Source organism: Phaethon aethereus (assembly GCF_964289735.1).
Source record: "Phaethon aethereus genome assembly, chromosome: Z".
NCBI classification, from domain to species: Eukaryota; Metazoa; Chordata; class Aves; order Phaethontiformes; family Phaethontidae; genus Phaethon; species Phaethon aethereus.
In genome coordinates, this window is record NC_138577.1 from 40343426 (window position 1) to 40631783 (window position 288358).

Here is a 288358-nt window from a genome sequence, read left to right on the forward strand (position 1 = left end):
AAGGTTGTGGAAATGGCCAAGGTAGGACAAGAACTCCAGAATATAGTTCTACATCCTGTGTTTGGTCCCTTAGACAGCAGTGCAGGTCTACACTGCGGGGACAAGGGAAGAGAGCTTACTTTTAAACACACACTGCACACACACACACATATTTGATTTTTTCCCACTTCCTCCAACTTACATTCACATCCGTGTAGGGAATCAATAGCCACAAAGCTGGTCTAAAACATATCCTGTAAGGCCCCCAGTATTTTAGATAAGGAACTCACAGTACTTAATCTATTACCTAACTTCTATCTTTTCCATTTTTAAAATCTTTTTATCCTTTATTTTGTAACCTTTTATCTATACAGATAAGATAACTCCCAGATAAGGAACACCTAAGTTTTACTAAAATGCTATACTATTTGCCGGAAGATGAATTTCACTCTGTGAAATCAATGGTTTCGGTCAGTACGTTTTTAAAATGACAATGAGTGTGACAAAAGTGCAGTTTCACTCAAGCTGCAAGGTCCTGATATCCTCTTTCTAAAATTTTTAGTAATCTTCAGAGAAACAGAAAAGATCGAGGGATCTGTTGCAACTCACCACTCCAGAACTTCCCATTGGGTGGAGAATTTCTTGGATTCAGACACTGCCCATGAGACAGCTGGAAACTATTTCTGCACCCAGTACAGTTCTCGTAGCTGTACCCAACACACGTTGCACAGCTCCTGTGGCAAGGTTCACATTCTCGAGAGATGTCATCAGTGAAGAAGCCATCTCCACACTCGCTTACACAAGTGCCACCTGTAACAGAAACAGACCCTCACTTCATGGTGTCTGCTGACCCCTGTCAATGCTGCCAAAAAGGTACCTCACCTACAGCACCTCCCTGTTTCCAGCAAGAAAGCGTTTAAGAGAGAAGCAGTATGTAAGAACCCACGAAACTTTCTGTAGCTATATAAGCTCTAATTTTTCAGTGTGAAACCTAAATTCAGCTCAGTTACTTATGGAAACTTCACAAACTTAAATGAATCTTAATTTAAATTTGTATCTAGATGAGTTTCCATCCATATCCCAAATCTTGGTACATAAAAATCTTACAAAAGTCCAAATCTGGATAAAAATTTTATCATTGAGTCCCGATTTTTGTACTGTCCCAATATATAATCTAAGTCCAGAATTCCCTAAGATTGTTAGATATATGCAAATTTTGAGGATTGGATGAATCTCTAGTTTCTAGTAAATACAAAGCTAAACTCAGGTAAATCTGATTCAACTTAAGGGTTGGCATACTGCAGCAAAGCCTGTAGAAGTTGTTACGCTGAGCTTTTTGAGCTTCCTTCAACTTCAGTTAAAAAAAATGTAGACCACCAGATCACCTGAAGTTGTGACTATAGTTTTCCATGAATGTGATATTTTTGTAGTCCGCTACTGGACACCTTCATCAGGCAATGCACAAGAATACCATAACCTCAGGATTTCCTGTGATTCATATATGGCACCAGGCCTGAACCAAATCTGCCAGATTTATGGCTTCATAATAAAGCTAAGAGATTCCTAGTCTTGTGTGAATCTGACGTGGAATTTAGTGGTTTTAACTGAGCTCATTTCGGAGTGTTTGAGCCTCGTTACTTTATGTGAACCTGAAAGTCAAAGTAAAACTAGATTTGCAAATAGTAAGGAAACATTTCCATGTCTTTCTGTGAGCCTTTGAACCAAATGGCACCATTGGCTAATGTATCCACCTTGTGTTAATGCAAAGCACCCAATTCTGCAAAGTGCCAAGTCCCCTCAGTCTCCACTGTCTGCCATAGAAGATATTTATGAATTTGAGAATTTGGGTCCAGACTCTAAAGAAAAAGCATAAAATATGTTTTTATATATGCAATACTTGGTACTTTGGTTACCTGAGAGATAAAAGCCTTCCTTACACGAGTCGCACTTGTCCTTGTCACAGCAATCACAGTTGCTAGGACACTCTCTACATTGCAGAGAACCTTCATCTCTGTAGGTATTTTCTGGGCAGTATTTATAGCAACGCTGCTTATACCTGTAAGATAAAATAGAACATCATTAGTAAGTTTCTTCTGAGGTCAATGAGCTTGTTTTCTGTGTGTTTCTAGGTAGGGTAACAGTAAAGTTCTATTCTCATCCTAGTGAACAGAGATTATTCCTCTAACAAAGGATTCAAAGTGTATTTGTGATTATGTTACTTACTCAGCTGACAAATATTAACAAGTCATGTTTTATAATCTCAAGGTTCTTAAGTATAACTAATGTGATTTTTTCTTTTAAATGTAGGCACAAAAACAAAGATATGCTTAATTAAAAATTACTATATTGTGGTTGTAAAGAGCTCATCACTTGTAAAAATATATAATCCAATGCCATTGTTTATGGCTAGATTGAATAGCCTTTTTAGCAACATTTTCTTTTGTTACGGTAATTCTTAGAGAGATGTCTTAACTGTCTCTTTGAAAAGCAGTAGAATTCATATTTTCCCTCTGTTTAAGTTAAACTTTCAATTAATCGCTATATTTTTTCCTTTGCTTAACCTCATTACATTTTTAAGTGTGCCCACTGAACTGCAAATACCAGAAGTGGACACGATATACTAAAAGCATACTAGTTCCAAATCCAGCGGCACTGTTTAACTTTTAGACTCTTTCTGTTCCATATTTCTCTCTTCATATATGCAAAATTCACATCAGTCCATAAGGTTAAAAAGGCCTTGATAGTGAGAGATTGGTTAGTTTTTCAGCATTTCCCAAGCCTTTTTCCAAAGTTACCGTTCTCAGATAGGCAATACTTAAAAGGAATGGGATAACATACACAGCACAGGTCTATGTAGTGAAGCACACATTTTTGATTTAGAAAAGGGATGAAGAGCTATACAGCTATACTTACATATAATAGTTCTGAGTGCATGTTATACAGAATTGTGGGTCATCTGAAATGAAAAATGTGAAATTTTATAAATAATATTGAGAGTTAAAACAAGAATTCTAACGGAATTGTTGCTACACCACTTTTATGTTAATATTTCCTACATTAAAATCACTACAACCATAACTAGAATGTTATTATCTCTGAATCTCTGTTTACATTTCTTGGAGATAAACTCTTCCACAATCAGTTACTGGCCTGTATTTTTGCAGTGACTTGTGGCTTTTGAGTCCCCAGGATAAGGTACCTAGAAGGTGCTGAGTGCTTAGGAAGTGCTGTTCTGAAAAGCAGAACCTTCCTAGGAGCTCAGGTTGCGCAAAATGAACTCTTAAAAGGAGACTCTAAGTTAATCCAAATCTGTAGTTTCATCCTATTTCTTTATTTGTTGCAGAGATACGTTAAAAACATTTGACATGTCTAAAAGCAAACTTTTCAAAAACATGGAAGTAATCAGTTTCATTTTTAAAATTGTGAGCTAGACAAACATATTTCTAGATTAAGAGGGGATGGGCAAGGCTTTTGAGTAAACTTTGCTATTAGGAAATTAATTTTTACATTTAAAATTTTGTTGAACAATTTTTGTTGAAAAATTTTGAACAGGAAAATTGCTATACATCTTCTTAAAACTGTTACAATGATGGATATGGCTTTATGCTCACAATAAGTGAAGAATATTTTCTATAACCTTCCCTTATCTTCTATTAGGTTTCTATTTAATTTACCTTACTCAAATACCCCGAAGGGAACAAAATGGATGGAAACAGAACAGCCTGGGTGAATGTATTTATAAAGAGTTCTACTATGAAATGCCTATAAATTTTTTTTATATTAATAGTACTCATAGGGCAAAATTTTCACTGAGTCTGTTTGAACTGTATCTACAATAAATCACACTTTACGCATGCAAACTTATTAGGCAACATGCACTTGGTTTTGCAAGTAGTTCTAGCAATTTATTTATGAGGTGTAAAGTTTTACCCAGAAATGTTGCAGATCAGTGAAATTATTCTCTTTACTGTTTAGAGCACAAACAGAAACAGCACCCACCTGATCTAGTGTTCTTTGCATTAGATTTTATGGTAAGACAGGAATTATTTTAAAATATGAAAATATTTTCTGTGAAGTCTTCCTTTACTTCTATATAAAAGATCTTTGGTTTGTCCAGGGCTGCTTTTTGAATGATTTCTGAAATATTAATATTCTTTCTGAATAAGGGCACTTCCTGAGATTTTTCCTCAATTCATCTGTGTGGGTTTTTTTCCTTACACTGTTTATAGAGCATTGTTATGTGCCAGGTTGATATGATGATATGATGACCTGATCTCCTTCTATGACCAGGTGACCCACCTAGTGGATGAGGGAAAGGCTGTGGGTATTGTCTACCGGGACTTCAGTAAAGCCTTTGACAGTGTCTGCCACACCTTTCTCCTGGAGAAACTGGTGGCTCATGGCTTAGACAGGTTTACTCTTCGCTGAGTGAGGAACTGGCTGGATGGCCGAGCCCAGAGAGTTGTGGTGAATGGTGTTAAATCCGGCTGGTGGCCGGTCACAAGCGGTGTTCCCCAGGGCTCGGTTCTGGGACCAGTCTTGTTCAATATCTTTATTGATGATCTGGATGAGGGGATCGAGTGCTCCCTCGGTAAGTTTGCAGATGACACCAAGTTGGGTGGGAGTGTTGATCTGCTGGAGGGTAGGAGGGCTCTGCAGAGGGATCTGGACAGGCTGGATCGATGGGCTGAGGTCAACTGTATGAGGTTTAACAAGGCCAAGTGCCGGGTCCTGCACTTGGGTCACAACAACCCCATGCAACGCTACAGGCCTGGGGAAGAGTGGCTGGAGAGCTGCCTGGTGGAAAAGAACCTGGGGGTGTTGGTTGACAGCCAGCTGAATATGAGCCAGCAGTGTGCCCAGGTGGCCAAAGAGGCCAAGAGCATCCTGGCCTGTATCAGAAATAGCATGGCCAGCAGGAGTAGGGAAGTGATTGTGCCCCTGTACTCGGCACTGGTGAGGCCGCACCTTGAATCCTGTGTTCAGTTTTGGGCCCCTCACTATAAGAAGGACACTGAGGTGCTGGAGTGTGTCCACAGAAGGGCAAGGAAGCTGGTGAGGGGTCTGGAGAGTCTTACGAGGAGCGGCTGAGGGAACTGGGGTTGTTCAGTCTGGAGGAGACTGAGGCGGGACCTCATTGCTCTCTACAACCTCCTGAAAGGAGGTTGTGGTGAGGTGGGTCTTGGTCTCCCAGGTAGATAGCAATAGAATGAGAGGAATGGCTTCAAGTTGTGCCAGGGGAGGTTTAGACTGGATATTAGGAAAAATTTCTTTACTGAGAGAATGGTCAACCATTGGAACAGGCTGCCCAGGGAGGTGGTGGAGTCACCATCACTGGAGGTGTTCAAAAAACATGTAGACGTGGCACTTCAAGACATGGTTTAGTGGCATGGTGGTGTTGGGTTAACGGTCGGACTTGATGATCTTAAAGGTCTTTTCCAACCTTAATGATTCTGTGATTCTATGATGATAAGTAAGTATATTTATACCTTTTGAAAATTATGATGGTATTGGCACATACAGTTCTTATGTTTTGTTGATGGGAAGAATAGAGTATGCATCAAAGAGATACTGTTAAAATTTCTGGGGTTGCTTGTGGGTTTAGTAACTAACTCTCTGGCTTTTATGAAGAACGGACTATTTCCCCTCTTGCCTGTGGGAGGTTCCGATGATGTTTTTGTTTCCTAACTGCTCTCTCAGTTTTGCCTGTATGGAAGACCATCTACATAGCTCAGTTTGAGGCAGACCTCAGCAGTATCGCAAACAAAGACACAATGTCTTGTTGTCCTCTGGAAAGAGATTAGAAAAATGAAGTATTAAGTAAGTGATCATTAAGTAAAGACCATGTATTTTGAGTTTATTTGGGATCTAAGAGAAACTATCTAGGAATGAATGTGTGACAAAAAGTGCATGCATCCTGCTGTTTACACAAAGATTAGATAGAAGTGGTAATAGTAAATACCTGATTAGGAGGCCACAAATTTCATAGGAATAGCTGTTTTGCTGTGTTTCACTTGGGAGTGCACTGAGTCTTTCTTCAAACCTAAGATTTTGGATGTGGGGGGAGAATTTCTTGGAAAGTTTGCAAAATGAAACCATGTAGTCGTTGGGCTAGTGTGGCCTAAGTTCATTTGACAATTTGCCTACTATATTGTGTTATTTATCAACCCTACTGAACCATTATTCTTTCTCTAAAAGACCCACTAAATAGAAGCTTTACCACCTTCTATACTTAGTTACAGTTTCTGAATTTAAGCTGTTGAGGGATGATGAACATAGTTTAGAAAGGAATGCAGAGGATAACAGTGTGATAGCAGGCAGAAAGAAATTAAATGTGCAACTATTCCTGCAATAGCAAATACGATATTTAACACATGCTATGTTTCCAAAATCTGGGAAATTAATTTTAAGAATGAACTAAGTGTAGGGAATTTTATGGCTATATATATGCAGTTCTTTAACAGTGGCTCCTTTAAAATGTGCCACAATCAGTTCTTGGACAAGCAGTAACAAACATCCTATATTCACTGCGACCTTCATTTGCCCATAAAATAACGAGATGTCTCTGGTGCCAAGTGGGTTCGTTGGTATGTTATAAGAACTGCTAATATTGCATCTATGTTTTGCAGTTTCCATTTGCATTGATTTCCGCTATGTTGAGCCTATGCCACTCTTTTGAAGACAGAAAGAAAAGTGATCTTGATAGCATTGAAAACAGGATTCAACCAATTTTAAAATATAAGGTCTCAGACACAAACAAGTCCTCAGTGACTTTCTGCTTTGATTGCAGTTTTCTTACATAAGTAAAGATCGCCTAGAGTTCATAGAAAAAGTAATTTGGTTTCTTTCCTTGTCTGTAATAAACTGGTACTCCTGTTCGCTCCTCCACCCCCCACCCTTTTCAAGTACAATACATTTGGAGTGCAGCTATGTTATAATACAGGAAAGGTATGTGCAAAGATTAAACATCGGTCAAAGGCCAAACATTCATGCATTCTGTTGGAACTCTCTGATTTGAAATGAATTAGTGTTTTTTTCTACTCAGGGAGGGAAGTATGGGCATTAGTGTTACAAGCATAGCATTGTTGTGTTGGAAAGATATTTTTGTTCAAATATGTAGAGGAATACTGTAAGTGGGTTTTTTTGGTAGTACTACTGTAGAGGCTTAATGAAATATTTAGTACATAAGTTCACCCATATTAAAAATTATGTCCAGAGTGTTTTGGAAATCCTTGTCACTGTTCCACTGTGTTTGAGTGTACATGGTATTTAGACAGCTCTTAAATCTGTAAACTTTACATGGCTAGCCCACTGTACTTTTGAGAGGCACTTACTCAAACTATCCATCTAATTAGACCCAGATCTTGCAATGACTTCGATGCATGCTTAACTTTATCTACTGTATACAATAAACCTGGCAGTTGAAGTTAAGTGGAAGCATACATTTTGCAGGATCTGTATTTAGACCACAATTTTATTTTAGCTTCCTGTTTTGTTTATGAACTTTAAAAGAAAAAAATAATCTTGAACTATTTTTTGGCTCAGCTGTGAGTCTAGAATGTGCTGAATACACTCAACTTTTTTTGCATTCAGGAGTAGTTCAGGATATTCACTGCCTGGGACTTAATGCCTGGTTTACCTTTCTTTTCCATTTTAATTAAAATGTAATGACTGAAAATTATTTTATATTACATTGCAGTTTTAAGGGCCAGCCTGCAGTAATTGTTTAATTTCAGCAGTTACTGCTAGATTTTATTTGCCTTTTACATTCCCCTGAACAATATTTTACAATAATCTGGAAAAGAGTACTATAAATTGTAATATATCACCAAGAAGAGTAATTATATTTTTTAACTACCTTAGACCATTTTTTCTTTAGTTTTTATGGCATCTCAATTAAAATAACTGAAATGTACAATCCAAACATAATAGGATTTTTGACTAGACTTGGGCCCAGCTGAAAACTCAGCTTTCAGTAAGCCTTAAAAATGAAGATTTCTGTTGTGGAACCAAGGACTCTGGTTTGGATCTTCCAGTTTGTGTGAGAAGGTATTTAGTTGTGTGTGTCTTCTGTGTTGGTTTTTCACTTCCTGTTCTTTATTTTTGTGTTTTGTCAGTAAATAAGTTTTAACTTCTTTCTTCTCATTTCTGGCATTATAATTTATTTTGACAAGTCATATTACCAGGAAGTGGAAGAAAGAAGAGACTGTGAACCTTAACCAAGGAAAAAGCTGGATTCTGTTGTCAGTTAGATTTATACAGGGAAAAAGCGGCATCAGTATTTGCTTTGGCCAAAAACTGTAACTTTGGTTCAGCCAAGATGTTTAATGAATTAAAAATATAGATGTTTTTAAGGCAAAAAAAGAAAAAAATACTTTGAATAGACTTAATATCTTCCAAAAACACACTTTTACTAAAATTACCTCTATTAAGGTTTTTTTTTGTTCTTTTGTTTTAAATTAAAGCTACCTTTAATTAGGATGAAAATTAAAAAAAAACAAAACAAAAAATGTTCTGAGTGTTATTCTTGCTGTAAAGCTGTTTAACTGAAAAAATAGTACAGCTCTAATCTCAATTACCTTACTCTAAAAGAGGAGTAGTGTCACTTGCTGTTATTGTATTTCATTGACAAAATAAAAGGAACAAGGCATATTTTCCTGTTCAAATAAGGATTTTAATATGTTGTAAATAGAAGTAGAAATGACGTGCAGGTAAGATGAAATGAAACCAAATATTAGCATTATAATATGCATTACCTGAATTAGTTCCATGGCTTGTATGACTGAGGTGAATTGTTGATAAATACATAAATACTTGTATGTACATTGGTAAATGCATCAAATTTGGGGAGAGATTTCACTGAGGGAAAGTGATGAAATCAGGAAACTTTAAGGAATAGAAAACTTAAAAAGCAAATTTTGGGTCAGAACACTCTAGTCTTTCTCCAGCGAGTTGGCCAGTGCTGTAGTGAGATTTGCACTGGATGTATAGCTCTAAAATGTGGTATCAACCAGAGAAGTGATTGCTTACAGGGCTACAAAGAAGAACTAGTGGTTCGTTCTTATTCCTAGTAAAATAAAAGTTAAGAATGCTTCAACAGAAATGAAATTAGGACATGAGCAGTACTGTCGAACAATTAAGAAAGAGCATTCAGTTTATTTGTCTTAGGTTTTATTCCATCACTCAGATATTATGTTATCTTTTGCTCTTACTCTACTGGGCATTTTTTCCACCTATAAAAATCTCAATGTGATGATTTCAAGAAGCAAAAAAGCTGCATATTACTAAAATGAAACTTTATGTGTGTTGAGGGGCATTTTCTGAACACACTTATTATGCTGAGATGGTACCTTATGTTTGAATAATTCCTTACTACACAGGTAGTAACCTCTGAGTGAACAGCATTACCCAAAGAGTGCTCTCCTACAAGCAAGAATGCAGACTTGCATGCCAAGGGTCCTAATTTTACACCACAGACATCAATGCAGGTTTTGCAACTAATTTGAACAGCTGGATTACATTGGTTCTCCATTAACAAAACATTTATGCAGACAGGGCTCATATGGGAAATATCTCTATATGGGGAGAATCCAAGATTTGCACTGCTACAGTCAGTAAGTGGTTCCATAATACAATTCCTTATTTGAAAGGTCAAGTCCCTGAGCTTTAGACTGGTATAAACCCAAAGAATTTAAACAAGTACCTATTGAGGTAGAGTTGCTACAATAGAATAGAATAGAATAGAATAGAATAGAATAGAATAGAATAGAATAGAATAGAATAGAATAGAAGTATTTCAGTTTTAAGGGACCTACAATGATCATCTAGTCCAACTGCTTGACCAATTCAGGGGTGACCAAAATGTGGTCAGCTTTAACAGCATGTTATTAAGGACATTATTCAAATGACTCTTAAACACTGACTCTTAAACACTGACAAGGTGAGGCCACACAACACTGAATACAGTGGGATAATCGCCTCTGTTGACCGGCTGGTTATGCTGTGTTTGATGCACCCCAGGATGCTGGTTGCCCTCGTGGCTGCCAGGGCACACCGCTGACTCGTATTGACCTTCATGTCAACCAGCACCCTGAGATCCCTTTCTGCAGGGCTGCTCTCCAGCATTACTCCATCCCAGGTGCAGAATCTGGCAGTTGTTGGCGATTATAAAAAACAAAGTTCTGGCAGACGCACCAGACTTGGAACCAGGTGTTGATGTCCTGGGCTCACCTGCTTCTTCTAGTGTCTCTCCCCATTACTGGGAGGGTTGAGGAAAACGCTACCTGTGCTCTTGAATACTTCAGCATTCTTCCCAGGGTGCTGAAATATCTTTTGTTGACCTTGGTCTTGTTGAAACACTGCTGGTACCCATGTGAAACAGTAGTAATAGGTAAAACCTCATCAGTTTTCTGGTGACATCCCTGATCTGGGCCCCCGGGAGGCAGCAAATGTCCCTGAAAAGAGGGTCTGGTCTGCAGATGCTTTAGATTATATTTGTTTTAATATATTTGTTTTTCAATAATTCCAGCATAATGATTCAGCAGCCAACATTTCTTTACTGTTTTGATTCATGAAGTTCCTGAACTGCAAATTGTTGAAGGTGTAGCAATACATGCTTTGTTTGTCTTTGTAATTTTAGGAATATGTTCATTGTTTGGTCAGTGTCTACTGAGCTAGATGAACTTTCGGTCCGATCCAGTATTTTTCTTCTGTGTTCTTGTTTCTACAGGGAACTCTAAACTAAAACCTGGAGTATTCTGTGTTTGCAGAACTTACGGTTCAATCTCATAACTTAAGTTTTTCCAGTGACTTACCCCAAGCCTGGGTTTTACCAAGGACGTAATTTTCTGTCTCAGAAAAATAAAAATTTCAAAGACAGAATGTTTTCTTTAATACATATATCTTGTATCGTCAGTGTGCAGGGAAATTCTCTTTTACTTATATTCTAGGAAAGACAACATCCTCTAATGTAATGTTCTGCCTACACTGAAATGTCAGTATGGAGAATCAGAGAACAACAGTTCCAAATCTGCTGGGCGTTCTTTTTGCACAGATTGCATATTCTCACTCCAGAAGCTTGTGGAAACGAGTTCTATTATCTGCAAATCTAAAACCCATTCTGCAAGATTAACCTCTTGAGGAAGATTTACTCTGAGATAAAAAAGGTTCCTTATCATAATTTTTGTCTGGTATTTTGAAAGCCAAGCTCTATTCATCATAAGGGAAGGTTTGAAGAAATGAAGTTTTCCTTTGTGTTTCTAAGGTTGCTATGGGAACCAGATCACTTTCACTCATTAATCATGAGCACAACTGCCAGAATTACAATCTGTACCTGTGAGCTTGAGTCTGTTCACAGTGCTGCCCTTTTAGCTATCTCATGTGTTCCTTAAATCTTCTCCAAATACCTTTTCTCTCAAGCCCACTGTTTTATAGACTGTATTTTCCCCCCATCTCACTCTGTACAATGGATCTGGTGGAGCATTTGCATGTTATTTAGTCTCACTTTCTGCCTTTATAACTGTATGTTTGTACATCGAACTTGTAACCCAAACCAAACTAAATAGTTAGGTTCTGGATGACCTTTGAGAGTTGCTCAGGCTTTACTTTGCTAAAACTAAGGTCACACTTTGGCCTAAGTGCCTATTTTGTAGGCTTGTATTCTCAGGGACACTGCTCCTTGGGGTTTCTTGGTGTTTGCCTCTTGTGTAGAGATAAAGGTATCTTTGAAGGAGAAAAGTGCAATGGTTATTCTGAACATTCTTCACTTTGCACCCTCACTTTATTCTCAGTGTTAGCCTTCGAAAATAATCCTGGTGCAAAGGTTGGAAAAGCCACATTGTGCTGCTCTGTGTAGAAATCAGGATGGGTCAAAAGGCGATATACATGGTATTTTGCTACATGGAGATGAGGTAATCTCTGTGGAGCTGTAAGAAGTATTCATATCATGACACATCGTACTTTCGCAAGCTGAGTGAGATGAATGGAAGTGAATCAGCAAGTAGGTGAATAAGAATTGGATCAGTAATATGTGGCTCCATGGGAGGACACTGGCAGGAAGGCAAACAAACTGGGACATGCCTGACTTTCACAAACCCTTCTGAGAAGAAGATCTAATCTTCTGTTGATTCCCATGAATTTATCAATGATCCACTTGAGCTCCATGTGTGAACTCAGTGAACTGGGTGCTCATATTTAGCATTATTGGTTAATGGTGTGGTAGCTCCTGCTTGTGTGTACATACGCAAATCAGTAGATGCTGTGTATCACAGAAGTTTGTCACTTATCACCTTCATAAGCACTCATATTTTGTGTTTGTTCATTATGCAGGTGCAAAAGGGCAAATTCAAATGATACTATTAGAAAGAGAGAGAAAGTTGAAAGTGTTTGAGAAAACACTTTGGTCCACATGTTATATTTTAGGCATATCAAATATGAGCCAGGACTGTTATGTTCTTGCATGGTATTGACTCTGAAATTCTCTTAGGATAATTACTTTAAGTGTCTCAAATTCTGCAGTTTTACCTTAGTGTTTTTCTCTTGTGCTGAGTGTCAGCTTACAGTTGACTGCTTTCTAAAAAGGTAAGTTTGACTCTGAAGAAAGTTGCTGAAGCTCATTACAGTTCTAAGAGTCTGGAGAAAATATGGGTGGTATTTCTAAGTGATCTAAATCTTTGAGTAAGTGAACTTGCATTGAGGGGTGAGGGGTGGCTGCTGCAATGGCACAAAGAAAATCCTCCTCCTTAATGACATTGCTTCAGCAGGATTTTCTCTTTCAAAAACTGCCTTTGAGGAAACGGGATTTAATTTTGTAGAATTCATGGTGTTTTCTGGTGCCCACCAGAAGACAGGTCATTAAAATTTAATCATGGCCTTAAAATTTAATCATGGCCTGATGGTCAGACATGATGAAGACCTACAGTTCTTGTGGGTCTATCTGCATCAGAGGGAAAAATAGGTCATTGCTGCTCTAGAAAGTAGGCTCAGAGTGTCCAAAATTGGGTTATCAGTTCTAAGGTACCAAAGTCATAATCTTGGAAGTGTGGACTTGAAATTTATTCAGCACACTTTCTGAGACACTTTGTCCAATGTTATGTTTGCATTTGCTTGCACAGCAGTAGGAATGTATTTGAATGCAGCTTATAAGAATTTAGGATTAAACATACATGTTGAAGTTAACTTAAGACTGGACTTGTCTTTGGCTCTCACTTCAGATGTCAATGCAAGAGTCTGTCTCTCAGATTTTGTGGGATGCCATATGCTTGAGAATGCCCATTGGGCTCGTACGGCAGCAAGCAGACTCAGAAGCATTCGGGAGCATGTGGGCAGAAGGTAGGGAAGTGAATCCTGCTGTGCACTGCCATTCTTTTGACACTGTGTACACAAAGCCATAGATCCTTTTGGGATTAGTGCTGTCTAAGGCAATTTTCCTATTACATATCCCAGGACTTGACAGTGTCTGCGGGCAGAATGGTGTCTGTGAGCATTAAAGATTCTATCTCCTTAAAGTATGAGCAGCCTCTGAATTAATGAAGTGAATCAGAAGGACAAGTATCCCCTGAATTTAAAAGAAAGCATCACCTGTATTGAAACTACAAGACTTATCTATCCTTGATTAAGTCTCTCTGTCAGTCGCTATCTTTGATCTTAGACCTTCAGTGTAGACACAGTAAAGACATATTGCTACACCGGAACCCTAAAACAAAACTTTTTCCAAACTTGGAGGAAAACAAACAGATTTTACTTCATTCCCTGAGGATCCCAGAAAATATTACAAACACCGTCAATCTTTCTACCGCAGTATCCCCACACCTGGTGAACACTAACCTGCAGTGTTACTTACTGGGTGGCTTTTACATTCTTCACAGAAATGTCTGACATGGGGTGTAAAGTATCAAACCGATATAAAAGTATGACACCTTATCTGTCTGTAGGTCACTACTGATCAAGACGAAAAAGTTCCCTCAGGGTTTGCCTCCATTACTTGCTCTAGTCTGCTGGCACCTGGCATCATGCCAAAAGAGAATAAATCTTACTCATTTTCTTGCCTACACAAACCAGGACAACATTGCCCAGGACTGCAGGTGGCAGTTTAATCCGTTCTTTTTTGCCCTGTGAAAAAAACTTTTGGCCAAAAATTATTTGTCCTTCAAGACACTACGAAAACAGGCTGCTCAGTTAACTTAATTAGCATATAATCCCTCCTTAAAACTAGATCTGTGTCTACAAAAAAGAAAAAGAATCAATTAAACTTTGTCATTTGTAAACAGTAAAAGAATCATTTGCATTTCGTTGCTCCCAATTTACAATGTAATGTCACTGTTGTCTGATATTTCTTTTAAAATTCATACAGCTTCTATAAGTGACCCTACACTCAGTATAAACTGAAGAATTTTTATCTCTTACAGTTTATATCAAATGATCTCAAAACACTTCAGAAGGAGCAGGTGCCTGGTGTTTTTTTGTGAGAGAATGATCTTGAGTCTTTTGCAGATCCATAAGTATGCACAAGATGTATGTGCATTTGTGTATGAATAACTACTCTTCAGTATGTGAATGATATAATTTTGATTCCAATCGCTGTGATTACTACATTTTGTGTCCCCCTTTTTTTTAATAGAGCATTCCCCATAGCTTTCTACTGCACTTCTAGTAGAAATGTTCATAGCATTGGAATGTTTTTCCTACTGCTCTACAGTTCTTACTTAGATTAAACTCCTCAGTGGAGGAATCATGAAGCACTTGCTTAATTTTAAAAAGAGAGTCTGTAGAAAGACTATAAAGATGTGAAACCAAATGTATCACATTCCATATTTTCTCATCTTGAAATTTTACTATTTTAAATTATTTTTATGGCAGTGTAATTTCTTTACAGCTTTCAAAATAATTCATTTCTGTTTTCTAAGAGACAGGCAGTTCATCTGTTCTGTTCTGTTTTTTTTTTTTTTACAGGAGTCACTAAATATATTGAAATTCTGATAAGACATGAGAAGCATATTACTGTGCTCACCTTATCTATGAATTAAGTATTGATATGCCTGAAAACTCACTGAATATTAAGTGCAGAAACACAAGCAAACAGCATTTCTACCTGATTAATTTTAAGTTTGAAGTTTACAGGTTGTGCTTTATCTCAGGAACACATGGTAATTTGCAAAAGCTGCTTGGGATCTTGCTTTTAGTTGCTGTGCTTCTGTTCCAAATAGAGCTAACATTAAACCAACCTCTTTGACTCTCAGCCGTACATGCATTGTAACCACCAAAGAGTTTCCTTAATTGTGTGCCCCTTACAAACTCTGTCATCTTAATACTTCTGACTTTACTCAGCAGTGAAAATTAATTCAGTCTTTGTTTTACGTGCTATCTTTGAAGTTTTTGAAAAGCCTATTTTAAATCAGAACTTTGAGTGCAAGAACCTCAGAGTAAATATTAGTGAATATTATGGATGATTAATATTTAGGAAATGAGTGAATTTCTAAGGACAAAGGTAAATGAGTACAGCCCCTTTTTCTATATGCCAGCAGCCCATGAAGTCTTGCAGTCTCCTTATTGCAGTGTTATTAAGCTCATATACAAAGAAAATCAGCCTCTGGGTTACTTGCAATGACTAGTTTTAAGAGAAGTTGCTATTCATAGTGCATTTCACCCTAATTCAAAGCTAAGATTGGCACTAAACAGAATTCTAAGTTACAAGTGCTGTGAAGAGCACTGAAAATATTTCCATAGGAAAGTGAGATCTGATAGCAGCAGTAAAGATTGGTATTGAAACAGATTCTCTCCCTTAACTTTTTTTCTTCTTTTTTCTCCCCACGACCAAGCAGACAGCTGACCTGAATCTGGATAACATGCCACACAAAAACGACTACAGTGTAGTTGCAATCATGTTAAAACTTGGCCCCTCCAGCTCTTCATTCAGCAATATAGAAAGGTACAGGTGTAACCGGAGTGGAAGACATTAGGCTTGTCTGCATTCATGCAGAACAGCTGGTCACATAGAGAGTTTTATGGTATGACATATTAGATTGGGTAACTGGTAGAAAGAAGAAAGGAGTATGTGATGAAAATCCTTACTTTACTTAGTCTTATTTCCCAGGGAAAAATGTTGTTGACACAAAAGCAGAAAGAACATTGAAATGGGTGTGACTAGTGGTGGGAATTAATTTCTGGTTTGTGTTTGTTTGTTTGTTTGCTTTTTCTTGTGGGGTGCTTTCACAGTTTTCTTCCCTGCTATTCCCTCTCCTCTGTAAAGCAACATTCGGTCTCCTGGTACTGACAGTACTACCTGTTACACCAGGACCCAAAACACATTAGGGAGCGAGTGGGAGAAACCAGAGGGCCCAGTATGAACTCCTCTGTCTGTGGAAACCTGTCTGAATTCAGGGAGGGGATGCATAGTCCCGGTAGTCTCTAATTTTAGCACTTTGGAAAATGGTCTTTGGAAATATAGCAAGCCAAATTTGTTCCTTTTTTTTTTAAACAAGTAGTAATTCCAGGTGACTATTTGCAAATCATCAGTGACTTGCTCTAGATTTGCACCAAAGGAAATAAAGCTTAGGTCTAGTTTTTTCTTCTGTATAACCCTTAAAGGAGATCTTAGCAAAGTCTTACTTTCTGTGATGCAGATGGTCTTACTACAGCATCTTGGCATGTCAGTACTCATTTGGGTACTACTTTACCTAAACTCTGTGCTTTCTTGAGAAGAAATTTGTTTAAGTGAAGTCTGGTTTTCTGATGCGTCACCCTGTTGCCTCTCAGTCTTCAGTTACTGATAAGTTGTATTCCTGTCCATATAGCCACAGGAAATAAAATTTTCTTAACGTAAACGCAGTGGAAACAATGACTTGCAATGTCTTTTACATGTTTAATTCTCTGTGAAGGTGAACTATTGAGATCAAAAGCACCTTCAGAGTTAACAAGCTGTGCTAGATGCATCCGCTTACATTTATGCAATACAGATTTGATTGAGTTCAGTAAGTCAAATGGTGTTTATCTGAAGACAACATGCTCTCTGCCATCATATTATGTTGAGAAGGGACTTTTTTTTTAATCCAGCATGAAAATTGAATCAATGTTTTAGTATTTTTTAAGGCAGTAGCATTGATATTGCAGTGTCTTGCTCTTGAATGAAATTTAAAGTCTGTCCTTATGTCTATTTCCTTAAAGAAAAAACACAGGCTAATGATCTATTTTCAGGCCTAGAAATTTTGAACATCTGTGATAAAGTTCTGTGTCTGATAATGGCTTTAGAAAGTCAGTAAATCTCTCAGCCTAAGTGTGGCATTCAAGCAGGAAAAAAAAAAATGCTGCAAAGATTAATAGCTAAATTAATGCAAAAATTATTGGGTTTTATGCTGCACATAGAATTTAGAAATGGTGTTCGAAAATAAACACACTAGGAAAAATACAGTTTATTTGGTGAGAGAATGCAGCAGTGAGTAATTGCTCGGCAGCGTGCACATGGGCTTGTGACAGGAGAGTGAGAAGTAATTTTTCCCTACCTTAACAATAACGGTAAAAGTTCATAAAGGGAATATTTACCCAGCTTGCAGTTCTGGCACCCATCTGAACAAGGTATGCAATCTTCAGAGTCAGGATCTTCCACTTCACCTGTGTTTTGAAAATCACCAATTTTGTGTTAATTCTAGGTAATGGAAAGCCAACATTTGGAAGCACTCAGCAAGGTTCCTGGAAATAAACTTTATCCACATCAGAAAAGGAGAAAGATTTACATCAATTTCTTTTCTCATTTGTTTTTGTGTCACCCCACTCAATTTGAGGACAATACTCCTATTTTACATTAACATAATATTAGAAGAGGATCAGGGCTGGAGTTTAAGGACCTCAAGATCAGATGTGATTGTGTATTTCAAAACAGGAACCAAGACCCTTAACCACATTTCTGTAACAGATTAGAGTAGTTGTTGGCTCCTACTGAAGGACTCTTACCTTCTCTACAACTATGCTTCTGACATAAGTTTTGGGTCAGGTAGTAGCCTCTGAAACACCTTTTGCAGTGGCTGGAGTTCAGGCACACCTCGCAGTGGCCCGGGCAAGCCACGCAGGTGTGCTCAGAGTGGTAGTGACCTGGAGGACAACTCCCTCTGCACTCCCCATGGTACAGGAAACGTTCGATCCCTCTTCTATCTGTGTGGCAAACAAACAGGGAAAAGATGTCAGCAACAGAGGGCATTTAGGCGTAAGAAGCAGCTTTATGAAGCACCGGCTCTTCAGCTGGTGGGAATTAATATTGTTGACTGACTGCTAGGTTCGTACTGTTTTACACCGGAGGAGCTAAAATGTATAAAAGCTTCAGGACCTCAAACCTTCCACATTCCTGGAGATTTATGAGATATAATGATGTCATGCTAATGAATAATTACTGTTTGCATTCATCAATCTAAAAAAACAGGGATCAAGAGATTTCCATTACTGAGTTCCCTTGCAGTGAACATAGAAATACAATGTACTGTATTTCATGTGGCTGTAGAATTGCCATTAGGAAAGCAAAGCTGCCCTCTTCACCTTTGGAAAGGATCAGTCTGTGTCCACAGCAGATTAAATTGTAATCCATATCCTAGTCACAGCTAGACTCTGGAATCGTTTAGATTCGAATCTGAATAGCAAGTGTAACTGGGAGGTCCCCTACTTCAGATGCTTCTGAATGAAACCTGTGAAAACACCTAAAACTCCGTGTGCCATGTGCTGCCACATGGGGAGATTTCTAATGGTTTAGCCTACAGGATAAATGACATACATTATTGTGCTAATGGTGTTTGATTGCCTTAACTATAGAGCAAGAATTTGGTTACCATAATTTACTTTTGAAACTGCAGCAAAAGCAGCTGTAATAGGGAATAATTGCTGCATCACAGCAGAACTATTCAGGCTTTGTTTCTTTTACTTTTCATGTACAAATCTTTAGAATGATCTTTTCCAGCCTTCTCAGGGTGTGACTCTCATCAGTGTCTTCATTAATCGATACACAGAAATGCAGACTTTTAAATTGCTGTCCACCATAGGGAGAGACTTAGAGAACAACTATACAAACCTCTCCCTCACCTGAAGTGCTATTTTTGCTATTTGAAAACTTCGTCTACTCAGTCATATTGCCAAAGTAAGAAAGTCAATCTCATCATCAGTGTGACAAAATTAATGCCACTCCTACTAGTGTTTTCTTATTATCTGGACATTTACTACTAAATAAAGCCTGGGCCATTAATGACTAGGACTGAACTGGAGGTAGCACCTGAAAGGAAAAAGGCTGTGAATCCATTGTGAGTCCTCAGAAGCAGCTCACCAAAAATTCCTTTTTATTAAATGAATTGAAAGTTAAATCTTAAATTCTCATTTCCGAGGGCAGTTCAGGCTAATTACACATATTTGCACGTAATAGATTCCAGTTCTTCACCTGAAGGTGTTACAAAGGTGAGAGGGAATAATTGTTGTAATGGAGCTTCAAAATGAGAGGAGTTATTTTTTGGAACAACCACAGATTTAACTATATTACCCCCTCTCTCAACCTAAGCTCTATAAAAACATGTCAAAAAGGCAAACTTCTCTGCGTGCTAGTGGTAAGCTTCTCTTTGCAGGCCCCATTTGTTCAGCTGTAGGGACACAGCAGCCTGCAGTGGAGCCCGCCATGCTTGTTTCCTAACCTTCCCCAGGGAGATGTTTGGGAAAGCAGCCTGGCTCGCTGCCTGCGTGTGCAAGCAAGCTTGCTCATTTCAGCGTAGCACATACTGTGTAGAGGCTGGGGGAGGCAGGTATGCAGCTTCCTTTTCCAGATGCAGGCTGTGTAGGTTTTTGGTCCCGTTTTCCCCCCGTTAGTCCTTCTGTTTCTGTTAACACAGCTCCTATTCAAAATACACCAAGGGAAATGCATAAAGATGCAAGGACAATGCAGAGTTGTCTTTTCTTGTACTTCTTGAAAAAGAAATTGAGTTACGACTCCCTTCAAGGTTAAAACAAGATTATGATGCAGACCAGTACAAAAGCACTACTTACTTTACTGGCTCTAACAACTGACCCTGAGAGAAGAGGGAAAAGGGAGCTTGGAGACCAAGGAAGCGGAAAAAGCTGCAAGAGGAAATCTTAAAATCCTACCTGTTCCACAAGCTGTGCATTTGTTAGGTTCACTTCCACTGCAGTCCAGGCAGGTATGATGGCACAAATGACATTGTCCTTTGAATTCAAACTTTCCTCTGGGGCATTGCATAACACAGCAACCATCATCAAAGACTCTTTTGAGGCAGAGAGAGGCATAATTACAAATTCAGCAACTACTCGTTCTTTAAATTTAAAGGAAACTAAGAAGAAACCCAAGATATTCTTCATTCACTCTATTTAAGAGAGTCTTTGCACATTACTCCTTCATTTTCCTGATCCCATTGATAGTATTTACTAAGTGGAAAGTCAACCATGTTTTGAACCTAGATCTTAGACTTCAGAGAGTAGTTTTTTCTGAGATTTTTCTGAGAAAGGTCCCCTTTTGTTCCTGCAGCTAGATGTCCTTCTACCACAATCCCTGGAGTGGTCACTTATGTCTGTTAGAAGGAAAGCAAGACTTGGTCTTTCTCTGTGAAGGAATGATTCATCAGTTGAAGTTTTCTATTAGTTTTACTTTAAAGGCTTCCTTTGAACAGTACTATGGCCTCACTGGAATGACTTTGTACATAAAGTCAAACATCTATCTGAATCTTGGCCTTTAGGAACTGTATGTATAGACTTGCATATCTGCAAACACTAATGAGTTTTCCTGCTAAATGTTCTCATTTTGCTGAGTAATGAAATATTTGCTACAGAATCCTTTTATATGATGAAAATTTCTGGTCCATTTTTCACTGCTACTTAATGTCTACTGGTTTTAATCTGTTTGGGAGAAAAGTAGAAAAGCATCAATACAGATGACTATTAAAAGAATATAAAACAAGTTGGTTAGAATTTGGCAGCATTTTCAATAATAGGAAAAGAAGACAGGAGAGACTGAAGTCTTCCACACTTAACTGCTTTGACCAGTTTGGTATCTGAGGACTTAGGACTCAATTTCTAGAGAAGCTGAGCAATATTCAGAATCTCAGGACAAATTTTGAGAATATCAGCTTGTCCGTACACCTAGGGAACTGTAGGCTTTCCATAACACTAAGATAGTGCATGCTTCCTTGGAGCCAGCCAATGGCTTTCGAAAATCTCTGCAATATGCCTTCATAAATTTGAGTTGCTACAGTCGTTGTCAGATCTATTCCGAAAGAAGTGTAGAAAAATATCCGCAAAGGTTAAAACCAATTTTGTCAAATGTCTTTGAGACCATTTAAAATTTACCGTGATTGCGAAAGGCTGGGCTTATGAAGTGTGAAGATAGAAGAATAGGCTATCATGCAAACAGTCTTCCTGAAGTGCATGTAGCAAAGAAAAGTTAGGAATTGATTAAAAAGACTTGCAAGGCTGAAGGCAGACTGCTGGAAGGAATCAGGGAGAAGCTTGTATGGCTATACAAACTATTCAGCAAAGATGTATCTCTGCTCTGGAGTCTGACAGTGAGATCGTCCTATGCAGACTGTAGCTCATATAGCTATACCTGCATGTTTAAGACCATTTTTCAGCTCTTCATGGGGACTGCAGCCCTCTCTGGTTGGTTTCTGTGCAAATGGGGCAATGCGACAGAAGTACTGAAGGTAGCTGGTCTATGCTTATATGACATGCAAGTATTACTTGTATTCTACGGCATGTACTGGGTGTAATGATAGCCATCCTTACAAACGGCTCACACAGTGGCAAAGTACATTTTTCTTGCTTTTTGTTATGTTGCCCCTAACCAAAGACACCAGTAGGTCAGATCTTGTCCCTAACCTTTGTAGCTCAAACAGTAAACAGATGGATGAGGAATTCTGTGAAGATCAGTTTGGCTGGACAAAAAACTACAATTCCACAATTTTTAAAAAACAGGTAACAGCATTTTGAATTGTCAAACAAGATGATGATCCGATAGTGATTTTATTATGAAATAAGGTGACATCTACTGCTGAATTTTCACAAAGAACAGGGATTGTTCAGTGTTTTAATTTTCACATTATTTTCGGTAATCCTCCCCCAAGACTTTTCATCCTGTTCAAAGAGGAAAGGTGTTCCCCTGTGGGAAAGCAGCACTGATAAATTTTAGTCTGAATTATCTAATGGCCACTCATTACTGTCAATAGACATGACCTGAAGCTCTCAGGGGTGACAGGATTTAGGATTCTGTTTCAATTAAACAGGTCTATTTCAAGTACATTAACGAATAACATCCATTGGAAAGATTTACACTTTATCTTCTGGGTGAGATTTTTATTATTATTTCTTTCATTGCTGACTGTCCTAATATGACTTTTTCTAACAGCTTTCATAATGTGCAGAAGGGGCACAGAAAGCTTCTGGAAACCTTAGATACCAACACTGAAAACTGTTAGAAGTGTTACAAGGGAGACAGCAACACCTTTCCAAAAGGTCACAGAGACCTCATTCCTGTAAATGCTTAGGTGGTTCTGCCTAATGGCATTGTTCTGTACCTCCTTTGTTTTGCAAGTATCTCTGTGTAAAGCTCACAAAATAGACTGCAAGGAAACACAGGCGATCTAATTTAAATGCAATTGTGAATTGGAGAAAACCAGTCCGCAGTCCAAATTCTGCCCAGACCTCCTGTGCTAATGCCGTTTCTGACATAGCACACCTTAATTCAATACTGTTTCTTCAGTCATGAATTTGGACTCCACGAGTCCTGGTGTGTCTTCTGTTGGCATAGTTGCATCATATATATTTGGAAGGCAAATTGCAGAATTGCTTGGGCTTTTTTTTTCCTATGCCTTACAGGACTTCATTCTGTTTTCATACCAGTCTAAATATCAGCTGGCTACAAGGCAATCCAGAGCAACAGAAACAGAACTATCTGTGTGAGAATAAAGCTGTTGGTAGGACAGGAGTTTAAAACCATTAGACTCCCCCATTAGATGTGAGATGACCGAAACATAAGCCTCTGATCTGAAATGTCCTGTGGAAAATTTTCATTCTAGATCTGTTCACTCCTCATGGCAGATTAGAAAAATCAGCCTAACTTAAAATGCCTCAGTTAGGGGTCGGACAGTGTTTAGGTGCTATGAATATCTCCTGAATTATCTGATTGCTAGCCTCAGTGTTCATAATCATGCCTTGTGCCAAGCCCCACAGCTATGTACAGCTACAGATCCCCTAGACTCTTCTTGTTAAACTTGTCACTGTTGTGATTCTAGCAATTATGATTTTGAAAGGATGACAATGAAAGAAAGACTATTTTACATAACAAAAGAATTTTTTTCTGTATCTGTGGGAATCATCTGGCTAAACATCAACTGTCTGTGCAGCAAGCTGTCTTGTCCACATAACACTTGTTTTCTGACTTGCCCTGGTTTTGTTTGCCCAAATCATTGCTTGCTTCTTCTGTTGACTCTGGGAGCTAGTGCTAAAGACCATACCGCCACTTCTCCAGATGATGATGATGTGAGGTCTTTGTGCTGCACTTTGCTAGGAGATAATTACCTTGTGAGTGGGCAGCTAATGCAGTTGTCCGGTGCAGGTCCAATGCACTTCTGACAGGATGCTTCACACAACTGACATTCTTGGGAATCATCAAGATATTCCCCTGGTAGAAAAAAATTTTGTTTATTTCAGACCAACATCTCACATTAAAAAAAACATGTGCCAAGCCAGGTTGGAAAATATAATGAGTAAAAGGAATTAGATCTGTTTTGAATTACTGAAATGAGCACATTTCCCTATGGCATCAGGAAAACAAGGACTGGCTCACTTGGGGAACTTGGATGCTCAGAGTTACTAGTTTCTAGTCCTTATTTATTTCTTTATTCATTTATTTATATTTTTATTTTTCATGTGAATCTGACAGGACTGATTCTTCTTGTTTGGGTTAGTGCTCCTTTGCATCAGTTGAAGTAATGGGACTCTTTAAGATTCGCCATGGAAAGTTACATCAAAACCAGTACTAGGAGTAGTCATTAGTTAATGTCCTTCGGTGCAGCTGCAACGTGCTCCTGATTGCAAAGTGCAACATAAAGAGTGTGGTCTCATGTGCGTAGGGTGTATTACATGAGAAGGACTTGAGTAAGCTTCCGTTAGTCAGAGACGTGTTGGTGCTCCCCAAACCTCTAGCTATAACATCTTTTGTTATCCAGGCCACTGCTGGGAGCCTCCACACCTAAAAGGCCTAGGCTCTCATTTAGGCTAAATAAAAATTTGGTGCCCAAACATCCGTTTAGACTTGGAAAAAAAAGAGTTGTATTATATGAAGTGTTGCCTTAAAACTGAGATAAAGATAAGAACACTTCCATAAAGATCATGATATAAGGAAGAAATTTTTCACAGTGAGGGTGGTGAAACGCTGACACAGCTTGCCCCGAGAGGTGGTAGGTGCCTCATCCCTGGAAATATTGAAAGTCAGGTTGGACGGGGCTCTGAGCAACCTGGTCTAGTTGAAGCTGTCCCTGCTCATTGCAGGGGGGCTGGACCAGATGGCCTTTAAAGGTCCCTTCCAACCCAGACTATTCTATGATTCTGTGATTCTATGAATGCACTAGCACTACTATGCTGCTTAAGTGGAAAAGTTACCTCTTTATTTACTAAATATTAATTAAAATATTGGTACAAACCTGTAAGCTGTACGCTCCATAACTCTCAGAACAGAGATCCAAATTTTCTAAGTAGCATGAATGTTGTTCTGTGTGCAGCATCATGTGGGAACAGTAAATGGGTTTATCAAGCAATTTTACAAAGCACAAGATTGGGTCAGTTTGTTATGGGAAAATTTATTTTAACTGAGCCTATGTATTTGAGAGAATTGGCTGTTCCTTCGTTCTTAAGTAATGGAAGAGGTTGGGCAGAGGGTCTTATACAATACATAAACCTGCAGTTTCTATGGATACTTCAATATGGAGAAACTCTTTCCACTTGCATTGCTGCTGAGAAATCCAGATTTGGCAAACTCAGTGAACTTTAGGAGTCAAAATACAAATGTGGAATAACTTGGTTTTGGCTCTCAGTTGCAATGAGTTCCTTGCATTGAAGAGCAAAGGCACTGTACAAGCAATTATTATTCTAAGTGTAAAACGATGTAGGAAAGAAACATTGTTTAAAATATTGTGAATTACGCTCTCTGTCCCTTGTGTTTTCTACTCCATATTAATCTGTATTAACAAATTTTATAATAGTTGAAATCTCTGGTATGAGATGTAAGATAGGATAGTACTTATCATGCTTAAGGAGAAGGGAACAGTATAGTTATAAAGGCATACCAACTGGAACATACAGCCAACTGTTGGGCCAAAGCTGACGCATCCAAAATGTAGGTAAAGATAGAGTTTTCATTTTGTAAAGGTTTGTGTGTCTCCTGAAGAAATGAAAGAAGTAAAGGACAAGCCAAAAGCCAGTGACAGAGCCGTATAAAACACAAAGACAGTGCTCCACAGAGGCTGCTCTGGGATCGGTGCTAACTGGGAAGAAGTTCAGAATGGGGAGCAAATGAACAGTTTCTTGATAAGATCAGGGAAACAGAAATGTGTGTATGCACACACATTTTTATAGTTCTCATTGTCCAAAGAGAATTTTGTACATATATATTTACATGCATTTTTGTAGTCCCACGCATGTCCATATAGGCCAAAACTTGAATCGTGTAAATTGACATAATTCCATGGAAGTGGTGTAGCTTTTCTGAACTGCAACACTGTACCTTGTATGGTAGATTACTTTATAGAGGACTAATGGTAAAAACATTATAAACTGTATAACTGTTTGACGTCATAGAATTCAGCAGGAATCTGAATTTATCCAGATATTACTGAGATAAAATGTTGTGCTGATGAATAACTATCACAATATAGAGTATTTATAATTCTCACTTTCTAGGGAAAAGATTGCAGCCTGCTGTCCAGTAGATCATCAGGCCATTGGCAGGTTTGCTTAATGCAGGCCTCTCGAGTCTTTCCGATACATATTCAGAGGTTATAACATGGAATCCCATGATCTCAAATGCTTTATGAGATTTTAAAATGTAATTTGATACATATATATACACACATATATTTGGGCAATACACAACCAAGATAAAATGCTCTATCTGGAAAGTCTTCCTATTGTAGGTCTGGTGGCTCAGTGCTTTATACTACTGGCTTTACATCACTGGGAAGTCTGTCAGGGCAACATTATTAAATAATTGCTTCTCTGATGTTGTTTTGTGACACGTGTTAGAAAAAATTCTTGTGTCTCTAGTACTTCACTTTATTTGCCCGCACTGCCTGTATGCTTATCCATCAGACCTGAGCTACTGATTCATACACCTCAGCTATGCCCACTCAAATCCTTCCCACATGGTAGAAGTGCTTAGTTTTAAAAGGTTTTTGTTATTTCTTTGTTACGTCTTTCACTGGAAGTGCTGTAATTCATTTCAGCTGTGCTGGAATAGTTCCAGGAAGACCAGTTCTCTGCTTTATCCTCCGAGCTGAAGTATTTTAAAGCATACTATTATAAGAATGCGCACGAGAAAATGCTTACATATTAGGCCCTCTGAATTGCAAGTCACATCTAGAGCTGTAGATCTGCCACTAAATGTTAATGAAATCGTTTTTGGTGGATATTCAAAGAATTAACACTGAAATGCAACTTTAAAGAAGCCCTTTAGAATATTCCACAGAGCAGTTTAACTGTTTGCCAGAGTTCCTTGTGGGCAATATATTTCTTGACAAATCTTGCTAGATAGTTACCAAACTCTCAACTCTCTCTTTCTTTCTTCTTTGTTAAAATTCTTTATCTGTCCAACATATGTAATGGGGGAATACTCTCACCAATGCATCTCAGCTATGCCTTCAATCAGGCACTGCTCATCAGTTGCTTTGGATCATCCCATATTTAACCTTAATTTATTTCTCAATTCTGCTACTTTGTCACCTTGTTTAAAAACATTTGTCACCTTGTTTAATAAAAGGGAAATTAATGTATTATAGGAATAAGGCTATGTTAACAGAGATAATGCCTCATATGGGAAGATTTTAATGTATAATTTTTTGTGTCTCTAGTTAGAAATGTTTAATTCCACATCTGGGCCACATCAGGTTGCAGGCTGTGCCTTTAAGAGCCTACACTTACATTGAGTTTCTGTCAGTTGGTATGATGCATTTTAAAATGAGGTAAGGACTATTATTTCCATTATGGAGGCAGAAAAACTGAGTTCCAGTAAGATCATCAAGTTAGGGTGTAACAGCAAACTAGAACCTGTCTCTCCTGAGTCCCAGACTAGAGCACTATCATAGTTACCAGGTTGTTGCTATGTCTTTGTGTAAGCAGTATTAAGCGTACAGCCCTTATCTTGCCAGTATTTCTTCTCTGCTTTCCCAATACTGTGCCATTCATTGACAGCAGATGGTGTTTCAGGAGACCAGTTAGATGAAGGTGTGAATATCTTTGTAAGTTATGCCTGGAGATCCAGAGTTTTATGTGCTGGCATTCATAAATGAATCTTTCTCTTGTAGCCCACCCATGAGACATAGTCAGTGCAAGTCATGTGTTACCTCCACACTTTTCTTAATCAAAACATCACTTTATCTATCTTATTTAAAAATAGGTTATCTTCTATAGCATGGCCGCAGTGGCTTTTCTTTAAAATCAATGAAAAAATGACCTTATTTCCTCCGTTTTGATTGTTTATTTTCATGGGAACCTGGATGTGGATTTTGTACTTAGGCTTTTGTATGTAATCTTATTGGTTACAAAGGTTTCACAGAGCAGACAAAGAAACATTGATCAGAAGTGTTTTTCATCAATCCGCAGTGAGAACCGAGAGGATTCGGTGTTAGGGAGCTCTCTGCTTTTTCCATGTTCGGCCTTGATACGTTTTATTTTGGCTGGCTTCTGGGATCAGCTCCTTGAGTTTTGCTGAAGAAATACTTATCCACAAAGCTTAAGTCCATCAGGAACTTAGACTAACCTGCATATAACAAGCCACTAAAATTCACCCTGAGGATTCCTCTTAAAGTTACCCCTCTGTTTAGCCCAAAGCCTTAACGTTTGATAGATTACAGCTCCCTGAAAGAAAACTTGTCTTCATCTTGAAAATGTTAGGACATGGAGATTATGGCATTTCCTTTTCCTCCAAATTTTGGGCAGTCATACAAAATTTAAGCCTGGTTTCCAATTATTTGTCCAACTTCAGCTTTCAGTCTCCTGATAACTTTAAGCAACAGAGCTCAAAGGCTTGTGGTCAGCGACACAGAGTCCAGTTGGAGGCCTGTAGCTAGTGGCGTCCCCCAGGGATCAGTACTGGGTCCGGTTTTGTTCAACATCTTCATCAATGACCTAGATGAAGGGTTGGAATGTACCCTCAGCAAGTTTGCTGATGGTGCAAACGTGGGAGGTGTGGCTGATACACCAGGAGGCTGTGCTGCCGTTCAACGGGATCTGGACAGACTGGAGAGTTGGGCGGAGGTGAACAACCTCATGAAATTTAACAAGTGTAGAGTTCTGCACTTGGGGAGGAACAACCCCATGCACCAGTACAGGTTAGTGGGTGACCTGCTGGTAGGCAGCTCCATGGAGAAGGACCTTGGAGTCCTGGTAGGCAATAAGCTCTCCATGGGACAGCAATGTGCCCTGGTGGCCAAGAGGGCCAATGGCATCCTGGGGTGCATTAAGAAGAGTGTGATGAGCAGGTCGAGAGAGGTTATCCTCCCCCTCTACTCTGCGCTGGCGAGGCCTCATCTGGAGTATTGTGTCCAGTTCTGGGTTCCCCAGTTCAAGAGAGACAGGGAACTTCTGGAGAGAGTCCAATGGAAGGCTACGAGGATGATTAAGGGACTGGAACACCTCTCGTATGAGGAAAGGCTGAGACCTGGGGCTATTTAGCCTGGAGACGAGAAGACTGAGCGGGGACCATATCAGTGTCTATAAATATCTGCAGGGTGGCTGTCAGGAGATGGAGCCAGTCTCTTTTTAGTAGTGCCCAGTGATAGGATGAGGGACAATGGGCATAAACTGCAGCACAGGAAGTTCCACCTCAACATGTGGAAAAACTTCTTTACTGTGAGGGTGACGGAGCACTGGCACAGGCTGCCCAGAGAGGTTGTGGAGTTGCCTTCTCTGGAGACCTTCAAAACCCGACTGGACGCGTTCCTGTGCAACCTGCCCTAGGTGATCCTGCCTTGGCAGGGGGGGTGGACCAGATAATCTTCAGAGGTCCCTTCCAACCCCTACCATTCTGTGATAACTATTCTTCTCCACTCAGCCATTTCACACAATGACCAAATTTCTGTCTCCATATTTGGATGTGCAGAAGGGACAAAGAAGATATCCTTCATGGGCAAAACTCTGGGGTCCTATGATATGAGGTGATGGGAGGGATTCAGGAGTGGAAGTCTTCAAAAGTGCTTGTAGGCAGTGATGAACCAGAAGGCTGAAATTAGGATGTTGGCTCCTAAGTCACTGAAGCCCCTCCTTGTGCCAAGGTGCAAAGCAGAACCTTGAAAAGGGCTGAACATGTCTTCCCTGAACAATGGTGTGTGAAGCTGAGTGTGATATAATGATTTTAGGATGAAAGGTCCTTTTGTTGCAGGATTAGCTGAGATCACACAGAGCCTCAGGTTAGCTTCAATCATGACAGACAGGAGAGAGGCAACTGCCTTTATCAACTACACTATCTTACACAGCACTCTATTCTTTCCCCTCCAGAATAAAAATATTTACATTAGCCAAAGCTGCCCTTTTTGCTGACACAAAGGGATTTTTCCCCCTCTTTATTCTGTGTGTTTCTTCCCTCATTTCTATGTAGTATTTATACAATGGTTGTTAGAAACCCATGGAACAGCCAGAGCCCTCAGGGGTACTAAGCGGGCATAGACTCCAGAAAGATATTTTTTAGGATTTTAAAAATCAGCTTTAAGCCTCAGTTTGCACTATTTTTTTTAGCATTTTAAAAATCAGTTTTAAACCTCCATTTCTACTAATAACGTGGATGCCTGGAAGTAAAAGCTGGCTGGGATCAATGTTTCTCCCTTGCCTGTGTAAGCACAAAGGTCAGAGCATGGCAAGGTTTTCTACTGCTCACCTGGAGCCTGAAATTTGACAGCCCCTTGGAAAGTGTGAAGGGGAATGGAGCAATCGCTATCTATATTGCTAACACTTTGTTCACTTCTTGAAGGAGGGGGAATACTATAGCACTCTCAAAATTTTAGACTGACAGTGGAAAAAAATCTGTTTAACTTCTCCATTTCTGGAGTTTCCCAGCTGGAAATATCTCTGATCTTGTCAAGCTTCCCATTTTTTGTGAAGATCAGTAGCTGGGAATTTCCTAAAGGGCAGTGGAATGGAGACACCTGAATTCACTGAAGATTATCTCATGGTGCTGATAGCAATGCTTTGGAAATCCAGGTAGTTTCATGTGAAATATGCAAAAGAAAGGTGGAAGCTGACTGTATACATTGAGTAAAGCTGGTTGTATAGTCACACCCAGAGGGCAGTGGTCAACAGCTCAATGTCCAGCTGGAAATCAGTGATGAGTGGTGTCCCTCAGGGGTCCATATTGGGACCGGTACTCTTTCATATTTTCATCAGTGACACAGACAGTGGGATTGAGTGCACCGTCACCAGGTTTGCTAATGACACCAAGCTGAGTGGTGCAGTTGACACACCTGAGGGATGGGATGCCATCCAGAGGGACCTGGATGGGCTCAAGGAATGGGCCTGTGTGAACTGCATGAGGTTCAACAAGGCCAAGTGCAGGGTCATGCACCTGGGTTGGGGCAAGCCCGATATCAATACAGGTTGGGGGATGAAGGGATTGAGGACAACCCTGTGGAGGAGTTGGGGGCACTGGTGGATGAAAAGCTGGACATGAGCTGGCAATGTGCGCTTGCAGCCCAGAAGGCCAACCGTATCCTGGGCTGCATCCAAAGCAGCGTGGCCAGCAGGTCAACGGAGGGGATTCTGCCCCTCTACTCTGCTTTGGTGATAGCCCACCTGGAGTCCTGCGTCCAGCTCTGAAGCCCTCAGCACAGGAAACACATGGACCTGTTGGAGCGGGTCCAGAGGAGGGTCACAAAAATGATCAGAGGGATGGAACACCCCTCGTATGAGGACAGGCTGAGGGAATTGGGGTTGTTCATCCTGGAGAAGAGAAGGCTCCAAGGAGACCTTATTGCAGCCTTCCAGTACTTAAAGGGGGCTTAGAAGAAAGATGGAGACAGACATTTTAGTAGAGTCTGTAGCGATAGGACAAGGGATAATGGTTTTAAATGAAAAGAGGGCAGATTTAGCCTAGCTATGGGGAAGAAGTTTTTTACAGTGAGGGTGGTGAGACACTGGAACAGGTTACCCAGAGAAGTTGTGGATATCCCATCCCTGGAAACATTCCAGGTCAGGTTGGATGGGGCTCTGAGCAACCTCATCTAGTTGAAGATGTCCCTGCTCACTGCAGGGGGGTTGGACTGGATGGCCTTTAAAGGTCCCTTCCAACACAAACTATTCTATGGTTCTATGATTCTAGGATTCTATAAATATGAAACAGGAATGGCTGGATGTTTCAGGGCAGTGTTTCAATTGTGTTATCCGTCTTAAACAGAGAGATGCCTCCACAGACTGTTTGTACTGGAGATCTCCAGTTTAATCGGGGTGTGAACACAGATCTGCTGATCTGACTGGGCAGATTTCATCAGGCAAAATATTGCCCTGACAAGATATAATTACATAGATTCATATTGCTAATCAAATGCAATTTCTGTTTAATTTTTGGAAATTGATACATATTTAAGTCTGAAAGATATCTGCCAAAAAGATACAAGTTTATCTCCTGGAAAGTAAGGAGCAGATCAAATTAAGTCTTTCAATGAGACATATAAAGGAGTAGATTTTATTCCTATCTGTAACTCTTCAGTCAACTCAACACCTTACATTGGGTGTCTCCCCTTGCTTAAAATCTCTCCTGGTTCCTTGTCTCCCCATAAGCATTTCAGGAATAGCCAAAGTAATTGCTTTTCATGATTACCTGGAAATCACAGGCCAGGATGTTCCCTTTAACGATCATGTGTTCCCTGCTGAGGGCGCAGAAATGGGTAATTCAGACATAGCTGGAGAGAGGCTTTTTGGCACGATTTGGCTATGGGAGCTCTTTGAGCACTCCTTTCAGCCTTGGGATTGAAAACGTTCAGGGAGGCTGTGCTAGAGGCAGACCCAGCAAGACCAGCATTGGAACAACTTCAGTTCAGAATGGCCTTGCTCTTGGAGTAAGAAAAGGGTCCACTTTATTTGGGCATGAATATTTAGAGTTATTTCTGTCTTTGATCCAGTGGCGCTGCACAGAATGGCACATTATCATGGTCACAAGAACCACGGCTGAAATATCAGCTATCCACCGGGACTGGCAACCATGTCGTAGACTTTCCTTCCAATGCACATCTCAACATCTGCAGGCATCAGGAGCAGGGCACTGGGCAGGCCAAGGACAATTGTAAATGGAAAAGCCATGCAGTATTATCTGAATTGTAACTAAATCACACTAGTCACGCTCCAGTGAACATTCAGTGGTATTACTGAGTTTGCATGATGGAGCCATTAATTCTCCTTGGGTAAATAAATATTCACCGCCTGTCAATGTTCTAGCTTCTCTCCCGGAGGCTGATTGGAAAAATGTGTACTTAATCAGCTCATTGCATAACACCATAAAGCAAAGATGTCTACTGTGTTTTGCGATGGGACACTAATTTTTGCTTTGAAAAGTGATGTTTTTTTCCCAGAAGACCTTCAACAAATCCATCCCTCAAACACTGAGAAACACTGATAAATAAATGATTGTACAAGGGGCATTCTTCTAAGCTGTGTCTTGCTGATCTTTGGCAGCAAACACGAGCTGCTTATAAAAAAGAGATGTAATAAAAACCAGCCTTTGGTGTGGCACTGCATTTGTTGCTTACTGGAAATTTTTTTTAAAAATGCTCAGGGTTTTCTCACCATAGTGTGCTTTCCTTTGACTACACTTCCCATGCTAGAAGTGAAAATTGGCTCAATTTCTATGCAATAAACATTGCCTTCTAACCCAGAAATAGTCTTTCCAGGAACATTTCAATCATAGTGTGGCTATTAAAATATAATTCTGTGGTGGTATCTGCTACCCTTGCACAGCAGGTGAACATTATTGCAATCTCTCTGGTTTTATCCTGAGGATTTCAGATCAGTTTCCCTAGTGAGACCAAACGTTACTGTGCTCTGAGACTTCACAGAAATGTCCCAGTACTTCAATTGTTCTGAATTCTCTTTGCTCATTGGTGTGGAACCAATGGTGGAAATGCAGGTGTTGGTTGCACTTCCATTGGTTGGATGCAATCCTAAGGTGCAGGGACTTAGTATGTTCTCAAGGACACTGTGTTGCTACCCACAATTCTTTAGTCCTTGTTAATGAGAAGGATTTAAGCCCCAATACACTCTCTTGACAGGTGGTAGAAAATAATCAGATAATCAATTTCATAAAAAATTGAGATGTCCCAAGATAGTTTAAGTAAGAAAGACAAGTGAATAAAAATTATGCCAAACAGAAACCAGTTTTTCCTCTACTAAACAAAATGGTCATCAAAAATACATTTTCAACCTTTTCTTTTTCATATATTGAAACTGCATATTCTGAACAAGCTCATGCAAGTTGTTGTTGGTGTCAGTTTCTTTTTGATGAAAACTTGACTAGGGTTTTTCTTTGTATGCTGTAAAATGTTTTTAATGCTTGCTTAAAATATTTTGCACAAACATCTAATGCCAGAAGTTTTGTTGATTCATTCTGTACCAATGACATGACAATGGCATATCCAATATAAATATAAGGCATGGTAATGGATCACAGACAAGTTATTTTTCCGCGAGTTGCACTGCAAATTGAAAGCTTTGACTCATACAAGCAGTCATGTACTTAAATGTCTTTACAGGAATCTTGAATTTATAACAGGCCTTCTTACAGTCACTCAGTTCATTAAAGAATTTCATTAAAAAGTAGTAGATAGTTACCTAAAGCAGCCACTCATACAGATAATGCTCACTCTGGTTGTGATGTGGCTATTAAGAGGGATTAACTTGGTCATCACCAGCTGCAAGTTGTATTCAGTGATGGGTGAAATTGCTGTAGTCAGCTCTAGTAACTCTGTATATAGGTTTACTGATCTTCCAGGCTTATATTGTCATACCTCTTCTAATTACCTGACAATGTGGAACAAGCAGCAGCCCTGCTATTGCACAATATATTCACTAGCAGGGGTGGTTCAGAATTTCACAGGCCATTGGAAGGTTGCAATCCCAGTAGAGTCTGGGGTAGTCAGGAAGGTCTGATAGAGAAATCTTGATTAGAGAACAGTGTTCTCCACAGATGGGGAGTTTGCAAAGCCTCCCCAGAAAGAGGCAGGATGTGCCAGAGGAGATTGGTGTGTGGGTAGGCAGGGTCTAAGCCAAGAGCCACAGGAGCTACTGGTCAGAAGCATAAGCTTTCCACTGACATATCCTGGTGGGTATCTGATTTGCTGATCCCACAATACTGGTGTGTGGCTGAGATGGAGAGCTGCTGCTAGAAAGGGAGTAAGGCTGTAACCCCATTGCAGAAAAAGAAACACTTTTTCTGTTACAGAATGAAGCCCTCACAGAACAGGTTTCTGCAGGGTGTTCTGCACGTCTGGGGCATGCTAAACTTTTTTCTGGTTAAAAAGAGTGTTAGCACATGTATGAGATTTTTTTTTTTTGGACCAAAGCTGTCATTGTCTTTTAGTAAAGAAGAGGTTTAGTTGGGTGTCCATTTAGCATTTAAATCAAGGATTGTGTAAGGATTCTCCTGAATTGCCATCAATATGAACTGGCAATTACTTTACCATGGAAGTGACATTGCTTAACTAGAAGAGCATCTTAATTTGTCATTGCTTTTGACTTGAGATATAAATAAGGCAAGAAATTGATGAAGAGATTTGGACTGATGCCATCCACAGCCCTTTCAGACATGCAGAAAAGCATAATTTTGTTCATGCTTAGCAGCATCTGATCTTTCTAAAATGGTCCACATCTGTTCTGCCTGTCAACAAGACAGTGTCAAATACTGAACACTCCAAACTACTCACCATTGAATCAGAGATGGGGGATTGATCACCTAAGCAAACTCTGCAGCTGGGAACAAACTAGCTTGCTTCAATTACAGTCTTGTTGCTGCTGCAATACCTCTTGCACGAGGATTAACTATAGTGCTGCTTATGAATTCTCCTTGCATTTGGCCACTGCTATTAAGGCATCACAAATAAAAATGTTCAAAGAGTCTGAGCTGACACCAGAAAATACTGGTTTTTAGCCTAAAATTCAGTTCTGTGCCTGTTTGTGAGACTTCACAGCTCAACATTTACAGACACACCCTCTAGAGCAGACTTCTTTGGCCAGAGCTGTAACAAATTTGTTATCACTCTTTCCTAGCCAAAGAAGATGAAGTCTGGACAATAAAAGACACCATGATTGATTGACTTTCGGATGCCAGTTGGAAGATGAAGTGGGGTGGGAGCTGCCAGAAGCAGCTCTTCATACATTATTGCTGTAAGGATTAGGACAACCTTTTTTCCAAACGTGGTCTTACCAAACTACTGCTAAGAATGTGCCATCCCACAATATACTTTCTCCCAGGACTGACAGGGAAACCATGAGAATGATGACCTAATTCCTGGTTTTGAAACCAAGTTGGTGACAATGAGATGTTTAAGGCTGAAAAGTGTTATTTTCAGGAAATTCTTTACGTGAACGTGCTTAAAACATCATCTGAATATATGACTTCTTGGGTAAATTGCCACTTTGGTCTCCACTCGGGCTGTAAGACTAACTGGGAAAAGAATGAGAGCATCAGCTAATGCCAATGGAGGATCTCACCCTGTAGGATCACAGATGACACTACATGAAGCCCTTTTAATCTACTGGCAAGGACAGCCAACCAGCCTCAAGAGGCAGTCTGGGGTTGTGATCTAAGGTGTACTGGATGGAGTACTGGCATGTGAACAGACATCAACATCTCACTATGCAAACGAGATGTATGACTGCAAAGATGAAACCTTGCTCCTAAACTGCCTGAGCCAATAGGTAGTTATGCATTTCACTTTTTAATCCTAAGCATGCAAGAGATTAGACTCATCAAAAACTCTTACAGGTCAGAGGAAGCAAATGTTGTTACACACTAGGGTTCAGACATGGCTGTACTGCTACTACACAACAGGTGTCCTCCATGGAAACCAGACATTTCTGCAATCATAAATTCCATCACTTAAACCAAAAAATATCATCAATGACATTAAACACCCTCACCCTCCCAATCTGTTTCAATGACTTGTGTGTGGTATCTAAGTGCTATATACCATAAAGCTACCTGTGCCCTTCAACAAAGGTATTTTACATATAGATTATCAACATGTTTTTCCAGACCAAAAGAACAGGAATTTAGGTTAATTTAATAGAAAAAATAAAATATGGAATAACATTGATTTTGGCCAATATCAATTACAACAGAACTACCCTATTTTACAAATAACAACTGAACATTTTACACATGTACAGTATTTTTTCAGTAAAAATGAATTTGGATATAACAATGTGTCAGTTTTTTTAAAGAAAACAAAGATATTAATTTCTTCTCTATAATAGTGTTAGAGACATTTGTAAGTATCCAAACAAATTCTTTACAATCCATTACATAATTAAATCTCAATTATGAATATATATTTATATAATATATATAATATTAACTTAAACTTTGAAAGCATTATGTTCTAGTTAACATGTTATACTGAGAAATGAGGCAGTAACAGACTAGTAGTTAAACTAGCACAAACTGAATTATTTTAAATTTGAATGTTTATCAGGAAATTTGTAATGGGCACCAAAGGAGCTTGACTCGCCCCCTGTCATATCAAACCAGGTTGTAATAGTTTATCGTCTGCTCTCTGCTAAAGGTGGCACATTACCTCTATAGGTTTTTATCCATTCATTTGTAAAACTTCCACAATCATTTTTGATCCTCTTTATTTTCTAACATTTACATGCTTAAACACCTGCAATCCATTTTCTATTTGTGACTCCTGGAAAGATAACTGAGAAAGACACACTGTACGTTTCAAATATTATCCCCTGAAAACAGTATCTTTGAAGTTCAATTTTCTGTTTTCTGCTAAATGACTGTGAAGATATATTAAAAGGAAATTTGTACTGGCAGCCTTGTGCCTGGGTGAAGAAAGGCAGGAGCTGCTTCTCTTACCACCCAGGATAGTTTTACAGCGAGGTAACTCATTAGCCTCAGCAGGACTATTGCTGAAATTTCTACTGTGAGCAGTTAAAAGCAGATTCAGGCCCATCATGACACAATTGTTACACCAAGAGAACAACTGATTTATTGCCCTATATATAATTACTCCTGGAGATGCATTTGGCACAATTATAAATCCAGTCCTGTAAACACATCCAGTTGCATATAATCACACTGGCATTTATGTATTAGCACTATGAAATAGCTCCACATATCTGTATGATAATATCCCCTTTTTTGTGAACGTTACAAGACAACAATAATTTATGAATACTTATTACATGTTAGCAATGTTTTCTGACTTTCGAGCGTATACATTACTCTCGCTTATGCAAACCAAAAGAAATAGTATCTTTTGAATTTGTTCACTACAGGAACAATTTTTTTTTAAAGTTTATTTGAAATAGCTTTGACAATTTAAAAAAATAAAATAAAAATCCTAGCATATCTGTTAATAAGCTAGCTGTCTAAAAATGAAATCTATATGACCAAAACCACATTTTGGGCAAACATATATACATACTGCATGTGATACAAAAACCAGCACACAGCAGAGTAAGTAAGAAAGAAATGTGTGCAGAAATTTTCACTTTTTTTTTTAAATACTGCTACAAAAGGGGCAGAACTTAGTCCTGCAGCTAATGATGTTTCTGATCCCCTCAGGAACTCAAGTTCCCCCTGTCAATACACATAGCACAAAAAAGACTAATGCAAACATTTTTGTATTGTTTAGTTTTAATCCATGTAAACTTGTGTTGTATTCTTGAAACACTCTTTAAACATCTTAAAAAGGAAAGAAGCAGGAAAAAAAGGGAAGAAAAAGGACCTTCAAAAAACAGGAATAATCCTAAGGTTGACAGGAAATCAAATCATGAGTTAAATGTTAATTTTGGCATCAAATGCTTTGGTCACACAATACTGACTCTGTGATCCTGGATGCTCAGCTCTAGACACCCAGTTATGAAAGGTAGGCGTGTTGTAGTTTTTCCATTTAAGTTCCAACAAACAGTTCACCATCTCCCCAGACAAAGAAGGGGGAGAGAGAGAGGTGGTTTGCTTTTTTTTTTCTTTTTTTTTTTTTTTTTCCTTTTTTCCTTTTTCAATAATATGGATTAATCTGTAAGTCTACAGGAGCAGGACGACGCTGGGAGGTGTCAGTTCACCCCTTGTGCGTACATGTTCTGCAACACAATTGCTGAAGCACCTTCCGCTGGCAGAGATTGTTCTTTTTCACCAGCATACAGAATCCTCCCTCGGCCCAGGACTCTTCCGTGGCTTCCAGAGGGCAGCAGCAAGAGAAGGAGGGGAGGTTGAAGGTTTGGAGAGCATGGCGTGTACAATGGAGGAAGGTTTAATTGGTCAGACAGGCAGATTTGGTTGAAGAGACCATTCAGGAGCAGGTAGCAAGTAGGAAATTTGGTCCATCAAAAGGAATTTCAGTCAACAGCATTTTTTTTTTTTTTTCAGGAAGAAATATTGGGTGGTCCAACAGGGAATGATTGGTATCCATTTGTGAAAAGGGAAAAAAAGATTAGAAAGAGAGTAATTAGAAAACAGTGATATTTACAGCAAAGGAATTTGTTCTCAATTTTTATGAATCAAAAGAATAAAACAGTCAAACCACAGAAAAAGAATAAAACGTTCTCAACAGAAATGCAGATGCTATAGAGTGAGTTAGACTAGTAACCAGTGCTTGATTGTCAGGCAATAAAATGAGACCCTCTATGCTTTGTAAATTAACAGACACCCCCCCGCCCCTTCTGGACTTTCCTTGGTTACCCTAGACTGGTGAGAACATGTGCGGTGTGGTGGGATCCAGCATGATGCATCGCAGCTGCCTGAGGGCCCACACACTGATGTATCGCCCTTTCATGGCAGCTGCGCTTGGAAGAATGGGGGAGACAGTACTGAGGTGGGGTGTCTCCAGACTTGGGCAACTATGTGTGTATCTGTTTGAAGCTGCATGTGTACAAATGAGGAAGATTTACCCAACCATATTAAAGACCAAACTGGTATGTCAAATGTTTGCATTGCAGAATTAAACTGCAATACCATACTGAGACTGTGGTTACTCAAAACCCTTAGCAATACTCTTTCTCTTCATTTGTCCGTGTATATCTGATCTTCTCTGGACTTGCTCTAGGTTACAATGACACTGTAATACCCTGATGTGAAAAGGTCTCACAACTGGTTTAACAGTACCCATAATTTAATTTTACGATGGACAGGACACTTTGCAAAGTTTGAAGGCCTACATTCCAACAGCTGTAAAGGTCCGCAGAAACAAGACTCAACCCCTGCACCCTTCCCATTTTCTTTTTTTCAAGTCTGTAGTAACCTAGCAGTACATCTGATGTCAGGTATCTTCCACATTAGACAGGAATGAATATTAGTGAATAATTAAGCCAATCATATGCACTAAGAATGCTATCTTTGTTGCCACAGCGAACTCGAAGGAAGTTCAAACCTCCACCACAAACTGTATGCTCCCTATGTCAGAACTCTTTTGTTCTCATTACCCTTTCACATAATTCAAGCAATACTACAGGCACTTAAAATCCTTTTTACTTACCAGCATTTTCACACTTTAAAGTGGAGAAATAGATAAATGTGATTCTATTGATAGTACACTAGGGTCTTCATATAAAAATCTTTTGAAAGCAATGGCTTTTGAAAAACAGATAACGAAGGAAAAGTAGGTTGTTGGCAGAGGGGAAAACTATTTTAGGAAAATTCTGGTAAAGGGGATGTAACTAATCTTGTTAATATGCGCAAATGTAGTTTTCTCCTTTTCAAAAACCTGAAAAAAGTAAGTAATGTAGACCTCAAATCAAGACTGTAACGAAAGAAAAGAAACAGACCAAAGCAACCCAATGCATGTAAAAGTAGAAGCTGGCAGTGGTGAAACAGATCTTTTCAGAGAATTACACTCACCATCCTTGCAGACTGTTCCCACTACACAGACACCAGTGTCTAGGTTATAGCCGCTTGGACAACTCGTACAGTTTCTGTCTCCTTGACCACTGCAATCCAAACAGCTGGCATCGCATCTGAAAGACAATGGCAGGAGTTGGTCTTACGGCCTCACCAAATACAAGAGTTCCTAGGAGACCTCTTCTGTATTGCAAAGGGCTTATTTGCCATTTCTAGAGGTATCAGCTGCTCTAATAACATTAATAAGAAATAATTAACCCCCCTGCAACCCAGTCCTGCCTCTTCCCTCCAACCACTTTCTGTTCACACTTTTTTACCAAACAGCTGCAACATTCTGTATTTTGGAACTATGCAGAAGTAATCAACAAAAGTATTAAGCTGATTGTGCATACATGTGTCAGCAAGGCGTGAGCTAAAGCCACAGGATGGAAAAGACTGACCTGATGCCCAGCCCTTTCATCACGCTTCTGGCTCCCTCATATTTTCATTGCGTATCGATTAGTTTTTTGTGTGGAAAACTGTAACACATGGTGATTCCCTTCCTGCCCTGACCTCTAAGTCAGTCAATAATAAATGACTCCAAATGGCAACAAATGGCATTTGTTTAACAAAGAATGGAATAAAAAAAAAAAAAAAAGAAGTCCCTTCCTTGCACAGCACAACACAGCCTTGTCCAAGATTTATCCACCCATTTGTACACTGAGTCAGGTGAGCTGTTCTGGACAGCAGTCCGGTTATATACTTGTGCCATATTTGTGAACATGCAGCTGAAGAACCGTTAACAGTCCTTATGAATAGTAATTAACTTGCAATTAAAAAAATAGTTTGACTATTTTGGTTTGTTACTGAGAAATGCAGATCTTCTGCCAGATTTTACATTTCTATGCATATCTACTTAGATTCTCACTACAGGCTTTTTTTAAAGTGAAGGACACACATATATGTACAAGAAAAAACCCAACACTTTTAGAAGGCCTGCATGAATATAACTCAGACTAAAATAAAAAAACCTCACTTTTTCTTCATTTTCTTATCAGGCGATATATTTTTACTTTTTTCTGAAGTCAGCAGTGTTATATGTTCTCATAAATATTATCTTTTTCAACACAGTAATAGCTAGTATACTAACAAATATCAGGCACATATATTAGCCACTGATCATACCTTTTGCAGCTTTTGTATCCACTTTCAGTGGAGTGGTCAAGGTAATAACCACTACTACAGGACTGCACGCACCTTCCATCTTCCATAAAATAACCCTGTGTGCAGTTTATACAGGCATCTATGCCAGCACCTAAAACCAGAGAGAAAATACATTGTATTACTGGCTAGTTCCTCTTATTGCCTAATAGACACCACCTCTAACTGTAGCAAAATCTTATAATTTCAGAGACTATGTTTTACGTGCCTTACTTTCTTTCAAACCCTAACATCGAGCAACAAAGGTACATGGTTAGAATAAAGAACATCACAGAATTTCAGTATATCTTTTTCTGAAAGAAATGGCTGTTGATGGTTCTAAAGCTCACTCAAAATCTATCAGTCATTATTCCATCCCAGAAAGAAAATTGGCATTATTGGAAGTCAGAATGAACTTTACAAAAGACAAAAGAGTGTAGGCACACTTTCAATTAGAAAACTTAGATCTTCATGCTAGCCGAAAGAAGTCTGCTGTATTTGTAATATATTGGAGAACTACCAACAGAATTAAGTTTTTACATCTAAACAATCATGTTATACTGTAACAGTGATACAGCAGAATAAAAGGAGAGTTAAAAATATAGAGGATAGGAAATGATGCAGATAAATGTCAGTGGGGTACCTGCACATGTTGCACAGGAACGGTGACATTGTTCACATTCTCTGCCATTGTGGTATTTTCCTTCTTCACAGCGGATAGCACATTTAGTGCCATGCAAACTATTGTAAAAAGGAAAAAAGCACAGTGTTTGGGCAGATAACAGCAACAGAGGACAACAAGGTCATGCACAAACCAGCAGTTCTCTTTTAATAAAAGACCAGCACATATATTAGGATTCACCAGCTTCCTTCATTAGTCATATTTTATAAAGTTAGAGACAGCAATCACTTGAAGTGGGAATGAAATGCAGTTTTGCCCATGGTGAAGTACAGAAGCTGTTTACAAACTCATTGTAAATACTACCAAGTAGTAAGGGACAGAAAAAAAAATGAACAATGCCAGAGAGTACTAAAAATTCAGGCCTGTAAAATGCAATTACCCACAAGGAATTTGGCACAGGGTCAGCACCACTGTATTAAAAAAAATGCTAAGGGACTTGTTAACAAGATCTCATGCTTCTTTTGAAAGACCAGCAGCATCTCCTGATACTATACTACAGCACAGGCTAAGAATAGATTCACAATGAAGGAAATCACCACCTCTTTCTGCAATAGCAGTTTCCTTTGAAACCTCCTATCTGAACTGGCTTGGGAGATTTGTCAAGATTACAGTCGGAGGTATTCTACCTGCAGGCACTTTTAGGACAGAACACAGAAGAGTGAGTAACAGAGGAAAAAGAAACAGCATGAAGAGTCACTTTTCCATGCCTCCCTCTAAATAGCTGTTTATGCTTTCATGTTATAAGGTGCCTACAGCAGGGGTTTTTTTGTTTTTTTTTTTTTAAGCTAGGACTTCACTACCATGTTGCCATATTTGCCATCTCCTGTGGAACCTTGGTTTTCATCCATTTTAACTCTAAAAATGTTCTTCAGCTCTGGGGATTACCACCCTGAGTGAGTGCTAACCCTGTTTTACAGATTTGATCCAGCAAGTCATGTGTGCTCTGCACCACTGTAAATTTTCAAGAGTGTATATGGTCCCAGTTTAGAAAAAAATTAAACTAGCAATTCAACAAACCTAACAACCCCTGCTTTCTTATTATTTTTCCTCAGCCACACATCTCAAAGTGCTTTACAAAGCAGGTAGCATTATCATGTTTTTACAGATGGGAAAACTAATGATTTTCCCAAGTTTGTTTAGTGGGCCAGTAACAGGATCAGAACTGGAATCCAGGTCTCTCAAGGCCCACCCAGGACCCTGCTCATTGATAACTCTGCCAAAAAAAATGCAAAAAGTTTCAAACAACTGGGGAATTTGCAATGCATGTCCTGCAAGGCTCCATTTATCTGTCACACCCACACAAATCGTGTTTTTTCGATGTTACCAAAAATCAACCTCAGTCTGCTAATATTGCCCAAGGAAACATGAAGTTAGGTTTCTTTTGATTTTTTATATTTCAATTTCTCCCTCTCTTCTCACACTGAATGGACTTGTCTGCTGTCTTCCATGGTGCTACAAGCTGCTGTTTGTGTTAATGGACAGGGAAACTTAGTTCCTCAGAAACAAAGAAAATGTGGGCATAACTTTTCCATAACAACTGTGTCCTATAAGGTCACAAATCCATGTAATCTTTGGTCTCCTGACATATTTGCCCATTTTAGGAACTTATGACTGTTAGTTTACTAATTTGATTTTGCAGATACAGAGAAAGTCATGCTAAGTCTGTTAAAATTCTCCAAAATCTTAACATGGACTGCAAATTTAATAACATGAAGCAGATACTCATATTTCACAGAGAATGTAAATAGACCAATGTTCTTATCCGATCCCATGCTTTTCATTCCCATTAGATCACACTTCCTTTTCAAAGGCTCACTTTTAAAAAAATAGAGATATTCATAATAAAAATTGTTCAGGCTCTTGGAAAATCTAGATGCAACTTAATACATAGAAATGAGAATTCCTTTACAAAATGTAAAGGAATCCAGCTATTGATGTCCTAGAAACAAATAACACTCAGCTTTTACTAACAGATGAAAATCCACTTTGATGGAAAGTAAAAGCTCAATGTTAAAACATTTGCAGAACACTCGTATTCTGCAAGAAGAGCCCCTACAGATACTGAATACTGACTTCATATTTTTTGTGGCGTAAAGCCAGCATACATTTTGTCATGAGTTTTATAAGATTTTTGACCTTTGCTGCGTGGATCAAAAGGTCATTCATTCATGAAGGAGCTTGAAATGTGTACTGCTGCTTTGTAGGTTTTACCTATCAGTTTCAAGAATGATTAAGTCCTTCTCTGAAGAAAAAATATCCACTGCTGTTTAAAATATGTGCACACTATATTGTGATAGAATTGTGCCTGAGGTACTTGAGATAAGTGAATGACTGGATGTATAAAGAAATACAATAAAGATAAGAAAATAGTTTCTAACTATCACAGAAATGAATCAGAAAGATTAATATGATTCATCAGCTCTACCTCTAAAATAATACTTGACTGCCACACTGTAGGTCAAAAAAGTGAAGAAGCCAGCTTTTCACATGATTCTGGCTTTTATTTTACTGGAAATGAAAGGTCATCTAAAAATTCACTGTTAGCCAAACTGGCACACAGTAGCACAAGAAAAAAATAAATAGCGATGCAACACAAGGAATGAAGGCCACTCAAGGTTAAATAGCTATCTGATGTTCTTCATTGTGTATCCACAGCCCTGTAAGCCTCTTCCATCAGTTATATCCATCATTTCCTTACCTTAGGCCATGTTTGCATTCTGTGCAGACTTGGAATTCAACACAGGTCTTACAGTTTTCACTACATTTTCGGCAAACAATCTTATCTACAAAGTAAAAAAAGAAAACAGCCCAGAAAATCTTGGTCAGTTATGCTTAATAAAACGATATGGATGTATTATTACATGACTCATTGCTTTCTAGCTTGACACCAGGAAGAGGAGCAGCAAGCTAAACTAAAATAGCTAAATTCTCCCTATCATTAGCTTTTTCCATCAAACATCAAAGGGTTTAATCTATTTCAAAATATTTTAAGTTATAGTTGTACCTTGAGAAAAATACGCTTTGAGGTCATTAAAAAATCTTCATAAACTTTTTAAATTTACATTAACTATTTATAATGTGGACTTTAATTGTCTTTTCATACAGCAGAGATGTGCAGTAAAGATTGCCATGTGTTCCAAAGACTGTCCTGCAATTTACCTCTTACACTTCCCATGCAAGCAGCCTGTCCTGTCTTACCTGATCTGGTGCTTAAAGACATGAACAGGTCTGATCTTAACAAAGTCAACACATAAATTACTTAACACCTGCCTTTTCATCTCAAGAACTCCCTACTTTATGAGATGTCTCTCTCTCTTCAGACCTGCTGTCTTTTGAGATGCAGTGCCATGTGCCTTTCTGAGAAAAAAACCCCAATGACCCCATTTAATCCTAAATTTTCATCTATCCATCTTAATTGGGTGGAAAGGAACTCCCTTTACTGTAGTTCTCACACAGTGAAAAAGGGAAGAATTAAAGTAGTACTTGTTCTTACTAATCCTCAAAAATGAACACACAGCTTCATGATGAAGAAAGCAAAAGGCTAGGTACCTAGATGAACAAAGCTCCTGAGCACATATTTACCTCCTAAGGATGTGTTTAAAGATAACTGAAGTCACTGAAGTTTTAAGCACATGTTTGAATATATGTCTAAGTATTTTTGCTAGCCAAAGCTGGAAATTAAACCTGGGCAGTCTGCTTGGCAATCACAGGAGGAAACTGAAGGCAGGTGTCTCACATAGCAGAGAATTACTGCTCCTGGGTTATCACATCACTACAGGTACTTAGGTCTGCCAGAAACATTAACTGCAGCCATGTTTTACACCTGAGGAGCCTGTTCTTAGGGCTCCAGTTCAGCAGCAGTGGTTGATCCTCAGCTCTCCTATCTGGTGCCACATTTGAATTTGAGGGAATGGGGAATGCCTCATGTTCAGAATGTGGGTGCTGCCTGTCCCTTCCTGGAGTAGTGGTAACCTGCTCTGTCCTGCAGCTGAGTTGCTCTTGAACTGCCCTCATTCTACTACTGTTACTCCTAGCCACAAGCAGAAAAGACACCCTGACACTAAGCATGGTTTTTAAAATAAAGCAAGATTTTTGAGGAGCTTCTTGATCACACTTGGCAACAATGTACGAAGAGGAATAGGGTAAGAGATAGATGCACAAACACACACTTTTTCTGCTAATAAGTATTCCAGCAACCTCCCCAGATCAAATTCTGTAGCCCAGAATAAAGAAACAACAAGAAATACTAACTCTTATCGAGGTAAAACCCATCAGGGCAGTTGGTAATACAGCTATTGGTTACTTCATTCAGGTAGTAGCCAGATTTACAGGTCATGCACTGGTCACTATGGCCTCCAACACAGGTTTCACAATTGGGTGAGCATTTTTTACAGCGTTTCTTGTCTGCATTGTAGTGACCAGGTGGGCAGGTCGAAACACAGATCCTGCAGACAGCAGGGAAGAGAAGGTAGAATCGTTAATGAAATAACCTGCCACCACATTCCTGGACCATGACTGCAAAGCAGAAGTATTTCTCAGCATTGCTGCTTTTCTAATGATCACGTGTTTACTAAGATGTAACCCTCCAAAGTATTGCATCAAGCTGCCTCTTCTCTTCCACTTATTTCCCTACAGCATATGCTATCTCACTGGCAAATGCTTTGTAAGACAGTCATACAGTATCATTTTTGACCATCTGCATTTCTTCCTATCTTGTTCAAACTCAATCACAGAAGCTGTAGTAGCTATCAGAGTTATATATATAGACTCTCATGAAAAAATAATCAAGAGATGGGGAAACAATCAGAGAAGGGTGTTTGAAGGCTGTACTTTACATTCTGATTAGCTAGGATTTATTTTTTCAATTCCTAAGAAAATTTGTCAAATTCAGTGGAAAATGAATTATCCATGACTGCAGCAAAGAGAAGAGAAAAGGAAGTTAAGATATACACTACAAAATCTATGAAGTAAAGATCTTTTCTGGTGGTCTTACCGTGTGTTGTTCTTAGATTTGTAGTAGTAGTGCAGACAGTCAGTACAATGATCTGGTCCTGGCCCATCACACCCTACTTTACTGCATTCTGCATTGCAAGGACCTGTAATAAAACCAGAATACAGGGAGGGGAAGGGATTAAAACTTCTCATTTAGTACTTGGCACACCTTAAAACATAGTATTTTAATGCAGAATGCAATTACTCTGTTTCCCTTTTTGATCTGAATTCCAAATAGTAATTTGGCTCCACCAAAAAGAAAAGCTTTTTGGTATCTGAAGACTTAGCAAATCCTGGCCTCAGTATTTATTCACAGTGATTTCTAATTTTTAGCAAGTGTTGCATCCTTGATAGAATCAATCAATGAGAAACTATTTCTGGATCCAAACAGGTGCTTTCCTCTGAATTTTATTCAGAAATGTTCAAAGGCTTCTGTAATTCATAATAAGGAATTATTACCAAAACCACTTATAACAAGCAAGTCAACAAAAATTATGAACAATAATTTTCAGTGGCTACTCTGGTTACTAACTGGGTAAACGACTGGTCCAAGTGGCTACCACAGCCCAACTGAACCAGCCACCAGGTCCCACATGTGCTTCCCTCTATGCTGCTACATGCTGCACAAGTCTCAGCTAATACTTGCTGATTAGCAAGTCTTCCATCTCACCTGCACTCATGTTGGACTCTATGACCCTTATGGGTCCCCTCCAGCTTGAGATATTCTATGATTCTATGTCTACAGTTTTCAAATAGGTTCTTCCTGCTATGGGAGGAGAGAACCATCAACTCCTGCCTTTATGTAGGTGAACAAAGCCTGTGGGTGAAGTTATAACTTTCAGGATCATTGCTTTCTGATGTGATGAAATGTGTTGAGTTTGCCATCCACCTTGAAATTTCTCCTAACATCAAGTAAACTTGAAGTAAAGTGAGTTTGTTTCATACAAAAACTTGAGAAGTTAGTGACCTTTACAGCAGAGCTAGTAGTGTTTCATCATCTACCAAAGCAAGGAGTTTGGCAGCTCTCAATCTAAAATAAGGTCTGACATGGTGTGCCAGGAGACTGTAATTCTAAATTGAACTTTGTCCTGCTGTTTGCTTGCTGGAGCTATACTTAAGACTCATCAGCCCTAACCATCTACATGATGCTCCTAATATTGGATTACATGTAGGATTACATTACATAACTTGACTTATTTTGCAGTGCCAAAAATCTAACTCCATTAAAGCCTAATGAAAAGGTTGAAAAAATTCTATAAGGATCAGTGAGAAACACACAGACGTAGAAGATAATGTTCTTCACATATATGTGCGCGAATATGCACATATCTGTTTTTATATAGTTATATGAAAAGCATTGCATTCTTCATAGTATGTTAAGTGTAGCTTTAAAATATATAACTCTATGCTTACAAACTCATAAGGATGAAAAGAAAATATCTAACTTTAAATTATGAAACAAATAATTCTGATATTAAATTAAGAATCCACTTCACTGAACTTTTTATATATGCAGAGTCTCAGGTCACTCCTTCAGCCTATTACGTGTTCAGTAAATACACAATCAGAGCAAACGAATATACACACCTGAATAGTCATCTGTTCCATAATCTTCTGTAGGGTCTTCAACTGGGCTAGAGCGCACTCTTTCCACTTTTGGAAAATCATTTCTTGGTGAGTAAGGCTGGATGGATGTTCCATACAGTACCAAGGACCACTCTTTCAATTTGCCTAGAAGTTAAGTATTAATAATCTAGCTTTAGAAACCATTTATATCTTCTGCATCTTACAAAAACATATCACTTGTAAACATGACTTTCTGAGTAGGTGTGGAAGACACTGCTTTTCAAATAAGTTCCTTCAGTTTAATATAGATAGTGACATCACTGCTTCACTATAAAATGAGGAAGCACACTTTCTTCAATCAGATTTTTTCACGGTATTTTCATTGCACTCCAGCCTCTTGTAGATGTAGTAAAAGATTGCACCACAGGTTAAAGTCAATATAAACAATAAACCACAAAACCTTTGTCCATCCAGTGATTTGGAAAATGTGTATGGTACTCAACAAGGAGTTTTTGCTCTGCATTTCACTTTCTCTCAGGACATCATCCCTTATCTCATCGGAGATGAGTCAAGAGCTCCTGAGGTAATAGGAGCCAACAGGAAACAAGAGCAAAAGATCTCAAAGGAATTAAGGGGTGTCCCTCTAAGAAGGTGACATGGCCGACAACCAAGCTGAAGTGCCTCTACATGAATGCATGCAGCATGGGCAACAAACAGGAGGAGCTGGAAGCCACCGTACTGCTAGAAAGCTACGAACTTGTTGCCTTTACTGAAACTTGGTAGGACAAATCCCATGACAGCAGTGCAGCTGTTGATGCCTACAGGCTGTACAGAAGGGACAGGTGGAGAAGGAAGGGTGAAGGCATTGCCCTCTACATCAAGAAATGGATAAAGTGTGAAGAGCTGTCTCTGAAGAACCACCACAAACAGGTTGAAAGCTTATGGGTAAGAATCAGAGACCAACCTTGTGGTTGGTGTCTACCACAGGCCGCCTGATCAAGGGGAGCTACAGGAGGCATCATGCTGCTGTCCTGCTGGGGGACTTCAACCACCCCAACATCTGCTGGAAAAGCAGCATGGTGAGCTGTGGGCAGTCCAGGAGACTCCAGGAATGCATTGAGGATAACTTCTTAAGCCAAGTAATAGACAGCCCTACCCAAGGGGATGAAATACTGGTCCTGTTGGTCATCAGTGGAAGTAAGCTAATTGGTAGCGTCAAGATTGGAGGCAGCTTGGGCTGGTGGAGTTCATAGTCCTGATGGGTGTGGGTGAGATGAAGAGTAAAGTCAGGATCCTCAATTTTAGGAAAGCAAACCTCCAGCTCTTCAAGGAGTTAGTCAGTGGGAATCCCTGAGAAACTGCCCTTGGGGACAAGGGAGCAGAACAGAGCTGGTGGATCTTTAAGGATGCTTTCCATAGAGTGCAAGAGCTCTAGTTCTCCAGGTGTAACAAATGAGGAAAGGAAGGCAAGAGACTGGCATGGCTGAGTCAAGACCTGCTCAATGGCCCAACGTTCAGGTGAAGATGGGTTATGAGTGGTGTTCCTAAGGGGTCCGTACTGGGACTAGTATTCTTTAATATCTTCATCGGTGACATAGACAGTAGGATTGGGTGCACCCTCAGCAAGTTTGCGGATGACACCAAGATGCGTGGTATGGCAGACACACCTGAGGGACTGGATGCCATCCAGAAGGACTTGGACAAGCTTGAAGAATGGGCCCATGTGAACCTCATGAGGTTCAACAAGGCCAAGTGCAGGGGCCTGCACCTGGCTTGAGGCAACCCTGACATCAATACAGGCTGGGGGATGAAGGGATTGAGAGCAGCCCTGCCAAGAAGGACTTGAGGGTACTGGTGGATGAAAAGCTGGACATGAGCCACCAACATGCGCTTGCAGCCCAAAAGGCCAACTGTCTCCTGGGCTGCATCCAAAGCAATGTGGCCAGCAGGTCGAAGGAGGGCATTCTCCCTCTCTACTCTGCTCTGCTGAGACCCCACCTGGGGTCCTGCATCCAGCTCTGGAGCCCTCAACACAAGAAAGTCATGGACCTGTTGGAGCGGGTCCAGAGGAGGGCCACAAAAATGATCAGAGGGATGGAACACCTCTTCTGTGAGGACAGGCTAAGAGAGTTGGTGTTGTTCAGCCTGGAGAAGAGAAGGCTCCAGGGAGACCTTACTGCAGCCTTCCAGGACTTAAAGGGGGCTTCTAAGAAAGACAGGGACAGACTTTTTAGCAGGGCCTATAGCGATAGGACATGGGGTAATGGTTTACAATCAAAAGAGGGTAGATTCAGACTAGATATAAGGAAGAAATTTTTGACAATGAGGGTGGTGACACACTGGCCCAGGTTTCCCAGAGAGGCGGTAGATGCCCCATCCCTGGAAACATCCCAGGTCAGGTTGGACGGGGCTCTGAGCAACCTGATCTAGTTGAAGCTGTCCCTGCTTATTGCAGGGGGTTTGGACTAGATGACCTTAAATGGTCCCTTCCAACCCATACTTTCTATGATTGTATGATCTATGATTAATTATCCAGTAATTATTATTTGAGATCTCTTAGCTAACTAGCTGTAATCAGAATTCTGACTTAAGAAAGGGGTTACATTTTTATTACTCAAGGAGACAATAGGGAAACAACAGCAAAAGATCTCTAAGGCATTAGGGGGTGTCCCTCTAAGAAGATCACATGGTCAACAACCCAGCTAAAGTGCCTCTACATGAATGCACGCAGCCGTTGCTTACAGGACTTGATAAACAGGAAAAAACTTCTTTTAAGATCTCTGTGGTAAAACATCAGTGACCCCTCCCAAACCAGCACAATTTCTTATTTATTTGCCCTAGTTATTTGACAGATATATCACTACATTCTCTGTGTTCATCACTAATAATTTATCCTCTAAGTACTTGAGTGAAGAAAGAAATAATTGTTTGCTTGCCTGAAGCATTATCTGACTTTTTGGCAAGTTTTTTGTCTTCTTTGTGGAAGAATAAAAAGATAAATGTATTTCAAATCATCAGTTCAGGCTGTCAGGACAGGAAGTGTGAACTACCAGTCCCTACCTTTCTGTCTATACTACCAGTGAATTAATTCTGTGAAAAAGCAAAAAGACTCAGGCCTGAAATAAAGCCTAAAGTAATGCTGCATAAAAAACACATCCCTGCTTGAAAAGATGGAACATAATTCTGGTCTTATCCTATTGTCTTGATTATATTTATTTACATTGGAGTAGCTAATTGTAAATGTCAAATTCTCATCAGAAGAGAAAGGAAACAAAGTATTTATTTTCTGAATTTGAAAGATCCTGTTTTGGAGACAGTTCTGTGGTGAAAATGCTCCTCGCTTAGAAATATTATTTAAAAAGAAATATAATCCAGGTATGTCTCTTCTCAAGAAAATCACTTAGTATACTTCATGTAAAATTAAATAATGTAATCTTCCTCTTCTTTCATTTTAATGATACTCAATAATTTGAGCTTTTGTATTGTTCACTTAAGACTTTTTCAACCTATGCAAGCAAATTACTTTGACCTTTGCAAGTGATTTTCTGTATTTTTCACAATGTCATCTGGTATCCTCCATTGACATGACCAAGACAATACATGATCTCTCTGCTTTTACATTCATCCTTCAAGCAGTAAACAACAGTAAATAAGCAAAACTGCTACCTGACAGATTGTCTTCTGTCTTCTTTGCCCAGTTCTTTTAAATGGTTTATACTGAGCTTAAAGATGGGAATCTCTGTTATCTATCTGTCTCTTGCCATCCCAATTTAATCTTTCTAGGACAGAAATTTCTACACTTCATATGACACCTTCTCTGCTCTATACTCAATTTTTGAGAAGAAACTGTAGGCAAGAGACTACATCACATGACAGTTGTTTCACACAGTAGCTTCTAATTTTTCACATTACTTTTTTTAAAAGAAATATTCATTCCGGATTAAAAAAATTAACAGATGAAGAGTCTACCAAACCCGCTGCCAAGCTACTGGCTAACGACCTTGGCTGTAAAACTGCAAGCATCTTATTTTCAATTTGTCTTTTCCTATCTCTAGCTCACAGCCATGTAGCTCTTCAGTCTCCACTAGATTAAAAAGACACAGATCACATGTTTTCTTCCTGTATAGGCATGTAGGGATCAAGTTAGCTCTCAATGTTCTTTACAGCGATTCAGCTGGGTCCTTAAAGGCACTCTTCTTTTTAGGAAAGGAGTCACACAGGGAGCTCATTTTTAACCAGATATGCAGTCATCTCTACAGCCTTTTCAAAGCTACAGCTTCTCCACGTACAGCTTCTGTCCATTTTGTGTTTTAACCCACTTCTACAGCATATGGACCCTAATATATTGGATGCAATCAAAAAATGTTCTTTCTGATAATTATTCAGATCTTCCCATCCTTGTCATTACTATGCTCCAAAGATGACTAAACTTTCCAAGGGTTGATTTTATACTTATTCCAGAACACTGGGAAAAATACTGAACATTAGAAAAAAGTATTCGCAAGGACCCATTAAAAATAACCACAGGTAAAGATACTCCTCGGGCATAGTGTATTGTGTCTGGACTCTACACACATGGAAGGGCTTGTACTAACATTACTGCAGGAAAGATTGGTGCTTTGAATGTATACCTAATGCAAAAGGGCAGCGAGGGGAGTAATGCAGGGTCTCTCAGGAGATTAGTTGCCTTTTAAGAATGGTTCAGTAAATAAAGAGCGGAAAAATTCATGTGACTTGCCAGCAAATAAATGAAGTTTGCCTCAAGGCACATTTAATTTGCACAATGAAAATATTTCAATGACTAAGTATATATAAATACACACACACACACACACACTTTTATAATGAATAAACAAAATGTGCACATTTAAGCCAAAATCTTTCTTTCCCCATTTTTGGCTGACTTCATCATTTAGTTTGGCTAGAATAATCCTTCACCCTGCTTGTACTTAGTATGTAACAGAGGTCCCATATTGTGTGTAGAGGAGAAAGGGTATATCACAGTGTTTCACAGAAAGCAGATGTCCAACTCTATAAACTCTACAGAATTAAATGCAGAAATCACATGCACTACTTTTATGAACTGGACCCTGCATTTCTTTACGGGTAACAGATGTGGCATTACCTTGCTAATGCAGCGATATGATGACATGTTGTCTCTTTGTTCTCAATTTGATTACAAGTAAACTGCAGCTCTAAATTATAAGACCTTTCAATAGCTAAACAAACACACGCACACAAGAGAAACAAGAAACAGGCATGATGGTGATATCAGTGCGATAAACTGCAGGCTACAGTGATAAACCGGAGAGGCACCATAAATTGTGTTTAAGAACCTTTTGTTTACTTCATGTTCCGTTCCATGTCGTGAGTAACCCCAACATGCCCAAACAGCTGCGTTTATCCACCACTGATACGTGGCAGGCACTTTGAAATCTTTCTGAACAGAAGTGTTACAGGACAGCTTCCGTCACAGGGCAACCACCGCTCTAGAAAGTTGGGAGATGTGTTACTAGACAGTATACAATGAACCAGGATCCAAATTCACAACCAGAATGCATCTTGTGAAATCCAAATGCATGTAAAAACCTAATCAGTCTCAAGCACTGTTTCACACTGTGGTTAAAAGAAACTAAAAACTAAGCTCTCCAGCAAGATTCCTTCAGGGTATCGGCTTCCTCCACAATCCTTTGTTGGGCAGGTCTACATTCTCCACATCCCCTGGCCTTTTGTCCTAGAGTTGGGTCTTAAGGCTTTAGTCCTCACAGACCAGAAGAAATGAATCCCATGAGATTAGCCACTGTAGCATTGAGAAGAGTATATATATGAAGTATTGAAATCAATAAATCAGTAAGACCTATGCAACTATGTATGTAAAACAGGAGTATGCAGGAACAGGTTTTAAAGTGTAAAGCTGGAAATGTAGCTGGCCACTTTTAGATTCTCCTGATGACATAAAAAGTCTGTAAAAGATGTCTGGAGAATATCCCAGATGAACAATTTGCAAAATGGCTCCATGCTACCTCCCTTCTATGCTTTAGTACGGGGAGCATGCCAGGAAAGAGAGAAGAGGGGAACAGCTGAAGCGTGTTGCACTGTGGTTCTCCTTCATGCCTGTTGGATGAACCATGGGTTCCGGTACACACAAAGGTGAAGACCTATCCTAACTTATCCTTCAAGCCAGAGATGGTCCTGGCTGCATCAGGAATAACAAGTGCAAAATGGAGTTGAAAATCATTGATTTTTGTCTCTTTTCAGTAATCTGATTAAAATTAAATGTCTGTGTTGTTGTTTAATACCTCTCCTCTATCAAATACCAGAGCACTGAAAACCCAAACACCAAACCTCCCCTCAAATCCCTGAACAGTTCTGCTCATAGGCTATGGCTGCTTTTCCAAATATATTTAATGAGTAGCCCTTTTTAGGGTACTGGAAACTTTGCTCTGCATTTACTGGTGCAATTAGCATCACTTAGCTAAGAACCTTTCATCACTGCAAAACCATGCTCAGAAGTGGTCAGTGCAGATAAAATGAAGTGAAAATTGAAACACTAGCAATGCTGGTTTTTCCTTTCAGAGGTCTAGAGGATGATAACCAAGATTTTCAAAATGCTGTGCTTAAAGCTAACCACTTGAGCATACAGCTGACATCTAAATGACACTGGCCACCCTAGAGTTACCACAGACTTTAATAAAAAGTTGTTTGCTGCTCAGCGATTTTGAAAATCACCCTGATTATCTTGGTCTTCAATAGGGGCTTACTGGCCTCATATTACATAACAGGTTTTAAAAATTTTGGCTTACGACTGCTGGTTTAGCATCCTAAAAAAAAATTCAGGCTATGCAGACAACTGAGACAGGCAATAAGATAATACGGGTTGATGACCATACAGGCAGAGAAACATTTTTAAAAAGGAGAGATTGGCTATCTGGCCATCTGCTGCATTAAAAAGAAGATAACTCAGCTAATGAAGAGCAGAAATTAAGAAGTAACATTCTCATTCAATTCAACAGCAGTTGAGTGAGGCTGATCTGTGTGTTAGATTTTTTAGACAGAAAATTATCTAAGCAGCATAAAACCAGCACTTCGATTTTGTCATAATTTTGAAATAAGAGGTTTCATTTTTGTCCAAAGTAAAATGTATAAACCAAGTTGAGTTTGGCCTATGCACCACTTGGAATAGGAAAGAGGCTGGACAAATCTGTTCACACACTAGAATTCCTCCTGTGTCCTGACTTGCTCTAAGTCATGACAGAAATAGTCCTACTGAGTTTGTAAGTTGCAGGAGTGATTGGATCAGATGGTCTCCCAGAAAGGCACATTTACCTTGAACTTGTGAACTGCACACAGCCTTCATTCCAATCTGAGAAATTTAACAAGCCAAATTTCAACCAAGAGGAAGACAAAGTACTCTGCATCTGATGGCAGGAATATTAATAGGCCTTTCTTCAAAAAAGTAGAACTGAAACAGTTAACATTCTTCTAGAATAGTCAACTACATGCATATGTCCTATCACACTAGCCTTTCTTATTTTAAAACTCAAAGCTTTTAAGCACTTCAGTTGCATTTTAGTCAACCTTTTTTTAATGTGTGCTTTTTCATGTAGTAGAAACAGTAAAAGTACTTATACTTAGAAAGGATCATTTGAGTAGTTTTAACGACTTCCAGTAACGTACTAATTCAGCAACAAACATACTAAAATATCCTCTATTGTTAAGTTCACAGATATATTTTTATCGCTTCAAGTACTTTATCTTAATTTCTATGTCTTAAAATTCAGAATTGATTTTTAGCAAAATAATTAGAAAACACTTACTGCTTTGTGAGTTTACTTAGCTGCCTGAGACGGAATGTATCTTTTATTTCACTGAATTATAAACTAGTTTTATTGCTAATGTCATTGTAGTCCTAAATATATTTCATAGCAGAATTCTTATGATTAATTTTTATCGCAGTAATCAACTAGACTTGTCACTTCCAATGTAATGTTATTGCATTGTGACATGCTGTCCAATCAGCATGATTAAGTGATAATTTAGATCTAGTGATAAACGATTTCCAATACATCAGTAGTATTCATCTCTCTAGCATGTTTTAATCTGGATTATTTGTTTAAGTGATATTTCACCTTTGATTACTTTTATTAAAGGCTTTCCACCTACTTTTGATGTGGGAGTCTGAAGGAAGGACTATACTCATTCAGCATTCATGCATAAACAATAGTATTTGGGAGACAGTCCTGAAGGACAAAGGGGTCCAGGAAGGCTGGACAGTCTTCAAGAAGGAAATCTTAAAGGCGCAGGAGCAGGCGGTCCCCATGTGCTGTAAGAAGAGCTGGCGGGGAAGGCGACCGGCCTGGCTGAACAGGGAGATTTTGCTGGGACTCAGGGAAAAGAGGAGAGTTTATCACCTCTGGAAGAAGGGACAGGCAACTCATGAAGAGTACAAAGATCTCGTTAGGTCAAGCAGGGACAAAATTAGAAAGGCAAAAGCCCAGCTAGAGCTCAGTCTGGCCACAGTCGTAAAGGATAATAAAAAATGTTTTTACAAATATATTAACAACAAGAAGAGAGGCAAGGAGAATCTCCATCCCCTACTGGATATGGCGGGGAACATTGTCTCCAAGGACGAGGACAAGGCTGAGGTACTTAATGCCTTCTTCGCCTCAGTCTTTAATAGCCACTCCAGGTATCCACAGGATATTCAGCCCCCTGAGCTGGAAGACGGGGATGGAGAGCACAATGTACTCCTCATAATCCAGGAGGAAGCAGTCAAGGACATGCTAAGCCACCTGGACATCCACAAGTCTATGGGGCCTGATGGGATCCACCCGAGAGTACTGAGAGAGCTGGCGGAGGAGCTTGCCAAGCCACTCTCCATCGTTTATCAGCAGTCCTGGTTAACAGGGGAGGTCCCAGAAGACTGAAGGCTTGCCAATGTGACGCCCGTCTACAAGAAAGGCCGGAAGGAGGATCCTGGGAACTACAGGCCTGTCAGCCTGACCTCTGTTCCAGGGAAGATTATGGAGCGGTTGGTTTTGAGAGTGCTCACAGGGCATCTGCAGAACAGCCAAAGGATCAGGCCCAGCCAGCATGGGTTCATGAAAGGCAGGTCCTGCTTGACCAACCTGATCTCCTTCTATGACCAGGTGACCCGCCTAGTGGATGAGGGAAAGGCTGTGGACGTTGTCTACCTGGACTTTAGTAAAGCCTTTGACAGCGTCTCCCACAGCATTCTCCTGGAGAAACTGGCGGCTCGAGGCTTAGACGGGTTTACTCTTCGCTGGGTGAGGAACTGGCTGGATGGCCGAGCCCAGAGAGTTGTGGTGAATGGCGTTAAATCCGGCTGGCGGCCGGTCACGAGTGGTGTTCCCCAGGGCTCGGTTCTGGGACCAGTCTTGTTCAATATCTTTATAGATGATCTGGATGAGGGAATCGAGTGCTCCCTCAGTAAGTTTGCAGATGACACCAAGCTGAGTGGGAGTGTTGATCTGCTGGAGGGTAGGAGGGCTCTGCAGAGGGATCTGGACAGGCTGGATCGATGGGCAGAGGCCAACTGTATGAGGTTTAATAAGGCCAAGTGCCGGGTCCTGCACTTTGGCCACAACAACCCCATGCAATGCTACAGGCTTGGGGAGGAGTGGCTGGAGAGCAGCCCGGCGGAAAGGGACCTGGGGGTGCTGGTTGACAGCCGGCTGAATATGAGCCGGCAGTGTGCCCAGGTGGCCAAGAAGGCCAACAGCGTCCTGGCCTGTATCAGGAATAGTGTGGCCAGCAGGAGCAGGGAAGTGATTGTGCCCCTGTACTCGGCACTGGTGAGGCCGCACCTTGAATACTGTGTTCAGTTTTGGGCCCCTCACTACAAGAAGGATGTTGAGGTGCTGGAGCGTGTCCAGAGAAGGGCAACGAAGCTGGTGAGGGGTCTGGAGCACATGTCTTATGAGGAGCGGCTGAGGGAACTGGGGTTGTTTAGTCTGGAGAAGAGGAGGCTGAGGGGAGACCTTATCGCTCTCTACAACTACCTGAAAGGGGGTTGTGGCGATGAGGGTGTTGGTCTCTTCTCCCAAGTAACTAGTGATAGGACAAGAGGAAATGGCCTCAAGTTGCGCCAGGGGAGGTTTAGATTGGATATTAGGAAAAATTTCTTCACTGAGAGGGTGGTCAGGCATTGGAACAGGCTGCCCAGGGAGGTGGTGGAGTCGCCATCCCTGGAAGTGTTCAAAAAACGTGTGGATGTGGCGCTTCAGGACATGGTTTAGGGGACATGGTGGTTCTGGATTAATGGTTGGACTTGATGATCTTAAAGGTCCTTTCCAACCTAGTGATTCTGTGATTCTGTGATTCTGTATTTTTGTCTGTGTATAATGTATCTATTTCAAAATGCTTTTTAAGGTTTACGTTTTCACCAAGTCCAAAGGCAAGTACATACTCATCTCTCATAACCGGCAAACAGAAGTAAGCATGTACTCCTGTGAGTCTCTTTGAAAGCCCTTCTCTCAATCTCCATTTCTTTCAAAGTGCTCATACTGAAACATGTCAATGAAACTGAACTGTGCAGTGGGAATTAAAATCAGAAGAATGTCTGTAGCCTCAAAAATTCTTAGTAGGAGTGCAGTTCGTGAATGGACTAATGCCAGGTCTGAGCACTCTGCCCACGCACACAGGAGTACAATGCAACCTCCCAGTGGTAACAAGCTGTGAATTTCTTGCTCTTGTATAGTGGGACTTTGTAGTTGTGTAAACACTGATAAATGCCACTTTTTTTTATGGCTAGGATAAAAAATAAAAAAAAAAAAAAGAAAAACAACATGAAAATAAATCCCTGGGCCCTATATAGCTATAGGCCAAGTAAATATGGGCCTTATTTCAGCCATGAAAGTCACAGGCAATATGAATACATCAGAATAACTCTGGGCTGCTCTATCTTGTGTTGGAGACTTGTCTGATAAATCTATACTCAACATCCAAGAAAACATGCATGTGTATGGAGATACTATAACTTCTTTCAAATGTGGCAGATGCAGTTTCATATCTCTTTTCTTGAAAACTGTGCCTAGTAAAGATTTGGCTTTGTTTAAAGCACTGACTCTTGGTAACCTGTCAGATGGTACAAGGGTCTGTCTCTGCTTGAAGAATTCACATCTGGTATGATGTAGCTCTAAGTGGCCAAAGTCTCTTTTTGTACTTTGAGGCAACACATGTGACTGCAAGAAAGAGTGCAGTTTACTCCCGAGAAGATGAAATTCTCCATGGAAACCAGAAGTAAGTTCAGAATAAAAGAGAACCACGTGTCTTAAATGGCAAATAACAGCAACATAAAAATGAAAAGTGCATTGATAATTGAAATTATGAAACAAAAACCCCCTGTTATAATTGTTCAGTTATAAAACTGAAAAATTCCTAAGTTCAAAAATTTCTGTAACACTTATTTTTGGCTTTGGATTGGAATACTTAAAAGGGGTTTAAAAATAATAAAAAGTATTAAGTGACTCAGACAATATTAGCAATTCAATATGAATAATGCTCTTCACAGCTCTTCCTTCACACTAAAACCGGTGAGATGTTCCAGCTGTAAATAAAAGTTGGAAAACGGTCAAGGCAGGTATTCTCTGCAAGAATACTGCAAGTATTCTCCTGAGTTCACTGAGCCCAAGTAAAGGTTAAAGTCATACCTGGAGTCTTGAAATTTCTCAGCTGAGATGGAGTGTCACAGATTTCCAAGATCCAGTCGCCTGCTGCTTTTTCACTCCAGCAGTGAGTAGTCATAAACTCCCAGTTTTTAAATCCTTCCATGGAATGATCAAATAGCCTAAAATAAATCATGACATTATTTTAAGTGAACCATTTTATTTAGGGAGCTAGACTTCCAAGTCTGCCAACTCTTGAATGATATACTAATTGGCCAGTTCATTCATCTGTGCCTCTACATAACCTTACTCATGGTGGTTTTCCCACACATATTTCAAGCACATTCAGCAGTTTCTTGTTGCTTTGATGGAAGAGATTCTTTACAAGCCATCATTTGTCATAATGTGAAAGAGAACAGAAAGAGAATTCATTGCAAAAAAACCCCAAATACTAACATTGTTTTATAGCATTCATGTGTCTTGGGAAAAGTGCATACAATACAGCATATCCGTTGCTTTAACAGCATGATGTAAATACAAACATCTTGTAAGTTCAAAAATTTCTGTAACATTTATTTTTGGCTTTGGATTGGAATACTTAAAAGCGGTTTAAAAACAATAAAAAGTATTAAGTGACTAAGACAATATGAGAAATTCAATATTAGTCAATTCAACATTAGTCTCAATCCTCAAATGACCAAGGTATTACTCTCTTCAAACACTTGACAAAACTGAGTTTGGGTAAAACTGAGAGACTGATGGCATCTGATGGTTTCATCTAACCAACAACATTACCATAATTTAACCACCTAAGTCTTCGGTGAATAGGTTGGAGCTCAGGCCTGGATTATGATAATTTCTAATATGGGGGCCAAGTTCAGAGGTTGCAGTGTGATGCTAATCCCATGGGGCAAGGGGAAGGAGGACTGGCCAGAGATTTTATTACTTAATACTTAAATTTATTAATGAGATTTTGGAAAGACACAAGAGAATTTGCACTTTTATTCAGTGCTCATAGCGTGTTACCTGGTACTCCAAAGCTACTGATGGGAGGTGCACTCTGATTAAGACTGTTGCCTCCAATAAAATGGCACAGCTCAGCTTTAACAAATACATATGTATATACAGCAATATTTATGTATGAATATATATTTCTATATAGATACATGCATATGTGTACATCAGTGGACAAGGGAAGAGCTACGGATGTCATCTATCTAGACTTCTGTAAGACCTTTGACACAACATCCTTCTCTCTCAAGTGGTGAGATAGGGATTTGATGGGTGGACTGTTTGGTAGATGAACAATTGGTTGGATGGTTGCACCCAGAGGGTAGTGGTCAACAGATCGATGTCCAGATGGAGATCAGTGGTGAGTGGTGTCTCTCAGGGGTCCATATTGGCACCAATACTGTTTAATGCCTTCATGAGTGACACAGACAGTGGCATTGAGAGCACCCTCAATTGGTACCTCAATTGGTACTGAGCAACCCCAGTATCAATACAGGCTGGGAGATGAAGGGATGGAGAGCAGCCCTGCCAGGAATAACTTGGGGGTACTGGCGGATGAAAAGCTGGACATGAGCCACCAATAAGCACTTGCAGCCCAAAAGGCCAACTGTCTCCTGGGCTGCATCCAAAGCAGTGTGGCCAGCAGGTTGAGGGAGGGCATTCTCCCTCTCTACTACGCTCTGCTGAGACCCCACCTGGGGTCCTGCATCCAGCTCTGGAGCCCTCAGCACAGGAAAGTCATGGACCTGTTGGAGCGGGTCCAGAGGAGGGCCACAAAAATGATCAGAGGGATGGAACACCTCTTCTGTGAGGACAGGCTGAGACAGTTGGCAATGTTCAGGCTGGAGAAGAGAAGGCTCCAGGGAGACCTTACTGCAGCCTTCCAGTACTTAAAGGGGGCTTCTAAGAAAGACAGGGACAGACTTTTTAGGAGGGCCTATAGCGATAGGACATGGGGTAATGGTTTTAAACCAAAAGACGGTACATTCTCACTAAATGTACGTAAGAAATTTTTCACAATGAAGGTTCTGAAACACTGGCCCAGGTTTCCCAGAGAGGTGGTAGATGCCCCATCCCTGGAAACATTCCAGGTCAGGCTGGACAGGGCTCTGAGCAACCTGCTCTAGTTGAAGCTGTCCCTGCTCATTGCAGGGGGGTTGGGCTAGATGGCCTTTAAAGGTCCTTTCCAAGCCGAAGATGCTAGTATTGTATGATTCTATATCTATTTTTTATATATATGCACATATATACACTTAGATGTATATATATTTATCACTATTTTAATTTGGTCTTTATGTGTAAAAATTCCACTGGTAATAGCTATGCTTCAAAGTATTTTTTGTAAGACAAGTTCTCTACAGTAGAACATCTAATAGATTTAAAACCCTTTTCCAAAAAATAGAGAAAAATATAGTATTAGACTACAAAAATATTATGATAGTTTACACTCATATGATTCTTTATTGTAATTTTCTAAGCTAATTTCAAGCTTTATTCTCAAAATGTTGTGAAGTTCAGCAAACATGGGGAAAGCAGGATACTTTTGTAGTAATTTAAGTATGTGTCGATTTCTGGTAAAAATGGGATGTGAATAAAATGCCATACTTGCTGAAAACTTTGGTCAGTCAGAGGCATGGGGTCAGGTACTGCATATCCACACTTACTTGAACAGGACCTGTATGGACCTGCATGCCTGGTGCACTTGATAGGACTCAACCCAAAGCTGATTTTCACGGTCTCATTTGTGCAACCTTTTTCTATTTTAAATTAACGCTTTTTTTTTTATGTGTTGATAACATTAACTTATAATATAGACACATATTTAGAACTAGGCTTAATTTTCACTGATAATTTGGCAAGATTTTCTTCTGATGCAGTTCTGTGTCTGTGTGTGCATCTATATGTCTGTATATATATATTCTGCCAGAATTGGCCTGTTTCATGTTACTGTTAAATCAGTTGTTTCAATACAGCAAAGCTCACAAACACATGGCACATATCATTTACTGAAAGGGTAGAAATTATTACGCAGTTATTATCAAGTGTTTGCATGTGGGTATGTTCAATTTAAGTCATTATTTAGGTTATTTCCAACAGTTAGTCAAATTGTCATACTGTGTTTTGCTGACAACTAATCTATTACTTTCTAAACACCCTGTCAATCCATCAAGGCAGCAGTATTCCTCTTTGCCACTGTGGCAACTAAATTATATAGTATTATGTAAATACTATGCAATTATTTTGTAAATTCTGTATTCACTTGGCTTCCATTCATACACACAGAAACAGAAGTTGCTGTTTATTTTTACTGTAATTAGTCCAATATTTCTCATAGTATTTTTTCTTTAAGGGTGTTTATCTGTCATGTTTTGGAACTTTAAATTGCTGTTGGTTTTCCATTTTAATATTTCATCACTCTTTTAAGTAATGTTGGGAGGAAGAGACAAAAATCCCTTATGACTTTTTCATAGGTATACAGAAACACCTTTACCTAAAATATGCTATGACTGAAACTGTAAGTTTTCATATCTCCAACCATGAAATAGGGAAAATCTGTTAATATTCTTTCATAGAAAATTGACTAGCTTTTGGAAAGAATACTTCTTTGGGAAAGATTTGAATTTTCTAAAGTAAGGCTTAAATTGGAATCTTTTAATGTATGAACTGTTTTTCTACAAAAAATTCTACAAATGAGTAAAAAAGCTACAGACGGGTCAAAAGAACAGTTAAAAAAACTGGAAATGGGTTTTTTTTGAGGCTGTCTGTACGTGTATGTTTCTGCATACTCAACGGTCCAAATATTTTTTTTTGCTCTGCTTATGCACTGAACTCTCAAACAAAAGAATCTGTGAGGCAGTACATGGATTTCCCTTTCAGTGGTGTTAAATGAATGAATGAAATGATCAAATGTTCAGGTGTACTCTTCCTTATTCAGAAAGAAATACATACAGCATAGGATCTTTTAAGGATCATGGAGCCAGTCCAGATAGTTAATTGATTTTGTTATTTGTCAGATTGACACCAAGTCAAAATTCGTATCAAGGACACATGTATACACAGCTTATCAAGGACTAGTAAATTATTAGTATATAGTCTGATGAACTCTTAGTTGTCTGTTACAGGCTATTATAGATTTAAAAAGTTAAACAAGATTATTAGAATAATCTGATAATTTTTATGACCATGATAATATACATCTGCAACACTTGTACTTATGCATGTAACATGCTCTGAAGTGCCAAAGTGAGCAACAGCATTTGAATCTTTATAACTTATTTGTTAACATAACCATGACAGAATGCCAGATTTGTTATTCAGTTACTCAAGTGACCTCTCTTAGTACCAGTATATTCAAGTTAGGGTGGATGTGACTACATGACTGACTATATCCACAGAAACTAATTAGGGGCTGCTGCTTACAATGAATAGCATTACATTTAAAGATAATGACTCTTCTTTTTCTGAGAAATTTCATGACATACTCGTCACGTGCCATATGTAGGTCTATGTAAGAAAATATATATGACAAAGTGTAAAGAAAAATAATTATTTCCTTAAAACAAATTCAAGAGTCTTGGCCTCTTGCACTACCACCACTTCAGCCTAGAAATTGCATCATCTTTCTATTTAAGAATATAACTTCAAGCAGAAATATTCATCTGTAATAAAATTTTGACCCAGAGGAAGACAAATAGCCACTTTCTTGGAATTCCACAAGTGGGAACATAAGTCTAGTCTCTCACAATTAAATCTACTAGCATTAAAAAACCAGCCAAACAAGTGTGTCAGCTTTCTTCTTAGCAAAGAATCTCTAGGTTCCTAAATGCTTAAAAGAATTTGTTTTAATTTTTAATTTTGTGTGAGAAAAGGCAGTGGGAGTGGGGTTTCCATTTGGTAACACCACCATCACCCATCATGAACAATAAAAGACAAACACATAAAAGGAGCTTTTTTATTATCAAGACCTTTTCTTCATTGGCTGCCCCCGACTGACAGTCATGCTTATATATTGAACTGACCACATGGAGAACTGGGAAGCCCTGCACTGGCTGGTGGCTGGGTCTGCAGTGGAGTAGGGGTCAAGAGAATGTTATTTTCTCCTCTGTGGCAGCAGTCTTCGTTTATGATGTGCCTGGCCTACTAAACTGGCAGCCTGACACGCAAGAGGTCCTTGCCCACTGGTGTAATTGGCCACAAGACTTAAATAAGCTTACAGTTCGACAAGAGTACAAGAGTGCCTTCCCGAGCTGTGCACCTGAAAACGCTTTGGTCAACTATTTTCCTTACAGCAGCTCTTTTCTACAGGGTTCAACCACCAGCTCCTTGTGAGCCCCTGAGAAACTGCAGACAGTCCAAACTGACTTAACAAAGCCTCAGGAGACCCTACTGCCCACCTGGACTGAAGCATTCAGGAAAAAAACAGAAATGGTCAGAGTGCACACAGGCACTTCAGAAGCTTTCTCACCTACGTGTGTCAGGGAAGATCACTTGAAACTTCTGGACATGGATCTAAAGAAGATGTATTAAAAATGTGCACGTACGCTTTTTTTTTTTTAAATTTCCATTTTACATCTGGTTATCACAATTAATTTTATGAAGTGATGGAGATCCCTGAGCTGTCATGATAAAGTTGTTTGGAGAAGTGTAGCATGAACAACAGGGTACAGTGCCTGTCAGCCTGAAGTTGTGGATACTACAGCAACCACCATCTTTAAATATGGAAAGCTTGTCCCCAGGGACTGCACATATCCACATGAAATGCTCCAGGCTGCTGTCGGGCTGCTGAGCTCCACACACCACACTGGTCAGCTAACTCTGTGGCTGATACTTAGAGCTGTCTTCTTAATAGCTGCACGTGCTTCCTATTGAATTTGCAGTAGATCTTCAGAAATCTTACTCGAAACAGACAGAAATCCTAATGCAAAAGCATGAATGAACCTGGTGCCATATATACAGACTTCTCCTACACTATCATACGTTTGAAAAGGGACATTTGATTAGAGTAAGGGCAGTAGGGGACACTGACAGTCCATCACACAGTCCAGTTTATTCCAAGTGAAACTCAATATAGTAAGTTTGAGGTGGGGCTAATTTACATAAGGGTAGGAAAAGATTAATTCATTCTCACTATAGTAGCTGGGGCAAACCTATATGCTGGAGGTAGAAAGTCTAGGCATTGTTCCTCAGCCTGTCTTAAACAGCTCCCCTCTTTTCTATTTGGTTCAATATGAACCTCAGAATCTGAGACATTTAGCTGGATCCTAAATATGTCCTTAGCCACTTGTCTTCACTCCCACTTTGACTATGGCAAATTAAGTCAAACTTTTAATGGTGGATTCTAATTTTCCTCTAAAACTGAACTTGAGATATTGAATTCTAAAAGCCTCCTTTGCAGATCCATGATTAATTCTTTACTAGTCTCAGTTATCAAAGAAAGGCATGTGTCACTCTAAATCTCATATCTATTGCACTTCATTCTTCTTTCACATTTTTCTTTGAGCAAGTTCCAGGATCAATTTTAGAGTTACATGGAGGACAGTGTCACTTACTTGCATTCATTTACCCTTTTGCACAGAACCCCCTCTAGTCTTTTCTGCAGAGCTGGGCAAATCAACAGTGCTTTTTCCCCTCTTTGATAGAAAAAAACACAACCCTTTGAGTTTTTTAAATTGATGTTGTGTCTGTATTAACTCCAGAGCTCCCCATCCTATCTACTGCTAATACTGCCAGGGTATAACAAAAAAACAGGATTTTTAGGGGTATTGACATTGCAATTGCACTTCAAAGAATGGGTAGTAGAAGGGTAGCGGGATATCTGTTCACCCCGCCAAAAAAAAGAAAAGACGATCTAGTCAACCTGAATGAAATAAAACATAGCAAGTATGAGTTGGGAGAAATAGTTTTCTGAGAATCGCCTCACCCTGTAGACATAGCACAAGCAGAGGATTATCGTTTGCTCATCCTGGACTTAATAATATCACCACAGCGTCCTTCTCAGTTACTGTAACTCAGTAAGACTCAGCATGAAGGTTGGCCCTATCCTTTTCATCATGTTTGGATACATAAAATATTGGTTTTGTTATTAGAATACAATGTGTAAACTGCAATAAAGGTTTAAGATGGACTGGTCCAGAAATCAAAACGTGCTCCTACAAAGAAAAGGTTTCCTCTACTCCTGATCACCAAGACTTTTTATGAAGCAAACTAGCACATAAGATTAGATGAGAATACCTTGTTTTTGATCTAAGAGTTTCCCACAGAGGAAGGTATTATTAAAATTTACTGATTATCTAAGGTTTCATGATAGGAAAACGATGGTCATGAAAATACTTCCCTTTGTTACTGAACAGAGGTATTATTAATGTCAGTGCCATATAAGCATAGGAAGCTAGTGGCCTGGAAACTTGCCACCACGTGGCTGAAAAATTTCAGTTACGCAGTTCGAATGGCAGCAGCTGCTTTAAATTTAAAGGGCAAGAATTAAACAAACCATGACTTCAGTGGGAGACAAACAAGCCCTAAGTTTGCTTCTTCTATCCTCTTTATATTTAGCTTCTCCTCCATAGCCCCCCTGTACTGTCTGTCTGCTAGAACTGACCTTGGTACGTCTCAAAAACACTCAGAAACCCATGCTGCCAAATCCAATGGCCAATTTTTTTTTGAAAAAGGGGATACTGTTCCCCTTTGGACTTAACTGTAGCCTCATCCTCACACCAGCCAGCACTTGCCAAGCCTGTATTTTTCTCTGCTGCAGTACTTCCAATGTAATCATGTTTAGTACTTTCCAAACAACAAAGCAGATGTTCCCTGTAATGCAGTTTTTGAAGAATGCACATAAGGCTCAAGCCAGTGACAGTGTAATCCACCAAATGCCTGCAAAGGAATCCACATCGCCTCTGACTAACAAGTTTTCTTACTGAAGTCATTTTAGGGGATGCCAACATTAAGGATAAAATATGCAGAAAAAAGGCCAGATATTGTCTTGAGGGACCTACTCGTCAATGCACCAGAAACTACACAATGGTTCTTCTTCCAGAATTGGTGAAGAAGTACACATGTGTAAAATATACCTTTTGCACTTTAAGACATTTTACCAGTAAACTGTTTCAAATTAAACCCAGATGAGTAATGGTAAAGCAATGAGGTTTTCCTTGGGTTCAGGAAAAACAGCTGGTACTGCTGCTATTAATCATGTACGTGTGCATTAAAAGGTCTTGTATGTCTGAGAAAAGTGTCTCAGTCAGGTAGTAGCAATGTACAACAGCCTCTGGGACCTTTGCGTATAGAAAAAAACCCCAGACTACTTGCTGCCAATGCATCCCTGCATGCTACTTGAATGCATTTATTCTCATGCCCTCATCAACAATACTTTAAAAATAAAACTAAATTCTCGTATTAGTGAATAACAACACTCCTACTCCGAGTTTTATTTTATAACATGATGCTAAAACATATACACTCAACAACACTCAGTATACTACTAATTGCAAGACCACTAAGCTGTAAGACTTTTTCCATCAAGACCAAATAAAACAAGCCTTGAAATACCCTTTTGGAAAGTACTGTGCCCATATCCATCACTTTACCCTAACAAAGGGCTTTTGAAGATGCTAGGTATTTCACACCTAGAGTTTGCAAAATACATTTATCCCTTAATATTAGTAGCCTAGAGTTGTTTGTTTCAGCCAAATGTGACTGACAAGTCAGTATATCTCTGAAAGCTTGCATGGGAAGGGAATTTCTGGTGCGACTGTGTAAGTATTCGCTCTGCCATGAATAACTTGTTTTTTGGAAAGTGGCAAAACATTAAAAGGCCTTTCAGGTTTCTTTGTTTTCTGGTTAGCCTTCTCATAGCATAGGATAACAAACAGCTGAACATCACCTTATTTTAATACATACATTTGTGTTCTCTCTCTATACCACAGGTACGGAAAATAATTCTTTTCTAAGGTGCAGGGGTTACAAAGAGACTAATTGAAATAAACTTTGTACCTATTCCACATACCAGTCATCACCAGAGGTGACCTGCGAATACTGGAATGTCTTTATCTCCCACTTGCTGTGAGTCAGCTGCAAGACATGAAAGCCTAGAGCCAAAAGTTAGCTGTGTTAAGACCACTGGGTTTACACGAGATTGTTTTGTTTGGACACCTAGTTGGAGGATTTCTAATTCTTTTTTTCATTTTGAAGAACTGCTGCATGAAAATGGAATAGAAAACTAAGGAAGGATTTCTTCAAACAGAAAAACAAAAGTCTGTTTCATAACTGCTTAGAAGGTAGAAGCCTGCCTCTGCACTGGTTAGCAGAGGACAAATTCTTTGTTCAGTGTAGCAGGGAGATACATAGATCGGCTTTATCAGCAAGGCACTGACAACAACTCGTAATGAAACACAGGAGATATTCTAGAGGGCCCCAAAATTCCAGGACAAATTTTTCTGCATTCGATCAATTAATGTCTACAGCTTGAAGAGTATTCTCAGTACACCTTTTCTTTTAAATTAACCTAATCTCTAATGAAAATGTGGGTTCACACTTCAATCAGAACTAAGTGAATTTGAGCTCCACCTGTCTCAAAACCAGGTCCTTCCTTGCAAGAGGAAAGATAAATCCTTCTAACACTGAAGGACAGGAATACACTCAAGTCTCCAGGGCTAGACAGTCACTGTATTAGCAAATCTGGCTGGGGGAATGTGGATGATGAGGCAGTCTGGAAAGCAGGCCACTCCCAATTCATTAAAAGCCCTGAAGAGTAGGACTGGGGATATAAACTTTTGTGAAGACTGGAGTGGGATGGCAGAAGAGTTCTCAAAACATGGGTTTGACACATGGCTGCTTTTGTGAGATATGTAAGATCAGCTAACGTTAACTTTTGTGTGGAAGCCGTGCTCTGTGTCCAGCAGAATGGCAGTAATCTAAATCTGCTAGTCACTAAGGAAAATGTTTTCCCTATTGTACTACGGTTCCACCAGGAAAAAGATTTTCTAGCCAGCTGGAAAAGTACCGAAGCATTTCTTATTGTAACAGTAACTTACTCACATATTTGGAAATGGGGTAGAGTTTGAAAAGGTTTCTGGGGTTTCTTAGTGTTTTAACCACTTCTGGTAGGAGGCAGTGCTCTTGATCACTGATTTAGCAAGATCTATCTGGGAAGGACTGCCAATGTTTTCTTCCAAGAAAATTTCTGCTAGTAGACCAGAGAAATAGAAATATCACTGGGAAGTCTTTCAATTTGCTAAGCACAAATATTAATGATGCACGTCATCTCCAGGGACTAAAATTTCACTAATGTTGGAAATACTGCATTGGATAAAGAGACACTTGTTTGAGTCCAGTCTGGAGAAAAAGAGACAATTTGATGCAGAGTCACAGTTTTTCCAAGAACATAACACAGAGCTGACAGGATGAGAAAAAGGTCTAATCTTTCTTAGTGGTTCATCTTAGAGTGGCCAGACATTCAAAAAGCAAGCATCCATCACAGATCTGTGGGAAATTGCTGACTTCTAAAAACTTTAATAGGCTCTTTTCAAATGGACCCATTAATTTCAAGGTAGTAGTGCAACTTCTCAGCATTGTCCTACTACAAGCCCTTCATGGGTCGCGCATACTACTTCAATATGCAAGGGGAAAAAAAGGATATGACAACTGGTAACATCAGGAATCACAACCATATTCACAAAGCTTAAAGAAAACAGTAGTAGAGAACTACTATTCTATCTGATTTTTATTACTAGTGAAGAGAGGATAAAAATAACTGCCAACAGTATGTAGAAACACACATTCAGCTTCCTTCTGTTCACTGAGGCTGTTAGTATTTTTTTCACATTTTCCAGGCACCTAACTGAGGAGCCACACAAGACTATCGAAATTGACTAATCTTTGTTTTGGAGATGATGTCCTTCAACAGCTTTACAGCCTACTCTTCTGCTGATAAAGACTCAGATTGCCATCTTTTGAGTTCATTTGCACTTCACTCTCTGCATCTCTCTCAGAAAAAATAATTAGCCTTTGTCTGCCAGTGAACCTACTGTAATGATTCAACTGTTCTTTGCTGATGCTGTGACAGTGCTGTGATAGTGCAGGCTTTGCATGCTGACTGGACTGTGAAGTTGCGTTGTCATACTATACCTGTTGGCCAAGAGCTGTGACCGAGTTCCAGAAGGAGAAGTTAGGTAAATTGCCAAGTCTCCACGTCGAGGGTGAGTAATAGTGATGCGCACAACGACATGCTCCAAGTAGATCACATGGTGGTTAGGATTATCTGAACAGCCAGTGGCTTTATAAATTGAACGGACAACACTGTCAGGTCGTATTGTTCTATAATATAAGCATATAAAACAACATGAGCATTTCTTGCTTGTTCTGTGAAATACGGCAACCACATCTTTTTTGCCTAGCAGTGAATGAGTGTTGGACAATTGTTTCTGAGAAGTCAGTAGCCTATAATCTTTAGTTTTAATTCTTACTTCCTAGCTGAAACTATCACCACATGGTAATTATTTTACTGCAGCTAATGGCAGCTACCTGGCTTTCTGTTAAGCATGTACACATGCTAAGAGAGGACAATGAAAAATCTGTAATAGGAATAAGCCTTTGGGACAGAGCATTTTTGTGGATTAGTGGCCAGCTGAGAATTGTTGGGATTGTCATGGGATCACAGCTGGTTGTTAAGCCCCAGGAAATGCCTGGCATAGCCATAGTCCTTGCTTACGTAACAGCAAGTATTCCATGTTAACTGTACCAAACAGCATCTGACTCAACTGGTTTAAAGTGGCGTGACATCTTTGCAGACTATACTAGTTATGGATTGAGTCTGTCAAGCATATTTATCAAACAATAATCTTAATGCTTTGGAAGTGTGCCTTATGACTGATGCTCTCTCTGCATCCACAGAGTGCACATACAGAATTTTGCTTTTAAGCCTGGCTCTATACAGACGCTATCCTAGCAAGCAGAAAGCAGTACAGTTTTAGACTCTGAGCTAGCAAGTCTCCTGAGACTGTCTGAGAGAGATTATCATGCAGTATTTTAATGAAAAGAGTATTTGCTTGTTAGAGTGGACTCAACCAAACATTCTTCTTCTTCAGTACATCGTCTATACCAGAATCAATCATTACTGAACCTGGTTTGTTGTACACTTTCAACTTCTGGGTCATTCTTTAAGCCAGGGCCTTTTTCCAAGCAATGACGGGGAACAACCTGCAACTACAGCAAATGACTTGACTTCTGTGGCGGTGACAGTGATGCCCAGTACAGCTTTCAAAATGACACATTATACACAATGCAAGGGAGGGGTAAATTATACCCAATCTCTTTCCATAAGTTAATGACAGCAAGAGTTTTGGCAGCAGGTATTACTTGATTTGCCGATCCGTGTTCTCCACACACACGTGCTGTGGAGGGACCGTTGTCCACTTTTCTGCTTCTATCACCATTGCTTCAGCATCCATCAGTCCAAATCCATAGAGATGGCTCACTGCAAAGTACAAACAGAATGGTTGCAATTATAGCATAAAACCTTGTTTTTCATCATAGACTAATTCCAGAGAGTGATATCCTAGCAGGAACTCTTTTCTACTTCGTCCTTGCTTTCGCACAAAACTGAAAAATCTCCTTGCTAGAAACAATAATGACTGTATCTAGTTCGTTCAATGAATCTGTTCACTGCTTTATTACAGAAGCAGCAAATGACTATCATGAGTAACACTGTCTTACCATGAAGGGCGTGGATTGCAGAACATCAGGGAGTACAATTGCCTCTCACTGCCCTTTGTCCATGTGCCTTAATTCATCCCAGTCCTGTTACATGACGTAACGTTAAAAGGTGTGAAGAACCAGAGGAGGGTTATTTCTGTTACTCAAATACCAAACACATGTATGTACATAAATATTGAAGATAACTGAGACAATAAATTTAAGAAGGAACAGACTATCTTTTGTAACTGCTGCATGCTCCCCTGAGTGTAAGCAGCATGTGGATGCTCTCCTATTCATGTACACAGTATGGTTGCCACCGGCCAGCCAACCAGCTACATCCAGCATCTCACTAAAGTTGTCTGCATGATGAGGGTGAAAAGCAATGGCAAAGCAAGTCCAGGGCCCTAAAGATAATCCAGTTGTCATGCAGAGTCTGTGTCAGAAAGGCTCTTTCCTCTAGCTCCTTTGTAGATCTGCAGAAGAACTGATCTGCAGATGAAGTTACTGCTGGAGAGAGCTGTTAACATTGCTGTCGACCTCTGATATTACCTACTGCATGCATTGCACACACAGTGGTACTAAATATCCATGCCTGGAGGTTAGCAATCTGTTAACACTCATTCCTGGATGTTACATCCTCAACTCTATCTGCCTTTCATGCCATGGAGAGTCAACAATGGTCCCCTTGCAAGAAATTCAATGCCTAGTAATTTAACTTTAAGGGCTGAATGCCTTCTACTCAAAGAAGCAGAAGGCTTTAAAGTGTCATCTCTCTTGGGATACAAAAAATTCAACTTTCAAATGATCAACACGTAGACAAGTTGAAGTATTTCCAACAGACTTGTGTCAATTCTGTATGTTTCACTTTTTTCTGATTTTAAGAGTACTTGACTTGATGTAACTATTTCAAGATTTCCAGTAGTTCACAAAGACTATGAGTTTCACTTACTGAATCAGCTGTGTGTTTTTGGTTGCTGTTCTAATCAAAACAGAAGCTTGCAAATTGATTTTGATGAATTAGAAAGAGCTGCTAGTTATGTTGTTTTGTGACAAATCGCTGCTCTTGGTAAGGTTTGGACAGGAGAAAATGAAAGAAAAAAGCTTCCAGAGGGAGGAGTTTAGATCACAAATATTAATATATCAATTTTACTTGCTACCACAGACAGTGCTACCAGAAAACCCTCAGAAAAACATAAGTGCTATTTTAATCAGTAATGCAACAAGGCATGGTGTAAGTCCTTGCAACTGCACTTTGCAGAGCGTTTGTGAAAGCAGTCTCCATTCACTGCCAAACCAGATTTCAAAGGACTCCATCCAAAAAAACCCCAACCTTGTCAAACAAATAACAGTTCAAAGCATAAAAATAATCAGTGCTGAAGAATCCCATCTTCCAAATACGGCAGTATCTAATACTGTCTTGAAACTGCCAGCTGAAAAGGGTTCCTCAATGGAAAATACTGTAAGGCATAACGACTGTATAATGAACTGGTTTTCTTCCCATCTTTGTCCCCTTCAGCCCCAAAATGAAGTGCACATAGCATAGAAATGTTCATTTGGAGAGAACTAAACACAGCTCTTCTGCCAAATAAGGCAGGTACCTTTCAGAAATGAAACACGATGACTAAAATATGTGAAAGTAACTGAATTCAGCCCTCCTTCAGACTTCTGAATTCTTTTTAATGTATTCCACAAACAAATGGTCAGGGAAAGAGATGATCTATTTTTACACATGGGTGGAGGCAGCCATAAAAAGGGGAAAGAAAGCTTAGATGGAGAACCTGTTTGTACTGTGAAGATGGTTCCTGTGATGAAAATCTCCTTGGTCATAGATACCAACTTGCAAAAGCTGCATCTGCTGATGAGAGCACATTTATCTGTGAAGTCATTTGTCTGTTCTTACACTGCATGCATTGCTCTGGTATTTAAAATTTTAATTAATAATCATTCTGACTGCTCTGAAGAACAGTGGGAGGAACAAGAGTGTTAACTCACATGGTCTGTAACTGTACACAGTTACTCTGTATAGTACTACATTTTAACAGGGGTTAAACTTTCATGAATGGAAAAAATCTTTTGAGCTAACCCACAGAAAATGCATTTTTAACTCCTGATGGGTAGCAGCCTGCATTGGGTTAGTGCTCAGGATGTCCAGCTGTAAGATGCTGTGTGTTCAACCCAACTTTCGAGCTCAGAGAGCCAAATTTCTCCTCAACTCACCTTTTCTCATCCAGAAATAAGGGTAGAAGAGCACCTAACATTGCCACCACCAGGCAGTGATCCTCTGATGGAAACCTGAAGTGGCTTTTAAGCCACCTCACCCTAGAAATTTTTTGCCCTAATATGCACATTGAAAATACAAATAAACTCTAGAGAGTGAACTTTCTATCTTTCCTACACTAAAAACTACTTGGAAGAAAGAATTGTGTTCATTTTTCATCCAGGAGAAAAAATTACTACCCAAGTTTATGTGGTTGTGTTAATTGTCTATGACACAATGCACAAACTCTCTTGCATGAGAGCAGAGGTGGGAGTGAGAAGCTCTGCATCTGCTGGCTTTTTTTTCCACAGCTGAAACAGAAGTACATTTTTTCCTTGAAAGGCCTTCCCGTTGAAATAAAAAGTTCCTGACAGTCAGGGGTGCTCCTAAATCGTTCCAAGTGGGAAGCTGCCAGGCAGCTGACATCTGGCTGTCTGCAACGTTTGCACTTCAAAGCCCTTGATCCAGTGGGTTGGTTAGCAGCTGCAGGTACCAGCAGAGGCCCATAATTTTCAAAGACTAAATAACAGCAATTTAGGAAAGAATCACAGAGTTAACAAAAGTAGTTGATCCCCTGTGTCTTAGAGAAACAAGCAGATTTTGCTTCCTACTGCCTTCAAATCGCACCCCTTCATCTGTGTATATGATAGTACTGCTGAGAACTCTATGACAGGGTGTCTCTCCCAGAGGTTAAAAATTACCTCAGTGGTCCACATGGGGCCATAAATGTCGTCTCAGAAACATCTGGAACTGCCACTGATTTGTATGTGAATGGTACTGAGCTCACTTCTGCTAACCCAGATAGAAAAGCAGTGTTTGGAAGGTACTCATGATTGCAGAGTGAGATACGCTGACTGCAAGCGCAAAATGCCCCAGGACCTTGCACATACCCACTTACGTGCTCTACATTATCACTGCTGTGAATTGCTACTGGGCTTAGTTGCTAGCAACAGCCACTGAACATGTCACAGGGGATATTAGGGGTGTTTTGTAAGACGATATTTGCCTTTCAGAGACAGAATAGGAATGTGAGGATGGTGCAATGTGAGCTAGTGACTAAGGAGCAGATCGCTGCTTTTGTTGAGCTGAAGGGCTGAAAACTATGATCTCCTTGTGATCAAGGTGTCCATGGGCAGAACTGTCCTTGAATCTTCTCTCTACTCATGCGGCAATGCAAACTGATCCAACCCTATTTCTGCAAAACCACAGGCATACACAGAGCTTTACAGATGCAGGACAAGTTTCAGAGAAAAACTTGCCTCCTGCCACACAAAGTAAATATTGAGTTTTAGCTGACCTCTTTACTCTTCTTATCATTAAAGAAAATAACATTTCATGGGGCTAAAGTCCATTAATTTATCTGTGGAGCAATTCCTCTATTAGCGTCCCATGAAACCAAGGCCTGCTCAGCTGCTGGATAGACTTCCCCAGCTTTTTCATAATCCCTTTGTTTTTGCCTGAAACGACTATTGAAAATTGAATAACTTTCTCATTCATATACAAAGAGTATGTAAAGCTACCTCCAAGCTACATACAAGCACGTACATCCCACTTGACTTGACTAATAGAAATATGAATGGCTGGTATTGATAAAACATAGCACAGAATCATGCAGACTCCAGGAAAACTGGGCCCAGACACTGAAAACACAACATTTCCAGTACCTCAGTGCAGCTAAGCTTGATTTGTTAGGCTGCAGTTTCATTGCCTGTCATCAATATGTCCCATCAGTAGCATAGATGCTAAGGCTTCCTTGCTATTTTGCTCATCTGACAAAAAACATTGCAGAATATTTTCTCCCTACTGTATTTTTGGCCTTTAATTTTCTGTACTGTGAAAGCAGCATTGCAAATATAAATATATCGTATGCATATATCAAATACTACATCAGAAGGAGAGAAATGGTAGTAACTTCAGTTTGTCAGATGAGGAATATGCAGCTTTCCTAAACTAGATTCAGTTGTTCGATATGTAAATTATCATGACTTGTTCATTTATGTTTCTAAGGATCTTGATCCAGTCTCATCCAAAATGTGACTGACAAAATAGGACTCTAAAGTGCCCCTTATACTGTGGTTTTCTTAAACGTTGCTTAGCAAGACTAAAGGACGTAAGACTCAAGTTACTCTCATCCTATAAATACTTCAAACTGACCTAGACCAAGATTTCTTTTACATTTGCCATTTTATTTGCAAATATAAAGCTCTAATTCTATCTTTGTCATTTGCTTAATATATCAAAATGCTTCAACCAGGAAACACAATTGACTAAAGAAAATTAAGGGGAAAAAAAAGGAGAACTGCTATGATGACACATGGCTTAAACTATTTTTTTTTTTGGTCATGTCCTAACTAAGAGAACATTGATCTTGAATGACAATTCATCTTGTTTCAGCCATATTCCCGTGTGTGTCAACCTATGACCAGTAATCTATGATAACTGGATGTGATTTCTGAAGCACGTAACTGCTTTACAAGCTAATAACAACCGTGCAAGAACATTCTTTTTTATTCCTGCTTGTAAAACCAACTCCCTTATGCTTTTTAGATTAAGCGCATTATTTGTATTTTATATTTTACAAAGAACCAACCCCTCAATTTTTCTACTTAAAGACAAAGCAAAGAGCAAACTCAGTCCTCCATCTCCACAGAATTCCTTTACATTCAGGTACCTTTAAAGACTCAGCAGGGATTGTAGAAGATGGAGTTCTTAATCTTACCATCACACCAGAGAAGTATCTGAAGAACAGAAAGTTGCCTAATAGGTTTGTCTTAAAAGTGGCAGCTACGAAGATGAACAAGGAGAAGCTGCAGGGCCTCTATATTATAGAATCATAGAAGCATATAATGGTTTGAGTTGGAAGAGATCTTTAAAGATCATCTAGTCTGACCTCCCTGCCATGGACAGGGACACCTTACTAGCTGAAGTTGCTCAAAGTCCTGTCCAACCTGACCTTGAACACTTCCAATGATTGGGCACTCACAACTTCTCTGGGCAACCTGTTCCTGTGTCCCACTGCCCTCATAAAAAGTTTGTAATGTCCAATTTAAATTTACCCTCTTCCCATTTAAAACTACTCCTTGTCTTGTCACTATAGGACTTGTTCCAGCCCTCTGACCATTTTTGTTGTCAGAAAGGTGCTAACAGAAGACTTAAAAAATTGCTTTATTGAGCTTCCATTTGTGTTTATGTCAATTTCTGTTTTTTGTATTAGTACAAATTATTTCTTCAATAATGTAGTAACTCTGGATTTACCTGATAATAGATTTGACAAAAAAGATAATCCCTCTGGATTTTACATCTTTTCTATCTGCCAAAAAACTCCTATAGACTGATAAAATAAAATATAGATTTTCCAGGAACATTAGGGGGACAGCTAGTAGAAGTTAAATCTCCAGTAGCCAGTGTACCTTTGTGAATAGTTTCTTTATGCACCTCTGACACTGCATCACCTTCTGTGATACTATGCAGCCACTTAAAAAATAGCCAAAACCACAACATTTTAAAACATTAACGAATTAAATCCAAGATCACATTTGCATTCACATCCTGGCACTATTTATCTGCTTCAGAAATGCAAAACACATACAATTATTAAGCACAGACATTGGTTGATGAAAAGGACTAAGAGCAAAATACACTTTTGGGGCAGCAGAGCCAGACTCTATTAGTAGTGACAGCAAGCACCACCCAAATACTTCCCTCCCTGTCTCACGAGTGTTAGCCTCTGGCCAGAGGTCATTAGTCTTAGCATTCAGCCACCCCACGGTCCACGGTCAGCAATGAGCACCCGTGTGTCCCCAGCACAGCCATGCCAAGTTCTCCTCTGCCCACAGCAAGACTTGAATCTGTTCCCAACTTACTTCTGAGAGCTTGTTTAGGTATGAGTACACCAGGTTAATGCAGTCCTCAGAGCACATGGTATCTACTGTGCCCTGCATATGGGGACGTTTTACCCGGAGTTAAAATACCAGTGAGCCTTGCTGAAAGCCTCGGCAGAGTGACCAGGAAGACTCGTTTACTTCTCTGCCTCTGAAGGAGCCCGGCTGCAATAGAATCGGTTATCTGTTATCAAATGTAGCATTGTTTACTGTCAGAACGACAGAAAATAGACAGAAAACCTGACTACTGCTGGCTGGTGACCGCTAAGACAGACAAGCTGCTGCTTCTCTGCAGCACCATTTGGCTGTAAATCATAAAGCCTCTACTGATGACATTCATTTATATCGCTTGAAACGAGCCAGCTTATGTGAATGGAATAAATCTGAGGATTATGTGCATTTAGAAGGGAGAAAAAAGTTTGCCGAAATAAAGTTGGCTAAAGAGCATCTACAGTAATAGAAGCTATAATTTTTTAATTAGTAACAGTCTTTTTATGTTGATTTTTTTTTTCCCAAAAAGCTCAAAGATCCATTGAAAAACATGGCAACTTGCAAATTTTCTTTGAACAAAAAAAGCAATTTTGTGACTGCACCACTGAATACCTTTTATGATAATGTACTCATTTTCTCTATTAGGAGCAAATTTACCCTCAGAGGTACATTTAGGATTTCCTGATAACTCAAAAGCAGCCAAATGTCACTTCACCCTATCAAACAATAAAAACACCTTCTGGTGAGAGCCGCTGTGCTAGGCTTCATCTCAGAACAGATGAAGACAGATGAGTCAAAAGCACTGTAAGTGGAAATGCTGACAGATCATTAGCAGGAGACACAAAGATAGCATTTCTGTGCTGTCAGGTGTATCAGACACATGGTGCAGAACATCCTTCTTGTTCTGTCTCGCACGGCGGCTGTGTCTGTTCAGAAGTGTCGGTGCTCCAGAGGGATATTTACACTCAAACTAATTCCTGAGTAAGCACAGGGCTGCAGCAGCTTTCGGCAAAGGAAGGATATACACAGTATACAGAAAGTCATAAAAAAGTGTTTTGCTAATTGTTTAATAATCATGATGGTGATTTTTAGAATTAAAACTATACCTCACCCCAAAGCAGAGAAATTATTAATTAATGAAGCGGTCTTCACACTATCCCCGAAGAGCTACGTAGTAGATCCTGACCAGTAACCTGAAGCAAAAGGAAGTTGAACAATAAGCCAAGTCTATGCAGATAGCTGCACTAGTAATGCTGGTAATAGACCTTGTGGATGAATTTCTGCATCCCCAACTTAAAATCCCCAGTAGCTGATTTTTCTGGAGGGAAAAAGTGATACAGTTATAAACAACTTCAGGCATCTAACTGATCTGAGTTGTCCTATGGCGGCCCTTATCTTTCCTTATTATGGAATGTTCTACAACCTGCCAGGATGCTCTAAGTGCTTAAAATACTGTATAGTAGATGGTGTGATCTGCTTCCTAACTGGCCTGAATCCTAGTTCCACAAAAGTGGACACACTCTTGATAATAAAACAACTGCCAGTTTTTTAAGGACCAAAATGCACTATAGCAATGCAACAGCAATGAAGTTTTGGTGTCCTCAAAGGCAGATGCCTGTTTTTGAAAAAAGACTACTCCGTGCACAAGATGTTCACCTTTGCCATGGATGTATACAAGTGTGGCTAGATATTTGCCTAGAGCATTCTCACAAGTGTACTACTTTGATAATTCGTAAGTAAAGAGGTCACCCAACTGCACATGACTTCTAAGGACTTTTGTTTTAAAATGCAGATTTCGTTGTCTACAATTAAAGCATTCTGCTTTGGAAAATTGTATCAGTTTATCATTCACTTTTTAGATTTGTTGATCTTGGTTCTTCTTTTCAATACTGCAAAATGGAAATCTACATTTCACATTAAGTGACAGACTCTTAGGTGACAAGTCCATAGGGGAAGACTTCTATCCCTCTCCTTCCTCCCTGCCTCCCAATCCTTTGCAAAGTTTTGCTAAAGGTCTGACTCGGGCTTGTTAAAAGAAAATAATGTCAAAGGTTATCATCCCCATAGTGCGCATCCTGACAAAATGTTGTCAGTCCACTTGGCAACGTTTTGAATACTGGGAGCTGCAGCACATAGTAATTGTGCATAGTTTTAGATGTAGGACAGATGGACACCAAGTCTGTGGGTTGTTGAGCAGAGGCACTATCTTCTTAAATTCTTTGTCTGCTATGCTCCTCATGGTCTGGTGACAATTCTGAGTGCTATTATAATAGAAATTTAAAGCCTAATTCTGCCTTTTGCCTGCTGCAACTGCTGCTATTTAATTTACATTTTAAAACCTGTGTAAGTTTGACTCACAATATATGACCCCAGGAAAGCAACCAACCGTACCACAAAATGTCAATGTATGTTTCTTTATGTATCCCAGCACGGGCCTGAAGTTTCTGCTTAGACTCCGTTTTACATTCACAGGTCCATTCCTTGCTTTTCAGAGCCAGCAGGGAACAGAGTGCTGCAGAGTCAAGTAATGAGAAGCTTAGATAATGAAGACTTTGAGGCTGGGAGAAGTAATGACACCTCCCTAGCTTCTCTGAGAGATTCCCTCTCCTCCTTTGTACATCTTTACCTCGGGAACTATACAGATACATTCCTGATCTTACATGTCTTTCAACTGGAAGCAACATTGTGTGGATCTCAATCTGTGCTAATTGGAAAAAAAATTCCAATAGCCATGATCTAGGCTGCAGAATTCAATGTATTTTCCAGCTACCTTCCCCAAATTCCAAAGAGACTTTTTAGGTCTCACTCAAGTCTAGCAGAGTTCAGATACCTGGCAATTTGTTCAGGTTTAACATATGTAACACTGAAACATTCCTAATGCAATTTTAATATTTATAGCTGTGAGCTGAATTGTTGCATGTGGGAAGGAAACAAGAGCCATCTAGAAAGGTTGCAGTGATCATACAATAAAAAGACACATCACTTTAAACCTGCTGTTAAAAAATGCATGTTTTTACTCCAGGTTTCCTCAACTATCTTAATTTCCAAAACCCACTTCTGATATTTTCTCTAACTGCATCAATGCTTTCTGTACGAGGCAATGATAAAGGTTATGGTATTGACCCTGGGATTCCTATGATATTTAAACATGGTTTGAGATTCCTGAGGACACAGACCTTTTCCTATCACGCATGTTCTGTCAGTGCTGGGGGAGAAACTTCCACTCACTGTTAAACTAGCTATGAATTTTAGCTGGTTTGTTTCTCTCTTGCTGCTAAGCTAAATGTTGCTCTGACGTCAAAAAACTTCCAAGCAGGGACTACAAAGGAGAAAGTGTTCATATGGGGGTGCTGGTTGACAGCCGGCTGAACATGAGCTGGCAGTGTGCCCAGGTGGCCAAGAAGGCCAAGAGCATCCTGGCCTGTATCAGAAATAGTGTGGCCAGCAGGAGTAGGGAAGTGATCGTGCCCCTGTGCTCGGCACTGGTGAGGCCGCACCTTGAATACTGTGTTCACTTTTGGGCCCCTCACTACAAGAAGGATGTTGAGGTGCTGGAGCGTGTCCAGAGAAGGGCAACGAAGCTGGTGAGGGGTCTGGAGAACAAGTCTTATGAGGAGCGGCTGAGGGAACTGGGGTTGTTTAGTCTGGAGAAGAGGAGGCTGAGAGGAGACCTCATCGCTCTCTACAACTACCTGAAAGGGGGTTGTGGCGATGAGGGTGTTGGTCTCTTCTCCCAAGTAACTAGCGATAGGACAAGAGGAAATGGCCTCAAGTTGCGCCAGGGGAGGTTTAGATTGGATATTAGGAAAAATTTCTTCACTGAGAGAGTGGTCAGGCATTGGAACAGGCTGCCCAGGGAGGTGGTGGAGTCGCCATCTCTGGAAGTGTTCAAAAAACGTGTGGATGTTGCACTTCAGGACATGGTTTAGGGGACATGGTGGTGCTGGGTTAAGGTTGGACTTGATGATCTTGAAGGTCCTTTCCAACCTAGTGATTCTGTGATTCTGTGATATTAATCTAACCCATTCAACTACTGTAAGAATAATGCCTACCTATGTGAGTGCAAACATCTCTCTCAGACTTTATATCCACCAATCTGTTGAAGACTTGGTCATGTATGTAGAGTTAGATTGTCTTTTCAAAAAATACATTTGCTTTTCCAGAATTCTTGCTGTCAGCTGCCTACTTAGAATCAGAGAATCATTTAGGTTGGAAAAAACCCTTAATATCATTGAGTCCAACTGTTAATGTAACACTGCCAAGTCCACCACTAAACCACATCCCTAGGCACCACATCTACATGTCTTTTACATACCGCCAGGGATGGTGACTCAACCGCTTCCCTGGGAAGCCTGTTCCAACACTTGACAAACCTTTCACTGAAAAATTTTTTCCTAATACAGAATCTAAACCTTCCTTGGTGGTATCTGAGGTAATTTCCTCTCGTCCTATCACTTGTTACCAGGAAGAAGAGACCGACACCCACCTAGCTGCAATCTCCTTTCAGCTGACCTTTCAAAGAGCAGTCAGGTTTCCCGTCAGCCTCCTTTTCTTCAGACTAAAAAACCCCAGTTCAGTCTGCCACTCCTCATAAGACTTGTTCTCCAGATGCTTCACCAACATCAATGCTCTTTGGATGTGCTCCAGCACCACAATGTCTTTTTTTGTAGTACGGGTCCCAAAACTGAAGACAGTATTCAAGGTGTGGTCTCACCAGTGCTGACTACAAAGGGACAATCACTTAGAATCACAGAACCATAGAATCATTAGGTTGGAAGGGACCTTTAGAAGTCATCTAGTCCAATCCCCTGCAATGAGCAGGGACATCTTCAACTAGACCAGGTTGCTCAGAGCTCCTTCCAACCTGACCTTCAATATTTCCAGGCATGGGGCACCTACCACCTCTTGGGGCAACCTGTGCCAGTGTCTCACCACTTTCATTGTAAAAAATTTCTTCCTTACATCTAGTCCGAATCCACCCTCTTTTGGTTTAAAACCGTTACCCCTTGTCCTATCGCAGCAGGCCCTGCTAAAAAGTCTGTCCCCATCTGTCTTATAGGCCCCTTTTAAGTACTGGCAGGCTGCAATAAGGTCTCCCTGGAGCCTTCTCTTCTCCAGGATGAACAACCCCAACTCTCTCAGCCTGTCCTCGCAGGAAAGGTGTTCCACACCTCTGATCAATTTGGTGGCCTCCTCTGGACCCACTCCAACAGGTCCATGTCTTTCCTGTGCTGAGTGCTCCAGAGCTGGACGCAGTACTCCAGGTGGGGTCTCACCAGAGTGGAGTAGAGGGGCAGAAGTACCTTCCTCAACCTGCTGTCCATGTTTCTTTTGATGCAGCCTAGTCTTCCCTTTTGACAACCCTAGTCCTGCTGGCCACACGCTATTGGCCTTCTTGGCCACCTGGGCACACTGGGGTCATATGCAGCCAGCTGTCGACGAACAGCCGCAGGTCCTTTTCCACCACTCTTTGGCTTTCCAGCCACTCTGCCCCATGCCTATAGCATTGCACAGGGTTGTGACCCAAGTGCAGGACATGGCACTCAGCCTTGTTGAATCTCATACAATTGTCCTCTACCCATCGACTGAGCCTGTCCAGATGTCTCTGTAAAGTCTTTCTACCGTCAAGCAGATCAACACTCTCACCCAACTTGGTGACATCTGCAAACTTACAGAGGGTGCACCCAGTTCCCTCATCCAGAATATTAATAAAGATATTAAACAGAACTGGCCCCGAAACTGAGCCCTGGGGAACACCACTTGTGACTGGCTGCCAACTGGATTTAACTCCATTCACAGCTCTTTGAGCCTGGCCTTCCAGCCTGTTTTTACCCAGTGAAGAGTATGCCTGTCCAAGCCCTCAGCAGCCAGTTTGTCCAGGAGAATGCTGTGGGAGACGGTGTCAAAGGCTTTACCGAAGTCCAGCTAAGTAACATCCACAGCCTTTCCCTCATCCACTAAGTGGGTCACCTTCTCATAAAAGGAGATCAGATTAGTCAAAGCAGGACTTGCCTTTCATAATCCCATGCTGATTGGGCCTGATCACCTGTATGAGCTGTTTGATGGCATTCAAAATGATCTGCTCCATAACCTTCCCTGGCTCTGAGGTCAGGCTGACAGGCCTGTAGCTCCCCCTGGATCCTCCTTCCAGCCCTTCTTGCAGACAGGCGTCACATTTGCTAACCTCCAGTCACCTGGGACCTCCCCAGTTAGCCAGGACTGCTGATAAATGATTGAAAGTGGCTTGGTGAGCTCTTCCGCCAGCTCCCTCAGTACCCTTCAGTGGATCCCATCCAGCCCCATAGAGTTGTGAGTGTCTAAGTGGTGCAGCAGGTCCCTTCCAACCCAAGCCATTCTATGATTCTATGATGCTTCATGCTCATAATACAAGCATGATGCTCAAGACCATCATGTTTCTATCATTCCAGTCATTCCACATAGCGGCTTGTCCCTGCTTCCCTGTGGCATCCAATGCCACAGGGATGACCCTCATTGCAGGTTTTTTATGTGTTTTTTCTCTTGCTCCTGAGACAAGACCAGAGAAACCTTGGAGAAACCAAGCAGCAATGCTCAAGCCTTTGCAGGAAACTAGAGACAGGTGTGAAAGGCACTACAGGCTTCAACTCCAAGGGCAAGGTTCATGAACAGCACTAATGGGTGCCCTTGGATTATGGGAGCTTCATTCTGCTCCCCGCCCCTGCCCTCCAGCTCAGGGGGCCTGCTACCCTAAGAACAATTTGTCTTACTGTTAAAGACAGAGGCAAAGAAGGCATGAAGTACCTCAGCCTTTTCCTCAGCCTTTGTCACAATGTTTCCTCCTGCATCCAACAAAGGATGGAGATTCTCCTTAGCCTTTGTTTTGCTGTAAATGTATTTATAGAAACATTTTTTACTGTCTTTTACTGCAATAGCCAGGTTAAATTCTAGCTGGGCTTTGGGCCTTCTAATTTTGTCCCTGCATAATCTCACGACATCCTTGTAGTCATCCTGAGTTGCCTGCCCCTTCTTCTACAGGTCATAAACTCTCTTTTTTTCCCTGAGTTCTAGCCAAAGTTCTTTGTTCAGCCAGGCTAGTCTTCTTCCCTGCCAGCTGATCTTTTGGCACACGGAGATGGCTTGCTCCTGCACCTTTAAGATGTCCTTCTTGACCAGCCTTCCTGGACTCCTTTGCCCTTCAGGACTGCATCCTGTCTAGGACTTTGTCAACCAGGCCCCTAAACAGGCCAAAGTCTGCCCTCCAGAAGTCCTAGGTGGCAGTTCTGTTGACCCACCTCCTTACTTCTCCAAGAATCAAAAACTCTGTCACTTCATGATGACTGTGCCCAAGATGGCCTCCAACCATCACATCATGCACAAGTCCTTCTCTGTTCACAAACAGCAGGTCCAGTGGGGCACCTTCCCTAGTTGGCTCACTCACCAGTCAGGAAGTTATCTATCTTCCACACACTTCAGGAACCTCCTAGACTGTCTCCCCTCTGTGTTGTATTTCCAGCAGACATGGTAAGTTGAAGTCCCCCATGAGAAGAAAGGCTAGTGATTGTGAGACTTCTCCCAGCTGCTTATAGAATATTTTGTCTGCCTCTTCACCCTGGTTAGGTGGTCTGTAACAGACTCTCACCATGATATCTTTCTCCTGATTCTTAGCCATAAACACTCAACCCTTTCAGCCCCATCACCAAGCTCTAGATGGTCAAAACTCTCTCTAAAACACAGGTCTACCCCACTGCCTCTCCTTGTCTATCTCTTCTGAAGAGTTTATAGCCATCCATTGCAGCACTCCAGTTGTCTGAGTCATCCCACCATGTTTCTGTGACTGCAACTATATCAGTTTTCCTGCTGCACAATGGCTTCCAACTCCTCCTGTTTGTTGCCCATGCTGCATGTAGATACACTTCAGTTTGTCTATAAATCTGCTACCTTTTTTGGGGGAAAAGCCCTAATTCCTATATGAGTATTTGCAGGTGCTTCCATGGTATCTAACACATCAACAACCCTTCCATCTTTGCTACTGCGTGGATACCTCCATGGACATGGCTAGGGTGCTGTGCGCATCAGTACAGAGATATTTCAAATGTGCTTTAGTGCACTCAGCACATTGTGGAGCAGACTGGAGGACCTTGCTAGCACACTGTCCCTCAAACACTGGCATGCCACCCCCAGGCTTATCTCTAGTGAGCCTGGTTTTATCTCTTTCCCCCTTCAAATCAAGTTTAAAGCTCTTTCAATGAGCCCTGCTAACTCCTGCACAAAGATCTTTTTCCCTCTTTGAGACAGGTACACCCCATCTGTTGCTAGCAGGCTTGCTGTCACGTAGACTGACCCATAATCCAAAACCCCAAAATTCTGCCAGTGATACCAGTCTTGTAGCCAGTTATTGATCTGTTGGGTCTTCTGGTTTCTTCCCTCATAATTCACTGCAACTGGAAGGATAAAGGAGAACACTACTTGTGCTCCTGATCCCTTAACCAATCGTCCCACAGCCCTGAAGCCTTTTTTGATTGCCCTTGGACTTCTTATTGCAACTTCATAGCTGCCTACATGAAACACCTTACTTAGAAAGGTTCTGGTTTGTGTGGTTCACATTTGGAAATGGTATGCTTGTTTCTTGATAAACGTAATTCCCTCAACATTAAAACTGTGTAGCTTAATGTCTGGTAAATAGGACTCCAGATGCCAGATTCCTCTGATGATGTTATCATTACAGCCGTAGTTTAGCAAGCGACACTACTAAGCTGGAGCCTTTTTCAAGGACTAATGCATTTGGACACAAAATACGGTTTAAGGGGATTCCCTGGGTGGTGTAGAGCTGCAGAAACAGCTCTGTGTCATGGCTTGGCAATGAAGCCATAGGCCTGCTGAGAAGAGCAGGTGGCCAGAGGACGTGGCGCTAGGGGTATTCCTGGTGAGGAAACACTGCCTCGAGCCAACACAGCCCTGGGAGCGTGAGAAACGAGTCACATGTGAGACAGCTTGCATTTGCCCATGTTTGTTGTCAAGTTGAACAAGAAACTTACCAACAGCATTGTAAGTTGTCTGACTGAAAATACCAGCTTAATCTTTCAAGCACAAAAAATCATTAGTCTAGCTTGCATAGGATATAGTCGTCCTCACTCCTACAAAGACCAATGCAACTTCATGTCTGGTGTCAGATTGCCAACTACCCAAAACTGGGATATAACAACAGCCAAACTCAAAGCCCATGTTTTGCTTGCTCCTTGTGTCATGTGTATGGGCGTTAGGGGTGGGCAGGAGTTGATACTGGCTGCTAATGGTGTGAGAAAATATCAGCTAGCATCTGTAAGACTGGAAGATATTTTGACAGAGGAACAGCTTTGACTGATTGACATAACCATTCACAAATGCTTGCTATTTTTCAAAAGTCTTATGCCAGCTTCTGATAATGAATTAAAAATACAATTTTAAAATTATGGAAAATACGCAGCAAGGTGTTTATGAATAGTTTATTTGTCTTCTCTGAAATGTACACATTGTTGTGAAGCTTTTCTTGCTGGTCTCTGAATTTGTGCCTGGTTACTGGTCACCTTACAGCAATTTAAATCTGGCCAATCTAGATCTCCTATATAGGAGCATAGATAGGCCCATCTCTTTTTCAGTCCCAGACTGGTAATGCTCTGCTCACAGCAAGAATAATCACCAGTTTTATTAAGTACTGTAATTTAGTAATTATATTAAGTGTCTGTAAAACATTAAGTAATGAAACAGTTCTTTCCAGTGGTCACTCTCCAGTGGCAGCAGCAAATACTTTGGCTAACCTAACAGGATGTGACATAACTCTGGTCATCTGTTACTCTCTGGCAAATGAGATGACTCGCAGTTTCTGTAAGAAGAATACCTCCACTGGGCCTAGTTATGGCCTGAAAATTTTAAAAAAATGTGGCTAAGGTTTTGATTTCCTTTTATGTTTCAGTACCACTTTATTTCACTGTACTGAAGTGTTACTGTCTACACTTTAGAGCCAGGAATACTGGAAGATGTTCTCTAAAAATCTCCCTGCAAATTAATAGTATTCCTTCACTGTGAATGGTCTGTTTTGGCAGTATTTGGAGCTTCACTTACAGATAAAGAATTGTTCAGATGATTTGATCATTGTTCATTCTGTATCTTTCAACCTAGAGACAAGTCAGCATTAATGCATTGTTCCCTTTTTATAAATGCAGTTGCATGCTCTGTTGTTGACCAAACAACTGACAGAAGAAGCAGTCTTTGCATACCAATCTGCCATAGCAAAAACAGATCAACAACTTTGATATCTTCACAAAAACAGATGTTCTCTACTGTCTTTCCATAAAATCACTTAATTAACTGCTTTAATTATAAAAAACCCCTCTGATTTTGAAACAAAATTGAGCATCTCTTTATCTAGTGAAAAATTATAGGTGCAACTGACTACCCAGAGAATATCCCAAAACAAGTACTCAAGTCTTTATTTTTGAGACTACCAGGTAATAAGTTCCTGAGGAAAGATATCATGCTGGCTGACAACAAAACAACAAATTAAAAAATTACCAAGAAAAAAATCTTGACCATTCCTGAGTTAATTCTGTTGACATGCATTTAATGAACATTGTTGACTTGCCAGAAAATTAAACAAATAACAGGCACTGCTTTAGCAAATCACTAGCTGCCTCAAGTGTTTTTTCTTGATAAAAAGAACTAATCTTTCTTTTTATGAATGTAAGACAGAAAAAAAGGATCTTGCAACCAGTAATGACATCTGTGAACTCCTTCTGTGTGTTCTGCAATGGCAAAACACTGCCAAGGACTGTAGCAAGGGACAGGGTTGCCACGCAGACCAGCAAAACAACCCCTTGAAAAGGCATGCTGACCCACTTTCAACTACCAACTCTTGCTGACCCTTTGTTGAGTGAAACGTTCTTCCAAGTTTTTGTTGTTTTCACCCTTTCAGTTCTCATTTCTAAAGGAACAAGCCTGTCTCTCTTTCTCCTTGTTTTTTTCTTTCTTCCCCAGTATGCATGGAAGAAAGGCAGATTGTTTCTTGTGACTGTCATTGCTTTAGCTAATTTAAAAAAAAAAAAATCTTCCACCCCTTCTTTTGTTAAGAACATGTTCTGGAAGAAATATGGATCTTGCCATCAACAAAATTATGATACAATTCCTTAAGGAACTCAGTCTGATCAGAGTAATTCATCTATAAAAAACCATACTTTAATTGTTACTCTTGGCAACAGTGAAGGATAATAGTGTAATATTATACTAAATATTGCCACGTGCAATAGTAAAAAAACTGTTTCAGTCTTGCCAGCAGCGGTGTGCAAACCCTCCTTTTGAATTCAGATTTGGATGTTGTGATTTAATCTAAATCTTTTGCTTCTCCTTCTTCCAAAACCAACAGAGGTTTAAAAAGAGCTGCATTTTTATTGGAAACATTTGCTCAGTCTAAGTTGCCAAAATAATTTAGTTAAAACTAGTGCTTTTATTTGGGTTAAGGTTGATTCCTAAGCTCCACAGAGGTCGAGGCACTTAGATTGTCTTCCTCTTTTGCAATTCCACCATGGAATCTACTGCAGAGCTCTGCCAGCTCAGGTTGTATTTCCTCAGTCCCCCAGCTGAGCTTATCTATGTTTGTGATTTTGCACAAGTGGAGGAGAAACCTTTTTTCAGACCTTTTCCTCACTATTTATCTGCTACAATGCATAGAAAAACGTGTGGCTCCAAGGATTCAGAATAAGCTGGCTCCAGTGGTGCAACATTGCAGGTCCTGCTGCCAATGCTGCTACTGCTGGTGTGTTAGTGTGACCTCTCCTTTGATAATGAGTGACAGCTGCTGTGGAATGCCTCACAGGGTGTTTGCCTCTCTTGGGCAACAAGTGGAAAAACATAAGAATATAGAATTGTGGAAATGAGTAACAGAAAAAATATGCTCTACTTTATGCTACTTGAAAAGCATTGTTTGAATTTCAGATAGCTGCAACAAAATGATAATACAGTCACAATCTCCTGCCAAAACTTTTTAAATCCTGGGAAATGTTTCACAATAACAAATACTGTAATGTTATTGCAATTAAGGAAGTATCTATTTCTCACCATGTATGTGCTTTTGTGTGTGGGCATGCATTTTTAAATGGGACAAAACCAGGCTCTTGAATGTCAGAACCTTCACGTGATGAGGGCGTTCGAGTCAAATATTCATTTCTAAATCTATCCTCTGTAGTTAGAGCCTGGTTTGGATCAAAAAATGAAAGATTTTTTGGTTTGGTTTCTATTCCATTGCAGCAGAAATGTCATAGGTCAGAATGATATATTAAGGATGCTCTATGGTAGAAGTGCCTTGATCTGAAATAGATTAAAGCTAGGCTTCAGTTTTAAAGTGAAACCAGGGTAAAGATTTGATGGTTCTTGTATATTACACTCTTCTCTCAACAGATTCTAGCACAGAACAATTCAAGTCTCATTTTGAAAGAAGTACTGCAGTCTTGAGTGGAATTCTCATGAAAGGAGAACCAGAAATAAGCCATTCTCGTTATTTTTTTTTTAGATGCAATCCAAACTGAAAACAGTAAGAATTTAGTGAATGGGAATCAGAAGCCAATCTGTGTTGAAATATATAACATTGTATGGATTCAAGGTCCAGTTTTAAACCATCCTGAAAACATAACACAAATTATTATTATTTAATAGCAGAAATGTTTACCTCTGCTTGCATTACAAAAGATAAAAAAGATAAAAAGATGTAGCTTTAAGACAAAATTACAAGACTGTACAAAATTTTAGAAACCTATATGACAGTTGACTGAATAGTATAATTTCTGTCCCATTAGACGTCCTGATAGCTCAAGATTTGATTTTATCCTAAATCTGTCAGAAATATGAAATATAAATAATGTAGGGTGAATCACACGCAATAGAAATCTGAAAATATTGTTTTGTCATTTTTAATCAAAATCATCAGCAATTCTGAATGAAAACATGGTCTGAATGCAGAAACAGCTCTATCTTCAACTCTAGACTATTTTATAAACAATACTAGCTATACAAGGAAAAATTTAAACCCACCAATTTACTTAGTTTTCTGCCAGCAGTGCATGAAATAGAACTGAAAGGGACTAAGAAGATCTGGCCAATGCATTTTGTAGCAGCTATTTTTGGGTTTAGTCATTCCAAGAGGTTTTCTTATAAAAGGGAAGATAGGTCCCTTCAGTGTGAGCCTGAAAGGTCTCAAAACTACGCACAACATAGAGTCAAACAAACTACTTGAGATTGTTTTTCCTTCAAAAATATCAGATAAGATGCTTCTGATGGAAAAGAAGAAAGGAAGTTCTCACCCTTATAACCAGCTGCATTGGTTTTCCAGTCGTTAGCATTCAGATGTCCTGCACGTGAAGTCCTGACAATAATATGCTGTATGTCTCTCCAGGTCAGAAATGGACTATGAAAAAGGAGAAAGACCAAAGTCACACATCAGATATATTTTAGCAGAATGTAGGGACACAAGGTCAAGTGAGATAAAAAATACCCAATCCAAAACAACGTTCATTTCTCTTTTCTGTTTTCCTTTTCTCCATTCAAGAGAATGTGTCCTAATTTTACAGAATAATTACATGAAATTATTTATACAGCTGGGAGGTTTGCATTAAGCAGACTATAACAATATACGATAATATTCTATTACATAAAACTTAAGCAAAGATGAAGGAGTACATTTCACACAGACATAACTTGTATGGCCACCAACTACTGCACATTATCTACCTTGACCAGTGCAAAGGAAAAAAAAGCAAAATGTTAGTTTGCTCTACTAAAAATACTAAAAGCTCTATTAAATCTTACTAACTACGTGCTCAAGCCGGCAATTCCTTCAAGACTTTCAGCTCCTGTTGAAGCCATTTCAGATAATTGTCTATTATCCCTGGTCTTGGAATTCACTGAGGGTCTGTATGTATTCTTCAGGAAGATCAAGCAGCCAGCACTGAATGTAATAGTTACAGAGCAAGTGCCTGATTGCACGGATGTGTGTTTCTTTAAGGGATTCCTAATAACCTGTCCACCGGCAAGGTGAAAGAAGACACCATTTGCGTCCTCACTATGAAATTAATATCCATTTATCTTGTAAGACTAGAGCAAATCTTTAGGGAGTATAGTTTTCTTGTTTTTCTTAGATCCACCTCAAGGAGAATTTCTTTTCTTAGAAGATGATCTAATGGTACATGGCCATCATTGGGGTATTTCTCCTTTCTCCTTCCAACTTCTCAGTTTTTCTACCATCTGTAAGAAGATAAATAGTGCTCCATTTAAAAATGCAGTTTAGTAGAGGGAATGATAAACTGAGCCACTAAATAATAAAAAGGAAAAAAAGTATGGCAGTGCAGAACACCAGTCACTCACTCCCAGAGTATCATTACCTGCCCCTATTGCACTCCCTGGCACAACTCCACTCAGCTGTAATGACGATGATAGACCAGAATGAAGTTTATCGGACCCAGCATTGGCTATCTACACTCTGCAGGACTAGGCAGGCACTGAAAACCTGGCAAACTTTGGTTCAGTTCCTTAACACATGCTCCTGTGTCTCTCAGACCAGGAAGTCACATGGGCTGGCAGACAAGTGACTTTTTCTTGGCACTTATCTTCAAGGCATGATACTTGGGCTCTGCTTCCATTTGCAGGTAGAAATGACACCAAAGCAACAGCCGTAAGAGTGTGGGGAAGGTCAAAGGGTGATTGTGAGTGGGTCACTTTCTGGGGTGAGTGGGACATTGCCAGCACACAGAGTGACTCTACACTCTTAAACCGATACATAGTTGAGTTCTAGAAATTTCAGTGAATTTCTTTGGGAAGCAGGCGCAGGATGACAACAAACATGCAGAAATATCTTGTTCTTCTCCAAGTCCCTTTGACAGTGGAAGACACGGAAAAATCCCTCTCATCTCTCTGTTTGATGTACACAAATGCGTGTTGTGTGGATTGGCATCCCACACACATTGTTTCACATCTTCCTGAGCTTGTTTTGTCAACAGAATATCGTTTTGAAAATAACTTGAGTTAGTTTATATATATATTATATTTTTATATATTTATATTTTTATATAAGTATATTTATATATACTTTTACATGCTTATATATTTATATATTTATATTTTTAATATATATTATTACTTGAGTAATCAGTGCTTTACGGTGCTTAAATACGGAAGTAGAATCCCGCTTTTCCTGTGAGCTGAAATCAAGCTATTAGGAACCAATCAGTGAATATATGTGATAATCTATTTAAAAATGAGCACTTCTCTTTTTAATTCAAGATACATCAATCTAGGTTTTCAGGTGACAAATTTCAGCCTCCACAAGCTGCAGCTTTAGGAGAAGGCAGTAGGGATGCAGAAGTTACTGCAAACCTGCAGTCAACTTGTTTGTAGAAAAACTTGGTCCTAACCTATCCTCTGTGCACACGCAGACACATATTGATGGGTCTGAACCAGTGGAAGTTCACCTGCTTTGGTGGAATTACTGAAAGCAGTAATTACTGAAAGCAGTATTACAGAAAGCAATTTCAGAACCATGGTCTATAATTACTTACAGGAGAGAAAAACTTTGTACATTCACTCACATATAACTTCTCTTTACACATTTTACTTTCCCATAGCCTTATAATACATATGCTTGAAAACAAGTAGAGTTGCCTAAAAATGTCAGACTTCTTTTATGTATCAAGATTGTAAGGAATAATGCAAAGACAGGGACCAATCCATTTAACTATACATATTTTTCTTACTTTGATGCAGTAATATGATTTTAATTCTGAGTGTGTCTTTCCATTATGGAAGATTTCCCTTAGGTGTGTGGACCATGGGTATGCTGATGTAACCTAGCACCTTTCTACCTACAGCTGGGACACCACAGGAAGCTGCATGTATTCTTGTAGAGTCAACTCATAAAGTCCTGTCTATACTCATTGTTGAAACAGGAAGAGGAGATGAAATAATCTGAAGAAGGAAGATGATTTTTAAGTGAATCTCTTACTAATGGCAGCCAGAATTTTCTGTAATTTCTTCCAAGCTGTATCAATTCATGGCGATCTAATTTTTCTCTGTTTTTGTCTACAAGATATAAGGGTATCCCCATGTTTAAATAATTCAGTTATTTTTAAAGAAAGCTGATGCCTTCTGTCCCTGAGTATTTATTAAAGCACTAGCATGCACATAGATACTTTTTTTTTTCCTTAAAGTGGAATTTCTCACACTAGACAGTTGGACTAGAGTAACAGTAACTGTTTATCCAGCTGAGCTGGTAAAAATGATTAAAAAAAAAAAAGAAAAAAATGTTCATGGAATGTACGGAAAGATAGGGTACACTTGAACAGTCATGTAAAATGCTTCAAGAAAAAAAATCAATATGATTTTATACCAGCTCAGCAATGTCACTGGAAGCCTGTGTAAAGTCTTAGAAAAACACAACTCAGGCCTTCAGCAAGACCTCCAGGAATCCCAAGAGCTGCATTCTTTATCATCTGGAATCTGAACAATCTATTATTCTATAAAGCAACCTGTCCATGCTACTGGTGAAAAATAAGGCACTAAAAAACTCCTTTCAATTTCTAAAGGAGAGATTCAAGATAAGGTACACTCAACTGATTATTTAAAGAATGATGGATCTAACAGTGGATCTAACTATGCCTAGATAAAGGATCTAAAGATACAGTAGTCTTCACTTGATAATACTAATCTCCCATAAATTGGACTTAGTTGCTCAGTCAGCAAATAAGATGATGTCCCAGAATCATGGTTTACTTCTAGAAACAATAATCATGGCAGATCTTGAAAACTGACCCACCCTTATCTAATCATACCAAAAAAAAAGTAAGAATTTCTGGGGCAGAAAACCTTCATCAAAAGTCTGATTTCCGGGACATGACATGGTATATAACAGTTCAATCAATCTGTCTCTTCTATAACCTCCAAATCGGCTTGCTTACTGTGTAATAAGATTTTTATGTTTTAAAAGATTTAACAGTGTAACAACAATATTCAAACCAATTTCTGTAGCCTACTGTAGGACCTTCACTATATTAAGCATTGAGCTACTGTCACACTGAAATTTTCTCTACAGCAGACACCTCATTTGAAAAAACAAAACAGGTCTGCAATTGTTTGCCCATATTATTTTTTAGAAACTAACAAAGAAACAAAGGAAAAGAAGAAAGAAACTGGAATGATGTCAAAAAAGCAGTTCATTTGGAGAGAGAAGAGGGATTTTTTTTTAAAAACAAGATAGTATAGCAGCCAATTTTAAAGCACCTGGAAAAATCACAGAATTGGTCAAATATCTGTAAAACATGACAAAATTGATGCCTAAGTGAGTAAACAGTTGTTTTCTAGCCATGTGGGCCCCAGATCCAGACAAGATGTCACTGATGTTAATTAATTTACCAGTTGATTAATCTCAGAAGAATTAATGGCTAAACGTCTTGAAATGAAAAATTGCATTGACAAGAACAGTACTAACTCTGCTTGATAATGGATTGATTTCAAAAAAATGGGCAATTTACTTCCAGAATTTTTTTTTTTCAGTGTCTCATCTGAAATTGCCTTGGGATTACACATACCAGACAATACTCAAAATCAAACCAGAATAAGCAAAAGTGAGAACAATTACATACAAAAGTGCTTGTACAGCAGCCAGAAAATAATGAATGTTGTGTCCTTAAACAAGTTATACTCTAAGTTACAGCCCTCTTCTTTCAGGCTTCTCAAAATGTTTATGAAACAAGGTAAATGAGAAAAAATTAAATATGACAAATATATTAATTTGAGTAACTTTAAACATGCTGCTTAGAAATAGTAGATCATGATTTTTGGCCAAATCTGATTTCTTCATTCCACAAGTAGTCTCCCTAGTGACAATTGGGCTAATCCTGGAAATAGTAAAGAATTCAGGCTCTATCTTTTTGCATAATGATACTGTGCCAAAAATAACTATTCAGAATAGAGTAATTGGTGCAAGAGAGACAGTTAGCAAAAATATCACTCAATGCAATAAACAAATAGAGTGGAGCTTTGATTTGTTTCTTTTAGCAAAATGATATGTTTGGCAACATGAATAATGATTGCTACATTATCTTCATAACCAGCAATTTGAATGTGACAAAGGTGGCCTATCTGAAAAAAATATTTCTTGCCAAAATAGCAGAGCCTGATGAGAATTGCTGGAAGAATGCAATAAACTTTTCTCCAAAGAATCAAGGGAAAACACAATATCACAGGGAGGATTAAGAAGAGGATTGCCATTCAATTTGGTAGTATCAAATAACCTTCTTTGGAAATCTTGGCTATGAGAGAACAGACATGGATAATTATTGCTATAAAAAGAAGTCTCTGTGCCTTAGACAAGAGATCATTTTCATCACTAATTTCTGCATAATGCAGGTTTTATGATAAATTTATAAACAAAACATAAAAAATAGTTGCCTGGTTTATTCACACACTCCAATCACTTACAAATCATCTGAAATGCTCCGTGAGATCTACAACCCTACTTCCTGTCCTAATGACTCCAATATATAGCCCCATGGACAAGAATATTAGCTATGTTAACGAAGACATTCTTCTGTTCCAGGTTGCATAAAGAGTCAGTGTGGAGATGCCTCTTGCAGCTCAGAATTCTAAGAGGGATGAGACAGAAAGACAGCCTCTAATCATTGAGCTTATCCTGGGCTTAGCTGTCTAAATGGTCTACACCATAACCATTTCATTCCTGAAATGATTTTGGTGTTTAAGAATCCAGTCATGCACACACATGGACATACAAAACACGTGTTTTTGACATGTCTGACACCCTTGTAAGTTCTAATTTTCATATAAACTGCAAATAAACCTGTTAACTTCTTGCTAGAAAAGTAAAGAATATCGTGTGCTTGCTGACCAGCATGTAGCTCTTTCCCTATAAATGTAACTTAAGTTTCTGCTCTAGTGGTCTTTTCATTTTCTGGAAAGTTCTGGCAAACCACTGTTTGTTCAACTAGTATATCAAACAAAACCATCTGGTTACTTCAGAGTTAGGTCTCTCTTTTCTTTGCTCCCACTTTGCTTCTACGTTTCAGATTGTGAGAAATTTGCCTTTTTTCCTGCTAATTTCAGATTTACATTTAATTTTACCCAATGAGATCCCTTTGAAAGAAACCCAAACCTGGCTAAAGATGAAAAACCCTTAAAAAAAGTAATGTCAACTGAAAATACTGTAAGTCAAAGGCCAGTTATTAGTAGCGTTAATGGCATATGCAGTAGACGTCTGTCTAAAGGGATGTGCAATTAATGAAATTTTGGAAAATACCTTTCTAGGATCAAAATTGCTGTCAGTAGCCTTTTACACTAATTTTCATAATCTTTCTTTTTCCATTAATAGCTTAATTTAGGTACTGGACAAAGAAGAGCAGTGATACACATCTGAAAACAAACTGCTGACTAAAACTCATTAAAAACACATAATTTAAACCAATTACATTCTGAATTGCACTGATTTTTGCCAAGTTTCACTGTGGATAGACACACTGGATCCATCCATTTCAACAGTCACTAAGTAACTTCAGTACAATCACTCATAATTTAAACATATTAAACATCTCAAGCTCACAAATTTTACAATACCAGAATTTTCCATTCAAAGCAATAGCTTTTTGAACATCTTTTCAAGGTAACAGCATTTGCCTGTACCACCTTATCAGTTTATGTCTGGCTCTACTTTATGTCATTCAGTTTATACTCGTGCAGCATCTCCATAGTTTCTGCAATGCATCCTAGTCTTTTAATGAGTCAGTGTCTGAAGGGTTTTTCATTAGCTACAACCGTCTTTTGGATTACCTTCATATTTTTTTTAAGGACAAAATACAGAGAAGTTGTGATATGACATGACAGATATATTCCTTTAGACGAACAGCGGGATAAGCAGCCATGCATACACCAGTAATGGTGTTCTGGCATACCTGTGTCAAATCTGCAGTGCACACAGTGGCGGCAGATTCCAGAGACTACAAAGTACCATCTTTTTCTCAGAGACAGAAAAACCTAAGTGCCCAAAGAAAACAATCAACGGCCCAACTCAGGTTGATAATGATGACTTTCTGAGGAGAAATCCCTTGAGAGGTACCTGAATCACATCCCTTATTGTGCCTTCTCCAGAGGAGGAATGAAATGGGACGACCCAAATGCCGTGTGCACAGTGCGCTGAGGGACAACAGCTTGGAAGCAACAGCAACCTTAGGTCAGTTGCCAGTTTTAGAACCAGCTGTGACTGTGCACATTATCTTAGGTTAATGTGGGCAGTTATGATTAGTGTGGTATCCAGGCTATTGATTTGACCTACCTGCCAAGTCCAATGACACTGATCACTTTTAATATAGTTGAGCTAGGACACTGTGGTGCAAGGAATCTCAAAAGAAAGACTGCAGGGAGACTGCAATCCAGTGAACCTGCTCCTCTTCCACCTTCCTCGTTTCCTCTCGCTGCAAGAACACAGACAGGGAAAAGCAGATGGGCTCCCTGCTCTCAAGGTGAACAGCCAGCAGCAACCCTAACAGCAACTTCAGAGACCGCCCTAAGCAGCCTCTAAACGCTGAGGCTGGGCAGCACTTGGAGAACCAAGAAACTACAGGCGACAGAGCTGCCAAACTCTTTAAAACTCTCAACTGAGCACATGCCAACTGAGATTTTTTAAACACTTGTGAAAGTAAAAGGCATTGCACAGGGACCAGTACAACGGCTATCCACTTGTTCTATTTCTAGCTGTTGCTCCACAGCACAGACACAGTAAAACTCAATGAAAAAGTTAAAAATTATGACAGTCAAACATTTTTTTTTAAAGCTAGACTCAGTTTAAGAACTGTCTGGATGGAATTTTCTTAAAACCTTTTTAAAACAAGTTACATGGAAAATTTCAGACAGAATGATTATTCTTTGGCAAAGTTACTTGTAACTGAAAACAGGACCTTAGAATGGGAAACAGTGGGCAATGTGAATTCAGAAAAGTACTTCCAAGTCAATATCAATATAATAACTGAAATTGCACAAGTAGTCTGGGTGGTTAAAGCACAGAGGAAACACAGGTTCTAAATTAAGCATTTATTTATGTTTATGTTTTTCGAATACTTCACCATTAAAAGCATTACATTAAAATTACTCCAAAAATGCAAAGATTCAGAAAAAGTTTTCTAACTCACACGCTCTAGTGTTCCCTTTTATAGCCGGCAGTCAATCAACGGAGCAAAGACCTAGCTAAAACTGATGGACTCTAAATGATAACCTCTCCTTCTTTTACACTGGAAGCCTACATAATAGAGGTCACTTGACAGCACTTCCACAGTTCACCTTAGCTGTCTCATCACCTTTAGCCTCTGACTATATTTATAAACAAGCAAACTCCTCCTAACTTTGACAACACAGAAACATGTTCTCTGTGTCCAGAACTGCCTCTTGCCAGACAGTATACTGCTCTTCTCCTTTCTGTAAGAAAAGAGATATATTGCAAGTATCTGATCAGTTTTCAGAAATCCAAAGTACCTTCCTCTGACACTCTTGACCCGTTGCAATGTGAACTCCATTTTCCGTTCATCTCAGTGATTACACTTGGTTATACAGCCTTTTAGAAGAATGTTCTGCATTGTCACCTTTCTGAATGTACCATCAGTATCAGAATTCACTGAAATTCTTTCTCTTCCCAGCACCACCTTGTTCTAGCCTTGGTTTCATGTAACCAAGACAAATGAAGTATACAGCTCATGTGAAGAGAATCATGGAAGAAAACACTCTCTCCAAAGCTATACCACTGAGTGTACCACACAGTAGAAACACAGCAGATTAGTACTTCCATTTCGGGTGATACTTCTTACTCATGTAACCGGTTTGTATATATCATGGGTTGGGAAACATGCGTTGGCTTACAGACAGTGGTGCATGCAGTTAACTTGGGAATGTATAATGTAGTCTTAAGTCAGCAAAATAAGATTTTTAAAAAAAATTTGGCTTCTCCAAAGGAACATGGCACGATGCCCACTAGAACAAATGTGGGCATACTGGCTCTTCTGACTGATTCACCCAAATCCCAAATGCAAACCTTTGTGAGAAAGTATTTCTGATATCAACAGTAAACGGTACTATGCAATGCAAATAATTTACTTTTAGTAAGAAGATTGCTGCCTCTGCTGACTAAATAAATTATACTTTATGTCCATAATTACTGGTTGACAATTAGCAAAATTCAACATTATGTAATGACTAAGAAGTGCACAGAGCCTGAACAGGATACTAGACACACTGGGAACCATCAGATAAAACAATTAACTACCTGAATACCACAAGAAAATCATAGAATATGAAGATTAAGAGATGTCTGCCTCTGTGTGACAGTTGTTGCATATCTGCATTTCTGCATTACGCCCTCAGGGATTCCAAACAAACAGTATGAAACTCAGTTACACGTCGTTGCTTCCTGCAGGAACACATCCACTTGATACACAAATACTGGACTGAAAATGCAATTCATAAAAAAGCGGTGTTCACATTATTTGAAATTGGGGTAGTAGGCAGACCACCATCCCAAAACAACTTGTTGCCAGGATTTCAGGAGCACATCCCAGTTGGAAAAAACAACTGAAGTGGAAGGTTCAAATCAGCAGGCAGGTAAGAGGTCCTCCATCAGCAGGACCAGCTACTACTCCAGCTACTCCAGCTACTCCCTCCATTGGCTACTACTCCATCAGTAGCCAATCCTACCATATGGGGCTTATCAAAGAAAGAAAGTGGCAGATTGGAGTGGATATCTGCTTTGCTCATTTTCCATTGGTTTAATGTACCTTTGCGTATGAGTTGAAGAAACCTCTTGGCTGTTCTAACTCAGGTCCAGGCCAGACCAGTGCTCTGTTCACCTCCTGATGTCCCCAAGGAACCGAACTTGGCTACTGGGGAAAAACAACCTCGTAGGCTCAAAACCCTTCTATGGTATAATTTGTTGTGTTTTCCAGCGTAAAGTGGAATGAAAGTATGCATTATTACAGACATATTCAAGAAGCGTTTAGGACTAAGTGCTCCAATTTTTAAGCAGCTTGTTGTATGAAGAGCATAACTAACCTTGCAAAACCCCTTTCCAATCAGTCTTTTTAAAAAATCTCATATAAACACTAGTGCTAATAGCATGGGCACTAATATGGAATCTAAGGAAGAATCTATGTAAATGCAAACTCTGTTTGACTGCAAACTAGTTCCAGTAAGCTCTTACACTAAGCCACAATATCATGCGTGCTTTACATGCCACATACCTTAAAAATATTGGATAAAATACTTAAGATGGCTTCAAAACTTCTTTTTGCATACTTTAACTTCTAGCATTTATCTAGGATCACCTAAGTTGGCAGGTTATCAAGTGAAAAATACAATCTGAATTTTCAAATCAGAGAAATAAATAAGAATTACCATTCAGAAACCGCATAAAAAATCTAAATAGATTTCATACAAGCAAATCCCAGACATTAAAACTGAATACATTATGATATGATCTCCTTGTAATATTAAAGGCTTTACTTCATAATCTATAACTTCACAAGACCAAAGGTTTCTCCAGCCCTAGGACTGCACTGATTTATTGGAAAAAACAGCACGGGAAACCTGGAAATATTTCTCTCCCTAGTTTCTTTTTTTTTTTTTTTTAATTATCTGTCATTTATTGACAGTGGTTGTTTTCAGAAAATTGGTTTTAAGTACACACAAGAGAGAAAAGTTAGTGAATGGAACACCAATGAGGAAAACCATATTTATGATATTATTAATGTAATTCCTTTGGATCTATTGAAATACACAGGCTAAGATTTGGAAATAAGTAAGTACCTTCCATATACTGAAACTGAATTGAATCTGAAAGGAGGCAAAATCAATGCATTTTCACCATGAATCTCTTGTTAGCACCATGCCACAGAGTACTACAAATACAAAGAAGTGACTAGCATCTTTGGTCACTGGCACATTTTTTCTCCACCTCTGCATGTGAAGATTTAATATAGTCTTATCTTTGTTCCTATCACAGCAACTATCAATTCTGAAAAAAACCCAAAACTTCCATAGGCAATAACATGGATTTCCCATTGATATAGTCACCAAAGTTCACAGAGAAAAAAGGCTGTGTAAAGTCTAAGCTTATCAGTGTGTTTTAAGATAACACAATCAGCAACAGCTTGGTTGTAAGAATCGTGAGCTGTAACTCTTTGAAACTTTCAGTTACAACAATCATTTGTTAGAAAATGTACACAAAATATCATATAAAAACATACCACAAATTACAAGCAACCTCTGCTCATTAAGAAATAATTAGAAAACTTTCCGCAGGATGAAATTTATGCATGTGCAATTTTATCTGCATGTGCAGATTGTTTAGAATGAATTTACGGATTTTAAAACTGAGATTAAGAAGAGATTAAAAATTTATTTTTTATAAATAATAGCATTATATCACCTTTTCAAAATACCTTTGTTTCTAATGACTGCATTAAGAAAATCTAATTATAATGATACAAGCGCTGCACTTCTTATGATTATGTCAGCTCTTCAATTACTAACTCTTATTCTCCTGAGTGTAACTCAGCAAAAAAGTATTCTGTGTTGAATATTGGTCCATGGTTTCTTCAAAAACGCAACATTAAAGACAGAAACATAATTCTGCTGCTATGAATGACATACAATTTGAAATTACTATTATGTGCAAGTTTATTACTTCCTTCAAAGGAGCTGGCTGCCTCCAGAGAAAACTGGTTTTCTTGAGAATTTAATAGAATCAATCTCCTAGCACTTAGAAACACTTGATTTCAAGCAGGATTTGGGGAACAGCATTCCACCTTAGCAAATACTTTCCAATGCAATGCAAAGTAATACAAAAGGTTTTGAAATACAGATTTACCTAATCAATCTCCAGTATGTTTGTTGCTCCATAAAGCACATTAAAGATACGTATTAGACACCAAGAGCAAAATCCTGCAATTGAGAAAATGCTTGTAAGACAGAAACTTTTCTGAGCTAAACAAAAAAGGACTATGGAGCTACACTATCCACGCTTTTTACAGCTGAGGAACTTAACCCATTAGAAGCAACAAACTTGTGTCAGCATGCAGAAGTTGAGAATTTTTATTTTTTATACTGCATTAATTTGTGTTCATGATAGCTTAACACCGTTCCAAAACTTTCTTCAACATTCAAGAACGGACACCAGTAAGAGGAGCTTGACGATGGCAAGAGGTGACCTACAGTAGCCTACAGAGTACAGCAGACCTGGGCAGCACTGTGAGGGTACTGCAGAGTCACTGTGAGGATCCTCTACATCATTTAGTGGAAACTATCTGTGCTCAACACTGTTTCAAGTTATTCCAACACTGAGTACTCTGCCGTCATTTCCATGGTGTCAGCTTTCCTGCATGTGAAATAAGCACAGGAAACAGGATCTTTCCTGCCCTTGGAAGGGTACTGTGAATTAGTACAACGAAGTTTCCAAAGCACTTTGAGATCCCTGGATAAAGGTGCTGGATGAGTGAGAAAGATCTTTCCGTATGCTTAATTTTTTTTTTCCCCAGAGTATAACTCAGATCTTACTTTGCTTCCAGTGCCAGTGCAATGATGCCTGCAGCCATAGGTGCAGAGGCTGAGGTTCCAGTATGGCTGTCTGTGCAACGCTGCCTCAGGTCTGTGGTGATCTGGAAGAAATTGAATGTGCGAAATTTAGAACACAGCTTCAGAAATCAGAACCGGTTTCATTTGCTTGAATGAGTTGCATGTACGTGGCGGGTATTTCCTTCTTTCATTGCAAGGAAAGGCAAAAAAAAAGGTGTCTGAATACATGACGTTACATGTTCTCAGCTTGAAGTCACGGGTGAACTTGGAGAAGTGGTCTCTATATTGCACTGAAAACATAAATTAGTCTCCATTTTTTTCATGGCATGATCAACAAAAAGAATTGTAAATTAGAAAAACATGCAGAGGGTTTTAAAACTGTCTGGTTAGAACTCTGCCCTTCTAATTGCATTTATATAGCACTTTCCATCCAAGAATCTCAAAGTGCTTTACAGATAGGAATGAACTAAATCTTACAGTGCCCCCTATACAGAGACTGGTTATGCCCATTTTAGAGACTATAAAAGAGGTACGGAGGGGTTAATGAGGTTGCCTGAAGTCAGACTGGAAGTATGTGAAAGAACAGAATACAGTTGGGCTCATGCTAAGTACTGTGTTTAATCCTTCCTTCATGCCTTATGCAATAATTCACTTTAAGTAAAGCAACAATTCAATGGAAAGTCCTGATGTAATCAGAAATTTGGCCTAGACATGACCAGCCAGTTAGTGATTTGCAGCTTTAAGTTGTTACGTATTGCTTAACTATATGCTGCCACATATTTTTATATGTAATCTAAGTGGATGTATAAACTATAATGTGCAATACCAACTAGAGGCACAGTCTTCTACTTAGTGTTAGGATGTTCCTATCTCATAATGAGTTTTAGGCAGAATTCTTTTGTAAGACAGTAAATCACACACAAAAAATGTGTTTACTCTAAATTCTGCTTCTTTCAGGTAATGTTAATCTAAAGTGATTCTAATCACAGAATCATTAAGGTTGGAAAAGACCTTTATCTATGCTTTTCTTTCTGAAGAAGTGGTTGCTAGCAAGAGCAAGGCAGTACAGACGCGTCACCACTACCTAAGAAAAGCTCAAGCAAAACCCACACGGACTTAAGAACAGTTAAGACAGCCGTCCATCCACAGCACGGAAACCTCCATGAAGGTGTTAGTGTGAATGAGCTGTGATGCCAAACCTTACTCCCAGCATTTCAGCTGATCCCTGAGATTCAGTCACTAGCAGACATAAAATATCTGCCTGAGGGGCAGACAGAAAGTTGCTTACACAGCTTCTTACCTAAGTATATGAAATGATTGTGTCTCCATTTCATCTAATTCACTAGTATCATACTTCATTTGCAACACAGATATACACAAAGATGGGAGAAGGGAGAGGATCACAGGATTGAAAAATCCTAAAAAAGCACAGGGCATGTAAAAATGGCTGTCTGGTTTTGAAACGGGAAGATATGCAAAAGATGATCTGAAAAACCAGCCACATCCCATCTGGGCAGAATACAAGCAATTGCATGTAGCAGGTATAGGTTTCACACATTTGCATTAGCCATATTCAGTAGTATATGCACGACGTAATTTGTATAAGGCTGACAAAAGTTTTCATGACATGTAAACATACGCTATCTAGCACAAAAGACTTCTAATAGAGGAGCTAACAGCACCCAGGAAATGACTGTTCAAAGGAAATAGTGAATAAGTGAAACAAAAAGGAAGACTCTAGAAGTTGAAGAAGATGGATTAAATAATTTATAATGTCGTATCCTTACATTAGTGAACTTACCAAAGGCCAGACTCAAGACTAATGACGTCTAGAAAGAACTTTTTTCCCTATTATTTAATGTACACCTTGTTAAACAATTTCTTTCATGTCTCATCAGTTAAAAGTTGAACACCATAAATAAAAATTTCACATAATTTCTTTATCTCTTGCCTTCCCTCCTACTGTCTGTGTATTAGTTTAGACAATGAAAATTAATAGTGTTGGAAAAACCTTTATGCATGCAAATTCCATAAATGCCCTGACAATATTAAGAGGTGAAACTGCCACAAGAACAGCCCTAACACTATGCTGCCTATATGTGCAAATGCAAGCAGTGATTTTGCAGGTGGGATTAACATGGCCAAGGACTACAGGATGACATGTACCTGAATAGAAACACACAAGATTCAGGTACTCCATTTGGAAAAACACCAGTCAGTGCTGTGACGAGGAGTGGGAGGGAGGCCAGGAAAAAGAGAGGGCAGAAAAAGGGACTAATACATGCTTCTCTCTTTTGTAGCCTGGTACCTTGTCCCCTGCAAAAAAGTGGTGCAGCAGGTGCCTTCCTCAGAGAACCAAAGGGTAGCAAAGCTCAGGCAGGGAGAACTGCCCTCAGAGCAGCTTTTCCTTAAGAGACAGCCTCTCTCAACACAGTGGAAAGCACACGGCATTGTGCTATCCCCGTTTCCCATCCTCTGGAATAACATGCTTCCAGAATGTCTTTACTGTCCTGTAGCTGTAGATATCAAGCACGATAAACCATGACACCTCTTTATTTTGCAACGTTGTCTCTCACATTCTAAGTTGATGTTGAAGCAGCAGTTTGAACTACAGACCCTTATCTCTCTCTTTCACTCAGCAAACATTCCAGCAGAAAATGTGTAGGGAAAGCTTCCTAAGTGGAAATCCCATCTCAGCTATTTCAAAGGAAAGTTACTGACAGGAGCTGAGATGTTTCGGTGTAAATTACCTCCAAGATCTGAGGTGTGCTTTTCAGCACTATGGATTCACTGTCAGACAAGTGTCATGTCTACCCTGAGGAAAAAAAAAAGTGCAGGACCACCAACAGGGAAGCAAGTTTCAAGAAGAAAAATGGTGCCCCAAATTCCTGAACCACATGAGGGCAACACCATTAATCACAATAAAAGGACATGGTTTGACAGCACCATGAAGCTGTCATTAGTGTATATTAGCTGTCATTCTGATCAATAGGGTGGGGAGAAAGTGAAATTTTTGAATCTTTTGTTGAGTACAAGTTTGTACGCTTCAAATACCGTTATAACAACAGATGATCTATGAAAATACTGATCAGACTACCCAAGAGAATTCCATGCAATACTTCCAAGGCCGTGAGCTGTATCCACTTATAAATCTTTTGAATCACCTATATTTGACTGAAGACAGTGGCAATGTTTCTGGTACTGGCCTAGTTTAATCAACATGAAATTAGCAACCTAGGAAAGACACCTTGATGAAAGGCAGACGAAAATAATACAAATCATCACAATGCAGTATAATACCTGCCATATGCGTTAAGTCCAACAGCTTTCAGAACATGTATACATTTACTAAAGAAAAAACTCTGGACACACTGTAATGGTTTTACAGAAGCAACTTGCTCTGAAGAATTAAGGAGATGCCAATTCTGCTCGGTCATTATTAAGGCAGCATCATCAATCTTCCCACACTTTCACCAATTGGGAGGTTAATGACTAAGGTCAAAAATGGGATTTCCCTTAGCAGAGAACATGCTCTCTCTTCCTCACCCAAGCCTCTGCATTTCTTGCTATTCCATATTTTATGACATGAGCTTTCTGAACTGATTGAACCAATTTTTTGCCTTTTTCAAGATATGTTGGTTTCTATGAACCTGTGTACTTAGAAGTGACAAGGGTTTAACAAGAATCTACTGTTCCTTCTCACATCCTTTGTCCATCTGTATCTACCCAAAACTGAAGATGCCACATTGTGTATATCTTGACACCCTGAAAGAGGTTCTGAACAAGAGCAGGTTTTTGTTTCTGTTTTAAGAACTAGCAGGAGATGTTGGGTTTTTTGTGGTTTTGTTTCAAGTTCTGCTTAGAGCCAGAAGCTAGTCAGCAAGGCAGAAATATGTCTTGGAAGAGAAAGAAACTCAGCAGATAAACTGGCATTTTTCAGAAAACAATGAAATAGGTGGAACAGTAAGTAGAGAGGTTATTTTCAGAAGGTAAGTCGTGTAATAGATTTATAAATGGTATCTGTGAGGGACTTCCACATGTAAATTCCTTAGTGCTTTAAGAAATAATTTGAAAAAGGAAATCAAAGGAAATGTGATGCATTTGTGCAACATGTTTGATAAATGAAAGGCCATATACATAACTATATTAGGTGGTGCTTAACCTATCCTAGCTGCATGGTCTGTAGTGGGGAAGCTATCTTCCAGCATTGTCCTGTAGTATTCAAAATAGCAAAGAAAAGAGTAATAGCAAAAAATACCATAATAACTGTATATTATTAGCCAACATTTCTGCACTCATTCTGTTATGAGAGATAACTTGTACAAAGAAGTATATTTTTATGGTCTTTAGCTACTGTTGATTTGCTTTTGTCCCAGAGTGTGATTTTCTATGCCTACACCTATGCCGGCACTTTGCAGCTGATCTTGGCAACACCTAAAAGTAATTCTAGTTCTTTTCTCTACAAGTCTATGTAAAAGGCATACATTCAGCTGCACCTGTGAAATGTATGCATGCTTTGGGCATGTTAATACATTCAAAGGTTGGAAAATTGGTTCATAGAATAGTTTGGGTCAGAAAAGACCTTTAAAGGCCATTTAGTCCAACCCCCCAGCAGTGAGCAGGGACATCGTCAACTAAATCCGGTTGCTCAGAGCCCCGTCCAACCTGACCTGGAATGTTTCCAGGGATGGGGCATCTACCACCTCTCTGGGCAGCCTGTGCCAGTGGTTCACCACCTTCATTGGGAAAATGTTCTTCCTTATATCTACTGTAAATATACCCCCTTTTAGTTTAAAACTGCTATCCCTTGTCCTATCACAAAAGGCTCAGCTAAAAAGCCTGTCCCCATCTTTCTTAGAAGCCCCCTTTAAGTACTGGAAGGCTGCAATAAGGTCTCCCCAGAGCCTTCTCTTCTCCAGGATGAACAACCCCAATGCTCTCAGCCTGTCCTCACAGGAGAGGTGTTCCATCCCTCTGATCATTTTTGTGACCCTCCTCTGGACCCACCCCAATAGGTCCAATTGTTTCCTGTACTGAGGGCTCCAGAGCTGGACTCAGGACTCCAGGTGAGGTCTCACCAGAGCAGGGTAGAGGGGCAGAATCCCCTCTGTTGACCTGCTGGCCACACTGCTTTGGATGCAGCCCAGCAGACGGATGGCCTTTTGGGCTGCGAGCGCACATTGGTGGTTCATGTCCAGCTTTTCATCCACCAGTACCCCCAAGTCCTTCTCTACAGGGCTGCTCTCAATCCCTTCATCCCCCAGCCTGTACTGATACCGGGATTTGCCCCAACCCAGGTGCAGGACCCTGCACTTGGCCTTGTTGAACCTCATGAGGTTCACATGGGCCCATTCCTTGAGTTTGTCCAGGTCCCTCTGGATGGCATCCCAACCCTCAGGTGTGTCAACCGCACCACTCAGCTTGGTGTCTGCAAACTTGCTGAGGGTGCACTTGATCCCACTGTTAGCCCATAATAACCTTTAATGGCCCATAGTGGGCTAACACTTAACTGCAATAAAATGTGGTACAGCATGAAGTCAAGCACACTTGGAGTACCTTCCCTGGGCAACAATGAACTCATGCAAGATGGTAGCATCAGTGAGTGTTTAACTGTAATCGTTAGCTCAAATTGTTTTGGACCGGAATTTGGTTCCATTTATTTTAGTTCAAAGTCAGTAAAGTTAAGTTCCATATGGTAAACGGAGTTGTGTAGATGAAATTATGTTCTTAAAGCTATCATTGTACAAGACTGAAAAAACCTCCAGACTTAGAAAACCTTCTAAAATTATGTTACATCTTGTATTTGTAAGAAGCAATTATAAAAATGTGTATTAATGAAAAGAGAAAAAAAATTTCTTTCATGGAGTTATAAAAGTGTAGGTGCTTCTATTAGTCCATATTGAAACCAAAACATTTTTACAAGAATTTTTAGACCGTACAATGAGGTCCTAACACTTGGTTACTGTTTATTCATCTACCTTATACAGTCTGCATATACTAGATAGAAAAACAGAAAAGAAAAAAAAGATATTAAAATGAAGAACTGCAAGGAAAAATATGACGTAACTGTGGAATATGACACTATAAAGTTGCGTTCATTCACTGTCCCTTAACTGTGGACCCGTATTTCTGTACTACAACACTGCAGAATCTCACGTGATATTGGAGTTTGTTCTAAGTTACATGACAATAAATAACAAAGAATTAATTTTATTTTGATTGTAAATCCTATGCCAGGTCACTTCTTCCTGATTTACTGCAGCAGTATATTTTTCTTCCTATTTTGAATATAGGAGTCTTACTCCAAGAAATCAATTCACCATGTGCCTTCATCAAATATTGCTCTCTCTTCATGTTATGGCACAGAGTTGAGCCCTTCATAGTTAATTTGTATATTGCATAAAAATCTACATGCATAGGAGAACTTGGAGTGTTTAAATTTAATAATAATCTTTCTCTTTTTCTATTGTTATTTTTCTTAAAATAACTTTTAAAATAACCTTTAAGCTTACTGGCAAGCTCTAAACTTTTTGTGGAAAGATATAAAGACAATCTCTGACTCGAAAGGAGTAGCAGTCTAAAGAAAAATGTGAGATATGAGGCAGTGAAAAGGATGTGTGGTACAACAATGAAAACAAATACACATCTTCTTTATTCTAGATTCTTTTAGCATTTTATAGCAGTTGAAAAATTTTGTCCTCAACGTTTTCAGTTCTGTCTTCAGGTTTTGTTTCAAACAAAACTCCTTTCCAAGGTAAATGATGTTTGATAGGTCTTTAGGAGGACTGGATGTTAGTAGACAAGTTGGAGAAGAGTATAGTGATTCTATCATTATTGCTCTCAAAATGAGGCTATACTGAGAGCCCCACAGGTGAGAGCAACGTACCTGTCTCTGTGTGTGTTGAAAGGACTGCTTAATACTCAGTTTCAAAAGCTGGCTTCACAATTTCTTGTCATTTCTCACCAGTTGGCAGCATAACAGAAGCCCATAGTTGTTGCCTCTAATGGGGATAACTGGTTTACAGGCAACACAAACAGAAAGCTAATGACTGCATCTACCGTACACTGTTCTGCTTCCTCACTGACGGTGCCTGGAGGGGGAAGAGGCTTGCCTGGTACCAGTAGTAAACACCAAGTACCAGTAGTAAAGGCTTAGTAGTAAAGTAAACCAGTACCTAAACCAGATAGGTTGTGTGTTTCAGGAGTCAACTGATAATACAGTACAGGAAAAAAAGTCTTGGAGGAAATATTTATGGTCTGGTATTCAAGCATTTGAGATCAGTGAATCTGATGGCACACACGACATCAACGTTGCTTTGCACAAGAGTGCAAGGGTAAATTAAGTTCTGGGAAACAAAGGATCAACAGACTTGGGTTAATTTTTACGGTTTCTCAGTACGCATATGCTTTTACCATTCACTCTGCAAAATTATGCACTCCGAAGAAATAATCTAAAATTGGTATATGCAACTGGATTGTTCACGGAAGAATGGAGGATCTGATTAGTAAAAGCAATCAGTGCTTACCGAATTGATGGATTTCAATTAAAAGTTATTTTTACTTATCTCTGATAGTCTATGTGAGATCTCCAATGGAGACTCCAAATTAAGGACATTTCTAAAGAGGCGTATCTTTGAATCTTTTCAATAATGTATATGTAAAACCTTATCATTATATCTCTAATTATGGGATAATGAATGTTCACTCTATATATAATAATTGATCTTAATTTGTAAAGTATGCCTTTCAAAAATCTCACAATAAAATATAAAACTGCAAGTATTAGCATGGTGCATAAATTCTAGAAGTGATGGGTACTATATTTCAGTAAACTAAAAAAATATCTATTCTTGTTGTTCATAAGAAAGTCTTTAACAATAAAGGTGAGATCATCTCCAGTTTTTTTTGGTTCTAGCGAAAGTCATAAAGGAGTGACATGTCAGAAATAAGCAATGGTCTCATTGAAATAGTAATTCTGTAAGAGCAGAAAGTCCCTGGTAATTGAAAAGATGACAATCATCAAGAAATCTACAGCTATTAAAAAATCAGAGGAATGCACAAAGATTAAATCAGCTAAGTAGAAAACTACAAATAAGAATTGAGAAACATACTGTTATCTTACTAGATTTTTTAAAAATGAGCAAGGATATACTGGTCAACGAAACAAGTATAGACAGGTGCAAGAAGTAATAAATAAATAAAAGTGAACAAAAGAGGAAGTGGATATCAATGAACAAAAATTAGAAGATAGAAGGTGAACAGAGGTGGTAAGGAAAGACAAAGGTTAAATGGTGAATCCTACAAGAACAGAATAAAATATAAGGATGTTTTATTTTCAAATATAACAGAAGTAAAAGAACCCCCAAACCAATATGGTTTTAATTGTCCAGAAATAATAAAATAGTTAATAGCAGTGTATAGCAAACAGCTGTTTCACAGAATGTTCCTTTTTGGAAAAAAGTATCTAGATGAAGTTTTCAGAGCATACAAAGATGATAAATCATCTTCCTATTTATAGCTATTTTAAATAGCAGGTTCAAATCAGAAAGTTTGGAAGCAGCAAAGACTTTTACAAGAGCTGGACAGGGAACATGTTACAATGTACTGTTGATTTTAGCAAGCCTCTGAAAACTGGAGTAGTTCCAGAAGATCGAAAGAAAATCTGCATAGTGTCAATATTTTGAAAGGGTAAGCAGTATTGCCCTAATAATTTCATCTATTTGCCAAGTTTTTATCTAGTGTAAAACAGCTGACACAGGATCTAAACTAATTATTAATAAATTAATTAACTAGTAGTATATTTAATGGTGGATAACATAAGCTGCTGGAAAAGAGAGCTTGCCAAAGTGCTGCAGTACTTTTTTTCTAGCCACCACTTTGGTGGAAAGCAGTATAGTTAGGATTCTACAAGACACATAATGTGATACTGCACATAATAAAAAAAACCCAACCCTTAAATTTAAGAGATTAAAAATGTATGTGATACATAATGCGTAGATTTAAAAGGGGATAATTACAAGGTCTCAAACTGTAAGCATACATAAGAAAACAGATATATACTTAGAAGCAGAGAAATATGCATAGGCTTATAGCATATATAAGAATTGAGCATTGTTTCTAATCAGGCCTTCTACAATTTGTTTCTTGGCCTTAATATGACCTAGAGCTTTTATCAAAGACCTGGAAGAAAACATCAGCACCTTCTGATGAATGTTGCACTTGGAGAAACATTGGAGAAAGAGAAAGTGATGATGAGGGCTGGTCTGGATTGAGTACTAAACCACTACAGACTGTGGTAAATGGTGCAATAAAGAGACCATAAACACCCTCATACCTGTCCCTGGACCACCAACTCTGAAAAAGAGAAGGAGAAGGTCTGAAAGTGGGTTGAGTGTCACACGAGGGTGAACACATTACATGACAGTGAAGCTAACAACTCTCAGTCAGGCTCAATGTATAGAGAGGGTAACTAAGCTGGCACTCACAGATAAACATTTTCCTGTGCATTTGGCACTGATACTGCTACTACCTGACTGCTGTGTCCAGTTTGAGTGCTCAAAGCTTATAGAATGGGAGAGAGTTTATAAGAAAACATGCTTTACACAGAATGATGCAAGCAGGTTACCTTCATTTGTCAAAAGGGATTTACGGATCAGGCTACATGGGCAGAGAGAAAGATGTTAGATAGCTAGAGTGCTCTTCATACTAGCAATGAAATCTGTGACACAACCAAATGCTGCGAAATTGAAGCTAGAGGAGCTCAGATAGCAAATAAGAAATTTTTTAATGGCAATGGGTAATTAAAACCACTTGCCCTAAATTTACATAGAGTTTCTGTCACTGGAAACTTCGAAAGCAAGACTGATTGTATTTATAAAAAATTATTGTCGAGTTGACAGCAACTGGTAGATTTGAAAGACTCAAGGCAGTCCTACAGACTCAGCTAAGCAAGAGGTCACGCTGGGGAACCACAATTGCCTCTGCTCACCTCATATTGTATTAGTCTCTCACTTAAACATGAAGAAGTTAGTGAAGGTCTTTTAAAGGACAGTAGAGGGAATTTAGTCACAGAAGTGAGGACTGCTAGGAGACAGAGTAATTTCTTTTCTTATTATTATTTATCAGGGAGAACAAGAAACATGCCAGGAAGAGAGATAAGGTTTCAGTAGAGAGAAGCAAGTTAAGAACAGAAAAATTACTGGAACGAAGTACCTCAGAACAAGTTTAAAACAAAAATTAGATCATCTGAAAATAAAAGAGGATCCAAGAAGGGATGGCCAGCATCCCAGTCTCCTGACAGACAAGGCAGACACTACTAAAAAACATAGCTGCAAGCATTTTTAACTCTTCACTGGGACCAAAAGAGGTATCTACTAAGGACCAGAAAGAAGGTAAAGTTAGATGAGTGCTTAAGAAAACATGGGAAAAAACCCCACAAAATCCCTAAATTTTCTGATCAGGAAGAAATTAAGATCTGCAAGTTATACACTAGAATAAATAAGCTGGGAAGAGGACAATATTAAGAAACCTGATTAATCCTAGTTCAAAGGTTTAAAAGGTTGAAAAGAGTAGTATATTGAATATTGAAAAGTATATTGAATGCACTCAATTTGAAAAAGTAGATATAGTGTACAAATACTAATGGTATCAATAGATTACCAAACAGAATTAAAACAATTTGTCAGTTTCCAGCTAAGATGAGAACATAATGGAAAATGGATAACGGTTGTCTAGGAATGAGATGAGGAACAATATAGGAAAGATGAGTGTTGACTTTCATCTTGCTTACAATATATCAGCTAGCCAGAATAGGGAGTAGTATGAGTAGTAACTGACCATCACTGAAAGTAAAAGAGGAATGATGCTGGATCAAAATAAATCTGAGAAAATAGAGAGGTATGCAGGAAAATTGCTCAAGTCATGAGTGTAAAATATGAAAACTACTGATAACTGGATTAAAAACAAAAGGAGAATATGTTGTCAGGCCTACTGATAGGCTACAAAATATTGGTAATGAAAGAAATCTGTTTCAGTGGCAGTGGCAATAGGATCTTTGAAAGTGTCACTGAGAGATGGCAGCAACTAGGTGAGTGGAAAAACCTCTGTGAACTGGGTATACCTGCACTGCATTGGTCTGCAACATGCAGAGATACCCATGCTGTTTTCAAAGAGCAGTATGGTGACTCCAACCAAGTAACACTCTGGGGCTAAATGAACTTGCCCACATATGATTTTTTTCCTAAAGCAGTCCATTAATTAGTATAAATGAGCTTTCTCTCTCTCTCTCCCCACAGAGTCACTATGCAAAACACAAACCCATATACATAAAAAAATGAAAAACCTTACTATTTTCCTGTCGTAGGATTCCCCGCTGCTGTACGTTGTAGCTAGTGTGGATGCACATTCTTCTAGATACCATGGCTTCTTCCCACTTTCAGCTGTGCTGCTTATGGAGATAGTGTAGATGCTATTGGTGTAGCCATCACAGGAGCAGTGGTCTCGACTTCTTCCACCGTTTCCGGATGCCCAAACAAAGACTGAACCTAAGCCTCTTCGTCCCTGTTTGGAAATAGCACAAAAGATTTGATTAATAACTCTTCTCTTCGCCTTCACGTGCTTAACAAACAGGTCTTTTCCTCCCAAAAGACATCTGATGAGAGGAAGACAATAAAACAAACTAGCTTTCTGAGAAGAATCTGAAATGAAAACTGGATTTAGCGGAGTTCAGAATCAGACATCAGAAAAATTGAGAAAATGAGTGGTATGAACACAGCTTTAGAAACAACTTTTATACGCTGACTGTTTGTTGCTCTGCATCTATGCTGTCCGGCCATATCAAGAAAGAGGTGCTGAAGACTCAAAGGAATCATTAAAACATCGTACTGGGTTGGAAAAGGAAAAGAAATAGCATACTTGAAACTAAAACCCTTTGTAATGCATGATACCTTTCATTTATGAGTGCGCTTTCAGCTGTTTCTTCCTGGGTTGCCTGGTGGCACTAGGTATTGTTTGGGTAGCATTATATACCGTGAACCAGAGCATCATTGTTTCACAGACAGTATAAATCACAGAATCACAGAATACCTGAGGTCGGAAGGGACCTGAGGTCATCCAGTCCGACCTATTTAGTCCATTATGACTGCTAAGTGCATAATGCAATATATAAACAAAAACGGACAAAAATAAGATTCTTATAAATCTATCATAATGAAGTACTAAAGCACTAGTTCAGCATGGTATTTTAAACGTATGACTAGTTGGGCAAGTTACTTAGGCATATTCATAATTTCAGATAAGGACTTAAAAAGCAACCTCACCTTCAGATTTTCTTAATACACCAAAATTACATAGTGTCCAAAAGAATCAAAACACTTTTGGTGGTGCTAGTACTCTTACATAGGCACTGATATGAAAAGTGAAGATGATCAGTAACCTGTATTGCTGATACATCAGAATTAAGAATTACTGATGGATGAGTAATTGGGCTTTTCCTGACTTGTATTTGAACATTTCATGCCAGTGAATGAAATTGAGATTCATGCAACTGTATGATCTGCATTAATTATCAATACTCACGATCTGGAAGCATTTCACCATTCAGATAGAAGTGGTGCATGAATTAATTGCTTGGCAATACAGGGAGTTTGTTTGTTTGTTTGTTGTTTCTAAACAGAGTGCAATTGTGTACCACAAACAACATAAAGACAGCTGTTGGACATCTACCAGGTCAACCTTAAACAACTGTGAATTCAAAGATTCATTTAATCCAGATGCTCAGAGGGGTTTCGCTAAGGCTTTTTGTGCTGAGCATAACTGAACCTACTAAGACAAAAAACCCTCATAGTTCACAATCCAGGCTTGAGTTCTCAAACATTGATGAATTTCATTTTCTGGGTTTAATAAAAGTATAGTACCTGGAGAGGTTCTTCTCTCCAGCAAAATAAGTTAAATATCAAATTCTCCTGGCTAGTGTTTACATAAGGTTATGCCTCTAAAATGCAACTTCTCATTAAAAAAACATTTCAAGCAGAGAAAAAAATCCCAGGGTGCCAAGTTAAATGTATTATGAAATCCACATTCATCCAGACGAGATCCGTCTGACCAGCTGGGAAGCGTAACTATTTCAACTTCTTTCACTTCCTCTAGTTGATCTGAGCTACTACGCTAACAAAAAGATGTAAAATAGCGACATTTTTTGTTGTTCTAAGACAACCTTTATGAAGCGTTACAGCTCTCCTTCCTCACATTATGAACTCTTGCCAAATCAAAACCCTTTTCATTTGAGGTTCTTGTTCTGCCTACTTTTCTCAGCCAGTAGGGTCTGATTCAGAGCCTCCCAAAGACAGTGGGATGTGTTTTGCAACTTCATGGGGCTGGAAGTGGTTTACAAACCACTTCTCTTTCTTCTACCATCAAGTCACCTCCCACTGCATATCTTTAATTCATACCCCTCCATTCTGAAAACATCTGATGAGACAAACGAAAGGAAGGGTAAATGGAAAGATTATTTAATGCATATTCACTGATTAACCATCCCAGCAGCTCAGGGAGCCAGAAATTAGGGCCCTCTTTATGTCTAGGGGGAATGGGATGAAGGATTAAATTAAATATATGCTTGATTTTTACTGGTTTTGTTTTGGTTTCATCCCATCATCTCGTGCCTACTAGAAGTATTCTACTAGCTGCTTTCATCTCCCGTCTCAACAGTAATTTTTGGCTTGTCCACCAACTCCGACATCTGTTTCAAAGTCATGTACAGATTCATGTCTGGTCCTACATTGGCCTTAGAAACCAATTTCTCTCTCCTGCCCTCCCCCCACCCTCCAATGTTAATATATGTATAGGCAGGCAGAATACACAGAAAAAAGCATATCATACAGACACACTTCTATCTCCAGAACACATCAAAATATTCAATCAAAACCTTTTTTTGATGAATTTTCACAAGTATCTGCTATCTGGAGAATTTTACATTTTTCTTTTTCACATGTATTTCTTGAAAGCACAGTATTATGTAGCTACATTAGGCCAAATTGATACCCCATGGGAAATTCAAATACAACCGAGAGAGAAGAAATGAGAGGATTCAGGATAATCAAACCACGCATCCAAAGAGAAAAATGGAATCTAACTTTTTAAATATTTTGTCTAAAAGTCTATCTTCCACTTTAAAAAAAAATGTAAAAAAAATTATCAAACACATATACATACAGGAAAATACCCTATCAATACCAGCCCACCTGTAATTTTTCTGCTGTCATCACCAGCTGGTTTTGCCTCCAAACAGCAGTATAACATGATTTGTCCCACTCATGCAGTGAAAACCTTTTCACAGCAGGATTGGACTGTACTTTGTGTAAATTTTGCAGGAGCAACCCTTGAATTATTAGCTTTGCTGCACAGAGATTGCGTCTATATTTCCTTAGATGCATACTTGTGCTGCTGTACTAATAATGAAAAATGAGCTGCAGAAACAGATACGTGAATACATTTTTGGGCACAAAATGTAGTCCTAGTGAAAACACGCTAATGGATGTTAGCAATTCTGTGGTGCAGTATTTAAAAATAATAAACACAAGTTTAGATTTTAATAGTAATGACAGGGCTTTAAAAATAACAGCCACTTGCACCCAAATTTACCTTTCCATGCTAAGTTTTTTGTAAACAAATAATAATAAATATTTCTTCAAAACTAATGTCTCCTGCAAGTATATAAAGTATCGTCATCTCTGTTATTGCAATTAAAAAAAAGTACCAGGTGCACTGACTAATGGGAAAGAGCATTTTCTAATACATACAAAGAAATAATTCCCATTCCTCTAACACACTGCAATACTGTATATTTCAGAGAAAACAACAGTATTACCTTCAGTCTAGAAAAAGGCTAAAAATCTTGTTCCTAGAAGGTACTTGGCAAAGCAAATGGCAGCCTTAAAAAAAAATAAGCAAACCCCCAAACTAAATTCAACCTGACTAAAATAATGTGCCAAGTAAATAAGTTCTGGTTCACATTTACTGCCTATTGTTAAACTACCATTTGGTTTCCTCTTTCTTCCTGTTTCCAAACACCCTGCTTTAATTCAATAGACCCAGTCATGCTCAGGAAATTATAAACTTGCTAGTAACTATACCAAACAAGTAATTAGAGCAACAGCATCAGCTGTCCTACTGTATGTGAATGCCATACCCAATTGGTCTGCTTTAAATACGTAAAGTTAAATAACATTTGGACCGTGTTACAAAGTTAAGATAAACACACACGCAAGGCAGTGTAGCTTTTACTGTTTGTCTAAATCTATCATCTGTCATCTGCCAGATGCCCAAGGGTGTCAAGATGAAAAGTCAAGCCTTGAGCTGCCAAAGCAGCCATGTGTCATTTATTACTCAAAAGCAAAGGTGCATTTACAAACCATATGGATACAACTTGAGCAAAACTAAAAGAGTTAGTGAACTATAGCAGAGACATAGACCAGAGTGGAATGGGTGTGCAGCAAAGTACACTCAGTGCTTGTCCCATGCTGTTAAAAACGCATTACCTCTCCCTCTAGGCACAGCGTGTTTCTGCTCTTCACTTGCAATGACAGCTACTGACTCACTCTTACAAATTCTGCAAGGTGTCCATAACTGCACTCATGCCTGTCAGCGCACACGTCAGATCATTACGAAACGTTCTCCTTTTGTTTTGTCTACTTCCTTAAGTTGCATAAAATGTCAGATAATCAAAAGAAAAATAATCAAGTGATCGGTTATGGAAAAGAAAGAGCCTCTCATTGACAACTGAGGGTTGCTGTTGACCTAGTCACAGTCCAGTCTGCTAGCACCTTTCCTGGGCAAAGCCAGTGGGCTCAACACACAGCTGACCTTGAATGAAACGGACTCAGGGCATTGACAAAAAGGCCCCAAGGCAGAAACTGCCCCTGTAAAAGTGTGGCACAAGACTCTTGAGGCATTCCCACTTTTCTTCTGCTGGTGCCTCCTTTTCCTTGGTCAGCAAGTTGCAAGGAGGGTAAGTGATACGAAAGTTCTTTTTTTTCCAGTTTAACAGCACGGAAGGGTTAGTCTGCCAGGAACCAGAGCCAGTATGAACATGTTCGTAATGACATCTGCAGAATTTCCTGACACTATTAAAAGAACATCCCCTGCTCCAAGTGCGTGCGCTCATGTATGTGTATGTGTATACATACAAACCACATCTTCACGAGTGAATGTCTTAGTGGTAATGGCAGAAACCATTATAAAGTAGAGGTCTTCACACACTCATCTAAGGACAACCAGCCGCCCCACATACTTTCAAGTCACTTCCAGCACACTTCCATCTAATAAAAACAGTTTCCATCTACAAGGTGTAGTTTGAGCCAGTGGAGCAAGATTTATTCACACTTTCACAAAGTTTAGACTGTACATTCATTCACTGCTTTACAAGTCAAGCGGCCTTAATCCAGCCTGTGAATCCTGCTGTTTTCCTGCCAAGGGATCGAATGCCCCAATAACACTCCCCGCCTATGGGGTGAGCCGCTGTCACTACAGAAGTGATCAAATTTACCAAGGGACAGGGAAGAAAATGTGAAGGAGCAGGAATTGCAGCAGACAGAACCACTGATCTGGAGTAGACGTACAGGAGTTACAGCCAGAGAGAGGTAATTTGGCAACAATATGATTGAAATCCCACACCCATGAGCAGAAAACAAATAATAAAAACACAAAACATAGAGAGGAGGGACACTCTATCCACACCTACAGCCTAAACATTTAATTTCCTCTATTCTCCCCAATACTGTTCTAAAATTACTTAATGCTTCTAAGAACAAAAAACTACTGCCAGAAGTGAAATTGATCCTGATGTGGAAGCTGGAAAAAGTAGCCCACGGTATGACCTCTTCCTTAAAAACTAATTCATAAAGAGGAAATGTTCATAACTGAATGTGTAGAACAGCAGTCAGCACTCTGGAGACCTGCAAAAACTACTATGCAGGTATGATTTTGAGTGCAGCCAGCAATTTTGAAGCGGTATCAGAAGATAGCCAAACAGATTATTTTTTACTAAAAGAGTCTCCTTGGGTATTAAAAACAAAAATTCATGAACAAATGGAGAAATTTCTGGGGCTATTAGTTCATTTGAGGTATCCGTGCTCTCAGAAAAATTCACATTTGTGCATCAATTCATTGAAAATGTGCACGTATGATATCTATGAAGAAATTAATAATAAGCCTAACAGGTGTACATAAATAAAGACACATATTTAAAGGAATGTCTAAAAACTATGTCCTGTGTGTTTATAATAGCAGTCATGTCTTTATTCTCAGGAAATCTAGGAAATCAAAAAATTTTTTTTTATTTTTTTGCTGGAACAGGCAAATGCACAATACATATACAATGCAAAAATCTGTCACTACTTACAAAGAGCAGTGATTACCTTATACTATTGAAAAGGCAAGTTGTTGCTAATAAAGTTAAACTTTTTGGCTACTTCTGAACCAGCTTCTTAATTAAGAACAAAAAAAAAAAATTAAACATGATAAAAAGAAGGAAAAATGTATTTTATTACCTCATAGGATATGATACACCTTTAAAATACTGAAGTGTGAAAGTATTGTAATGTGTGCATAAAAAAGTAACATATTGAATAACCGCAAGCACCCATGCATTAACACAATAATACTGGGATATATCAGCAGAACATTTCAACATGCATCCTTGCATGTGGTGTATTTTTTATTTTACTCTTCACTAGAACAACAGCTTAAACAGCTCCAAGATATTCCCCACAGAGCTATAATTAGTGCTTAAAGTGCAACCACAAGAAGTGTTGGCTGAAACCTGAAATCTGAACCTGTGGAATGCTGGAATGAATTTCTTATTTTCCTAAACAAAATAGAGCCAGCCACAGTGCTGCATGAATCGCAGTTCTGGTTCAGGCTATCTCTCCATAGCACCATTACTATTGTTGTTGCTGATACTGTTACTGAGACAAAGCAAGCTGTATGTTGTAGACACCTGTGACAAAAGAAGAGCTGGGTTTTCCAAAATTCCTCTTGCACAAAGAGTCTCTAGTTAATGGTAGGTGAAATTGCCTCTGCACACACAGCCAAAGTAAACAGACAGTGCAGAAGACAGATACCTGCCTTAGGACGGGATTCGGGATGGACATGGCACACAAATGCCCATTCTACGGGGCGGGTTCAGGCAGTTCATCTTGCCTTTGTACCACCCCCTGATTAAACACCCTAGCGGGGAGCCCATGGCCACCAGATCCACAGAGCTGTCGCTCCACTTCTTACCTCTGACTCTTCCTTATGGAAAACTTCACTTTTTGAGATGTCCGTCAAACTTCTGAGGTTCAGCACAGAACCTCAGATTCCCTGCAAATTTAGCTCTTTTCAGTAGGTAAGAGGGAAAATAAGGCTGCTCCACTTCTACCTCTGCAGACTGAGGACTGCAGTAATCACTTTGTGCAGTTTGTCTCCCATAGCATTCGTTTAGGAGGAAACAACACACTTAAGGCTGTCCGCAAAATCATTGCCCTCATGGTTTTGTGCCTTAAACTTATGTTGAATGCTATGCGCAGAAAATGCTTGACAGCAGACTTCCCGCAATTAGCCTTTCAGAAATCTATTTTTTCCCATGTGACACGTAGAAACACATAGATTTTGTTGTTCAAGTGTATGAATAAAGTGGGTATGTGATCTGCTCTTACCAAGTAACCAGATTCCTGTTATAAAAATGCCGTCTCTGAAATGTATATACTTAAGTGTATGGAGGGAGACCCATTTGCTAAAGCTGCTTTTCAGCATTGGCTTCCCAAATTAAGATTTACTCCACAAGAAGAATCGTGTGGTTTTACTATGTACAAATATATCACCTGGGCACCCAAAACCAGAGGCCACTTTTGACAAGAAGTCCAAAAGCAGTAACGCTATTCTGGCTTGTTACAACAGTTTCCATATATGTGTGAGATGGGATGAGGTAACTAAACAGTTTTGGTCTCCAGTACACTTTGTGACATTGTGAGGAAACTGGACATTTTGAGGTATATTTTCCTGTAACTCTCATTCCAAATTTTACTGCCTTTTAGGATTTGTATATTCCACTGAATGTAATGTAAGAACATTTCTGGTATATTATTTATTTCTCTCCACTTTTTTTTTTTTTTTTTTGGTACTACATGTTGACTGTCTGTGAAAAAGCTCACTTTTCACAGAAAGCAAAGGAGAGAAATTTTAAGGTTAGCTTTGTTTGTATATTTCCAAAAGAAAATAAAGTGCATAGTATCAAAGTTCATCCAGGTATCACTGAGCCTAAATTCTATTTCATTTACTGAAAGGCAATATCTCTAATTCTACTTTGGCTGAATGCTGAAAGTTGCTAACTATGTGCAAATGGTAGAGCAAAGAATTATTATTAGGTTAATGATGTGTTAAGGTTGTCACCTAACCTGATTTCTGCTGGGCAATCTCAGTCTGGAGAAAACTAAATCATATCAAGTATAAATGACATTTGCAAAGCCATTAAGGCATCCGGAAACATGTCTATCAGCCAAATGCAAGGTAATAAGACCTAGAAATGAAACTCCTTGGTAAGACATACAGGAAGGTGGGCAAACTCTTGGAAAGCAGTGACTCTGAAAGGGAGTTTAGGGTCATGGCAGATAACCAACTGGCAATGAGCTGCCCTAAAATTTAGTCTCCTACTTGGATCGGTAAGCAGGGTGAATATGAACACGTGCTGGGAACAGGGAAACAGTACTATGTGTGCACAGAGAAGGCTACAACTTTCATGTCCCATTCTGGTATCCACAATTGAATCAGTAATACCGGGAAACAGAAAGTGTTTCAGAAAGAATTACAGGAATGAACGGTGGTTTGGAAATTCTGACTTAACAGGAGGAAAGTGAATATATAAAACATTACTGTTAAGGCTGTAGAACACATTTTGAAGGACAGTAAGAGGCACCAGCATTAATGGAAACAGGTTAAAATGCAACATGCACTTTAGAATTCCAGGTAAAAAGTTTTTCCCTGGTAACTTACTTTATGCAGAGAAATGTATTAGAACCAGTCTGTTTGGTTTCTGCAAAACATGTGATGAGCCCTTCAAGAAATCAGTAATGAAATGAAAGAAAACAAAGATTAATCTAACAGTGAGGTGGAGATGGAAATGGTTGCACTGGAGATGATGTGGGCTGTGCTGGAGAAACACGGGCCTTAATCAAGTTATTTTAAAGTATTTTAAGGATGAGCCAGGAAAACAAAGTTATTAGGTGATTTTGACAAAAAAAAAAAAGAACATGTTAGTAAATCTAGTCATTACGATCACCTGCATTCAAGAAAAGAATTCAGGCTGGAAGATGTGGAGAGAAGCACCACTTTGATAAGCAAGGAGATGGCCAGCCTAGTTTTTAAGTTATTAATGAGTGTGGCTTGTTTATCACATGAAAATGAAGTCTAAGAGCAGACTGTGTTCTATAAATACGTCAGGAGAAAAAGTAGGAGAAAAGGTATTTAAGCTGAAGCACCATTTTGGCCCTGGAACAAATGGTCAAAAAACTGCACATGAGTAAACCCGGCTGTAACTTAGAAGAAAGTCTCTAACCAACAGATTACTGACGGCTGTGAAATGGTCTCCCAACAGAAATAGAGGGGAAAAAGTTTCTAATTCATTCTAGAATAGAAGTTGCTGAATGTATTTATAGGACATGATGCCTGTGATAGTAGAAAACTGTACTGGATGACCTACGCTGTCATTTCCTGTCTTATGTCCCTATGTTCCAATCTAATTTACCCAAGAGATCACTTGGCCAAAATCTGTAATTACTTATATGCGGAGATTTCTAACACCATAAGATGCACTATAAACATAGCAAGAAGAGGCATTTTACAGGAAAGGAAACTTAAGAAATTTAGATGAGTAACAAGTTATGTATTTTAATAGTGAAGGTTGTCAGTGACTTGCACAGCCAGGGACATACCAGGTTTCAATCAAGACTGGCTATTCCCAAAAGCTGTAGAGAAAACAGAAAATAATAGATGGATCAAGAAAAGTGGGATATTGATGAAGTAATAATTGCATAAATTTTGCTATAAAGAAGACCAGGACAAAATGACAATCACCTTTTCCGATATTAGAACTACTATATTATTTCAAGCCAATGCTGCTGTTTCCTATGCTGTCAGAAGGAAGAATTACAATGTTAAAACACCTTATGACTTCTCCAGCTATGGTATATAGTCAGCACCCACCTGTAGTACCGAGCCACCTGAAGTTTAACTGGGTATGTTGAAGTAACTATAACATCAGATATTACATCACAGACACAATAGGGATACACACTATATAGGCAAATCATATAATAGATAAATGCCAGGACTTAACATTAGGTGACATTGGCACACTGGAAGTAATGTCTTATTCTAATAAGACATTATTCTTATTAAAGAATTCTCATTCTTCTGATTGATCTTCAACACGTAGTTTTTGGCCAACTAATTAGAAATGTGCAGAAGGTCTTGTGCATGCAAAACCTACGTGTTTGATTTGAGATATGCATACACACAGATATGTGTTATTCAGTCTCAAACAGCAGCTGTACAAGGTGAACAAACACAATACATAATTTAAAAAATCTGGTCTTAACCTGTGCATCACAATATTTCAGTGTATAAAATGACAGCCATTTTGGAAGTTATTCTGACACATTTGACTGGAAGCCTTCTTGCAGTAACTTCTGTCTTTGATTTTTATAGTGCAATTCCCTGGCAATGCAGAACAGAGTAACTCCTCTTTGTGTAGGCAACACATCCTATTCAGAACGATGCAGAGAAGTGATGACAGGACAAGTAAATTTAAGAGAAACATCTGTGGTACAACACAGGCAGCAAACCTTTGCCTCGACACTTGAAAATTATGAGCAATCTCTTCCACTTTTGGAGTAGAAGCATAAAGTAGTAGTAGCGGCAGCAGCATCAGCAGCAATAGCAGTAATAGTAATAATAATAATAAAAACAACAACAACAATAATATCCTTTTCTTTCTTTTCTCCTTTCCCTTTTCTTCTCTTCCCTTTCCTTCCTTTCCCTTTTCTTCACTTGCCTTTCTCTCTTGCATGTGGCTAAGAGGCTTGTTTGGTGATTGTAAAAGAGCCTTCTGCTCCCAGCAAACACTTTGAACACACACTCTGCAGCCAAAGTTGGTGAAGTGAGAGAGATGAGAAGGGGCAGTGATGATGGAAGGGAAGGCACCAAGCCGGGTTCTCACAAGAGGTTCAGCCACACAACATCTGATCATTAATGTCCATCAAACATTTTGGATTGTGTCCAGCTTGCTAAAAAGAATGGTGTCATGGCAATAAGATGAAGGCCCCTGTGCCGATACAGGCAGAAAGCCAAAATTTTCCACGTAGATTTCCCTGCCTCTTAGGTTGTATTAAGAATGACTGGCCCTGTTGCTGATTTGGATTACCTTATGGGTACTGCAGAACAAACAACATAAAGTATGCAGTTGGCGAGACATTTGGAGAGGTGAGATAACCAGCTCTTTGAAATCCTGCAACGTAAAATATCAACTGGGGTCATATATCCAGAAACTTGACTGTTAGGTCTTTGCCAAACAGCAGTGAAAGAACAAGTCAGAATATCTGAAATGCATTACTCTCCAAATGATGTTGAGACTGATCCCAGAATAACATGCTTATTTGTATGAATAGAAATGAACTCGTCTGAACGTTGTATCACTGAGCCATGAATCAGCGAGCAAGCGTCTCTCAAGCGTTTATAGCATGGTGCTTATAGACTGTAAGATACAGTCATCTTAAAATCCAATGGTACTTTGGTTTTATCTTTCTGAATCAAGGAAAGGCTTTTGTATTCTCCCTTTTGTCCCAGCCTCAGCACAGTCTTATTACATGATTTGGCCACAATCATGTTTTGCAATGCCAAATCTGTTTGTTCTTGAACACAGGGTGAAATGTGACATTGCATCTTTTCTTCAATATGTTACTTTTGGATATACTGCCCTTCGTTTGACTTTTTTTCAGGAAAGTTTTGCATGATTATAATGGAATTATTTTTGAGATTATTAGGTCTACAATTTCTAATACATTGGGATTTAAAACACAAGCCTCTAGAATTTTCTACCCTTATGACTACACTATTTCCAAGAAAAGGACCTTGTCAACTGGGAGCATGATATAAAGGGAGCTTTTATATTTGCATAGAAATTGTTTGATAGCAAAGTCTGCAAGGTTTCTCTTTGAACTCAAGTATGCAGATTTAATAGAATTAAACAAAATACTCTAAAGATGACAGAAAATCATGGTACTTGAGACAGGTTTAAAAATTGTTTTCCTCTTCCTTTACCTTGATCCTGGGCAGAATTTTTAAAGCATATTTAACTTGTGGGTTAGGTTGTCATTTCATAAACTCAGTTATTACTCAGTATCCTTTCTTTAAATAGATTTGTCTATTTCAATTCATGGCATGTGCTGTCTCTGTGGGACTCTACAGAAAAAATGTACAGTCATTTATCTTTGTTATTTTCTGCAGAATTTGGAAGGAAGAATCATATTAGCTCAGCAGATTTAAAAATAATAATAGTTCTAAAACGCCCCACATGAGCTGTTAATTGGAATAATATGCACTAAAGATAAACCAAGCATTTTTTTAACACGGATCCCAGTCTCTCAACAAACTGAATAAGAAACTGTGGCTCTTGCATCCATTTCATTTTTACTTCATGAGTATAAAAAAGTATTAATTCAGTTTAATTATACTCTAATCAAAGTTATTATTCAGCACCACCTTTGATTTTCCTAATTAAACAAGCCAAGCATAATTTCTTTTTCAGATGCTTTTTAAAAATCTTGACCTTTCCCTTTGCTGTCCCATTTTAAAAAATTTATATCCAGTTGTGTGTGCATGTACACAATAAATGAAGAATACAGATCTTGAACCTTTGAGTAGATCTGAAAGAAGGTCTTGCCAAATTTTCCTGTACCAATGTTACTTTAATTTACATCACAGATGCTATACTGGATGTAATACTGTGGTTGTTTGGTTCAATATTTCTAAAAAAGGAAGGTCAAGATCTGTACACAACATGATAAGCATTTCTGTCTGCCTATTATTATTTGCACAATTACTGTGACTGCTTGGGGAAATCTATGTTTGGCTGACTACCTAGTCATTACTTTGGAGAATGATCTGATTTTAGGAATACTCTGGCACAGAGGTAATTTGTCTTTTTTTCTCCCATTTGCCTCATCCTTTAAAATGACACATCTTATGACAGTGTAAGGAAATATGTAAAAAGTACCTTTATCTGAACATAGAAAGGCATGATTTATTAAAAAGAACAAGAAAGGTTAATCTTAATGTAATTTTTGGTCTGGAAACTAAGCCTACTAAAGAAGGTGGTAATTGAGACATAAATTTAAAATCTTTCAGTCTATTACATTCTAAAGAATGAAAATTAGAGATTAACCTTAAACATATTGTATTTCTTAACAGTATGTTTTCATGTAAGTTTTTAATGAGAATTTTTATTTCTTTAGTAGAAATGAAAAAGCTTTCATAGTTAAAGCTAGGCAAAATTTCCAAATACGTGGAAATATTTAGATTTATTCAACTCCATACAGGCAACTTTGGGCAGAAGAAAAAGTTAATAAAATGAAATAGAAGCTAAATCGTAAAAACAATAATTTGACTTGCATCAAATGTGACTTCTACTATTTCCCTCCAAAATACAACAAACTCTTTTTCGGCATTGTTATCAGAAAAAAGACCACCTCAGAATTTTAAAATTAAATACTATGTTTCCACTATGTACTGGTACTTACTGAAACTATAGAACAATGTCCTGGAAAAATGAAATTCATCTGAATTCTGTAGGGTATCCTCTCATATTACAACTATAATAATAACAACAATAGAACAATAATGCTTGTGGGCAAGATCCACGCTCTTGGCAAGTTATTCCACATTCTTGATTTATACCGGATTTATCCCCAGTTTGAGATTTCAGTGAGGAAATGGCTGAGTTTTTCCGGTGCAGAACTTTTCACAATTGTCTTACCTACATGAAATATGACATTTAAAGTAACCAATATATATGTTTAAACACAAAACTTATTTTATTCAAGTTCCCCTGCATCCTGCAGTTCCCTTAGGGTGTCCTGCATCACTTTATTTTTTTTTTCTTCTCTGTGGTCACTACCAAACAGTAGTAAACTGTAGCGGGGTGATGGGGAGCGCTGATACTCCATCTGAAAGGAGGAATGATGATGCATGGGAAGGAGTAACAGAGACGCACCTGGCCTTCTACATACTTGTTGTATTGTTCTAAGAGCACTTCAATAACTATTTTAATAATGATTACTAAATAAAGCAGAGCTCTCTGGGGCAGAATCTATCAGTGTCCCTAAATCCGTTTAATTGCTAAGGCCCCCGAACTTCTTGCAGGGTAAAGTTAAGTACATGCATGAGTATCTTGTTAATGCCAGGCTTCACATGTTAGGTAACGCACAACAGGCAGAAACGTAAACCTGCAGCTCCACACCGACTGGCCATCATATGACCAAGTGAAAGGAAGGCAGCGGTCCGGGGCTGCACGGTTAGTAAAGCATTCACGGAACTCAATTTGAGAGACAAGTCTTTAACAGCACGTAGCATAAGAAGCACACGGTCCCTGTCGTTAAGTTTAGTATGTCAGTAATTGCTCTTCATAACTTGCCTGCTAGGTAGCTGAGCACGTATTATCATCGACATTTGGGGTTGGGAGAATGGGGGTAAGAGTAAGAAAAGTATGCAACTTTATCGAGGAAACCAAAAGCAGCTAGGGATTGCAGCTGTGATTAGATGTGAAGTCACAACTCCTGGGCTTGTGCTGCTAGACAGTGCTTGTGGTGATACGGGCTATCACTTTCATGATGTGTTTATTTACAACTTACAGCCAAGCATACTGTAAATCACCTGAAACCCTGCAGTGTGCATACAGACTGTCAGCTTGACCAGTTGCTCTTGTAACTTTTGTCTATTACCACTCTGCACGCAATGTCCCTGTTTGTGGTTATGACCGCTTTTTATGACCTTAAATTAATATAGTCTCTCAGTGGCAGACACTGCCTCTTACATGCGGCACAAATCTTCCAGGCAGAGAGCTAGCTATAGTTCGCTAAAATCAGTCTTGGCATACCTGGTTAAAACACTTACTGACTTCAATAATAGCTGCACTTTCCAATAGTGCTGCACAGTGTTACGACGGTCTGGTAACTATGTTCCAGTTCCACTTCGGTCCAACAGTTTCAGCCTCTTCAAACAAATATTTTATATTAATCCCCTGTTTTCCGATCTTACAGCCACTTACCACTGAACTAGCAACTCTCCCGCTGTATTCAAAATAATGTGCAGACCTCCAAGTGCAAAGCCTTAAAATCCTTTCCACCAGTCCTATATAGCGGAAAGAGGTATAAGCGCTGGAAGATGAGGAATTCCCTGATCTATTTAACAGGCAGGAGGGTAAAAGGAAGAACTAAAAACTGGCCTCTGACATCAAAAGTTCCTCTAACTACTCATTTCCTTTTGTGGTCTTATTTGTTTGACAGTAAATCATTAAAGAAAATTGAAAAGGTCTCAGATTTTTTCATATAGGGGCGTTTGGGGTTTTGTGTGTTGTATTTTGTGTGAAAATCTCTGGGCTCTACCACAGAGAAAACATAACAGCACAGAGTTGTAGAGAAATGTATATGTAAGTTATAAATAGGGTGTAAGTTCTCTGAGACCAGACATAAACGCTAAAAGAAACATCAGTGTAGACTTTTCTCAGCCCCCAACTCCCTATTAAAATCATCAAACTTCCCTCAAGAAATCAAGGAAAACAAAGCACTGAAAGAAAGGAAGGAAGAAAGCAAAGCAGTCAAGGCCTTTGCTTTAAAATTTCATTGCAATTCAGATTTGATGACTTAGCACTGCTGTGCAAAGTAGCATTTTTCAGTCTTATTTTTTCTTGCGGAATTACATCATTACCTCAGAGCAGTTTTAAAGGACACTGAGGATGACATATTCCAGCTGAAAATGAACCGAGCTGATATGTTAGGAAGGACTGACTATTCAGTCACTATAGAAGGAAAATGTATTTTCAGTTTTATGCAAAGGAAGCTTTTCTTCTTTCCTTCAGAATCCTTTCCTCTTCCCCATGCTGTGCACTTGCACGTACCGGGTGCATGTACCCTTACATTTGCACATGAGAGCACATCCAGGAGATGCACTTTGATGCCAACCTACCATTCTGATGCCGTTCTCAAAGGCTTGACGTGCTAGAGAAGCTGGTCCGTCCACAGTCTTACCGTCGTCATCAGGCCCCCAGCTGGCACTGTAGATGTGGATGTGCTGGGGATTCAGGCTTAGAGACTTTGCTTCTACCATGTCTGTCACATCTCCGTCCAGCATCCGTACACCTTCGGAATGAAAGATACAATGAACAGGACCAACCAACCCACAATGCTTCTGGTTTTGTTTTTGGTCTTTGGTTTTTTTTCTTCTTTCCCAGAGAAAACTGTTGTGTAGGACAATGTACTGAATGATCATAAGGATTTCTACTGCTGTTAAAAAAAGAAACAAATCCTGTTTGGATATGTGTTTTTCTAATGGAAAAAATCTCAGCTGAAAAAATACAAAAAAGGAAGGAATATTCTGGTCTTTCTGCAAGTTTTAAGAGTTATCTACAAATTGTTTATCCACTATACAGTCTTTGAACATCAAGAACAAACTTTTACTCTAAAGAAAACTTAAAAAAAGATTTGAAATGTTTGCATGTCTCACTTGAAGGTAATACATGATTTTCTTTCTCTTTTTATACTGCAGTGAAACTGCAGCACCTAATTTGAGTCGTTCACACTCCTAAGTATATTGACAGATGTAAGAAAAGGCTCTATGCTGACAAACATGGGATTATTCCTTCATTGTCTGAGGCTGCAAACAAGAAACTGTGGAGAAAGCTCCTGTATAGAGACTGATTACCATACAGAGCAGCAAGGCAATTACAGAAGCTACTAACAAATACCCTATATGTAACATTATTCAACCTGAAACTACAGTACTGTGAACATCCCTTCTAAAGTGAATGACATAATGTTTTAGTATCACTAGACTGAATAAAGTAGGCTTAAATCTGGAAACTGAGAAAATCTTAAAGCTGTTCTTTTGAAGTTAATTCTGAGAAAACTGCTGATGCCAGTTTTAATCTAAACAAGAAAACGGACCTACGTACAGCTAGCATGACATCAGATCAAAGGGATGTTAAATATGAAATAATAGTCAGCATGTAACTATACGATAGTCAGAGTAATGATTTCTTCCACAACTAACAAGTTTTATGCTCTTTCCCCTTTAAAAGGCCACTGCTATTTATAAGTCAAATTTACATATTTTTAATTACAGACACATTTCATTTTGCTTATAAGATCAGAATGTAGTAACTTGAGTGTTTACCAAGACCTTAACATCCAATTAACAAAAGGCATAGGGGGTGCTTTGTTGATAGAGGGTCTTTTTTTTCCTTACCCTAATTGACTTAAAAATGAAAACTGATCGTATTTCTAAGTTCACTCAAAAGCTGCCCATGTTTTGTGAGATAATAAACTTTTACAAACAGTGATCTCACTATGAACTTTACTTTATAAAAAAAGTCATTAAACCAACTCTGGGATTCTCAGGTTTTATTTTCCTTCCTCAGCATAATCTCAGAAAATTAATGATGGGTGGAAGTTGTGTTCTCAATTTCTTTCAAGCACATTAAAATATATTTAGTACTAAATAAAGACAATAAAAGGTACACTGCTTTTGAAAGAAGGAAAATAAAGCTTCCCTTTATGTTACTGTGTAGCAAGCCTGAATAATACTACATGCACCCGGTGAACAGTAACTCCAAATTCTGCCATTGGCACCTGAAATAACTCACACTGGGTTTTTTTGCTAATGGTGAAGTGGTCAAATCTACAGCAACACAGACAAGGCTGCGACTTAGGTGTTGCTCTCTCCGGCCAACAACTGACAGACACGCGTCAAGGGTGACTTTGAACAACAGACGTCTCATCGGCTATTCGAAACAAAAATAATTCCTTTCTCTCTTTCTTTCTTTCTTTTTCCCCAAATGTCTGGAGTAGTTAATTCTGGCGATCACAAAACCTTCAAAATGCATTTGGCATGTGGTGATAGCACAACAAAAGCTGTCCAGAAGGCAATTAACAGACTGTATTTGCAGGCTGTTCCACCTAAGACCTCAGAGCTCTGTAAATTTTTTCCAATGTTTGCAGTAATTGCCAAAACGTGTCATTTTAGTCAGAACAAATTTTCAAGGAATCACAGGACACATGCAAAACTGAGTTGAAAGTAAGTTTATTTTAAAACGTTTGTTTTTAATCATCCTCTGACTTAAACTTAAAGAAACAGCTGAACTAATTGCTCGTCAGCTGAAGACAATGTGCATCTGTTGCACCATAACTCAGTGTAACTGTTTTCCCGTCAGGACTCGAGCCCAGCCAAGTAACTAAGCACCCAAATCCCCACAGATGCTTTGCAACTTCTACAATCAGTCCGCAACAATAACAACACGCTAACCATCCCTTCCTATAAAAAGTCTTACAAGCTCTGTAGGTGGTAATTTGCTATGTGTGATTACTGCAGGGAGTCACATTAAAAAGACAGATCTACCCCTTTGGTACACTGGTTTATCTTTCAGTGAAAGGGTCTGTAGCTTAGGTAAGCACAAACTGCAGGCATAGTGCATAATTTTTTACAAGAAACATCCCACGACCTGTAAAAGAACGGAAGGTCCAGATTGCCATTTTACTCAAATTTTTTTATCTGCAGGTTACATCCCCACTTACACCATTGTAAGAGAAATCTCAGACTTTCTAAGTATCTTATTTTTGACCTATTTGTGGTGAGAGGTTCTTAAATGTGTGGAAAAGGAAACAAGGAGTACAAACATTTAGGAAAAAAGTGAGCATTACTGGTGGATATCTTATTAATGACTTTCCATCACAAAGATCATTAATCAGATTTGTTCAGCTGCCAGTATTTGATGGAATATTGACAGAAAGAGTTTCTTTTCCACTTTGCTTCATCTCCTTGCTTGATACCTTATGTATACTACAGATGCTTTTTGGTTTGAAATAAAGAGTACTTATCTCGGTGAAGCAAATTCAGCGTCACTGTCAGCAGGTGCTCGTCTCTGTAAGAAGAATGTAATTGCTTTACCTCCACTCCAATTTCTTCTCCAAGAGGGCCCAAGGAGGGTCTTTAAAACCCTGGGAAACAAGCGAGCTGAACACTAGTTCAGCATAATATGATTCATCTATCTGGCCTGTGCAGAGGGAACACAACCACTGCGTATTCACAGGTGTAGCTTATGGCTTTTCTGAGGAAAGGGAGAGAGGCATGCCAAATAGAGGTCAGCAGCAGCGAAACTCTTAAATATATACACATACTGGAAAGGGAAGCTTAACCTCCCTTCCCAATACCCTGGAATTCCCTCTTGCTTCTGACTTTCTGCAGATTATCTGCTCAGCCTCCTGAAGTTTTATTTTCAAGTGCCGACGCTTCTAAAAGCTGGTACATTACCTCAAGTGATGTTTACACACTGTTACTACTTTTCAGCTTTCTTTTAAGAACGGTGTTAATGATGGCTCTACAGAATCACGGTGACAGACAGAGTGGATAAAATTTTTATTTTGCTCAGACCAGTGAAATTTCCTGAAGGCTGTTATATTCTTTGTGCAAAATAAATAAATAATTAAATAAATAATGAAACGGCACATCTATCCAGTCTTCACTGTTCATATTAACTGTGTTCATACTATGTCCATCTGAATCAGTTCTTACGCTATATTTAGAAAAGGTTGTGATTCAGCTAATATGCCTGGAGGGTTTCTAAAACGTTATTGCTGCACATTCCTAATGCTTAATAAATAATAACCTATTGAGAAGTCACTGTTACTAATGGCAAATTTTTCAAGGACATACCCAAGCTGTTACAGGTTGTGTGACTATCCAGCTCACAAATGAAACTTCTCCCGAAGTCATCGTCTATCTCTCTCAGTGCACTAACTCCTCTGACTCTGGTTTGAAAATGTAATAGCTCTGATTTCATAGCTGCTGGTACATGACCAAATGCCATGTCCACAAGGAGACAACCTGTTCATCTGCCATAAACTCACTCACTTGGCCAGTTCAGATTTTCTAAACCACACTGACAGGGTAACTTTGTGCAAGCAGGACCTCCACCTGAAGGGAAATTGTTTTTCTGCTTCACTCCAATCTTATGCTGGATGACATATTGTCTATTCTCCTGAAGCCAGCAGGAAAACAGAAAGCTGACATTAGGATGACGTTGTGTGCTTTGGTTAATTTGAAATGCAGCTGTGCTCACATTTGATTTGGATCAAACTTGTACTGATCCAGAGGAGAACAGATAGAGTACTATTAATTATGGAAATATGGCCTCAACTCTGCCTGGTCATATTTTTGAACTGCCCTCTGGCGTATATATAGGTAAACATGTTTCTGTTTTCACAGATGGGCTCTGTTTTGGGACAGAAAATCAACAACTAATGAGTTTGAGCTATAGGTCTTCCTACTGAAAGCCAGTATACCAATCCCATGATTCCATCAAAAGTACTGTGTAAAATTTCAGTTGAAGCATTAAAATCTGGCACAGACAGGTTACAGCCTAGGAGACACGCAGATGACATCTTGATAATCATCTCTACAAATTAAGCCAAAGGTCTGAATTGAGCAGTCATTGACTAAGAATTCATAGAAGCCACTTGGAACCTCTTGGCTGATGAACAAAAAAGTGCAACTGAATCCTATATTTCAGGCAATAATCTGATCATGCAGCAGGATCAAAAGAAGATACTCTCCAACCACAGCCAAACAACACAAAATGTTTTATGTTTTGACACTGTTTTGTTTGGGATCAATATGCAAGGCAATATTCCTGATGTGTACATTTACTTGTGGTTTGTCAAAGACAATCACTTAGACCTCTGAATCTGTGAGAAAACCCAAATGTCCTAAGGTTTTGTGTTTTCATCAAAGGTCTCACTTTCTATTTTTCTGTGTGTACTGAGAGGCACTGTTCCGGGGAGCACTGGAGAAGTGTTACCACAGACAAACTCCTTCAGTACTGGTATTTAATGACCACTCTACAACTGAGATTTACTTGTTAACACAGCTAGGTTTGTTATCCATACAAATCTCCTTCTCTTGTTGAGAAAGGTCTGAATGTACAATTTAGCACAAATGGCTCTTTGGTTACTTTTTTTTTTGGTGGGAGATTGTTTCACATACCTCCAATCTTGGCATTAAAGGCGATTCCTACTGTGCAGTGTGAGTTGTTTGCCGTGGCTGCCACTTCTCCAGCACAACGGGTTCCATGCCTGCAGTCAGACAAACATTTTTCCAAGTAAGCACAGACTGTTGGGATTAAAGGATTTGACTTTGCTTATCCTCAGGTGCTAAGAACACAACTATCCACAATGTCTTGCACTAGGTAATCCCCCGTAGTAATATATACCCATGTTACAATATTCCCGCAAACACATTTTAACATCATTATCACAATCACATTAAACTCTTCATGGTAAGCTTTCTAGCTACTGCAAACATGCACAGTTTGTAACAAAGACATACAATGATGATATGTAATCCGCAGCAACAGAAAGAAGTTGTTGATTTTGAACCAAATCTTACATTATAGACAGCATTTTTGTCCTTCATTCTCCCAAAACCACTCATGTTGCTAGTATGTAGATCCTCACACCACCTCCAGCAGGCACAGCATGTACGACACTTTGCTATGAGGAGGATGAGATTGCACCAATGCTCACCCTGCTGTTTAGAGACAAGCCTAAGACTGGCTATAGGCCAGGTATGCTCAAAGCTTCTGTATGGGAATGTCCTGGTCATGCCTTGGGCCAACCCTGAAAGCCTGCTGTCTTTCCAGGAGCAGAAAAAACAGCTGAAGTAACCTCCACATCAGAGGTATACCCTGTGCCTGGAAACAGAGCTTGGACTGCAAGGGTATAATCTGAAGAAGCTGCTGAAGGAAAACACAAAACCTCCAGTGGTTGCTCACCTCCTTCCCCACGGTGCAAAGTCACAGTGGGATGCCTTGCCTAGCCCTGACCCATGCTCTCCACAAGGTGACAGTGGTCATCCCTATGGTTATCATGGTAGGAAAGCTGTCCCTGCTTTTCGTGATTTCTGCCTGTGATATAGGTTTCACAGCATGTTTTCTACTGGTAGGTTTTGCCCTCATCCTTGTGCAGTTAAGTGAAATGTGGCACAAGCAACAAGGAGCAGACACGGAACTTTAGAGAGCTGCTGTGGATACGAGATACAGACTTTCAGACCAGACAGGAAAAGAGATGGGGAGTTGATGAGATGGAGATAGAAAGATAATGTAAGGCTTGGGTAGCCACAAAGAAAGAAGTTTAAAAAGTCAAGGCAAAAAATAGATAACAACATGGCAAGCACTTCAGAGGAGGCTAAGTGAGGTCAGTTGTGTACACAGGCATTCTTCTGCTGCTGGTGGTTGACAGACTGCTTACATAGACATCTGGAGAACATGGGTGTTTTTGAATTGAAGTTGACGCCCATATTACAGACAAGAATCACAGTTGCTTTCTCTTGGACAGCTTGTTTTGGGTAGAGTCACTCCTTATTTCTTTATTATTAGTGCAACTTTTTTTTTTCCCCTTAACCTTTTGAGACATTTAGATGAGAAACACTGATAAGGTGGTTGGAATGGATTAATGTAAAACAAGAACAACAACAAATAGGACTAGGAAAAAAGAGAGGAAACAAAAAATAAGTCATGTAAGTGATTGATGCTAACCTATTAGTTTTTCAAAGGAGATCATTCCGTTTATCAGGTAAGTAAGATACCTATAATCTATGAGAAAAGTGTAATCTTTATGCACAAAATCAAAGTGACAAGTTGGATGCTAATAAATCCTGAAGCTGGATCAAGGTTTCACTATTGTATGTATATCTCAACTCATTTCCTATTAATCTGTTTGCAGTTCATTTGGTTGCCAAACTTGATCAGAAAATTTTTCAAGAGTCATTTAGAAGTTTATTTTTCATATGAAGCTTAATTTTCTTCATTTGAAGAAAGACTATCTAACTCTAATTGATAAACCAATGTCTTATGCTACTACAGAATTATTTTGAAAAGCCTGAAGTAAGTAATTCAGGAATCACAGATGAAAGCAAGTTTTAAAAAGATCCTTCTTCATTTTCAAGTATTTTCAAATAGTGTTCTAGCGCTGTGTTTGTTTGAAGCACCGTCTTTTTAAAATGTATTAATATTTATAGGAAAATGTCTGTCTTAAGAATTATTTACAATACACACGATTCCCAAACTTCCCTTCTTCTCATCATGATTTTGTTAGGTACCACATATAAGTTTAAAGGCGTTATCACTCACACATCAAAGCACAGATGACTACACTCCAGGAATGTAGGTGTAACATACCCACACGCATCACCTCAGTGCAAGTAATTTATTAATACATCACTGTCTGCCTGGTGAAATGTGTGTGGCTGAGCTGCAGCTGCAGCTTCCCAGAGGGAGTCTGCATTGGCAAGAAACCCCTCCTGGGTACCAAGGCTGGGAAGCAGTGGTGGAAAGAAAGTTTTTCAGTAGAGGAAGGGGACAGATAGAAACCACACCTGGAGGAGGGAGGCTGCCTGAAGAAGCATGGAAGAAACAGCTCAAGTTTCTCCGCAGTTCCCAGCGGAGTATACGGATACCTGCTACTTTTTTAGTTACGTCCACCGAGCGCTATCAAAAGGGTTAGGTTTCCAGTGGGTCACCAAACGCACCCTGGTCCACTCCAGGGCCACATTATGTTTGTAGAGGGGCAACAGAGGGGACATGTTGGGGGATCACAGTGTGACTGCAGCTCCCAGCAGCAACCCACAGTAACACAGGATTAACAGCAACGTGAAACTGTACTCTAAAATCCAGCCCAAGTGGAAGCAGCTGCAGGGGTACATGTAACTTCAGTAAGAAGTAGCCGAGGATTTAAAGGACCCTGGTATGGAAGTATCATGACACATATTTATTAAATTAAAGCACAGTAAGAAATTTCATGTAAATTTCTCATAGAAAAAAGCATATTCCAGACAGAATTAGACCTTCAGAGAGTTTTTCATGTGAGTTAAATTAACTTTGCTGAATATTTCACTAGTCCTCATGCACTGGAGAATCCTTCTTTTTATCATATTTCAAGTCCATTAATGGCATAACTTTACTCTGTAAGCAGATTTTTATGTTAGACTCTTGCTTCTCTACCAAGATTATTGTTAATTGCATTCTACATTTATAATGGAAATGACAAAATTGAAAGTTGTTTTGTTCATTTCAAGGTCATATGTATAAAATGGCACTTCTTACAATCAGTTTCCCACTGTGTGTGTGAATTAATCATATATGCAACTCAATTTGTTTTATTATGTTATCTTTTATGGGTCCTTTAAGTAATATTTCAATTATGCTGTGAAATGGAAGACTTTCTAAAAAATCTGCATATTAAAAATTATGTGCTTTCCACACTGCTTTTAATTTTCTCTGTCCTATATTTTTGCTTGAGGTCTACAGTATGGAACAGACTCTGAATTTAAGTTAAAATTAGAAAAGACTTCTGATTAATCATTTACACTAATTTCTAGCTAACTTGATAAACAAATATGATGAAACTGATGCCTGAAATTGGGTGTCTGCTTTAAAGCTATGCAAACTTCTACTGAGCATGAAATCCTGAAAACTTCAAACTGCAAACAGTTTATGGAGCAGCATAACCAGTAACAAGAGGTGAGACAAGAGGCACTTTCAAGTTAGCATTTTTTGTGAATGTATATATATCAAAACACAACAATCTCCTGTCTTTGTGGGATGCCTGCATCACATACAACTTGTTTAAAAAGTTGATCCAGTCCTAGAACAAAGCATGACTGCCCTTCTACAAAGGCCTATCTTGATAAACTTTAAGGGTCAATGCTTCATTTCACTGGCTGCTTTGCCAGCTTATGTTGAAGGGAAATAAGTTCCCAGGCTATTAAATGGCACTTTGAAGAGACACTCAGCTAAAAGGTTTTGCACTTGTCCTTTGTGTTAATGTCAGTGTGATGTAGTATCACAGAATAGGACATGAAAGCAAGCTTGGTTATGAGACGTTCTGCCCATCTACAAATGTCTCCTACCTGGAGTCTAATAAGAAGGAAAAGGAATGGAAAGAAGAGAAGCTTTTTTGTTGTTGTTTGTCTGTCTCATAAGGAGAGACGTGAAAAATGACTATTCAAAGACAGATTTAGGCTCAAAAGGCCATCAGGCGAAAGAAATAAGATGTCACAGGCTTTATCTTAAAAAAAAAAAAAAATTGTACTTAGATGCTTATAAAGCTGGCCAGCACTTTCCACCATAAAACCATCTTTTATGATTCTGCCTACCTTTAACTGCTTTATGCACTTTTTCATTCCAGGCAAATAAGTACAATTTTTTCAGAAACTTATTTATTTTCATTTTTGTATGTGAGAGAGGCAGAATACAAAGAACAAAGAAAATATGCAGGCAATTAAGAGAAATTTTCTTCTCTTTCTGTAAGGAAGAAATTTGTCAGTCTGTGATTAACAACACGTCAGTAAGGTGTCAAAGACCTACTCAGGAAGACCTTAGTAAAGATTTTTCTTTTTTTGCCTTATGATGCCCTCACTATTGTATAAAGAACTTGAAACAAACTGTTGAAGAAATACACATCCACGAAAAGGTGAATGTCAATTTCTTCTGCCGCATACATGAACAGTGCTTGAGCACCTGGATGCTGAAGGTACAGTCTTTTGATGGCTCTCTAAGTATAAGATAAAAGCAATTTTAAGAGCAACATGCTAATCTGTTACACAAAGTAACCTTTTTCAATAACAGGTTTTTTCTGAGATGGAAATGGCTCAGCGTTTTAGGCAATGATGGAAAGACAAAAGGTGCCTGTTATGTGATTAACTATCACTCCCCATCCCACCAACATAATTTAAACATAAAACATTTGTCTTTCAGTAGTCACTCTTTAATTTGCCTTTCAGAAAAGGAAGAAGGTATAAGGCACTAGGAACATCTTTAAGATAAAAGTTAATTAAGCTCGCCTCTGAACGTTTAGAGTAAGGAAATATTCAGAGTTGAAGACAGCTGCTGGTAATTTGCAAGCCCTGCCATGTAAATTGGCTCTGCATTTCACAGCCTCCATCTCTGACAGCTATTCTTTGAATTCCACAAACACTCTGACCATGCATTTCTTTGTCGTATTTTAATTCTTCTGGAGTTCATCAAGTATTTCAGAACACAAAAAGCTCAGGGGACTGGAGGATTTAAAGCTCTCCAGCTTTTCATGACACTAACATTACAGTCCAACCCACTTCAACCTGTCACCAGTGAGTCTTTTCAGAATGGGAATTTCAGGAGAAAAGAGTTTCAGAGTATTTCAGTGCAAGCCCATCACAAACATCTCTGGTCATACCAGTAATTTACTGAGGTTTTCTAAGAGATACTCAGTACAGGAATTAGTTTGTAAACAAATGAAGAAAACAGTGGTGGTTTTGCGGGAGTGTGTGTGTATTTGTGGTTTTGTGGTTTTTTTAATCCAGAGAAATGTCTACAGAAAAGAAGAAAACTTCGCTTGCTTTGCAGATCCTATGCTGCATATATTACAAGAGTGGACATTAAAGAATTGTAAAAAGGTTAGAATAGATAGTCTAAAAGTTTACACAAGGTTATATATATTTTGATAGGCTGTGCTTGAACAGCCTATTTTTGATAATCGTCAACTTCCTTTCTCAGCATAAATACATAATAAACATATTCCCTATGCATAAAGACAATGCACTAATATTAAAAAAAAAACCAAACAATTTAGTCTTTAGTATAAATTAGAGTAGAATCTCGGGGATGGAACATGTTACATGAATTAAGCTATGTAGTTGGTGGACATTGAAAATTTAGGACTAAAGGAACTTTAAATGTTAAAATAATTTTCAAAGTTCTATGCAGAAAGGAAGAATGGAATTTTAGGTAGCCAATGTCACCTGTAGGAAAATATGTAAGTTGGCATATATTTTTTGCAAAACTCTTCTTTAGTTAAATTTTCAAATGTTTTCAAAGATCTCTCTTATGCTGGAATATATTCATAAACAGGCAAATGTGATATCTAAGACACCACAATGCAATCACTGCCAGAGAAAATATATTTTCAAACAGCAGCCATCAGAAATTAATTTTATCAGAAATGCATTTCATTGCATCACAGAGTAATGTCTTATGCAGTGTAGAATACATAATTTTTTAGAGCTGTTCATATACAAATCGTCTCCAATAATCTGGAGGATGAAAAATCTTTCCAAACTGGCATTGTGTTAGGATTTTGATCTAGAAACATTTGAAAAAGGAGACATAAGGGAACTGTCAGAAGTTAAAAGCATGGGCGAAGGAAAACCTCAATCTTTAGCCTTTAAAACACAATCTGCTACAGCTGAAAAATAGTAAGAATAAAACTATTTCACAAAGGAGAGCTATTTGGATATTAACAGTGGAGAAAGAGATGACAGTAAATGTGAAAAACAAGTTACACAAATCTTCAATGTGAGATATCAGGAAAAATGCCAAAGACTTGGGTGTTACATCACAGAGAGGATCCTGTTTCTGAGCATCAAACACAGTGTTGTAATGTGGTTACAGCACAGGACTGGAAGCTGTCTTGACTCAAGGTCCCTAAGGCTAATGACTTTTTGCATGATTATGGGAAGTTACCTAAAGAATAACTTTAAAATAACTTATCTATTTCTCACAAATAAAATCAAAGGTGACATCATTAAAACAAACACACAGCACACATCTCAGACATGCACATCTTAAACTTAACAGCCTGGGTAACAGTGATGCTGCCTTGCCACTCTGTATTTGTTAGCTGTTAGCAGTAAGCAGCTAATTTGTCCAAAGTGTAAAGTTCTGATACCACTCCAGCAAAGGACTGTGCTTCTACAATATTAATTACTATTTTAGTTTTGTTTCTGTGAGTGGGCAAATGAATCTGAATGTATAAAGCAAATATGCCTTTTGTCTGTATCTTCTACCAAAGACAAGACAAACACTGACTAGACGGCCTGGTGAAGCCAATGAAATTTGACATAGAATGAGAAATAGCAAACAAAATCAGCAAATAATATATCTAGCCAAGTCTATAGTTTCATCTATTAAAAATAAAAAGAATTATTTACTGATGTCTCAATACATTTTAACCCAAGGTAATATTTTAATTCAGCCTCTTTTCTGCAGGGAAAAATGCATTTGTGTGAAGAAATAAAGTAGTTCAGAAGCCAGCAAAGAGCAAAATTTTCATCTGAGCTTTTTTTTTTTTCATACAGCCTTTCACATTAACTGTACACTAACCTTCTTAAGGTGAGTAATCCAATCCTTGTTCTCAGTCATTAAAGCAAATCACAAATAAAAACAGTACGGTTTAGTTCCTGTGCACTGGAATTAAACCTGTTCAGCAGCGACATCAAGGCTAGTATTACCTTGGAACAGTATATTGCTACCTAGATACACCTAATGAAAAGGACTATTTCATTTGCTTTTGAAACTGAAGAATACGAGGCTGCTTAGACTTCAAGGCTGCGCTGTCACATAAGGAAAAAAGATCTTTTTTCAAGCTGGTTGAGAGGCTGTAGAAGAGTGGAAAGTCACAGAACAAGGAGGATGTGCTCCACGCAATTCTGGCAATCATTTTATGCATATGAGGGTGGTTGATCCTTTTTTGTGTTCAGCCTGAAGAATAGAGTAGGATACACACTTGGGCAGAACTGAGTATATGTCTATACTTTTCTCGTTCATAAGCTGTGAGACTATATAGCTTTATCACTTCACTCATGACATACAGAAAAAAAAGACAAACAAAGGCCCAATTTCAAATCTTTTTGGAACATGGCTAACAAAATGGTAAGAGGAACTACTGCATTATACAACTTAATGAGGGAACTGGATGGACAAAATCAGGCATGTATTTTTACACAAGAAAATTCTTGTAGTCACCTTGTACCAATGCTTAATTTAGCTACTTTTTTACACTTGGAATTACTAGCTCAACACAGTAATTAAACTACCTCTTCCCAGTCTGTAACAGTCTCAGTGAACAGACCGTAATCCTGGAACTCAGGAAGTCCCAATAAACTTACTTACTTTACCTTGGGTATAAAATATATTAAGACATCAATAAATAATTCTTTTTATTTTTAATACATAAAACTATAGTCTTGGCTAAATATCCTACTTGCTGATTTTGTTTGCTATTTCCCATTCTGTGTCACATGGTATAGTACACAACCACGAAGGACTGTTTCTCCCTTGCCTCAGTTATTCCCATGTCACAGCAGTGACATCATACAGGAATTAATGACACATGTTTGAAGCAGTAAATGCTGGGCATGTTGTGCTTTCGTATCAATGGGACTCTGATCCCGAGGACAGAATAAGCAGATGCTGGACACAGGGAAAAGCAGAGGGAAGGAACACAGGAAAAACACATGACATGCAGCCTTCATGACTCCTCTGTCTACACCAACCTGTCTCTCAGAGGAGCACCTGCAAGTTGCTGAGCCCTCAAGGTCAGCGGGGGAGAGAAATACCTGGAGAGCCAAAAAAAAGCCTATGGAAATAATCACAAGACAAATCCTGAACACGGACGCTGCAGAGCAAATAATGTCCCTGATAGTTCATATTCCCATGCTGCAGCCAATGCGCTTTCCTCTAAAGTCTTAATAATGCCATATTCAAGTTTAACCCAGCAAAATTATGCTGCCTCATGCCAAAGAAATGCTGTCTGGATGCTTACAGGTCCCTGACCAGAAAATAACTCAGTGGGTGCTTCAGAGGCACCCTCTCTTTCTCTTTCCATCTCCATGCAAGAGACTTCGAGATCCTTGCAAAAAAGGTCAGTTGTGACACAAAGGTCATCTTGTCATTTTCATAGTCAATGCACTACACAGATTTCTAACTGAAAATACAAAACCCCCAAAGCAACCAAACAAACACACAAACCAGAAATCATCCCTATGCCTTCATGAAAGAAGACTGGAAAGAAGTACGTAAGTCAACAGGATATGTCACAAAATCACTAGATAGGCTTCCAGAGGTTGTCAGCAGGTGTGTTGCTTCATTAACAACTATTTTACTTACAAATTGCACTGATTTAACTGGAAAAATGTACAAGTAAGTGTATTTAAACAAACAAGCAAAAATCTTTGCAGCCAGTTTCTTGTAGCATTTTAACAATGTTTTGTATCACCTTAATTTACCCTTGTTAATTTCAAAAATAAAATACTTCAACCTGACATAAGTATATTCAAGATGACACTTGGAAAATAAGTCCTTACACTACTTCTTCTCGTGCAACTGTATGGATTATGAGCATAGTTTAAGATTTTGTTAATGTTTTTGGAGTCTAAAATTAATCCTAATTTGGGAACAAGGCCTCAGATTACAAAGGAATTTAGTGTCACTCCCAATATTACTTTACACAAATCAGAATTAGTGTGCTTTATGAATGCTTCTTATTAACTTAAATTAAGCTGCAGGGTTTTTTTTTTCTTTTTTTTTAAGTTTTACCAATGAACGTTATCCGTGCTTCTGAATATATGGCTATCTAAAATTGATGTTATATTATAATTGTTGTCCATATTTTTTTAAAAGCTTTAGAGTAACACCTGGAATACCGACACAGTGAGTATTTTTGGCTACACCATGCATTTGCTATTCCTAGGAAAATCCACCCATATTTATCTAGGATAATAGCCTTAGGAATAACAGGCTTGGACACAAATGAGAAAACCTTGCTAGAAACATGCTGCTGAAACTTCCAAATGTACCACCTACAGTGAACATGCTTGTACTTGAGAAAGCTCACTGTGTACTGGCTACACCATGTCATCTACACAGTAGGCATAAAGAAGAGCTTTGGATGAGATGGGTACAGGTGAAGTAGTTTTTTGAACACAGGAAAAGTGTGTTTAGTGCAAATTTGCGCAAAAAGTGCAAATTTGCTTTCTACCTGCTTGCATTTCAGCATCTTTTACTGTAAAGTCTACAATCTTAAGTTGTTCTGTTGCATATAAGAAAATACTACTCTGCGCATTCTACTGAAGAGGTACCAAGAGGTTCAGTTGAAAACCTGAGACTATAAAGAACACCTCTACTAGAACAGCCACAGCTTAAGAATGATAACTTTCAGAATAAATATGTAAATTCTATACCCTCTTCTTTGCTCTGTGAGCAAATAATCGTATTGCACTTGTAAACAAAGCCAGGAATAAAACTTCACACTGTAATTTGTCAGTATCCCTGCGTAAGCTAGCAAACTGCATGTAAGCCAGTGAGAGGCAGGAATGTTTGGTTTCATGTTTGTGCTGGCCCATGTGGAGGTCTGCCCTGTGAATTAAAAGACTTTACACTGCAACCTAATCATGCATGAAGAAACCAAGTGACGGAATTCATGTGGTTAATGCTTTTCATCTATTTGATCTTATAGCTGGCAAGCTGATTTCTAAGATTTTCAGGGGACCTTCACCTGCTTTGGTGATAAGTTTCCTACGTATTTGAAGTGTCCTATATCTGACATCTGCAGATATCACAAATTCCTCTGACAAGTGTATCTGCTGTTGCTACATGTAATACTTGAAATTATATGAGTTACGGGAAGTGAAGAAGTAAATGTTTTTCTACTTTTTTTCAACTGTTTTCTCCCTGCATTGCCCCACACTTCATCCAGTCACTCCCATGGCTACAGGTGTCAGTTATGTGTTGCTTTTCAGGGACCAATGGACAAGCACAGCGACTGTGGGACTAGCAGCTCTGCAACAGCTCCACATTTGGATACTTCTCTAGAGTGTAACTCCCTTATACGCAGAGAGTAATTTATCACAGAGCTCGTGGTCAAGTTCACCATGAAACTGGGCTCACGGGGATAACGCTTCAGATACCTGTTACCATGAAGAACCCTTCCAAAGCTATTAGAATTACTTCTGGGAACTAGTACATTATTAAAAGGTTGGAGTATTGACCCCAGCAGGCGGCTAACCTCCACCCTGTCACTCACTCCCTCCTTCCCATTGGTATGGGGGAGAGAACTGGAAGAGCAAATATGAGAAAAACTTGTCAGTTGAGACAAAAACAGTTTCATAAGTAAAGGAAAAAAAAGAAGAAAAAATACAACCAAGTGATACATAGGCAATTACTCATCACCTCCCACCTGCAGACCAATGCCCAGCCACTGTCCAAACAACAGCTTCTTTGGAAAAACTCCCCACCCCCAGCTTTAGTGTTGAGCATGGATGTCTCTTTGGTCAGTTGGAATCAGCTGTCCCTGCTGTGTCCCCTTCCAGCCTCTTGTCCACCATCAGCTTCCTTGCCTGAGGGGGCAGCATGAGAAACAGAGAAAGCCTTGATGCTGTGCAAGCACAGTTCAGCAGTAGCTAAAACATGGATTATCAACACTGTTCTGGTCACAAACCTAAAACATAGCACCATATGGGCTGCTGTGGAGAAACAATCTGCCCCAACCAGATCCAATACAACCCGGTACAACTACGAAAAATAAGCCATTAAAAATACTGCCCATGTTCCTAGACAACGATGACTAAAACAAAGTAACACTAATGCCTACATTCTTTACCACCTTAAATTCATGGCCATGAGCCTGCTCTGTTACAGATACATTCTGTATTCTGTATTAGTTGTTTTATCTTCCATTCCATATCTTTTGTTTCACAAGCTTTTGTATGACAGCATATTATCAGTCACTATTTATCCTGATTCATGTTTTTCATTCAGGCTGACACCAATATATATCAGCTGGAGAGATCGCAGGTGCTTGAGCAAACTTCTTAAAAATCTCCACATTAGAGCCCCATCATTCCTGTGCAATGAAAAGACAAATGAAACAGAAAAAAAACCCTACTCAGAAATATTTTGCATCAGTTCTACTGAAATCACACCTAAGCAGAAATGAAAAATATCCTATGAATATTTTTGTATTTGTATGAATACAAGAATACAGATCTGGAGTTTCATATTTAGACTTCCTTGGCAGGAAACACAGTCCATTGGACCTCCTAAAAACAGTCTGGGGGAATGCTTTTAGGGAAAAAAAGACATTTATGTTTTCATGCAAGGAAGGTACTGGCAGATGCAAGGATCCTAAGGTCATAAGGCAAAAAAGAGGAGCAATGCAGTGATGCGCAGGCGGGTCGCAGACAGGTCTTACCCATTCAGCATACTCCTTTTCTAATAGTAGATGACTGCTACGACAACATTTTAAAGAAACGAATATTTTGTAACTCTGAGTCTCCACCATATTCCAGCTCAGAGACATACTTCCTACCTGTTTTAAATTCTGAGTACAATTTCAATTGCACTGTGCAAGATATGTACGGTGCTTAATCCTAAATTTCATTTGATACTGTTCTGCATTAAAAGGACCTCCCATTTCTCTTTAGAGCTGTGTTACAAAGATGAATGAGGAAATTGTTGAAAAAAGTTCAAGCCCTACTCTTATCTGTGTTGATTGTTTTTTTAATGAAACTTGTATCATTGATTCGGCAAGAGCAAAGTTTGCTCCTAATTGGAAAAGGTGTTTCACGGTAAGAAGTCTAATTCTCATACACTCACTACACTGCAGAACGAGTTAGTAGCTGTTTATCTGATGTTTATAGAGTGTTAAGAAGAGTAGTGCAGGGACATAAGTCTGGGCTGAAAGGCAAAGTAACACATACCTTCTCATTACACTCTCTTTGGCACTCTTTGACGCCTTCAGCCAGCAGCCTCACTATCCCACATGTCAGAGAAGTAAACAAGCCATAGTCTCTACCTCAGCTTGCTAAAATCAGAGATTTGATGGTTGCTTTGGGACTCTATAGAAATACAAATAATTTTCAAAGCAGGTTAAACTTCTGCAGCATAGACTCCAGCAGCGCAATCTACATCTATGATGGATACCCATTGCTTTACTTCTGCATCTGAATTTCCCTACCTTGATTGTTTTCCTTCAGGAAGAAAAAAAAAGTAACTTGTCTTCAAGAGAGCAATCTGACTTTGCTTAAAATGTCAAACATATTATTTTGACTGTGTATCTTTAAGAAAAATTACAAAATCACAGTAATGTAAAAGAAGGCTGGAAAAAATAAGCCTACCTACAGCAATAATAAAACAACATACAGATATGTATTTCTTCATTTGCAAGAAAAATGAACATCTGAGAGTTTTATCCTGAGAATGACTTATAAAAACATCTACTAATTCCATTAAGACATTTGCTTACAGCATGACTTTGCAGACTTCAACTGTTAATAGCATGTTATTTAGAAAAATGCTTCAGTTAAGAAGCTTTTGACACTGGATTCACAATTGCTTTATCAAACTTGTGATTAGAGGTCTGCTTTTGATGCTACAAGCATTAAAGGGGAAATCAATACTATGTGCATGTATGTGCTGGCTGAGAAGTCTCAATGAACTACATTTTGCAGTGCATTTGACTGAGCTGACTACTTTGACATCAGCTGGCAAAACCAATTACCACATCCATAGCATGGATCCCTCTTTAACTTTCTCTAATACCTACAATGTCTGAAAAGGGGACTACAAATAGCAATGTATTTGTGCTCTCAAATTCTACTTGACTGTAGACCTGTATATATAAACGTATGCAACTTGAAACTGGTCTACCATTTTACAGAACCCAAACTTGCCTACCGTAGTTGTAGGCTATGTCCTCCTAAGTTCAAAACCTCAAAATACAGACGCATACTTAGAGGAAATACCAACTCTGGGAAAAAGACCATCTGAAAACAAACTTTCATTTCTAACTCTCCATAAAAAAGAATTCAGAAAAGTGAATGCCACAAATACCGTAGCTATCAAAGCTTATATCCCTCCTATTGTTGACTTTGAATTGGAAGGGAAGATCTGACTCATTGTTACCCATTATTTACATAAAAGAACTAGAAGCAGTTGCATAATGCATCAGAATGTCATTTTATTTGTGAGCTCATTGTCTGGTACTTCAGTAATTAGAAACAGGAAAAAGGCTTTCCTGTAGTGTTGTGGTTGAAAGCTCTGCGACCATGAGAGTCTTACACATTATAAAAAGGATGAGCATTGCTTCTCAAATACCAGTTAGGCGGTGAGAGATACTGCTCAGAGACCAATACCAAGGTAGTGAAAAAAGATTATTTTTTTCATCTTTGAGCAACTGGAATTCTGGCTGAACTTCGTTTTTGTTTATTCCTCTGTTTGACTTCTGTCGCTTTCAATGACTACTCAAAGAAATGTCTTTCCTTTGGCTCTCAAAAAATTATAACACATACCACTTGTGGACTTTGGAGGGTATTATGTAATGCAGTGTAATAATATAATGAGCAGATTAGAAGAGTTTACCAAAACGACAATTTTTGGCAGTTCGACAAAACTTGCATTAGGATATATTCCACTATTGAAGCTGGAACCTGGATCAAAAGGCTTCTGAATCAAGCCCTGTAGTCCAATGAATTTTTCATGGTCCTGTCAATATGAAATGCTCTCACAAGGCACTGACCATACAGACCAGTGATGAGGGTGTTTGTTGTGGGCGAGTGAATCAGCTTGTCAAATACTGTCTCTCCTCTATCCCAGCTAATTGTCCTCAGCTATCAGCAATGCTGGGGTCCCACTTACTCTCAAAAAGCTTCAAATGAACACGTTTCATTCTGAAGCAGGAAAACATCAGAATTTCAAAACATCAACACTTAGCTTGTTTTCTGTTCTGTTTTAATGCAGACCTTATTTCTTCCCATAGGTTAAAAACCTGTTTTAGATAGAAGAAAAACATTATCAAATGCACTATGTGGTGGGGATTCATGCTCCGTGTTTCTACAATATTTTTCTTTCAAGGAAAGAAAGATTTCCTCTAACAAATTTTACACACTTGGATCAAGACCTTCAGCCCTTTCCTGAAGAAAGAAGGGGTGTATGATGATTACCCCTGAGGTACAGCCACCTGAAGGACAGGCACGTTCATTGGGTAACAGCACACAGGAACTTTAAGTAACAGTTAAAACAAGAAAGTGAACAATATGCTCCAAACGAATCTGTAAAATTATCCTACTTCAGCATAGTACAATTCTGCATGCTGCAATGTTATCTCTCTTATTTTTATAATTTTTCACTGGGACCTTTAACTACAGCAACTGGCAAGCAACACAGATCTAATATCTCATGATCTCCATGCTGCATCATGCCCCTAGGCACTTGGTTGGGTCACTAGATTGTAATTAACTTGGAAGCTAGCTGATGAATCACTAACACCACTCCTTGTAAAATGTGGCAATCTCACTGTAAGCTGACACAGACTGAACCCTACTTCATTATTAACATCTGCTAAAACTGCCGTGCAATAAGATAAGGCCATAAGGGTTTAAAACCAGAACAGAACCAAAGCAGAATAAATCAGGATTGCAATGTCTGACTGCAACTTCTACACCAACAACCTCTGACTGTTTGGTTCAGATCCTAGTTTTCATAAATGAACACTTCCCCAGTTCACAGAAAAAAATCCAAAATCTGCAGTTTCCTAACAATCCTAACCAAAGTCCATTAAATTTGCAGTGACACTGAGACATGACTAGACACCTGACATCCATTCACTGGCACCTGGAATTAACAATACCAGACTCAGTGTAAGCATTTGATCTATTGATCTGACATACATATACATATGAAGTTAATTCTCTACTCTAAATTACTTTCCTGTTAAGGAAGATTTATCTGGTATCAAAGATGCTTCGCTGGCATTGGACAGACCACGTTCTGCCAGACGACGCCACCATGGAATCCTTTGGGTTTTAAGCCTCCAGAAGCTAGAGAAAGTCAAGATGAAAAAAGAGCAAGAGCTGATACAATGGAGATTCTCTCTGAAAAAGCGGTTTCCTGAGATCTCATGCCTTGCTCCAACCTATCTCCAGACTCCTTCCACAGCTTCATCACTGGCTTTCCCAGGTCCTGCCTGTAGGTGTGACCCTTGGGATCTGCAGTTGAGTCCTGTTTGAAAGCCTTGAGCAGGCACAAGTAGAAAAAGTAGTGACTAGTCTAAAAAATTGCCAAGGTCTTTTTTCTTGTAACTAGCCATCTGACAGCAGAATTGTTTTTTAGACAAAAGATTGAGTACAAGATGGTGCAGCAGCGCTTCTCAGTACAGCTTATCTTCGCTTCAGTTTTGCCTGCAGCACATGATGCAGCCAATTTCAAAGCAATAGCAACAGGTGCATACGGGCAATCAAGATGCATACACTACATATGGACAGCTATGCCCAGTATCCGTGCTCCTTCCTATCACACTGCTGCACTGGGAACCTTTTTGAGATGATCCTTCAAGCCAGCATTGCAAGACTACAGGCTCCCTGTGTTTGTGCTCAGTTCTTCAGATATCTGCTACGAACAGTGTCACTTGACGCTTTTTACGTTTACTTTATTGACTATCCAGGAGGCAACAGAAGCTGATCTGCCTGTCAAATATCTAGTATCCACTCTGATTAAACAGTTCAGGACATACTACAGGTCTTCAACATAAGCAGACAGTATAACCTAGCAGCTTCTCACTCTTGGAAGAAAATTAAGCCTTTGCCATTTATTGACCATCTACATTCATGTGACTAACAAAGGAAATTAATAATGAATCGGAACGGATGCCACAGAAAAACAATGTCAGTATGTTAGATCAAGCAGGACTTGAAACTCATTAACTCATTAACTTTTTTTGCTGTTCTGAGAAAAGATGTAAAGCTGTGCAGATATTGCAAAGTTTAGACATGAGTAGCTTGTGTTTCTTACGATTTTTGAACAGCAAAAATTGTTGTCTCCCAAAAATCTTACACTCATTAAAAAATAATTTACAAGGTTATTGAAATAAGTTATTTGTGTAGTGGGATGCATCACTGAAAAATGTTGAAGACACATCCAAAGAATGACTCAGTATCTCCAGAACAGAAACAACAGCTTACTTTTACTTTTTCTTACATAAGTTTAGTAATAACTGCATTAAAGTCAACTGGTATTATTTAAAGGAGTTTTTTTAAAAGGTTCTCTGTTTTATAGAATTACCTGTCAGCAGAATAAGACCTAAGTTCTGAAATATCATCCCTGAGATTTTTCTCACGAAACAGAAAAACTCATTTTTCTTTGGTCAAAATAGAAAAACATTTTAATACTATGAACACTCTTGTTTTATTTCTGAGGCTACACAGCAGCTGAAGTGCCATTTCAGTGATCCAATATGCATTCTGCCTAAGGACCTGTGACCGACAATACCTAGTTGTTTCAGCATAGATGTTTACAGGTAATGGTGGAATAACAGAAAAAGGATAAAGCAGCAGTACTCAGCAGTAAACCAAAACAAGATGCTTTGCATAGCAGGAATGACTTCATCCACAGCTGACTGCTGTCTTTAGCCTCTGAGCAAAAGGAAGCTCTAGTATAGGCCTGTACCATTTGCAAGCTTCGTGATTTGCTGCCAATTTGTAGAAACCAAAGTAAACTTTTGGCAGGACTCCTACATACCATAGTAGTTAAAGAAACTATCGTCCCACCCCGATTTTGACTATGAGCCTTGAAAGATTAGTCTAATGTTTCTTCCTACCCTCCTATTCTCCTTAGCTAATAGAAGATTTAATGTAAAACTTCAAAAATGTAATTCCAGAAAGTGCCACTCTGCCTATCTACAGTCAATTCACAAACCCACAGTTAATTTTTTCTGAAAAAATTTCTTTTTTCCTCACCAATAAGCCTCAGCAACAGAAAGCCTAACTACTAATTAAAAATGAAAAGCTAGCAAACAGACCCACTACCCTGATGTTTCACAGCTGTGAGCAAAGCTGCCCAGAGACACCTGCTTATTTTTACAGCAATTCTTTTTATTTTTTATCTTTCCATCCCTTAAGGTAGGGTTATAAAATGAGGCAGAATAATCTAGATCATTTCAGGAAACGATGGTGCATTTGTACATCCCACCTTTACTGGAAGACACAAATCACCATTACACAAAGTTGTCCAGTTGCTATAGCAGGAATCAACCAAATTGATCTTGCACATTACGAAGCCTTTATAAAGTATGGCTTTCAGAATGTTCCCTGGTTGTGGTTACCTCAACTTCCAGGCGCAGCTTGAGCATCTAGTGCCAAATGACCACGTATGCTGGATAATCAGAATTCCTGCCCCAATTTCTGAAGATATTTTAGACCCAAAAAACCAAGACAGGCTACTAGTAGTGCTTTTCAGTACCTATGTAGTTGTTTAATCCTCGTTGAGTCCAGTGGAAACAGCCCCACAGTTGAAGATGCTTAGGTGCTGCTTACCAGGCTCAGTGTAACTGCTAATTGGAAATACAGAGCTTGTAAGCAGAGGTCTGGCTGCCAGGTAATCTTACACTGAAAGCATGCTTCATGCATCCCGTGTGTCCAAAAGCTGACTCTACACTGATGCTATACTTCCTGATAACACTGACGAAGCCCACTATAGCACAGCATCTGCCCTACCACCACCACATCTCACTGCAGGACCTTAGGGGCTGGGCAGCGGAGTATTCACTAGGGAGGTAGGGCACGTAAAGTCAAACTCCCCAGTCCTAGGAGAGAAAGTAATTGTTCCAGTTTTATATCCCGTATAAAACTCTAGCTAGCAATAAAACAGAAAGCAGCCTCCCTTCTCTGGACACGCTTTGTCAGAAAGTGATGACTTCAGCACCCAGCCAAAGAAAAAGATTTAGCTGTGGTTCACAGCTGGAGGTATGTGGCTCCTCACAGCACCAAAAAGGGTGAACCCCTGAAAGTGCACCTAAGCCAGAAGGCTTCCAAGTGTCCCCTCATCATGCCCCAAATCCAAGCACAGGAGCATCTTCACACAGATGAGCCAGGATATGCCCCTGAAGTGTGTGTTGTGCTGGGGGGAGGTGGACAGCAGGAGAGAGGGATGTGCTGTGATGCAAACCAGCAGCTCAGCTGAGGAGTATTCACAGAGGGCAGGCTGACTGTCACATCTTTTCTCAAAACTCCTCAGAGGTCACTGCTTGTAACTGCCTGTCCATCACACTCAGTTTTGTGGACAACAGTCATAGGCACTTGGGGCATTGTCATATGGTCACCTTAGTTCACTGAAACTGGCATTGCCAGTGACAAGTTCAGGTATCTAGCATGCCTACAAGCCTTGCTTGTAGTCCTGAGACCTCTCATAAGCCAAACCAAAGATTTCTCTTATTAGCCACCAAAAATTTATAGCACATTTACTGATTCTGACCTTTCTACACCAGTGACAGGATACCTCTAAGATAACAACGGCACATGAAATTCTTCAACTGTAAGAAAAATAGAAGGCTTTGTAAAGAGCAAGAATTGATAGACTTTTATTCATCCTTCTGTTTCAATGAACGTGTGTCTTGAGGATATCTCCTAATAGCTTCAGTATAGTATCAGCATTCTCTGTACAAGCATCTAGCTCTGAAATCCTCAGCTTGTCACTAACTTAACTGAGGTAATGCAGCAATCGGGTCTATCTACCATTTGTTCCACATCAGTGTTTTCTTTTTGCTTAAACTTAAACTAGCCTGCACGTGCAGAATGTTTACACATTTCAAAACAAAGGGTTTTACTGAATTTCTCTTTTTAGTCTCTCATGGTGCTCTTGCCTTAGGAGATTTCTAGTGAAGAAGAGGCAGATACGATTCAGTAAACTAAGCTTCTGTATCAAAATAGGATGAGAAAGATATGCCTAACGGGCAAAAGGGAAAGAAACAGGTCTTGCATGTGTTTGCTTCTAGACGAGAATATTTGGCAGCATGTAAACATCATCAAATAAGAACAACTGAATGAGAACATAGGCCAAGATTGCAGTCCCAAATAAATAAACTATTATTATTCAAATTAATACCAACATAATATGTTTCTAAACAGTATTTCTAGTCATCACAACTAAGACGTGTGTGTGTATGCACATTTATTTATATAGCTTCTCAGAGCTAAACCCTTACATATTTCTCATCTCAGCCTACCCGGCAGGATCAGGCTGACTGACCAAACAAGTATTTGGCAGAATTCACCTCAGTTTTCACAGTTATTTCACCCTATGGCTGAAAGTAGCTATGACGGCTCCTTGAGATTCACTGCAAGATGAGTCGATCTATATGTAACAGGCAGCTATGTGTAACAGAGCCCTGTTCTTCAGCCATACATGGCTCCCTGCTTTTATTAAGAAGTGTTGTCCAAGAGAGGATTCTCCCATCGAAGTGTGATCCAAGGTTTCTCCAACTGGTGTCTCCAGTCAAACCAATGTTAAGTTTTGCTGCTGACTCATAGCTCACACCTGCTGTATTCTTCTGGATAAAGTTTGTGGGATTATAAGGAAGAGACAACAACAAACCCAAAAGCATTTCAGTTGTATAAAGGATGAAGTTTCACCTCCTGTAGTCTCTCTTCTGCAGGCAAACAATACTAAATGCTTTCCACAATATGAAAAAATGAACTGAACCTCAAGAAAACAAAATGCACAGTCAGCATGTTGACAGCGAGTAGGAAAATCCTTCCTCTAACTCATGAAATTCCACAAAAAGAAATCTCTTTCTGCCAAGCACCTAGTTAAAAAAAGTTACCAACAAATAATTGCCCTCAAATACCAACGGGGCAGAAAAGTGGTCTGCTTCCTGAGATGAGGTATCCCTCCCAGTGTCTACCCTAGCCTTCACCACAGCACATCCAAAGAGTAGAGCTGGAATGACAAGTATCACGAAGCTGAGCTCTGAAGAAGAAATACATAATTCACAGAAATATATCTAACCAGTCATCTGACACAGCTATTATAATCCAGCAGAATTGCCACTTCTGGGTTTATGTGGTTTCTATCAAACCTCAACATGTAAAATCACCATCACTTTAAAAGACATTACTAGAGGGGGAAAAAAAAAATCTCCATTAACTTGTCTATTTCTTCAATACACAAAATCTAAGTTCAACAGTCAGAAGACAAGCCAGTTGTCACACATAATAACCCCCCAATAACTCAATGAGATAACATCTGAGAAAAGTAAGAGTGACCCCTAATATTCTGCACCCCAAAGGGATTGAAAATGGTTCATTTCACATGCCCAGAACTTTCAAACTAATTTTTATGTGGTTTTGGATGGCTCCAAATGCTTTCAAAGAGTAAGTGTCACGCAGTGTGCATGGAAAAGACATAAATATGTATTTCACAAAGATTTAAATGCAAATCGTGCTGCTTTATGAGTATTCAAGCTTCCTAGACTTTCATAATAAGCACTGGTACTTTCTACTTGACGAACAAGACTGAAAATGTCATGAATGTCATAGTGCCTTACTTGTTCTCGTTGCTGGCATCATATCGAGGCATAGGGTCAAAATCATTTCCATTGACATCAAAACTGGCCTGCGAATCCTATAATGAACAGGAGAAAGAGAACCAGTTTCTCATTAATTAGCCATTGACTCATGTGGCCTATACATTCTTCAGCAGGTTCATACAAGAGAGTAATTAGGTTAACATTCCTGTGGTTTTATGATGATTGCATGTTTTAGGAAAGGATTATATATTTAATAATTATGGGATTTACATATTTTATTTTATTTTATTTTTGGAAAAGGGAGAAGGATAACAAAAGCATAGGCAAGTGTCAGAGAGAAAACAGAAAGTGGTGCTTCATTAAACCAGAAGACTACATTTCTTCTAAGAAACTTTGGAAGTTACAAGAGCTCATTCTCAAAATCAGCATTTTGCTAAATGTTTCAAGAATCAAGAAATTATCTGCACAATGACTAAAATTTCAGTCATAGTTTCAAGGAGTAAGAATGATATAACTTTCTTAAGAATATTGTTATAAAAATACATCTTGAAATGCAACATAAACTGCATTCCCACTTCCCTGGTAGTGTAACTGTTTCAAATATTTGCAAGATATCGCTGTATTTTTGTTCCATATTTTACATTTACCAGGATTCTTACAGCTGAAAATAGTTTATAGAGTAAATAGTTGCTGGTTTGTATGGCTCCCATTAATTGATGCGGTAGCATGTTGTGTGTTGACGTGGCAAGCAGCTCTTTTTAATCTCTTCTTTGTTCAAAACCTGTTACCACATCCACCTCAAATATTCCTGTTTGCAGCCACACCAGCAATAATCTAACATATAGACAGCATTTGTCATCAAACAAGCAATGTGTACTGCTTTGGGGGAATTACTTGCTGGTGTGAGGAAAGGGAGAGAGGAGGTGGTAAAGGAATAAATAGCTGCTTTAAATTCAGTGGAAGGACAGTACTGAGACAAGGTGACACAGGATACAATCTGGGTCATTCATCGAAGAGGTAAAATTATATTTGGTTTGTTTAAATAACTTATGAGATTAAAATGAAAGATGTGGCATGCATTAGGATCAAGCATACATTGACAAATAGGGCAATTGCCTGTCACTTGTGTTTGTGCAGTCTTCCTCATGTATTTCAAAGCGGAGCTCCACGTACAGCATGGGGAAGAATATGGATGCAAGTATGGCTAGTCTAAAATAAAAGACTTTAAACTGTGGACAGAATTGTAGCTTTTGATGGGTTGTTAAAGATGTTTTTTGTTACCTTCATTTCTTCATTGCTCTGTCAAGATGATATGCTCGCTAGCAAAAAGCCTGTGTTCAGGGCTCTTTTACAAGTTCTATGTCTATAATACAACATATGCATGTAACATATGCATGCCTTGAGCTGGTCATCTTCACCAGTCCAGCTCAATCCAAATATATTTGTTTGTTTTCTTACTTCATGTGACTCTATACCTTGCACACTTTATTTCAGAGAAATTATGAGGTCCTCAAGGTCATGTGCTTTCAAGTAATGCCTACTCCCAAAGCACAGGACTAATCACTCCAGCAAAGCATGGCCTGATGTTCTGAACAGCTTCAAACTCTGACACTAATACAAGAAGTCACCCATCAGACAAGCGGCTTCTCCTCACGTTATACAAGTCTTTCAGGGTATATTAAACAAATCATTTAAATGTGATGAACCACAAGCAGAAACCTCCTGAGGTGACATGAAACATAGGACGCAGAAAACAAAGCTCTATTGCAAATTGTGAGGGGACTCACTGGAGTTATGACAGATTTACTAGAAAGACCCCAAAGTATTCTACACCTGTTTTTAACTGAGTGGATCATAAGGAGTCATGACCTTTTCCTCTAACATTATTTCTAGCAGTAAGATAAAAAGTTTTAAAAACAAATACACAGAAGGATATGCCTAAAATTACAGTCTTGGACAACAGCTACTGTCTTGCTAGCTAAATGTATTGGCCAAAAATGGACTTCAGCTGCACACATTAACCGGAAAGCATTGTATTCCATTTCTAAGTTCTGACCATGTGAGGATATTAAGTAAAATAATTACAGAAAAGAAAAGAAGCATCTGATGATTAGTTCCAGTCCTTCAGAAATTCAGGACTTAGCTACAAGAGGCATCCAGATATTAAATACATTCAGACTGAACATAGTCTTAAATAAAACAATACAGCTTACCAAAAGCTGTCTTCCTTCCTCCCACTGGTGTTAACATTTGAGGAAACCCTTGTATGATTCTTTCTCCTTCCCTCCTCCCTCCCTCCACCTTTCCAGGAGCAGCAAACTTATTCAGGGTAATAATAAAGCAGCAAATCTGGACTCCTGTGGACACTCACATAATTCTGCATCAAGTCTGGATGGTTTCTTTCGATGCCGTCATCCAGGATAGTGACCACAACATTCTTTCCAGTGTAACCTCTTTTCCAAGCACCTACTATATTCATATCTGATTGGCAATGGTGGGTGTTATCACTGCAGTGCTGGGGAGAGAAGAGGAGATAAAGATGTTGGATGTCGCAGATTAGTGAGCAGCGTGGAGTTGAGATATTATCCTACTTAGATTAACATTACCATTTAAATCAGCACATGAGCATATTTATTTGAATAGCAACTATACGAGACTAACACCTTCATTTAGACAGAAAGTAATTTTAAAAGAAATGCCAAATTAAATGAAAATTCCTAGACCTGCTTGTTTCTCTTTCAGATTACTCTTTATGCTAAGCAATAGAAAAAGGAAGCGTCCAGCCATTCTGAAACACTTAGAAGCCCTGTGTAAAACAAAGCAACTATTCCTGGCTGTTAAGCATGCTCATTTGAAATGCACATTTGAACTATTTGAATTTTTTTCAGAAAAATAAACCATATGTGGATAAAAGTAGACAAATGGCTGTATAGAAATGGTCATGGAAACAAAACTTGCTTTTTGGAGCTTATGTGCTGTATAGCTTCTTGACAGAATGTCTGGAAACTAATCCAGATTCATTTCTATCTACAAAAGAAGGCTTTTGGCAGGTTTTGTGCAGTATCAGCAGGAGATGAGCAGCAGTTAAGAACCTGTAACCAAAACAACACCCTGAAAAACTTGCAGCTTAAGGTGTCTGATGAATTGTAGATAGATTGAGAACAGCCTGGGGTACAGCTTTCAGAGCAACCAAGTCCAATGTGGTGGAGAAAGAAACTTTAGGGTACATTAGAACTGAAAGCCTCTTCTTGATATGAATGCACCCAGCTCATGTGAAGAAATCTCGCTTTCTATGGCAATGAGACATGACCCTCGGGTATTCATATGCCCCATTAGCGACTCTCTAACCCACACGCAGAGCCCTCCCCTGTGAAGCGAGTTCAATGAACCTCTCATCAGCACTGCTTCCCTTGAGTTCTTCCAGGCTTAGACAAAGTAACAGGCAAAAAATTGAAAGAAGGGGTGCAGGGAAGGGGAAAAGCAGAAGGTGGGAGGAAGGAAAAATAAATGAAAAAAGAAACTTGTATCATAGCAACAGTGGCCACATGAGCACGCTCCACCTCTCTCCCCGCTCCACTGCCTCATGTCCCCACTTCAGCCTCATGTTTTCACACCCTACAATTTCTAAGGAGTATAAATACATTCAGAGGGATGCACTCCACCTTGACTTAGTCCATTTCTCACAGATGTAAGCACACTGACGAATTGTGAGCCATACTGGGTGCAAAATGACGTTAGATTACTATTAAGTCGTCGTTTTCCTCTTCCTTTTTCTCCAGTTTACCACCCTGTACTGTCATACACAAACCAGAAGACTTAAAAGTGGTCATCTGCTGTTAGTAAAGCAAGATTATATTATTAGGCACTATATAGATTTACAGAGTACAAAGTCTTTCTCATGGTCTTTCCCTCGTGTCTGCAAGTATGTGTCTCCCTCTCTCAGACTTCAGGAACCAGTTCCAAGGAATGCATAGGGCAAGCTTAATGCTTTTGTTCTGTGTATTGTGTGGAAATGCTCACGCTGCTGGCTTTATGAAATTAATTACAGTCTAAACTTGCCATCTGTACACTGAATGTACTGGCTGTACACATGACGCTTTCTAATGTGCAAACACAGAAAGTGTGTAATGTTTCCAGGTGCCTTTGTATTTTTCAAAAGTGTTACTGAATTAAGCATCACAAAATACCTGCAAAAGCTATGAATATCATCATTCACATTTTGCTGATGTGAAGACAAAGAGACAAGAAGGTGGAAGCACCAGCCTCCAGCCACAGAGTAAACCCAAGGGAGAGCTGCAATGGGCAATCAGGGTTCCTGGCTCCGACCTCCAGTCACATTTACTGGGCCATTATGCTGCGTCTTCATCCCCATCTCCAAAATGCCAAATGACCCTTTGTCTGCTCTGCTGACTGTCTTGTCCTCTCTTCCTAGGGGATGAGCTTGTTGTTTTGCTTCCATGCCAGTCAAACTACTCAGGCTGAGGAAGCATATGGGTTTTTAATCCCCATTCTCTTGCAAGCTCTTCGGCTCTCTGCCAGAAGATCACTGCTTTTTCCCTTAATGATGTTGGCACAGTCAGTTCCCCTCACTCACCTCACCTGAACTTCTGCTTTTGTGGTGGTGGCTGAAGGGACTAATTCATCAGCTGCTTTGCTACATGCATGTAGACAAACACAAGACAAGAGACATCTCTTGCTTTACCATGTGCTCTGATGATTCTCTCAAGAGACGTGCCAGATCAAACTGATATTCAAATGATCTCGCTCTGCTCCAAGACAGGGCAGAAAGCTAGTCTAAACAATCTTCCTGCACAAAAGAAATTCCAGGGGTAAAGCAGGCGTAACTGCATGCCCAATTATTACTTTGGATCACAGCATATGTAACATATGGATACAAAATGCAAAGGCAGCAGAAAAGCATCCAAATGGGATTAGTTCAATGAAAGGATTCAGTTCTTATGGTTACAGTACGTAACTTAGTTCTTACGGTTACAATACATAACTTACTTTCAAGTCCTGTTAAACATAGCATCTTTGTTTTCTTTTCACCTCTATTCCTTCTCTCAATTCTTTTTCTATCTATGCTCTCCCCTCCCTGCTCCTAGCCTTATTCCTCTCTCCCAATACTGTCTTTTACCACTTAAAATGCCAGTTTTGCTTGGTTCACGTCTGATCTCAGATTCCTGTATTTTAACCACGAACTATACCTTCCCCCAGATTAGTGTGTGATTTTCTCCAGATTAATCACATTGTGCACTTTTCTCTCAAAGCAGTCAGATTTGGCTGTTACCAGGAACACTTTAAATGCTGGAGTGCAGTTACTCTTCAAGTACTAGATAATGTAGTATAGATATGCTGTTCCAAATTGAACAGCATCTAAGATCTCATCTATTACTTGGTTTCATTTGCACTCTTTCCCATGCCTTTAAATTCCTCTTTCCTTCAAAAACATTTTTTGTAAGGAATTTTCCGCTACTGGTTTCCATTTTATAATTTTTCTTTAACCGTGTGCCAGTTCTTTACCACCTATCCAAATTACATTGTCAGCTTCTTAGCAGAGAGCTGTTTTTTAATGAATTTGGAAGCACTGTTTCAATTTACAGTTACCGAAATAAAAAATAATAAAACATCTGTCATGATAATAAAAATTACATGATCCAAAGTGATAGAATTTTATATCAATGGGCAATTACTGAATTTTATAGCTAATTTTCAATCTACTTTTCCTCTTCTCTCTTTTTAGAATAAAAACAATCTTTTTCATAATAATGTACAAAAGATGTGTGCCTGCAAGTTTTTAGTAGATCTGTTAATCTGTGAACTGTTGTTTTTTTAATTTTAATGGGAATAGTATAAAATAGGTTAGTCTGCAGAATTTCCCCCCTCCCTAAGCACAAAAAGTAATTCAGAAATTTCCTGCATTGATACAGTGACTGGACAACTGCAGTAAGCTAGCACTATTTCAACATACATTGTTTTCATCTACTGCCTGGAGGATAACATCAAAAGGAATAAACAACCTCTTGCCCAGTTACATAGAGTAATTTTATTGAGATTTTTAAAAGGCATTCCAAGGATGATGTTTTTCTTTGGACTGTTTAATTGGAAAATGGTAATGATACCACCTATTTCTATTTAATAGAAACCACCTGCAAGGTTGAGAGACTCTTGAAGTACACATAGGAAGGAAGTGGGCTTACTAAGACCTTCTTATAGTAAGAAAACCTTCAAATATTTAACTTTTCTCATATAGCATACATACCATTAGAAAAGTTTCTGTTTTGATGTTTGCATGATGCTTTCAGAATCAGACATGGGCCTGGATCTTCTTAGCTATTTTGTGAAATTCTCTCTAAAAACTAGATTATGGTCATTATCACTATCTTAACGTTTGTCATCTGCTGCATTCATTTTTGTGGTCAGAGGCTTGGTGTATCCCATTAGGGATCAATAACAAAATTGAACAGTTATACTGAGAAATCAAGAATCGTATCACCAGTCAAAATCTTTAGGAACTCGAGAACTTAAAATCAAATTAAAAGAACAATTACTATAAAATTCTCTTCTGTCTTTTGCAATGCCTGTTAGTCTATAAAAACAGAGTAGAAACAGAAGTTTCTAATCCTGTGACATGCAGTCTCTCAGAAATGTCGCATTGTGCTCTCTGTAAGTCTTCATGAGGTACCTTGCATTGGTTTCCTGCAGTTTTTGAGTTACAAGGTGTTCTTTAACAAGACCTTTTAAATACCGAAAGTGATATAGAGAAACAAAAGATGACAATCAGAATGACACAATTGTAAAGACCAATTGTGAGTTGGCAGGTCTTGGATCTCATTTAGTGAAAAATTACATTTGCTTCTGATCCCAGGAAAGCTCTGAAATAGTTCACAATTAGAGATGAGAAAAGATAGACTCTTTTAGTATGATGAAGAACAAGAACAAGAAGAACAAGACGACGGTCTTCCTGGTTTCATTAGAGTAGTAACTAAATGGTCTTTGCTACACACAGATACAAGCAGACTACAGTCACATTCTCTACATCACGGGGTTTTGTCAGCTGCTAACCTGCGAGCATGGAGAGGACTGGAGAAGTTGCACAAGACCACACATAGAGGAAGGACAGTCAAGGGCTTATGCACTGACCTTGATCAATACAAGCAAGGAGAAGGGGGACACACAGGGCCAAGGAATGGATCGGGCATTTCGTGCAGCTAACAGAAAAAAGAGACTATCCACCTGTTCTGTGAAGGGAATGTAATGTGGGGCATTTGGCACTCTTAGCTGCTCCAGGCAGCAAAGTTTATCAGCTTCTAGCTTTAGTAGAGGAGACATCCTGATGGTATGTTCAGCTTTCTGAGGTACAGTTTCGTGCAGCATTCTAAGTTAAAACTTGCCAATTGGTCTCACTTTTCCTGCAAAAAAAGGAGAAATAATCTCTTTTCTTTATGCTCTTGATGTGATCCAATTTTAAAGTGGAATGAAAGAAGTAAGCAGGAAGGTAATGAGGAGAGTTGGAAAGGTAGACTCCTTGTTAAAATGGCTGGTATAATGTAATAGAAATCATAACAACATGCTCTGAAGAGCATCATAACCTGTAGAGCTAATATGATCTACTTAAATTATTTTTGGCTTCTCTAGGTAAGCACTTAAAAGCTACATTTTCTAAGATGACTATTAAAATAATGTTTCTTCTTAAATGTCGTCCTTCTCACATTTTTTTTATTCTTTCATCACAGTAAACAGAAGGTGAAAGAAGGATTTTTAGGAGGAGAGGAAGGTGTACTTCCAGTTTTTTTTTTTAATTTGTCTCAAATATCTCTGATATTTAGTGCATGATACACAGCAATTGCTAACTGCATAGGGAATTATTTTCTTCAGAGTTTCATCTTTAAATAATTTCTGATTATTGCTGTACATAACATTTTTAAGCTCTAGCAGAAGCAGGCATATTAATATAAAGTCTGATTCATCTCAAATAGAAGATTTTTTTTTTCATTAAATACTATCTGACTTCTGGAGTCATGCTATACCGAATTGCTATTTTTTTAATCTGTGTCTGTATCAAGAGAACTATTTCAAGAGTGTACCATATTAAATATTTAACACCAATTTATTGCTTGTTGAACTTCAGAGGGTTTAGTTAATTTACTTCAAAGATGAATTTGGTTCTTAAGCTTTATTGATTCTTTAAGTTAACAAACAAAAATGCACTTAGAGGCCAATAAGAACAATCACAGACATACATTATTTTATGCCTGTTTAAGCAATGAAGGAGAACAGGAAATCAATATAAAAGGGCTTCTTGTATTCACAGGAGTATCTGATGGCTATAGTGAGACAAGAATAATTTACAAGACTATATACATGGGCTTTAGCAGTGCAAAATAAGGAGCTCATAAATCTTATTCTTTGGCTGTGATTACTGTGCTATTCTTTCAAAAAACAGAATAATTCATAATGTGCTAAATTTGTATTCGAGACAATTCCATAACTTTTCCATCACTGGCACTTTTTTGAAGTCAACACTGGTTGTTTTTCTGCAGCCTGTGTGCTGGCTTAAACACAAGTTAATTCAGGGAAGCCCTGTATGTCCATGTCCCATAGGCTGATGACAGCGCAGCCTTTTTAGGAGCAGGAAACTACCCTCCTTCTAGGTCTGCAGACAGCAAAGTTTCTCTCCCCCTTGCAGAGGTTCTGTGCCTCTGGAACCTGCAGAGGCACAGAAATAATCTGCCTCTAATATCACCTCTTCTTTCTACATGGGGCATGACCTGTGGCTCCATTAGGACGTCTGCCTCTAGTCCTGTCTTTCCCATGTGGCAGAAACATGAGAGACTCCTTCAAGACAGAGAAAAATGTAGCTAAAAATGCCTCATGGTTATTGTGCATGTTCTGCCACCTCCACTAAGAGGCAAATATGAGAAGCAGCATTCACAAAAACTGTAAAAGGCCCACCATATCATCCCAGAGAGCAAAAATACATATATGTACAGAAAGAAATGAAAGAAGAAGATGATGATGAAGAAAAAGAAGAAGAAATTGTGAATAAAGGCAGCCAGAGTGTGTCCATTTTACCTTGGATGCAAAAATCGTCCATATGAATGACATATTACAGACCTGGTGCACCTTGTATATACTTGAATCAGTGCTCACATGTTAAGAGGTATGTGTCAATGTATGGACAGGTTTCTCCCTGGGAAATATTGGGAGAAATATAAGAACCTGATGCAGAACATCTTTGGGAGACAGTAAAGGACAGAGAATGGAGAAAAGAAGTAATTTCTACAGTCTGTGGCTCCTGCTAAGAGATGTAAGAAGGAAAGAAACATGCATGGAAATACATCGGTATATATGGCTGTATTCATTCAACATGACTGCATGATGACTGTTACAACTGTTGCTGCTACTACCGATACTACTGCTATTATATAAATAGCCTACTTAGCAAGAAAAGGCCAGCAAGTGGATCAAAAGTTAATGCATTTTTACCTGCCTGAAGTCCTGTATAGATATGGCAATTCTTTTATTAATTAGAGAGGATATGTGAAAAGAACAGCTGCTCCCTGGCCTCAGCTGCACACCATCAACCCTGGGGATCCAGTATTCATGAAGGATGAATAATTCCTCAGAGAGACAGTTCTTTCCAGTCTACTATTTTTTGTGGCCTTTGCTTCATATTTGACCTTCTCTAAGTCCCCCAAAAGATAGAAAAATAGAGCAGTTTTACAGAAAGTCCAAAATGCCTTTTTTTTTTTAATGTATCAGTTCATGAAGTCTCCCTCTCTCTCAAGCTAGACTTGATGTTTTTGTTATTTATAGGGTAACATTTAAACAGAGAGATGGTAAGTCTTGCTTTAAAATAGTTTTCATAAGTTCTAAGGAGTCCTTCTACACTACTAAAGACAGGCTCTTCACAATTTAGTTTTTAAGCTGTTTTCAAGTCAAAGACCATTACCTCTATCTCAAGTTGTGAAGAAGCATGGGAGAGGAAGGTGGTTTGAACATATGCAACACATGGAGAGAAGGTCCTAAGCAGATGGCTTCAATTAATCATTAACCTTCCCATACACTGATGAGAGTGCGAGGAGCCTGGGGCTTATACAAACCCACTTCCATTCCCTTCCCTTCTCTTTTCATCTCACAGCAAAAAGAGAAAAGTCATTTTTTAAGAAGTATATTCTGTTATGGGAATGTTAGGAGTGGGGGCGGAGCAGGGAGCTGATTTAGGATGGACCAGGAAACTTGTTTTTCTAAGAATGTTATGAACTTGTAGGACTCATGAGGAAACAGATGAAGAGATGTCTCTGAATGCTCATACCCAAATTCTAAGGACTGCTGCACTACTTCGTTGCAGTCCTTTTTTCTCTATTTTATGCTGTGACCAGGTCCCGCTGACCCATGAGGCAATAGCCTGGTGACATCTGGTATTAATGGAGGGGTGTCCTGGAGGAGAAGGAGGGGGAGAGAGGAACAATGAGAGGAGGGGTGTGAGACAACAGGACTTGTTCAGGAAGCTGAAGGAAAGATACGTGTCCCTACTCTTCCTCAAGAGACAAAAGAGGGTAGGAAAAGCAGGGCACACACAGGTCAGAACACGATGACAGCCCCATATTCCGTTATTAGTAATGGAGGAGCTCTTCCCTGTTTTCTTGTAGGCATGTGGAGTTCCTGAGGCTGGAACTGTTTCACAGTGCCTTTATTTCAGCAATAAACATCTATGCTAGTCAATACCCAGAAGCCTTTTCCCTAAGAACCATAAAAAGCCATCAGGTTATTGTACCCTTGGTCCCATTATTTGCTTGTTTGGTATGTCAGAGGAGATTATTAACTTGCCAGAGGACAAACTTTAAGCTCATGAAACTATTCTCTTGAGACAGAAGTATAAAAATCACTCCATACCCTCCTTAGCCTTACAGAAATGTTTAATCTAACACTGAAATGCATGCTGTGAAAATTCATTAACAGTACAGGATCAGACTGAGATGAATGGCTGCTATTTTAGTTTGCCTATAGGGAAGTAATTGCCCCAGGCACCAATGGGCTTCTCACCATTTGAACGTGCTATGGTTGATGAATGCAAGGCCCACCATGTATTATAAGAGAAACCTGGGAAGATAAGGCCAAACCACTAGAGGGAGTGGCTAGTTATATTTTGCAGATGAGATCATCTGGCAGAAATGAGAGAACTAGCCCAGAGAAATCTAGGGAGGCCTGGGAAGGAAAAGGAAAGGCTGTTAAAGAACAAAATAAAACAAAAGATTTGCATAAGGCAAAAAAGTACCACACAGTTACTCTTGTTACTGTCTCAGGAAACCCGACTCAGCTGATTAAATGTTAAAGTCCTTCTGAATGCTGAAGAAGTTTAGTCCAGATACATATGACACAGCTGTGCATGAAAGACTGTGCAAAATAGGCAAGGAATGTAAAAATCTTGTGAAAATTGCAAAAGGTCTTAAAGGAAATCTCAGCAGAGTGTCAGGATTCAAGCTATCTCAGAAAATATTGATATGGCAGAAAGGTTCTGGAGAAGTCCAATACATTTGCAAACACTGTTTTTATGGAGAACTGGACACAGACCAATGTCTATGGAGCTTTCTAGTAACAGGACTTCAAGGGACTTGGGGAGCTGCTGCTAAACTAAACCCTCGACTTTATCACTAGAAATACCTAGATTGTGTAAACTGCAGCCGTCCTATGAATGAACTAAACCCAGTTGCAAATAAAGCAATTGAATATGTGGAACTGATCTGAGAACATAATTTTGAACTGATACTAGAGGAATGTAGTCCTGCAGACAGACAGAATACACAATCTCAGTAAAAGCATATTCTATACACATCAAAGACTTGAAAATGTAATTTGTCTAACTGGGACTAGGAAGAAAATCACATTTGTGACTGTCAGGCTTACATAGAGTCTGTGCATAGGGCAGTTTCAACTTTGAAATGATACCCATTAACAGGAACTGCCTTAGCATTTGCATGTATCTTACAAAAAACAGGCAATCAGCAGATGGGACACCCAGAGAAAGTACTGAAGAAAACTATGATCAGAGCATTGTCAGAAGGGAAAACTATACACTATCAGAAATAAACTGAAGTTAAGCACTCTTAATTTTATGATTGTTGACAATTCCTCTGTGTCCACTGCTTTCCAGGTACGACAGCTACAAAATACTCTTTGTGGCTCCTCTTCCCTGTGGTCTGCATTCTTCCTTGTTATTCCTACCATCTCTCCATCTCTTCTGTGATTTCTGCCAGTTGGCCTTCTGACTTTCAGCTTTCTCCATTTTCAAATCTCAGCTGAAAATGGATCTTCTTTTCCTTGTTTGTTTTGGTTCTCCTACTACCTCTGCTCTTTAACTAAAAATACTATTTTAACGTGAATGTATGCTAAAAACACACTGCAAAGCTAAAAAGGGTCTCCCAAGTAAAAGGGGGGATTCTTGGGGAAATACAATGTACCTCCAGTAAACAAATTGTTTTCTTCAACTGCTATGTTCTACCGTGGAAATGCATGAGGCAGTTACAAAGATGTTTTTATTTACTTTAAAACTGTAATGAGATCTTTGGAGCCATTAGAGAGGTAGTATGAATCCGTAAGCACTTAACACAGACACTCATAAGGAAGTTAACAGAGGATTTGACATGTCAGGTTGTACTTTGAAGTGATTATGATGGCCTAACAGATATAGTCATACTCATTTTATTTAAGGAAACTTACTGAGCATGTGTAATTATTAAGTCTCAAATCTTAAGAGGCTACAACACTTCCTTGTAGTTCAGGAAAGTTGAAATTACATTCTCCTGCAGGACACACGCAAATCTGATGACACGGAAATTAGTGGAGTGAGAAGTAATGACAGCAATAGAGACAGAGTGATCTGGATCACTGATGAAGGTGAACCTATTTAAGTGGTGTGCTTGTAATACCATTTAATATACAATCATACATAAAATTATGCATGTACAACTGAGAGTGCAAGGCATAAAATGAGGGAAAGCATCCAGAAACACAGTAATGGTGAAAAGGATTTAAGATGTAAGGCAGACACTCACCTACAACTTCAAGAAGATGCTCTATGAAGCCATGTATTATTCTTTGATAGTTAAGCAGTGGGATAGCAACAAAAGTGGGTTAACACAGTTTCTCTAATGACATCAACAGCATTATTCCTGGAATGATACGTGCATGTACCTAGTATTGATCTTTAAAAAAGGATGCTCTTTGAAAATGAACAATGAGTCCTTGCTGCTTGTTTTCTGAATCAAGTGCTGAAAAAACAATTTACAGTGATTCTTAACAAGCCTTGTCTCTTAACAAGAATTTATTTTATCTAAGAGAAGATGAAGACAGGACTTGACTACAGCATGCAAGTAACTCAACGCAGCTGAGATTTTTGAAGGGGGAACATTTCTTTAATATAGTAGAGAATGGCCTAACAATATAAGTAGAGAGCACGATAAACATGCAGCTACAAAGTGTAAGATTTTTAATAGTTAATTGTTAAGACAATGCTCTTTTGGATGTGATTCTTCTACAAATGCAATCTTTTATCTAATACATGTATGTCTTACTGAAAACCTAGTAGCTTAATTACAAATTCTGGGCTTGTGATTGTAAATTACCACTTGTACTGATTGTTGGTCAAACAAAATGATCCTACAATCCTCTGCCATATCTGTGAAATTAATCAACCAAAGAAGTTCAGATCCTGATGCTGGCTCCCGTGAGCCTAAAGGAGCTCTGTGTCAGGAACTCCACAGAAACATCAGTAGGAAGTGTGATCTGGGAGAAATGAACTTTTTTCTGCCATTTAACTCAAATACTTTGAGAGGGAGCTTCGGTGTCTGCAGTTAGATGTTGCTTTAAAGATAAGTGTATCCTGAACAACTCCACTCTAAATACACACAGAAACATTAATTACTATGAATAAAACTCAATTACATATGTAAAGCAATAATGTCAAAAAGGAATTGACATAAAACATTCACATGAGATGATGTTTTGAGGTTTTTTCCCCTTTGACCTTTACATGCAGGAGTGGGTGACAAAATTTTTGAAAAAAAATATTTTTTTTATTACTTCTGGAGCATAATCTAGAAATCGATGAGCATCTCTGTGCAGAAGTATGGATCGTTTTAAAACAGAAAGATACCAGTGTATGTGGTCGCTCTGCTAGTCATATGAAAGATAAAGATCTTTCAAGGAAAAAAGGTCTCTAAAAGCAAGAAGAAAGTTGATTTCGTTTTTACAACCTTGGCGCTGTATAAAGTAAGTAAGGCTTTTATATTGATTCAACCGAAGACCTGTTTCAGCATCTTGTTACAGACACCCTGGTCAATTCCTGTATAGATCTAGGGCTTGACATAAAACAATCCACAAAACCAACTTAAAAGAGTAACCACAATGTAATAACAGGCTTATTTAAACACAAAGTTTGGGCCAGTTAGCAGCCAATTAATGTTGGTTTGGGGGACACTGAAGAAAAATCAACAAAACTTTCAAGTACACACTTACATTTAGGAATATGCTTAAATCTACCCTTGATCTGCAAAGCATTCAGGTGGATGCCTAATTCCAGTGAGATGCATGAGACCTCATCACATGCCTGTGTACTTTGCTGCACAGTATTTCATTAGCAGCACCATTGCAAGCAGCCACTTTATGATGCAAGATTTCTCTTTTATCCTTATGAACAGCCGAAACAATTTTTTTTCCTGTTCAGACACTTTTCGTTAACCTATCATCTTTTGACTTATGGATGCCAGGATTTAACATGGGTACAAAGAGCAAAAAAAGAATCTAGGTGGGAACTTTTCAATTCACAATAAATGTTTTATTTGATTGCTCTGTATTTTTCTCCTTGCCTCTCCCTCAAAACCAACACATGAATCAAATGAACAACCTGATGCAGTATGATTATAATGACAGGCTTGCTACAGAAAGAAGAAATGGGGGAAATCTGCTCAATGCTGTCGCTGCATGCCTTACTTTTAGTTTGAACTTTCCTATATTTAAATCAATGTCCTAGTAGCACGCCTATTCACAACTACCTAGAAGAAAAATGGTGATGACTTAGATTTTTTTTTTTTAAAACTAAACTCATATACAGACATGTAAATTGTTCCTGTCCTTCCCCATACAACATAACTACATCAGGAGATCTCTGCTTCTTAGTGCCTACCTGGAGGCAACATGGGTCATAACCTCTGTTTCATTCACAGTCACACTCACGCATACAACTTCTACCTGGTAAGCAGCAAAAAGAGATGAGTGGCTCAGCCTTAGGTTTATTTTTCCTATTAGATTGTGGGATAAATCTTGTGTGTGAGTCTTTCAAATGTTGAGACAATCTAAGACTTTTTCTAGGGCTTGGCAAAGTAACAAAACAAGCTTACAAAGTGGTTTTGGCCACCCTTGTAGATTCATTCATTGAGAGTATCTACGGAACTAGTCCTCAGAATGTTTCAGTGGTAATAGTTTACACGATATACAACATAGTCTCAGGCTATCAGCATGTTTGAAGTCTCAAACAAGATCAAAGCTGCTTCACACAGTGTGGTCAATATTGAAACTTTTGAATACTGGAGAAGGAGCAGCAGCCAGACACAGTGAAAGCAGACTGCATGCCTGATGTGAGTGCGCTTAAAAGACGGGAACCTTTCAGATTTTTATTCTTGCTCACTGGTCAGTATCATGCAACTTCCCTGTTAAGCAAAAAATGGATCAATGTCACCACGGTTTGTTTGGACAAACATTTTCAAAGGATAGACATAATATAAAAGAATGTTTTAACTTTCACAATACTGTTACCCTCTTTAGTTCATCACCAACCTGTAGTGGGAGCAGATGGAAACTACAGGAGACAATGTTTTAAAAAGGAAAACCATATAAGGGTAGCAAATACACCTAACAGTGAAATCAAAACTAAGAGAGTAGACACCCTAAATTGAATGTCAAGATCCTCAAGAAAGCTGAACCAACATAACTTACCAGTGTTGTCAGAAAAGTTAATCCTGCTCCCTTTTCCTTTATTTTTTTTGTCTCTGCTGTTCAGGTAGTCATAAGAGATGATGCAAGAGATTGGGACAGGATTAAAAAGCTGGGGGAAAAGATATTGTAGGTCATAGGATGTTACACAGAGAGCCTTGAGCTAGTCTTTGGTGTCTTGGGAAACATCAGCAGATAAGGGAAACATCAGCAGACAAGGGGTCTGAGGAAGTCTTGAGACACAAATTCCGTGGGCTACAAGAATTCAGGGATTTTTTCCAGAATCATGTTTTCTGTAAGCAGACCAACTCCTTAAGGGCTGTAACATTTTCTAAGTAGGCAGTATTAATTCCCCTATCGACATTTCAATGCATGTAGATGAGATCTTAGTTAATCAAGGATATATGGATTTCAGTGTTTCAGCAGCTGAGATCATATAAAGCCCATCCAAACAGAATCACAGACTCATAGAATCACAGAAGCATTAAGGTTGGAAGGGACCTTCAAGATCATCAAGTCCAACCGTTAACCCACCATGCCCCCAAACCATGTCCCAAAGTGCCACATCGACGCCTTTTTTGAACACTTCCAGTGATGGTGACTCCACCACCGCCCTGGGCAGCCTGTTCCAATGCTTGACTACTTGGTGAAGAAATTTTTCCTAATATCCAATCTAAACCTCCCCTGGCGCAACTTGAGGCCATTTCCTCTTGTCCTATCACTAGTTACTTGGGAGAAGAGACCAACACCCTCATCGCCACAACCCCCTTTCAGGTAGTTGTAGAGAGCGATAAGGTCTCCTCTCAGTCTCCTCTTCTCCAGACTAAACAATCCCAGTTCCCTCAGCCGCTCCTCATAAGACTTGTGCTCCAGACCCCTCACCAGCTTCATTGCCCTTCTCTGGACACGCTCCAGCAGCTCAACATCTTTCTTGTAGTGAGGGGCCCAAAACTGAACACAGGATTCAAGGTGTGGCCTCACCAGTGCCGAGTACAGGGGGTATAATCACTTCCCTACTCCTGCTGTCCACACTATTTCTGATACAGGCCAGGATGCTGTTGGCCTTCTTGGCCACCTGGGCACACTGCCGGCTCATACTCAGACAGCTGTCAACCAGCACCCCCAGGTCCCTTTCCGCCGGGCAGCTCTCCAGCCACTCCTCCCCAGGCCTGTAGCGTTGCATGGGGTTGTTGTGACCCAAGTGCAGGACTCGGCACTTTGTCTCGTTAAACCTCATACAGTTGACCTCAGCCCATCAATCCAGACTGTCCAGATCCCTCTGCAGAGCCCTCCTACCCTCCAGCAGATCAACACTCCCACCCAACTTGGTGTCATCTGCAAACTTACTGAGGGAGCACTCGATCCCCTCATCCAGATCATCTATAAAGATATTGAACAAGACCAGCCCCAGAACCGAGCCCTGGGGAACACTGCTTGTGATCGGCCACCAGCTGGATTTAACGCCATTCACCACAACTCTCTGGGCTCGGCCATCCAGCCAGTTCCTCACCCAACGAAGAGTAAACCTGTCTAAGCCATGAGCCGCCAGTTTCTCCAGGAGAATGCTGTGGGAGACGCTGTCAAAGGCTTTCCTAAAGTCCTGGTAGACAACATCCACAGCCTTTCCCTCATCCACTAGGCTGGTCACCTGGTCATAGAAGGAGATCAGGTTGGTCAAGCAGGACCTGCCTTTCATGAACCCGTGCTGTCTGGGCCTGAGCCCTTGGTTGTCCTGCACATGCCCTGTGAGCACTCTCAAGATGAACTGCTCCATAATCTTCCCCGGTATGGAAGTCAGGCTGACAGGCCTGTAGCTCCCTCCTTCCAGCCCTTCTTGTAGATGGGTGTCACACTGGCAAGCCTCCAGTCATCTGGGACCTCCCCTGTTAACCAGGACTGCTGATAAATGACAGAGAGTTGCTTGGCAAGCTCCTCCACCAGCTCTCTCAGTACTCTCGGATGGATCCCATCAGGGTCTGTAGACTTGTGAGTGTCCAGGTGGCTTAGCAGGTCCTTAACTGTTTCCTGTTGGTTTATGGGGGGGTTATTGTGCTCTCCATCCCCATCTTCCAGCTCAGGGGGCTGAATACCCTGCGGATACCTGGTCTGCCTATTAAAGACAGAGGCAAAGAAGGCATTAAGTACCTCAGCCTTTTCCTCATCCTTGGTGACAATGTTCCCCCCCACATCCAATAAGGGATGGAGATTCTCCTTGGCTCTCTTCTTCTTGTTAATATATTTGTAAAGGCATTTTTTGTTACCCTTTATGACTGGGGCCAGACTGAGCTCTAGCTGGGCTTTTGTCATTCTAACTTTGTCTCTGTTTGACCTAATAAGATCCTTACACTCTTCTTGAGTTGCCTGCCCCTTCTTCCAGAGGTGATAAACTGTCCTCTTTTCCCTGAGTCCCAGCAAAACCTCCCTCTTCAGCCAGGTCGGTCGCCTTTCCCACCAGCTTGTCTTGCAGCACATGGGAACCGCCTGCCCCTGTGCCTTTAAGAGTTCCTTCTTGAAGACTGTCCAGCCTTCCTGGACCCCTTTGTCCTTCAGGATGGTCTCCCAAAGGACATCTGAACTGCATCTGAAAGCTTGCACTTAATAAACTTTCCTCAAGAGCCTACTTGCAGACGGATCAGAAGACATATAAGGAGAAAAAGCCCCCTTCTGATTCAACACGAAACCTGGATGTGGAAGAGTACATGAAGTTGAACAAAGGAGAAGTTATTACTCTTTGTAACTTCAGAAACATATTTTCTTTGCTTAACTTGTCTTTTTTTTTTCTCTAAACAGGTTTTCTGGCTCCCAAATGTAATCTTGTAACCAGAAGTTGACATTCATAAAAACGAAAACACTATCTCTCAAGCACTAGTTTACTGTTTATTAATAAACTGTCTTATCCGAAAGACACAGAAGAGGAAAACCCCACTATATACTTAATGTTTAGTCTCTCATGTATATTTATATCTGGCTTTTGTTAGGCTTCTGTGCTTATACTACTGTGTTTAATATAGTTTTGAATTGTTTTCAAAACTGAAAATAACTTTGTTCTGTTTGGAATTCACATAAAAATAGATAAAAACAGGGCAATTATATGCTTAAATGGCATGCTACTCACGAATTAGTGGACTCTAATGCAATAGAAAGAGTAAGATAGTGTAAAAGATTCACACTTGGATCTCCTGGGGCTGTCTGAGGCTCTCCCGTCCTGCACACTTCCTCCGGCTGACCACCATACATTTCTGCTGTTTGGGGGAAATGAGTTTATTTTGAAAAAGCCAGTGTTTAAGTTTTTGCAGAATTTATAACCTCCACACCAAAAAAGCAAGCACAGATGTTGCCTGTATTGCTCCACACCTTAGAATTGGCATATGTTCCAAAAAGCCCTACTGCCTCTCTTTGAGGAGACCTGCGTTCTTGTGCTGACAGGGTCTCCTGTATTCAATGACTGAGTTCAAAATGATTACTTAATTAATTTAGGTTAACTTTCATCAAAACTGTATTTAGAAGTCATGCATATGTGCAAAGACTTGCTGCATTTCTCTCCAAAATGAGACCGACAGAGTTTGCTATACTTTTAGTCTCCTCTGCTATTTGTTTCTTGTTTGGCTAGAAAAAAATCCCCCTCACAGGGCTTGAGCAGCAGATGTAACTCACAGCAGACTTCATAACATTGGAAGCAGTTACACGCAATGCCAAGGATGACCTGCCTCTAATAAAGTCATACAGAACACACTTTATTGAAGTCTTCATCCTCACTGTGTTAGCTTCTTCTGGGGCTTTTTTTGGGGGTGTGTTGTTTGTTTGGGTTTTTCTGTGGGGTTTTTTTTTGTTATTTAGGGTTTTTTGGTTTTGTTTTTTTTCTCATGATCTTGTTTTTTGTTTGCGTGGGATTTTTTTTGTTGTTGTTTGCTTAAACATCATGGAAAAGGAACACAAATTCAGGTCAAAAAAGGGCCAGTGAGAATTAAGGTCCTCTGCATACTTGATACTTGTAATTTTAGTCACAATGTTTGCTCATGTGATATACAGGAAGACATGTTAGACCATGGATGAGGAATCAGGAAAGCTGGAGTTTTGATGTCCCCATTCTCATGGTATCCTGTCATATGGCATCTATTTTCAGTAAAGAGGGGCATAATGGTATTTAAAGACTGGTAGAAGACCTAACATCCTAGAGCTAAACAGTGGTTCTCCCAATTTCACCTTTGCAAAGGACACTACACAGATCAGGCTTTTGCTTCCTAACTGGGAAGTAATATAGCTAACTGTTTATGTAAGAAAATGATTTAAGCCTCATAGGTTATGAGTTTGCTTCTGCTGAGGGCAAACTGAACATGTCACACTAACTCATTCTTTAGCAATCAGACGATAAGACAGGCAAACTTCAGAATCAATTCTTCTGTACTGTGGTTGTGCACTTCTGGTCATTTTGGTGTTCCTGATGTTTGTATGGTATTCTTTATGTGAAAAAAGCTGTAAAATATTACTTAAGTAAATATAGTATTCAGCAATCCCTTTCTTGAAGTATCTGCAATTTTAGTATGCAAACAACAGCAAAAAAATACATAAAGTGAGTGTTTGAAACAAGGCAGTATTTTTAAAAGTTAATTAAATTACCTCTTCCTTTTTTCAGTAATGTTAATAGAGTACTCAGTATTGCACAACAAAAGAAATTGTTTTACACTTGATATTACTTCATTTTGCTTAAAAAAAACCCCTGAAAAGTGGGTAGCTAACTAAGCAGTTGTTCTTGGAAATCTGCTCTTAGAAAGTAATGATGGGCAAATTCCTTCTCCTTTGAAAAAAGAAAAAGTATACTTCCAGGTAAGTATATACATCTGTATATATATGAATGTTTTTTCCTGCTGGAGTGCTGTGAGAGATAAAAACTAAAATACACCAGATTGTTCCCCAGTATGGCACACTTTACAGTTCCTAGTCAGCAACTGTCAGCAATTTTCTATTAATTTGTATTCCATATAATTTATTGTTAGGTGTTTAGTTTGAACTAAAGCTAAAGGCAGATATTTATTATAACTCATTAGAAATTCAGCAAAGATTTTGTGGTACTATCATTTCCTTACTGATTGCAGAAACTAGTCAGAAAAAGGCAGTTCAGAAAAACACAATATTATACACAAATCATATTTCACAAATTACATTACAGAGAAAGTATCTGTAGTTTCTTACTGTGACTGTTGTTGCCCAGAAAAAAAATTCTATTTCAAATAAATTATTGAAAGATAAAATAAAAGTGGATACTCTCCCTCTGAAGATAAAATCACTGTGGTAAACAGGCAGAGGAATGTGTGCTATTGCTGTGTGATTTATTACCAGATCTTTGACACTCAGGAAAATCTCTCCCAAAGCAAGTATGGAAATTATTTCAGTATTGCTGCTTCTTGGTTCAGTGAAAATGCCAGCACAATCCCTGAACAGTGCTGACTTCCATTTTGTGTTTCCTGGGTGCTGCTCAGGCTGCTTATCTGGAAGTCAGAACTGAATGTCCCAGAGGAACAGGCCAAGTATCCTATCTGGTTGTTCTGTCTTTAAACTATTTGCTAATCTTGCTAAACTAGTTACACTAATAATCTCTTTTCAGGAGAGAAGGATAAATCCACTTCTACAGGTTTTCGATTACTTACAGTATGCTATCATCTTCCAACAGGAAATGAATTTAGGTCAAATTGTCTATTACATGACCTTATGTTACTAGTTCCACCTTGTCCACAGAGAACAAGAGGTGTGTTTCCACACACAGTTTTGCAAGGTAATGTTTTCCCAGGCAGTTTGATTCTTTCTCGCAGCGCTTCCAGTGAAGTTCAGTCACAGATCATCTTCCTAACTTTCTAAAGCACCAGAAGCTTGATCTTCTCATGCAATAAAACCCACAAATACAAGAAGTGCATGCAACAACCAAACCAAGTTACAAACTATGCAAAACACTGAGAAGCATGTCATGCCACCTCAGAGACAATGATTTGGCTTTCACTGCACAGACAGAAAGAGAGAGGGAACAATTCTTAGGAGGGCAATAAAAAGAGTGAGTTTTTTCCTTAGCTGTCCAATGCCTGGCTTAGGTGGGTTGGAAATAAATTTTTAGGAGGTCGTAAAGGAGGGTGACACGCATACTCATTTGCCATGGTGTTAGCATGCGGCAGGAGAAATTCTGCCCCAAATTCTGTCTCTCCTGAACCCGGGCTTGCACTCAGACCCAGTGTGACCTCCCCTCCTCCCTCTGCCTCTCTCCAGCCCGTCCCATCGGGCGCCTGTCACTCCTTACTTCGTCCCCGCTGTCTCCTTCCACAGCCCCACTGGCCTTAGCTGACCTCATTAAGGGCCGGGCCAGGGACGTAAAATTCTCTTCTCTGCTCCGCTGCTTGCACTCGGGGTTAGAAGAGAGGCACGAGGTAAGGCCGCTCCCCACAGATCTCATCAGCAGCGTGCGGGAGGCAACTGGCCTGTCTAACTCTTCACCTCCACCTTACTGCATGGCTACAGGACCTTAGGAGCCTGACATTACCCACTGCTGATAAAGGCTTATTAGCCCCACTCTGGCCACTGACCAACGTCAACGACATCGTGTCTGAGCCAGAGCGTCTGTCCCTCCCTGCGAATGCTAGTACAGCTCACCCACGTACTGGAGAGCACTGTGTAACATACTGGAGGAGTTTTCTGAAGAAATAAAGTGAGCTGGTTTCACCAGATCCTTTGCCGAAGCTCAAAGCAATGCTGACACTTAAGAGTCCTCACTGAAAGTGAAAAGTAAGCCACTTCTCTTGGGTTTTGCTTTCAGCATCAGAGCTTAAGGCAGCCAGCCCTGGATGCAACTAATACAGATCTCATCAGTCTGCCTGGACTGCTTCAACTGCAGTATAAATTATATTTCATCTGTCTATACCAGAAATATTACGGTGCAAATATAAGAGGATGACTGATAAATATTGGCTGATGAGCTAAGCTTCTCAGCAAGCCTTCAACAGCTTTCTAAAAATCTCAGTAACATCACATTGCATCTATAATTGTGCAACAATATTATACAGCTGTCTCATCCAAGTAATTCACCACCTAATTTGTAAATGTAAGTTTCCACTGTAGCTCAGTCATCTAGTTTTATTGTGCCCTGCTGGCACTGCTATAATCCTCTTCCACCTTGAATCCCCTAAAAAACTTTGTGTTTGTGGCATCTGCTTGCCCTTTTGGTCCAGTATTGGAAATAGGGAACGCTCTTCCAAAAGCTCCCAGGGCTAAGTCATAATATAAGCAGTTGGAGAAACAGGACAGCCAGACATCACATCTTTTCTTAGGTTTACGGATTTCTATTAGAGTATCTTTTCATAAGTTTTTTAAGAAAATTTGACTTTTTCAGAAGATTAAGTGCATTATGTTTACCTAATGAGTTTTTCTTATTTTTAAAAAGGCTACATGTCTTATTGTCCTTTTCCATCATATTGCTACCTTTCAGAGAAAACTAGCAGACTATGGAGAGGTACAATGAAGCTTTACAAAAGCCCTTCTTTTGGGTTCCAAACAGACTGTGAAGTCGTCTGCTTTTAGCACTCCTCCAACGCATTTTGTCTTCCACGTACTGTCCCAAAGCACAGTTATGTCTAGAAAGAAGAAATAACGAGGAATAAATGTGAAAACAACAAAGTTTGAGAAAAGGAAAAATATCTTGAAAAAGAAAAAGATTTTTCAAAAGAGGAAGTACTTTGTAGAGATCAACAGCAAAATCAAACTTGAAAATTATTTAAGACAGAAGGGGAGCTGACATCACTGTGGACCGAGGATACATACAAAACAAAATGAAAGTTTTACTTCAATGAGGCTTTGAATTATACTTTATGCTCATGTGGGATGTATTTAGCAATGACAATTAAAAGACAGCGTTTTCTTTGGTTTAGATATCTACTAGGCGGTGTCCTTCTTCCTCCATTCCAAGCAGCTGATGAATGTGACTGCCTTGCCCATTTTCTATCTGAGAAGTTGACAGGAAAGTTCCCATGTTCCACTTCTTTGCTGTGGTTTACAACTTCAGTGATATTGCCAGCTATTTCCTTATGTTCCCAGGTAAGTTTCACTGCTATAAAAATTTTCAGGGTGACCCCCCCAAGTATGCATTTGAGAGACCCTGGCTAGCTTCTTCTCTGAGTATAACACCGTTTTTAAAGTTACATTATTTACTTTTGTGGGTAGCTCAGTTATTTTATGCTGTAGTCTCAGAGAAATACCATCTCGCCTGAGTGATTTACTGCAAGGGAAGTTCCAGTTTTATCCTGTTTCTCTCTGACAGTGTCATACCTTCTTCAGCTACAAGAAGTAACCTCTGGATACACATATCCTCTTTCTCTGACGAAGTTGCATCCAATGATTAAAAAACACTTGGCTTATACACTTTAACGATCACATTTATTCTTAGGTGCTCTAACAGAAGAGTGTCTCTCTGTCCAGCCTCACATCTCAAAACATTATATTCTCCTCCAGTCCCACAGAAATATCCTGTTATATGTAAAATTCCTGCCCAGCACTAATTAGGCCACGCAGAGTGGGAAGAACCTGGCAGGAAGTGGAAACTTCTCCAAATTAGAGAATCCTGTCAGCACTAGCAATTACTATTAACAATAGAAGGTTTGATAGCAGTACTGGAGAGGATTATCCTTGATCGGTGTTGAAAATACTTGTGCCTGTCTGAATTGACTGCAAAGACATTGTCAGTGTCTTTGTGGTCTAACAACGTTTCTTTAAAAAATAAACAATGGTTAAATTAATTTCTCGCAGTTACATTCTATTTTAAAAAAATACGCAATGGAGCACAGCATCACAGTAGAGCTAGATTACAGCTACAGAAAGTTATGCTTGTATGCCTGTGTGATTCCAGTTTCAGCTGACCACTATGAAGCTCTTCTGAAGTGGGGTGCAAAAAGAAACGGTCAGCAAGGAGAGTCTTGTGACTGAAGACTATTAAAGTCAAAGCTAGTTATATCAACCACATCTTTGCATATATTTTAATTGTTTTTATATTGATCTTCTCTAGTTTTTATGACATTGTTTCCACGCAGGCAAAATGAGGAAACTCATTAAACCAGCAGGCAGGTACAGTGAAATTGTGGTTAGGCACAAAGTCCCCTTAGTCATTCCAAAGACGCTGTTTGTTACAAGTTAAGTAAAACAGTTTCAGATAGCAGCAAGGCTTCAGGGTTGACTTCGACCTCTTTCAGTTATGCAAACTGATTGTATATAGCTCATCCAGTTATTGACAAACAGGCTATTTTCTCAACATCAACGGAAAAGAAGAAATTTATTAGATAAAACATGATGATCCAAAGATAGCTGAGCTCTGGGGATGGCATACAGGACTTAGCTCTCTCCTGACTCAAAATTTGGAAAGGGATGTTAACCAGGGACCTTCTTTCCTTTGATTTTATTTCTTTGATGTCAGTTCATTCTGAGCAAGCTGGATCCAATTCTGCAGGTCAATTTCAAACAACAGTTGAACAGGTGAAGTTTCAATGTTGCTTCATCTATAAAATTATTCTATTTTACTCTTAAGCATAGATGCCTCAGGATTCAGAGGTCACGATAAAGCAGTCTTTTTTCAAGCTTTCCTTGCTTTGAGGAAAGGAAGTCAGAAGAAAATCGCCATTTCTTTGTTATTAGAAAGCATGAGAAGCTGTAATTTCTCAATAGATAATCCCCTGGTAATGAAAAGTACAAGTATACTTGTTCAGGTCATGAGTGGCTCTGGAAGCTCTGTCTGCTTCAGCTTCCACAGAACCACAGATGATAAGTAACTATATTCTTAATCTCTCTACTCTTTCTAGAAGTGTTTTTAGAGTAAATGGAGAAAAATAGAATGATTTTAAAAAGACCTTTTAATTTTTGCACAAAATAGTTCTTGAATGATACTTCTAAACTTCGTGATGGCCCAAAAGAGAAAGAAGACCTGAATCCCTCTCGTAACTTCTTTCCACAGATATCACACAAACAAAAATGTACTATTTCTATCCCAGACAATTAAAATTACAAGGGGTGGTACTTGTGAAGCAAAAGATGGGGGAAGAAAAACATCAATCAGATATTGTTTGACAAAGTCTTCAAATAAAAGGACTTGTGTCAACAAATCTGAACTACATTTACGGCCCTGTTACAGATTATGCCAGTTCAACGGCCAAAGGTATCAATCTTAACCCACAACTAAGTTACTTATTAATCAAAACACAAACCTGTACACGATAATACTTTATTACTTTCTCAGTAACATGTCTGCAGCCGGTAACCGAAAAACCTCTTTCTGACATAGCAATGACTGAAACCATTAACTAACCCCAAATTCCTTTTTTCTCTTCAACTGAAAAAGGTAAATAAGATTAACAAAAGTAGTTATGGTTACAATCACAAATACAGTCAAATGAGGATATCTGGTAATGACCCAAGTCAGTCCTGAAGTCAACCCATTCACATATATTTAGCCATCCTCTCTGCTGAAATAGCATAGTCACTAACACTTCACTGATCGCTCTCAACAAAATGTCATCAAACCACTACCACTAACGATACTGCAAAGACAAAGTTGTTCAGTGGAGGTAAATGCAATCAGTCAAGAACGGCCCTTCCCAGAGGGTCTGCAAGTAAGCACTTCCTTCCACAGGTCTAGAAAGGAGGATATTCTGAAAGATGTACAGGACAAACAGTGAAGTCCCTCTGCTGCCCTGAAGTGCTTTGGGTATTAGACTGGCAATTGTGGGGCAGCTGTGAAGCGGTGTGGCTAGGCAACACAACTGATTTATCAATAGCAGACTGCTGCCTTCCTGAACAAAATTAGAGGCAACTGCTATAAGCATCTATTATCAGTTAAAAAACACACCGATGATCTAGTTCCACCAAAAAGCTGTGGTGGCACTAGAAACCTTGTATGCAAATCTAGGAGCACAAAGGAAAAATTACATGAGCTACCCTACACCATATATAGTGGGCTTTTTGGCTACTATTACTCTCTTGAAATTTGGCCTCCCTCTTTTTAGTCTAACACAGAGCTGAACATCTGTAGCAAAACCAGGAGACTAAAGGTAAATCACTGTTATTTTCTAGTTTCATTTTAAAATGCTGAAATATTAAAAAAAAAAAATGAGAACTGACAGGACACAATATCATGATCTACTGCCATTTATTGGAATCTGTCTGTCATTTTATGCACATATTTATAGTATAGTCAGACTGAATAAACATATGTATTAGAGGAGACAGACAAGTATACACATTTCAATAAACCAGGAAAAAGACCTGTCATGATCCCATGAACCAAAATAATACAGCTTTCACAAACTGAAAAGAACTACATTTTGGATAAAAGCTGTTTTCAAAGTGAACAATGAACTGCTAAAAAAAACCCTTACCTACATCAACCCAGTACTGCAATAAAACATAAATGAAATAGATTTCTACTATATGATGACAGTTACTGCCTGAAAGACATAGATCTCTTAGAGCTCAGAAAAAGTAATATGGAACAATTTTTCCATTGAAAGAGTTAGTAGTACAGTTCTTTAATAAAAATAATTCTGGAAGTAAAGTTATTATTTAGCCTCTCATTAAAATACAAGAATTCAGGAAACCGAGTAGAAAAGTTACTAGACTTCCCGATTAATGACATGCTCATATGATATATACATGAAGATAAGGACTTCTGACTGAGTTTACTAACAGTAACTGTTTGCTGTTAGTTACAAATTACCTATGCCATTTTTTGTTTTCCGATGTATGCAACAATGAATTACAAACCAGAATGAAATTAATAAAAAACTAAAAATATTTTTTAAACTGTGTTAGAACAATCTTGTTCATTCACCTGAAATACTAAGTTAATGCTTTGAAAGTAACAAAATACCTGAAAAGACAGTATCTACTTAGATGAAAATTATCTTACATATTGTTGCCAGAAAGGCATATTTTCCTCCTGATCTGAAGCAATTCAATCTATGAAGTCATAAAACCTTCTAAGTGTCTTACTGCCAGCAACATAGGTGACATAGAGAGAATACAGCATGTAGGGATTTAGAACTACATCAGCAGGACAGTAGAGAAAAAGAGCAAGTCTCCAAATGGAGACTTGTCAGCTGGAGTCAACTGCCTACTAAATACAACTTTTCATTTGCACCTTCCCAGGCAAAATGAGGATATTTTTAAAAACACCGTCAATATAGATGTTTCACTCTAGGCTTTAGCTGTGACTCTTAGGTAAAAAAAATTTAAAATTAAAAATTTTTCAGAATACATACAACTCATGTCAGACAGGAAACAGCAGAAACAATCCATTTACAACAATGCAATTGTTCATTTCTAAAAAGAGTGTAATTATAACTCAGAACAGTCAGTGTTCACAGCTCTGTTCTCCCTGTTTCAGGACACAAGACATTTGTATCACACTGATGTTGAAGATAATGAATTGAGCACATGGAATACAAGCGGTTTCACTACTCTCACTGATCGTGGCTAAGTTCCTTCCTTTCTCATTGCTGAAAGTTTATGCTATAATAAGTAATTCCCAAGATATCTTGCAGTAGGAAGCATTCATGAATGAATGCATTAATAAATGTTTCCTACTGCAGGGCCCACTGGGAATTCTTTATAATACTTGTAAGGAGTTTACAGACCTTCATTACTTACATTAAAAAACCAAAATTTCCTTCTTCTGAACATACTATTCTGCCCCTTTTCAAAATATCACAGCAGACAACTAAACACTAGCATGAAACAGAGCCAACGACCCCGTATGTACTCACCATGTACCACATGCTTGGCCACTTGGGATCATTGAAATAAGTGGATTGGGTACCACCAGGTTTATAATCCCTCTTTATCCTTCTTTTAACCACCTGCTGTTGTATCCACTCCACCTGCCAATCAGGAAAACATATGGTAAGTGTTAGGGTTCCATGGAGATTATCAAGAAATGTGTGAAATCTTGGGAAGTTTCCCATTACCATAGTCCAAGACATATTTAATGTTAAAGAGCTCATTTTGGCAGTGGAAATGCACAGCTCACCTTGACATACTGTTCACTGATGAGTATGTCCAGTTTAGTTAGTGCTACAAATCTCCCTGAACAACTACTTAAATCCCCTGCTAGGACTTCATTGGCTATCATCTTTTGAGTGCAATTTTTTTTTTCCCCATTATTAGACTAATGCTTCTTTTGAATTTATAAAAACAGTTACTTTTACAAAACATAACAATGCCTCTATTACAGTGAGAAATTAATTAATTTTCTGACAGGGTGGGGTTTTTTTTTGTTTTGGCTTATTTTTTCTTTTGTTTTCTTATTAATTTTAAGTCTGTTCCTGAAAACAAAAACATTCATAAAAATATTCAAACATTTTGCTTAACAAATATCTAAATCACCTTCACCACTTAGAGTGAAAAAACAAAACTGTATTTTTAGCAAAGTGACTCTTTGCCAAGATTCTCTCAGCCAGGCACCCTGGAACTTTATTTTTTACTAAGTTCTCCCCAGGGAGAAACAGGTGGGTACTGAGCAACGGGTCAAATTACAACATCATCAACGACCAAAAAAGAGATAGAAACAGGAAAATAAATATCAGGGTTAAAAATCTAATTCTGAAAGTTATGTTCTTGTCTGTCTGACACCTCCTCAAAGATTCATGAGGCATCCAGAAAGAGCGATACTAAACGTGACATCTACCTTAGAGCAAATAGGACACTGCAGTCATTTCTGCATTAACTATTCTAAACAGGAGCTAGTTTCTATAAATGTAAATAATATAAACTATCCACAGAGAAACTCAAGTTATATTTACACACATCTAGCTTCCTGACAGCTCATATTTCTGCTGAATTGTTTCATGGCATAGAACTATAAAATTTCAATTCATCTCTCCCCAGCAAGACAGCCATTTCCTACTAGCAGCCAACTCTGCATCTTTTAATTGTGCTGTTTATGAAGATCTGTGTATGCACACAAACAAATATACAAAAGAAATTTACTTTCAGCTCATGTATTTCTTTGTCACTTCTCAGAGATGGTATTAATGTTTTCCCTTACCAGGCTAATTACTGTACATCCATATCTCAGTTTCAAATCCTTAGACAAACATAGGTCCATTGATATGAAGAGAAACTTTGCTTGAGATTCATACCTCTACCACACCACTCTGGCCTCTACTTCTTGGTCAGATCAAAATACAGGAAGACATCCCCGAATTCAGCATAAGAGGATCCCTAGGATATTCTTTACAGAGGTTGGCATGGCTTCATGGTTTTCTTTATGAAGAAGAAATGAATTTTTCCCCTTCTCAAAAGTGAACTTCGGGGTCAAGAGTATTCTTATAGAGGAGAAATTATGCCGTTTAAGAATAACAGACTATCAGGTGGTGTTCACACTAAAATCCATGTCTCTGTTAAATCTTCTAGTAACAATCATAGATCCCTTTCTGCCTCTAAGAGAACAGGGAAATGGGACAGCATGCCTTTCTCTCCTGGTTACTGTGCTCCTCTTTCAGCTCAGGCTGAAATCCATCCTGGTGGACAACCTCTCAAGAAGCCGAGAGCTAACTGCTCCCTTCTGATTTTACATGATCCAGAGGTCCCTTCAGCTGCAGAAGACAGCTTATGGCTGCTTTAAAGTGGTATCAACAGCCCTCTTAACTGTATCTCTCCTCCATGAAAAAGGCTGTTATAACTGACTTATAATGAACCCTACCTCCTTGCCACCTGCCACTAATATATGCTTTTTTTTCCAGACCCTCACAACAGAAGCTTGTTTTTCTTCAGTTTTTTTCCTTGCAGGTAACCCAGACCTCCCAACATACCTGAGGCCAACTGAGAGGCATCCTGTGTACCATTTGATCTCTGACTCTGCAGCTGCCTGGATTGCTATAGATCATCAACCTCTTTTCTGCTATTACTAGCATTTAGCAATCAATGACAAAAAAAAACTTCAACAGAGCTAAATAAGCAACCATGGTTAGATAAAGATCCGCCTTCCAAGCCTTATTATGAGATTTGGGTCCCTGTGTTAGAAACATTTGCAATGGAGTAAGGGGTCTCAGGCTTCTATGCTGCAAGAGTATTCGCTGTCACCTTGACTGTCATCATCCTTAGCTCCATGAGAATGTTACCATGTTGAGAAAGTTGTTTACATGACAAATTTCAACACACACAGGCTCAGAGCACACCGTGCTATGCATAGTAACTCATCACAAAAACTCATTCGTATCTTGAGTCTGCAGGGAGGACTTACAAATGCTCCAACACAATCTGAGGATCTGATAGTGTTGTAAAAGTGTCCACAAAGAAAAAAGCAATGAGATAGATTCAACAGAAGAGGATTAAACTTTCTACCACTGCTACCTCTGATTTAGATGCATGAACATTGATGGAAGAAGGTTGTCACCACACTACTACTGCCTAGAGGAGCTTGTAAATCAGAGACCCAGGGCATCTAATTTGGCATTAGGGACTCCTGTGCATCAAGTGTCCTATAAGAACTACGATTAGCAACTGTGAGACGGTTTTGAAAAAGAACTTTCTTTTTGTAAATGGAGCCAGAGGAGTGTAAAATATTCTAGAAGCGTGCACAACACACAAATTTAAGTAGAACTTGAACAACCTAATACCGTTTCTATATGGACAAATGAAAAGGGTTTTCTTGACAAGATAAATTGCAAAATTCTTTATTATTCACTGTGAAAATATGTTGTCTCCATTTATTTATTGCCTATTCAGCTGCAAGTATCTGCTGACCATCAAAAAGACTGAAACATAAAGGCAGCTTAGCACTTATGGAGACTGATACATGATACACTGATGTCTCAAAAAAACACCAATTTTTAATTCCTCTGTTTCCTTTATCTTCTCCTTATTGAGAACACTTATCAGACAGTTCTTTAGTCCAAGCAATCATAAACACTGTCTCACTGCACAGTTTCAGTTTACTGGAACAACAATTTAACTCAAAGAATTTTGTATATATGTGGGTATTTATGTACATGCATATATTTGTACAAGAGTTTGTATCAACTGAGTTAACCTGCAAGCCTGTAGTATAGGAGGTAGTTAGATTTTAGTGAGATATGGATAAATATTTTTCTGTATCTTACCTACCACCTTTCAACAAAAAAAGTTAAGTGACTGTACTTCAGATTGTGTATCGGTTGCAGGGCCTGCTCCTATTATGTGCTGGGTGTTGTTCGTAATTCCTATTTCCTCAACTCCTAGGAAAGTTAAGGAAAACATATGAAAGAGTAATTTTGCAGAACAGCTGCGCAGCTTGCATGATCAGACTCAAAGCCAGAAAAAGAAACATAACTTCCTGTCTTCCTGTAAGACCTAATGACAATTTTATGTATGCATAAAATTACTATAAGTAAAATAGCCATTTGATTACGTACAAATACAGAGAAGGGTAAATGTCATGTTTGCCTGAGTATGCATATGGGAAGATAGTGCAGGTAGCTCCCCAATGAGGGAATGGAATGGAACCAAATGGAATAGAATATTTCAGTTGGAAGGGACATACAATGATCATCTAGTCCAACTGCCTGACCACTTCATGACTGATCAAAAGTTAAAGCATGTTATTAATGGCACTGTCCAAATGCCTCTTAAACACTGAGAGGCTTGGAGTATCAGCTACCTCTCTAGGGAGCCTGTTCCCGTGCTTGACCACGCTCTCTTGGAGAGAAATGATTCCTAACGTCCATTCTAAACGTCCCTTGGTGCAGCTGTGAACCATTGCCACGTGCCCTACCACTGGATCCCAGGTAGAAGAGATCAGCACCTCCTCAGGAAGCTGTAGAGAGCAATGAGGTCACCCCTAGTTTTTCTGCAAACGAGGCAAACCTGGTATAAAATACTAGGACTCACTTTAAGCACTAACACTGACTGTTCCCAGTCAGTGACTCCGCGCTGCTATGAGGGGTCCAGGACGCTACACAGAGCAACCTCAAACATCACAACGTGCCTGATCACAGCCCTGATTATAGCCTTGTCTGGAAGATTTTTAGAAAACACCTTATGTTGAGATCTGCTTATGAATTGGTTTTATTCTGAGGATGTACTGATATAACCATAAAGAATATAATTAAAAACATCACAGGAAGACAATTTTATCATCTGAGAAGTCAGTGCATAAAGTTTAGTTTACAGAACGTATCGTTGCCATATAAATAGAATAGCTTACTGCACTGAACCATAGGGTTTGGGGTTTTTCTCTCACAAGTGAACAGAAAAACTTGGCAGTAGTCTCCAGTTCAAGTTAAATTGTACAACAACTGGGTTATATTAATGAACACAAGGTCAAGACTCAGCAGTTATTTTAGTATTCTGACACATATTTCACTTGAGTATTTTGTGAGTATTCATCCACATGTCACTGTCAAATGCCTGGTATATCTTGGATTTGTTTGATTCTGTATGGAAAGAGCTTGTTTGTATAAGAGTGTTTTCTTTTAAAGTGTCCACACTTTCTAACCCAAAGGCCTTGAAGGAAAATCTCTGGAGTAATTGATTATACAGATTCCCATTTCTTACCAAAAGGAGACTCTATGCAAACAATGAGGTGCATTTTAACATTTCCATAAAGTCACACTTGCTGAGGGAGAACAGTGCACATTTTCCTATCCACTTCAGCTTCTAAAGTTCCATTTCCTGAATGTCTAGAAATCAAAGCCAAGCCAGATTGGAGACCAAACTATTTTAAAAAAAATCACCATTTCCAGTCTCCTCACTTCAGCACACACAGGGTTGTTCTGTGCACGATGCAGCTCTTCTTCGCAGACCTGTATGGAACAGTGCTATGGCCTAAAAGCTGCTATAAGCTAATTCAAGCATGCCACCCTTTTATTCTCTTTAAGTGCTAAAAATTACAAAGAAATGTTATCTCTGTGTGAAACAAAACTACTTTCTACTATTTTCACCCTCACTGATTCAATAGAATTATTGGGAAAGGAGCCCCATGTAAGTATGCTGCAGTAAGACCTCCTCCAGTGTAATAAACTGTGGGGAAAAAAGTTTGAAAAATGTAAAAAAATTTAAATGCTGAAAAGAATAATCCACCAGTTTATCAAAACACTGTGATTTTTAACATACAAACACTAGACACTCTTGTGAAAGAGTACTTTTTCAAATATATCATGAGAGAATCTGCTTGAATAAATCGTTTCAAATTGATTAAAAATGTGTCAAGTCCAGTATGTGAAAATGCCATTACTATAAAGCAGCAGTTACAGGCAAGATGAAGGTATAATCCTTTCCATTTTGAGGAAAGCATATATGGGGAAAAATTTTTCATACATTTTCGTACCTCATACACATTTCAACCCAGAATCTATAATTTTTATGTTGCAGAATTGAACATGAAGGTGTGGGTCTTCTGTCTGTGATGAAGACTTTTTGAAGGTGCCACTCCAAAATGTAATCATGGCTTTATCCCTCGTACTGCCATCATTCACCTCAATCTATCCTACGCCTGTAAGAAGAAATTAGAAATTCCTGCTCAGATAACAAGCAAGCAGGTGCCACAGGAACACTATAGATTAAAGAGAAAAAGAGAGAGAAAACTCAGATAGGGGACATGGAAAGTATGGCCGAGCAAGCAAGCAGTGAATCTGTGTGGAGGCAGGACAGATGAGGAAAAGAGGCAACACTCACATGTAAAAAGCTGGCTCTGGACAGCATTGCAGCACTTTTACTTGGAGTTTGTCTACAGAAGAATTGCTCTGGGCAAGCATCCTCCCTCACTGTGGGGATGGTCTCACGCTGTGCCTGGCACACTTCGTTCTTCACCTGCCTAAAGACCTTGAAACACTCACATGCACATGAGCTCTGATGGACTCAGCTGAAAAAGGACAAGAGTGAGGCTGGCACTCTCAGAGAGAGAACATGAGACTCTGCTTGGCCCAGAATAATCCACAGGAGAAAAACTGTTCTCAATGTTCCTACTCTCGAGGGAAAGGACATTATCCAGAGGGACCTTGGACAGGCTAGAGAAGTGGGCCCATGCAAACCACCTGAAGATCAACAAAGTCAACTGTAAGGGTCAGGGCACATGGGTCAGGGCAATCCCAAACATGGATAAAGGCTGGGGGATGGCTGCATTGAGAGCAGCCTTGCGGAGAAGGACTTGGGGTATTGGTGGATGAAAAGCTGGACATGAGCCGGCAATGTGCACTCACAGACCAGAAGAAGCCAACCGTATCCTGGGCTGCATCCAAAGCAGCGTGGCCAGCAGGTCGAGGGAGGCGATTCTGCCCATCTGCTGTGCTCTGCTGAGACCCCACCGGCAGTCCTGTGTCCAGCCCTGGAGCCCCGAGCATAAGAAAGACACAGACCTGCTTCAGGAGGTCCAGAGGAAGGCCACAAAGATGATCAGGGGTTGGAGCACCTCCTGTATATAGACAGACTGAAGAGACTTGGGGTTGTTTAGACTAGAGAAGAGAAGGCTCCAGGGAGAACTTCTAGCGGCCTTCCAGTACTTAAAGGGGGCCTGCAGGAAAGATGGGAAGGGACTCTTTATCAGGGAATGTAGTGATAAGATGAGGAGTAACAGTTTTAAACTGAGGGTAGATTTAGACTAGATATTAGGAAGAAATTCTTTACTGTGAGGTGGTGAGACACTGGAACATGTTTACCCAGAAAAGCTGGGGATGCCCCATCCCTGGAAGTATTCAAGGCCAGGTTGGATGGGGCTTTGAGCAATGCGGTCTAGTGGAAGGTGTCACTGCCCATGGCAAGGGAAATTGGAACTAGATGATCTTTAAGGTCCCCTCCAAACCAAACTAATCTCTGATTCTGTGATTCCAACAAAAAAAGTATGTACATTAGTTGTCTTATCATGACATTTTCTGTGACACAAGCTTTACGTAAGCATATCATTTGACAATACTCTCTTTTTGCATTTCACATGTAATGAAAACAAAAAGTCAATAAATTTAGGATTAAAGTGTGTAGGAGGATATACCAATATCCAACAGCCGTATACGGGTTACTGAACAACTGAGACCCAAGCCATCACTCAGGAATGCAGGAGGGGTAACTAAGACTGTTGGCACATGGCACACCTCCTGTTGTCTGTGTGCAGAGTCACAAAAGTAAGACCACCAAAAGTTAGACTATTCCGCTTAATAAGAATTTTGTGGGTTTTTAAAATTATAATTAAACACCAGGCTGTTTTCCTAACTTATCAGTATTCCATGACCAGCAGTAGCAGCAGGCAGTTTGCACTATAAAAATAGCTGAAGACAGTTGGGTAAAGTAGCTGTTGACACAGGTCAAGAGCATGGAAAATTATTGCAGATACCATTTCACAAACTGTAGGAGTCTAAAGTTGGATAAAAAGTCAGTGAATCCAGCAGCACTAAGTGATGCGTTCTTGCTGATTGATAAAGTGCTTCTTCAGCAAGGGTCAATAACAAACCACAATCAAAGCAGTTGTCATAATTATGGTACACATTCTCAAAGAAGCAAGATTAAAAAAAGAAACAGATGTTAGAACAGGCTGGGGAGAGAAAAGAAAAGCAGAGCAGGAAAGAAGGATAGAATGCTTGAAATTACCACTTAAGGCCAAAAAAACACATCTTGCACAACAGCAGGGCAAGCTACCGCAGTCTCACCAATGGAACAAAACTGAAATTCAATGCACGTTTTTCCACCTCATAGCCATAGAAAAGCCAGTCAGTCCTGATGAATTAAGAGGTTTTCACATACTTTGCTACGTACAAGTAATCCATTGTAGCACTACAGCCATACTTCCACATCCATGAGGTACAATGATCTACAGCTGTGCATTTTAACATATCTGAAACACCCTTTGCTTTTCCTCTGCACCTTTCCTACCCATAGAGCACAGAGCTCTTCACAAATACCCACACATATCAGCCTACAACTGTGTGCAGCAGCGAAGTCACCTTCCTGCTTTAGGAGCAAGACTGTAGAGGAGTAAGTTGGGAAAAGGGCACAACCTGGCTAGCAGTGGAGATGCAGTCTCGGTCCCAAAGCAGTTTATTAGCAGCCACAGCTGCTAGGAAAGACAAGCATCACACTGAAGTTCTGGAACAGCTCAGTGTGTCTGCTGTTGGCCAGGACTCACGTCTTACTGGAAAAGCAGGGAACAATGAAAGGCAGAAAGACCCACATTCTCTCTCCTTGGGGAAGACTGAGCAGGGTTTCTGCTCATAGGTGCGACTGTAGCAACTACTGAGTGAAGGTGGTCACGACCTCTGCCCAACCTCCCCTCTCGCACGCTGTACCACAACAGACCACAGAGCTGTTCAAAATTACAGGATGAAAATCACACTGCAGCTTTGTGGCAGAGCTGAGAACAAGTTCCAGGGTGCCTGGGCTCCTGCCTGGTGGCTTCCAGCAGTACCAGCCCCAGCTGTCGCAGGCAAAGCATGTCCCAAGCAGTTGGGGATTTTTTCTCTTCCTAAGTGCTCTATAACCAGCTCAGATGCTCTGGTTCAGTTTCTAAAATAACTTAAGCTTGGAAAAGTGAGGAACAAATCTTTGCTGCACTAGCTTAAAAGCAACTCTTATGTTTATACGAGGTACTTTACCATTTATAGCCACAGGTCATACAACTCACCTCATAACAACTCAAGAGCTACAAGGCACTACAATTTAAAAAAAGACCTCTAATTGATAGGTCTGCTTGGTACAGTACCTAAAGCTCTGCTTTACACATTAGTGTATCTAGTCTTGGGACAGTATAATCATCTAGAATTTCAATACACCATGAGGATTAGTATTAGTATCGCTCTGAACACAAACTGATATGTCATAATTCCATCTAACTTAGGCCTAAAATTGCATCTTCTTAAAAAACTGAAAGACTGATGCTAAATCCAGTACCCACTAGGGGATAAAACTTTAAGCTCTCTAAACTTAATTAGCTTTGGAGTCTAACATCTGGCAGTTGAAATATCTTGGATTTTATGTTTATATTACTGCAGCAATGATGATATATGTTAAAAAAACCTATAGAAATTTCTGATGGATTTTTTTTCTTTCCTTAGGCTAGTCCTACAACTCTTGTCATAAATCATTTAAGTCCTTCAGACATCTGCACGTGCTAATTTAAGATGGCCTTAAATCATCCACTGAATGACTTCTTAGGAAGACAAATTTCTCCCACCGGGTCAAATTCAAATGTCAAAAATACCAGTGTAATTCCAAAGGTGTTGATTCAGTCAAGGGTTTGCCATGGCTTCTGTTGCCATAGATATTCACAGCAGTTCAGCAAACCTACTGAGAATTAGTGAGACAGTAAAAGTATTCTGCAATTAAGTGGTATATAATATACAACAGTGGTATACTGGTCTTACCAAAACAAATACTTCTCCTGAGTAGTCTCTTCACTGACCAAAACTTGAAATTGTCCTCACACAATACTGTTACTCTCTACAAAGGAAGAGACTATCACTACTACTCAGTGTATTTCTAGCACTTTTCCTTAATGATGCTTTGCCAACAAGGAAATGTTTAACATAAATCTGCCATGGAAGAATTCAGTCACAAAACATATCAAATATCAAATATCAAATCAAGCAATTTTCTGTACTTTAAAGCACAGGAAAAGTTGATCCCCGTTGGGTTTTTTTGATTCTGCCTGTATTGCTACCACTTAGTATATCCCTAATCATAAAATCATAGAGTCATACAATCTCTGGGTGGGAAGGGACCCTTTAAAGCCATCTAGTCCAACCTTCCTGCAATGAGCAGGGACAGCTTCAACTAGATTGTAAGGAAAGGATCAATTGGTTTTTTTCCACATCTACCTTGATTAAATAATACAATTAAAGTAGGTATTTAAAATTCAGAATTGAGACAAAAATGCTTATATCAAGTTTCAGTTTTAGAGTTTGGAAATATTAAAAATAATTGGGTTTTGCTCTTTATGGAAGTATCAGTGGCATATTTTACACCACCCCATTTCACTAGATTTTTGGCTTTTCAGGTGCCTTTGTAACACACCTTGATATTTCCTTCAAGGACAGCATGTCTCTATCTATCACTTCAAATCAAGAGAGGGGGAATTGCTAGCATTGTGTCCTCTGGCGCAAGCTGTAGTGAAGAAAAAAAAACAAACACACACAAAAAAAACCCCGCAAACAAAAACAGAAAAGGGAAACATCCTGTGTCCTCTTCAGTCATTTCTGGCTTAATCTCTTGTTTCCTCAGCCAGTGACCCAAGCTTAGCATACCTCTTTCTGTCCTCAACTCCAGTCTTGCAGCTGTCAGTGAAGTTTGCAGCTATTAAAATATTAATTGCTGCAGCTACTAAACATCATCATCATCACCATCTGAAATGATCTGTAAAGAGCTACATGTGAAAGACACATACAGCCAGCCTGAGAAAACATGGAAGTCCAACCCCCCAGGCAAATGGAAAAGGACTGAAGTTTCCTTTCCTACTTTCAGAGGACTGAAGAGAAGCCAGTGTTTTTTCAACTGAAGTACTATTCCCACACCTCACGAATTGCTGACAGTGCTTCCAGCAAGGCAGTATCTCCCCATTTCTGCAAGTCAGACCACATAAAAGCTGGAGTGATGCTTGATTAATGAACCTGCCGGTTACTGCTTTTATTTATTTTAAAGCCCTGGCTGAAACAAGGGCAACATCTCAGCTGTGCAACTTCCGGATAATCCCTGTGTGCGCATTCTGACATTAGAAATATGCCAAGAACAGCCACTTAGTTATGGATTCATTTCTCTGTGCTCATAACTCACAACACTCATCATATTATAAATTGAGAAAAAGAAAATAGAGAGCATTATTTCCATGGCTATCATTTATGGGATGGACTTTTCAATTGCATATACTAAGGCTTTTCGACCTCCAATCAGACCACTTATATGAGTTTGCTGTGTGGTCTCTGCCGTCTTGCCAAAATTTCTGTTATCTATATTTATGTTATTTGATAGCAATCTTTATGTGCTATTTCTACTTTGTCTTCTGTTGGGATAAAAAGACTTTAAAATGGCCTAATATAAATGTGATTCTTTATATGATTACAGACTATGAGTAGTCTCTGTACCAATAAAACTTTTTTTCTTCTGACCAAGATAATCTTAAAATGTGCAAACCTGTATCTTCTGAAGTATACAAACATAAGCTTTGTTTGATATAATCTGGGATGTGCTACAGAAGATGCCTGCTCTTGCCAGGGAAGACATTTCAGGAGCTTCAAAAACTAACAGCTTTCATAAACTTTCTTATTAGTGCTATTATTATATCTCTAAGCATCCATCCAGTTCCTTTACCTGCTGATAGGAGGGACTGAAAGAAAAAACTGGATTCTGGTGGCTTAACAACACATGCATTATCATCAGACCACAGCTTAAAACCGCCTGACTGCATTTCCACTATTTGCCAGGACAGTGTGAAAGTCAAAAGAAGTGGTAAGAAATCTCAGTCTCTTACTAAGGTGACAGTATTAAATTACCTAAATGCCTTCTTCAGACTACCTCATCAATGTGTATTTGGGCTCATAAAACGACGAGCAAGTTTGCCATACTTGCAATCAGCACTGAGCAGGGTTGCAAATCTCACTGCTAGCTTCCTGCATCCAAGGCAAGGGTAGCATGTTGACACAGCAAGGACCCAGGAAAGATGCCCAAAACTGATGAAAAGAGGAGGAAAAACAGATCCAGAAGGAAGTGGTTTTAGGAGGTGTTCCTAGCTGAGGAAAGGGAAGTTTATGGGCATTAAGGTCACTGTGTCCAAACACATATGCAGGTCATCAAATTGTTCTGGAGGAGTATTCTTCAAACTCACAGACAGTTACAGCAATATGAAATGGCTAGAAGTTGAAGCCAGATAGACACAGGTAAAGCAAAAATAGAGTATCTTGAAAATTTCTGGAAACTCTCCACTGCTGGCAGTGTTCTAATTAAAATGGGAAGATTTCTAAAAGCTATGCTCTGCTACAAATAGAAACTAATTCCGGTGAGCCACATGACATCTGGTCAAAGATGGTTTGGCTGGATGACCACAATGTTTCCTTTTGGTCTTACAGACTGTGAGTCTATTGGCAACTGTATTCGGGAGAAATATTTTCTTAGGAACACCCTGGAAAACAGAAAATTGTTTAGAATTCAGAAATTCTAGTTTTATTATACGATCACACAAAGTTGCTATAACAGCTACTGATGAAACAGGGGATTGACTCTGAGTTTGGTAAACATACTTAAAAAGAAATTTCTAATTTGGATCTTTTACAAAAGCGAAGATAAACCAATATTCTGGTATTTATACTTATTTAGAACTTCAGCATCAATGGGAGTGACAGCATTTACTCTCCCTCTAAAAAGGGGAAAAAATAATGTCAAACAATAATGTAGGTTAAACACAGCTTATGTAAACAAAAGTCAACACATCAATGGATATGACTGCTTTAAGTGGATTATACGGAAAGGATTTAGAACGAGTGTTTTATTTTACTAAAATGCTGTTTGTATTCATAAAATGCTCTGTGTGACACCAAGAGAAATACAATTCCACAGAATAAAATACGTAGTACTTGCTGTGCATTTGCCATTTGCAGAAGTTTTTATTCAATTGTCAGCATTGTTCCCATTTCACAGGTAGGGAGGCAGAAGCACGAAGGAGCAAAGTCATACGACGAAGGCCACACACATTCAAGCAGCACAGCTGGGAACAGGGCATAGCTGCTTGGCACCTCCTCTGAGCTGTTAAAACTTGCAGCTTGCAGGATGGTGAGGATCTGCTAGAGTGAAACAGATCAGCCCAAGAAAATGAGCAGCCTTCCAGTGACACTGACTTTTTAAAATGATCCTAAAAGAAAGGAGGTTGTTAAATACAATAAGCTGGGCAGGGAGGAGATATCTTTCCAGCTCCCTGTCCCTGCTTTTAATTACCTGTTAATAATGCTAGATATGACAAATTATCTATGTGTATAACGATTTCTTGCTGTTCACCATTTAGAACAGCTGGCTGAGATAACAACCTCTAGAATTAAACATGATTGTCTTGCCAGTCAGAAGCAGGCAGTCAGATGCATAAAAATGTTGACGCATTACATCAGGAACACTGCTGCCAGAAAGTTTTCCAAATGCAAGGCGGGGGGAAGACCTTTAATCCATTTTTCTAAGAATATCCTGCACTACAACCAATATCATTAGTATCATATGAAGCTGGATGCCCTCAGGAAATGGTGTGTAGAAGCTGTTCTGTCACATTCCTAGACGGTCTGCTCTGAGATGCTCCTTTCCAAAATGTGTTTTCTTTCAGTCTCTCTCTCTCCCCGCCCCCCCTCCCTCTCCCTGCCTGCCTTCCCTACCCTGCCCCCCCCCCCCCGATATTCTGGCATTCATCCCTGCAGGATCAACTTCTTCCAGAATGTTGCATCTTTCTCTGGTTCAAAAGTAGGATCTCTCCACTTTCTACTGATTTGACTTTTTTTGATATTACAGAATCACAGAATCCTTAAGGTTGGAAAAGATTTTTAAGATCCTCAAGTCCAACCACCAACCCAACACCACCATGCCCACTAAACCACAAGTACCACGGGTACGCTTTTTTTAATACTTCCAGTGATGGTGACTCCACCACCTCCCTGGGTACCTGTTCCAATGTTTGACCAGTATTGTCATGGTTTAGCCCCAGCTGGCAACTGAACACCACCCAGTCACTCGCTCATGCTCCAATCCCCAAGTGGGATGGGGGAGACAACCAGAAAAAAACCCTCTTTCTTAGGCTAAGATAAAAGTTTAATAGGACAGTAAAGGAAAATGAAAGAATAATAATACTGATAAAGGAATATACAAAAACAAGTGATGTCCAATGCAACAATTTCTCACCACCTGGTGATTCACAGCCTGTCCCCGACCAGCGACTCCCACCCAACCAGCCAACTCCAGTTTACACACTGAGCATGACGTTATAGGGTCGGGAATACCCCTTTGGCCAGACTGGGACAGCTAGTAGAGCATGGGGAGCTTAAAAGTCCTTGACTGATGTCCTGGTTTCAGCCAGGATAGAGCTGGTTTTCTTCACAGAAGCTAGTGTGAGCCTACATTTTAGACTTGGGATGAGAAAATGTTGATAACATGCTGATGGTTTCAGTTGTTGCTTAGCAGTCAAGGACAGTCCAGCTCCTCGTGCTGGGCTGCCAGCGAGCAGGCTGGGGGTGCACGGGGAGCTGGGAGGGGACACAGCCAGGACAGCTGACCCCGGCTGGCCAAAGAGATATTCCATACCATATGATGTCATGGTCGGTATATAAAGCTGGGATGAAGAAGAAGGAAGGGGTGGAGGGATGTTTGGAGTGATGGCGTCTGTCTTGCCAAGTAATCATTACACGTGATGCAGCCCTGCTTCCCTAGAGATGGCCAAACACCTGCCTGCCCATGGGAAGCGGTGAATGAATTCCTTGTTTTGCTTTGCTTGTGTGTGCGGCTTTTGCTTTACCTCTTAAACTGTCTTTATCTCAAGCCATGACTTTCCTCATTTTTACTCTTCTGATTCCTTCCCCCGTCCCACCGTGGGGGAGTGAGCGAGCGGCTGCGTGGCGCTCAGTTGCCGGCTGGGGCTAAACCAGGACAACTGAGTATAAAAAACATCGGTGTGTTATCAACATTGTTCTCGTACTAAATCCAAAACACAGCACTATGCCAGCTACTAGGAAGAGAATTAATTCTATCCCAGCCAACACCAGGACAGATACATAGCAATTTTATAGCCCAGTAGCCAAATCACCAATATGCTATCTCTCTGCCACTAGCAATGCAAACTTACTCCAACCACATCAGAAAGCACATTTAGTGTAACAGGAGGCCATTGTACCTGTCAGAGCTGCTGTCTTGCCTGGCAAGCTCTTGGAACAGAGATTAGCAGTGAAAGGACTTACTTTCATCTTACCTTTTTTTAAACATTTATTTGCCCTATCATTTATCACCTGTAAACACACTGTGGTGCTAAACAACACAGGAGCATGTACTGCTTTACTGTAATGAACTGTAATGAAACTCAAATGTTATTAACACCTACTAGCATCTCTGGACCAAGGATCGCCAAGCAGTTTCCTTTATAATCCTCTGCTTTTACATGTTTATAACTGCTATGATAAAATAGTCATCTTATGGGTTTAAATTTCCCACACACAGATTTACCTAAAGTACTTTTGTCATTGTTAAGGCTCAGCAAAATCCTTTAGCAGTTCCTGAATTGTGTGAGGAACGTAACACCCTTTTCCTTTTTAGGCTGCAAGTGGATTTTCCTTTTTTTAAAAAAAAAAAAAAAACAAAACCACAAAACAATGTAGCATTTGCACTTCCAAAACAAAATACAAGCTAGTGTGATCTGGCTGCATATGCATTGTATGTCCCTCATTAATGGTCTCATTTTGAATGAGGATGAGCACTCCCAGATTGCATGGGGAAAGCCAACCAGGCAGTTGTGCTGTTAAAGCAAGAAAGCAACAGCAACATGTTTAGAAACTCTGGACAGAGAGGTGGTGAGAAACTCTTAGCCTAGAACAGAGATATTTTAGAAAACATTTAGATAACGCAAGGTACACAAGATGTACCTAATGATTCCTAATTAAGATAGGGATACAGCGTGCCACATATACCTTCTACACTCTCAGCAAAAGTGGCTGGGACCTCCACTAGTCCCTGCTCAAATCAATTGCCAGCTGAAGACTCCCATGACATACTGCACCATACTGGAATGCATGCTGCTCAAATCGTTTCTCCAACCTTTACCTCCATGGTTCTGATGCTGAAGTGTCCTCTAATGAAGCAATGGATGGACAGAGGTTTTTTTCCTCCTTGTTTTTGTTATTTCATTAATGTACAAGTCAACTTTGCAACTGTAGTAACTTGAAGTGTTCTAATACCTAAAGAATACAAGTTAGGAACAACAAAACAATCTATATTTTAAGTGCTTTTATCTTCTAAAATATGATGACAAATGCTACAGCCAATGTTATATTTGCAGTTAGGTATAGTAAGACATTTTTCTGAATTTATCCATTGCTGGCATCAGCATTGCAGCTCCAGTAAAGATCTGTCTGCACAAGAAAATTGTGACCACTATCATAAGCAAACAGGTTAGATTTAGGCTTTAAGTTACTTAAATGTAGGTTTTTTTGAGCTTCCACTAGTGACATACAAAACTCTTTTCCCTGATTTGTCCTCAAATTCAAGAAATTTAAGAGTTATATTCCATTTTGGATCTTAAATCTTAAAATTGTGAATGTAGCACTGTATAACATTCAGTTGCAGAAATATTTGTGCCCTATACAGAAAAAGTTTCCCCTGAAGGAAGTTTTCCTCTCCATCACTCCTAAAGAACATTTCATTTTTGAAGGTTCCTAAACAAATTTCTGTAACAAGATCTCGACTACAGTCACAAATATTGCCACTGATCCTAACTTCTGCTCGACACGTTTGCTGGTAAGAGAACATATTTTAGCAGCAGAACACACACTATGAAGCAAAGCCAAGGAGTCCCATCGGCATAAGCCCTAAATTCACCAAGTGCTGAGAAGTCAAAGAACACTGATTTCGCAGAAGAAAAATCCGCTATGTAGTTAAACAGCTCTAAGCTAAAACCCAGCTACAATCCAGCTAATTTTTTGAAGTGTTTAAGACTTATTATGTTCAAGACACATGTTGCTCTCAAAAATTCAGAATGGGTTACTTCTTTTTTCCCTCTTGATAGAGTGAGTCTCTTGCAAAGCCCCAAGCTACTGCATAGGGTCTTCTGCTTTTGTCTCTCCAAAAACAGAAGGCTCCTAATACATCAAACTCAACAGACTGATGGAATCTGCCTTATTTTGAATATCCTTATCTCAGAAGATGTTAGCTACTTCTCTGAGAGATGTCTGAGTCTTTGCCTGCCTCTTTAGAATCAGCCAATATATCTCATTGACCATGAAGTCCAGAGACCATAATAGCAGCTCTGCTGCAATCCCTATAAACTGCTGAGTGATGGAATGGGATATTTGATAGCTAGTCTGATGCTGGAGTCCTGTAATGTTGTGATAACTTGACAAAAATGGTGGGACGCTGAAGTTTTTCACAGCATACTATTGGTCAAAATCTTGACCCAACTCCTTGCCATCCTGTAGTCTTTCAATTTCCCTGACCATCTCATTACCAGCTTAAGAAAATAACGATATGAAAATAGCAAAAGAATGCAATCCCACTGAATAATGTCTTTTTCATTCCTCAAACCATTTGCTACACTAATTAGGAAGTGAGCCAGTTAAAACCTCTCGACTAATCTCCAACTCTTGCCCAAAAGTTAACAGTGAGATTGTCATTGCCAAGGAGTTCTGTAAAATGACTTGGCAATCAGAAAATTGGAATGTTCTGAAATCTAACATTTCTTTTAAATGCACATGCAATTAGCAACATCAAGGGGACAAAACCCTTTGAGGCAGGTGCTAACAACTGGGATAATCATGATGAAATGGAAATATAAGTGTAGGTAATCAAGCACAATAATTTATTTCAAGAAACACTTCCATATTCCCGACAGTGAATATTTTCCTTTTCTAAAATTATATTACACTGAATTTCTACTGGCCATTTTTCTGCTTTTAGTAGAAAACATCAAAAGGTAATTCCACTAGCAAGCTTCACTGATTATTTTTTGAGGGTTTCTTTAAATACTAATAGAAAAGTCAGCTATCTCATGAATATAGAAATAGAATTAGAAATTAACAAAGATTTTATTCCTTACAAATAAACCTCAGTCCCATTACTGTTACAATCAATTTCATTAAATACTTCTATCTGTTGTAGACAAATGAAGAGAAATTACCATTATATGACAAAATTTGCTGACTGAAGAACCATTATCTCTTGTTATAGCAGCACTGTGTTTGGTCAGTACAGTACAAGGGAAGATCGTGTATATTCACGTGATACTCTCTGAACATGCTCTGGATTAAGCCTTTCATCTTTAGGTTACAGTCACCCAAGGTTCATTTGTGACCTGGTTTTATATCATCCACAGAGTACACACTCTTCCACGTGGCAAAAAGGAACACCAAATTTTAGGTTTCTATTCCTCAGAACGATTAGAAATTTCACCCTACCTTCTCAAGTGTTTCGGGTATTGCGCTGGTGTAGACAAGGGAGAAACCTGCTACAAAATGCAGCTGCAATTCCACTCCATTATTGCTCTGCTCTCTGGGGTTTATCACTGTGGTTTTCCCCTAGGTCTCACTATATTCTGAACTGCAGTCTAGTCCATACTGGGTCACAAATGAAAGTAAACCTGATGCAGCCTCAGCATAGTAAAATCATTCTTGATTCTGGCTGAAGCAACATAGACTTCCCAGAGATTTTTGCTGATGAAGAATGTGGTTTACGCTAAAACTAATATACCAGGCACCTCTATGAGTACAGATTTCAATCACCATTAAGCAAACAAAATACCAACCACCTTGTGCAAAGTTTACAACAACACGAGGAACAGTTAGAACAACACTAATTACAGCAGGATCTAATGCAGTTCTTTGTCAGTGAACAGCAAGTTCATACCTCAAAAAGCCCTGAAAAAAGATCCAAACTGTAGGACTATTTGCTTATGCTTACATGAAACTTTTTAATACTCCGGAGGCAGGTGCTAAAGGGAGATGTTGCTATGCCCTCTCATACATTGTGATTCAGTTCATGTTCTAACTCACCCAGCAACAGGCTCCTTGGAAATAGCAAGTCTGGTTCTTGATTTTGACTAACTAAAAATGGAAGGATTGCTCATGTAAAAGCTTTTTGAGGCAATTAAATAAAGGGTCCACAGTAGGAGATATTGCATTACTTAAAAACTAACTTAAACCTCCAGTCACAACTCTGAACATGGGAAACAGCATGACAGTTCCTATTATTTTGCAAACAAGTAGAGCAGTATCGATTCTTTGTCCTCTGAGTGCTTGTACAGATTATGGCTACCCAGGCAGACATCAGTAACTCACCTGGTCCCAGTGTTTAACTGTTGTGTTATTCTATTTGGCTAACAAGATCTTTTTGTTCACTAATGAGCTTTAACAACTTAACATTGCCAATATGAAACACAACGTTACCCATAACAACATTCTCATCTGAATTTCTCTAAGCTCTATGTCTGTGATGCTGGCTTTTGAAAGCTTGGGGTTTTGGTACTGTAACAACATTCTTCATCCCTGCTGAATTTTGTGGCCCCTACATTAAATCCAGATCGTTCAAAGCTTTATCTTCTCCTTACTCAACCTCATACTGCAATCTTAGAACATTTAAATTCATAAATAATTGGAAAACACAACTTGACAGCAATCTTCTTAGTACTGAAAAGTTTTAACCCTCCTCTCTACTTGCAATGAACAGCCTGATCCGGTGATCGAATGTATGTTTCCCAAAGGCATGCTGCAGAAGTAATGGAACACTCCTCGGCAAAGCAAGACCATCACCTTGTGGGGAAATCCATCTTTTCCCCTACACTTTAGACAGCTATCTCCCATATCAACCCAGAATATTATTTAGGAATATGAACTGGTGTAACTATATAGCAACATGACGAAACATTTACTTGTGGCTGCTACAGTTCTGCTCCTCTGCCCTCTCACGAACATCCACAATGTCCTACCAGTAGTAAGAACAGGATTCTGGCATTACATTCCTATCTTCTGAAGACAGACCAGATCATCTGGTGCTGTCTCATCAAAGATATGCTTGCCAGCATTTTACAGGCTGCTACCACCAGTTCTGTTCAGCTTGTTATGGCAAAGATAAGAATCACACACACACGGTACTAACATTTTTGTATTATCAGGTCATACAGATCTGATCTCTGCATGGTTAGGTGAGGCTTGGTAGAATGTAAATGTCTGAAGGAATGTTTCCGCAGGTATTCTGATCCTGGAGCAGAGGCGACAAAGGCATGACAATTCTGCAAAATCCTGGTCAAGTAGGGTATCTTGCTGAAATTAGGTAGCTTTACTTCTTACTTCAAGGGAAGTAAGACTGGAAATCTGTCAATTTCTAAAAGATGAGTGAACCTCACCCACGAGCCAGGAGTTCAAACCCCGAATAAACCTACCTGAAATTAATTAAAATTTTAAAATTATGAGATGTCATCTTAGTTGAGATTGATAAACAAACACTAATGCTGTAAAATCTTTTCCCCATTAGTAAATGTGACACTTTACAGGAACTTGAGTTATTAATTTTACATTTTTGAGCATTGCTATGGGTCACATATCTTCTTCAGATCTCCATTGTGATGCAAAGCACTGAGGACCTCATAAGCAAAATGGAACAAACTTTAGTCCGTATGTACATCGCTTTGAATACATTACGAATCTTAAAGCTGCTTTTTATTATCTTAAGAATTGTGTTCTTCTAGGATTATTGCTTTGCCATTTATGCTACTTCATTGTGTGGGATATTTTTCACCATATGAGTCACACATTTCATTATCACAGCCTTTCACTACAAACTTTTCATGTCACATAATAGTTCAGTATAGAAAGACAGCTTTCGCATCTATACTGTCCGTTTAACTTCTACGTACAATTGTCATACATAGGCACGTCAAACTCTGACACGCCATTGGAACTGCAATCTCTTCAGTGATAGAAAAGCTCCACCTGATTTTTCTTATGCTTTGTTTTGAAGTAAACTCTGACGTACAGACTGAGACTGCAATCATTCTTTGCAATTTTTTCCACTTTATGATTCCTCATTTCACCACTGTGGGAAATCCAGAGGTGCACCACAGCTCTTTATTCCAAGCCCTGGAAGTGCTGTAATAGTCTGATTTCAATAGAGGGCCGACCAGCAATAAACTCAACTATTTAATTGTTGAATTAGAGCTTCAGCTTCATGATACCTTTCAGCTATGGACTGATTCTGCCCCTCTTCCCACTTCCTTTTTGCTCCTGCTCCCATTGTTTCATGCATTGTAACGTCACCAAAATAACTTTGCTGAGCAAACTCCATTGAGCAAATAAAGGCTCTCAATTCATGGCATGGTGCTTTCATTGACCCCTGCCAGAGGCCAACCACAAGCAGTGTATCAGCTGGTGAGACCGGAAACCTCTGTAATAGACTTCATTCAACGCTTCACTTTGATGCGTAGTACTAATCTCTGCTCTGAATCCACAAACTTCTCTCACTTCTTTGTTTTTCTATCAACACATAGGAAACGCCATGTAACTATACACAGGCCTAGGAAAGATGCCGTGGATAAAGCTATGTTTCAAATTTTCTACATGACAATCTATGTTAAGAACATTAAAGCCTCATTTGGGCATCTCTTCCTAAAACTATTTATTCCATTTCATCTCTAAATGACAACATGCAGCATTGCTAGGCAAGGATGTGGATGATAATGGACAAAATCGTGTTACCCTGCATATCCTTTACCTTTTAATCTAAATACAGAATAATGTTTGTTTAATGCTGGGAAAATTGTCAAAATGTGTAATCCACATGTCTTCAGTTTATACTCCCTGTTGGATCTATTCATATTGTTTGTAACAGTGTCAAGAGGTTTTTCCAGAAGAAAAAAATCAAGCCAAAGATCTTCAAAGCAATTCATTAATTGAAATCCACCATAGCAAGATTTTGTACTACCCTTATACCTTTTCCTATGCATTCACACAGCGAAATCAGCCACTATGCACACAAGTAGTTTAGAAATACCAGATTTCATAATGGTTCCTCCATTATGTGCAGGTTGTTTACATAATGAATTACCACTCAATAAAAATTCCATCATTTAAAATTTCATAAAGGAGCAAATTAGTGAGCCACATCAGAAGCATGCACAGATCAAGCTAATTGTGTGTGCATGTTACAGAGAGATGATTTTAAACATTAAGTAAACTACCATTAAACTACTTGGAAAGTAAACAAATCTCAGTGTTCCTTGGTTCACAAACACACATGCCATCTAATCAGCTGCAAATATTGGCATTAGATACAGTCACACAAGAATTCCCAAGCCCAGGTTTAGTGGAATAGTCACAAAGTCAATCACACACACTTTTGCCAGATCGAGGTATTAGACCGTCAGCTTCTCTTTGGGTACAGAATCATTACCAGGCTTGAGTACCTTACACAACCCTCTCTAGAGCTTCTCAATATTAAAGTGATATTTAACAATGATTCAGAAATTCAGAAATTCTGTACCAGCAGCTGCACAGATTGGGGACAAGACCTAAATGGCATAACATGGAAAGCACTGGAAAATAAATGATGGCTGTGGTTTTTCTGCTGTGGTCTGCCTTATGAGTCTCTCATGATTCTGGCCACAGTAGCCTGGGCTGGCTGCCAGGGGTGCAGAAGGGGTGTGTGGAAGCTAGGTGTAACACCAAAGTTTATGGTGGTACATGCACGTGAACTTGCCCATTTGCGTGTAAATCACTCCAGCTTTGTGCACACAGCAAAGAGCATGGACTGACAAAGATGTGAACATTTTCCCTTCCTTTTGCAGTGTCGCCTATTCAAAGCGCAGTGCTGTTTGTTTGAAAGGTGGTCTCAGCACCCGCGGGAACAGAGATTTGGGCCCTGATCATTTTCACACCAATCCCCAAAATATGCTGCTCAGCAGAGCTCCTGGTGCTCTTATGGGGTTAAGCAGTTCAGCCCCATCTGCAGTTCAGTTCAGCCCTAAAACTTCAGCCCTAAAGATGGTTTTCCAGACTGCAGAAGTATGATGCTCCTGCATGATGCTCAAGTTGCACACTGTACATCTACGGTATTCAAACTGTCTTTTACTGATAACTGTTTCTTCGTAAATTCTTTGTCAAATAAAACCTGAACAATCAGGTACACAGATAACAGTCATCATCCCAGTACTTAAAAAAAGCTTGACTGTTATCACCACTGAAAAACACCAGGGACTCTGGGGTTTGTTGGGAAGAATGGGTTGCATGAACAGCATAAAAAAGCTAATGGGATCTTCTCCAATCTTCCTTTCTAAAAGAAATTCAGAAGAAATCTAATTCTACAGTCAGTGACAAAGCTACCAACCACTGAAATTAAAGGATTAAAACAAAAGTGTGTCTTGGGTACAGATACAAGACAATATTATACTTAACTATAAATCAGTAATTAAATTATGTTGACAGTTACCTATTATAGTACGTACTCCAAAGATATGACACCATTTTTCAAACAGGTCTTAAAATTAAGATCAGTAGGAACTGCCAAAAGGACCACAGAAAAGAGCATTCTCATTTTAATCCCTCACACACCTTTTCTTTCAGAAAAAGACATGAAAAAAGCAAAAGAAACTTTCCCCTCATATTATACCATCCCACACTGCTCATCTTCATTCTGAAAGCTGCTTGATTTACAGAAGGAGCTCTGCAAACATGAATGTTACACATGTGGTTTTGCAGAGAAGCACAGCACAGTGATTAGTGCATTAACAAAATTCCTGCACTCCTCCATGAATAATGTTGGACCTTATGTTCCAAGTATAGCACATACTTAATAGCATGGTATTGTCTTTGTTTCACTTTAATGGGAAGCAGAACCTTAGTGAACAGATAGCGTGTCAGTTCTTGTAATGCTATATGCCATTCAGGTCAACGTACTCTGGTTTGATATTTCATATGAAAAATGCAAAGGCTTTTGCCTAAGACACACGGTGGATTTTCTTACCTTTGGTTCCATTGAAATGAAGCTGTGGGTACCTCTACTTGAGAGGACTGACCTTTTAATTGTTTTACTGTGGTAGAAATGGTAGTAATCCTTCAGTGTTCCAATCTGCAAGGGGAGAGAAGAAAAAAAGACAGGGAGATTTAATTTACAAAAAACAGTTTTCTGTTTTTCATTTCTAAAAGTCTATAAATTATGCAATTTCCTGCACATTGAGATGTTACTTAAACCCACCGATCATCTTTCAAAAGAAGGACATATGATATGAAATGGATGGAGTGTCCTTGAGGCAGTAACTGCATAACCAAAGATTTTAATTGAGCTGCTTAGTCTGGCTGTATCTACCTTTTTAATGTTTAATTTATATGCAGTAGTTTAAGTAATTCTATATGAATCTATATCCAAACTGTCTTCAAATGGAAAGTATCAAAATCATCAAATGGCTATATGGTTATTAAAAAGCATTCCACTTAGTTTGCTTAAGGAAATACACTGTAAAAGGCACTAGATTTGGTTATTTATATAATTAAATTATAAAAAGGACATTCACAGCACCAGACTATACAACAGGAATAGGCTTCTGCTTCTGCCAAATGTGAATAAGAAAGAAATAGAAGACAGAAAGGTGGAAATGGTAACTTCAGGATAATGACTAGCTTGAAGTACAAAATCAATTCATGCAAAATTGGAAATTTCACAATGGTACAATAAAAATGCTTCTTATTCATCCCATCAGTACACAGCAGCAATGTAAATATTAAACTAAGACAGCCTTCACAATCTGATAAAGACATTTTCCTTTCTAAAGTCATTAATATCTAAACATTTATAACTTGAAACTTTAGTTTCACGCACATATAAACAAACATTCAACCTCCTTGTCTTTAAGGAGAATGCCTCTCCAATTCATTTGGAATTTGACCTTCCATTGCACTGCAAATACTGTAAGACACTCTTAATGATGAGCAAAAAAGCAACAATTGAGCTGACTGTCATTCCAATTTGAAACTCAAAGTGACCTCAGAAAACAGGCTTGGTTTTGCAAATAAATCTGAATGAAATCACTAGAGAGGATGGAGAAACATTCAAAAACTCTAATCTCAAAAAACCCATTAGTCTGAATTTGTATCTATAAGAATATGCATGTAGGAAACTTCAGAGTTCAACAGTAAACATTCAAACAGAATGGGAAAGAAGCCACTGAAAAACTCCAAGAATATGCTTCTAGAATATTAGAAAACAAAAAACTTGAGGAAAATATCAAAATAGACTAAGAAGAAATATTGATAGAAAATTATTATTCTCAAGGAGCACCTGAATGTTTTATCTTAAAATTGAAAGATGTAAACAGCACAGGGGAATGAGGGAGAACCTTTTTTTGGGGAAAAAAAAATTCAACAACTGAAATGAATTCACCTAATGGGGAAAACTTCACCAGGGTCTAAGATATTAATCCCAGTCTGTGCAGTTGGTCCATCAATATCTTCATTTCAGGAAAAATAACTTATGTTTAGTTTAAGTCAAACACTGAAATATTCAGTTAAGTTATCATAAATTAGTTAGTTTATCATAAATTAAAGAGGAATTGGTTTGACTAAGCTAATTAAAGTATATTAGCACTGCGATAACAATTTTCATGCTGCCTTTTGTCTGAAAGGCAACTCCAGCTGAAGTGGTGCAACTCTGTAGCATGGATAAGCCCAGTCTCACATCTACATATGCGTGCCTACAAATAAACTTTCCTTAAACATATATGGGGAAGTCTTTTTGCGGACACTTCGAAGAGCTGCAGACCCTTCTGAGACCACCCACACATGGTCCTCCGTGGGCTGAAATCTGTTGCCAGACCAGGTGCCAGAGCACATACTGGTTCTTTGTCTCTGGATCACAACAGTCCTTTGGAGACACAGTGTGTCAGAATAAAAAGCAGTTTCCATGCTTGATCTTACCCAAAGGGAAATTAACAACATTATTACACAGTCATGTTATTGCATCACTTTTGACTCCATTAACTAGAATTTACTCTGAGTTTAACAGAACAGTAGTAGCACACTGAATGTCCCTTAGCATCAGGCTATTGTTGCGCCCTTTTTGAATTGTTATTATTCGTATCAACCATTGAAATCTGGTGTCAGGGTTGGCACAAGTGCAGGTGATGGCAAAGGGGTATAATCAGTGACTTCAGTTTCCTGGACTCGGCAATAGCCTCAAAGAAGGCTGAAGTGCTAACTACTGGAAAGTGATGCTACTCTTGCTTTTTAAGTCCTCAGAAACCTATAAATTGCATATTCATCATACCAGTACCCCACAAATGTTACAGACCTTTCATGGACCTTGCTGACTTCAGAGTGTATTCAAAACCTACCACTGTAGGTGTCTACACAAGCACACACATTACTGAAAAGACAGCTCAGGGAAGTAACTGTGTTTTACCACTGCACAGAACTGCATAAATACAAAGGTCATATTTTAGGGAAAATAAACATCTGTCCTGTTTCGTGCTACACAGATCTTAATATCGCATAGTTCTTTGTGTCTGGTCTTGCACTAGGTTTGAGGATTTTTATTTATGTATTTACTAAAGATAAACTCTAGCTGACCTCTCCAAGGGCATCCAAACCAGCAAATTTAGGAGATGACCCAACTGCACTCCTAGAAGTCCTACTGTTTCGCAGGACTAGCCACTCACACAAGAGACTGGAGGGATCTGCATGCTCTACCTTCCAGCCAAAGCAGGACAGCATGAGGCTCTGTAATGCTTGACAGCTACACTCCCTCGGACACCTTGGGCTCAGGGGACAGAATTAAGCCCTTAGAATTAAATGTGGTTATTGTAACGCCATGTCTTCCAGGCACCATCAGCTTTCACATAATAACAATTATTAATAATAATAATTAATTAAAATGGTGAGAACTACAGCTTTAGTTCATAACTGTCAATGAAATAAAAGGATCCTAAACCTTTTTAAATAGAATTTAATTCATATTCACTAACTGCCAGTGCCTCTTACAGTAAGGTAACACCAGTGTTATTAAAAATTTTATTGCCCTCTTTTCCCTTAATGAGAATTTACTTAGACCTTCCAAATCCTTGGACCACTTGGAGAACAGTTAAACCATGGAAATATAGCACAATAAAACTTATCATTATCGATGTTCTCGTTAAATTGGTTTTTATACTTTTAACTACCAGGTCTTAGAGGCACTCTCAGAGGAAAAGCATTGCAAAGATGAAAACACCAGACTGCAGAGCTAACTACCTTAGAGACTGATGGCAATTTTAACTGTTTTATCCTTGTGAAGTCTTTGTAATCTCCTTTTTGACCTGAAGGACTTGATTTCTTTAAAAAGAAATAGAGAAGCATTCCTGAGGAACTGTCTGGCCAAAAGCAAGGAGAATGGGTGGTGAGGGCAGGGCAGACTTACTCTCTTTAAAAGTAATCTTCACCACTGGACATTTTAAATAGGTATATACATTCATTTTAATAGTTATTTTAGTGTTATTTCCTACAATATCACAGTGGAATCCCAGAAAACCAAAGCATCTGCATATTTACATCAATTTTATATTTATTAAGTCTTATTTTCTATTTAACTTGAGAAAACGTGTTAATTTTAAAGGTAATATGAACAACGTACAAACTTTCTAGGCTTGTCCTTCACAAATATTTCTTCCATATATGTTTTTATAATATCAAGATAATTTAGGAAACTGAACTAATTCATCCACATCTGTATGTACGTGTCCTCAGAAACTCTGTAAGGAAACATAAATGCTAAAGCTGCCTGTTAAATATATATTAAATATATATATGATCACCACATTGACATAGCCGACTAAGCTCTGAAACTGCAACTGAGACTTCCATGTAGCAGAACATAAGCAGGGAAGTTGTTCAAGCTAATGCAAAGGAACCCAAGAGATGCCTTCCTTTTCTTATCTAGTAAATAAACTTTTTTAAAGAGAAGAATCATCTAGACATCTAGCTGCAAACTACACTTCTCCCAATGGGCTGAATGGAAAATAATATTCTGTTGAGATGGTGGATATAGTGTAAGAGTGTCTTTTTGCTAGTCTTTAATGACTTTGGTCCTAAATAGATTGGGAAAGGAAGGAAGATCAGGTCCAAATTTGGTTCTCAACTCTATGAAGTGCTAGAAGAGGCAAAGAAGCATGGATCTGCTACCCCTGTGCACACCTGGAACATAAACCATTATAAATATACAGCAATGTATTTTTTGAAATGTGGTTGAAGATCTGATTGTCTGCTTCTTTCAGAATGGCAACAAATTTCCAAAGTGCTAAAGGCCTTGACAGAAGGAAATACAAGAACAGAGAGATCAAGAAAGTTTATCATCTTTACTATCATAAACTCATTTTGAAAAAACCACTTCAACTATATTTCAAACTTTAAAATGTTGTCACATTATACAAAGTACATTGGAAATCATGTTTCAGACCAAAAATGAAAACATTTCAGTCTGAAAAGGTTGAAACAAAATGTGTTGGTATTACCGGAGCTTTCTTCTCTGCCTTAAATGCCAGTGAAGCCAACCTAGCATCACAAAGCATTGTGACAGAACCAAACGTTGACACAAGTTACAATACTGCTTATGCTCCTTTGATGCACACCACTCTAACATGAAGGAGGTGAGCCCATAGCCCTTAATTCTGATCCTGGCTGGCCCCTCGTTATCTACAGGTGAAGACAGGTTCATGGATACTACAGAAAACTGCCACTCCCTTTCCTTCTTGTGTCCCTGCAGACTTAGCAAGTATTAAACATCTTAAAACCAGGGTTCCTATCTCAGCATTTCGGGACAAGAAAGCACTGCAAAGGCTGTTAGTTGTTCACTGACCTGCTCAAATTTAAGCACCCATATCTAGAAAGGGCATGTGATCCAAGACCTTGAACCTGAATTTGACTTGTATTCCAAGCAGCAAAACTGTGTAGTGGAGGTTTTTTGGGGTTTTTTTGAGGGGTAAGGTTTCTCATAAGATACTGCAGCAGTGACCACACCCTCCTAACCGCCGTCTCTTTTGCCCAAAACCCCACTGTTGGGTCAGCACTGACAGATCTCTGTAATGCTGAGGATGGAGGAGCAATCACCATCAAGACAGCTGCAAAGCTGCTCCCCCATCTGATGTGCAGAGAGAGATGGGGGCTGTTTCTCTCCCAAATATACCCTTCAATCAAAAGCTTACCCCCGCCCCCCATCAGAATGGGGAATTTCACCTACTATGTGTCATTCACAAGATATAGTAGCAAGGTTTGCCCACATACAGCATACTGCAGTGAGGTGAAATTTAAATCACTTTCAGTTTTGGCCAGTTTGGGGCTCTCACAAACATCAGTTTATGAAATATTTAGCAGAGAGAAGCACAGGCCCTCCAGGCCTTACTCAGCCTAAAACCTAAAATTCCAACTCTTAAGAAGAGGCTTCTATCCAAATATTTAAGCTCTCTGCTAGTTTCCTGTTGGGCTGATAACCCACACTTCCCTGCATGAGTTAAAATAGCTTTTTGGATTACTATAGGCAGATAACATTAAAAAAAAAGCTGAAACCACTGTCACTGCTGAATGCCATGGTCTTGCCTCGAGCTGCAGTAGCAAGATAATACTGCTCTGATGACTAGTCTAAAGGATGGAAATACTGATGCTTATTCTCTGTATTACAGAGGCTCTGAATCTGTACATGACAAGAATATCTACTGGGTGGGGGGGAGAAGTGCCCTTTAACTGTACCCAGACTTGGCCAACTGAAAGAATTCAAAGCAGCAGCAGCAGCACCAAGGTGATGTGGGTATGAACACAGATTGTCACCTCAGATGCAACCCAGACTACTCTGAAAGCCTGAATTCCAGCTATGCTCAAATACCCAAGTAACCCAGTTCTCAGCTCTATTTTAAGCCCAGTTAGCTAACAGAAATTTGACAGATGTTGTGAAAACACCTCTGTATGTGCTCAAGGTAGGAATAGCCTAACTTGGCAGTTCCTATCTTTGCTTCTCTGACGTTCCTTTCTCTTCAGGTTTGTTTAAAAGGGAATTGATACATCTGCAGACTGTTGCTGTTCCTGAATAGTGACACTCTGAACAAGCTAGGCTTGGCCTTAAATGCACTCCTCGTTCCTGAAACATTTGAGTGTCCTAAATGGGAAAAAACCTATACTATAATCAAGAGTTCTTGCTCAGTTTGTTAAATCTTTGGGCTGGAAGAGAGGACCGTTCAGACGGATCAAGGAGATTCCCTTCTGAACCACCTGCATATGAAAAATACACAAAACCTCGAAACAGGCAGATAAATTAAACCACATGGCTATTACAGCAGAAACATCACAATTTCCATGGAAATATATCAGGTTGTATCTCTTCACATGGTAGCAACATGCTAACACTTTAAGACTTTACCTTTGACATTCTCTCTCCTGTTTAAAAGGGGAGAAAAAGGTCTCATCTTACTGAATTAACATACACCGCTCCAGACTTCTTTTGTATTTGTCCTTTGTGTTTCAGCTATTTGAATGAAAAAATTTTGTCTGGGCACTTACCTTGAGCTAAGACAGTACAGTTTGGCTTTTTACACAGTTGATGTCAAAAATTAATAACAGAGACATTAAAACAAAGTAGCTTTGCATTATGTTCTTCCAGATAATGTCACTGATGTTGCTTATGTGCTGCTGCATTTTGGTTTGAAGCAGCACATTAACTCTTTCACTGGCAAAATAAATATAAGCCCTCTAGACTTTTAACTTTTCATATGCCTTTTTTAGCAAGACAATATAGTAACAACATCCTGAAGTCAATTATAATTCCTTATAGCATCCTAATTTGGTATCAAAGCTGAGATTTTTTCAAAGTCACTTTCTAAAGTTTAATGTGAATTTCAATTTTTATGTATCTGCTAGGAAGCTTTAAAATTCTCAGAAAATACTACTGTAGCTAAACTAAGTAAAAATGCAGATTAAAAAGAACACAAAAAGAAAATTTCAATTTGCAGTAGAAATTCTTTACGTGAGCCGGTATATTTAATTTTGGATTCTCTCTATAAAAATATTTTTTCTAACAGGTTTTTTTCCCCAAGGTTTGCCACCACATTCCAGAATGTAATCTATAGATATTTAGAGTTTCAATTCTAAACTATCATTAAAATTTAATTCAAATTAAAATCTCAATTTAAACATAGAATTCTAAATTCCTAGTTAGATTTATTCAAAAATATTTTTAGAATTCCAAAATTCTACTTCTCTAAATACAGAAATGCTCTATTCTAATATATTATAAAATATACTTAGCAATATAAAACAGATTACGTTTCCTCTGAGACTGATAATGGGCCTATAAATTTTACAAAGTTCAGGTAAATTGGAAAAAGCTTCCTAGATCATACCTTCTGCATACAGGTTACTTTGTACAGCTGTATTTTAAAACAAATAATGCCAAATAAAATTCTGCTTTTTGAAATTCCAGTACTTTAGTGCTCTATTGATAACCTAATTTAACATGTGGATTTACTTGGGAAAAAAGAGAAAAAACCCAACAACCAAACAGCAACATAAAATGTTTTGCTTCATCCAAAAAAAACAGGTTTTGTCATGTAACACAACTAAGTTTCAGTACAACTACCTTTGCAAGAATGAGAAAGCATTAACTCATAAAAGAGATCACAGGTCTCTGGAGGTAATATGAATTTATAAAGTAAGTTCAGATATTAGAAAGATATAAATTAGAACTCTACCATAGCTTTATTCTAATACATGCTATATCACACTAAGATTTATTACTTAATCTACCCTGCTATACATGATGAACAATCCTTCCAAAGAGGATTGTGGCATCTTTTTTGGATTATACATTCACATAAATCCCACGGAATTAAGATCTTTCTGCCTTATTAATTGAGTTGTGAAAGGAGAGAGATGTTAGCTGATTTTCTTTAAAACAAAAATGCAGCTCTGAGAACAAGAACATGCATCAATCTTTACAGGAGGACAAGATCTGGCAGCCCTCCTTGAATCTGAACTGCGCTGTGCATTGGTACCCTCTAAACATTTGCTATGTGGTACCACCTCCCCAGAGACGAGAGCATAAAAATATGCCCTCAGTGAAGTTAAGAATGAATAAAATGTGAGAAGTGGAAGATATCTGGACACTATGTTGAGTGTTCAAATAATAAAGTGAAAGAAATCTGACTGTAGCACTTGAAATCTTTCTTTCAAAGTCAGTAACTAAGAGTTTCATCCACCTCCTCTCTAGGACTTATAGACAGGTTGTGACTATTAGAACAATGTTGAAAAAAGTACCTAAAAATTAATGAACAGAGAGTCCTTAATTATTGGGATGGGGGGAACGTTCTTGTATGAAGCGCAGGCTTGGTGTTCCAACAGATATCAGCCTGAAAGAGATGGTGGGAGATGGTGAAGGAAGCCGTTTCCACATCTGTCACGTGAAATGTTACAATTCAAGTACAACGATGGACCTTAATAACTGCAAACTCAGTGTCACTGTGAGCTTTGCCTAAGGATGCACTGCGGCAATTGGCAAGTTCATGTCCCTATCAAATAAAGCAACGCAAGGTTGCTCAGCAACCTGTGACCGTGGGTTTGCCGTTCCACACCGTCATTACACATTTCATGAAAATTCTCAAAAGGAAATCAATTACTGCCTTCATTCCTGTTCATCTTTTCTATTGGTTCTTTTCACTACAGAAAGCAGTGCAATGTAAACTGGCAGTTCATGCCCCTTTATATGAAGCCAAATGAGTCACCATCTTATTTCTGCAAGTAAAAATGAGTGCAACAAAGTGTATTTATTTTCTGCTCTATGAACAAACTTAACCTCTGCAACATTTCAAATGACTTCAACACAGTCATCATGCATTGCAAGTTCAAGCCATAACAAATGTTGTTTTTATCTGCAAAGAAGCTGTTAGGCAATATGTCAGTAAACAGACCTCGTAATAAAGCCATCGAATAGGAAACAAATACCTTTAACATTTTGAGGGTCCACTAAATTGCCATTGCTTTCTGAGATCTTTTTTTCCCTTTCCTAACGCACTATTCTGTAATTTAAAATATCTAAATGATATACTGCATCACCTGAAATGAGATTTGTCACTATTTTATTGACTACCAATCCTATTTCATGTTGTATCACTGAATAAATGTAAAATGATGAGAGAATGAGGATGAATACTCATGCAGTATCATGAATGTTTATTTAAGTAGCAAATAGAACTGCCATATTCCATACATTATTAGCTACTCCAGACTCTAAGAATTACTATTTCTTTGTAATCTGTACTCTCTTGTATGTCATTATAATAAAGCGTAAGAATGAGGCTTGACAAAGTTCTGACACTGTTATTTCAATCATGCCAGCAGTATAAAAGGTAGTCAAGAAATAGGTTTTCTTTTTTAACAAACTACATCAAGAGAAGTTTCACAGCAAAGAATGTTCATATTCATTTCCTTTTAAATCTTGAGCATGAAATATTTAATAACCATCGTCCCTGTCCTAAAACTTGTAAACATCTGCCCAGTCTCAGTGGGATCAAGGCCCTTCTCATTTACAAAACCATAAATCAGAAATAACTCTGTTGAAGCTAATGGAATTAAAAAGGCATAAATCAAGGGCAATCAAATCTAATGGGGTTACTTGTACAAGTAAAAGGTTTAAGAACTGGGCACCAAGTTAGATATACTGTTACATCTCTATCCAGTTATTTAAACATCAATATAAAACTCTTAAGCACATTAATAGCAAGAGAGTTTATAACATTCAAAATGACTAATACAGTGACCTACAGTAGTCATACTGTTTCCAGTGAACATTTATATTGCCAGCAATAAACCTTTTCACACTGCACTTTGTCCTACAAATCTGAATTCAGCTCTTATTGGTCATAATAAATAGAATGTTTTAATTTAACTGACTTTCTCATGAGACTTGATTTAAGCAATTTCCTCCTCTATCACCAATATAATTTACTGAAAAGTAATAAAGAATTGACTCATGGGAATACGTAGGACGGTATTTGGGTACTAAATCCAATGCTCTTTTACGGTGAACCTACATCATACGTCCACAGCTTTGTACTGTATCAAAGTCTGATGACTTTCCACTCTGTACAACATGCTTAACTGAATACAGAGAAGCATGCAACTTGTCCAGAGCTAGGTAATGATGTTGATACATTCACCTACCTCATTTGGTTAATGCTAGAGCTGTACAGTAGTTTATACTTTTTTGCGTAAAAGCAAGGTTTGCCAGTCTCCATTATTTAAATAAGCAGTCTCCACAGCCACACGTAATGTCATTGATTTTGATACAACTTCAGCAACAACTATTCATACGAGTAAGTTTCTGGAGAAGATTTTACAGCTTCCTAAGTTCAATAATAAGAAAAAAAAAAATTCTCTCTTTGACAGGATCTAAAGATACACATAAAGAAAAAGCAAGTAAGTAAGCAAACAAGACCAAAAAATAATCACCAAATTGAGTGCATTATGTAGCACTCAAATATCGTAAGAAAGAAAACATCAACATTATCATAACTAATGTTTAGTGCAGATTTAAAAAAAATATTACAGCACACCAAGGGCCTGTTAATTCTAGTATAGTCACATAATATTCCACTTAAAGTAGCTATTTGTAAGCACAACAACACAATGTGAAGTATTAATTCAGATATACACAAGTCTCTCCTGCTGTACCAGCTTCCATAGTGCCAGAAGAGTGATGAAGGTTCCATTCAGCTTTCACTGGAAGCAGTGTGATCCTCCACTGTCGGGAGCTGCAATAACCACTTAAGGAAGAAACAATTTTTTTTTAATCGAAACCTTAGTGAGGCCTACATTTTAGATTAATTTAGCATCTTAACGTCTAGGCTCGTATACCAGCTTCTAAATTACTTCAGACTACCAAGAAAAGTTAAGGAGAACTGATATCAAATTCATGATGAAATATGTAAATTTACTAAAACTAATAAAAAACAGGTCACCGCTTTCATACACTATCCATTTCACACATTTAAAGAATATTCCTTGGTAGCCTTCTTGTTTGGAGACTAGAATCTTACAACCCGAGGGCTAAGCTCAGCAGTGTACGTGAAAGTAGATTTTCTTGGAGGAGGGAGAAATGTTTCTACTGGATATTTGTTTAATACGTTGCTATTAAATATGTAATACCAAGATGCTGAAATAGGGAAAAGCCAGGCAGCTAGAATGGTAGCAATGAATTGAACAAAACCATGTATTTTTCTTTCTAAATGGATCTGCATTTCCATTTTGAAACATTTGTTTTCATGTCAAGATCAAAAACCAACACAGATTCCAGCCACCACTAGAATCACTCACTGTGCAGTTAAGCATGACAGATTAATATCTGCAGTTGCCAGGCAAGAAATGGAAATTACTCAAATTTTGCAAGATGGGAATGGTATTTATCTACAAGAAAGCTTCCCAAAGAGCAGTCTGTTGCAACGGTAGAACCATTTATTGATAAGATGCGTGATGCCAACACAGCACAGAGCTCATTTAGGTCATGGGACAGTTAACTCTTTTAGAAACCAAGGCTCAGCCACCCTGTTTGTTTCCAGCCATCAGTCTTCCCTGGCAATGGCTTTGTCACTTGGCCATGATCATCATGCACTGGCCTAAGAATTATCGGGAGGAGTCCATTCAGTATGAGAGAGAGTTAAACTTCTCTGAGCCAAAACAAAGATCAGACAGGGAGAAAGGAGTAATGCCAGTAATGCAGAGATGGGTATGTGTCAGGAGTACCAAGGAAATCCCAAACACTGTCACACATGTCCTCTCTGGAAATGACCTTGTACTTCAAATAGGTGTGAATAAAATTGTAAGAATGTTGTGCTTTCGACCCAACGAAGGGGAATGATTTAATGCTTAAAATGGAGCAAAAGGGAGTCTGTCAAGAGGAAAACTGAAAACAGTATAATTGTTTATACTGTTATGCTAGTTAGGGCTGGAGCTCTTGTGTGGTGGTGACGGGACACATCTGGTCTGTCAGACTTTCTGATACAATTGGGGCACCTGCAAATGCATTTCTAATATTCATACTAAACAGTTATTGAAGCCTTTACAAATGGCAACTGAATACCTTCCTGAGCTAAATTTCAGAGACTCTCTTTGAGGTCCAGTGAGAGAAGTGCTGTTCTTTAAAAGCAGAAAAAGCTAATCTGAGCAGTAAGACTACTGTTCACACATCTGCATTGGCTCCTCTCCACCCCCAACTGGTAAAACTACTGCTCCTCATGCAGGACCAGGCTTGGTTGCCCAAGAGGAAACAGAGCTTATTCTGTAGTCCATCCCTGCAGGGAAGTAGTGCTGCTCATTTCCAAGAGGAGCAGGGGAACTTGCTCAGCTTAAAGCCCTGCCATTGCTGTTCATTCATGGTTGGCTCAGTGGAGCCCAGCATACTCACAAAGCACTGAATTTTTTTCGAAGTTTAGCATTTCATTCATTTGCTTCAATTAAGCTCAGATGGGTTACTCGAGATAGGATACTTGAAGTACAAAAATCCTGCAGTCCAGAGTATGGAAGGAATATGGATGAAATAGCTGAATAAAACCACTCAGTACATTAAAGTAACTCAAAGCAATAGGAGCAGTGGCATGAAGTCTCTCAATTCAAAAGCAGTTTTCACATTTCAGGATAGCTGGGTGACAAATGTGATGTCAATTTTTAAAAGGAAATCTGAAGCACTATGGACTTGCAAGTCACTAGTAGGCAAACAAGTAGAAACTAAGAAATAAGAGAATTAATGGACACTTGGATAAAAAAAATATTGCTTTGGAAATAGAGAGAGAAAAATTCTGCCTTACTAATATATTAGTGTTCTTTGAAGAGGTCAAGTAGATAGATATATTCTGGTTGGACTTCCAAAGGGCTTTTGACAATGTCCTTCACCAATAGCTTATAAGAATTGAAGAAGTCATGGCATAAGGTCTTTGCATAAGCAAGTAATCAGTTAAAAGACTGAAAACAAAGCTTAGGAGTAATTAGTTATTTGTTTATTAAAAAGCAGTTAGCTTCTCGCAATGGGCAGAGGTCCCTGCTGGAGTTCCGCTGGGGTCTGTGGTAGAACCTCTTCTGCGACCTACGCTATCTCATTAAAAAAAAAATGCATGGAAAAGGGAGTGAGCCATGAGGTGTAGAGGTCAGCTATTATTAACAATCACAGAGGTAATGGCTGTGGCTGACTGCATAAGCTGCAAAAGGACCTTGCAAAACTGAGTGACAACAATGAAATGGCAAATGAAATCCAATGTAGGCAAACACAGCTGCTGAACTGATGCACAAACCTAACCTCACACTAAAATGAACTGTTTTGAGCTGCCCAGTACCACTGAGAATTGATGATCTCAAGGTTACAGCAGACTAATCCATGGAAACTCAGCTTGGCAGAAGTCCCAACAGCAAACAACATACTAATCACGATCAACAGGAAGTACAGAGAATAAAGCAGAGAGCATAGCACTGTAAGAATAATGCAAGGTTTTGCCACACTTGAAGTACTCTGGGCAGTTCTAGTCCCTCTCTGGAAAAGTTTCCAAGTGGGAGAAGAAGGATGGACAAAGATATGGTACACCCTCAGTATGAGGAACAGTTAAGTAACCTAAGACTCTTCAGTCTAGATATGACACAGTTTAGGGGAAAATATTAGAAATCTAAAAGATCATGTATGGCATAAGAAGAGTGGACAGAGATTGCTTTTCACCATCTCTTTCAGCAGCCATCAAACAAAGCTAGTTAAGTAACAAGCAAAAGAGAGGTGGTTCTTCATGCAGTGAAGTAACAGGCTTTTAAAATCCTTTCCAGAGAATATTGTGGATGCTGAAAGTTTATTTTTATTTGAAAGACTGGATAAGTGTCTGCACAAAAAAAAAAATTTTAAAAAAAATTGAGAATTTCTAAGTATGCAGAAACCACATCCAGCTCGGGCAGTCTCCTGAGCTGAAAACAGCTGAAGGGAGTGTGAGGGAGAAGCATGGGATGCTTGTTTTGTTCACTCTCTCCCACAGACAGTAATTTAACACCACTGCCACAGGCAAGCAGGCTAGATGTATCTTCTAACTGACCCAGAATGGCTTTGCAACCTTACGGGTCTATTCCAATAAAGGCTGTTCACGTGAACAAAAATGTTATAGGAACTACTTCTCTATGCCCTAGACGTCATTACTACCAGCTTTAGAGGTGTGACAGAGTGCATTTTCTCTCCTGCTTGTCTTTAAGACATCAGGTTACTGTGTTAATATGTTACAAAGAAAAGTTCAAGAAAAGCCAAAAATGTTCTTTAGGTTTATCCAGAAGGGAGGCTACCTGCTACTGTTGATTAAGCTAAGTATTTTAAAAAGGAGAACATTACCCAATTCCAGGAGTGAATTTCAGCCACACTACTCTAGTCAGTAACACTTTCACTGCCTACTAAGCATTTTTGCACAAAACCTGGCGGGTTTATTACAGTTTGAACAAGAATGAGTAAAATAATGTAGCAAAGGTTTTAATTGTGACTTATGTCTATAACTTCAGTTTGGCCCTGGAAAACAAACATAAATGAAGCCTATTCCCTGTTGGCATAGAAACATCTCCAAAAATTTTAAAAAAAGGAGAAAAAACGTAACTTGACCAAAAATGGCCCCTTGTTGATGGCTATCCCCCATTTAGAAGCACGCTGCCTCCATGGGAGTAGATTCCTTCTATATGGAAGAGTCTGTGCTGAGAATTTTTTTCTTTCCTAATTTGTTTAGAACTATATAGCCCATGATCATGCCAGGCTAATGTGCCTTTTACAATCTCATGTCCATCATACATCATCATGTAATCCACAAGAATTTCCACAACAATCTATTCTGGCAGGAATTCGTGTGTAGCTTTGACAGTCTTCTGGACTTGCCAACATTTTATTCCAAAGAGTTTTTCATTCTGCAAATATCAGTCAAATGGGGTCCAGCATGCTGCCAAATAATCACTTACTGTCTTAAGCTATACATCTCTGGCAAGCAGGATTCTGTTTGACCATATTTTTTCCTGTGTTTGGCAGGTGACAATGAGCACCACAGTTCCTCACTAGGGACCACATGATTTATTCAGATCCATGGCTGGTATCTGTATCTCCCCACTTTGTGATTTTACAATTCACCATTTGGACAGGAAGATATACTAGTCAATCACAGAACCACACAACACAGCTGCAAAACATGCAAATATGATACTGGAAATATCTTGCCTGACAATGCCTAGAGAATCATTTATGACATTGTACAAAGCAGAGGGGAGGTTGTGTACAAGCTGGCCATCTCTTCTGGTCAAGGCAAACAGATGTCAAAAAAAACCACAGCAACTGGAATGACCGTAGGAGTGGGAAGCCCATTTTCTAATACCAGAAGTATGACACATTACTGATTTACCTCAATATGTTTTACAGATTTCTTCTGCTTCTTTCATTTTAATCTAGCCTGGACCACTTCTTTACATATTTTGTTTGAGAGGAGCAGTGCCCACAAACATTGCCATTTGTAAGTTGGTCTTGCAACTAATTGTTATTCTTAAAAGTATAATTTAGTTTGTGTTTGCCTAAGGGCTTTAAATAAAAAATCACCACATAATTTGCATCTTTACTATGCTGTTAACTGAGATTTGCATCTTCTCTCATTTTGTAACAACATACGAAGACTATTAGATTGCCTCTATAAACAGAACCCATTTGGCATGACCTTTTCTTCATCCAACTCCTAATGAAAGCTCACATTTAGTAGTAGTAAGCTCTGCTCTCTCTCCCGCCTCCCTCTCATTTTTAACTACACAGACAAGAGAATACTCCTAAGTATGAAGTAATTAGCCATGCCATACCCTTTGTATTTTCCAATATGTGCTGGTTTTCTGTTTTGTGGCATGTGAGCATTTGCAAGGATGTTGTTTCAGTGCTCACATTTTCCAAATATCCTTCTATCTGGTAGTTATTCTCTACCAGTCCCTAAATGTACTTTTTGCTGCCATGAATAAGAGAAAATTCAATTTTCCTTGGTGTATCTGTGTAATCCCACTACATCTGCATGTGCTTAGAGTACACCTAGCTTTGATTCTCTTAGTACCACAGTCCTGTTGCTTGCATCTTTAACACTCAGGACTTCATTAAGCTTATCCCAGCTACTAAATTTTAGTAAAAGTAGACTGTTTCAATGCTGTGACCATACAGGCTCTTAAGGGGCATGTCTCTTCTGTTAACTGTCTATATTATTATTTAGGCATAGCTGAACTTCTCTGCACACAGAGGTCTACCATCCTCCTTTTTGAGTTATCCATGTAAGGTCGTGAAGATTACAGCAGCAAACTCCTTCTGTTGCTGAAGACAAGCAACTTACTTTAGGCTCTTTACCTTAAAATAAGCTCCCGTCTCTCTCAACTGGATGCTTTTTTCTCCCGAGTCTTCCAATTTCAACTACTTAGTTTTGCAAAATTTCCTCTTGCCTCCCATCAGGAATAGATTTGGAAAATGAAAAACAGCCATTCCTCCCATTCTTTCTGATCAATTGATCTTGTTACACAACATCTTCTCTGTGCCATCACTGGGACCTCAGGTTCGAAATGAACTAATATTTATTAACTCTTTGTGTTATTTGCTGGGTTTAAATCTATAAATTCCCAATAATAAAAAAAAACCAAAACTTTTTGGCAAATCACATCAGCATTTACATTAGCTAAAAAAACACATCTATATATCTAACACTGACTCCTGTGCCACACCTCAATCTTAGCACACTTAAGTGTCTTTTGGCAAACAGTGTGTATTCCTTGCAGGAAGAAAATGGGAGGGAAAGGGTAGTCTGTCACTTGCCAAGGGTGGGGAGTAGGCCACTAGACTCTGGAAGAGATCAGAAAAGAAAAATTACTGGAAGAATACAATTAGGAGAGAAAAGATGTGATCTGTAAAAGTGCCATCCTCAGCCCCTGCCTGAAATGAAGAAAAAAAAAAAAGGATCAGAAGGATCTGAAGTTTACTGCTATACTAATTAATGCAGCATTTCTCTCCCTTGTTGGATTCATGACAAGATACTGTTACCTTCTATCACCTTTGGGATATCAGCTGTTTCTCATGCTCTCCTGCACCTTCAAGGAAAGACCCTGCCTTAATGAGAAACTCCTGACACCTGATGACAGCAACCTAAAACTGATGAGGCACCATGTTCTAGAAGAGCACAAACCTATAAAACCTCCCTTATTTTGAAGTCCACACATTTCAAATTAAAATAAACTCATGTGCCCGGAGTCAGTTACTGGACCTCCTCCTCTTTCATCTATATAAATGAAGAAGTGAGGGGAAGTAGCTTAAGCCAAGAGCCCAAAAGCCTTCGGCATCAGAGCCCAGAGTAGCATTCCCAGCTTCTTGGATGCTTCACAAGTCATCCCTCTATAAGCTGGTGTTCCTTTCTCCAGTCTATCAAGAATATTTTAGCATCAAACTACAAATTCACATCCAGCAAGAAGCTGTGTTTACAAGAAATGAGGAAATTCATGGGAATCAATATGACATAACAGTACAGCTTAGTTTTCATGGCTGTATCAAAAGAAAGCTTCCTTCTTTCACTGTATAATAAGGAATCTCCATTCTATCAACACAGTCAAAATATTTATGCCAATTGTACAAAATCCTACACAGACTATATGTTTAACCCTCAGCAGCTGCCAACAGTGAAAGAAACTTTCCCAAAAGTCAGTGACAGATACTTGCTCTAAGAGAAAGATCTGTTTAGTGTAGCCACTGCATGATAGAAGGGTAAAATCTGTCAGCAAGGAGCTGCTGGGGCATGTGGTGTTCCCCAAATTGTTCCATCCAGCACATTACTTAGAACAACTCCTTGGCTGCCTTGCATTGTACTACCTTATCACAGCCCCAGAGTGCTTGCTAGTCCAGACCACTCTCCTAAAAGACCCATGCAAAAAGAATACAGATTACTTGTTCACATGAGACAAAGATTTGCTCACTAGAGAAAAAAATAATTTAACTTCATGGGTAGGCCAGAAATGCCTGCAATGCATAGCAAAAGGGGAAAAAAAAGGCAACCCTATGCATTTAAGCCCTGATATTACATGTTTGTGCTATTTGAAAGCCCAGTTAAACACAAGAGACCTTAGGCCAATTCTTTTGTAGCTTATACTGATGCTTCACTGTCTTTGCTCCATCGTCTTTAATGCAGCTGTGGTTATGTCACAGAAATGACATTACCGGTAACCAAGTACTCACACCTGAAGTTATGGGACAGGCCTTTAATGAAGGCCTGTTAATTTGAGTGCGCCCTACTGCCCAAATCTCCAAACTGGTGGCACTAACTGCAGCAACCAAAATCACTGACTTTCCAAAGGATAACCTGCCCACTTGTGTCAGTCAGTAAGGGAAACTAGCACTTCTGTTTTTGTGACACGTAATCTTCGTTCAGTCCTGTGGGGAAAAGAGTTTTCCAACAGAAACTGAATAACGGTTGATACAACTATAGGTCTAAGTTGCTGCTCTATGCTTTTCCAAGCCGTAGATGAAGAAAATTAATGAAGTCTCACTAGATTCACTGTGAAAATTCAAGTATCATTGAAGAACAAGCTTCTATGTCTACTGTCAACTTCACACTGGTAATGGTAAGGAAATACAGGAGAGATGAGCATTATGTTGGAGCAATTTGTAGGAAACAAGAACCAGAACATGTAGCCTGGAAAAACAGAGTAAAGGAGGATTCTTTCTCTGTTGTGCTTCATCCCCTGAAAATTAATGGAAAACTCCTCTTTTGAATAAGCAGAGAAGCTAAAGCTTCAAGTTTCTTTAATGAGAGATGGAGACCACAGAAGTACTTTGAGAGCAACAGGTGTTTACCAGAAGCTATGAGTTGCAGGCTCACCAGCAGGTCCAGCAATGAAAATGGACTTACGAGGTATTTCGAGACTCAGTTGGCCACCCTCCAAATCACACAAGCACCAAAAAAGAGAAAGGTAAATTCTGCCTGTTACCAGGAATGCACCAAATAACAACATCTGGGAGAAGGGATGTTGTCTGGTGTTTACAATTTACAGCCTTCCTTGGTCTACCATCTTGTCTCCTCTGATCAACTTAATGTACCTTTCAACGCCATTTTTCCACAGACACAACCCAAATATTGCCTCGTCTTAACTGTTTTACTCCTAACCTACCCTGCTCTTTCTCTCTTCCATAGCACCTTGCACCTCCGCTCATGCAAAATTAACAGGGTGGGCTGGTAAGAATAACATCTTCAGATCCCCTCCATTTTCCACTATTCCTTTCAGCTCTAATCATACAGTTAACTGGTGTCAGAATACTTCTCATTTCCAACTTTGCAACCGCATCTACTTGACTTCATTTTTTATACACATATTCACTACCTCTTACTTCAAGTATTTAATTGATTATTTTTCTGGGTCATTTGTACTCAGTCAGTTCTTTGGGTCAGCCATAGTGTGATTTGGGTTTAGCTTTTTGCACTTTCTTCTTAAAGGTGAGCTCACAAATTTAATTTAACCAAAAATATTATGCTTAATGCATTACAGTAGGTTTTTAAAGTCTATTTCAGATGATTTTTGGATGTGTGTTTTTATGAGATTTGTAATTACCTTTTTCAAGCAGAAGTAAACAGCTTAGCTTTTATGATACTTTCAGATTTAATTATAGTATTTCAGCTTACCTAGAAGGGTTATTATCTGCAAAAGCAAAGTTTAATTGCCTAGCCATAGCTGCTACAGTATACAGACATTAACCATGTGAAGTCCTGCCTCTAACAGAGAATTCTGATTACTGGTTATCTCTTTCAGTGTTTTCACAGTGTATTCAGCTAAGAGAATGTCTTTCAACATCTCACACCAAATACAGATTTTTAAAGTGCTTGCAGTTGTCTCCCAGTAATAAACAGTAGATTCTTGCCCCATTCTCATATTCTTTTGCACTTCTGTTCTGTGTCAAATATCTTCCTCCTTTTCCAAATCTATGCAAAAAGCCCATTACTGGCAAATCTAACTCATCAGTCCAGACTGTTCCCAACTTCCTTGCTCCAGAAGTTAATACCTTACTCCCTTTACCCATTTTTATCACGTGATACATTCTACATAGAGTGATGGATAAGCTTCACAGAAAACTATTCACTTTTTTTTTTGTTTTTAAGAAATACAGTTATAGAACTATTTTACATAGGCTTTGAACCATATATTTACATGTTAAACTATGTACGGTCAGACCACAGCCATTTGGATTATTTTATGCACTTGGAATTCTCAATTTATAAATTCTATCTAGCAACCAGGTCAGTCTGATGAATAAGCAGTAGCTGTGAATAAAAGAACAGACATTAGACTGACCACCAACATACTAATGAATGTGCTGTCACAGAAACACCGTTTGGAGATGTTTTTGCAAGAAATTATCAGAAACTTAACACTGGTCATTGTAAAAAGATACCCATAAACTCTGTGTAAGACTTTGTGCAAATGCACAACACTTCTTAGGACACGTAACTGTAACGGTTGAGTACTGAGCTCTACACTGGCATGGTACAGCGACATCTAACATCGAGTTCCTCCTGTACAAAATACATATAAGAAGCTCTATGGAATTTCTTCACATATGCCCACCACCTGCTTCTTGTTCTTACAAGGCTGGTTACAGCCAGAAGTGGAGGAATCACCCATCAGTCTCATTCATATTATGAGTAAAGTTTTCTTTCTCATGCATCCATCATTTAACATTCTTACGTTCCTCTTCTACTCCCTATGTGCTGAACTAAGTAACAGTATTGACTCCCTACACCTTCTCTTAATCTGCACACTCAGTAATGTATTTTCCAGTTGTTCATTATTTATAGTGTCTATTCGCTCTCATTCCCATCTGTATACCTGATCACTAATATATCTATTATTAATATCTCATAGGTGTATACATGGCTTTCATTGACATGTAAGAAGCAACAGTGGCTTACTACATTCTTTCCTTAATTCAACATGAGGTTTGGATGTGCAAGGTATAAAAATGAGGGCTCAGAGTTAGCCAGCTGGCCTGACAAAAGACAAAAGGGGAAGAAGTGCATCCCCCAACCAACTACCTGTTGCTTATTTCAGCAGTATAAAGGCCCGGATAGGAACATAGAGAAACACTATGAGCAAAAGATGCATGTAAGACAAAAAAGACAGACATCAATGCAAAAAGCCTTGCATGTGGATTCCTAAATGGCAGTTTCTAGGTCAGGATTCAATTTTGACATGAAGGTTTCGTACCGAATTTTTGTGTCTCCAAGTGGGAATAACATTGCCTACCTGCCCAAGTGCTCCAACAGGAAAGCTGGTACTCAGTTTTTCTAAGTAAATGCATTTTTACATGTCATGGTTTGTGCAACTTCAGTGCCATTTTCCAGCTTTTCTTATGTAAATTATTTATCTTAATAGATTGCACAGCTGTCTTATTCAGGCTTGCAATCACTGGGAACGGTTGAAATGGGCACTTCAAACTTCTGAGTCAATGATGCAGTATGTGGGAACTCATTCTACAACACAAGTAAAAACTGGGTCCTACTTTGATCTGGTTAATGTAAAAGGCTCGTTGTGTAAACGCAGCTTCATTTTTGTGAATCTCATGTAGAAGATGAAGCTTTCTGTACCTGTAAATGCACATTTCTAAACTTTCAATTCATGTCGTATGAACTACTATCTAGAAAGACTGTGCTTGGATGTTTGCACCCAAGCATGCCATGGAAGTTTATTTTTTAGGTCCTCACCTTGTTAAAGCCTACATATATGCAACTCATATTTTGAGGATAAATGTCAGCAAAGCCTACGATCCTGGGCACAAACTCTGGCAGAAAAAGTCATTTTAAACAGCAACTGTGCCTAGCTATAGCAGCGGGAGATTTTTCAGCGTGATGGGATCCAGCGAGGACCAGGTGTTTCCTCACTTGCAGTTCCTGGACCTGGCTGGATCCAACAGTTTCCTCACAGGGCGATTTCTGGATCTAGCCAGTCCAGGTGTTTTCTAACGAAACATCTGCGGGCTCCGCAGAGCCCAGGTGCTGCCCAAGAGGCCGGGGAAGCTCTGCCCACAGCGCCGGCATCCGAGAGCCGACCTCTTTCCCTCCCCTCATTTCACAACAGACCCGGCGCAAGGCGAGCGGGCTGCGGGACAGGACCGCGGCGGCGGCGGGCGGGCCGGCCGCCTCCCACCCGGGGGCAGCTCCGGCCCCCTCGGGCGCGCTCCCCCTCCCCGCGGCACCCCGCCGGCCGCCGCGGGGCTCCGGGCCCGCCCCTGTCACCTCTCCCTTCCGCACGCCCCGCCAGACAAGGGGGGTCGGGACGCCCCCCGCGGCGGGCCGGCGGTGGCAGCTGCCACGTCCTGGCTGCCGGCGAGAAGGGCGCTCGCTGCGGGGCGAGCTCCTCCGCCGTTGCCTTTTTCCCCTTTGCCAGGGGGCCGGGAGGGTGCCCGGCCCGGAGCGCAAAGTTCAGCCGCCGCGGAAGCAGCGCGGCGGCGGGCAAAGCCGCCCGCGGCCCCCCCACACCTCCGGCCCGCGGCCGGCTCCGCGCCCTGCTCCGCACCTGGCCGCGGAAGGAGCGCTGCGGCCGCTGAGGACCGACCCCTCCGACGCATCTGCCCCCGCGCATCACCTCCGCCGACCCGCGGGGGCCGCGGGGGGCTTCGCGGGCCGCCCGGCGGCGGGGCCCGCGGCGGGGCCGGGGCCGTGCGGCGGCCACGGAGCTGCCCGTCCCTTCTGCCCCTGCCCCGGCGGCAGCGGACCCTGCCCGCCGGCGCCCGCTGGTAAGTAGTTGTAAGGAGGGTTACCTGTCCTATATTGACGTATCCGTATTTGCTCGCTATCCTGTTGGCCTCCGGGAGCCCCCCAGTTATCCGCACAGCCCAGTGGTTGGTGTAGAGGCGCGTCCTGCAGGCGGGCAGCAGGAATCCCAGCACCAGGGTGAGCCGGCAGAGAAGGTCCCCGCCGCCTCCGCCTCCCCAGCAGCAGCGGCGCTTCCAGCCCATCTTCTTCTCCTCCTCCGCACGCAAACCCCACAAAACTTCTCCTTCCTTCTTCCGAGGCGCTTCTCCTCACCTCCGGGCGGCACCGGCGGCGCGTCCTCCGAAGTTACCCCGAGGAGGAAACTAGGAAGAGCTTGGAGTAGTGCATTGAACCGCTCGGGGGTTAAATGATGAGGGGGTTGGGAATAATGGTTATGATCGGTGATTACGGCTGTCCCCTCCTCCCGCCGCTCTTCGGGAATTAAGTAACTTGCTTGGAAAGCTTCTCTTACAGTTTCTGAGCGCCAGCTTCTCCCACTGTCCCCAGCTACATGTGAAGTCGTCTCTCCGCGAGGAGGGCTCCCTCTCCCTCTCTCCGCGCTTCCCTCCTCTCTGACTTCCTTCCCTCTGCCGCGATCTTCTGCCTCCTCTCCCGCGTCTGGCTTTTCCTCGCCTTCCCTCTCGCCCGGACTCCGGGAGCAGCGCGGCTGCGGCGGCAGGCGGTGTGTGAGTGTTGGCAGCTGAGCGCCTCGGTTCACTCCGGTTCGGCCACCTCCCTCCCTCCCTCCCTCCCACTCTCTCTCTCTCTCTCCCCCCCCCCCCCCCCTCCTCCTCCTCCTCCTCCTCCGCCCGCCCTCGCTCCCGCCCGCCCGGCAGCGCCGAGGGCCAGGGGAAATGGCAGCCGCGCCGGCCTCGCCGCCCCCCGCGCTCCCGGGCCCGCGCTTACCGCCGCCCCCGAGGGCCGCCCCCTTGCCCCCGCCGAGCTGGGAAGCCGCCGCACGGCCGGCGGGGCTGCGGGAGCCGCGGCGAGGTGCGAGGCCTGCGGCGAGGCCTCGTGCTCGGCACCGGCTGCGGCCCCCCGGCCCAGCCCCCGCAGGCAGCCGGCGGCGAGGAGGGGCTGTGGCAGAGACCCGGCTGCCCGGCACGGCACGGCACGGCCCGGGCCGCCACGCCGGCCCCGGGGCAGTGGGCCAGGGTACCAGCCGGGACACGAGCAGCCCCAGAGCGGCCTCACCGCCTGACACAGGCTGTTCTTCACGGGGGTCTGCTGGCCGTCATTCTACAGACATTGCTCGGCGGCGGGTAATGTTGAACTGTCTTCAAAAGTGGGTGCATGGTCACCACATTCGGAAAGAAAAGCGGGCGCCCACCGATTCAGCGTGGGAGCTGTGGTCCACACGAGGAGCACGGCCTCCCTGGCACTGCCTCGTCCCTGTCCCCATGCAGCGTTGGCCACAGCTCCTGCCGCCATGCTGGGAGGTGCTACCGGCAGTGGAGCACCAGCAGGCCTGGAAAAGATGGGGCTGGTGGTGTGGCGGCCCAAATGCCATCAGCAACCAGTGGTGCTGGGGTGGGGTGGGAGAAAACTCACGTCCACCCCAGCCCAAACTGTCACTGAATGAAACCTTAGAGCCACCACAATGGCTTTGCACAACCTATGGTACTCTCTTTTCTTTGACAGAGTAAGTGTCTATCAAATTCAGTCTGACAGACCTACTGTGAGGATCCATTACAGGTTGTGAAGGAATTTGAACATGAGGAGTACTATTGTAACGTGTGTAAATGTTGTGGGGCTTTTTCTCTCTCCCCAGGACCTGTGCTCCTACCTTTAAAGCCACTGTTTTCCTTATAAAGTAGAAATAGTAAAATGCAGATAGCCGAAACCACATGTTCCACTTCAAACCATTCTCTGCCTTAAGTTCATTCATTTCTTCCCTAAACATCCCTATTATATTAGTGACTAACATCTTCTCACATCCTCTGGTTGTTTTTAAAGGGGATAAAATGGGGAAATCTATTCTCTGCCTCCCTGTTTGTTCTATGTCTCCAAAAATTTATTTTCCAGTGATTAGCTTTTCCCTGTTAGTATTTTTTCCCGTAGTTCGCATTATCATTTGCTCAATGTATTGCAACATACTGTTCACTCCTGTTTGTACATTCAGCACCTCGACATGGCTTACCTTCCCTCGGATTTCACAGATGCTGGCTCACTGTTTATCAAATCCTTCTACTGAAACCAAAATCAACACTCACCAGATTCAACAGGAATAGTTAGGCCCAGATGGTTACACCTCACAGCTAATATTCATAAATATGCATTAATTGAATATGACATTAAATCTCCTCTAGAAATTAGCTCTCCTTATTGACTGATTCAATGATGATTACACAAGTCAGCTCTCTTCCTATATCTAGAGTGCTTAAAGTATCTTTAATCATGAATGGCCACCTTACTGAAGTACATAGCAATCAATGGGTCACAAAACCTGAACCTTATGCAGTCTCAGTTTGTTTTTCTGAAGAGGATAAAGTAAAAATCTATTTTCTGATCTTTTCTCAGTGAATTTTACTCTTGTTTTGACTGCCTTATTTCCTGCTATAGGCGGTGGGGGGGTTTCTGGCACAAAAGGCACAAACTACAAGCAAAAAATAAAGATATACTGTCATGTATCTACTTCCAATTTGGCTTATATTACAGAGTGTTTGTATCACAGGCACCAAAGCCACTAGGAATTGGTAGACTTGATAAATACATCACTGTCCCCAAGTTTCTTTTCCTAATGCTGCATTGCATTGGGTAGCCTAACAAAAAGTGTTGTGAAAGTTGTGCTATACCAAAAAACAGCTTCTGAAAAAGGAGGCACGTGGTTCCCAGAAGGCATTTTTTTATGATTATGGAGTCCTCTTTTCAGAGCCCACTGAGGCAGATGGCAATCATAGCTAGTGTGGGAGCATTTGAACCCATTTCAGTGTGAACCCCAAACTACAAAGTTTTGCCGAGTACCTCATCACAGCCACATCCGTAGGGGGGGACTGCACTCCCCACCCACCTCCAAAAAAAAGGCGAGAACTCCTGCATTCCTAACCCATGCCATGTTCTAATTTAAGCTGCTTCTTTCTGAAGCAGCTGGGAGGTAAGTATACTGGGCGCCAGGTGAGCGGAGAGACCGCTGAGGGAACTGCCAGGAGTGCTGTAGTTTTATTCAGCGTGCCTGCTTTATGTGGACTGCATGTAGCTGGTAGCTGAGCTTCCTTCTGTACTCTGTTGGAGGCCAGATAGCTTGTCTGTACACACCATGCTCTGGGGGAAGCTTTTTCTCCTCCGAGCAAGAGCATTAAATTCGTTTGTTTCATGACCATTGTCACAACGTGTGCCTTTTATCTCTCCCCGCCCCCCCCCCCTTACCCCTCTGCTATGATCAAAATCCGTATCTGGCTGACTGCTTAAAATGCAAGTTTCCATGTGTCTCTGTCTTGTCTTTTACTTATTGATACTAATCCCTGAATCCCTCCTCTGTTGTTAGTTCCAAATGATTGTGATCCAGGATCTGACCTCAGTCTCTGTTCTCACTTTCGTCCTCTTTAATCTAATTGCCTCTCTTCTTGCTATTTTGCCTACCTAGTCCTGAAATTATTCTTTCCTTTCTAGTCCTTTCCCAGCCTGAAAATCCCTCTGGCTCGCTAGCTCTGGCAGCCTCTCTGCTGTGCTGTGCTTCATTTCAACTTTCCAGCTCTTTCCTATGTGAGCTTTGCAGATCAGTGCTCCAGAGATGTGTTAAGGAACCCCAGGGTCATAATTAAGGAGGAAACCACAGAGGGCATATCTATTCAAAGGAAGTGGCAGCTCAAAGTCCTCCAGGAAGAAGTCCTGCAAGTAGATGTGCTGGCCCCTGAAGACCTTCTGGAACAGAGAACTTTTGCAGAAGGAACTGGGGGTACATGTTCACCAGCTTTTGGAGTGGGAGAGTCGGGAGCATAGCAGATGAAAGAATACTCTTCAGGGAAGAGCAGTCTTCAAAGAATGGAGGTTGTGTCAAGGAGTCATTTAGAGATTGCCTTAGAAAGATGGATAGTTTTGAAATCCAAAGGAGTATTCACATTTCCTTAGTTTCAACCATAACTGTTTTTTATAAACAGTGCAGCTAGGTCACTTGACACCAGCCACCATAGGATGCAATTTGCTGGTACACAGTTCTTTGATCTGCAATTTTCCATGCTTCACGCTTGCCTCTGATTTTATTTATTTTTAACTTTGACTGCTTTTGAAAAGAATAAACTTGTTTGGGTTTTTTTAAATAAAACACTGGTTTTGCACATGATCAACTATATTAACATTTTTTTCTTTAGCAAATACCTGCCTCCTTATGCTTTGAAACAGAGTGTGATCCCTGTTTTGAGTACATCGCTGTTCTCATGAAAAGCCACCCATGTATGCCCAAGTTTTGAGTGACAGTTTTCACCTGTACATTGGACACTATTTTGTATTCAGCAGCCAATACCTCGAGATTGCTCACCCTCACTGGGCATGCCTCTTACTGCTCCTAGTGTGTAGAGTGTAGGGTCTGTACCCTTAACCCTGTGTGCAGTCCACAGCAAAGCATGACTTTTTTGCAACAACTGCTGTTCCCACTTCTTGTCGGTCGCTGGGGTAGTGTGCACGATAATTGACAGCAGTCTTTAACGAGACCTCTGGCAATGCAGAGGAGAAAAGCTTTCTGCCCTGAATGTAAAGAAGACAAGAAACAAGGAGGGTGAAAGTACTCGATTGGGATAAAGAGTATGGGGCAGGAGGAAGGAACAGAAAGAAATTGGGATGGGAATTTGGCAGAGCAGTCCTCTGCCCAGGGTGTGCTCAAGCCCAAGCCTTGTATTTCCCCTGAGCTGTTTAATGGCAGAAGTTCAGTGATTCACATAAGGAAACAAAGGGCAGCATCCTTTATTTCCTGCCTGTTGGTAGTGAAGAAAGAGAATTCGGGTCTAGACCTTGGAATAGGTGTGAGTCCAGGCTTTTCCTGATCACTGATAATTGGACTGATACTGCCTCACTCAGTTACCATGTGGATTTCACTTTGTTTTTATGAATAAGGCTGCACTGCATGTTTTTCCATTCTGTATACTCTATGCTTTTTTGTACCTTTCCTTCTTTTATTGTGTTTATTATCTTTTTGAAGGATTGACTCCCACCTCATTATAGTTCTGACCATATCGGCAGGCATAATTTGAAAAGATGCTAACGTTATTTGTAAAACTGTCTGAAGAGAATCCCACTGCTTGTAGTCACACCCATGCCAGCGTGCTTGTCTGCCATCTTCCCATTTGTGCAGATGCAGCTCTTTGATTGGGCTGAAATCTAAACTGTGTCCTTAAAATAATGGTCACTTGCATCTTTTTTTTTCCTTTTTTCTTTTTTTTTCTTTTTTTTTTTTTTTAATTTCAGAAAGCTAGTTGACAGTGCAAATAGCTGTACTAATTTTACTGGTAACCCACAGTGCATAGCTAGGATGAATGGCCCAGGCATGGACAGAAAAGAAGGATGGTGGAAGCAGGAATCTTTTTCAGCTGGCTTCAGTGCCTGACCCAGCATCCTGTGACACTAAATCCTGAGTTCTTTCCAGAAGAACTGCACATTTTTGCTTTCTAACTTCTCATTGTATTGTAGTTTCAATTATAGAATCTCAAATACACACAGAAATTAAGCGTCAAAATAACATTTCTAGTGTTTGGCTATGAATTTTAGTTAAGGAAATTTTCTTGGGCCCCTTCAGTGTGATGGTGGAAAGATCATTTATCTGAAATGACTTATCTGAGTGAATTCATCCACATAGAAGAAGTTGGATTTTTTCACCCAAGTTCACTTGAGTTAACATTCCAATTTACTTGTTTCTCAATCATCCCCTGAGTCAGAATTATTATAGCTACCATTTTCTGTAAAACTCACTCAGCTGTACTGTAAATAGCTATAGGATTTTCCTTTTCTACAAAAGCACTGTTTATTTCACTGTTCTTTTCTTAGACCAGTATGTTGTTGTTAGCATATGGCTGCAATAATATTCTTGCTAAAAAGAGTGGTCCAGTGGCACGTGAGAATCCAACCCAATTATCAAACTATAAATATTGTTAAAAAATAGTAGCGAAATGTCCTTACTTGAAGAGAGAAAATGTAATCCCCTATCTTCCAGCATGGCCCACCCTCATTTCCCGAGCTGTAGTTGGGCTAGTTCCATTTGTGCCCACACCCCTCTCGGAGACTATTGCAGACCCTTCACTAGGAGAGCTGGTGTTTAGTTGCTTCACAGCAACATTTGGTACCTTCTTTAGATATGGCATTTTCTTCTCAGTTCTTGTTCCCTTATCTTTGTTCAGGTGCTTCCATGAGACTTATCTTGTCATGATATCCACATACATGCCAAGAAACTAGTGTCAAGAAACATGTGAAGAAACTAACTTCATTATGATAGCATGACTATGCTTAATCTTCTTTGCCCTCTTCTTGTTGTGTGAGGAAGTAGAAGTCATGTCTTTACTCTGTAAGAGAACCTGAGCACCTTTTCCACTGAATAATGTGCAGAAATAATAGTTGTAGAGCATCCCTTTTAACCTGGGGCTCTCCACTGCTCCCAGTACAACTCCTGTGAATTATATGCCTGCCATTTCTTGGCATGGAACTTGTTCAGTGCAATGTGTTGGGCCTTGAAATGAAAAAGGGCTTCTTTACGACAGCCCATGTATAACAGAAGATATGGCCTGGAAATGGTGAGTTTATTAATGGGGAAGGAGGCTGAAAGAACACCAACCTATTGTTTAGGAAGTATGGCAAGTTTTTGAACACTCTGTGTTCCAGGCAAAGAAGAAGTTGGGAAGGGGTATTTTAGGACATATAACCTCTGTTTGTGGTCAAATAAGAAATAATTCTGTTATATTCTGTAATAATTCTCTCTTCAGGGATTTCAAGGTCACAGCTTGAACAGGGAAAGGAAACAACCTTCTCTCCTAAGATACTGTTCACAAACTTTTTTTGCTTCTGAATAGTGACGAAGTCGAAGGGTTTACCAAACAGAAGGGGAATGTGACCACTGATGGTACTGTATATGCTCTTACTTGTTGTAGCAGTAATTAAACCAATGCCAAGAATTCAAAAATGAAAGCTCCCATTCATTGCTCATTAGTTTTAAATAACAATGGAAAAAGATTCATCTATGTCTGGTACAACCTGGCAGATTTTAAGTTTGAAAGGAGATGGAGGGCAGAAACACAGACACCCAGTAAGAATGGCCCAGATACAAAGAAAGTTACTATGAGTGCAAAGTGTTTTTTTTCCAAGGGATGACACTGATCTCTTGCCTCAGAAACTCATTTGGCTGTGTTGGTTAGTTAAGGAGACAATTCCAGTGTTTCTGTTACAATGGATAGAGAAGATGCACAGCTCTTCCGAGTTGTGCTGAAGAGCACAATGCCCGCTGAGGAACAGAGGTGCACTGACAGTTTCTGTCAGAGCCTCTTTGGTGTTCTTTGATTTAGCACAAAGGACAAAGTAATCCTTTGATGAGACCGCTTTCCTAAATTCTCTCCTACGTATGCTTTTCTTCAAAACTTTTTTTCCTCTTTCTGCAGTCTATCTGCCTTTTCTTCCCTGCTCATCTTTCTGCATCTTTTCTATCCCATGGTTTCCCCTTTTCATTCTCGCCAAGATATCTATTCTCTATGTCCTACTCATGGGATATTATTCTTTGTGCTCACCTCTTATCATGAAAAACAAGAGACATCATAGCTGAAAGTTTTCATGATAATGGCCATGATAATGGCCATGATGATGTGTACCTAGTACAGCATTGCTGAGAGATCCTTGCTAAGGTACCATACCTTCATGATAGATAATAGCCTAGTGCTCTGTAACTGGTAATGGTAGCTCTGAATCAGAAGGTGTAGCACTGGTGAATCTTCAGCACAGTGATGTGTAAACCAGCACTGGAGGAAATTGTGTTTAGCTGCTTACTAATTCAGACAACTCATTTCTCCCAGAAAGTTTTGGGAATATTGTATTTTGCAGAAGTCTCCTATGTATCCAGTTGTGCTCACCTGTGCATGTATTGTCTGAAATGTAGTATCTGGAGAATGATGATATCTATCAAGTGAAATTAATGCATCTGTAGCCACAAAGCATCATCTGAGTCTTAAGTTTAGCTAAGTTCATAGTTGTTTGTTTACAGATCATTTTTAGATGGACTTTTGATTCTGTTATTTTATATGACAACAGTAAGAGAGATCACAGGAGAGAGAAAAAGGAAGGAAGGAGTGAAAGAATGACTTAATAAAATAAAATAATTAATTACCAAAATGAGCCTAGAAAAGTTAAGCCCTTGGTCAGAGTTAAGGCTGAAATAGACATTTTTTATAACTGATAAGAATACTATGCAACTTTACTATGTGGGTAATATATGATTTACGATCTCCTCAAGTATTAATTTCCTTGCTGTTAAATGTCCCAGCTTTGTAAATGATGTGATACTGACAATAAGGTACATTTTCTAGAGGGCTTAACTGCTTTTCTAAAAGGAAAGTGATTTTGGTTTGGATTTATACTGTGTGTGATGCAAAAGTCAGTTTTTGCCACCTTTCTCTGCTGTTAGGAAATTAAACTCCCACAGTTCATGAGGAAATTAGATTGCTCCCGGAAAAGTTCCACTCATTCTGGAAGAAATATAAAACACTGGTTCTGTATTACTTCAAGTTCTTCTGCACCCGTAAGCACTCCACTCTTTCTTCCCTTCTGTGTCAGCCTTACCTTCCCTTTGTCGCTTCTGTGTTGATTCCTCAGTTGGATAATTCAGAGGCAAATACTTGTATTTCTGAATTTTTGATTCAGCAACTGAGCATTTACAGAGCAAATAAAGCAAGTGAGAACATTTGCCAAGATACTTTTTGAAAGTCTGACATTTCTCTGTGTCCCTTTACATTTACACTGGTTTTCTTCATGCTGTAAAATGTAGATTATTCCATGAAACAAATGTGATGCAGGAACCTGTTTAACATACAGAATGCATATTTGTGACAGTTAGCAGTTCCAAAAGACCACTGCCAAAAACATCATTAAAAAGGAAGAGCATCTATGGAGAGCCACCCTGAAAGTGATGTTGTTTGCGTGTTGGAAAGCTTTAACCTTCTTGTATTCTGAAGAATTGTTTCCTCAGTGAGAGGTATGTACATTGCCATGTAACTATTTGCTGAAATGCAAGAAAGGATTTGGTTTTGTCAGTTCTGCAGGTCATAGCCTTAAAGTTGAATATTCACAATGTAAGAACTATATCTGTAGCATATAGACTATCACCACTACTGGTATACTAGTTCATTAAGTCCCCTGAATCTTTAATGAGATTCTCATGAAATCAACAAAATCATGCTCACAGATACATACATGATATGAATGTGATGTTTAAAAGTTACATTTTGGAGCTCTACTCAGCAAAAAAATCTTATAATCATCAAATTTTTTATGAAAATGGTGCCTTGGGCAAGGCCTGCTTGACCCTGAGAGACAGCAGCTTAAAATGTTCGATCCATGCTAGCTCTCCTTGAGAGAAAAAAGACCGAGCTTTCTTAAGACCTGCTCCTGACCCGAAGAGTCATGCTTGTACATTCAGAGAGAGAAGGAATACTTTCTGATATATATGATCAGTTAGAACTTGGCAACACAGATTAATTGTGGTATATCCTGTGTCACTTAGGTCACTTTTTACTTCATCTATCCATCCATAAAGTAAACAAAACCAGAGAAAATATAATCACTCCCAGCACTAAATAATGAATAAGAAATGACAGGTTTTGATAGATGTCCCATAAAAAGTAAAAGGAACGGAATCCTCGGTCTCATTACTTCAAGCGTGGCAGAGGAATCCAGCAACATGCAACAGATTCCCAAGGACAGTGTCCTGTGCTTCCTTAGTGAATTGTGTTCTGACACAATTTTTGATCAGCTCTTGTTCTGGCCAGTTTCTCTGTTGTCATCAGAAGAAATACTCCAGCTTTACATTAGTGTAACAGTGAACAGGATCCGGCTCACTGAATCAGGGTGATGTGTTTCCAGCCTGCTCGGGGAGGGCACTGATTCAGGTCCCATAAGTGTACAATGCCAGCTGACTGTCTCTGAAGTGCGTCCAAATGTGTATTTATCCCTGATTCGGATTCTCTAGATGCACAGACAAATTTTGTTAACTTGGCTGTGAGATGGTCTCAGGATGACAAAGATGATGCAACCTTTTCTGAATAATATTGTTACTGTTGCTTCAGCAACAGGAAATGATGCTTGAATGCTGCTGCATACATTAGGAGAACAAGAATTCATCCTCCAACAGAACACACTTTGTTCAGCACCAGTAATACCACAGGTGAGGACCAAATGGAAAACCTCTCAACATAAACAGAGAAAACAATATAACACAACAGGCAAGCTTTTCATCTCTAGTGTCACAGGGAGATGCTGTCAGGATGAGAAGTTAACACATGGAAGCCAGCTGTAGCAACTAAATGTCTCAAGGAAACTTCTTCTTAGATAATGAAATCCATTCACAAGGAGAATCACAGAAAATTGGAGTATCACAGAAAGTTGGAGTGACCTGATAAAACTCAGAAGAGATTACCAGATTTATTCTTGGAAAGGCAAGAAAGTGAAGCTCAAAGCCTGACAGACTCTAAAAATGATGAAAATGTGACTGTTAATTCAAAAGTTTTATCTCCGGATGTTCAAAGAAGATTTTTTAGAGATAGCATGTTGCATAATATGTTGGAAAGCCACCTGTACGTCTACATAAAACAAAGTAAGTCAAAATCAGAAAACCGGTTACATTCAGAAATACAGCTGGGCATTCTGTAAAAAACTGCTAAAATTATTGGAACAGAACTCTGGCTTTACCATGACCATATTCATAGGAAAACCAGGCTGCTATGCTGCCCCTGGAACAGCCAGGGAAACTAGTTTGAAGAAATGTTGACTTACAGAAAGAGGTTACTATACTGGGTTTATACCAAGTACGGCACATAGTACCTCAGTGCAACAGCGCGGCTAAATACAAGACATATTTGATGTGTGCTATGACATTGCTCATTGCCCCTTCCCTCCTGTGTGCATTAGGAGGAGACCATGGAAATGAGAAGGGGCAACTTGAGGTCATCTCATAACCCTGTATTTATTAGAGGAGCAGTCTCTCATGCCTGTCATGCCTGCCTGTGTGAACCTGTGTATTGCAAACAGAACCGCTGCATTTGTATTGCAAGCACTCCTGCTGCTGCAGACCCTCTAGTTGTTATAACACATTGGAAACTCCAGGTAACACTATTCATTTTGTTTATCTGAATAGGCAGAAGCTACAAGTAGATGAAGTGCTTCTTGTGCTTTAGATGCGGCGAGTCAAAAGCTTACGCTACCCTTTTCAAACATTTACAGTAAACTGATGTCCTTCATTGGGTGCCAAAGTAGCATAAATGTTTAAATCATTTGAAGCCCTTAATAAAGATGAATTAAAGGTAAAATTACTGTTCTATGCATTTCACAAGGGCTTTTGCTATAGATCAAGTAAAATCAAGATTTGAACTAAAACTTTTAGGAAGTCCTTAATAAAATGACTCTCATTAGTGTCAAACTTCTTGATTAGGGGCCTGATTAAAAGCCAGTAGACATTAATGAGAGTCATTTTATTAAGGTCTTTTAAAATCATATACATCCCATATACAGATGCAGGCAAAGTTAAGAAAATCTCTCTCTATGTGTATGCAATGTATTTGTCTATGAATCCAGTCCTATTCATGCTGTTGGTCTGCATAGCTCACAGAATAGAAAGAGAGAGATATATACAGAAGATGGCTTACAGCTCACCTTTAAACTTTGTTGACTTTACTGAAAAACTCCTTAAATTTTTTCCTGCTTTATAGTAGTTGCTAATTCTCTCAAAGGACAGATGCAGGTCTGCAAGTTGTTAAGATGTAAAACTCTGTATATTACACGTTTCTTACAATAGTCTCACAAGGAAAATGAGCAGTGAAATTTGAACCTTCTTGGATCTATTTCTTCCAGCCAGACAACACAAAAGGGCTGCACCGTGCTGGAGGTTTTGACAATGTGAATACAGCAGCTCATTGTCAGGCCTTCATAATTAGATACTCTTTTCACATTTGGATGTGGATATATCCCCTGTCTGTGAGCTACGCAGGGTGGGGAACAGGGATAAAAAGCTGCATAACATGGACACACATATGAGAAATATACTTTTGCACTCTTAGAACTAACAAATAGTAAAACCAATTCTGTTTAACCACATAAATATCTTCACCTTCTCCTGATTTCTACAGGCAAAAAGCCACATATACAAAAGGCAAATTTTAAAAAGTTTTGTTCTTATTATATTAACTTGTTGTTTAAAATGTTTTGCAAACTTATGGTCCACATGGAAGACAAAATATCTGTGCTGTCACATTTGCTTTAGGGATATGTTTGGTTTGTTTTGAAAGTTTGGATGGAATTAAAGAATGGAATTGATATGCAAACAGTTCTTTGTCATGTTACAGTGGCCTTTTTCAGGGGTGGTCAGTTGGCTGACTCCATTTTGTTTGTGTGTTTAGGAGATGTCACAGAGCAACTTATTTGTTTGTAAAATTATCTATATAATTTTGAAGTCTGGGCATAATACTTCTGCTTGCTTCACAGGCAATTTGAGATGTTTTCTTGATAGCCTATTTGAAAAAGCAGGACTAGAAGACACTGTTGACAAGCTAATAAATCATGCTACAGGTGACTGTCAATCTTTTTAATTTTCCTTTCAGTTAAGTATTTAAGGGCAATAATCAGATTTTTAGGCTTTTAAGTGTTTCTGTGTCTGGAGGACCAGAATTATGCTTGTAACTATGTCTTGCGGGACAACAGTTTCTCACTTTGTTCACACTGTTCTTTGAAGGTCAGGATCTCACATGCATAGAGGTATCTAGTGTGACTGAGGATAGATTTTTGAAAGATGCTCTGTAAGCTCCCAGTTCTTACTGAAGTCAATATGCTCTTTCAGTAAGGAAAACAGGTCATTGTGCTGTATGTCTTAATTAGTGACCTGTTTTTCCTTTGTGAGACAAGGGCTAGATAAACAGGTGTCTGAGACTAACATCTTTTTCCTTCTGCAATTTTTACAATACAGGCTACTCTATATTTCCTATTCTTTGTGTTGTTTCCCCCCTCATTCGTAGTTTGGTTCAGTTATCCGCTCTAAACTGCTTTTCAAAGAACAGAGGTATATCAGTGTTTGCAGAGTGTGCCATCCCCTTCCTGCCTGGGAAGCAGGAACAGAGCATGGGGTGCTGTTGTGATGATGACCTTTGGCAAGCTGAGATGCAAAGCACCCGGCAGGAATTTCCTCCAGCACAAAGGTATTTGACAAATTCTCTAATTCCATGGTCGGACCTAGTCAGTAGGTGGTCCACTTGTCTGTCTGTCTTTCCTTATCCTCCTCTTTGGCTTAGAGAAGCTGCAGTGAGGGGCGGAGGGGGAAGAAAAAAGAAAAACAAAACAAAAAAACAGCTATTAAACTGGAAAGACATGTGATCTGCATAATTGCTCTAATTGCAGCTAGTTCTGCAATGAATAGTCCTGCTGTCAAATTCAACAATGACTTAGGGGAAAAAAATATCTCCGAGTCCTTTACTATAACATGAAAGACATGACGAAACTCTTACGATCATTGCCATTGAGTTTAAAGAGCCAGTGACTAATTAAAGGGGAGGGGAAACAGTGCCATTGTTGAATTATTAAAGAAAGGATTAAATTGGCAAGCATAAATAAACAAAATTAAACTATGCACCTCTCTGGCCTTTTTGAGTTGCACAAATTGGTATATCAGTCATGTATGACAGCGGTAGTGGTTCATCATCAGTAGGGATTGTTAACGTAATTGTAGCGAAGGTTGTATCAAGCATGGACTACTGGAAATGTTCTGCTGTCTCAGAATTCCCAAAGAAACAAAGAAGTAAAACCACATGGACTATTGGCAGAAGCAGAACATCATCCACAGACCTGAAGGTCCGGTTTAGGGAAAGGAAAGCCAGCCACCCCTGACTCTGACACTCTTTGCAGCCTTGCACAGATCACTCCATGTCTCTTTCTTGATTTCCTTATCTTTAAAATGGGATAATAAAACATACTTACCAATCTCATTCTTTTGTTGTGAAACTTAGTTTGTGTCTGGATAGCACATTTGCTATAGAGGAGCAAAAGATTTATACGCCTCTTTTAAAATTTGTTCTTGATACATGAAAAGTGATAAAACTTCTGTTCAGATTTAGGAAGCCTGATTTTACAGAGTGGAAACCTAATCGTGCTATCCAAATCTAGTGCCTAGTAATAAAGAAGTGGCACCCGAGACAAATGTTTGTTATGTGCTGAAGTGTGGCCATGAACATATCCTGGCTTGAAAAATAAAGTGTGCTTTTCCTATTTCATTTCTACCTCAATTTGAAAGAATTAGCAAAGAAACAATTTTATTTTCCTTTCTTGTCTTTGAAAAATTATTTGCTTTCCTTTTAGTGGTGGGTTGATCCTGGCCAGCGATTAAGCACCCACCAGCTGCCTGTTCACTTCCCCCTCATCAGGATGGGGGAGAGGATTGGAAGAGCAAATGTGAGAAAAATCTAAGGGTCAAAATAAAGACAGTTTAATAAGTGACAGGGAAAAAAAGGAGATAAAAACCCCCAAAAACAAGTGATGCAAAGGCAATCACTCACTACCTCCCACGAGCAGGCTGATGCCCAGCCAATCTCTGAGCAACGGCTACTTTGGGAACACTCTTCCCCCTCCAGTCTTTATTGCTGAGCATGACGTGGTGCAGCATGGGACACCCCCATGGTCAGTTGGGGTCAGATGTCCCAGCTGTGTCCCCTTCCAGCCTCTTGCCTGCCTCCGGCCTCCACGCTCATAGCAGGCAGAGTGGGAAACAGAGGAGGTCTTGCTGCTGTACAAGCATTGCTCAGCAGTAGCTAAAACATGGGTGAGTTGTTAGCAGTGTTTTGGTCACAGATCCAAAGCACAGCACCATACTAGCTGCTGTGAAGAATTTTAACCCCATCCCAGCCAGACACAGTACACTGTTCCATCATCTAAAGTGTTTTTTCCTGGGGTTTGGGCTTATTCTAAAATTCTAAAGTCTTCTCCTCATTCTCTATGTGTACATTGGACTGAGATGCCTCTAAGCCTAGTTCCAGGAACCTCAGACTTTGAAACACGAGTAAGATTCAGACCAGAGGTTATTTCTACCCAGCCTGAACCAAATCCTTAGGCTCAGACATACCTAAAGTTAGGAAAATTAAGATTTGCATGTGAGCTTTGTGCCTTGGGATCCTCTTTTATACTGAAGGTGGGTAAAGTAAACAAGATAAAATAAATTCAAAGTCATACTCAAGATGCAGTGTGAGCAGCCCTCTTTAAAAGGTTGAAAACCCTCTGCTAATTATTTTTAATCTCTTTATTTTTGTGCAATTTTGTACTTCCTTGTTCTTTCCATGGTAGAAAGCTAAAAAGCCTGTTCTGGTGAAATATTTGGCCTGCCTGGAAGTGGGAAGTACTGTAAATGGTGTAAGAAAGCCTGTACTCATGACATTTCCTGTCCAGTTTTGCTGACTGTATATTAGAATGCAATCATGTTCAAAATGTCAACTGATTTTGCCTTGTTCCATGCCTTTCATCACATCCCTTTTCACATCCTTTATCTCCTGCTCCCTGTCTGTCTGCAGGGTACATCTTGGTGCCTGTTGTAGAAACAATGTTCTTTGGAGAGGATACCTCCTCCTTTTTTACATGATCGGGGGAGCATGGGTACTCGGAATTACTGAGCAGGATGGCTTTCAATAGTGGATACTTATACAGAGTCATGTTATTATAACACCGAGTGTAGAATAGGCTGTCTCTTATTAGGTATTGTTTCCTTCTGTTAATATTTTATACTGTGTGATATGTAATAGCCTTCCTTCCCAAGTGTTGGTAGTACCCGGAGCCCTAATGGCAGTCTGACCTGTTTGGCTGAGAGCTTTATATTGGGGTTGGCCACTCTCTCCTTGCTTACGGTGTCTTTCCTCAGTTCTGCAGCATAAATGAGTAGCTGTGGGAAACAGAGAGAGTGGTTCAAGAATGAGGTTCCAGCTGCTTCATGCACTTGCAGCGTCCATATGGAAGCTCCATAAACCATAGCCGTTAGAGGCTGAGGCAGGGTAAAGCTCAATCCTACTGCACCTTCCAGATCCTGCTGATGACATTTGCCATCCTTCTCCTTTGCTGGATGTGGCTGCTTCTGTCTGGCCGCTGCTGATGGACAGTTTTTCCATCATCATCAGGCACATTAGGTTGAACCTGGGCACCAAATTAAACAGGTGTTCTGCAAAAACTGCTGCCTCTGGGGAAAGCTGAAACCTGAATGTGCCCCAAAGAAAACAAAACTGCAAACAGAGATGAGCGGAAGGAAGGAACTTTAGAAGTCCCTCACACCTTAAATTCTCTGTGAGTAAAGGGGATAACCAAAGAAGATTTAAGCTGTACTTCACTCTATTTAATTTTGATTACATTGCAAATAAAGGAAACAGCAAAGAGGAAGACAAAAGTTCCCATTATCTCTGGCAACGGATAGGAGTAATAATACTGAGTTTAATAATTTCTTCAGGCAGAACAGAATATCAAGAAAACTTAATTCTATCTGAAGAATGATACACTCCGTGGGAGGTTGAAAAAAAATATGAATGGCATCATGTTAAACAAGAGCAACAGACAGGAGATGAAATAACAGAGGAGTTCACAATTTCTCCTCTTAAGGCAGACTCAGAAAGAATTGATTTTGAAATTTTGGGTTCTGAGTCCCCTGAGGAGGCCAGATTTCAGACACTCCAGACTGCTGGGAAGACTTTAGGAAGATACCTAGGAATTTGTAAAAGAAGAGATTTCCCCATACCCTGATGAAAATTTGTGGAAGGTAATCAATATTCCAGTAAAGTGGAGAACATAACATAGACATTGTTACAGAAAAAACATTTAAAGAAAAAAAGATGATTGCATGTCTCTCAGATTTAGAGCCCAACGGAGCAGCATGGGGCTGTGTGAGCTGTGGACTGAGCAAGCATTTGCATTAGGACCGGAGTGTATGCATATGGTGCACACCACAGACACAGAGAGTAACAACAGCACCATTAATTCAGAGGGTTTTCTCTGGCAGTGTTGAGCAATATAGGAAATGATTGGACTATTAATTTGAAAGCAATTAGAGTGTCTATTAAATTACTTTGGACATTGTTTCTGGCAACAAATTACACAAAAAGCAGTTTTGTTTACACTGAAGAGAAGCCAGTACCTCTGGAAGTAAACAATTAAACTGTAGGTTTCCACTGCTAAGCTTCTCCTCACTGCAGGCACAGGAGAATAAAATGTTTGGATAGGCAGGAATTTGCTGCGGTACTCTGTGCGGAGCCCTGGGGTTCGTCAGTACATTCAAGACCCCAGAACAACTGAGGAAGAGTTGAGGACCTCCTACAGAACACTGCTCAGAACTGAGAAAAGAGAAAACAATCCACGTTCAGTGATTTGTGCCACTAGAAATCCCCTGCAACTTCATGTGGAGGATTAAAAGATGGTTTAGTTAGTTGTAATGTGCTTGGGCTATGATTCTGTGTTCAGGAATACCAGAGCTGTACACCAGCAGATCACCTCCTATTACAGGTTTGTTCTGGATCGGGCCTGAGTGTATGACTACATTTCTGTCAAATTATCTAGAACACATGGTACACTGTTTATTCTGGCTTCATGTTCACTTCAGGAGGACAGGTGATATGTGATTTGGCAGAAAATCTGCCAGGAAAAAGTTAGCCTTTAAATACCTTTTTTCAAACAAATTTGGATCGACAAAATGAGTTTGTGCCAGCTGAACTATTTTTTCTCATAAGTCCACAACATTTTGGACTAATGGCCCTAATCCATCCATTTTCTCATGAAGGCATGGTTGAGGAATCACCGGGCCAAGAGGAAAGTGTGGGAAAAAAGGTGGATGTTCTTGTCTATAGATCTCATTCACCAAGGAATAAATAAGTAGGAAACAGAATGTAATACATTACCAGTATAGGAAGATGGATACCTCTTCCTTCCCTTTTGGAAGAGGAGACACACTGTATTTGAGAGTTTGCCCAGACAGGCAATACATGTCACAGGGTGAGGACCCCGAGGCTTTGCACAACCAGGTACATGCTCCCAGAAGCTTTGCTAACGTTTTAGGGAAGCTGCATGGTTCCTGTCTACATTTCAGGGAACTGGGGTCAATGTGAGGGTGAGTTTATAAGTTCAGTTGGTAGGTGAATAGTCATGTACATGCTTTCTTCATGTTCTTTCCTAGTTATACTCCAGAAAACAAAACAAAGCAAAACAAATAATAACTGTAGGCTTGTCTTTTATATGATTTAACCAGAAGTGAACCTTTTTTTGTGAAGTTGGGTGTGATAGGAGTCCCAAACTCTGATAACCAGTATACTTGTGACAAAGTCTTCCCTCCAAGCTTGTTGGATCAGTATGAAGAAATAGGAGAGAAGAGCTTTTGAATAAGACACTCTTCTGTTGCCTCTGTAACCTTCGAGTGGAATTTCACTGTATCCTTAATCAGATTTAAGGATCAGCCTCACTTTCCCACCATCCTTGCCCCAGCTTTGACACTGCATGTCTACAGAGTGCAAACTGGGGAGCAAATGGGACACTAAAGATGACCTGGTGCATGCCATGGCCACGCACTCATGAGATCCAGTGAGAGACCAGGGAGAGACATATGTAAACAATACAGGGCTACCCTAGTTGGTGGCATCCCAGAGTTAGGTTGGATTTAATATGACATGAAACAGCATTCTTTGATGTATTAATTCCACAAATAAGCTAAGCCAACATAAGTTGTGACTGTTGCCAAAAAAGTGTGGTGTCTCTTCCCACCAGGACTACTTGGTTCTTCTCCTCTTCCTCCTCCTAAAGGTGTTAAAGCCATACTTTCTCTCTCTCTCTCTCCCCTCACACCCCCTGTACTTTGCCTGCTTTTCTGAATTAATTTTAACCTGGATCAGTTTCCCAGTCTATTCACTGCATGGCCACACAAGAGCTTGTGCTGTCAGGACCGATTTTGGGGCATTAGGATTGGCTTATGCTGATTTAAACTGTGTAACTAAATTAAAGCACCTATGTCAGCTAGGAACAGAGCAAGAGGAAATGAAGCCCAAAGAGACTCAATTGTCACCTTTCAGTTACCAGTAATTAACGTGGTCATCTTAAAATGGTCTGTTTCTCACAGATTTGTTGCTCTCAGATAAACCAATGCACAGATGGTGTTAAGTGCCTGTACCATACTGTATGAATACAATACACAACTATAAACTATTTGTAAGTCTACATGTAGAGAACAGTTTGTGTGTTTATGAGGTTGATGCAAATCTGTCTATTGTGTACATTTTAAAATGTTATTCTCTTAGCCTCAAGAGAACACTGCAGCAGTGAGGACTGTACCTCTAAGGGCTGAGGTTCCCAGGCAGAGATTGTGGGCATGGGGCTGTGAAGCCTTTTTTGTTATTATGAACAGCCAGTTAAAACCAAATAGAAAATAATGCAGATCCTTTGCAAGAACCTTGAGCCCTTGAATGATCACCGCAGGTGTCATCCATAATTTTCTAAAGAACTTGTAGTCTTAAGAGAAGGCAGGAGGCACTGGAAGGGGACAGAGAGTAAGCAGGTTAGTTCACCAAACGAACACCAAGCTGTGATACAAGACATGCTAGGAAGAGCAGAAACATTTTCTCAATTGCTTGAGCTCTACTCTGTCCTATGTAGACTGAATTTTCTGCAGGAACCTCCCTTTCCTCAGCATGCCTATCTGGACTTGGCTTTGTAGTGATGGCAGCAACAAGCAGCTGCAGTGAGAGGGATCATGTATAGCTACTTGGTCTATCGCTTTGCTTGACAGGCCACTTCTGTTTCTCCTTTTGTTTTCTTTGAGGAGACAGATGCTGCACGTGTGCAGTTATGCCAGGTGCTCCACAGATTTTTCAGTGGACATGAATAGCTACACAAGGCCTCCTTAAAAATAGTGTATTATTGGGAGTTTTTTTTAATTCTGTGTGACAGGAAAGTTTATTTATGCAAGTTCTGGGGAGGAGAAATGGGAGAATTAGGGGAGAACCCATTAACTTAGCTGAAATGATGGATAAATGAATATTGCCTCACTATATCCTTAAGAGCAGATGAGAAATCAGTGGACTGAAATGATAACTCTTAATCTGATTTCAGATGTTTTCTACTCAGGCATCCACATATGGCCACCAGGGAAGACAGGATGAGTAGGCTAGATTTGTCCAACTTGATATGGCAGATCCTATGTTCCCTGTGCCTGGAGATGTGAGATTTTGGAGGACAATCCCTGAATAACTCAGTTATGGCTTGGTGAGCGAACATAGCTCCTGGAGGGCCAGAGACCTGCTAGAGTTGGTGATAGTGAACCAGCCATGCACAGACAGGAGGGATAGGGCTCTGTGACACCAACCCTTTCCCCATCAGCATGCTACAGGTTTCATGGAAAGCTCTACGGGCTGCTGCTCTTTGTACCGTACCTGTGCTATCCTCTGTATGCTTTCCACTTCTTGCAGTTGTGTTGGGGTATGGACAACTGATACTGTTGGTCATCCAAAATACCTGCCCTCAGAGCTTATAAGATAAACCACAGACCAACGATGTGTTTTAGTAAGAGATATTTACATGGCCACACTACTTCCTCTTCCAAATCACTTTAAAGTGCTAAAGAAATAGAGGGTATTTTCTTGGTTTTTATTGTTCGTTCTCTAATTCTTCTCCAGAAACTCCATACAAATTTCAAGATTGTCAGATGGATTTCTTTATCTGGCTTTTTGGTTTCATTAAGAAAAGTGAAAGACTGGTTATAGTGGACACTACTAATTTTTTCTTCTATTATACACAAAAATTTGGTGGCAATATACTTGTGGATTGAAGAGGGTGAGGGCATAACTCACAAGGAGAAAGATTACTGCAGATTCACTTGTTGAATCTGCAAACCAAGATGTTGCAAGAAGATAGGAGCTGGGATTACGGAATAATGAACCTCTTCTATTTCTGTCTCTGTGTATCTTTTGCCGGCAAAAAGTTCCATGCATAAATACATGTGGAAATAAAAAGAAAATTTTTTAAGAGTGAAGCAACAATATTAATTTTTAATTTAATAATGGTAACAGTTGTGACTTAACTATTGTTTAAGTTCTTTCAGTGAGTTAAAGTATGTAAAGTCATCTGGGGCTGCCAGTAGAGCTAAAGAGGGAAATAAAAGTCCATTCACCCTCATTTAACACACATATAGTCTATGTGTGCCTGTTAAAAGTTTGTGCTTGCCTAGCTGTATCAGATTAGACATGCTAATGTTTCGGCTGTTGTGCCTTCATCAGGACATGTCTTGAACCAACCCTTCACAGAAGTTTGGAACAGATTTTCACGTCTCGAGTTAGAAATGCTTTGGCAGTCACGTCATGTTTCCCATCATGACGACTTTTTGTTGGGCTTTTCTTTGGTAGCTCACTGCTGTCTAAATAAAATCTCTTATCTTAGGAACAGGAATTTTATCAGTTGTTTCTTTGTTGTTTCTCTAGCTTAAATACTTTTACAGGCATTTGTCTGTTAATTACTTTATTATTATTCAAATGTGAAAAAAAAGGAAAGAAGGGGGGGGGGGTGTTTGTGAATTCTACCAGACTGTCTAGATGATCAGATAGTAGTACTGAGTGAAGTTTGTCTCTCTGTATGGAAAACCTAAAACTGCAGTAAGGTCGTTTTCCAATACATTACACTCTTACAGAGACTGACAGAATGTAATCACTGAGAATTTCTGTAACTTTGGATAGATATCTGAGGCTGGAGGAAAGACTGAGACTGAGCCCCAGGACTGAACATTCCCAAAATTATGATACTCTGGCTTCAGATAGGGATTTAATTTTTCAAAATATTTGTCCCAGGAAACATAAATCACAAAATACAGATCAACTTAGCTCTGACAATAACAATAGCACAGCTGTCTGCCAAAGACCATCACATTTTGAAGACATATTCAAAGAGCTTGAAATGTAAATCTTGTCCCCGAACTAGAACTTTTTCATGGTGTAGCTATTGCCTCTAAAGAATCAAGTCTTTTTTCATTCTTTACTGTGGGAAACCTCTTACTTTACCTTTTCCAAAAGACCAGTAGGTCTGAGGAAGGACATAAAGCATGAGTTCCCTTCCCCGGAATGACACTTTTAGCCCTTATGAATGACCCAGGGAGATCTTTAAGTTGCAAATATGACTGTATGGTGCTCAGTGTCGACAGCTCTCTCAGACTTCCCTGAGGAGTATAGGCATTCTGTAGTTTGTGGGATCAGACTCAAACCTAATAAGTAAAAGCTCAAATAATACAGAGATATTTGATTAAAATTTCTTCAGGAATGACTCTAACATCTGTTTTAGATACCATTTTTCTCTCTCTTCAGAAGCCTCTCAGGGACTGAGTTTGTGTTTTCCTTTAATAGCTATTGTTTATAAACTAACAGCAAAAATAGTGGGGCTTTTTGATGCTCACACCCAACCACTGATCAGCCAGCAGCCTTGTACAGAATGAGAATTGAAACTACTAGGAACGGAGCAAGCCTCTACCCAGGACGGCAGTGCCTCCCTGGAGTTTTGCAAGGTAATTCGCAGCATTAAGCAGAAGTAGGATGAGTTAAGGATATGTCAGAGCCTCTCCCGCTGATCTTGCTGGTTTCTTCCATAGGGGAACTGTCCAGCAAAACCATGCCATGGTTACAAAACAAAATGGTATCCTTGAGAAAAAAATACTGACTGCATTGAAAAGCAGCTATGCTCAAGGTCCAGGCAATTTTTCTTCTCTTTTTCTTTCAGAAATTCTGAAAGGAGCAAGTGGATAGTGGTTATTAAATGCAGACCCTCCATGCAGGAATAATCATCCCCTCCTCTGGATGTGCCTCACTGCAGATGGAAGGCATCTGGTGCTGGAGTTGTGGTACAGAAAGTTTTACCACTGGCTGCTTGTGACAGAGCATCAAATTACTGCTTGTGTCCTTTATTTCTGCCCCAGAATAAAGGAGGAAAGAAACTGTACTTTTCATAGGACACTTAGTGCATCTTTTTATGCAGAATACGTGACAAGCCACAGCTGAATTCTTAATATGCCCCAAAAATTCTTTGTTTAATGAAAAAGTTGTGTACTGGTTGTATGCTAGTTGCTTTCTGAGCCACAAAAGGAATGAGATTTAATGATTAAATACACACCGTGCATTTGTGATATCCTATTGTATAGTCTTAAAAATCAGAATAGTGTATTTCAATTATCTGTCACTATAATGAGCACTTGTAGTTTCCTTATGAGCTGCAAGATATTTCTTCCAGCCTTGCTTTGAAAACTCTGCCTCAGAAATTTCTCCTGTGCTAAGATGTGATGTGTAGTGTCAAATCTCTTGCAACAACCATCATTTTCAGTTACCATACAATTCATTTTCAAGATATGCTTTATATATATATACACGCAGTCTGACGAACAAGGGTGATAAATGCCTTACAGGTTTCATCAGATGTTTTCATATCTTCCCAAAAGCAGTATTTCAAAGAGAACAAATCATCCTCATAATGTATGTATTTGAGTGTGTACGATTTTTGAAAGGGCTATTTCATTGTCCTGGTTTCGGCTGGGATGGAGTTGTTTTTTCTTCCCGATAGCTGGTGTAGTGCTGTGCTTTGGAGCCGGTGTGAGAGTAACGTGGACAACACTTGCTAAGTAGTTGTAGTGCTTGTGCTCAGCCAAGCACTTCCCAGCTCCCCCTGCGCTGCCAGCGGGGAGGTGCACAAGCAGCCGGGAGGGGCACAGCCGGGACAGCTGACCCAGCCGGGCCGAAGGGATGTTCCCGACCCTATAACGCCATGCCCAGCGTCTAAACTGGCGTTGGCCGGCGGGCAGGAACTGCTGCTCAGATACGGGCTGTCGATCAGCAGCTGGTGAGCAACTGTTGCATTGGGCATCACGTGTTCTTGTACATTCCTTTATCAGTATTATTCTTCTTCCATTTTCCTTTACTGTCCTATTAAACTTTTTATCTCAACCTAAGAGGGTTTTTTTTCTGATTGTCCCCCCATCCCACCTGGGGACTGGGCGTGACCGTGCGGCTGGGTGGTGTTTAGTTGCCAGCCGGGACTAAACCACGACAATATCAAAAAAAGTCAGAACAGCAGGAAGTGGAGAGATCCTACTTTTGAACCAGGGAAAGATTCACCATTCTGGAAGAAGCTGATCCTGCAGGGATGTATGCCAGAATATCGGGGCGGGTAGAGGGAGAGAGAGGAAGAGAGGCTGAAAGAAAACACATTTTGGAAAGGAGCATCTCAGAGCAGACTGTCTAGGAATGTGACAGATCAGTTTTTATCTCAGCCCATGAGTTTTTCCTGATTCTCTTCCTGTTTCACTGTTGGGAGGGAAGTGCGTGAGTGGCTGTGTGGTGGGTGCTAGCTGGGGCTAAACCATGAGATTCATTTAATCCATAAATGTTTAAAGCGATACACAAAACCTAATTCCAGATAACTTTGTGCTTCCATTCAAATCTGAAATGTGCATTTGGTTTATAGCTGAGATAGACTTAGATTACTGGAAGATTTTCCAGTGCTTTTGGACTGCTTAGGAGGAATGGGTAAAACCAAATTTAGCTGCTTTTCTTCCAACATTTCACAATACTACTGCAAGTTGCCCAAGCGGTAACATGACATGCAAATGCAGATGGGATCTTTCATATCTGATTCTCCCTTCCTCTGCCCTCATCTGCCTCTGTTGCTCTCATCTGCCATTATTTTGATTCTCCTTCCTAATTATTCAGTAGTCCTGGCTCTCCCTCTCTCCTCAGTTCTCCAGTCAGGCTGAGGGAAGTGTGGCTTCCACAGTGAAGGTCCTTGTCACTCCATGATGTCCCACCTACCCTCCATTGCAGACTTTTGGGGTCATCACGTGTACAGACCCATGCTCTTAGCCAGGCACTGTGATTTCTGCCTGCTATAGCCGTTCACTGAATTACTTTCTTCTGACTCTCTTAACTTGTTCTCATTAATTTTGTTAGCTGTTCTTAGCTCTCCTACCTGATCTCTCCTTTGTTCTTCATTCTTCCATTTGCTTCCTTAGGGTCCTTTTAAAAGTTATCCTTCTTTGCATTTTTTTTTACTATTCCATCTTTCATTGATTTTGACCTACATTAGTGTCACCATGCCTTGCTGAAGCAGGGTACTGTGAACATCATGGAGTTTTCAATTCCACAAAAGATTTTCTCTTTTCTTATCCATTTCTCTGTCCCTTGACCAATATCTTTATTTTTCTTTCCTCTTAAACTAGCACGACCTTTGTCCCTTCAATTCTTTGCTATTTCTGAATTTCCTCTAAAACCTCCTGCTCTATTTCTATCTCCTCTGCCAAGCATCTTCTGCCAAAGAAATTGTCAGGCTTTTTAAAGGATGGGAAAAAAAAGTCATTGCTTTCATTCAGGAGCCTTTCCCTTTGCTCCACCTGGCAGTCTCTCATCTCTTTCTTATTTTGCCTTTCTCCTTCTTCTCACCTTAAACTGTTCCTTCTCAGTTTCTTTCTTTCACCTGTATTCCTTCTTATTCTCTGCATATAATTTTTGATGCTTATGTCTTTGTCCTGAAAAAGCCCTCACTTTTCTTTCCTTGTCTTTGCTTCTCCTCTTTATTTTAAACTTCTCTATTTTTGACTCAGTGGAGTCCAAATTTTTATTTTTATACATCACTGAGCTCCACATTCTACTCTTCCCAAACTTATCAGTGTTTCCCAAACTTCCTACATTTTTATTTATCTGAACTCATATTTTGCCTGCATAGTAATCTTTTCCATGGGGTGATTAGTAAGTTATCAGGAAAGGAAGAGTTCTTTTCACTTTCCCCTCTGTCCTCATTTGTGGAAGCCAAAGAAGTTATTTTGGATACTGTTTAGAAGGTTACGCAATTTTGATTGGTACAATCAATTGGTACAAGCTTTTCTATAAATTATCAAGTTGCCATTTTAGGTTCCAGCATTTCAAAATCTTTCTGACATGGGAAAGAAAGGTTTCTGGAAATGGCTCGGTTAGCCTTATATGTCCTTCTGGAATTGGCTGAATAGCTGGAAGAATGGTGAGGCTAAGGAAGTCAAGTCTGTCCTGTATCTGTCCTGTACCTCCACTGCTTATCATAGAACTCTCACTACCATGCCTTTATTTGATTTTTTTATATAAACAGTTACCTCACAGTTGATAGTGTTAATTGATCATGGATATTTTTTCTTCATTTGATTATATTGCACTGCATACATCAAATGTATTTTTTAATTAAAATACAAAAATACTATCACTGTTTCAAAACTGCACGGTGTCTTTGCTGTTGCTGATATTTGAAATTAATGCACTTCATCCTTTTCTGTGGAAATAAGCATTAAAGTTCCATTTGTTTAGTTAGATGGATGACACTGATTCAACCTTTCCCCCACAGTGGCTGCAGCAGATGTAAATTCAGAATGATACCCCAGTGGGGTAATATTGAGTTATGCCCGAGTCTCATGCAAATAAAAATCTTAGTGAAATTTCAAATCAGAGAAGTCAGAATACATCTCTGCATGGCACTGGCAAATAGATTTTCATGGGGAAAAAAAAGAACCCCACCCTTTTTTCAATAAATCTATCCTTTGCATGCAAAGAAATGGGGTTGGAAATGTCAATGAGACAGTGCCAGGACAGAAATGCAAATCCAAGTGCTTTCAGTAGAAAAACATTGCATTCAAACTGGAAACCTGATTTTGCAAACCTTACACATAAGGGAGACCTCTGAGCAGGGACTATGCATGTGAAGGCTTTGCAGGATTCAGACCTGTGATTTGAACTTAATGTGAAGAGTCCTTGCTCGGGCAGTGGCATTTACATATTGAGAAGGGACTGTAGGGTGCTGGCACAAAAAAACATGCACTGAGGTGGTAAAGGTCACAGTGGGAATCATTCTAAGAATTTTAAGGGAAGTTAGGGCAGGAGAGAGGTTATTTAGAAAGAAAGGCTACACGGAAATAGAGACATCTAAATAATAGAGAAGTGGAAGGAATACATATACTGAGAGTTGAACATAAATGAATCAACAGGGAGTGGAACTAGAAGCCCACTTTTGAAAGTGAGAATATGAATCCTCGTCAAGAAGAGAATTTGAGACTACCAGTGTGGCTGTATCGAGGCCAGAGCAAAACTGACTACCCCATTTCTCTTTTCCTCTTTCAGTTGCTAACTGGCTTGCTGTTTTCTTCTATAGTTAGGTTCTACTTGCACACCTCTTTGAAATTCCTCTGTTGAACATCTCAGAAACATTGCATACACAAAACCTTAGCAATGTATCATGTCTTTTTTGCTATATCTAAAGAATAAATTAAAAGATCATCCAGAAGGATCAGATTATGAGACTAATTTGCGAAGGCAAACCTCAGTTTGCTCCTCTGCTTTTGGTATGCTGTGGCAACGCATCACATCCTAGTACAGGAATGCAAACATTCTGAAAGTTGTGTGCAAATACATGCATGCATTTTTGAAAATGTGTCTTTTATTCCATTCCTTCTAGTTTGTAAGCAGAAAGAGGTATGAAAGTATTTGTAATCCAGCATATGATCTTATTTTTTTAAATTTCAGATTACATTTATTAGAAGAAAGATTTGTGGGGAGGTTGTGCAGCAGTTGTTGCAGTTCGTCTGTTCAAAAGCATGAACTGTTGTAGATCTAGTTTGTTTGGTTTGTCTGTAGATCTTGTCACATTGTTTGACGAGGAGCAGAGGGGTTAATATCCACAGGTTTGTGAAGCAGCAAAAGTGCTGGTGTAGTTTGTGTTTCAGAAACAAGACCTCACAGAACAGTTTCAATGGAACGATCCTGATACAGCAGTGCGTAGCTTATGAATAATAAATATATATATAGCAAACAGAAATTAGTTCAGCTAGCTGACAGCCAAAAAGCAGACTAAGTCATTCCAAACTTTCTATCTTCTAACTTTATCGCAGATAACTTGTCAACAGGGCCAGTGCAGTCTGTGTAGGTAACAAATCCAGTCTCTAATTGGATGTTATCATCTTCTGTGGGAAAGACTGAGAGTACAAAGCCATGCAGTCTGTTTTGAATGCTCCTTTTAAAACATTATACATGTTCCAGTCAAAGAATATCCAGGCAGAGGTTAGTTTTATAGGCAGAATATATGACAGTGGGGAAAGGAATAAAATGTTTGAGGGTGATCTTTACCGTCTATTTGACTTTTCACCTTTCTAGAGAGAAAATCTAAGGATAATAACTGCTGTGAGCTTATGAACAATATTTCTATACTCTAAAACATGCCATTCTTTGTTGTTTTTTATAACTAATTTAAGTGTTAGATGGTAGTTACATCTTTTACTTTTCAAAGAGGTTAAATCCAACACAATAACTGCAGCTGTTCAGTATCCACATCTTTACCAAACTCCTCTTCTAATCATAGCGTTTTACCTTGGTTTGAATTGAAAGGAAAGTCAGGACTATCATGAGCATGGCCCTTCTAATGACTAATTTGCAGTGTGCATGTGATACAGTCTTTCTGCTCATTACTGCCTCTCTTACCCCTGCTAGGTTCGCCTTTCTTACCCAACCTGATGTAAAAGAAGCCCTTTTTATCATGGTGTTACTTGTTTGAAAAGTGGAGAGGGTTTCTATAGTTTTTTTTCTGTTTACAAAGCAGTTATACAAAGGGTCTCTAACTGAGTTCCACTATATTGGTACTTTGTACTGGAAGGTGAAGTATCTTGTTTTTATAAGAATCAGTGGGCCTGATTCTTTTTAAGCACAGTCCAGGAATTAAGGGAGCTCTTCAAGCACTAGAATGGAGCAGAACGTATTAAAAATCTGAGTAAAGGAAAACATTAAGTCCCAGTGCCAAAAGCAGGAGGAGATCTCCATTCTTATCTCTAGGACCAGCAGTCTTTCTTTGCTGTCCAAATTGTTCTACTTGCTAACCATTTCTATTTCCATTTCCCTCTTCCAAAAGCACCTTCCAAGTTTGCAGAAGCCAGACCTATCTGTTCTTTGCTCTTTGTTGCTTGGGTTTTGTATATTTGAGGACAATATGAATCATTTCCATGACAGATAAGTTATTTTGTGATTAAGAGAAAAGGTCCGTTTCCCCTTGAAGAACCTCTCAGAATCCTGATCTAAGTACCTCACTAAACCGCACAGGCAATGCAGTGAACTCCTGAACAAGTATCACTGAACAAGTGTGGGATGTAAAGGACACTATAAGCTGTACCTGACTCAGAAAAGCAGCATGGATTGCAACTTGCTTTGACTTCCTGAAATATTATGTCATTATGAATTATGGGGCTTGACTTGCTAATGTATGCAAAGCACTTTGAGGTCAGCAGGTGGAAGGATAGTAACAATACTTCGCACTTTTTTTGTGTTAAAACTGTAATTGGAACCTGTTTTTAATGGTGTTGATTAATATAGTAATATAAACTGCTTGCAGTGTAAGCTGTCCATGGTGTCCATGTCCATGGTGAAGTGATAGTGAAATGGCTGCTTCCTTTATGAAAGTGTTGGCAGAAGCCTTGCATTTTCTCTTGTGTATCTTAGCTGGTTTTAACAATGGAGTGTAAAATAGGAAAAGGCTATTTTGGACTGGTTATTCCACAATATATTTAATATGGTAGCCAAATTATGAAATAAAAGGTAAGAGGGTGGCTCCAGCTTCCCATTTCACTTATTTTCCATCCTGATTGAGCATTCTAGCATTTAACTCTGGCTATACTTCGCTTTTCTCTTTTGCTTTGGAGCAATAAAAAGGTGTGAGCTGTAATAATTTGCTTCCAAGTTAGTTAGAAAGTCTTGCTGATCAAGAGAAAACATCACTTTTGTAATTGAAAGAAAAGATATATGTGTGTGATATTATTTCTACCCAAAAGGGATGTTTTGAAAGTAAAAGTATACAGCATGAGGACAGTTTACTGCCTGTGTTAGATGGCAGATGCAGAGATGGACTTGTGCCAAGGTCTCAGTTATATAAACGTATGGTTTCTCGAGGTGGGGAAATGTGAATTCTTCCAATAGCCCCGTGTATAAAGAGTTGACCCAGAAATTTGGATACAAATGCTCCTTTGCAGTGTTTGAAATCTTTATCTTGAGGTCAGCTGTAACTCAGTGGTGTCAGCAATTAAATTTTAAAAATGTTATGTAACAGAAAAGAGTGTGGACCCTGTGTGTGGATGGATAAAAGCACTCTGTCATCACTGTACAAGTCATGAACAGTCAATGGTTATAGCTCTGGTTTTGAAGTATTTTCCATCAGTCCATTTTCTTGTTTCACACTGTCAGCAACCATTTCTGACTCTGTTAAAGTCAGGGGGAGCAATTTAATAAGAATTTTTAGTATGATTCTCTAAAAAAGTAATGTCTGTGATATGCTGTCCATCCCATGCAAAAAACTTTTTCATCCGTTGGCCAGTTCTTATCAAAGACAGTGATGTTGCTGAATATTTCAATGGAATTGCTGGCTTAACAAAAGACAGAGTTCCAAACTAATGTCCTTAGGCAGCCAGTATGTTTATAACATTTTAGCTATTCCTGAGCTCTCTTTTGCTCAATAGCTGTTTTGAGGGCATGAAGAACAGTGGATAGACAAAAAGTCTAGGAACTTGTAGGAAGTGCAGCCAAATAGAACTGAAAGTGAAGTTGTATTTAGATTTAGTACTCAGTTAAAAGAGTGGACAGAATTAGTTTGATCCAGAAAAAGTAGCAAGCGTGGGCATTGTGCCATTCTATGCTACTTTGGCATAAGTGATACCAGTTTCATTCAGAATCAAACTTGTAGTCATGCACAATTACAAACTACAGCACAAGGTGTAAACAGAAAAGCAAACAAAAGAACAACCTGTACTCACTTAGATGGCTCACAGCCTAAATTCAGGTCATGTCCTCTGGGTTATACAGAAATACACAACCTGGAAGAGCCCAGTGCTATCTGGAACATGGAATAGGGGAATCACAGCTCCCTTCTGCCCAGTGGCCCACAGACAGGCTCGTGTGGCAGGACCAGATCAAGCTAAGCCTTTGGGAGATTGCAGGGGATGCTGATGGCATCAGACAGCAGTTTTGCTTGGAAACTTTTCCAACTAAAAAATAACTTTTCCTTCTTTACTTGCTGCTTCCTCCACACTTTTCTCCATCTTTCATTGTTTCTCACAAAACTCCTTGTTTGATCTCTCAGATTTCTCTGTGTCCTTTGATCTTTTCCTGGTTCTTCTTTTCTGTCACTCCTTTTTCTTCCATTTTTTCTTGTTTGTGGCTCCTTTCAGTGTAATCCACATTTCTTTTGTTCCACGCTACTTTCGTCTGTAAAAACTTCTTAAGACAAAAATTTTAATATATAGGCTGCTCCTTCTGACTGAGCCCTTGATTGAGCCATCTAGGAGATTTTTGTCAGGCTGCCATATGGTATAGTTTTCCCCTCACATTGTTCCTGAGTGCTGTCTGGGCCATGGGCTGCAGCAGTCTCTTTTGCCTTAGACCTTCTGACATGAAGAAGCACCATGCTTCTGCAAAAACAGGAATTTGCATTCAGATTACACTGCACTCTAAAGACCCATATGGACTCTACAATTTTCCAGTGGTTTATGCCTTCTCAGGTCTGAAGAAGGCTTCTGAGTTTACACACAGAAGGAATAGCTAGTAAAAAAAGAAACAAAAATAGACAAAATAAGAAGTACCTGCTTGCTCATTCATAACTCATTTTACCCAGGGCTATGGACCACTCCTTAAGCACATCTCAGAATGAACCTGCTCTGTCTAGGATTCATGCAGCTTTTCCAGAAATCAGAGCATGCCTTTTATTCTAGGAAATTTTTTTAAACGTTTCCTTCTCCTCCTGGTCTCTTCTCTTTCACCCTCCAGTGTATACCTGTACAAGGAGAAAAGATACCCTTTCTCACTGCTCAAATTGGTGTTTAAAGGCCATTTCTTTTTTAACATCCGTACCCATTCATCAAGTAGTCCTGATCCATTTCATGTGGTTTCATCCTGATGCAAACTACCAGCTAATTTGTTGTTTGGTTTTGCTGTTTAGTTACCACCCCTTCTCCAGAGCTGAAAAACTCATTTGTTCCAGGTGATAACCATCTCTTCGTCAAAAGTTGTTTCATTAAGACTGGCATGGAGCTGTGTCATTTCAAGCAGATACATAAACAGTTCCCAATATAACTGGAGTTAAAGACTCCCTTTAAAGAAAAGGAAGGGTCACAGACCTCTGGGTTGTGGCATATTTTCCAGTCTCTCAGGATCGGTTTAGATTGAGATTTGTGTCAGTCGTTGTGTTTCACCTGTCTCCATCCATTATGCAGTCTGTCCCCACATCTCCTGCCAGGATTTGCACCCACGAGACCTTCCTCAGCCCTCCAGGCTGGTTTCATTCACCGTTCCAGTTTGGTTTTATGAGCAGGTGTTTTGCAGCAGTTGTAACTCAGCTTGTGGAACATAGCGAGTGCCAGTGAAGCACAGCAAGGAGTAGGCAGGGTGTGGAAGAAGGGGGAGGCAAGAAGGAGTTCATTGAGTTTGGGCTTCTTGTGTAACTTCAGTCTCTCCAATTACATGCCACTGCAACCTGAATCACAATAAGCCCAGGATCCTTAACTGTAATGAATACGATTGGTAATGATTTTAATTGATAAGTCAGCTCACTGAGGTGCAGCCGTATGCTCATGACAGACTGTGCCATCTAAGCTGCAGAAGGCAGCTGTGTTAGGGATGCTGACCCACAAGCACAGACAGTTTGTCACTGCTATTATACAAACTACTCATAGGTTCCACCTTACCATTCGCACACTTTTAATTTCATAGTTCCACTTTCTTGAGGAGCAGATCTGTGTTCTACCCAGCTTCTCCTCTGGTACTCCTGGGTATAACTTCAGGGAACTCTTTTTAAGTCCTGTAGAATTACTTATTACTAAGGTGGAGAGACAATAAGTATCTCTTCCTGAATGTGCAGAATGATTCCTCCACTTAGAGCTCGAGTGTATTAATCAGCATGGGGTTGGCCTGTATTGGTCCCACATCTGTTTGAAGGAAAAGCAAGCCTCTGTCACTTATCCAAGTTGAAAATTCACCACCACATATAAGCACAGATTGAACACATATAAAACAGATAAGACTAAAAAGCAGCTGTTGTGGGTTGACCTTGGCTGGACACCAGCTGCCCACCAAGCTGCTCTATTACTCCCTTCCTCAGCAGGATGGAGGGGACAATATAAGATGGAAAACTTGTGGGTCAACATAAAGGCAGTTTAATAAAGCAAAAGGAAAGGCCACATGGGGAAACAAAGGGAAACAAAAGATTTGTTCTCTACTTCTCATCAGCAGGCAATGTCCAGCCACTTCTCCAGAAGTAGGGCTTCAGTACATGTAGTGGTTGCTCTGGAAGACAAACTATAATAATGAATGCCCTGCCGCCTCCTTTCTCTTAGCTTTTATTGCTGAGCAGACATCATATGGTATGGAATATCCCTTCCGTGAGTTTGGATCAGCTGTCCTGGCTATACCCCCTCCCAAGATCTTGCCCACCCCCAGCCTACTGGTGAGGGGGGAATGTTGAAGGGACAGCCTTGATGCTGTGTGACCACTGCTCAGCCATAGCCAAAACACTGGTGTGTTACGAACACCTTTCTAGCTACCTTTAGAAAGCACAGCACTACAAGGGCTGCTATGGAGAAAATTAACTCCATCTCAGCCAGACCTGATACAGCAGCATTTCCAAGCAATTGGGCTGAACTTGTCTTGTACAAAGCAAAAGACAGAAGATATCACCTAACCAACCACTTGATGTGTGGAGCCATACCAAACGCACAACAGCACCTTGTGTGCTGTTGGTTGCAGACATCAACTTCTGCATCAGAATAAAAAAAGTGAAGACATGAACCTATAAATGCAATATCCAAATCTAAAGGAGAAGGCAAGCAAAATGCAAAACAGCACAAGACTGTAATTCTGAGTTCTCAAATGCATCGCAAGAAGTTTGTCAGACGTCTCAATTGCGCCATTTGTGTTAATTTCACCGTTTTTGTTAAAGGGAGTCAAATCATGCCAATACTTGTGCTAACAGTAACTGTTTCTTCTCTAACTAGTTTAACAGGTAGGTAACTATGATAATAACCGAGAAGCTGCTAGCAATCCCTAACACCTCCTATGACAAAAGATCCCGGGGACCCTTTCAATGTTACGCTGACTCTGTTGTTTGCAGCAGGTGTTTGAAAGGTGGCAAGGGAAGCATCCTGGAGCTAAAGAAATGTGTTTGCATTCTCTCACGTGATCCAGTTCAACAACAACTTGAGAACTAAAACACTAGGGGCAGGTTTATGTGACATTAGTATGCTATTATATTAAAAAACAGAGTGTGAACTGCAAGAGTTATATTACTGTTCTCATGCCCGATATAGAAAAAGAAACTGACTTCTTTGATCTGTCAGTATTTTCCACAGATCTTTACTTCCCTGCTATGGAGGAGGTCTTGCTGTAGACTGAGACTGCACATGCTGTGCCTGCACTGGAGACCTGTTCATAGAGTGTGTCCAAAGCTACATGAAGCTTGCATTTTGCAGCGCTTGTTATGGTCTTCCCTTCTACATCATTGAGCTACAAACCTGTTCCAGTGCTAGGGACTTCCTTTTACCTTCAACATGAACTAGTGAGATAAGAGCAAGCTAATAAGCTGCAATAAATAACTGTGAGTACTCTGTGCAGTTTGTGACAGCCATGTGAATAGTGTAAGTTGTTTATTTCTTTTGTACAAGAATGGTTTCACAACAACTGAAATCGACTCTAAAGGTAGTAGTGGTTAGGGAAAGGACTTCTTACTTACTTTTCCCTTTGCATTAGCTAAATATGGGGTGGTTCTGTTTCATAGCAATGTGCAAAATTAGTTGAGCTCCTTAACCTTCCCAAAGAGTGCATGGGGCAGTTAAAGGAGAACAAAGGGTCCTGATCAGACACCTGAGAGAAAAAGGGAATGCTATCAGAATTAGCCTAAGCTGTAAGGTTTAGGCTTTTTTAAGTTGATGAAGTATGCACCTTTATTAACCTCTAACTAATAAATAAAGGAACACGTGAGGAAAGAAAAGGAAAAGGAAAGGAAAAGGAAAGGAAAAGAAAAGGAGAGAAGAGAAAAGGAGAGAAAAGGAGAGAAGATAAAAGGAGAGAAAAGGAGAGACAAGACAAGACAAGAAAAGGGGAGAAAAGGAGAGATGAGACAAGACGAGATGAGATGAGACGAGATGAGAAGAGAAAGGAAAAGAAAGGAAGAGAAAAGGGAAGAGGGAAGGGAAGAGGGGAGGGAAGGGATGAGACGAGATGAGAAGAGAAAGGAAAAGAAAGGAAGAGAAAAGGGAAGGGAAGAGAAAAGGGAAGGGAAGGAAAAGAAAGGAAGAGAAAAGGGAAGGGAAAAGGGAAGGGAAGAGGGAAGGGAAGAGGGAAGGGAAGAGGGAAGGGAAGAGGGAAGGGAAGGGAAGGGAATGGAAGGGAAGGGAAGGGAAGGGAAGGGAAAGGGAAGGGAAAGGGAAGGGAAAGGGAAAGGGAAAGGGAAAGGGAAAGGGAAAGGGAAAGGGAAAGGGAAAGGGAAAGGGAAAGGGAAAGGGAAAGGGAAAGGGAAAGGGAAAGGGAAAGGGAAAGGGAAAGGGAAAGGGAAAGGGAAAGGGAAAGGGAAAGGGAAAGGGAAAGGGAAAGGGAAAGGGAAAGGGAAAGGGAAAGGGAAAGGGAAAGGGAAAGGAAAAAAAAAGATGCCTTCACAAGCCAAACATTAGCACAAGTATCACATCAGTCATCATCAGAGTCATCTATGGCCTCATCATCAGTTGCACCTGAGACACACTTTGACAGCCCTCCAGGGTGTGCAACATGAGCAAAGATGCTGCAGTTAACTTTGATCGATGTCAGTCTTTCAGCATTTCTGCCAGCAAACTCCTTCATTGCTCAGCGGCAGCATTATCGTCAGCACTAAGTAATTTCTTGGGATTGTCATGTGATGTCTTTGCAGAATGTCCACCTGAGACTTCTGTTCTCGGACCTCTACTTGAAAGGTGTAAATCTTTCCCCTCATTTATCTTATGATCTTTATTTATTACCTCTTCCATCCCCTTGCATTTTTAAATGTTTTGCTGAATTGCTCGTGAAAGCAAAAGGCTAATAGCACTTGCTGTAGGTAGGCGTGATGAAGCAGACAGATCCTGTGTGTTCTTTCTGCATGTCATTTTACTGATAAACCTCAGAAAAGATCCATGCCTCATATACTAGCAGTACAAGACTGGCCTTCAGTAAGAAGAGGTTACCTGACATGGAAAAGAAGGAACTGAAGTTCTAAGGAACACGGATTGCCAAATGTGGTGTGGTCAGGGATGTTTCCTGAGTCCAAAGTCCTGGTGTGTTTGTAATCATCCTATATTACTCCTCCTGTGTATGGTATTTCAGGTGTCAAGATTATTCAGTCACACTGCAGAAGTGCATGCCAGGTGGCAATGCACCAGCAAAAATAGTTTGATCTCTTGTGACCTGCTTGTAAGTGAAGAAGAATAAAATCCATAAAACTACTTAGATATTGAAATCCTTTTCATGCCAGTGAGAATTTGGCACCTGGATTAGATTGCGTTCACCAGTAGAACTCCTGTGCATTTATGCTCCATGAATTGCACAAGTACTTAAAAAAATTATTCTCTGGACAGAGCAATTTTAACTGATATATATTATCTACACGAAGTTTTTGGGGGGAGGGGTGGTTTAGTTTGATGACAATTTGACTATGTGTCAAAACTCATTTATGCTGAAGATGTTCCTGGGTAAAAAGAAACCACACTAATATCAGAATTTGGCTAAGGAAAACTAACTTTACAGCCTGAAACATGTTTTAATGACAATATTAAGGCATTCTTTTCACTCAAAATAATAATTCTCTGCAAATAAAAAAATGTTGTAGTTGAATTTCTTTTTAACCAGCCTTATAAACCATACAGTTTAGCAGGTGTCTGTAAGTCAGTGATAAGTGGACTCAGACAACATCTGTATAACTTAATTCATAACTTGGAGGCTGTACATCACATGGAATAACAGCCACAAGTTACACAATATGTAACTTGAGAGGAAGAACATGCCTCTCTTCTGCTTTACTTTCCCCTATTGGGAAGTTACCACTGTAACTATGATCTGTTTTAAATACTGGTACCCTCTAGCGTTCACTCACAGTAAAACTTGTAGATTCGTGAAAGCTGATTATCTGCCTTTTTTTTTTTTTTTTTTCTTCTGCAATGCATGTCTGCAATGGAGTATTCTAAGGTGCATGATTTTTCCTTATCTCTGTCAGAGACTTTCCACCTAATGTCTCCACCCATATATCGAACTATTGCAATGTAGACATAAGGAATTACAGCACCAAGACAGCTGGACGCTGTTTCTGCTACAGTGTGAGTTACTGGGATGCAAAAGGAATTAATTGCTGAGGATGTTTCCTTCTTCTTCTGCACTGTGGTTGCTAGAGGAAACATGCAGTCTCTTGGAGGATGTACCTACATTCCAAGGAGTGGAATGAAGGTCGTTTTACAGACCTGGTTTAGATCATGACTCCATTGCCATGGTAAATCAGCCCCAAGAAAAGCCAAATTTGTTCAATACTTACAGGTCATAGAAATGATTTAAATTACTTGATTTTGTTTGTGATTGCAGAAGGTAGTTGGGTGGCATACCTTTGCTCTCTTCTTTTATTAAATAGACCCTGATTAACTCCAGAGGTTTTACAGGTGTAATCAACACTAAGTACATTCCTAAAGATTAAATTCTTAGTATCTTCTTAAGTCATGGTTAAATGACATCTGAAATTAACTGCCGAGTAAAGTCACAGCAGAAAACATAGAAGTTGGTTGTTCTGTGCTGCATGGGTGCTTTTTAAGAGTTAGTTGCTTGGGGTTGGGTTTTTTCTGACAGGAAGCTTTGGGAAGGTATAAAGCTCTCGCCTGTTCACTGATGACATCCAGTTGCTGTGAGTACAAAGGTTAATTTGCAACAGTGTCTGTGGTGTGAATTATGACACTTTGGTAAGATGCAGACGAAGTGTAAAGGGTAAACAGCAATAATGTAAATATCTGTGTGGAAGAAGTAGGGAAGTGATGTGAGGAAGGGAATTTTAAAAGTCAAGATTAACACAAACCTTTGAAATGTACGTCTTTGTGATAATTTGAAATATATAACGTGTTTATCAGTAAGAAATTGTAACTTATAATAGGAGCTGTTGGCCAGCTCTGAACATCTTCCCGTTTGTCAGGATGAGTTCTCTCTGTAGTGGACATCTAAAGTGGATGTTCAGTAAAGCCTGGAAGTGCTGGCTGGAGAAAAGATGCCAATCTACTCCTTAAATATTGGTTTGATATTGTAACCAGAATTTCAAACTTTATCCCTGCTGCAGTTAGTGACTTCCTTTCTGCAGGAAGGAAACTGTTTAGTTCTGCAGGTCTGCGCTAGCGTTGCGCTGCCCTTTGGCTGGAGCAGGACAGGCGCCGCGGGCTGAGGCCCCCTGAGTTGTCTTTTGAGGCTTTGGGTTGCTTTGGGCATTTGTATTTTGTAAGGGCATTCATATAATCTGATTATGCGCTGGTAGCTTTCAGGTGCCTCGACTAAAGCAGTAGGAACATTGTAGGGAGACAAAAGTTACACAGGGAGACAGAGCTTAGCACTGGCGGCTGCAAGTGCCGCGTGGTGAGCTAGGCTGCATTCACCTCATGATCTGAGCTGAATATTTTGGTAGTTCCAATCTCCTTTCAAGAGATCTTGGAACAGGTTTTGCTTCTGTCTTTCAAATGATTTCTGAAGGACTTAGGGAGTACTCATTAAAAAAAAAAAAACCAAAACATAAAACAATAAAACAAAAACCTTTAGTTACCTGGCCTTGCTTTTCTGGCCGATTTCAGGTTTAGTTGAGCAAGTGTTCCTTCTATTATTTATTAGCAATATTGTCGAGTGCTTTTCCGTTTGAGTGACTAAAGATTGGCAGAGACATTCCTCCTTTTATAGGTGGGGAATTGAGGCACAGAGAGATGAAGTCGTTTAATCAAGGGGATGCAATAAGACGGGAAATTAATTTACATCTCCCATGCCCAAAGATACCACACAGAGATAATCTGTCCCTCTTTAGTGATTCCTAACCAAAGCCTATGTGAGTCTTTAAAATTTATATCTACGTATGAATGTTATACTCTACAAATCACAGATATTAATGAATTATCCTCCTGCCTTTGTTCGTGGCTGGAGTCATAGTATTTTAGAACAAAGTACTAAAATACTAAGAGAATCAGTGAACTGATGATTGAATAAATATTACCGGTCCAGCTCCATTTGTAGCACAATTCATGTGACAAATATATCCTCATTTCTAGCACTTATTAAGTCCTTCGGTGTGCCAATATATTGCAATTCCACCCTGAGAATCTACTTGTTATCCATAAATATTTTATTAATATTTGAAAGTGGTAAATTTTTTAATACTTTATGCTTAATATTATGTAAAAAGTTTCTCTGTAAAATAAATTTTTTTTTTACCTGCTTCCTGGATGGGAGGGCTAAAATTCAACCTTTGGATGAAGGCCAGTCACTAGATCTCTGCCTGGCATACAATAAACCCCACAGCTTCTTTGTATCAAGAGTTCTATGTGTTAGAAAAGCTCTATTATTATAGATATATACTGATTATAGCTATATTGTAGATATAGATATATAGGTATATACTGAACCTGCAAAACAGTAATTGCCTCCTATTCCCACTGACTCTGAGGATTTGTCCCATCAGACTGCCTTGTATAAAGCTGTATTCAGCAGACTGGGGTTTGAATCAGTAGTGCAGATGGTACAATAACCAATAGTTCATTGGTTTACATACTGCAGCAAGAAATCCCCGCCTCATGCATTGCTGTGCCTTATGTGTACAGTCTCAAAGTGTTTGTACGCATTCTCCCCCTTGCTTGGTTTTGGGGGACAAACAAAACCTGGACACAAACCTAATTGAAATCGGTGAGGAGACAACATTACTTCTTTAATATAGCAACTCAGACCCTGGATAAAAGCAACTGTCAGAAGAGGTAAGTCTGTGTTTCTTTAGCTTTCATAAGAGAATTAAGGCTATATGATGTTTTTCAAAGCTCTTGGCAAAGAGGGCTGCCTGCTTTTGAAAAGTTCATATAGTAATGCATATAGTAATGCAAGTGGACAAGACAAAGTATTTGGGTGATCATGTAGAGAGCAGTGACTGGCTTGAGCTTTTGGCCTGGTTTAACCACAAGTTATGTCTCTGTAAAATACCACAGTGTGCTGTAGGGACATTTGGTCGTCCTTTGGAAAGAAGTGGCATTACCCTACTGATGCTTGCAGGTCTGCATTTGCAACCATTCTGGAGGAGTTTATAGAGAAAAGGGTACTATACCGTCATAAAGCAATTCTTGGCTTTCTGTGGAAGACCTCCTTTTGTCAGCACCAATTGCTGAACACTGCTTATCCCATAACAAGGTAGCCTTATAACTGATTTCTTGTGGGTCTGAAATCCACTGGTCCACTGATACCTGGGTATTCTGGAGGTGGGGGACTTACCATGGCTGGAGTTTGCTCACATTTAGATATTTCAGATGAGAACATCAAAACAGTTGATAGGGATATCAGGAAGATGATTTTGCCAACTTTTTTTTAGGAGACTTGGATTTTTGCTAACTTGGACAGCGTGTCATAGTCTTCATATCAGAAGGATATACTATGTTTTTTTCCTCAGCATATGCCAAGAGAACACATTGGCTCAGAGAGGAGACACTGACTGTAATGTTTTGCAGAGTGGATATACATAGGTTGAGACTGCACACCCGCAAATAGATGTGAATCCAGGGAAGAGTTTCTGGGCAGTGAATCTGGTTTGTCTGGTCCTTTTCCAGCATCTGAACTGGCAGATCAAAGTGGTAGCAAACCTGAAAATGTCATTGCAGATCTCCTACCCTGCAGACCATTTTTCGCCACTGTTTTGTTCCTCTCAGCTCCACAGCACCCATAAAAGGCAACAAATACAGATTTGTTTTTTCTGACTGTGTGATGAAAAGTGAGAAATGTAAGGTTGTTCCCTTTTAATTTTCTGAATCAGGGCAAAAGAAAAGATACAACTTTTGTGTCCTTGATCTTCATTCTTCTCTGTCTCTGCTTTGCTGAAGATGTACCATTATAAAGGAGTTGCTTTATGTTTCAAAGTATACATAAAAATCCTTTTTAAAGCAGTTCAATGCACCAGGTGTCTAATGGATGTAGCTGTGATAATACAACAGTATCAGTGATGGCTTTCATGTTGGAAGATTGGAAACTACATGAAAATCTAGACTGAGAGGACAGAGGAGGAGTTAGCTGAGTCTAATTCTCTCACCTGAGGCATGGAGCCGTTTCCTCATCTGCTCAGTGATGGGCAGATTACTGGTCAGATCAGGTAAGTGAACCAAAAAAGCAGCAAGGGGAAGTCTGCCAGGAGGAGTGACAGATCATTTGAACTTCCTGTTGCATAAGAAAATTTCCAACATACATGGTGGACTAAAATTGAGGTTGTTAAAATGCTATGCTTCAATTACGAAGCAGCAGTATAAAGTCCTACCATTGTGATTTGTACAAACCACAGTGTCCTTCCCGCAGAGGTAGCTCAATACCAAGTCTTCATTTCTGTTGGTGTCAAGATATAATACCTCTCTGGACAGGGCAGTGTATTTATTCTCACTGGTGTAAAAGCTGTGAAAAATTGCAAAGTTTTGGATGCCTTTAATAGGTTATTGTCTAGCCCCAGGTTTGAATAACTTACAGTGACGCATGGGTGCTCTGGAGTCTATTAAGTGGCATGAGGAAAGCAGGTACAACTCTTCCAGTACAAGAATGAGTAGCAACAAGTGAAATTAGCACCTCATTTTCCATGCATCACTTGGAAGTATGGAACTGTTGCCTGAGGCCGTTACAAGCACAAGAAATTCACCTTCATTCCACGGGAGACTGCTTGGGAGATCCACAGGGGCTTGCCACAAAGGCAGGTCACTTCAGATGTGCCATCTGCCCTGGGCCGGGAACAAGAGGATAACAGAATAGCAGGGGGTAAATGACAGAGATGCTGGCCCTCTTACTCTGCTTATTGCTGCTGTAGCAGACAGGCCAGTCAGCCTGGTCTGTATTGGGGTTTTTTGCATAATAATGAGCTGTTCTTACATCTTAATAAGCATCACCAGGCAGCTAGGATCAGTCTTGTCAAGCCCATATAAGATAGTTGACTGGAAGAGAAAAGGGAACAAAGGGATTATGATTCTTACAATTTTGAATGCCACTGATGGTGGAACTGGTTATAAAACCTGAATTCCAGCAAGCAATGTGTGCTGCAGTTGTGAAGATTAGTGCTAACCTGACAGTGATGTTACAACAGTGTTAAAATGACAAGGTATTCCTTAAGCCTGTGCTGACTTCCCTGTTTTCTTCTCTGGTTTCTGCCCAATCTGTTTATCAACACCTTTAATGACAAAAAGATGGTTATGGAAGCTCTGATCCCTCTCCCTGCCATACATTTTCCTTGTCACTTTTTTGTGTGTGTATGCAAACTACCAGGATAGTTTTGCAAAACTTGGATTGGTTTCCTAGTGTCCAAATTAAAATTAATAAAAACTCTCAGCTTTCAGGTTTAGCTGATTATAGTCTCCAGCTGCAATATACAATACTCCTAGGAAGTGTTTGTTTGAGCCAGTAATGCTACTTGTGAAAAAAAAATTTACTTTACAGAACTGGTTTTTGCAAAATCTTGAAGAATCATGTAGAACTTTTTCTGTCCCTGAATCTTTCCGAGTATGGTAGTTGTTGAGCCTTGGGTGCAACAGCAAATGTAATGACAGTATTGCAGTTTTCAGGGACTTCTGTCTTGGGTTTTCTGTGTAGTGCACTTTGTGTTCTTTATCTAATACAACCTGAGAGTGGACAGGGTGACTGCTTTTGACCTAGTAGTTAATTTGTTCCAGGTCTTTCGGCAGTCCTCAGTCTTGCTCTGAGGACTTTGTCCAAGACACAGGTCACCATGGCCACCACATAGTGTCTAATCAAGGGCTTGGTTAACACACTGAGATTTGCAGACCAGTTTACAATCATTAGTGCTATCATAAACTCTTTGCTTGATCTCCCTTTAGGTGCTTTTAAAGGCATATTTGCTTGTTCTTGTGTGAAATATAAGTGTCCTTCACATTTCTTATCTCCTTTAAATGCTTCTATTCTCCTTTGATAACTGAAATTGTTGAAAATCCTAAATGATCCAGAGCTAGGTCTTATCAGAAATAAGATTCCCATCTGCTTTACTTCCTGTTGTGCTAGTGAAGATTGCAGATACAAAAATTAAGGAATACTGTAAGCTTTCTTTAACTATCTTTAATGTTTGCAGAATTTCAGCTCAGATGGAGCTTAGAGAAGTTCTGTTTTTTCTTATTAGGTTTATTTTCCTGGTTTGTATTTTTTCCTGGTGCCATGTGCTACAGACCAATGGAGGTCCATTGTATGAAATGTTTCCTAATGGAAAAGTTTTTGTCATGTGAGGCTCCTCATAGCGTAATGGCCAGATCCAGAGGGCTGGGCTGATGCAGCTGACAGTGATAAGGCTCCAAGAAGAAACACAGTTTCTCTGAAGTCAGCAACGTTGCACTGGTGTTATCAAAAAGAAAATCTGGATACCTCAGTCTAAACAGAAGCTTGAGATTTGGGCAGGAGGGGAAGGGGAAAGAAGGGTAGGGGACACAAAAGTATGCCAAACACACTTTTCACATCAGAAGTGGATAATTCTCTTTTTTTAATGTATCTTAAGTGCTTGTGAACAGGTACACGCGTTAGTCTGCAGTGCAACAGGTAGAGGACTCTGGGTTTCTTGTATTAAGCCTGACAGTTTCTGACTTCTCCCATGATGATCTACAGGAGAAGCAAAGCTAGGCATTTATCCAGGACAAATGTAATGAAGTAGACACTGCTTGTACATTCTGCTGGTGATTCTTCTTCAGTTGCCATCTTTTTGCTGCTCCTCTAGGCTGGTCTCTGATCCTCTTCTCTGGGATCACAAAATAGTGCACGCCCTGTCTCAGCATTTGCCGATTATTACTATTCAGAGGCAGCCTAGAAAATATACCTCTAAACACATTGTAGGACTCCCAAAGCCATAAGTATAGTATCTACTAGTCAGGTTTTTAGATTTTGCAGTGGCAAAAAAAATTACTGAGGGTCATCTTTCTGTGTAAAACCTGTCTGTTCTACGCAATGCACGTACTGACATCAGTGCAAACAGGAACTTGCAGCTTCTTTTGGCATCATTATTATTATTACTTCACGTGGTCAGCTTATATCATGAGATATCTCAAGAGGACAATACACTGAGATTGTTTCCTGCAGAAATGAAAATAATTCTCTTGGAAGAAGGTGATATGATATTACAGGGGGGAATTACACACAAAAAAGAGGACATTCTTTATGCACTGCATACTTACTTGTTCAATGGCAAGTAAGAGACAGGGAGGTACCATAGGTCAGGTAGCAGGAACTGTTTCAGAGTAAATTATCTGCTTATTTAGGCATTCAGTGGGATGGGAAGAAAAAGATGTAGAGCAGGGTGAGACAGATACACGATGCAGACACAAATTTATGGAGTGTGGAAATCCCAGATTCTACTACCTTGTTCAGCATGGGTCCTGTAGTCTTGGCTTCTTCAGCTTCATTCTTGAACTTTCTGTGAGACATGCAACAAATTACCATGTCTTGGTTTACTAATCAAATTGACTTACTACCATATTGTAAAGATTAGAACATGTAAAGTTATTTTTATGTCTAGTGTATAAATTTTTGATGATATGTCTTCACTACTTTGATTTTTGCAATACTTCCAACTTGAATGCAGCACTTCAAATGTTCCTGCAGAATCTTAGCTATTGACATACAGGGTGGTTAGTTATTGAATTACTATTATTTAGCAGCTATGGTGTATCAGAAACTACTGAATGTTTGCGTTTGTATGACACATTATCATGTGCAGTTACGCAGCATGGAGCACTCTAAATCTTGGTTCAGAAAACAGGCTCTGGCTTTGTTGGCCATGCTAACATGAAGTAGCAGTAAAAGAGCGTAGGTAACACCTGATTTGGGAAAAGAAGTGAATCCAACCCTTCTGGAGCGGCTGACAATACTACTACTCCAGACTACTTCTGAAAGGAATGAGTTAACCAGCTGGGAACAAAGTAGGAATTGGATAGAAAAGGGTCTACTTAAGGATTTATGTGGAAGCATTTCATTAATGCCTTAATCTACATTGATTTTTGGTATCTCCAAACTAAAGTTTAAGCTTTAGCATTTCTTTCAAGTTGTATTCTCCTAGGACATAAAGCTGAATGTGATTTGTAATAATATAGGAACCAGATTTTGGCCTGATCTTTAGTAAATGCCAGATTTATCTGTGGCATTGCAAATTCAGTTCCCCAAAACTCCCTTGAGGGACAGATTTGATTACTTTTCTGATCTTGCTTGTGCTGGTGCAAATCTGGAAAGACTCCATTTACAGCTGTAGTAAATGGTGTTTCAGTGGTGTAAATCTGCAGAGTTTAGCTCCAGTGCCTGTCAGAGCTGGTGGGAGAGACATTTCCTCTCTGGACCTCCAAACATTTTCAGAGACTGGCACCAGTAATTCCCAGCCACCTTTCTGCTACCTTGTCCCTAGGCTGGCAGGGAACCAAGACCAAAACCAGGCAGGCTTGCAGCTTTTCTGGGTCCTGATGGCTCTGGATCTGGATGGGTGCAGTGGCTCTGATCAGGAGGACGACTGCGAACTTCAAGCCCTGAAATATCTGGCCAGTCTCCAAATATTTAACAGGAGGAATTGAGGGAGTTACTGCTTTAAAAAATCACAGTATTTTAAAGCCGGGGGGAGGGGCGGGCAGGGCAGGGCTGATAGAAATTAGTTTGTTCTTTTGTTTGGCTGAGACATGAACTCATAATCTGAAGAGTATGTGTCCGATGACCTGAAAGCAGCACTGGGGACTTTAGAAGAGGAAACCATGTTTCTAATATTACCTGCAGAGCTTAGCAGACTTTCAGAACAAAGTGGACTGGCAGCTGCTAGTCCAGTTTGTCCCAAATAAATGCTGACTAACCAAACCCTTGTCTTCTATGAATAACGACAGCTCCCATGGTTTTCAGTGGAAGATGAAAAGCAAAATTTTGCATCTTGAAATAAGTTCTTTCTGCAGTTTACTGGTAAATGTTGCATACCTTCTCATCTTTTGCTAACATCTCTGCTGGTTGAAATTCAATGAAGATAAATCAACTATGTTTTAACAAGTAAATTATGTTTATCTAGCTGCAGGGCTTTGGCAATATGAAGACTGGCTTTCAAAATATGATAAAAACTCATCCTGAACATACGTTTCAAGCAACAAAATGTGTTTCTTCTTGTGTAGGACAGTCGTCTCTGCTAAATGCTAGTTCAGCTGGAATTAATTTCTTCTTCTGCACTGTTCGTGTCGTGTGATACTGAATTCACAGATCAGCAAAACCAGTCATAATTTCAAATGCTTCATTTTATAAATAAAATGCTGCTAGCTGCCTGCATTTGACTTTCCAGAAACCCAGAAGCAGAAACTACCTCATAGTAACCACACAGCTCCCTTCCTGACAGAGACCAAAATACACGGTTCTCCTTTTTTCATTAAAAATCTATATTCCTTTATTGACATTTTATTAAGATATTCATTGAAGTGGTGGTTAGGTATTACGATTCTAATTAAGCAAAAAATTGTGGAGCAAGGAGAGAGCAGAATGGCAGGACAGTAGAGAGGAAAGTGAAGAAATAACCTGTAGGTCATCCTATGCATTCCCTGGTGGGTGCTGTGTTGATCTCCACAGTAGATGTCCGCCAGTGTTCTCTCCTGGTAAGATGTTTGCCTTACCAGTAACAGGCACTACTTAATCAGTCTTGCTCTTTGAGCTTCATCTCCTGCTTCTTACTCTAGTTGGCTACTTTGAAATTCAGATGCTGTTTTCAGGCCCGTGGAAGTTATCTACCTTATGACCAGCAGATTAGGGAAGACAATTGTTCTGATTCTTTTGTCCATGAATAGGATTTGACAAAACAAATGTATCAAGACCCTGATTACAGAGCCTTTTTTTTTCTTCAAGTCTCAGAAAGGAAAATGAAGACACAAGCAGACTGCAGATGTTGATTTGCATGTTAAAGCATAAAAATGTGGGGAAAACAGGAAACATACCATGAAAACATAGATCTGCACTCATGTGTGATAGAGCTGATCTGAAAGGAAGAACAAAAAATCATGTACCTCATGGTGTCATGTGGTTCCCTACATTGCCTGTTAAAGGGAGCTGCTGTAGAGTGCCCAGGAGGACCTGACCACCACTTTGCTCTCTGAAGCAAGGAGATACAGATCTGAAGAATTTGTCTTGCATCTCTTGTGGGGTCCACAGAGAGATAAGTGGACCTGCAGTAGGGAAAGCAGCTAAACAAGCATGTTTACTGATGAAATTTGGCAGAAAATTACTCCCATATTTTGATCAGCTCCAGAGGTCTAAAATTTAAATCCAGAATATCTTCCTTTTCCCTGATCTCATATGGTGATGTTGTGGCTCTACAGTTAATTAAGAAAACCTTTTGACTCTTCTTTCTATATACAGATTTCAGAAACTGGTTTCTTTCTGTTTAACATTTATTGTCTGTCTCCATATAGAAGGGATAATAGCCTCAGTGCTGGGAATTTTGAGGACACAGTATTTTTAGAGTCATGAGACTTTGGAAATTCAGAGACCTGTCATTTTTCAAAAACCATTGAAGCATTTTTGTCACTTCATGACTAGATAAAAATGTCAATTTTTTTTCACACTTAGTAGCAAATTATACCTCTTTCAGAGCAATGTTATCCAACGGATAATTCAGTCCATTACCAAATAAGGTAATCGTTACCAGGGGCGGGAGTGGGAGTTCTTTAGAAGTATCTACTGCTGTTGACCACTGCCTGATTCTGACTGCTTGCTTTTGCCAGCCAGAAGGGTGGCAGGCTGTGGCAAAGAAGACATTAATAATTTCTGGTTTTATGCAACTTAGCCATCTAAAGAACAAGTCAGTGCATGAGGAAGGCTCCAAAATTGCCTCCTCATTCCCACCTTTCTTCTCTGACTCTGTAGTGAGATGCTCACACTTTTTTTTTTTTCCTGTTCATTGCCTTCAGGTTTCTAATAGTCACTTTATGCAGGTTTTTCCGTGGAGGTCCTGTTATACCTTTTCTCTGTCATAACTGATTTCACATCCTTTTGTTCCAAGTATTATCCAGAATCTGGCAAGAAGATGTGCCCCTTCCACATGAACTCAGAGATCTCAGCTGTGCAGTCCAAATACTTGGTCCTGATTTTTGCTGTGGGTCTGCCAGGGACCTGCAGTAACTGAAAGAAGGGAGCTAATGTACATGTCTTCAGTTTCTTCACCTTATGGGATAGGGTGTGTGTTTGCCTTTGCCCCGTTTTCTTCTGTCCTCTATGCGTATATTATATATCATGTACCCATACTGTAGTATATCGAAGCTCGGATTCAGTCCTCCAAGATCACCCTGCAAACTTTATCAATATTTTAATGAGGCCTCTTTTCGTTGACAGCCTGCAGGCAAGAGGCAAATGGACTCCAAGCATTTAAAAATTAAATCACCCACTCATTGGCTTTTCCTAACACACTCAAATAAAGGTGACTCCCCTGACAGAAACAGCCTATGGGCTCTTCTTTGGCTGCAAAGTGGAAGGAGAAAGCAGCAGTGAGCCACAGCCCACCACTACTCTACCCTGATGACACTAGTTATAGGCTGTGGGAGTGGGACTCTGTCTTCAGTAATTCTGTCGCATTTGTTTTAAGTTGAGCAGATGCAGGCCAGGAGATGTGAACTGTGCTCCAGCTGTCACCAAGGAAGTGTGTGTGTTTCTTCATGAAGATAACGTTGTAAAGATGCATCCCTTTTCCTCCTCACCACCTTCCCAACAGAAAGCAGTGTCTGGTTTTTGTTGTGTGCCTGGAATGTAAAATTACTCTCAATCGGTACAGATGGGAATGAAGCAGAGACTGTGGTTTATTGTGCAGTGTTTGGGTTGTTCTACTGCTATCTCATCCTTCTTTTGTATCTTGGAAGCTCTAGAGAGTAGGAGTAAGTTATTAACTTCATGTTTGGACTCAGCTCACACACTAGAGCCCTGCTCTGTGTTTGCCAGCTCTGCACACATACTGCAGCAATATAAATCTAATAAAGATATAGCAAGCAGTGGCCAACCCCTACTCATGCCTTCATACCCAGACAATTGGCTTCAGAGCTGTATTTTATTTCTTCATAGGCCTTTTGCTTAGCTACTTCAGGATTTTTAGTGTGATTTATCTTGTGACAGTTGCCTGTGTTCTTACCACAAAAGAAAAATCTTCTCTTACCACAGAAGTAAAGAAAAATAGAGTGTAGCAACCCAACCAAGAGGTGAAACAGAGAGAACAACAACATTTTATTTGTCATCTATGTAAAAGAAATGAGGAAGGAAAACACCAACACTTCCAAAATTCAAGATACCTGTCTTTGTAGGTGCATTTGATAGTTCCATTTGTCTCTCTGGTTGCCTGACACCTCTCTGGGTAAAGATCTTATTTCTAGTTGCTTATAGCTTTGCCAGACTTTAATGATTTGGGCTTAAGTTTTCCATGCTGTGTTTCTGACTCAGCCAGTCTTTGGAAAAATTGAGTAAAAATGGTTCGGCTGTTTCTGAGATGAGAATTAGAGAAAATTGTATTGTTTTAGCCATGTTAAAAAAAAACCAAAAAAAACCCCAAAAAACAAAGAGAGAAATTCTTGCAAAGTGTTTGTTGAGAAGTGCTAGCACTGCAATGTTTTGTCAGAGGAACTTGAAATTAAGCAAGTGGGTTGCCTTGGTGACAGGAATGTGCTTTTTCATCTCTATGAAAAACTGTCTAAATTTGGCCAAGTTATAAGCCTTTGAAAAATCTTATTCACATGCTCAGTAGAGACTTGTTAAAGTTTAGCAGCCAGTTCTCCAAAGACTCCATCTGCACTGAACATGCATGTTGCTGGACCGACTGAACAGGGCTTTACCCGCAATCACTGCTCCCACAGGCACCTGGTCGTGATGTTGCTGCCATTTGGGAGTAAGAAAAGGAGAGAAGGATTTGCTGAATAAAGAAGTTGGAAAAAGGGTTCAAAAGTTGGAGGATGGGAGGGAGAAGGCTGACATGAGATGACGGGGATGGAAGAGGAGCGGTAGGGCATGCAGCACTGGAGGTGAATCCTGCGGCTTCTGGCTCTGAGCTCAGTAGTCCTGTGGCCTCAAAATGTTGCAGAATAGCTGTGAAATGGATGAGTGGCATGAAAAGTAAATTAATAATTCTGTCTTTACAGCAGCGTTATGAATAATGTAGAGTAAATAAGACATGTTCCACAGCGAATGAAGAGGATCATGCAGGCATGCTGAATAGCTGTCATTCAGTGAGGGCAGTCCATCCTGGGCACAGAATGAGGCTGGAGTCCTGTGGAAAAAATAGCATGTAGTGATTTAATTATAGACTGTACCATTATACATGAGCACAAGGGGGCAGAATTAAGGCTCTGAAACTTCAGTCCTGTGCTGCCTTTGGAGACTTGACTTCACATCGTTAAAAACCTGGTGTTCTTGGATACTAAAAATTAAGAGAAAAGTACAATGAAGCAGCAGTTTCTTTCCATCCTGCAACAGCAAATAACCATCCAGGGAGAAAATCTGAATGCAGAAAAACACAAAGAGATGCCTTTATGAAATTCTCTTCTTTTTTTCTTTTTCTCTCTGAAGCCCTGCAGCATGTCCTGAATGCTACTGCTTTGCAGATGTTTGGAAGGAGAGGAGGTGGTTCCTGCCTCTGTGGACTCTTCACACCAAAATGGCTTGCTGAAAACTCATTGAGGAAAGCAAGCTTCAGTCCAAGCGCCTTTGCTGAGTAGAACTGCGTTAGTATAACATGAGAAAAAAGGTTGTCCTTTAAACATGCAGATCCAAACCACTGAATTTTTAAATACATCCTGAGGAAACTTGTAAAACGTGGATTATTGACATGACAGGCTAAACTATTAGACTCAGATATGTAAACACATCACCAAGGATGGGATGAATTGCTGATTTATTTTTGGTTTTGTTGGTTTTAAATGACAGAGAAAGAACTTGGTAGACTTAGCAAGAGCATAGCTCCGTTTTGAAATTAAAAAAAACGTAGGACATTCTCTAGTGACCACTTTTAGGGTCATAAAATATGCATAGAAAAAGCAAAAAAGTAAATATTTAAGAAAATATTTATGTCAGTGTTGCTCCTGCCAGCTTCTGACTCAACAGCAACAAAAGCATATTTCTCGAAGTTAAGGATTTCTTTCCAGTAACGTAGTGTTTTGAATTAGTTTATCACTGAATGAGTGTCATTAACATTCACTTTGAGCAAAAGAACAGCTTTTATAGTGGCTGTGCTCCTCTGATTTGTCCCTTCATGCCAAACACTATTTATCACAATGAATGCTTGCTCCACTGACTGTTTGTTCCTGGTAAACACAAGCAAATTCTTTTTGGCAAAACCATATGGCTTGAACAAACAAACTGGAGTTATAAAACCACCAAAAAGGCCAAATGAAACCCCACCAGGCCCCAAATTGACCTTGTTCTTTTCGACTGAAGAAATGAAAAATGAGGATATTTGATTTTTTCCCTGTAGAAGTTCCTTGGACATCACAGAAGTGATTGTGTTGCCATCTTCCTGTCACTCATTTCAGAGTTAGATCAGCTCTGTGCTCATCCTGAAGAGAAGTTAACCCGTTTTCTTCCTCCTACCCATACTCCAAAAGAGAAAGAAAAGGTCAGCTCAAGCAGAAATGGAAGGATGTAGAGATTAAATGCTCATCTAGAAGGTTAAGAAAAGTCAAACCTACAGGAAAAAAAAAAAAACCCAAGAAGAGAAACAAGAGACAAAGAGGAAAACTAATAAGGGTCATCAGGCAGGATTGTTCTATAATCATAATTCCAGTTTGTCTCTGTTCAAAGTGTGTATCATTTGCCAGCTGACTATTGTGTGAAGGTATTTTGTTCACCAGAGTTCAATCATGGGAATATGGCAAAAGGGTCAGACTCTGAAGTGGGTAAATATTAGAGTAAAGCCATAGCTTAGTGCAAAGAGGAGTCAAGCATGTTGTTTTCATAGGTTTATAACTGAATTTTCTGCTGGCGAGCCCCATGAATGAGCCCTACAGAGTCCTGGCAGAAGAAAACTCAGATGTGTGAATGCAGACCAGGCATAACCTATCCCAAGGACTCTGCTCTCTACTGCATTGACTGAAAATGTGAATTGACCTCAGTGAGGTCAGTAGAGCCAGTTTTAGCCTCTCCATGACCTTTTTGAAAGCAATTTGTCAAGTGGATAGATTGCTTTCACAGATTTCTCTACTATGAACTGTCCTGGGGTGTTGGCATGAGCCTTGAGATGGCTCCATTGCTTGCAGACATTACCCATTGTCACCTTTGCTGCTGGAACAGTGGTCCTCTATTTCCACAGGATTTCACTCATCCCAGTCATGAATGGAAGGTATTAACAAATAAAAATAAAACAGGGCAGGATTGCAGTCCTCTATGCACGCTCTCCAATATCTCCCCAACACTTCCCTAAGTAGACAATGTGATATCCAGCTGGATGTGAACTAATGCCATACAATATTCTTAAAAGTCTCACTGCCTTCATCCTTAAAATTCAAATTCAATACTACATTCAAGGGGAGATTTGCTATGTAACAATAGTATCCTTAAATAATAGTATAACAGCATTCTCCAGCAGAGTAGGGAAGTTCCTGGAAACAGTGCTGCTGGCGCTACCTTAGCAAAGGAGTGGTGTGAAGCCTCTGAGGATATGACTGCCAAGTCACTTTTTAGGAATAATCTCTCCCCTCCTAGTAACAATAAATATTAATAACCTTAGAGAAAAACCTGACCCTGCTTCCTTTTTCCCTAGTGGGACTAGATGAACTAGCCCGTGGCTGTTTCTACCCATTAAAATGTTTCCGTATTTGGTCAGTAAAATATGAGTATGCTTTATGTTACAGCTGAGTGACCACACATGTCATCAACTGAAAGTAAATAGAAAACACCTAAAAGGAAAGAGTTCTTGTGCACCTGTCGTATTTGCTACTACTTAACCAAAATGCTGGGATGGGGAGGGGTCTTGGTTATTGTTTTTTTCCCCTTAGGTATTTGCATGGCAAGTTTGATCATAGGCTGTAAAACAAGGTCTCTCTGACATAACTCTCAACTCTGTAGACATAATCCTATAGGATTGTCGTAGTTTTACCCCAGCCTGCAGCTAAGCCCCACGCAGCCACTCACTCACTCCCCTCATGGCAGGATGGGGGAGAGAATTGGAAGAGTGAAAGTGAGAAAAGTCATGGGTTGAGATAATGACAGTTCAATGGGTAGAGCAAAAGCTGCGCACACAAGCAAAACAAAACAAGGAATTCATTCACCACTTCCCATCGGCAGTCAGGTGTTCAGCCATCTCTAGGAAAACAGGGCTTCATCACATGTAATGGTTACTTGGGAGGACAAATGCCATAACTCTGAACGCCCCTCCTTCCCTCTTCTTCCCCCTGCTTTATATGCTGACCATGATGTCATATACTATGAAATATCCCTTTGGTCAGTTGGGCTCAGCTGTCTCAGTAGTGTCCCCTCCCAACTTCTTGTGCATCCCCAGCCTACTTGGTGGTGAGGTAATGTGAGAAGCAGAAAAGGCCTTGACTCCGTGTAAGTTCTGCTCAGCAATAAAGAAAACACCCCTGTATTATAAACACTGTTTTAAAAACAAATCCAAAACATAGCCCCATACTAGCCACCATGAAGAAAGTTAATTCTATCCCAGCCAAAACCAGCACAAGAGTCTCTACAGAGATTTGACCTCTACAGATATCGACCTGGGTAATTCCATTCCGATGTCTTGTTTTATGATGTCACATTGGGGGGAAAAAAGGGCATTTAGTGAGTTTACAGGGCAAGGATGAAGTCAATGTTTGGTTTGAGTTGAAAGGAATCTGAGGTCATGGTTTAAGCTTCTCTCCTTCACATTGATGAATTACTTTTTGAGACTGCTATTCTTGTGAGCAATATGTAAAGCAAATTTGCATAGATCCGTTGAAAAGATTAAAAGATTTGAGAAGATTGAAAGCATTAATAATGATTGTCTGGTGGAAACGAATTTACTTTTGTCAGTGCAAAGCAATGGATATTAATTCAAAATAGACGTTTCATCTTTCTCACCTTGCCTAGCAGTCTCTCAACACTATAGGGATGTTTATAGAAAACAAAGTATTCAGCAACAATAATCAATCCATTGCTCTTGCAATGTCTCAGGCTATAATAAATATTATATGATTTTAATGTACCTAATCTGTATACTTCTGACAAGATATACGCTGCTTTTCGCTTTTCATTACCCTGTCTTCTGTTCCTTTGAAATGTTTGC

The 288358-nt window shown here is 39.6% G+C and overlaps 1 protein-coding gene across 1 annotated transcript; it reads right to left on the minus strand.

Annotated features, from left to right (window-relative positions):
* Positions 1–38205: 38205 nt before the first annotated feature.
* On the minus strand, positions 38206–233877 carry PCSK5 (proprotein convertase subtilisin/kexin type 5; the record flags this gene model as incomplete). The annotated part of the gene is made up of 21 exons (XM_082013448.1): positions 38206–38599; positions 40259–40374; positions 41423–41552; positions 42081–42178; positions 44818–44902; positions 46371–46564; positions 47113–47215; positions 48699–48842; positions 60350–60486; positions 71441–71629; positions 72671–72788; positions 92443–92546; positions 104732–104832; positions 116096–116308; positions 132023–132195; positions 137093–137181; positions 158233–158309; positions 160586–160729; positions 186987–187100; positions 210847–210951; positions 233680–233877. The coding sequence occupies 21 exons, from the start codon at positions 233875–233877 to the stop codon at positions 38484–38486; spliced, it is 2748 nt and encodes a 915-aa protein (XP_081869574.1). The 3' UTR covers positions 38206–38483.
* Positions 233878–288358: the final 54481 nt, after the last annotated feature.